This window comes from Zootoca vivipara, chromosome 15 (genome assembly GCF_963506605.1).
Source record: "Zootoca vivipara chromosome 15, rZooViv1.1, whole genome shotgun sequence".
NCBI classification, from domain to species: Eukaryota; Metazoa; Chordata; class Lepidosauria; order Squamata; family Lacertidae; genus Zootoca; species Zootoca vivipara.
In genome coordinates this window covers 24091377-24306033 of record NC_083290.1, presented here as the reverse complement: position 1 = coordinate 24306033, position 214657 = coordinate 24091377, and the positions used below count along the sequence as shown (strand labels likewise).

General features: G+C 46.3%; 4 protein-coding genes across 7 annotated transcripts; all 4 read left to right on the top strand.

Annotated features, from left to right (window-relative positions):
• The first annotated feature begins 32955 nt into the window (after positions 1–32955).
• Positions 32956–60432, top strand: OAF (out at first homolog). The gene is made up of 4 exons (XM_035140190.2): positions 32956–33906; positions 55538–55672; positions 57385–57565; positions 58399–60432. The coding sequence occupies exons 1-4, from the start codon at positions 33655–33657 to the stop codon at positions 58671–58673; spliced, it is 843 nt and encodes a 280-aa protein (XP_034996081.2). The 5' UTR covers positions 32956–33654; the 3' UTR covers positions 58674–60432.
• A 7017-nt stretch (positions 60433–67449) lies between these two features.
• Positions 67450–164376, top strand: POU2F3 (POU class 2 homeobox 3). Of its 2 annotated transcripts, XM_035140186.2 has the most exons (13): positions 67450–67631; positions 81767–81835; positions 108689–108723; positions 131732–131836; positions 132847–132949; positions 140431–140513; positions 144003–144185; positions 145220–145361; positions 149096–149232; positions 150543–150704; positions 155238–155304; positions 157402–157534; positions 159782–164376. In XM_035140186.2, the coding sequence occupies exons 1-13, from the start codon at positions 67604–67606 to the stop codon at positions 159819–159821; spliced, it is 1287 nt and encodes a 428-aa protein (XP_034996077.1). In that variant the 5' UTR covers positions 67450–67603; the 3' UTR covers positions 159822–164376. The 2 variants fall into 2 exon arrangements, with proteins under 2 accessions (XP_034996077.1, XP_034996078.1); XM_035140187.2 differs by lacking the exon at positions 81767–81835.
• Positions 164377–174701: 10325 nt separating this feature from the next.
• Positions 174702–185103, top strand: LOC118097404 (TLC domain-containing protein 5-like). The gene is made up of 3 exons (XM_035140224.2): positions 174702–174984; positions 178345–178543; positions 183547–185103. Exons 2-3 carry the CDS (start codon positions 178348–178350, stop codon positions 184083–184085), a joined length of 735 nt encoding a protein of 244 aa, XP_034996115.1. The 5' UTR covers positions 174702–174984; positions 178345–178347; the 3' UTR covers positions 184086–185103.
• Positions 185104–194236: 9133 nt separating this feature from the next.
• Positions 194237–204168, top strand: LOC118097341 (TLC domain-containing protein 5-like). Of its 3 annotated transcripts, none has more exons than XM_035140105.2 (3): positions 194237–194375; positions 196677–196876; positions 198426–204168. In XM_035140105.2, the coding sequence occupies exons 2-3, from the start codon at positions 196678–196680 to the stop codon at positions 198962–198964; spliced, it is 738 nt and encodes a 245-aa protein (XP_034995996.2). In that variant the 5' UTR covers positions 194237–194375; position 196677; the 3' UTR covers positions 198965–204168. The 3 variants fall into 3 exon arrangements, with proteins under 3 accessions (XP_034995996.2, XP_034995995.2, XP_034995998.2); XM_035140104.2 differs by lacking the exon at positions 194237–194375 and adding an exon at positions 194625–194743; XM_035140107.2 differs by lacking the exon at positions 194237–194375 and adding an exon at positions 194754–195187.
• Positions 204169–214657: the final 10489 nt, after the last annotated feature.

Genomic DNA, 214657 nt, shown 5'->3' with positions numbered 1-214657 from the left:
TGGGCTGGGAATCCACCTCCCCCCCCCCCCGCTCCTCCGCTCCTGTGCATTTAGCAGTAGCTTGACGTGCAGACATTGAGTTTTCTGCAGGCTTCAAGAAGCTTGCAAGAGCAAGGCAAAGAGAGAGAGTAAGGAAGTTGTCCCATTAGGGCAAAGGAGGCACTGCCCCACCACTCTGCCTTCAGCCAGCCCCCATCTGCCCGCCTTCTGACTTACAAGCAGTCTGGGATATGGAATTGGCTGCCTGCCTCCTCTTCCTCCGTTGCACTGTTGCCTTTGCAAAACTGAGCAGGGAGGAGGAAGGCGACAACACTAGATTTAGGCCACATTCACACCAGACACTCAAAGCAGTCTCCTGCCACTGTCAGCAACCATAGCCATAGTTTCCTCCAAAGAATTATGTGAGCTGTAGTTTGCTAAGAGTGCTGGGCATTGCTAGAAGGCCCCTGTTCCCCTCCCAGAGCTACAGCTCCCAGAGCTGTGTAACAATCAAGTCATTTCCCCAAGAAACTCTGGGAATTATAGCTCTGGAATGGGCGGCGGCGGTCTCCTAAAAACTCTCTGCAGCCTTAACATGCTACAGCTCCCAGGAATCAGTGGGGGAAGCATGGCTGCTTAAAGTGGTGTCATAGTGCTTTAAATGAAGGGTGTGAATGTGCCCTTAGTTGACTGTGGCTGTCATTGGCTCTGGCGCCACCTGCTGTTGGTCTCCCTGCCTTCCACCCTACCAGTCTCAAGGGGCACCAGCCACGCACTGCAAAAAGAAAAGATGGCAAGCTTGAGTGTGCGCTTGGCCCGGTCATGGATGCTCATTCACATAAGAAGAGCACTGCTGGATCCTGGCCAGCATTTTGGCCAGCATTTTGTTCTCGCAGTGGATGAACACATGCCTACTGAAAGCCCGCAAGCAGGGTGTGACGGATTAGGCTTAGTTTAAGGGCTTGGGAATATCTCCAGGGTGTTAAGAGTTAAATTGCACTCACTCCGTTAGAGTGACAGTTGGCTGCTGAAAGGTGGGACATTCCGCACTTTAAAAGGAGGGAGCAGCCATTGGTCAGGAGAAGAGGGCGGGAGAGAGTGGTGATTGGAAGTTAGAGGGTGTGGGGCCAGGATAGTGGTGACTAGGAGAGATGGAGTTGGAATTATTGTTATTCCTCTGAATGAAGACATGATATTGTAAACAAAGGAAATACTGAAACCGATGTGTTATATTAAAAATAAAGTATTGTTCTTGTTGCACAAAGAAATGCCGTCAACTGTTTGATCCAGGCAGGCTCAAAAGGTGGTGAACTTGAAGAAAGAGACACTAGGACAGGCATCCCCAAACTGCGGCCCTCCAGATGTTTTGGCCTACAACTCCCATGATTCCTAGCTAGCAGGACCAGTGGTCAGAGAAGATGGGAATTGTAGTCTAAAACATCTGGAGGGCCGAAGTTTGGGGGTGCCTGCACTAGGACTTACAGGTTGATAAGTCAGGTCCTCGAGTTACACGAAAGAGGGGTGAAGGGACGAGAAGCTCAGGAGTGCCACATAGTTGCCCTGTGTGCTGAGGTAACAGTAACAGGGAGGGACTCTAAGTGATGGAAGCCCTGGACTTGAGGTAAAAAGCATCTTTATTCCCAGTAACCCAGAGCCAAGCCTGTAACTGGCCACGGTAGCTGGATAGGGGTACCCTTGTTGTTAAGAGACCTTGAGTGGAAGGGAAGATTACTAGTTTAGGCGGACCTCGAAGTACTGGTGGGGCAGGAGTTTAAGAGAGCCCTGCTCTTCGACACAGAGAAATAAAAAGCAACAGGGGGAATCTGAGAGTCAGAGGAGGGGTCCGTCGCACAGGTCATGAGTGCATTGCCGCATAGGTCTTCAGCCAGTGGGTTGGGACACTCACAGGTGGGTCGAAGCACAGCTGTTGCCACCATGTTGCATTTCAGCTCAGGCTGCCAAGGCCAAAGGAGCACTACATGTGTGTCTGCACTGGGACGTGTTCTTCTGATGAGATGCTCATTTTATCCGTTTCCACGAGTGCTCCAATGTGGCAGAGGGAAGGCAAAAGCCCCCTTTAAAAATAATATACATCTCTCTGGCCAATTACATAACTCGTGTCTTCTGCCACATTGCAGGACGGCTTTTCATTTCGTAGTAGTGATGCTATGGCAACACTCTGCACATCCCTCTGCTAATTGCCCTTTTTAGGATTAATAGTGTGCACTATGAACTATAAATCAAAAGTGACAATGTGAAAGTGGGTCCCATGTTGTAGGTTGGGAGTCAGAGGTGGGTCTTGTGCCTGAACCAGGTGAAGGCCACTGTACCAGAACATCCCATAAAACTGTCTTGGTTTGCTTTTTTCAGAGCCTGCTCAGATATCTGGTGAAATCTGTGCAAGTTGAATTCCCACCCCTCATGGTACAAACCACAGGGATCTTTTCCCCACCCCCAGTCCACTTTATAAATGAGACATCTATATGTTTAAGCATGGGGTGGGGTGGGAGGGAATCAAAAGGAACTTTTTTATGCTTGTGCTCCTCTCATATGAAGGCGAGTGTGTTCTGCTCCACCCTTCAGGGTGGAGAATGAGATGTTTGCCAGCATATGTTTGCCAGATGTTGTCAAGCGTGCAGCACAAAGGGTCCCTCCTGGTTGTTCAGTTTGCCATATGTCGCCAGGGTAATGTTCTTCTTTTTTTATGATCGGGCCTGAAATATGCAAATATTTTCTTAGAAATTTGCAAATATGTAAATGCCATGAAACAAAGGCCAGGGAAAGGGAAACATCCCTGGCTCTCTTCTGTTACATGACTGCACTAGTCTCTGTGCCTCTATAAGGAAATCAGGAATGCAGAGAGAGAACAGCTCAAGAGAACATCCGCTAATTTGCTCAACCAGAATAGCCACCCTTGGATTTACAGCAGCGGTCAGGAACCTCTGGCCTGCAGGACAAATCCGGCCCTCCAGGCCTCTCAGTTTGACCCACAGGCCTCTTCTCAGGCCACACCCCTCAAGAGTGCTGCTCTGACTGCAACCCTCCTTGACTGTCTTTGCCTTGTTGAAACATGCCATTGAATAATGCTTCCATACCCTCCAACATTCCTCAAATGTAAATAGGGACGATTGCATCTGAGGAATGTTGGAGGATATGCAAGTTGTTTTTGGTTGGGGGGAAAGTGGGGATGTGGAAATACATGCACACACTCTATACATGCTCAGAGGCACTACTGCCACCTCTTCATTACTTCGCACATCATAGGGCAAGACCCCAGTGTTGGGCACCAGCCCTCCTCCCCTTCCCCCTCCCTCTCCATCATCCTGCCAGCCACTCAAGACTCACCCAGTGCTGTTGCCGACTTCAATCTGCACTGTGGCCCTTTCAAACCCAGACCCTCCAAGTGTCCCTATTTTCCAGGGGCAGTCCCGGATTTACCTGGTTTCTGATTTGATCCTGGAATGTCCCGCTTTCCCTTGGCATGTCCCTATTTTCATCAGAGAAATGTTGGAGGGTATAGAGTTATGTGACTTCCAAGCCAAGGAGATAAGAAACTATACAACCTCCAGAAGACATCTGAAGGCATAGGGCAGATTTTTAAATCCTTAATGTTTTATTATGTTTTTATATATGTCAGAAACCACCCAGAGTGGCTGGGGCAACCCGGTCAGATAGGTGGGGTATAAACATCATTATTAACAATAGTTTTATTGTGGAATAGGTATGCAAGCCCATCTCTCTCTCTCTCTCTCTCTCTCTCTCTCTCTCTCTCTCTCTCTCTCTCTCTCCCTCTCCCTCTCCCTCTCCCTCTCCCTCTCCCTCTCCCTCTCCCTCTCCCTCTCCCTCTCCCTCTCCCTCTCTCCCCCCTCCCAGTAGTGACCTGGTGAATGACATCATCAGGCTGCGCCACCAAGCTCAGAGCCAGCCACCATGTTGTGAGGGGCAGCGTGGCAAGATCTGTGCAGATCAGATCTGAAGCACCTACCTCAGAGAAGGCGGGGGGGGGGGGCAAACTTTCCTGTTTTACAAAAACATTTTTAATTGACCGAGGGCTTCTGATTTTATGTTTACATTGTCCCAAATCTGTATTTTGGTTCTGCTAGCTTCCCCCCTCGTAATTTGGTTTGTTCTTTGCACAATAAAGATTTAAAATCTTTATTGTGCATTATTTGTAAGCATACACAAGAGTCCCGTTGTGACCTAGGAAGTAAATAAATAAACTCCAGCTGGTGGGAACCCACTTGATGGGATGAATGTTCTATGGAACTTGGCTAGTCTGTTCTTCTTATACGCAAAAAAGGCACTGAATTAATAACAACTACTCAGCTGTTGTTGTTTTTCCTACCAGTCGGTCAGTATTTCTAGAAATATGCCCCAGCTTTTGATCTTTCATTTACACCCACTGAGGCCTGTCCCAGGCAGAGCTCAAAATCACTACACATCTAGTTATATGATGGATTCTGCAGACCATTCTTGATAGCTTTCTCAGATGTGTTTCCTATCTACACAGGAGCCCTTATTGCCAGGGCTGAGTCCACAGTGTTATGCAGTGGCAATCATCATCATCATCATCATCATCATCTAATGCTATTCTAGGCTGCATCAAGAGAAGTATAGTGTCCAGATCAAGGGAAGTAGGAGTACCACCACTGTTTAACAAGGATAGTAACAAGCTGGAAGGTGTGCAGAGGAAAGTGACCAAGATGATCCAGGGTCTAGAAACCAAGCCTTATGAGGAACTGTTGAGAGAGTTGAGCATGTTTGCCTAGGATAAGAGGAGACTGAGAGGAGATATGAAGGGTTGTCACATTGAAGATGGAACAAGCTTGTTTTCTCCTGCTCCGGAGCGTAGGACCCAATCCAATGGTTCCAAGTTACAAGAAAGGAGATTCCATCAGGAAGAACCTTCTGAAGATAACAGCTATTCAACAGTGGAGCAGAAGCCCGTGGAAGGTGGTGGACTCTCTCTTTGCCCCACACTTGCTTTGCCACAGCAAAGCCAAGCTCCCAACCTATGCTTTTCCAAGGTAATGTGCAGTTACACCTTGCGAGGGCTAGGGGACAGTGTGCCCTTCCAAATCTCTGCCCGGGGGAGGATCACCACCTTGGAACTTTCCAGATTGGTGCAAATCCTGAATTATCTCACTGTTTCATATCAGAAATCTCAGATCATCATAGTTGGGCAAGTTCTCAGGATCAGATGGATGTGATGTTTTTCAGTCTGCAGAACAAAGGGGCTTGTTGGTGAATGATTTGTTTCGGGGGGTATTATGAAGGGTAGATAGATATTTCCCTCTGAACCAAACATTTAGCTGTGGTTCCATTGCAGGTGGCATTTGCTTCTTGGAATCCCTGTATGAGAAATGACGAGATCCACTCTCAGGCTTACTGGATCAACGTGACCAAGCCGAGATGAAAGAGAGATGCCTTTTGACCTAAATCTGTTATTGCACACTCCGATGTCCTTGGCCAAGTCCCTTAATCCTTGCATCCCATGGGAACCTAACTCTCTCACACCTGACCTCTGCCACTTACTGTGCTTTTGTGAGCACACCCTCCCTTATCTTGGCACACACCCATGTGGGGAATGAAGTCTTGGTATGGCATGCAACTTTGCTGGGTTTTCTGCATGAGCACCAAAACATGGGTGGGACGAAGTAGGAAAGAGGGGGGGGGCATGCAAAGTGAATTGTCTTGACTGATGTTGCCAGAAGATTGAGGGCACTGAAGGTGGAATACTAGAGCTCTGGAGCCATGTGAGACTTTTGCACCAGGCAGAGCTTCCTGCTTCCTTTCACAACAACACACCTTTACCAGAGCAGCTACCTACTTAAAATACTTAATAGAGGAAAGGGAACCAGAGATTACCTGAAAAGTGGCTGCCATAAAATTAAGGAGACAAGCTTTGAATGAATCTAACAGCCAATGTCTTAATATGTTTTAAATTAGTGGTTAAGGTTTTAACTTATATATTTTAGCCGTTTTATATCTGAATTATTTATTGTGTATCAGCTCATAGGGAGTAATTTTTATCTATTTATATCTGTCTGCTCTCTGTTGTTGTATATGCTTGCACTCTGGTCAGTGCAAGCAGCTACTCAAAACACCATAGGGCAAAAGCTCAGTAGCAAAGCATCTGCTTTGTATGCAGAACGCCCCATGTTCATCTCCAGGTTGGGGCTGGTAGAGACCCCTGCTTGAAACCCGGGACAGTCTCTGCCTGTCAGTGTAGGCAAAAGTAAGGTAGATGAGCCAATGTTCTTCTGACTCAGCACAAGGCAGCTTCCTGTGGTTCTGTGTCTTAAGGGAAGGGGTGTAGCTCAGCAGTAGAGCCTTTGCTTCGTGTGCAGAAGGTCCTTGGTTCAATCCAGCAGCATCCCCATGTAGGGTTGGGAGGAGTGAAGGTCATGGCCAGGGATGCCAAGCTAGAGCAGAGGGATGATGTGCTGATTGTGCTCATTGCCTTGCATTTATGTGCGGTACAATCACATCTTGTGCAGGGGTTATATTCTGAGGTTGGTGCATATCTGCAAAAACATGCATACCTGAACCACTTTCTTGGAGCCACCCCGCATGACCTTTCTGGAGCCATGCACTCAGTGGGCTTTGCGTCCATCCAAGCAAGGCAAAGAGCTCTAGGATGCTCTTGCGTGGTCTTGCGGGGCCATCTGAGATCTTGCATGAACATCCAGAGCCCATGAAAAAGCATTCCAGAGCCCAATAAGCAAGATGGAGAACTTAAAAGTTCTTTCTGCACTGGGAAAATCCTGGACAAAAAGAGCTTTTAAACTCTCCACCTTCCATGCATTTAATTTATGTGATTTCAGCTGGCTGGTCTTCAACTGCATAAAATTGAAATTGCGCATGTTTCAGGGCTGCCAACTTGAATAAAATATTCTAATGGAAGGGAAATGTAAATCCCATCCTGATCACAAGATGTGACACATGTCCATCAACTTGGGGGCAGCCCCCTCAAATATTTTATTGGGGGTGAAAGGACCTCAGCCCCAAGGAGTGGCTCCTGACATGTACCATCATACTGTAGCACTTTTTCTGACAGGGCACCTGGTTGAGTGGGGTGGGGAGGCCATGGAAGGTTTTGAAGGAACAGGTTGGGTGGTGAGATGCCTCCCTGCAGCGCCTTGCTCTCTATACATGCTCTTGTGCCTTGGGAGCAAGTCTGGAAATGGGAGCGGAGTGGTTTTAAAACTGTTCAAGAATGCATCTCTTCAGATGTTCACATCAGAGAGCAGAGAGAGCGAACAGCACTCATCAAATGGATGACAGTCCTGCAGGGATTAAACAAACATGGTGTCTAAAATGCTGTGAAATAAGTGGGGGGGGGGGACGCGTGCTTGCGGAGAGCTACAGAAACTGTTGCCAGCTCTTTCCCCAGGAGTTCTTCATTAGCCTCTAGGCTTTGAAGCACTTTTGAGATTCCCTTTGATTCCTTATATGGGAGAAGATCTTTCCAAGCTTGGCTAGAGCCGCATTCCACCTGAAGCATTCTGGCTAGAGCAGAGGAGGAGAGCGGCTCAGCAGAACACCATTCCAGCTGCAACCAAACAAAAGATGGCCAAAGAAGACCCACCTATATTTTTCCCACCCCACCTCACCCTGATGCTAACGTGTGCTTCCTGTAAAGTCTACTAAAAGTATCGCAAAGTATTTATCCACAAATCTTTCTTAAGCAACTGGAAATTAAGGTGAGTTTTGCAAGAGCTCACCTGTTAGAGCAAGCTGCTTAAGAGCTCAGTTGCTATATTAACACTAGATGAGGAAAAGCAGATTCAGTTTGCCTTGCCCTATAGTGCAAGGCATTGCCCAATCTTTCCCCAGCCCAAGGAAAGGACATGTCTAGTTCCCAGATCTTGCTTCACCCAGCTTGAGCCCCCAGACGTGTAGGGATAACAATACTTTTCAGGGCTCTTGTAAGGATCACTGAGATAACACAGAGCAGAACTTTGGAACACTTATAAGGCAGTAGAAAGAGTTGCAACAGAGAGGAGGCAAGCACACTTTGTATTCTGGAGCGCCACCTGCTGGTGTGTGGTCTATTGCTTCTCAAAGAGTCTGGCATGATGAGTTTCTGCAGGATGCGAAATTCACCAAAATTCAGCAGGAGTTCTGTGCCTATTGGGACAGTCTCACTTCTCTGCAGCTGCCATAAAAAAGGAGATGCTGCTTCCCTTGGTGGGTGTCAGTTTTGAAAGCCTCTTTTCTGCCCCTGCAGGGCCAATCTAGCAGAGGGTTAGCATAGAAGACAGAAGCAAAGCAAGGTGCCTTTCCCTGAGTTAGACCAATGTCCCATCTGGCTCTGAATTGTCTACAATGACTGGCAATGGCTCTCTGTGGTTTCAGACTGGGGTCTCTCCCAGCCCTGCCTGGAGATGCTACTGGTGGCTGAACCTGGGAACTTCTCCTGCACTCATCCTAATGCCCTGATCCAGTCAGTCATCATTAGGAGTGGGGGAAAGGCAAACTGAGCTAAATCCCACCTTCCAAAAAATGTGTGAATCAAAAGACGTAGCCATCCTTTGAAAAACCATGGTTCTCTAAATTTTGCAGTGTGGTTCTCCAGCCAAGTAATGTGTACAAAAACGCATATACTGTATGTGCAGATATATTAGCGAAAACATACTAAATGCATTAGACATGGGGAAATTGCTTTGGGGAAAACATTAAAAATGTTTATGTGAGCCAAAATGGCATACAAAAATTGCGTACATTAGGAGAAAATTGCACAAAAATCCAGATGGATTTTTCTGAAGACTTTGCAAAATAATAACAATAATAGCAATAATAATCGTCAAACTGATGTGGAAATGTGGGAAGCAGTCGATTGAAAAAATGATAAACTGAGAGAAACCAAAATTGACAGGTTTACTCATTCCTAGCTGCCACCATCCCTGTACATCTCCATTTTCTTCTAGCACCTGAGCTTTGAATGTAGCAGTAGCCTGTTAGAATCTGCTCAATGGTAGACAAACTGGAGGTGCCAATTGGCTGGAGTTATTTGCTTTTCCAATCAAAAGGGGGCTCCCCCTCCCTATGCTGGAGAACTGGGGAGGTCAGGTTGTTTTGAACTCCTTGAGCTAGAATGTAGGCTCCCGCCACCCAAAAAAACACAAGTGCTTTCCTCTCTTCCCTTCTCCGCCTCCGTGCACAAAATGCTGGTCCCAATTTTTTCTCAAAACAGAGCTTTTTCCCCCTGCTAGGCCGGGCTCCAACTCTGGCTTGTTAGCTTTGATTGGAACAATTTCCTTTGAACCCGGCTTGAATTAATGTCACCATGGCAATGGGGGCAGGGGCTTTGTCTGTCCTGACCTGCCCTTCACCCCTCAGCAAGACATTTGGGGTGGGGGGGAGGAAAAGAAATGGGAGGGAGGGAGGGAGGGAGGGAGGGAGGAAAGGGCACCACTTTATCCAAGCTCACTACCCAGCAGAGGAAAGTTTGCCCTGCTTCTGATGTTCACCCAAAGTCCAACCCACAATGCAAGATAGCTCTTCCTTGGGTCTGCTGAATACTTGGCTTTCCTTGCACCCAGGATGCTTTAAGCTATCATGTGGCAAGTGCAGTGACTTAATGTGAGGACCATCCCTCTTCATAGGGGACTTTTAGAATTGCAGCTTTGGGAGAATAATAGGGGCCTTTTACCAACTCTCGGTGGACGCAGGTGGCGCTGTGGGTTAAACCACAGATCCTAGGGCTTGCCGATCAGAAGGTCGGCGGTTCTAATCCCCGTGACTGGGTGAGCTCCCGTTGTTTGATCCCAGCTCCTGCCCACCTAGCAGTTCAAAAGCACGTCAAAATGCAAGTAGATAAATAGGTACCGCTCCAGCAGGAAGGTAAACGGCGTTGCTGTGCGCTGCTCTCGTTTGCCAGAAGTGGCTTAGTCATGCTGGCCACATGACCCAGAAGCTGTACACCAGCTCCCTCGGCCAGTAAAGCAAGATGAGCACCACAACCCCAGAGTCATCCGCAACTGGACCTAACGGTCAGGGGTCCCTTTATCTTTACCAACTCTCAGTACCCTTCATAGACTACAAGGGACGTGGCTGGCTCTGTGGTTTAAGCCCCTGAGCCTCTTGGGCTTTCAGACCGGAAGGTCGACAGTTCAAATCCGCCAACCTAACAGATCGAAAGTATGCCAGTTTGAGTAGATAAATAGGTACGGCTGTGGTGGGAAAGTAAACGGCATCTCCATGCCCTCTGGTTTCCATCACAGTGTTTGGTTGAGCCAGAAGTAGTTTAGTCCTGCTGGCCACATGACCCGGAAAGCTATCTATGGACAAACGCCAGCTCCCTCGGCCTGAAAGTGAGATGAGCACTGCAACCCCATAGTCGCCTTTGACTGGACTTAACAGTCCAGAGGTCCTTTACGTATTTACCTAATAGACTACAGCTCCCTGAATTCCTTTGGGGGGGGGAACCAAAAGTTTAAAGTGGTATCAGAGCACTTTAACAGTTTGGTGTGAATGTGATCTAAAGTTCCCCACGTTTTTCCAGCCCCCAACATCTGAAAGTGTCCTGTGCACTTGAACAGCCCCACCAATTCTCCTCTGACTCCAATCACAGCTACAACCTTCTGCATCAGGCTTCCCTTACAAAGCTACAATTCCCAGAGCAGTTTAACAATCAATCTGTATTCATAGGGAACTCTGGGAATTCTCTCCTAACAACTCCTAGCACCTTTAACAAACTACAGTCCCCAGAATTCTTTAGGCGAAGTCATGACTCTTTAAAGTGGCCTCAGGGTGCTTTAGAATCTCATTTCCCCTCTTTCATACCTCATAGCAGGCTGTGGAACATTCACAAGGAGTTTACAAAGCTCCCTCCAACCAGAGCCAGCGCCTCCCATGCATTTGTGATTGCTGCAGCCTTCCCAAAAATGCCAGCCCTGCCCTCGCCTCCGGAGGAAGCAATCTTTGGATAAAGGGCTACTTCATTCCATCCCATCCATTGCTCCCACTCCCATCCCAGGCTTGCGTGACTTGATGGTCAGCCACAATACTCATTTATTTCCATGGCAGAGGAACCTCTTTGTAGCCAGACCTGAAGGTGGGTGGGGAGGCGGCCCTGTGGCTTTGCATGCTGGGAAATTTCTTGGCACACTCAGCTCCCCTTGTTATCTCCTTGGGAGAGATTATGAGCCTCCAGTTCTGGCAGACTTCCCCTTCCCCCATCTAAGGCATATTTCTCTTTGTGTCAAAAAGCTGGCCTCACTTGGGACTCAGCTATACAGCTGCAACTAAAAGGTTTTAAGTGTGTTTCAAGTGCAATATATAATGTGACACTAGATGGCGATGGTGAGCCTTATGGAAAATTCAATGTGTTTTTTTAAAACGCTTTCAGATTTTTTTTTGATTTTTTTAAAATGTGTGTGTAGATTCCACTTCGGTCATTCAGGGCATCCATTGCTTGGAAGGAAAGGGCTAGGTGCACAATTGCCACTGGCTCCGTGGGGGGATGGAGAATCTGGCTGGCTCACAGAGCTAGGGGAGAAGGCTTTTGAGGCCACAGGTGTGGGAAATCCAATGCTGGAACATCTGGAGCCCCTCCCTAATGCCCCCATTGAGGAAAAAGAGCCTATTGTTCCTGTAAATCAGGGGTTGGCAACCTAAGGCCCATGGGCCACAAGCAGCCCATGGGGGGTCATTTAACTGGCCCACAAGCCGCCCCCGAACCAAGCCGCCCGCTCGCCAAGTCCCTGCACACTGAGCTAAACCGGTGCAGTGCAGCACAAGGACTCACTTCTGCTGTCCCAGAAATTGTGTCTGCACATGCTCAGACGCCGGAAATCGCGGGCACATGCACGATCCGGCCCACGGATGGATCTCCGCTGGAGTGAACCGGCCCAGGCAAGGTAAACCTTGCCAACCCCTGCTATAAATAATGGGTTTCATTGTCAAACCATTCTTGCCAACAAAATATTTTTCCCTCAAAGCATTAGATCTCATGGAAATCCAGTTGTTGTTGTTGTTGTTGTTGTTGTTGTTGTCGTTCTTGTTGTTGTTCATATACCGCCCTATAACCAGAGGTCTCAGGGTGGTTCACAGAAAATATCAGCATAAAAAACACAATCTATAGTATATAATCAAAATAAAAACAATCCAATAACACACACACCCCCAAAAAAGAGCTACATTTTAAAAGGGCATAGGGTGTCAATCAGATCAATCAAAGGCCTGGTTAAAAAGGAACGTTTTTGCCTGGCGCCTAAAGGTGTGTGATGAAGGAGCCAGGCAAACGTCCCTGGGGAAAGCATTCCTCAGACGGGGAGCCACTGCAGAGAAGGCCCGTTCTTGTGTTGCCACCCTCCGCACCTCTTGAGGAGGCAGCACACATGAAGGAGGGCCTCAGAAGACAATCTCAGGGTCCAGGTAGGTTCATATGGAAAGAAGCAGGTATTGAGGTATTGTGGTCCTGAGCCTTTTAAGGGTTTATATTTCTCTTGGGAGAAAAGCAATGACAAACCTAGACAGCATCTTAAAAAGCAGAGATATCACCTTGCCGACAAAGGTCCGTATAGTTAAAGCTATGGTTTTCCCAGTAGTGATGTATGGAAGTGAGAGCTGGACCATAAAGAAGGCTGATCGCCGAAGAATTGATGCTTTTGAATTATGGTGCTGGAGGAGACTCTTGAGAGTCCCATGGACTGCAAGAAGATCAAGAAGATCAAACCTATCCATTCTGAAGGAAATCAGCCCTGAGTGCTCACTGGAAGGACAGATCATGAAGCTGAGGCTCCAATACTTTGGCCACCTCATGAGAAGAGAAGTCTCCCTGGAAAAGACCCTGATGTTGGGAAAGATTGAGAGCACAAGGAGAAGGGGACGACAGAGGATGAGATGGTTGGACAGTGTTCTCGAAGCTACGAACATGAGTTTGACCAAACTGCGGGAGGCAGTGGAAGACAGGAGTGCCTGGCATGCTATGGCCCATGGGGTCACGAAGAGTCGGACACGACTAAACAACAACAACAGGTCAAAACCAGCATTTTTAATTGGGCCCAGAATCTAATTGGTAGCCAGTGCAGTCGGATCAGGATTGGTGTAATATGCTCAAACCATCTTGCTCCGGTGAGCAACCTGGCCGCTGAATTCTGCCCTAGCTGAAGTTCCCGAACCATCTTCAGAGGTAGTCCTACGTATAACGTATTGCAGTAATCTAACCAATGAAGGTGAATGTTAGAAGATTCAGGACAGAGAAAAACATTTCCTTCTACATACAGTGCATAAGCCACTCCCACTCACTCCCACAGAAGGCAGTGGTGGCCACCAACTTGGATGGCTTTAGGAGAGGATCGGACAAATTCGTGGAGGAGAAGCCTTTGGCTACTAGCCGTGATGCCTGTGCTCTGCTTCCATGGTCAGAGGAGAGGGATCTTGGGCTCGGGTCCTACTTGACAGCTTCCCACAAGAGATCCTGGTAGCCCTTGTGAGAACAGATTGCTGGACTAGATAGGCCAATGGCCTGATCCAGCAGGCTCTTCTTATCTTCTTGTGTTTTCCTAAGGTTCAAATGTTCCCCATCCCCTGCTGTGAGGCACCAACTGCATTATATATTTCAAGCAGTATCAAACCATTTTAAACAGTCATAGCCTCCCCCCCCCCGATCCCAGATATCCTGGGGACAATATTTTGTTAAGGGAGCTGAGAGTTATGAGGAGACCCCTTCACAATTCCCAGCATTCTATAGGAGAAGAGATTTACTGTTCTGCCACTCTGGTAATTGTATTTCAGTTCCTATTTAAAGGCTAATTTACATAATTCCACTTTCTGAAACAATACTGAGAAGGAAAGGGCTGTCATGCTTCAAAATCTGCCCTTCTCCCGAGTCCAAAAATACTAGAGTGTGTATAAAACCACATTCCTTTATGAAAATAATGTGCACCGCAATGTAACATTGTATTATATTAGGGGAAACCTGCTCTGCAAAGATGCTTAGATGAGGCACAATTGTGTACAAAAGTGTGGATATTAAAACACACTAAACACACTAAATGTATGATGATGTATGGTGATGTATGGAAGTGAGAGCTGGACCATAAAGAAGGCTGATCGCCAAAGAATTGATGCTTTTGAATTATGGTGCTGGAGGAGACTCTTGAGAGTCCCATGGACTGCAAGAAGATCAAACCTATCTCTTCTGAAGGAAATCAGCCCTGAGTGCTCACTGGAAGGACAGATCCTGAAGCTGAAGCTGAGGCTCCAATACTTTGGCCACCTCATGAGAAGAGAAGACTCCCTGGAAAAGACCCTGATGTTGGGAAAGATGGAGGGCACAAGGAGAAGGGGACGACAGAGGATGAGATGGTTGGACAGTGTTCTCGAAGCTACGAACATGAGTTTGACCAAACTGCGGGAGGCAGTGGAAGACAGGAGTGCCTGGTGTGCTATGGTCCATGGGGTCACAAAGAGACTAAACAACTAAACAACAACAACAAACACACTAAAACACCCAGGAGGCCTTTTTTAAAAAAGCACAAACTGATGTGGAAATGTGGAGAACTGAACTTACGATTGGCAAAATGAGAAACAGAGAGAGTGAGGACATTGTTGGAGCCCATCCCTAGATAAAACACATAGATTGATACAAACTTTGCAAACCCCACCCCCCACCCCCAGCTCTGGGAATACAATCAAGGCCAATAGCTTCTCTTAGCAAAGCCCCCAAACTCAGAAATGAGCCAGGCTTTACCTACGAGGTGCCTCCCCAAACAGCTGCTTCGTACCGAATCAGCCTCTCTGCTCCAAACCCCCTTCCTGTTCGTTCTCTCGCTCCCCCCCGCCCCCGCCTCTGCAGCTGGATTAAGACAGCCTTCTCATTCCTGGTTAATGAGAAACTCCTGTACTTTGTCCAATGAGCTGGAGCGCCAGCCAGCATGCATGTGACTGTGTGGCAGGGCTGGGAGCTTCGAAAGGGAGAGACAGAGGAGGGAGGGTGAAGCAGGCCTGAATTCACAAGGGGCTCAATCCCAGAGGTTGATCTGAAAACCTGCCTTCTCTGCTGACATTTAGCCTCAAAGTATTACTATATACGCCACCCAGTTACAAAACTGCCTTACTCCGAGTCAGACCATTGGTCCATCTAGCCCAGTGTTGTCTACACTGACTGGGAGTGGCTCTCTGGGCTTTCAGACAGGGAGGAGTCCCAGCCCTCCCTGCAAATGCCGGGGACTGAACCTGGGACCTTCTGCAGGCAAAGGAGGTGCTCTGGCCTTTCCTTCTCTCCTGACTTTTCCCAGCACCTGTAACGCTGCCAGTTCTGCCAGCTGAGGTGGTGAAATATACTCGGAGTCGAGAGTGAATTTCATGCTCTTTATTCAGCTCGTAGTCATCAAGGAGAAGAAGAATGCCCTTTTCCCCAAAACCATCTGCTTATATACATTATTTACACAATGGCTTGTGTGATTGGCTACTTCAGGGCTACACCTGTGGGCCAATCAGTTTGTGGATTGACTTCTGCCAGCAGACTGATTGGCTGCTCCTGCAGACCAATCAGGTTGCGGATTCACTTCCACCTGGAGTTGGATTGGGTGGCTCCTCTGGACCAATCAGACTGCTGATTCTGGATCCTATTGTTCTATGATTCAGCTCAGTACATAACAGGTGGTCAAGAGGGCAAATGTGGAGTAAGCAAGGCAATCTGACAGGTAAAGTGGTCCCAAGTTGTCAAGGGCTTTGTATACTAATCGCAGCCCATTGAACTTGGCTCACCTGCAAATGGCCAACTAGTGCAGATCTCTGAGCGCAGGTGTTGCATGCTGACATGGCCTCGCTCCCATCATTCTGCACTAACTGCAGCTTCCGTGGAAGGGCCTTGCAGTGATCCAGTTTTGAAATAACCAATGCATGAACTACTGCAGCCAAGCTTTCCCAGCCAGCTCATCTGCAGCTGCAGCAAATTCTGCTACTACTAAATTTGGGTGCTCGTAAAGCAAAGCCAAAATGGGGGAATACCAAGGCAGTGAGGTGGTTGGGAGAAATTTGAGATTGTTTCAAAGCTGGGTACAGGGAGATGATTAGAGCAGACTCAGGACTCAGCTACATTAGTCAAAAAACAGTGTTTTGAATGTGTTATAAACATGCAACATCAGTTGTTTATAAAAAAGAAAATCAGATAGTAGGGAATTGGGGAAGCCAGAGGACAATGAATATTAAAATGGATTAGAGATGATATATATATATTTTTTTTGTTGTATTTTTGTATTTTTGTATTTCTGTATTTTGATGTTTACTTTTTGTATTTGTGTTCTGTATGTGTGTTGATAAAATGTTTAATAAAAAATATAATTAAAAAAAAAAAAAACATGCAACATCAGATGGTGCTGGAGAGCAAAAATAAAATAAAATTATTTGCAATTTTCCATAGTGAGATTTCTTTTCTTTTGTTATAACGATTTGATTTCTGGCTTATTTATAGCAGGGTTTTTTCCTGTGTGTAGATCCACCGTAAGTTACATCTACCTGAAAAGAAGTGGGATAGCTGTAAGTCATCTTGAAAAGCAGAAGAAGAACATCCCAGCCCACTTTGGGCACAGACATCAAAGCACCGCCATTATGAGCTGCTCCATGGGTACAGTTATCTAAATGCAATTGGCTCATTGGTTAAAACCCAGGAGGTGAATTCATTCAGCCATTTGTTGTTGTGTTTTTAAGACAGGGGGGGGGAATTGAGATTTAAAAAGTAAAAATATGAGTAAAAGGTGGCTGCAGCAGCAGTGCCCCCCTTAAAAAGGAAAATATTTAAAAAAGAAAAATGGGGGGAACGTGTTTTGTTTTGTTTTTTAAATTGGAAAAAATGAAAAATACTTGGGGGGGGGGGAGACCTAACAAATAAAAAGCGGGGTTTTTGGACGGTGTTAAGCTGCGTTCTCTTCTCTTGCGGGGAGTCCTCTGTCGCGCTGCTTCCCTCTGGGTCCCAGCCTGCTCTAGGCACGCTAGCCGCCGGGGAGGTAGGCTTGGCTCGGACCTGGGCTCGACTGTGTGGTTTTTTTTGCAACCTCCCTGGCCCTCCTGGTGCTTTCCTACCTCTGTTCTCCCTTTGTGTCAGCATCGGTGGCAGTGACAGTAAGCTGGGAAGGCCGGGGCTCCTTTTTCTTTCCTTTTCTCTCTCTTCTTTTCACCATGGCTCCCTAGGCCTCCAGGCCACGGAGCTCTGCTGGGCCGTGGGCAGGTGTTTTCAGCCCCAGCTCGATGAGGATCGCTTGGAGAGTGTTTGGCCTCCCCCAGTTGACTGGCTGGGTGCCCCCGGTTCAACCCTGGTAACAGCATTAGCAGCAGAGGCATCTTTACCATAGGGCCTAGTGGTGCGTTGCACCAGGGCGCCAGCCTCTCGAGGGCGCTGGTGGGGCGCAACCAGCCACTAATCCCTATGGCGCCTCCACCTCTCCCTTGGCTGTAGGAATCAGCGAGCTGTCGTCAGGCAGCGGAGGAGAAGGCGGCGCCCCAGAGCCTTGCAAGTGAGCACGGGGTTCTGGCTGTCTGGCCAGGACTCTGTACCTCCTTCTCCTTTCCCCCACACTGTGTGCGCACTGGTGGCGAAGCCTCTCCCTTTCCTGGCCCTGCGGCTCTCCGTGCAGCGATGGATCAGCTGAGGTGGAGGAGCGAGGCCTCCTGGCGAGGGGAGCAGCGAGCGCGACGGGCCTGTTGCCGGACAAAGCAGTGGAGGACGAGGCACCATGGTCGAGGCACCCCAGGAGGCTTCGGTGCTGCTCTTCCCCGGCCAAGGCAGCCAGGGGATGGGCCGCGGCCTCCTGCGCTACCCGAACGTGCACAGCTGAGGAAAGTGCAGGTGAGGCGGCAGGCGCATGTGTGGGAGGGTGGGGAGACCCCCGGGGGGGTGCCCTAAGGATCCCTGCACCAGGGTGCGAGATAAGCTTAAGATGATATTGGTTAGTGGCAGCAATCCTGGTGGCCCAGGAGCCTGCCAGGCAGCGCAGTTAATGCTGGCTGCCTTCAGGAGCTCCGCAGCACCGTGGTGCGCGCCATATTGCCTCGCTGGAAGTCCTTCATTCAGCCATTTGAAGAACGCCTCCTGACCTTTGCAGGCCCCCCATCTCCCCCATCCAGGCAAGATGTGGGGAGTGGGGGAGAGATGAAGCAAGAGGCACCAGAGCTCATTGTAAAACCTTTGTGGGAACTTGTGAAACTGACCCTAAAATGCACAGCTGCATCCCATAAAGGAGGCTGTTAAAAGGCCCGCTTGTCTTGCAAGGACCCGCCTGACTCACAATCTGGGGCTCAAACCATCAGGAAAAGTTGAATGGTTTAGGGTTTCAGTTGACAGCCAACTGATATAATAGTTTAGGGTTTTCCTTGACAGGGGAAAGTTTTTCTCCCCCTCTCAACACCAGAAGCTTGTGGACATCCCATGAAGCTGAATACTGGAAGTTTTGGGACAGTTGAAAGAAAGTGCTTCTTCATAGAATCATAGAGTTGGAAGCGACCACAAGGGCCATCCAGTCCAACCCCCTGCCAAGCAGGAAACACCATTAAAGCATTTCTGACAGATGGCTGTCAAGCCACCGCTTAAAGACCTCCAAAGAAGGAGACTCCACCACACTCCTTGGCAGAAATTCCACTGCTGAACAACTCTTACTGTCAGAAAGTTCTTCCTAATGTTTAGGTGGAATCTTCTTTCTTGTAGCTTGAATCCATTGCTCCGTGTCCGCTTCTCTGGAGCAACAGAAAATAACCTTTCAGCCTCTTCTATATGACATCCTTTTATATATTTGAACATGGCTATCACCCCTTAACCTTCTCTTCTCCAGGCTAAACATACCCAGCTCCCTAAGCCGTTCCTCATAAGGCATCGTTTCCAGGCCTTTGACCATTTTGGTTGCCCTCCTCTGGACACGTTCCAGCTTGTCAGTATCCTTCTTTAACTGTGGTGCCCAGAACTGGACACTATTCCAGGTGAGGTCTGATACAGTGGTACTATTACTTCCCTTGATCTAGATGCTATACTCCTATTGATGCAGCCCAGAATTGCATTGGCTTTTTTAGCTGCTGCATCACACTGTTGACTCATGTCAAGTTTGTGGTCTACCAAGACTCCTAGATCCTTTTCACAGGTACTGCTCTCAAGACAGGTGTCACCCATCCTGTATTTGTGCCTTTCATATTTTTTTTTGCCCAAGTGTAGTACTTTACATTTCTCCCTGTTAAAATTCATCTTGTTTGCTTTGGCCCAGTTGTCTAATCTGTTAAGGTCATTTTGAAGTGTGATCCTGTCCTCTGGGGTATTAGCCACCCCTCCCAATTTGGTGTCATCTGCAAACATGATCAGGATGCCCTCAAGCCCAGGGTCGTCTTAAGTGTATCTGGCGCCCTGGTGCCATGGTGCAAAGATCCCTCCGGCGCCCGCCCCCCCCGCCCTGTTTCTCAGTGTGGCTGTCTGGTGGGCGCAGCCTGTAGCGTGGCTGCCGCAGGCACAGCAGTGTGGTGCCCCCCCCTGGTGGCCTAGCGCATTGCGCCACCCAGCCTTGCCTTAGAGCTGGCCCTGCTGAAGCCCATCATTCAAGTCATTGATAAAGGTGTTGAATAAGACTGGGCCCAAGACAGAACCCTGTGGCACCCACTAGTCACTTCTCTCCAGGATGAAGAGGAGCCATTGATGAGCACCCTTTGGGTTTGGTCAGTCAGCCAAATCCACTGAATGGTAGCATTGTCTAGCCTGCATTTTACCAGCTTCTTTACAAGAATATCATGCAGCACATTGTTAAACTATGGAACTCTCTCCCACAGGAGGCAGTGGGGGGCCACCAACTTGGATGGCTTTAAAAGAGGATTAGACAAATTCATGGAGGAGAAGGCTATCAACTGCTGCTAGCTAAGATGGCTAGGCTCTGCCTCCACTGTCAGGGGCAGTAATGCTTCTGAATACCAGTTGCTGGAAACCACAGGGGATGGTGGGGAGAGTACTTGCTAGTTTCCCACAGGCAACTGGTTGGCCACTGTGAGGATGCTGGACTAGATGGGCCATTGGCCTGATCCAGCAGGCTCTCCTTATGTTCTTAGTCTAGGATGAAGATGAGAAGACTCTGGATGGGGCAGGTGGAAGGAAGGAAGAACAGGGGTAGCCTTCTCTTGGGAAACTGAGGCAGAGAACTGACAAAGCACACGGAGGGTTGAATATTCTTTTCTGTTCCATAAAGGACCTTGGAGGGGGGAAATGACTGAAAGAGGAAAATATTATTACTGCAAATCTTGCTGCTATTCCTGGCTGTTGGCCGAGGGGAGGATGGGGAGCGGAGGAGGTTAACCTGGCAGAAGCTGCTTTCCTGCCCTGGCCTTGTGTTTTATCAATCCCTCAACAGGAGCGTTGGCACCGAAGGCCGGCAGAACAGTGATGAAGAGCTTTTGCACTCCTCCGGGTCCAAAACGCCACATCAGCAGGAGCAGGAGGAGCAAGGGGGCCACGAGCCTCCAAGTCGCGTGGTGAATGTAATGAAGAACAGATTGTCTCCTGGCTGGATTCCAGAGCCCTCGCAGGCACAGTGAAGCAAAGTCCTTGGGATTGTGATAGAGATGGAGGGGTGGGGGGACTGGGTGTTATTTAGGGGATGAGTTGGGGAGGGGGAGGAGAGTCAGATATCAAGTTAGACTGGGCCTCAGGCAGAATTGGGGTTGGGAGGGGGCAGGAGCAGTGGAATATATCAGAAGAAGTCAGCGAGGATGAACGATTGCACAGAAACTTGCCTGCAGAGGGTTGCTGTTTCTTTATATAATCACTGGCCTGCTGGATTCTTGGCAGCCCTCAACACAACTTATAACAGAGATGTGGGGAGGGGAATATGGGAACTTAGATATGTGCTCAGTCAGTAAAGCAAACGCTCAGGCCCGGACCTGACTTAGGTGGGTCCCACCTCCTCACAGCGATGCAATGCAACAGCTAGACTAAGGGACTTTTGGCTGGGGACTCTGGCTGAGTACGCAGCATATATTTAGAACAACAAAGCACCCACAACACACAAAGAATCATGAGAACTGTAGGTCAGCGTTTCTCAACCGCTGTTCCGCGGCACACTAGTGTGCCACGAGACGCTGGCTGGTGTGCCGCGACGTGCGGCGACGAGAAGGGCGATTTGCATTGTCACGTGCCTGGCGGCCACCAATATCCAACACTGAACCCGCCGGAAAGGAAGCCGGCCGGGTCACGACGCGAGGTTAGACAAACTTAAAGAAGCTGGCTGGATGAGCTCAACCTGAAACTTGCTGAGCAAAGGATTGTACTGGCAGAGAAATCAGCGGCTTGTGAAGCCTTATTACAGGAGATTGCAACCAACACAGCAATTGGCAAGTGCTTCTTACAGTCATAATTATATAGTCAATATAGGGCGGCACAGAGTTAATTTTTTAAACTTTTTTAATGGTGGTGTGCCTCGTGATTTTTTTCATGGAACAAGTGTGCTTTGGCCCAAAAAAGGTTGAGAAACACTGCTGTAGGTTGTTGATTCACACTTCACCCCAGTAGATGCATTTTTGTACATGTTACTTGGCCTGAGAAGTGCATTGTGAAATGGCAAAAACACTCTAGGATATGACGGGGGGGGCTGGTGAGGCTTGTGGCCTGGGGAGAGGTGGAGATTTACTTGGGACAACACCATTATCCAAGAGGCTGGGTTCTACAACCTCTCTCTGTATAGACTGAAATAAAAAAGAACTGTAAGAAACTTGTCTTTATACTTTCCTGGGCAACCAACTGGGAGCCGCTGACAGCATCCTGACAATAGTGCCTCCTAGGAGGGCCAAACATGTGTGTTCACTATTATTGCTGAAGATCACACAAAAGCCAACTTCCTCCCCATCTATAAACATTTGGAAGTTGCTTTCAGTGGCAGATCGTACTCCTGTGTCCCAACTCCAAGGAGATTATAAGCAGCCTTTATCGACTCTGGGAGCCAGTGATTCCGTGGTAGAGTATCCGTTTTGCATGCAGGCAGTCCCAAGTTTGGTTCCCAGCATCTCCAGATAGGACCGGGAACATCTCCAGTCTGAAACCCTGCAGTGCCTCTGCCTGTCGGTATCAGCAATACTGAGCCAAATAGAGCAATGGTCTGATTTAGCATAAGCTAGAATCCTATGTTCCTATGAGTGGTCCTGCTCCACGATTCCCTTTTTCTCTTCCCTGGAAGAGACAAACGAGCTCTCTTCAGGCTCCTGAATGGTCAAAAGACCACCCAGAATTTTTCCAAAAGGAAACTATTTAGAAATATTTCAGTCGCTACATGCAGGCTTGATAAATGGGCATCTGTGAGTTGGCTGAATGGCCCCAAGAGTGTCACCACCACCAGGAATAACCACCAAAGAGCATCTGTAACCATCAAGGAGCTTGAGCAGGTAACAAGAACTGCAAGCAGATCCCATTGCTTGCCATCATTAAGAAGCTGCAATCCCCCTTTAGCCAGCTGAAAAGATTTTCTTGGAGTTATACAGTGTGTGCTAGTCTTGGCTGCCAAACTTCGGCTTGCTGATTATATCCTGATGGCTGTTTTGGCCATGGTGCCTAATAATCCACACCACATTTTATTTTGGGAGAACAAACGGCTCGCTCGTAAATCGGTGCTGCCCTCAGCAGGGAACCAGGCCCGAGCTCTGCACCCTCCTGAACTGAAAAGGGTATGACCACATTTATTTGCAGCCTAGCTGATTATTTAAAATAAAATAAAAGCAGTACTATTGTGGATGTCAAGAAGGGGCAAATCATCCCACAAACCCTTATCACGTGACCACCTTTCAGGGTCATTTATAATTAGATTTCACCTCCCTGGTTGAAATAGATGGTGTATATCTGTTGCAACCAATTAAACGAGCTTGTGTATGAAGAGGCAGGCCCAAAGCAGAAATAGCTTGAAAAATAAGGGATGTGATAGGAGGATATAGGATCAATCTGGTGACCAAGGAGGGGGTGCTTTGTATCCTTATATGGGTGCTCAGCTCCACCCATTCCACAGCTGTGTATACAGTGGTACCTCGGTTTACAAACATAATTGGTTCCGGAAGTCTGTACTTAACCTAAAGCATACTTAACCTGAAGCAAACTTTCCCATTGAAAGTAATGGAAAGTGGATTAACCTGTTCCAGACGGGTCCGCGGAGTACTCAACCTGAAGCATACTTAACCCGAGGTATGAATGTAATTGGTTCCGGAAGTCCGTACTTAACCTGAAGCGTACTTAATCTGAAGTGAACTTTCCCATTGAAACAAAATAAAAAAAATCCTTCAGTAGCACCTTAAAGACCAACTAAGTTTTTATTTTGGTATGAGCTTTCGTGTGCATGCACACTTCTTCAAGTGCTCATACCAAAATAAAAACTTAGATGGTCTTTAAGGTGCTACTGAAGGAATTTTTTTATTTTGCTTCGACTCAGACCAACACGGCTACCTACCTGTAACTTTCCCATTGAAAGTAATGGAAAGTGGATTAATCCTTTCCAGACAGGTCCGCGGAGTACTTAAACTGAAAATACTCAAACTGAGGCGTACTTAAACCGAGGTATGACTTTTACTTCAATCCTCCCACCTTTTGCAACAGCTATCAAAATTTATGGCTTAGGGGTGGAGGCAGAAATGTTGGCTTGGATCCCAAATCAGCCCCCCAGCCCAAATTGGGGGTTAGCCACATCATCTGTGTGCCTTCCACCCTTTAGAGTTGGAGGTGATTTATGGCCCATAAACCCATTGTGCCTTTGTATTCTCCTCCTTGGTATGCTCCCCCATGCTGCTTCCTTTTCAAAAAGTCCCATTTTATGAATCACTTTGATTCATTTTTATATTACCTTATTGTTCTATTTACATGGTTCATAATTGCTTCCATTTTGCCTCTCCATTCCTTAGATTACGACGACGGGGGTCTGTTTTGTATTTCCATTGCTTCCCCCTTAGCCTGGATGTCATTTTGGCTGGACGCACAGCATATTACTTTGCTTCGATTCTTATCTCTTTAATTAGATTCGTATTCCTATAGGCAACGAGGACTTTGCTAGGATTAGTAGGACCATTTTTGCAAGACTCATCTTGCATTGAAGACATCCATACCTACCCATTTTTGCTAAAGGTGTGTTGCCTAATATACCAGTTATTCAAATATAGGTAGCACTTGGCAACTCTAAATGTTATCTTTCCACCCAGCAGTTATGAAAAGCTTGGGTTCCGGTTTCCCATCATTTGATGTTTAATGTGCATTAAGTAATCGTGTTGATTTCAGCATTATTCCAAACTGATATCTGCGAGTAGAGAATAGAGGAATGGAAATACAATGTATATTTGGGTTTGAATTCATTTTAAAAGTAGTTTGAGTTAAGACCATATTGTACATGTTGTACAGCAATGTACAACACAGGCCAAATAAGTCAGATTTTTTAAGGGGGCACTGCAACTTTGACATGCACACTCCTATGCTCAGAAATATTTTTTCCTAAACTCAGTGGGACTTTCTCACAATTATAAGTGTGCTTTGGATTGCAGCCTCACAGTATATGAAAAGAGTTAATCACTTGAAATGCTGGTTACTTGCTGTACAGAACAAGCAAGATTTTTCATTTTGATAAATCATCTTCATTTTAACTAATGGAGAGATAAATTAATCTCTCCTTACAGTATTTGTTTCCACAGAACCTCAATGTTCTCTTACTCATCATTTATTCTGGATCAATTTGACTGCCTGTGAGCATCCCAAGGCAGCGTTCATGTGCTGCCAAGGAGTCTACGTATATCAGCCTATTAAATAAATATATTTCTAAAGCCTTCTTTGTTCCTTCCCAAGATGCTTCCTGCCCACCTTAAATGGAATAACCACTTCTCCACTAGGAAGCAATTCTCTGTGGCAGTTCCCTCTGCTGCACCAACTGTAATCACTCTGGCCTTGCTAAGAATTATGGGAAAGCAGTCAAGGAGAAATGCTTAATCCTTTGCCATTGCTAAATCGTCACTAAATTGGAACCTTTTCATGAGAGAGAAAAGGTGAGGTGTGCATACTTCGGTACATCAGAAGGTATCACCTCCAGTACAGTCACAACTTATTTTTACTCCAACTGAGTGAAGTGTCAAATGTTCTTGGCCTCTGTTCATGGAATTGCAACATTTAAAACTTCAAGATGCAGTTCTGAACAGGAAATGTTGTATCATTGAGTAATCCTGTAGCGTTTCCTTTTTTATCTAGATATAATCTTGCATCACAGCTTCAGAAAGTGTGTGTGTGCGTACACACACACAGAGAGAGTTTCTGTCAAGCTTTGAAAGGATATTTAATTGTTTATGTTATTTCAGCGCGCGCTTGACAGGTATGGCCTCTGTGTATGGATTCAGTCTCTGCAAAAGCAAAGACAAAAATCAGAAAGGGAAAACTGACTCACTTGGCTCTGTGAGCCCATATTTGGAAATCTCACATTGGGTGCAGCACCGTGATTGATACTTTTTCTGGAATCTAGGTTTTGCAAACAAAAGAGACTAGCTGCTTGTGACAACATCTGAACTGTCTTCCTGCATTGCAGGGGGTTGGACTAGATGACCCTCCAGATCCCTTCTATTATTCTACTGAGGTATACGAGTGGGTCTAGAATGATTCGCAAAAGTTTGCTCCTGAGGAGCGGTTATTCAGAGTGTAAACTGTAATAATCGTAGTCACAATACACTGTAGTAATAATAATGAAAATTGATTCTGCTAGATTTCCAGGAGTGACTTTTGCGTCATGTCAAAGTTCAATTATAATATGGAAGTTAACAGTCGCCGAAGCATTGGGGAAACAGAATAAATCACAGTGTGAACACAGCCTGTGAGTTGTAAGCCCATCCTACCCCTACTCAGAGTTGACCCATTGAAGTTAATGGGAATGACTAACTTAGAATAATTCATTTCAGTGGATCTACTTTGAGTTGAACTTAGTTGACTATAACCCCGTATTTGGATGACTTTGTATGATTTTACTTTTTAAACTTATGCCAATAAAGGGTAGTAGTAGTAATAAAAGTGATTACTTCTAATTTCTAGTGTCTATTGTCATAAAAAGGTAAAGGGGCCCCTGACCATCAGGTCTAGTCGTGTCCGACTCTGGGGTTGCGGCGCTCATCTCGCTCTATAGGCCGAGGGAGCCGGCGTTTGTCCGCAGACAGCTTCCGGGTCATGTGGCCAGCATGACAAAGCTGCTTCTGGCGAACCAGAGCAGCGCACGGGAACTCCGTTTACCTTCCCGCCGGAGCGGTCCCTATTTATCTACTTGCGCTTTGATGTGCTTTTGAACTGCTAGGTGGACAGGAGCTGGGATCGAACAACGGGAGCTCACCCCGTTGCAGGGATTCGAACCGCTGACCTTCTGATCAGCAAGCCCTAGACCAGGGGTTCCCAGACTACGGCCCCCGGGCCGGATGCGGCCCAATTGGCCTCCCAATCCGGCCCGCGACGACCCCCGCCGCCCGCTGCCGCCGCCCGCTCTTACAGCGCACAGCGCGGCGGCGATCTTCCAAATCGGAAAAAATCGCCGAAAATCCTTTGTGTGCATGCGTATGGGCCTCTCCCGACCCAGAAGAGGTCATTTCCGGTGCACTTCCGGGTCGGGGGAGGCCCATACGCGTGCGCACAAGCAATTTTCGACAATTTTTTCCAACCGGGAAGCGCGCCCTCCGGCCCGCTGCGTGCGCACTCCCCTGCCCTCCGGCCCAAAGCCCGGTAAGTCTGGGGACCCCTGCCCTAGACTCTGTGGTTTAACCCACAGCGCCACCTGGGTCTATTGTCATAGGCACTTCCATTTGAATTGAAAAAGGAGGGGTGCATCACTGTTTCAATGCACTCATTAAATTATAAAACAGAAAATCTGTTTAAAAGTTTCTATTTATCCCAGGTGCATTCAAAAGGACCACAGTGCAGTTTTAAAAAATGAAATAAACTGAAGGCAGTCATTTCCCAAAATGTAAGTGATATAGTTGCCAACTTACTTCTTCTTTCATGGCTCCTGTGTCTCCGGCACACGGGATTTCAACAGACAAAGCTTATCTTGGCATGGAGCTAAGGGACGGTGGAGAAATCCAATTCAGACTGCATTTAAAGGTGAGCCTACCTGAATTGGTGCTTTCCAAAACAATACAGAGAGCAAAATACAATCGTCAAAACTCACACTTCTTTGAATTTTGCAATGCAGTTCGCAGGCCAAGTAGTGTGTACAAAAATGCATATACTTGGGGTGAAGTATGCATAAAAATGCATGTGTTCATGAAAATAACATACAAAACAGCATAATACTGAAGGAAATTGCTTTGCAAAATCTGTATATTAGTTAAATTGCATTCACACACACATATATATCAGGGGACAGTTGGACTAAAATAAGGAGGTATTTTCTTGAGAACATTTTGTTGTTATTGTTAATTGCAAACTGATGTGGAAATGTGAAGAACTGACAACTGGGAAAATGCGAGAAACTGAAATAGGCCGATTCATCCACCCGTATCTGGAGTGACTAGCTTTCCTGGTATGTGTTTGCCAAACTGCAGTTTAAAGCCCAGGATCCAGGCTGATTCTAAAAATTGGCAGTCCTGGGGTAGAACTCTTTGCTCCTGGATCCTGTTCAGGAAGATTGGAAGGTGGGGGTCCACCACAGCTACCGGTACCTACAGATGTGTTGTAAATGTGCAAAGCTTTGCCTTCCCAGGATCTCAGGACAGTATTTGGAATTCGGCCACATCACACGCAAGATATTTTTTTAAGAAGCTATTTATATAACGTACACAATCTGTAGCATCAAAGGACTTTAGACTCTCTATATTCTTTTTTCCTTGAGGGTTAACTGCATGCTTTTTTGGAATGTGGGTAGTATGTGCCATCAAATAAGCGGGCACTGGCGTTGGTTATGGGGAGGAAAACAGGAAAGCGACTTTTACCTTAACTTGATACCGTTTCTTTGACCCACACAGCGCAGGAGGCGGGGGCAGAGAAGGGAAGAGAGAATCTGTTGCAATGCAACAGAAAGCCTGTTGTTTGGTAGTTAGATCCAGATGTAGAAATTGTTCCCAAATACAATACAGACTCGGGAGGAGCAAGGGAGGGACATGAAACACATTCTCTCTGCTGCAACAGCCCTTAGGTTTAGGAAAGTAGGAACACTGGAAACTGCCTTACACTAAGTTGGACCATTGGTCCAAGTAGAAGAGGAGGAGGAGGAGGAGGAGGAGGAGGAGGAGGAGGAGGAGGAGGAGGAGGAGGAGGAGGAGGAGGAGGAGGAGGAGGAGGAGGAGGAGGAGGAGTTTGGATTTGATATCCCACTTTATCCCTACCCACAGGAGTCTCAAAGCGGCTAACAATCTCCTTTCCCTTCCTCCCCCACAACAAACGCTCTGTGAGGTGAGTGAGGCTGAGAGACTTCAGAGAAGTGTGACTAGCCCAAGGTCATCCAGCAGCTGCATTTGGAGTAGCAGGGAATAAAACCCGGTTCACCAGATTACGAGTCCACTGCTCTTAACCACTACACAATGGTGGTGGTGGTGGTAGTAGTAGTAATATATTTTTACCCCACCCACCTGTCTGGGTTTCCCCAGCCACTCTGGACGGCTCCCAACAGAAGGCTAAAAACACTTCCCTAAACAGGGCTGCCTTCAGGTGTCTCCTAAAAGTCAGATAGTTGCTTATTTCCTTGACATCTGATGGGAGGATGTTCCACAGGGCGGGCAGCACTACTGAGAAGGCCCTCTGCCTGGTTCCCTGTAACTTCGCTTCCCGCAGTGAAGGAACCGCCAGGAGGCCCTCGGCACTGGACCTCAGTGTCCTGGCTGAACGATGGGGGTGGAGACACTCCTTCAGGTATACTGGGCTGAGGCTCAGTATTGCCCACAGTGGCAGTGTCTCTCTGAGGTTTCAAAAGCAGGACTCTTTCCAAGTCGTACCTGGAGATGCTGGGGATTGAACTAGGAGCCTCCTTCATACAAAACACTGAGCTGTGGCCCTTCAGGTTTCTGCAGGCTGACTTGTAATATGTGCAGATGGCTCAGCCCCTAGAAGAATTAAAGTGGACAAACTTATGGGGCCCTGCAAAAGATCCCACCCCAGTATTCATTTATTGGGATATGGGAATCTGTTGGGCGATTGGTACATCTAGCTCAGTATTGTCTACACAACTGGCAGGACCTCTCAGGGGCTTCCAGGCCTTACATGGGGATGCCTGAGATTCTCTGTTCACAGCGCCTCATTATATATCAGCTGGGTGTCTGGGGCTAATGGGGGCTGTAGCCCATAACATCTGGAGGGCAGAAGGTTGGCAAAGCCTGAATTTAAAAAATAAGAATGCTTGGCTTGATTTACGTTCTGCTTCCTTACTTTTACCGCATCATTTGTGGCCATACATGAGTTCCACAAGTCATGGAGCTGAAGACAATCTCTCTGGTGTGCTTGCTTCTTACGCATGTCTGAAACATCCCTGTGTGCCCAGGGTCTCATGCAGACTGGTCCCTCAGTATCTACTCAGAACAAGATCCCACTTATCTCTCTGGTGGCCAAATGCCAGGGATGGGCAGGGCTAGAGATAAAAGTGGGTAGAGCAATAGATGCCAATTTCGCATTTGTATGGTAGGCTATAGTTCCTGCACACCATCAAGCATCCCTCTCCATCCTCCAGCCAGACAAGCTAGAAGCTCTTTCTGAGTGCAAGGACAAAGTCCAGCCAGGCAAAAAAAAAAATTCAAGGAGTGTGTCAAGCATCACTGGCAAGGGTTGTACCCTGAGGAGAGGCTGCGTGGTTGAGGAGAGGGTGTAACCTGGGTAGAATCCCAAGGGCCAGATAGAAAGGTCCAGATTTGGCTCCCTAGTCCGGAGGTTCCCCACCTTGCCTTCACCTCAGTTGAATCTCAAATGTGCTGCGTACTAAGCATCTGTTTTGCCGTCACTGAGCTGTGGGCCCCTGCCGTTTTCCAGATGCAACTTCCTTCCTTTAATGAAAAATAAATTTGTAACAAAGGGTTCTTGCAGCTCTGATTGCTTCCCACTGTTTTAACTGTATGTTCCTATCTCTTAAAACGCTTACATGGAACATCCCCAAACAGGAAAAATAAAATAACTGGAGACTGTACGTCGCTCCTGCTTTGACTTTGTGTGGGAAAATTCGCCAAGAGGAACGAGATTGTTCCACGGCCAGTTAGCGATCAACGTGGCTTCATAGGAACACAGGAAGCTGCCTTAAACTGGACAAGGGCATCAGTCCGTCTAACTCAGTATTATCTACACTGACTGGAAGCAGCTTTCCAGGATTTTAGGCAAAAGTTTTTTCCCAGCCCTACCTGGAGATGCTGGGAAATGAACCTGGAACCTCCTTCATGAAGAGCAGATACAGACTTTCCCTAAATGTATACTTTGGCCTTCGTAAGACAGGAGCAAAAGAATTTGCAATCCTGTGAGCTAAAAACTGAACATTGCAAGATCCTTAAATAACTCAAATCATAGGTGCAGGGCACAAATTTGTATATACCAATTCATGTGCAAAGATGCAAATTTATGCCCTTTTGCAGAGAGAAAACTGCCCTGTGTGTTTTCAAAGAGAATAGAAATGAGACAGTAGATCTGGGAGCCCAATGCAAAAGGCTCGGTCCCCCCAGGACTAGAAAAGTTCTGAACTCAGTACTCCCTAGTCAGGTGGAGCTGTCCCTTGCCTGAAACCCTGGAGAAATGCTGCCAATCAGGAGGCGGTACTAAGGTAGATGGACCACTAGTTTGGTTTAACATGAGACAACCTCCTGTGTAGTATTGGACTCTAGGTGGGAAGCTGAGTGGCAACGTGGTGCATAGGAATGCCCTGGTTCTCACTGAACTCAGGAGGGGAAACAGTGAGGTAGATGGAGCACAACCTCTTGCAATTCCACTGCCTGAGGCAGGTGCTTCATCCTGCCTCATGTGCAGGCCAGATCTAGTGACCTTTCCAATGTGGTGGGACTCTGACTCCCATCAACCCCAGCTAGCACATCCAGAGGTCAGGGAGGATGAAAATTGTGGTCCAACATCTGGAGGGCATCCTGTTGGCTACCTCTGGCAGGGGTGGTGGTGTAAACGGACATAAGAAGAGCTTGCTGGATCAGGCCAATGGCCCATCTAGTCCTGTGTCCTGTTCTCACGGTGGAAAAACAGATGCCAGCAGGATACCTGCAAGCAGGACCCGAGCACAAGAGTGTTTTCCTATGCTCCTGGCAGTGACAAATGTATGGTACTTCCCTCCATGTTCACAGATGGTCTGCCACTGAATACCATTTGCTGGCGAACCACAGCAGGAGAGAATGCTCAAGAACTTAAGAAGAGCCTGAAGCATCAAATCCAGCCATTCTATTTCCGCAGTGGCCAAACAGCTGTCCCAATGAGAAACTTGCAAGCAAGGAGCCCAGCACAAGAGTGTTCTCCTCTCCTGTACTTTTCAGCAACTGGTATTCAGAAACATTATTGCCTCCAGCCATGGAGGTAGAGCTTAGCCATTGAGAGTCTTATCTCAATGAATTTGTCCAATCCTCTGTTTTGTTTTGAATATATATATATTATTAAAGATTTCTTGGTTTACAAAAGTATATGCAATGTCTCTTTTTACAAGTTACATTTTTCTACGGATCAGTTTCATTTGTTGAGACATTAGTGTTACATTGGGAAGAAAAGGGGGAAAGAGGTGGAGGGGGGCATGGTGAGTAGGACGGTGGGGTCGGGTGGCAATGCTTCTATTCTATTTAGTGTATGTGTGGGGTTTTGTGTCAGTGTCACTTGTGTGGGTTCTCTTTACTACCGTGTTTCCCCTTTTTTAATACGTAGTCAGAAAGTAAGCCATGGCAGGGTTTTTAACCATTTGAGAGCTATAAGACATACCCCGAAAATAAGCCATACTTCCGCACCAGCTAGCAGGACCCAGCATGCCGGCCGCGACAGGAGGAGGAAGCCTGCCGGGTCGGGTCAGTGCCCGGAAGCGGCGGTGGCTGCTTTAGTGCCAATAAAGCGTGCAGCAGTGCCGCACGGAGCACCAGCCAGCAGGACCCAGCTCCTGCAATGCCGTATTTGCTTGTTTAGGGAAGCTTTTAATGTTTAATAGATCATTGTATTTTAATGGCTTGTTGGAAGCCGCCCAGAGTGGCTGGGGAAACCCAGCCAGATAGGCGGGGTATAAATAATAATAATAATAATAATAATAATAATAATAATAATAATAATAATTCCTTTTGTGTGGAGAGATCTTGGGGTTGGCCTAAAATGTGGTTCATTGTCTTTGATTGGTTGTAGTGAAATTTGTTTTCATGTAAGTGGGGTGGGTGGGTGGGTGTTTTTGGATCAGGTTAGCCAAATTGATTCAAATGCTGTTGGCAGGTTCTTGTCGTCGTCTTGTTGAGCTGTATATGTGATAAAGGTAACCATCCGGGTGAAGGCATCTTCTTCTATTTGTCCCCATGTCAGTTTCAGTTTGTTGGTTGGTTTTTCTAAAAAGGATGTTTCTCATACCATTTGATACTATTGGTCTCTCCAGTTTCTGGCTATGATGCTTCTGGCTGCTGAGAGTAGGTGGCCATCCAAGTTTGTGGTGGTCACTGCCTCTTGTGGGAGTAAGTTCCGCAGTTTATGCATTGCATGAAGGAGACATTTATCTATGTCCCACATCTTCCAACATTCAGCCTCATCAAAGGCCCACAAGCTCTTACTATTCTCCATCCATTTTCTCCATGTCATGTGTAGTTTTATAGACTCCTATCATATCACCTGCTACTCACCTTATGAATGATGCTGTAAACTCAACATTGTAATTTTGTTTTGTAGCGGGGAAATCCCACAGTATCTTTTTCTAAAGGGGGGGGAATGAAGGGGAGGGGGGAAATGAAGGGGAGGCGGACTTTTGGCTGAAGTTTTGCATGGATGGTCTTGATTAAGGGAAAGATGATCACAGGAAGCCTGAAACCAACGGTGGCGGCATGTGCGTGCAAGTGCTAAAGTTCGTTCAACTTTTTCTTTCTTTCCACTCCAGTTTTATTGCTTTCGCATTCGCTCTCCTGCTGGGGTGGGGAGCTGCACAGGCGCTCCTGCCCTTTCCAAGGCGGGGGAGGCAGGCAGGGGGCGCATGTCTCTTTAAGGCAGGTCCCACGGCGGGTTGTTATGCTGGAGAGTGAAGGAAGTGACGGGGCGATTGAATGAAAAGGAGAAGAAAAAAAAGAGTAGAGAGAGAAAGAGAGAGCGAGAGAAGTAAGTAAGGGGGAGCTTGGAAGGGGAGAGAGAGGAAGGAGAGGCGAGGGCCGGCCGGCAGCAGGAACAACGGGAGCCGAGGCGAGGGCAGCAGCAGTCAGCATCCGAGCACCCCTGGCAGCCGGGCGGGGCGGAGCGCAGCCGCAAGAGGACTTTCCCAGGAGTAGACCTCCCTCGCCAGCAGCCCATGCGGTGTCCGGCGGAGGGCAGGCAGCACCGCGAGGGACATCCAGGGGCTCGAGGGGGCGCCAGTGCAGGGGAGATTTGCCCCCGACGAGGGGATAAGGAGACGGCAGGCAGTCAAGCCAGGAGCCTCCGCCAACTCCAGGAGGAAAGTTACAAACTTTGGGAAAGTTTCTCTCCTTCTTCCCGGACGGGGCGGGGGAGCTGCGGAGAGCGTGATCGGGACTCCGGCCGGGAGGGGGGTCTCTCTTAGAGGGTGTTTGGATCAGTCTCTCTTCCCTCGCCCTCAATACCCCCACTTTCTGCTGGAGATGCTCTGCCAGGGAGGAGGAGGAGGAGGAGGCTGGCTCCGTTTCTTCTTGACGGCGCTGCTCTGGCCCCAGCCTTTGCCCTGGGTGGCCGCGGCGTCGGGGGCCCCGTCGGAGCTGCGAGTCCGCGTCCGGCTTCCCGATGGGCAAGTGACGGAGGAGAGCCTGCAGGCGGACAGCGGGGCGGACTGCGTCACCCTGGAGCTCCGCAAGGGCGACGGCACCCTCATCACCCTCACGGCCGACTTCAAACAGGTGCGGGGGCGCACGCGGGGGTCGAGGGGGGCACAGGAATTGTGGCTTGGGGGGGGGGCTTTTTTCTCCCCGCCAGGAAAAGGTGAGGGTCTTTCCTCTAAGGTAAGAGGATGAACGGGGGGAACCAACTGAAAAAGGATGGGGTTAATAGATACACACCCACCCACCCACCCAATATTCTGATATATTTAGCGCATTGTTTAAATTTTTAATCTCCCCCTTCCTCCAATGAGCTGAGGGGAGCATCTATGGTGTGTGCCCCTCCCTCTGTTTTATCTTCACAGCAGCCCTTGGAGGTAGGTGCATAGCTGTCAAGTTCTCCCTTTCTTTAAGGGAAATTCCCTTATGCTGAATAGGCTTCCTTACAAGAAAAGGGAAAACTTGACAGCTATGGGTAGGTCAGACTGAAAGAGTACTAGATATCTGAAGGCCTGAGGGGGGGAAGGAACTAATTCTAGTCCTCCCGATTTTATCCTGGTGGCCTTCACATCTCTGAGTGCCTTGCCTATAGTGACTGTGGGAGATTCATAGGCTCTGCAAGGATTTGAAGTGGTGCCTCAGTGAACTCTAAGCCTCAGTTTCTACCCACTAGGCTGAGGTGGACTGAGAGCTTTCAGAGGTGGGTGGGAAGTTTTAACCTCCAGGGTAAAGTGCAAGACAAGGGAAAGGAGCCAATCCCTTTGGTCGGAAGGCAGTAGGATCGACTTTATATGTGTCTAGAGGAGTCTTTGGCCTCATCCAGGAGGGCTCTTCTTACTTTATGTCTTATTTCTGAGAAACAGTGTGTTTCAGCTTGGAGATTGCTTCAAAGACAGCATCTGCATCTTTGATTTCCCAACCAATGGCAGAGGTGCAACGATCACATCTGCTCATAGTGTTCTGGGTTGTTTTTTTTATGGAGTTGGCTCCCAGACATCAAAGGCTAGTTCATTCATTGCACATGCATGCAAAAGCCACACGCATCACCAAAGCCCCCTCTCACGCCCTACGCCCTGAGATAGCTCACTCTCTCTGAATAAAGGGGGGTGGGGACCAGGATTTGGCCTGAGTAGCTTGAGGATATATCTAACATTAAACGTAAGTGCCCAGCTGGATCAGGGAAGTGGCCCATCTAGTCCAACATCTGGTTCCCACAGTGACCAACCAGATGCCTCTTCTGGAAAACCACCATGCAGGACCCAAACACAAGAGAATTCTCCCCTTCTGTGGTTTCCAGCAACTGGTATTCAGAAGCATTACTGCCTGTGGAGTAGAGCAGAGCGATCACAGCTAGTAACCACTGAGAGCCGTACCTTCTATGAATCTGTCCAATCCTCTTTTAAAGCCATCTAAGTTGGTGGTTAAATCACAGAGCCTAGGGCTTGCCAATCAGAAGGTCGGCGGTTCAAATCTCCGTGACGGCATGAGCTCCCATTGTTCGGTCCCTGCTCCTGCCAACCTAGCAGTTTGAAAGTACATCAAAGTGGAAGTCGATAAATAGATGCGCTGCTCTGGTTCGCCAGAAGCGGCTTTGTCATGCTGGCCACATGACCCGGAAGCTGTACGCCGGCTCCCTCGGCCAGTAAAGCGAGATGAGCGCCGCAACCCCAGAGTCATCCGCAACTGGACCTAATGGCCAGGGGTCCCTTTACCTTTACCTAAGTTAGTGGCCATCACTGCCCACTGCAGAAGTGAGTTCCAAAGTTTAACTATGTGTGGCAAGGTCCTTTTCCCCCTCTGTCCTGAATCTTCCAACATTCAGCTTCACTGAATTTCAATGAGACAGAAATTAACAGCTAATATGACTTTTAGAAGACATCTGAGGGCAGCCCTGTACAGGAAAGTTTGATGTCTTATTGAGTTTTTACAATTTGTTGGAAGCCACTCAGAGTACAAATAAAATAATAATAATAATAATAATAATAATAATAATAATAATATAAAATAATAATAATAACAGTGTTAGGAGAAAGACAGAAAAAACGTTTCTCTTTCCCCATTCCCCATCTTATGCATAACTGTATACACTTGCACCCTGTCACCCTTACTAGCTGTTTCTCTAAACTAAAAAGTCCCAAGTGGTGCAAGCCTTTTTTTTTGCAGATTTCCTTGAGGCAGTTGGTTGGCTGTTAGAAACAGAACTTCAGACTGGAAAGACCTTTGGTCTGACCCAGCAAAGTTCTCCTTATGCTCACTGAACTGCAAGAGATAGCATGCACATGTTTGAACAGAGACTGCATCTTACGGCTTCCATGTGCAACAGGCGCTTTCCGACCCACATCAGCTACTTGAAAATGAAGATCAGTCCTGATTGAAAGGCTCCCGCAATGGAGTAATCGCTGTGCGGTCAGTGACACAGCCCCAAACAACTGGCTCGCTTGTGCTCTGGGTGTGGGAGGCGAGGAGCATCTCTCTGTGCCCCAGCCATTGTTCTTTCCTTATTAAGCAGAGGCGTCTGTAGAGCCCTGCCTCCCCCCCAACCCAGCCCTGAACGGTCCACTGTCTGGAATATGGTCCCTGGTGTATTTTGCAGTGGCCTACATTACGCAGTGGAATGGAGCAGATCAAAGAGACTCCAGCCTGGGAACTCTGGTCACTGATATCTTCTCATGGAGGGAGAAGCTTGCAGGATGGGTGGAAGGGTAGGAGTGTTTATAGAGGATCTTTAACTGTGATTTCTGGCATTAGGCTTGCAGAAAGAGAGGGGAGTGATCCCATGCAGGCCTCCACAAAGTGATGCACCATGCAAAAGCCTCTTTCCCCCCTTGTTTGTGGAGGGAGAAATCTCAGATGGATAGGGTACAAGAAATAAACTGTTGTTGTTGTTGTTGTTGTTGTTGTTGTTGTTGTTGTTGTTGTTGTTGTTGTTGTTGTTTTGTGCTTTGGAGCAGGCAGACTTTTGCTCCAAAGTCCAGTAGGCAATAGAGAACATTTCTCCCTTCAGCCTCCAAGTTTTCCTGGCAGGGGAGAGTTGCAGGGAACCCAAATTAGGACCAGCAAGTAAACCAAAGCAAGCTGTGGGGGCTCCCCTCTGCTCCACCACCACACTGTAATCCCAGGTCCAGGTCCTAACTAGATCTGTGTCAGCTTAACACAAGGGATGAGGAATTCACAGGCTGTTGTTCGACTCCAACTCACATCATCCCTGACCCATAGCTGTGCTGGCTGGGGCAGATGGCAGCTGGAGATGCAGAGAGTCACAGATTCCCCCATCCCTGCCTTAAACAAAGCAAGTTAGGAACCAGATATGGAATCTGGAGGTGGAGACGTAGCTGGGAAGGTGCAGTGAGGGAGTGAGACTCTGCCTGGGTGGAATATAGATTCAGGGACCTTGCCCCATGTTGTAAGGTGGGCATCCCCATCCAGGTGCCTTTTGGACTTCAGACCAATAGCTCAGTTGGCTAGAGCATGGTTCTGATAAAGCCAAGGTTGCAAGTTTGATCCCCGAATGGGACAGCTGCATATTCCTGCATTGCAGGGGCTTAGACTAGATGATCCTCAGGGTCCCTTACAACTCTATGATTTTCATGATCCCTGCCCATGGATCATGCAGACTGAGGCTGGTGGGAAATATAATTCAATATATGGAGGGTAACTGGGTGGCAAAGACTGTTTTAGACAGTCCTGCTCTACAGAGCAAGCCAGACCAGCTCTGACTAAGTTTTATTTTATTTTTTTGCAGCTTTCTAAGTTTCTATCTCTCACATTCAGCTTTTTTTACTGAGGAGAGATTCAGCTTCTTTAGCTAGAGATGCAGAGGACTGAACCTGTGAGCTTTCCCATGCACCATACGTGCTCTGCTGCTGAGCTGTGGCCCTTCTCTAATTGTGTTTAACCTCCTTTTAAAAGCATCCTGGGGCTATGGGTTCCACTGGTTAACAGTGCATTGTGTGAAAGCAATGTCTTTTCAACACCTTGAATCTCCTGCTGTAGCTCTCACCAAGATATGGTCCTTCATAAAATTAGCCTCTTTAGGTGCCATCGGTCCACTGAGCTTAGCACTGTCTAAACTGACTGAAAGTGGATCTTCAGGGTTTTCAGTCTGGAGATGCTGGGAGGTGAGCCTGTGACCTTCTCTGTGCAAACTATGTGCTCTGCTGCAAAAATAAAGCCCTTCTTTGCAAGAAGAAAGTCTGATAAACACAGGGGTGGTAGTGGGAAAGAATGGAAGAATGTGCCTGATTATCGTGTTCTGTTACTTTCTTGTCCTTCCCTGTTGAGGTTTAGTAGGTCCTGCCTTACTGGTTGCAGGATGTCAGCTGAAGTGGAATTGAATGCTGAATTTAACTTCCCCCAAATCTCAGTTTTCATTTTGTTGACAAAAAAGGAAGTTCCTAGCCCTTATAACTGTGAATATGCTAGAAAATGTGCTGGCAGTGCTTGGTGAATTCAGAAGCCAGAATTCACCAAGCACTGTTGGTTAATTCATCCCAGGAGATTTATTAATAACCTTTTGCACTGTCAAAAATTGCCTAGAATAATGCACATGTTGCTTCTCCTTGTTCTGTCACCACAAGAACCCTGCAAATTGTTTAAGCTGAGAGAGATTCACCAAAGGTTTCTTGGCCAGCTTAATGATTGAGTGAGGATTTGAACCTGGGTCTCACTGGGCAGCCTAGTCTGACACTGTTACTGCAGTACACTGGCTATCCTAGGTCAGGTCTTGCCCTTCCCTATGACTAGCAAAAGAAGAATTAGACAATGGGGTAAAGAAAAGTCTATTTATGGGAGGGCGAAGCCTCCTCTTTCTTTTGTATCTATAAGAATCTTATGTTTAATCCTTGGCCTCCCCCCCCCCCCCCCCGCGACAAATTTGGAAATATCCTTTTGCCATCTTTTGAGGCAATCATCCTTAACCACCCTCCTAGACCTTAAATTATATTACGAGGCTGCATGTTTGGTTTGGATCAGGGACTGGATAAAACTGGAAAAGGAAAAAGCATTAGATTTGGAAGGACATGACAATAGATAAAGATGACATGCATACTTATGGTATGGGAAAGGGAAAGTACAAAAGGATTCTACAATCATATAATTAGGAAATCATTAATGAGAGTGTGGAAAAGATACAAGGATTTATTAGAACAAAAAACACCTTGGTGGCTATCACCAAAAGAAGCTTCATTACTCAAACCGCTTGGCAAAAAGGGAAAGTGGCCTACATATAGAGATTTATTGAAAGACCAAGAAAGAAAATGGAAATTAAAAGACTATGAAGAAATTAAAGATCATTTTCAGAGTTTGTTGTGTTACAGACAATTAAATGAGATGTTTAAGGAGGATAAAAGAAAACGGGTTTACAGTAGTTATACAATTTCTAGGTTTCAAAATGAGGTTATAGAAGAAGACGTGAAACTACTGAAGAAAGCATACAGCATTCTGCTAGAATGGGAAACGAGACGAGGAGGTCAAATCGGTTGTGATTAAATGGGCGCAAGATATAGGATATAATATACAATTTGAGGACTGAGAAAAATTGTGGAAGGGAGATTTTAAATTTACAGATTGTTCTCTTTTGAAAGAGAGCTATATGAAAATGATGTGCAGATGGCATATTACACCAGTAAAAATGGCACAAATGTACAAAACCGGGACAAACATTTTTTGGAAATGTAAATAAAAAGAAGGTACTTTATATCATTTGCAGTGGGAATGTAGAGAAGTAAAAAAAAAGAAAAAGGGAGATGATATATAATGAATTGAAAAAGATGTTTAAAATGACATTTGTAAAAAAAAAACAGAAGCATTTTTGTTAGGGATTCTAGGACAAAACCTGCCAAGGAAAACAAAGAAGTTATTTATGTATGCTACAACAGCAGCAAGAGTCTTGTTAGCACAAAGATGGAAGAATGAGGAAATCCCAACGAAAGAACAATAGCAAGAAAAACTGATGAGCTATGCGGAGTTGCCAAAGTTGACATATAAACTACGTGAGAAGGACAACTGTGACCTCAAAGATGAATGGGAACTTTTTACAAATTATTTTAAAAGACAACAAAAGGGCTTGGACTCCTTGGCAGGTTTTGAATAAACATCCACAATTTATTAGTAGAACACGTGATAGATAAGGCAATGATATGTACAATTTTATAACATGCAGAAAATAATATGTACAAACAAACCAAAGAGGGGAGCTGAGGGAAGTCCTTAGAGCAGGGGTCAGCAACCTTTTTCAGCCATGGGCTGGTCCACCATCCCTCAGACCATGTGGTGGGCCGGACTATATTTGGGGGGAGGGAATGAATGAAGTCATATGCCCCACAAATAACCAGAGATGCATTTTAAATAAAAGCACACATTCTACTCATGTAAAAACACCAGGCAGGCCCCACAAATAACCCAGAGATGCATATTAATGTAAAAACACGCTGATTCCCGGACCGTCCGCAGACCAGATTGAGAAGGCGATTGGGTCGCATCCGGCCCATGAGCCTTAGGTTGCCTACCCCTGCCTTAGAGGGGGAGAGGGGGGGAGAGGGAGGGATGGGAAGGGAGGAAAGCAGGGGGGGTTGTAATTGGCTATGTATTGGAAATTTATATTGTTTAAAAAATCTTTTTTCTCTAATAAAAATATTTTTTAAAAAAAAGAAAGAAAGAAAAGTCTATGTATAGAAAAGTAGAGCAATCAGGCACATATTATTAATTTGCATAGAATGATACAGGCTGGAGAATTTAGCTTTTGGTGTCACAGAATTCAGATTACTAATGTGCAGTGCACATATGTCATGATGAAATATCTTTGAGTAACTTGTGGTCCCTTATATAGCTTGTCTGCAAGTCCCTCAAATTGTCTGCTACAAGATAAGTAATAATGGAAAGCCCCAAAGAACCCCCCCCGCCCCCCAGAGAGGGCTACCTGCTGTGTTTCTGCAGTAATTCTTTCTTATCTCTGCTATGACCAGGGTGTTCTGGCCCACTTCTGGTGGGACCTCCTCCCCCACCCCCATTCTTTGTTTGGATTCTTTCAAAGAATGCAGCACCAGGTAGGCATGGCTATTAACCAGCAAGGCCCTTCAGCTGCCCTTAAGCAAAGGATCATGCTGAGAATTAATCAACACAAGTCAATTACGCCTCGACCATTGCTCTATAACTTTGACATACATGGGTGGACCATGCAGATCTTATTAAAAACAAGTAAACGAATGAGAGACGTGGCTCCTCTGCTTCATTGTAACTCAATTGTTTGTATTGTATATGCAAGTGGTGGAGATATATACTGTATGGAAATTGTAACGCCCTTAGGTCTTAGACCTGGCCATTTATTCTTTCTAAAGCACTGTGCACATGAATAGTACACTGTTATTGGTGACACTGTTATTGGTGGCAGTGGTGGTTACAAATGAGGCTTACCACAAAAAGTTGCAGCGTCAAGTTCTGCTTTCCCCCCATCCAGTTCTCATTTCTCTCCCTAGTAGCACCACTTTTCAGCATTCAGCTAGCCATCGGTGGCCAATGAGCATGCTCAGCCCTCATTGGACAGCTCCTCCTTTTAAGATTTCGCTTGTAATTTTGCATACTTTGGGATTCCGGTTCCTTGGGATTCCAGTTTCTTGGCTATCTAAGGCTCAGCATTTGGAGAATGGGGTCACTATTGGAATATACGCAATGGGGACTTCACAGAGATAATTCAGTTGTTCTTGTAAGCCCTGCCAATGGATCCAAAAAGACTTGTCTTTTATCTTGGGAAAGCAGATCCTTTCCTTGCACCTTTTGAAGCTTCCTCTGGTTTCACAATTTGCTAGAAAAACTTGGCATCTTGCTGCTTACACCTCCAGCCTCACTGCGCATATGGAGCTCATTATATGGTTCTCTGGGCGCCCACATTTATCAAGGGTTACAATCTGTGAGCCATGGACCCCTGACCTTTATTCCTTTATCGCCCTGCATTCCCAGATGTGAATGAGATCCCAATACTCCAGCCAAAATAGATGTAATGCAGGAAACCCATGATGATGTTCCACAGGGGCCATTTTTGAAAATTAATAGAAGTCATAGGGACTGGGACTACAGCACAGAAGGAAGAGGGTGTTAAACTCTTTCTTCTCCTCCCATTCTAAGCTGCTCTTTGCCTGATGGGGAGATAACCTACAAGACACGTACAATAAGGAGTGCCAGCTTGGCCCTGTGACCGTGAGTGCCTGAGACTGTGGGTGCCATGCAGTGTGCATGGCCCTGGCATCAAAATTTGTGGCTGCCTGGCCCCTTCATGGGGAATTTTGTGAGTGCTCAGGCATGCAGGGCCCCAGAGAGCTGGCACCTATGCATACAGTAGAAAAATAGGAAGCTGCCTTATACTGAGTGAGACTCATGGTCCATTCAGCAGCAGTGCAGGGTTTCAGAGCAGGGTTCTCTCCCAGCCCTGCTTGGAGCTGCTGGGTATTGAACCTGGGACCTTCTGCAAGCAAACCGGATGCTCTAATTGCTGAGCGGCAGCCCTAGTATTTAAGATCAAAAGATATTGGCGTTTGACAATCCTAAGATACCTCTAAACTTTCCTCTCTGGGGAAATGACAAAAAAAAATTGGGAGGAAGGGGGTGAGTTTAATGAGGAAAACAAATTGCATGGGGAAAGCGTTAAATGGCTTTCACACCAGTTTGACCTAGTTCGTTCTTCCCTCCAGTTACTGCTATTCTTTTCTCTTTTTTTAATGTAAGCAGGGATTCTTATTGCAAATCTCCTGCACCACATCTCATTTGGCTCTCAGCTGGGCAGACCCCCTCCCCCAAGTGTCCCTATTCTTCAGGGACAGTCCCAGATTTACAGAAGCCACCATGGTTTCTGATTTGATCCTGGAATGTCCCGTTTTTCCTTAGGATGTCCCTATTTTCATCAGAGAATTGTTGGAGGCTATGCAGTGGCAAAGGACTCTACATGCTCCGGCGCACTGTTGCTGCTTTGTATACTGAGTGGCCTGTAGGGAGGACAGGATCTAGGTCTCCACCCTGTTGATGAGCCCTTTCCAGGGCAGTCTCGAGCAGGTCACGTGCCCTGGCGCTGAGGGGCGGAGATCGCTCAGGCGCCCCCGCCCTCGCAGGGTGCAGCATGGCTTCCGCACGGCTTTGCCGCGCAGCATCCGGCCTTCCGGCCCCACGCCACTGGGACTCTACCTAGAGCCAGCCCTGGCCCTTTCTTTTAGATGCTGGATTTAAGAGCAGTCCTACTGAATCAGACCAATGGCCAGGCTAGTCCAGCATCCTGTTCTCACAGCAGCCAACCAGAGGCTTGTAGAAAACTCTCAAGCAGCACACGAGGACAACAGCACTCTCCCCTCCTGTGGCTTACTGCCTCCAACCAAGGAGACAGAGCAAAGTTATCATGGCTAGTAGCCTTTTCTCCTCCATGAATTTGCCTGATCCAGGTTGAGGACCATCACTGCCTCCTGTGGGAGCAAGTGCTCTAGTTTAACTATGTGTTGCTTGAATAAGTTCTTTCCTTTATCTGCCCCGAATCTAGTCTTACGAGAGACGGAGAAAAACTTCTCTCTCTCTCTCTCTCTCTCTCTCTCTCTCTCTCTCTCTCTCTCTCTCTCTCTCTCTCTCTCTCTAATTTTTATTAAGTTTTCTGTTTTACAATTTAAAATACTCCTTTTACATCCTTAGATATCAATGAGTTCCCTCCTTCTCTTTCCATGGTTCATTTTACATATCATAAATTCCTGCATATTTTACAAAAACTATACCATTCAGTATTCCATTATTGCTTCCATCAAAACATGTTTACACTGTTAAATATATCTTAATGCTGCCAGTGTTCTCAGCTGTACGCAATTATTTCCCATATATTCAATAAACGTTTACCAGTCTTCTTTAAATGTATGTTCTTCTTGTTCTCTTGTTCTATATCAGGCATCCCCAAACTGCGGCCCTCCAGATGTTTTGGACTACAATTCCCATCATCCCTGACCACTGGTTCTCTTAGCTAGGGATCATGGGAGTTGTAGGCCAAAACATCTAGAGGGCTGCAGTTTGGGGATGCCTGTTCTATATGTTAAATCTGCGAGTTGTGCATATTCTGTCAACTTAAGTTGCCATTCTTCTTTAGTTGGGACCTCACTCGTTTTCCATTTTGGGGGCTCACAAAAAACATAGGCCGCAGTCGTAGCATGCATAGAAAAACGTTTCTCTATCCACTTCCTCCATGCCATGAATTGGGGGGGGGGTTGCACTTGGTCATGTCACCTCTTATTCACCTTTTAGCACTGACTCCCCTGGGGATTCTCCTATATTAGATCCAGCCCTTGCCTTTGTGTCTGCCCTACACAAAGATATGTTCTTAGGCAGAGACAAGGAAAGGGAGGGTCCTTCTGGAAGAAAACCATGTGAGCTCTAGCATTCCCAGATGTTCGTTCTTTCCATTATCCACCCTTCCACACACAAAGAAATGCCATTGAATTCCACAGCACTGGTCTGGTTGCTCCAGAATCCTCTTTGGATCTGCTTAGCTGAACATGAGCGCCATTGACAGAAAATGGGTGGAGGAAGCTGCTGAAGGATGTAGGATGTAGCTTCCACAAACTCCCACCCACTTCGACTAATTTATGGAGTAGAAGGCTATCTCTCTACCAGTCATGCTCTGCCTGCACGGTTGGAAGGCAGTGATGCTTCTGAATGCCAGTTCCTAGAAACCACAGGAGGGGGAGAGGTCTCTTGCGCTTGGGTCCTGCTTGCAGGTTTCCCATTGGGGCATCTCATTGTGCATAGGATGCTGGACTAGATGGGCCATTGTTCTGATCCATCAGGTTCTTCCCACGTTCTAGGAGAGGTTTTCTGCAAGGGTACCTGAGGGTGGGCATCTGCAGGAAGAAGTTCTACCTTTGGGGAATACTGATTCTGACTCGGGTGAAGAACCCCTTTGCCATCCCAAAGCCTTCATTCTCTTCTGGGCAACAGCCTGAGGGCCGCATGCCAGCAAAGCCAGAGGCAGAAGAAGTGTGCTGCCAATGTGAATTTCACCTTTGTACCATAAGCTAGTTTCTACACACCACCTCTCTGTGATCCATCCAGGGTGGCAGAAGATGTGATCGGAGTTCAAGGACATATGCCAGGCAGGCAGAAATACTCGGGGAGCAAAGCAGTACCAGCAAGGGGGTGTGACCTAGGGGAAGGGAAAGTTCTGAGGGCCAGATGGAGCGGCCTCAGGCCCCAGAGATCCCCCACCTCCTGGTGTATGCCACCTTAATGGTTGAGCTGCTTATTCTTCTAAAGTTCTACAGGTTGGCCGCTGAAGTCCCCTGAGCTGAATCCGGCCCATGGCAGGTTTCCAGTTAGCTTTGGGGTTGCTGCCTGCTGTTTTTTCTTGGGTGCAGCCTGGATAAAGCTTCCTGTGTATTCTAAAGGTGGTATCTCTGCTTTTTCCAGCTTTGCGTAGCAGCCTAGCCCAGTCAGCGTAAACCTCATGCCAATTTCAAAACTGTACTTTGCCCCTTTTATAGCAGCAGAGAAGAGCACTTTAGCCTGGCTGCGTCCTGTTTGAGGAATTGAAAGTGAAAGAATTTCTGCAATCTTTGTGGCCTCCCACTACTCTTGACCTCAACTTGCGTTATCTTGGCTTGAGACTCTTCATTCATCCCAGAGAGGAGGGAAAGAGATGCCATCTAAGTGCTGGGAAGTGGGGGAGGGTCTGCAGCTCAAGCAGTGTTTAAAATTCCTAGGTGCTGGGATAGACTCCAAGGCACCTTTGTGGTGTAAAATTGCTGCGCCCTGGCCTGAGATCAATTCTTGCCATTTGTATAGCAGTTCAGGATCTTCAGCATGTTTGTAATCCTTGCAACAGTCCTATAAAGTACAGGTGAATTGAATCCTTTTCGGCTTGAGGGCCACATAACCTTTTGGGTGACCTTCCAAATGCGCGCGCACACACACAACACACACACACTCCTCTTGATCCTCTATCCAGGCAAAAAAGAGGCATTATTGGAGTTCCAGTGCACATTCCAGGCTGACAGAACCACTCAAGGAGAATGTGAAGCAGGGCTGGTGAGGGTGTGTGGCCTGAGGAGGGAGAGGGTGTAGCCCAGGAGGGGGCACGGTCTAGGGACAGTCTCTGTATGTTGCAAGTGAGGGCCTCCACTCCAGCGGAAGAGCATCTTATCAGGAGGCCCCATTCTGCATAATTTAGGAACTGAATTCCCTCCCGTTATACCCTCCAACATTTCTCCGATGAGAATAGGGACATCCTATTCAATAATAATAATATAATTCTATTATTTCTATCCTGCCCAACTGACTGGGTTGCCCCAGCCACTCTGGGTGACTTCCAACATATATAAACACAAACTTAAACATTTAAAAAAACAAAACTTCCGTATACAGGGCTGCCTTCAGATGTCTTCTAAAAGTTGTATTGTTACTTATCTTCTTGACTCGGGGGGGGGGGTCGCATGACTCTATACCCTCCAACATTTCTCTGATGAGAATAGGGACATCCTAAGGAAAAGCAGGACATTCCATGATTGAATCAGAAACTGGGACAGCTTCTGTAAATCCAGGACTGTACCTGGAAAATAGGGACACTTGGAGGGGCTGTGTTAAGTGTTAGGCAGCCACTATCTCTCTTGCTTTTTTTTTTTTTGGTGCCTACTGGATATCATCCTCTTCCAAAATGCCTTTTAAGTAGAGATCTTTCCCAGTCTGCATCAGCATGGGGATTGTTTTAAAGGTATTTTATTGTTTTGTTGCTTGCTGATGACACACTGGGCTACTTAAGAAGGGTGGGTTATGAATCATAATAATAATCATAATAATGCCTGCATGGTAGTTTAAGGTAGCGATGGAAATCCTGTGGCCATTTAGTTGTTGATGGACTACCGTATAACTAACTCCCATAATCTCTGGGAGGTTATGTATTTATTATTTTTATTCCATTAAATGTATGCACTCTCCTTAGTGGTTAAAAAAACCCAAAACTCTCCTAGTGGTTTATCATGAAAAACACACCAATTAAATTATTGGTAAAAACACTTAAAAAAAAAAGACAACCCAACCATTTTAAAGCATTCAAAAAAATTAAAATTGGCATTAAAGTAAAAAACAAACAAACCACAGATTAAAACATACATAAACATTCTATGTATCTTTGTAAAGGTAAAGGGACCCCTGAACATTAGGTCCAGTCATGGACGACTGGGGTTGTGGCACTCATCTCGCTTTATTGGCTAAGGGAGCTGGCGTACAGCTTCCAGGCCATGTGGCCAGCATGACTAAGCCGCTTCTGGCGAACCAGAGCAGCACATGGAAACGCCGTTTACCTTCCCGCCGGAGCGGTACCTATTTATCTACTTGCACTTTGACGTGCTTTCGAACTGCTAGGTTGGCAGGAGCTGGGACCAAACAACGGGAGCTCACCCCGTCGCAGGGATTCAAACCGCCGACCTTCTGATCGGCAAGCCCTAGGCTCTGTGGTTTAACCCACAGTGCCACCCACGTCGGATGTATCTTTGTAGGCTTGCCTAAACAAAAATGTTTTAGCAGGTGCCAAAAAGTGTACAGTGAAGATTCCTGCGTGATGTCAATAGGCAGGGAGTTCCAAAGTTTCTTACAACTGTGGAATGGGCATTATGTGACTGAGGCAGATGGGAACCCAACAACATCTTGGACCACAGTTTCCCCATCTCTGCCTTAAAGCTTGCCTGCTTCTGTGTGAACCTGTTCATTTGCTGTGGTCCTCTTTGCACCATTGCTCTCTGAGAGGGAAAAGAGGCAATTTGGGATGCACAACGAGGCGGTCCGGAAGTTTCAAGGCAGGTTCTCAGCAGGAATAAACCTGGTGACGTTAAACATTAGCAAATTTATCACACGGTTATTAAGGTATATATTTCCTGCAGGCTGTGTTTGAGGGCAGGCAGGGGCACAGTTTGGCAGAATATTGCTTTTGTTATCCTGTGGAGCAACCGTGCAGATCGACACAGGGTTGCATTTTAATTAAGCACATCTTTTAAAGGGGGGGGCAGCTTTCCGTAGGGAACATTTTGAGTTCAAATAAACTTGAAACCTGAAAATGGTGTTGCTGCTTGGAAAAGTGGTCCCCCAAGGCAGGGGTCATATCCTGATCCTTCAATGGCAATGAATTTCTTGGTGTCCTTGTGTCTGAACCCTGTTATCTCCAGTTTGGGCGTGTGTGAGAGAGAAATTATATCAGATAGGACCTTGTTTACATCTAATGTTAAGCCCATGAATGAGCAAACATGCAAGACGTTGGAGATAGGACCTCAAGCCATCCCCCCCCCCTGGGTCATTTTTATGTTGTGCTAAGCCATGGTGTGGCTTGGGGTGTATTGTCCAAAACCTGTTCCATGGTTTAGCTCTCCCAAATCACAGTGTTCAAAGATCCTCCAAGGATCATTTAGTCCAACCTATGCAATTCAGGAACCACAGCTAAAAAAATCCCTGATAGATGGCCATCCAACCTCTGTTTAAAACTTCTCCACTGAGGTAATCTGCTCCACTGTTGAACAGCTCTTGACATCAGGAAGTTCCTCCTAATATTTAGTCAGAATCTGCTCTCTCATAATTTGAATCTGCTGATTTTGGACACCTGCTCCCTCTGGAGCAGGAGAAAACAAGCTTGCTCCATCTTCCACGTGAAAGGCTGTCACAAGGAACAGGCTAGGCATACCCAACTCCCTCAACTGTTCCTCATAAGGCTTGGTTTCCAGACAGTTGGATCATCTGGTCACCCACCTCTGCACACATTCCAACTTGTCAATGTCCTCCTTAAACTGTGGTGCCCAGAACTAGACACAGCAAGGTGTGGTCTGACCAAGGCAGAATAAAGTGGGGCTATTACTTCCATTGATTGGGCACTATGCTTCTTTTGATGCAGCCTAGAATAGCCTTAGCCTCCCCACCCCCACCCCACCCCCGGCTGTATCACACTGTTCACTCGTGTTAAGTTTGTGATCTACTAAAACCCTCTAGATCCCTTTTACGTGAACTGTTGTCAAGCCAGGTGATTCCCCCATCCTATATTTGTGCATCTGGTTCTTCCTGTCTATGTTTAGAATGTTACATTTGTCCTTACTGATATTCTTTTTGTTAGTTTTGGCCCAGTTCTCCCATCTATTAAATTCCATTTGAATCCTGATTCTAGCTTCTGAGGTGTTAAGTACTCCAAGTTTGGTGTCATCCACAAATTTGTTGAGCATCCTCTCTATTCCTTCATCCAAGTCATTTATAAAGACATTGAACAACACTAGGCCTAGGGCCAGAACCCTGCAGCGTTCCACTTGTCCCTTTTTTTTTTACAGGGTGAAGTTTTATTGGGTTAGGACAGTTAGGGTTGCCATATGCCCTCCTTTTCCAGGACATGTCCTCTTTTTCATGCGTAGTCATAACAACCCACGGTTAAAAGTAGTAGTCGGAAAATGTATTCTCTTCTGCTCTTCAAAACATGGCAACCCTAACAGTCACAAGTCCACCAAACAGTAACAAATGTATTTATTTTTATTTGTTGTTTCATAAAAAATTATACAATGCTTGGTTGTTAAAAACAAACAAACAAACCCTCAAAGCATTTTCCAAAAGATAAAACAGTAAAATTAAGAAAAATTTACAGCCATTCTTTAAAACATACTAAAACGGGTTAAAATTACCTCCACTTTCTAAGCATCTGAGTGGGCTCGTTATGTTTTTAGCACAGAAAAGAGTTCAGTGAAGTTGCCTGCTTGAGCTCAATAGGCAGGGAGTTCCAAAGTTTAGGCGCTGCCACAGTAAATGATCAGGTACTCATTTAGTAGGTTTGGCCATGGCTACATCTCGTGGCTTGTCTGGGAGAGCTAAACCATTAGCCTGCATTCACAGAACATGTAAATTATAGGCTTTTCATGCAGAAAGCTCCAGGTTCAATCCTGGGTGGAGTTGGAAGAGATCCCTGCCTGAAACCCTGGAGAGCTGCTGCCAGACAATGTTGACAGCATTGAGCCAGGTGAATCAACAATCTGCCTCGGTATATCACACCTTCCTGCATTCTGGCTGCTCTCCTCCATTTCACATTTTGCTCTTTTTTCACCTCAATTCTCTCCCCACCCCCACCACACCAAGCTTAACTTATACACTCCAAAGCAGGCATCCCCAAACTTCGGCCCTCCAGATGTTTTGGACTACAATTCCCATCTTCCCCGACCACTGGTCCTGTTAGCTAGGGATCGTGGGAGTTGTAGGCCAAAACATCTGGAGGGCCACAGTTTGGGGGTGCCTGTTCCAAAGCCTCCCTAGCCCGCCCCCCCAAAAAACTTTCTGCTAAGTTTTACAGCCCGAAAAAGAAGCAAGCGCATCCTAAATTGCATGCCGCCCTGATTAGCGTACATTCCTAATTTACACACACAGCTATGGGTAGCAGAAAGTGGAGTTCTAGGCTGCTGAACTGTGTGGGGTTTTTAAAGTGTTTGTGTTAATTAAATATTGGAACCGCAAATGCGTACATGGCTAGGTGCTCCTTTCGGATATAGAGCTATGGACCTGCCTTTGCTTTCGGTGCAACTAATTCTCCACGAAATCCGGAAACATTAGATGGTTAGCTTCTGAAGCCCACTCCCCGCTGCTTTTATCACTAGTGCCCCTGAATTACTTTCCAAAGAAGGATTTCCCAACAGCCTCCCTTTGGGAATCATACTGCGCAAAGAGTCCTTGAGTCCGGAACATCTGTGGGGGTGCTGATGTCATGCTGGAACTTGTTGTCTCTGCTGGGAAAGCTTCACGGAAATCCTTGGCCACAAACCCTGTCCTCCTTTTGCTTGGCCAAGAACTGACTCAGCGCTGAATCACCTGGTGTGTTTTTTTTTTCTGAAGGAAGGGAGTCAGGAAAGGGACCTCCCTCATTTTGAGGAGAAACTTTTTATTTTATTTTTAAGGAGCCTTCTCGCACTTTAGCAAATCTTTTGTGGACTGGAGTCAACTTCATTAGCTGCACGACTTTCATCCCAAATCGGCAGCCTTGCAGTGCATTCCTAACCAATTCTACTCGGAAGTAAGTCGGTGGTATTCAGTGGGGCTTACTCCCAGGAAAGTGGGGTTAGGATTGCAGCTGTATCACTTGCCTGGGGATGTCAACACATCATATATTTAAAGCACCCTCCCCTCTTAAAAAGAAATAAGAATCCTGGGAATTTTTATTATTATTATTATTATCGTGGACTTGTAGGCAGGAGTTGATTTGCACAATCTCCCATTTAAATGCAATCAAAATCTACCAGTAATTGGCTGCAGCAGAAGTTGGGGGAAGAAGTAGCCAGAAGAGAAGGGAAGAGAAGTCTCTGGCTGGAGCCCAGTGCTGCAAGGAGGAAGGAAGCCTCATACTAGTATGGGAATGTTTGGGCACAAACACCAGCCCTGTCCCCCCTGAGTCTGGGCCAACTGAGCCATCAGAGCATGGTTTGTTTAGATAAAGATCTGGCTTTGGGGTTTAACACGCCAGCTTGGAATAATAAAAAAGGAAGCTGTTCTGATTTAGCTGATGGGGCGTTTTGAGAGGGAGGCGAGAATAGGGGTGCCTGAGTTGCACAGAGGCCTCCTAGCCAGCGGAAGTGAGCACCCAGGGAGTCACGGGGAAGAGCATGCAGGAGATGGGGGCACTGGGTGAAAGCAGGAAGGGCAGAGGGTGCCAGTGCTTTTTTTTTTTTTTTTTTGCAACTGACACCCTGCAATCAGCTCATCTGGGAGTAGGGTGGTTTGTGTGCCCAAGTGCTTCTGTGCACCTGAAATCCCATCTCTTCCTGTTTGCCATGCAATTGCTTCTTCCATGGAAGAGTCGAATGACACTGGGGGGTTGGGGTGGAAAAAGCCTTCCACAAGTCAGGCATGGTGACAAATCTGACACAGGGCCAGTTTGTTTGTTTTTGGCTTTCCTGCCTAGACCTTCCGCCAAAGAGCTGCTGGCAGTCTGCATGTTCACCTTTATCCTCACAATAGCCCTGTGAGGTGGGCCATTTGCTCTCTTTCAGCCTCACCTGTGATTGAACAGGGTTCTGAACTCAAGCCCAGCTCTCCAACCAGAAGATAGGGAACCTGCAGCCCTTCAGAGGCTGCTGGGCTCACAACTCATGAGTCCCAGCCAGCAGAGCCAGTCATCAGGGGTGATGGGGAGGTGGAGTCCAATGATGCCAGGAGGGCCAAAGGTTTGCCATCACCAGCCCACAGAGGCTGTCAGAGGCTCTCCAGCATTTCCGGCAAAGAAAGGTCTTTTGCATTTGCGTTTATATTCCCCTTTTTCCCCTCCAAGGAGCTCAAAGTGGAGAACATGGTTCTCCCACTCCTTGTTTAATCCCCACAACAACCCTGTGAGGTAGGTCAGGCAGAGAGACAGTGCTTGGACCAAGGTCACCCAGTCAGCTTCATGGCTGAGTGGGGATTTGAACCCTGGCCTCGCAGATCCTAGTCCCGTCACTCTAACCACTATGCCACACTGGCTTTCCAGCCCTACCTGGAGATTCCAGGGACTCGGGAAGAATCATAGCACCATAGAGTTGGAAGAGACTTTGAGAATCATCTTGTCCAACCCCCTCCAATGCAGGAATATGTAACTGCTGCACACGGGGATCGAACCTGCAACCTTGGTGAGACTGGCTTCTGGATTAGGCCATAAACCCATCTAATCCCAGCATCCCACTCTAACAGTGGCTAGGCAAATACCTCTTCTGGAACAGAATTCATTAATGTGTTATGGGGAATGCATCAACATGCTACCCGATGTGGTAGAGAGGGGGTTAGCTTCTCCTCCTTCCCTTTGGGGGTATCTTTTCCCTGGTTCTCCCCTTTTAACCCTTGTTAACTGTCTCCTTTCTCCAAGCCCTCCTCTCCAGTTTAGTGAAGATGCCGTCTGTGACCCACTCTGAGGGGCCTCCCGACTGCCTTTCCTTTCTACACCAGGCACAGGGGAGAGAGAGAGAGCGCTCACAGCCTATAAATCACCCGGCACACAGAGAGAGTAGATAAATATTTAGACTGGCTCAGTGGCGCTGCTGGGTCACCCGCTCGCTGGCGCGACGGGAACAAGAGTTCGCAAGGGCTGGGGAATGATTGGGACTTGCGAGAGAGTGAAGTAGCCAGCCGACGTGGGGCCCGGAGGGAGAACCACAGCTGAAAGCAAATAGGTTTGGGAGCTAAAGAGCTGGAATGTTGTCTGAGTGACTCCTCTCTTTCTGTCACAAGGGGGGTTTCACATTAGGGAGTTTCAGAGGTCACCCCCTCCACCAGGGAAAGGCTCGTGGACAGTCAGCTGTGTGACCCTCTCCGGGTTACTCCATTTCATTCCCCCCCTTCTCCCCCCACTCCAAATATTCAGCCAGGATTATGTGGCCACTGGGGCTGTCTACTCCCATTTCTGCCCACCCCCCTCTGATATTTGTACTTCTGCAAAACTGTGGGCTTTTCATGTGGATGGTCCTATTTTTGCTGCACTAGGAATGGCGCTCATGCTTGGACATTGGAAATAAAGGGAATAAGTGGGTGTCTGTTGTTATTTGAAAAGTTGTCTCAAAAGGCAAGTGTGGGGAGGAGCCCCTGGGAGTAGAATTGGCAACCTTGCATGGAGGATTGCCACATCTATCAAACCAGCAGAGCTGCAGTTTGGAACAGCTTTCTGGGCAGTTTAATATTATTTGGACTGCTCCAGCCCACCCAGCTTGGACATTGCACCCTCCCAGAAAGGAAGGGGCCCCCTAAACAGTGAACATACGGAGCTACCTTACCTGTAGCTCAGCATTGCCTACACTGACTGGCAGCAGCTCTCTAGTGTTCCAAGCAGGAGCCTCTCCCAGTCCTACTAGGATTGGACCTGAGACTTTCTGCATGCAGATCCCATCCTCTGCCACTGGGCTGTGGCCCTTCTCTGCAGCTTGAGTGCAGCACACACTGCCCACACTTTTCTAGGCTTCGCCCTAGAATGCATGAGGACTAGAAACATGGAAAGGGCTAGCTGCACCCTTCCCCCAAGAGAGCAGGGAAGGAGCCCAAAGAGAAGTACAAGCTTGCGAGAGAAGCTCTGTGTGCGTGTGCTTGGCATCGTCTCCTCTTCCCCATTCATCTTCTTCTGTGTTTTAAATGCATCCAGCCAACACCCAGCTCAATCCTGGGTCCAGCGTGCAGCTGTGCTGTCAGCTGTCTGGTCGTTTCCTGCATTGTCTGGCCAGCCTGTCGTACTCCTGGGAGGGGAAGACGGTGAATCAGCCTTGGAATGTATGCAGACAGACCCAGAGGTCATCCCAGGGAGAGAGGCTTAGCCAGAGCGGAGCTCAGTTCCTGAGCTCTGGGTCTTATAAAGGCAGGTGCCTGGAATGCCACACAGATCCGGGGGGGGGGGGGAGAGGAGCTAGGAGAAGGAGGCATCACTGTGCTAATTTAGTCTTCCAGGATGAGACTTCTTGTAGATAAGGGACTTTCTCATCCCGAAGGCCACATTCCCTTCTGGGCAGCCTTCTGAGGGCCATATGTCAGTGGTGGGCAGGTCCAGAAGTAGAAGTGGGTGGAGCAGCAGATGTAAAGTTGACCTTCCTACAGCAGGCTGGTTTCTACACACACACACACAAAGACACAATGCAGCCAGGCGAAAACACTCAAAGGGACAAACAGATTTATTTTATTGGAAGCAAATAACATGGAAATAAGCACTGAACTTGCACTATATTCCACCATAGTTTCAGAAGCGCCCTACACCTCGTGTGAAATCTCAATGTGGGACTTAGCTATTAGGGGACAGTTGTGGAAATGGAATAAACTGTCGTGTGAAGTTCCTCTCTACTGCAGTTTTGATATAATGTGTGCCACCCTAGTACCACACATTTGATCGGAATTGCTGCCCCAGGTGGAAGGATTTGTCCTGCGATTTGTTGGGGATGGCATCAATGTCATTTCAATCACCTGGAGATTTTCTCCTCTCTGTTCTCTCCCTGCTCCCCATACCATCTTCCTGTGGTGTGTTTCTACTTTTGTGGTTCAACAGCTGAGTGGCAGGCAGAAATTCAATAGTGTTTCCTATCTTCAAGCTGGGAAAAGTCCAGGGATAGAAACTGGCACAGGAGAGACCAGCATTCCCAGAATCTGTAGGTAGGGCTAGGAGAGAATCCTGTCTGAAACCATGGAGAGCTGCTGCTAGTCTGTGTAGACAATATTGATCTAGATCAGGCATCCCCAAACTTTGGCCCTCCAGATGTTTTGGACTACAATTCCCACCATCCCTGACCACTGGTCCTGTTAGCTAGGGATCATGGGAGTTGTAGGCCAAAACATCTGGAGGGCCGCTGTTTGGGATGACTGATCTAGATAGACCAATGATCTGACACATTGTAAGTCTGCTTCCTGTGTTCTCCTCTTTCTGTTTGCAGATTTGTTGCAGCTCAGACACAGTAAATTCCCATAATGGCAACCCATATTCCCTCCCCCTTGTCTTCTCTTGACTGAGGTCCTAGGAGAAACCCTCCTGCAGGCCTATATTTGGAGCCCTCCCAGTGAACTGTATAGACCCAGTTAATGCCTTAAGCAATGCCTGTGTGGAGTCTGAATTCTGCAGGCAGAGTTCAACAGACAGCACACCCTGGGCTCTGTGTCCAGCAGCAATAAGGTATCTGCACCCTCAGTGAATAGAAGCTTAGACAGATGGTTTACACAACCATGTCAAACTGAAACCAGGAATGTCTTTTAACTCTCCCCCTTTTCTCTTTAGGAGGTGAAGATTTTCCGAGCCCTGATCCTTGGAGAACTGGAGCGGGGCCAGAGTCAATTCCAGGCACTTTGCTTTGTCACCAGGCTCCACCGCAATGAAATCATTCCCAGTGAGTCCATGGCCAAGCTAAGACAGGTGAGAAGATGGAGGGATGGTCATTGGTTCTTGCATTTAGGGTGACCCTGAGGCACATTATTAGTCTTGTTTAAATTTACTGGTCCCCTTTCAGTGGAGCAGGGATCAATGTCCTAGGTGACTTTCAGAAAATAATTATGACAAACTAACCAAGATTTTCAAATGTTTGCATATTTACAGACATTTGGAGAGTGAATTAACTATGCACAACCCATCCTCATATCTCTCCCCCCCCCCCATTGGATTAGAACAGGCACGTCCAACAGGTAGATCGTGATCTACCGGAAGATCACTGGACATCTCATCTGTGGTAGATCACTGGCTCCCCCCAAAGAAGCTCAACAACTTTTGCTCCCCTAGAAAAAGCTCAACATGTGTGCCCTGCACCCCCCAAAACAGGGCCTTCCTCCATTCTAAAAAAGCCCAAGAACTTTGACCAGGACCCCCAAAACCTTCTTTCCTTAAAAAAAAAAGCTCAACAACTTTGACCTGAACCCCCCAAAAGGGGTAGATCACTGCCAGTTTTTAACTCTGTGAGTAGATCACAGTGTCTTGGGAGTTGGCCACCCCTGGATTAGAACAAATTCTGCTGCAGGCCAGTATTAGAAGCCCTACCTGGGCACTGTGTATAGCCCTGCTGAATAAGCCAGTTAAGTCAGCGCCTAGATGGAACCTGCACACAGGTGTTCATGGTTCATCACAGCAGGGGGAAGGGGGAAGAGAGAGGATTTTCTTGGTGGATTTCTAGGCCATAAAGCCATAGCTGTCAAGTTCTCCCTTTATTTAAGGGAAATTCCCTTATGCTGAATAGGCTTCCTCACGAGAAAAGGGAAAACTTGACAGCTATGCAAAGCTGCTGTTTCCATAGAAAAAGGCTCTGCTGTGGATCCCCATTAATCGCACTTCAGAGCCTAACAAAAAAGTTGCATGCAATAGAAACCCAACCAGCTGCTTTTGTCAAGTGAAGGCAACTTTGCAAGGAATGGGATTAGGAGTGGAGAAGCAGCAGCACAGGAATGCTTAACCCTTTCCCCCACGTCTCCACTCCAGCTTTATCTCCCCAAGCAATTTTTCTCTTTACAACATCCAAACACGCAGTTGTCCCTCTTGAACACGTGCTTGGAGACCCACGGAGGGAAAACCAGCTTGGGGGGGGGCGGGATTTGGAGCAAAGAAATTGCAGGCAGAAAAGGGGAGTTTTACCCTTTCCCTCCCGCCACCTTTGCAAAGTTGTGTGGTCCCAGCAAAAAATAGTTTGGTTTATTGTGTGGCGTGAACCAAGGCAAGATGACATCCTTCCACTAATTCAGCTATATCATAACTGAATTTGAATTAAGGTTGCAAGTGTTTCTAGCAAACAGGAAAGCTTTTGAGTAATTTCCTTGATTTTAACACTTACTATTTTGGTCAATTTAGTATATTTGTGTTAATGAAGAGGCAGTTAGATTTTTATTTAATAATACGTCTTCCCCCCCCCCTTCCCAATTGTTGCCTCATATTTCAGTGCTGCTTTTTAAAATGGTAAACTGCTGTGAGTTTTAGGGGAGCAGACGATGAACTATTTATGCCTGTGTGCTTCTATTCATTTCTGGTAGTTAAATACGCAGACCGACCCCCAGCGAAAAACAGCTGTTGGGTTTTAAAATGACACCGGTGATAGGAAAGCTGATGAGACTCTTAAAAGCTCTCTCCGCTGCTTTCTCCCTGGCCAGAAAAATCCACGGACTGTGCGGCAAGCCGAAGAGGTGCGTGCCCTTGAGCATCTCAGCATGGACGTGACTGTCAACTTCAGCAAAGGGGCTCAGCTCAGCTCCCACATCCACAACGTCTGTGCAGAGGCTAAAGAGGCCATCTACACCCGGGAAGAGGATGTGAAGTTCTGGCTGGAGAAAGGTAGGTGGCGCCATTCCCATTTGACATCTTCCTTCTGCAGCAGTGATAGTGGAGAATGGCAAGAATAGCTAACGTGTGCCCCCCCCCCCAGATGTTGCTGGACTCCAACTCCCATCAGCCCCAGCCAGTGTGGCCCTCTGGTCATGGAAGAAGCATGGGGAACCTGGTTTGAGGAGTCTGATGCAGAAGGTAGCAAGCAAGAAAAGGCACCTGGGAAGCATGGGTGGATTTAGAGCAAGCATGGCCAAGCTTGGCCTTCCAGCTGTTTTGGGACTCAGACAGCTGCCCTGGACACAGAATTGACCTGCGCCTCCATGGACAGCTGTGAATCCAAAATGACTCCCAGGCTGCACAGGGGCACAGTTACCCCATTCAGGACCAGGGAGTCCTCCACACCTGCCCGCCTCCTGTCCCCCACAAACAGGCCTCCAACCGCCTCCAGGCACTCACAATAACTTCCCTTTTTCTCTTTCCATGGTTCATTTTACATATCATGAATCCTTGCATATTTTACAAAAACTGTACCATTCAGTATTCCATTATTGGATCCCTCAAAACTTGTTTACACCATTGAATTTGTCTTGATGCTGCCAGCGTTTTCAGCTGCACGCAATTACTTCCCATATATTCAAAAAACATTTGCCAATCTTCTTTAAACATATGTTGTTTTTCTTCTCTTCTTATTCTTATTAACAACTCTCAGCACCCTTAACAAGCTGCAGTTCCCGGGATTCTTTGGGGGAAGCCGTGACTGTTCAAAGAGCTATCGCAGTGCTTGGATGCGCAGTGCTTGGCACGGGAAGTGACTTTCTGTCTTTGTGGCTCTCTTTCAGGTGTGGACGGCTCCATGTTTGAGGTCCTGCCCCAGTCGGCTGACCTTCCCAACTTGCAGCGGTGCCGCCTGTGTGCAGATCGCTGGAGGCCCTGCATCTGCAGCTATGCGCTGAGCATCGAGTGGTACCCCTGCATGCTCAAGTACTGCAAGAGCCGCGATGCTGCTGGGAAGGTCTCCTCCTACAAGTGTGGCATCCGCAGCTGCCAGAAGGGCTACAGCTTCGACTACTACGTGCCGCAGAAGCAGCTGTGCCTTTGGGACGAGGAGACCTAGCAGGGCGCCCAGGCAGCCATTTTGTCCCATCAGTGCTTCCCTTCCACCTCCTTTCATGTGGCTCTGGGTCGCTCTGCCAAGATGGCTGCCTAGGAAAGGAGGGGAGGTGCAAGGCTTGGAGGGGAGGGGGGGCACCTGTTCAGGACTCCATTTTATGAAGCCTTTGTGTGGGTCTGCCCAACTCCTTTTCTACCCAACTGCGAACTCCCTCGGACTTGGGGATATAGGCCACATTTGACTATGACCTTGCCTAAGAAGATGGTGAGCTGTTGGCACAAGGACGTGCTCTAGGGCAGAGTTGGGGTTGTTGAAGCCTCAGGACCAGGCCCCTCATGCACCGTTTGACCATTGGCCCTCTTGAATTCTTAAGGACCTTGACAACCCAGACTGAAATGTGACCCACTACACTGTTTTTGTATCACCAAGAAAATTGGGGGGAAAGGACAGAGGCTCTTCCTTGACAATCTTCCAGAAGGAATATGAGGCCAGAGGAGTAAGGAGGCCCCTCCAAGCACCAGACTTTTATGGGTGTTTAATCTGCCCGGTGGTGGTCGTGTGGGGCTTGAACCTGTGGCCTCCATATCAAAGCTCTTGAACTTGAAGAGCGCCCTGAAACTTGCTACCTGGGTCAACCAGCAGAAGGAAACGAGCAGCCACAACAAGACGGCTGTTCTACGTTAAACACGCAACACTCATGTGATGAGGCATCAGAACTGGTGTCTAAGTGTGGTGTTTCTGCCCCCTGCTCCTTTCGCATAATGATGGCAGGAAGATCGCAGAATAACAGGATTGACACCAACCTCAGAAACAATTCATCACATCTCCTAAACAGCAGACCCCTGCAGCAACCAATGCTTGTTATTCGTTTCAGCAGCATGGCTGTACCAAGCTATACCAAGCCCCTTGATCAACTGACTGGCTGAGGTGGAAGAGCATCACTGAGACCTGCCTCTCGATCCCAATTGGCTGGTTCATTCAAGAGACCTGTCTCTCGTTCCCGGTTGTTCCTCCCAAGGAGGAGGGCACACCAACCAGGTTCCAGTTAGAGGTACTTACTCTCCAATCTTGCTAGCATCTGTCTCCCAGTGATTGAGGATCAATGGGCAACTAGGAACCAAAGCAGGAATGAGAAACCTATGGCCATCAAGCAGGGGCAGTAGTCAGCAATGGCCAACAAAATCTGCAGGACCGCAGGCTCCTCATCCTTGCAGTATAGGAAAGTAACCCTGAAGATGTCCCAGATGCCTGCAACTCAAGGGTAGCCAGCATGGTTTGGACTCTAACTCCCATCAACTCCTGCCAGCATCACCAATGGTCAGGGATCATAGGTGCTGTAGTGCAGCAGCAGTTGGACAACCATAGGTGTCATCCGCCTACATCCTGAGCTAACAGGTGCCAATGAGCATTTCACAGGCTTAAGCACTATGGTTCTGTTTTGAGATCAGAAAGCAATGTGCCTGTGCATTTCTACATGATGCAATATCCCCAAAATGTGTTGGGATGAATTGATGACATTCCCCAATTTTGAAAGAGACTCTATTGATCAAGCCAAGGGGAACAAAGTAATATGGGGTGACCCCTGTGCAGCATTGGTGTCAGAAGTGGCCCAAGCTACAGGAGTATGCGGGCATGCCCAGGCATGAAGGAGAGAGTCTGGTCTAGCTGTGGTTCCTGCATTGTAGGGGATTTGGACTACTAGCTGACCCTTGGGATCCCTTCCAATTCTATGATTAAGGCAGAGAAACAGTCCCTCTATGCTAATGCCTGTCTCTCCCGCTCCTATCTCAGTGGCAGAGCAATCTGAGCCTTAAAGTGCTAGTTACATGATAGAGGTGGTTCTGTCTATGTAGTAGGAAATGCACTTGAATGTAGACATTAGACTTGCGGTGAGCTTGACAAAAAGGCTGCTCGTGATGGGTGCAAGTTCCATCCCCATTACTTCTGGGGAAACTGTACCCTGCGACTCTGCCTCAGTTTCCCTTGTAAAATGTAGTGGGGAAGGGGGAATGGTGGGTTAGGTGATTTGTTGCCTAGGATTTTTACATCCCCCTTTCCCAGGAGATGGGTAACAGAAGAGCAGCTTACCAACTGGAATCTTACTGCGCAGGGCAGGGGGAGCCCACCAGTGTTCCAGCATTGGGGGGGGGGTTGGACTATATGACCCTTGGATCCCTTCTGACTCTATAGTCCTATGGACAAAATGCCCTTCATTAAGGCCATGCAGTTGGGGTTGATGGGAGCTGGAGTCCAACAGCATTGGTGAAGGACCACCTTGGCACACCTTGGCTTATGAGGTCTGGGTAGCCCCTTGGTGAACCATCCTATCAATCGGTTGAGGAAAATTTGTGCACATTCCATTGAGATTTGCAGTAAAATGGCTATTGGTGTATTAACCAACTATGGCAGGATGTAAAGAGGAGACCCGTTTGGTCAGGCCAGAGGCCCATCACACCAGCCTCCTTCATCCCATTAACAGCCCCATCCTCCATTACTTTGCCTTCTTCCCTTTTAAGCCATCGCTGGCACCTTGTAGTGGGGAATTCCACAAGTTTGTGATCTGTTGTGCGAGCAATGAAGGAGAAACCCCACTTAACCATTTGTGAGGACCCCATAATTTGATTTGCAATGTATTGCCCTGTTTTCTTTATGGCAGGGCTCACATGCCGAATTCAAGAGACCCTCTTTTCCCCCCACCGCAGAGATGCAGTGAGGGGCAGCTTTACCGGTTTGACTTCTGCCTGCCATGCAGCTGCTTGAAGGCACTGGGGTCCTATCCAGGCAGGGGAAAGAGGAAGGGAGGTCAACCACATTTTGCAACCCTCCCTCCCCTCTTTTTCAATGCCATCTTCTCCTGTGCCTCCTTCCATCGCAATGTGCCTTTTTCTCTTCTTAACTCTGGACATTTCAGTCCATGGAAGTTCAAACCTTCAGTGTTTCATTTCAAAGTAATTGTTCTGTGTGTTCTTGAGCCTTTCTCACAGAATTATTTTTGTATGCATCTCTCCCGAGGAGAAGGAGGGGGGATGATGGGGAGGGGGGGTCAGAGTTGCTTTTTAAAAAAAGCCACATGAAGCGAAACAAATGTAAAACTTGAATGGAAAGTATTTTAAAGCAAAGTATTTATCATATGTAAGGTGAATAAACTGATTTCTTTTGTTTGTTTAATGCACTTTCTCCAAGGAGTCTCGGTCTCTCTATTTGCCACTCACATACAGTAACAATTTGTGCTAGAAAGAAATCTAGCTGGTGCATTATTTTATTTTATTTTTGCATGGGAACAACTTAATTAGTCTGCAAAGGATGCCACAATTTTACATTTATGTCTGTACCGTATTTCAGACGTGATTTCGCCATATATATTTTTGCCAGCAAAAACATTTTTGTCCGTTTCTTCCCCCCACCCATCCCCACACTTTGTGGCTAACATCAGGTTTGTTCTGCAAAACTCAAAAGGTAGCTCCACTGCTTTGCGTGATTTTTAGTTGCCCCTAATAAATGTGTTATAATATATTATTGCCCCTACTTGGATTTTTGCTAATGGATTCAGCGCTGCTGGTTGCCTTCTGGGTGACATATTCAGTAACTCCACTAGGGGGCAATGCACAACCTTGGGATCTCATGCTGTACCAACTGAGCTATCCCAACTCCTGGGGTATGGTGGGACTGCAACTCCCATCAGCTCCAACCTGCAAGGCTAATGGTTAAAGGGCGAGGGGCATTGTAGTCCTGCTCTAGAGAGAAAGAGAATAAATTGTTAAAATGATTTTTTTTAATAAAGCAGATATCATGTTAGATGCCGATGCTGGCTCCTGTGTCTGGAGACTTTGGAAGAAAACAACACTGGAGAAACAGAAGTAAATGCCATGCATTGTTCCAAAATGGTCCACAAGGGAGCGCTGTGTCCCTGTCTTTCCTCATTCCAGCAAGCAGCGAAAGGGAAAGGGTACTAGACAGCTACAGCATTAGGAGAAAGCCGATAATAAGCCTTCATTAGACTGCTGACATTGCACAGTTCTTTCACTGCGTTTCAAACCGTGTTTGCACATTGTCGTACACAGCATGGTTTGATGAGTGTCTAAGATGCTTGCTGTACATCCACACCAGTGGGCAGAGTCGGGATGTCTTCACTCAAGCACTTCTCAATTCAAATTGAATCCGGTTTGGGGGAGAAAGGCAAACACAGTTTTTCACAAGAAACTACAGGATAGGCAAGGGTTGTGGCTAATGTCGTGTGTGCACAGCTCCCCAAACCAGTGGGTGGAGCATACTGGATGCAGAGTAAATGGGAATAGACTGTTAACACCAGGCATCCCCAAACTTCGGCCCTCCAGATTCCCATCTTCCCCAACCACTGGTCCTGTTAGCTAGGGATCATGGGAGTTGTAGGCCAAAACATCTGGAGGGCCGCAGTTTGGGGATGCCTGGTTAACACCCTCTCCCATTAAGGCTGTGCTAGGAACTGGTACTGCCCTGGAGAGCTGGGTAGTAGAAATTGGGCAGATTTAAAGCCCTAATCTCCTTGGGGAATGGAGGCACAAACTAGAGGAGAATAGGAGTTTTTGAAAGACATGGGTGCCACCTACAATCTTTAGCTGGTAGAGGTGGTTCACATGATAATTGCATGTTCTAAAGGGTTCACATACAATCATGCCATTTGTAGAGCTGGAAGGGGCCCCAAGGCTTATCTAGTCCAATCCCCTGTGATGCAGGAAGCACAGCTAAAGCATCCCCGACAGAAGGCAATCCAACCTCTGTTCATAAACCTCCAGTGAAAGAGAGTCCACCACCTTCCGAGGTGGTCCATTCTACTGCTGAACAGCCCTTACCAGCAGAAAATTCTTCCTAACGTTTAGTGGGGATCTCCTTTCTTGTCATTTGAATCCATTGGTTTGTATGAAACTGTTGACTATAGCCTTCTCCAGAAATTATGCTCAATCAGGGGTGTGGAGCAGTTGTCCAGTCTGAGGGCCACAGTCCCTTCTAGGCAACATGAGAGTGGCAGACAAAAGTGGCCAAAACAGCAGATAATACATTTTAACTTTGATTGGTAGGCTGGTTGCTACACACACAACCAGCCCTCTCTGGCCAGGAGAGAGGAGGTGTGGCTTGGGGAGACTCTTGAAGGCCAATATCTGGCCCTCGGCCCTGAATTCCCCCACCCCTGCTGATGAGCCTGCCCCCTGCTTCACATGCATGAAGAGTGAAGATCTGGAACAGGGAAGCGTCCACAAGTGATCTTGTACATGCGAACTCTTCCATGTGACTCGGAACACCAGAAGCGTGGAGCCTTTCCATGTAAGGCTCTGCATAAGAAAGCTCCCATGGTTGCAGATGTTTGCACAGAAGGTGCTGGTGCCAGACGCCGCTCCCTGATCTCTTGCTGATTGAACTCGTGGGTGTGATTTCTAAAGAGGGCTTATCACGTATTGGAATCAAGGGAAAAGAAATCAAATGCCAGGGCTTTCCATCGATGAGCCAGCTCTAATTTCCCCTGGATCAGGACCAAGGCTTCTCAGTGGACTCCCTTCCTCCTTTCAGATTCAAGCTGTCGGTGTCTCCATGCAGAAAACCATTCCAGAGTTGTGCACTTGGGGACCACAGCAGCTCAGTGGGGTGCCTTGTTCTCCCATGCAGACTGAACACCCAGAGTGGTCTCTGGTCTTATACCTGTCCTCTCTCTCCTCCCACCACCTTTACTGGCTTATGGTTCATTTCCAGGTCCAATGCAAAATGCAAAAATGACCTGCTTCCCTCCACATGAACGCTGCTAGCATCCTGCCCTCCTCTTCTGAGACATTGCTCCATCTGTCTCCGCATCATTGGGGTGTGTTTGGTTGGGATCTGGAGCAGGGCCTTTTTTGGTTGTGGCACCCCAATTATTAAACCCTCCCTAGTGAGTTTTGGTTGGCTCCTCCTCTTTGGAGTTTAAGGAGGGTGGCAAAGACTTTCAAAATCCCATTGCCTGTTTGATCTATCTCAAAATTGTAGGGGAGTGGTGTTGTCATCTTTTCACCTTCCAAAATGGCATTGTAGACTTTTTAAAGCGGCTCACTCTTGTTTTGCCTCCTGTACAGAGAAATGAAGGAGCCAGCTGCAATGTAGCTCTGGACACTAGATGCACATGTGAACAGTGCATGTATGAACCTCGTATACAGAGATATCAAGAAACCAGTGACAATGCACCTCTGGGAACCAGGTGCACATGTGAACCAACCCTGTGTATGATGTGTAGATATTACCCACTAGATTTCTGCTTTGCATATTAGGGCAGAAAAGGTGGGGAGGGAGGGGGTGAGAAGTCTGAGCTCTTGTTGCTTGCTTTGTTCTTTCGCAAAAAAAAAGCAGGGGTGGGGTGGGTGTACCTCTCCCTCTCCCTCTCCCTCTCCCTCTCCCTCTCCCTCTCCCTCTCCCTCTCCCTCTCCCTCTCCCTCTCCTGAATTTTCCACACTCCTATCTGTAAAGGACTTTTGGAAGCCATGTCATGGGGGGGGGGGGCAGCATTGTAGATTCCAGGCTGAGAGTTCTTCTCCCTTACCTAAATTCTAGAGCAGGGATGGGGGTAGTTGTCGCAGCTCAGATTTCAGAATGGAAGGTTCACTGTTGATTTGCATAAAGTTTATGCAGATTGAGAGCTTTGCATAATTTGCATAAAGCTTGCCTCACTCGTAATCAGGCTAGCCAGTTTCCCCACCCTGCCAGGTTCACCTGTCTCCCTTAATCCTCCCGGCTGCTGGTGGGAGTTGAACATCTGAGGTGGGATGCAGGTGGGGAAATTCAGTTCAGTTTGCATTTTACTGTGAAAATTCCCTAAAACAATAGGAGGACCAAAGCACAGCTCTCCTTCCAAATCTGCACTGCTTTGAAATTTGGACTGTCCTTCAGCAAATATGTGCTAGGGGAAAGCAAACATAAATATGCATTTATTGGTGAAAATAACACAAAAAATGAATGGCTGGGGCAACCCAGTTATATGGGTGGGGTACACATAATAAATTATTATTATTATCATTATTACTTGCAAGAATGTGCTTATCAGGAAAAATTGCATGCAGAAATTTGAGGATTAGGAGAGACGAATAGCTAAATGCTTCTGAATATTTTCAACGACCCTTTTAAAGAAGCAAAATGATGTGGAAATGTCAATTCCTAGCCACAGGTAAATGTACTCCTTGTTCGGATAGTTAAGTTTAACTGTCTTTTTGGTGTTGTGCTGGATCTGAGTCCACCTACAGCAGAGCCAATCCAAGGATCTCACTAGACCACCCAGATGGCTGCAATATGCATTGCCGGAAGAGGAAATCTATCACTGGTAAAAAGGGCAAAAGAAGGGATAGAGCTGCATAAAATTAGCATGTGCTAATAAAATTAGCTGGACCATAAAGAAGGCCAATCGCCGAAGAATTGATGCTTTTGAATTATGGTGCTGGAGGAGAAATCTTGGAGAGACACTGCCCATCAGTGTAGATAATACTGAGCTAGATGGACCAATCATTTGACTCAGTAGAAGGCATTTTCCTGTGTTCCCAACGGCAACAATTAGCCACAACAGCTAAATGGAACCTGCATATACAGAGGAAGAACACCTCTGAACCCCAGGCACTCTTTGGAACATAATGCCTTATAGGGTAGCTTTCAGAGCCATCCAGCTCCAGACTTGATGTTCTGATCTTGGGTGTGGCACCAGCATCCCCTTTGTATTGATTACATGCTCCTCCAGAATAAGGAAAGCCCCAAATAGCTTGCCCAACACCTAGTAGGGAAGTCCATTGCACAGTTGTGTCGGCAGCCCTACTAGATACGGATGCATTTTGTAAAGAGAGCCTGTGGAACTGAAGTGCTGTGTGGATGTGGCCTGGTTGGATGGGCACATGTGCTGGAGAGCGCAAAGAGTCTCTAATAATCCCAGATCCTTCTTCTGCCTCTCTGGCTCCTTGGGCAAGTCGTGCTACCTCCTCGCCTGCCCACCCCCCTCTGGGCCTGAGTTTCTCTGTGTGTGCACAGGTATCATGAGTGCTTATTCACACACACACACACACACACACACACACACACACACACACACACACCCTTCTTTCTCCCATCCCCACTCAGGTTGACATCCGCCTGCTCTCCCGGGACTGAAGTTCGGAGGATCATCCTGGTTCACTTGGGGGTCTTTGAAGAAGATCAAAAGCCTGCTTTGCGGGGCTGAGCAGTCAGTCAGGAGAAGCCTTCTTTTCCTTGCTTTCCAACGTGTCCAGGCATGAGCCAAGGCTCCCTTTTCCAAGAGGGAAGGAGGCCACCCCTATTTCCAAAAAGCAGGTGGGTGAGCTCCAGCACGCTTCTTCCCCCTCTCCAGATATTGCAATGAGAGATCCTTCTTTGCAGCGTATCCCAAACAGAGTTTGAGTGTGTGTGTGTGTGTGTGTGTGTGTGTGTGTGTGTGTGTGTGTGGTTGGAGGGGAAAGAGTTGCCTGCTTTTCCAACATGCACATAAACACACACACACACAATTCCATGCTCTCTCCTGCCACACCTCCCTTCTGCCAGTGCTGCAGGGACTCTGCCCAAGTGAGGTTACTAATATGCAAATTGCCTGCTTTGCATGGGCCTCCTGCCAGGTTCCTAGGATGTGTGTGTGTGTGTGTGTGTTTTAATAATAATAATATATTTTTTTAAAAACCATCATCCCTGTTGCCCAAGATGAGGAGTGCGAAGGGGGTGCGGTCCCAGCAGGGCAATGTGCTCACCTGCCTCAGTGTGGCAAGAAGCATTGCTGAGCCAGAGGTGCTACGAGCAGCAGCAGCAGCAGCTGGCAAGAGAGGAGGAGGAGGCAGTGGCAGCAAGGGGGGAATCTTGGTGGAGGGGGCAGAGGGAAGCTGGCAACCCCACGGGCCACCACTTTGGGCGGGGGCTGGCCAGGTTGCGGCAGGTACTTCTCAGCCGGCAGGATGGTGAATCTGGACCCGGGGCACGCAGGTAAGGGCCCTCCGGAGGCGAGGCGGAGAGGGAGCAGGATGGCTCGACTTGTTCTCTTGGAAAGGCTGGGGAAGGAGGCCGGCTTCCAAGTTCTACCCTTGAGAAAGCCCCCCGGGGCACCTGGATCCGTCAGTTCCACCCCAAACAAGCTCCTGTTTGCTCTGATCTCTCACTGTTTTGATCTGCACATGCCTGTTTGTGTGTGTGTGTGTGGGATGGGGGAATGAGAACAGCAACTGGATCGGGTGAGGCTGGTGGGTTGTGCTGTTAGGAATCAGCTCCGGTGGGTCAGGGAGGAGAGAGAGATCAGACTCAGAATGCTACTTTAGCATCAAAATTTGACAGACCCTGGAGCTGAGTGTGGCCATCATGCCCTTTGACCCGAAGGCTCTCTCTGCACCCTTTCTTCTCTGAGGAATGCAGGGGCCGCTGTGGGCGGCAGACTCTGCAAGTTGATGTCTGCACATGCCCAGGAATACTCTCTCCTTCCAAGACTGCTCGACTGGCACAGATAAAAAACAATAGTTCTGGAGGCAGCAGCATGGAGTGGCTAGGAAGGCAGACAGAGAAACTTGTAGATTTTAAACAGAGGCAGGGGCAGATTCCCTTGTGTCCACACACCCATCTAGGTTGTTGTTTTGGGCAACTTCTTGCTGTGTGTGGCTATAGATAAGGAAAGGAAGACTTGTCTTTTCTTTTCTTTTCTTTTGAGCTGATCCTTTTTAAGATGCAGTTTTTTTAAAGCTGATCCGAACCTCCCTGGCCTCCTGGGAAACACTTCATCTTAAATCCAGGAGAGCAGCTGCCATTCAGTGCAGACAGCACTGATCTAGATGGGCCAATGGTCTGGCATGTGTTATGTAGCTTCCCTGTGTACCTAGATAAATTCAAAGCTGGAGGAAGACCTAGTTGGGGACCAGGCAACTTTTTTTAGTCTAACCCAAGCTATGCTTTGACGCCTGTGTTTGACAACTGAGAGAATGCAAAGCATCAACAGAGCCCCTGAGCCTGTGCTGAGTGCTTTCCCCCTTGTGACAAAGCAATCCATACCGGCTCCCCATCCTCACAGAGGGAAACCCCACACAACTGGAGTCAGGGGGTGGAGATGTTGTCTTCTAGAAAGGATTTCTCACTTTTGAATGTAAGGATGGGGAACCAGCCTTCGCTGACCTTCTGCTCCCAGATGTTCCAGGCCACTCTGGGGAGTGCCATGTGATTATCCCAAATCCTCTTGACTGCACAGATCCGGGCATTTCCATATGGTTGCAGGCATGCCATAAATTTAATGTGCATTTGAAGCACATGGCTTTCCCCCAGAGGATCCTGGGAACTGTAGTTTCCCTCTCACAGAGGATTCTTTGCGGGGTGGGAACATCATGTGCTTTAAACATCTGGTGTGCGTGTCGCCTAAGAGATATCAGGCACCTGCAGTTGGCTTCATAGTGTGGCTGCTTGTGGGCAACCAGTTGTTTCTGTTTCTCTTTTATACTGAATCCAAAAATGGACATTCTCAACCTTGTTTGTCCATTCAGGACACTGACCTGTCCCAGACTGCTTTCTTGCTGGCAGCGCAAGGTCACAGACCTGAGCAGCAGCATCCTGGGCAAAATATTTGAGCGAAAGGCGAAAGGGTGAGCATGATGCAACATGCGAGTTGGCCACAATAACATCTTCACCAGATTTCTCAATGTACTTCGCACAAGTCTTCCCAGGCACTACAACCAGTTCAGAACACAGCTGTGAGGCTGTTAGGAACACATTTCAGCCCTGCCCCCAGGCTTTCTGTTTATTTCCATTCCCAATTTTAAAGGGCTGGTTTGGGCCTAGAAGCCCTAAACTGCAGCTGCATACCCTCCAACATTTCTCTGACGGAAATAGGGACATCCTAAAGAAAAGCGGGATATTCTGGATTCAAATCAGAAACCGGGACACCTTCTGTAAATCTGGGACTGTCCCTGGAAAATAGGGACACTTGGATGGTCTGCAGCTGGGCAACTTCTAGTCCTCTAGATCAGGGGTCAGCAAACTTTTTCAGCAGGGGGCCGGGTCCACTGTCCCTCAGATCTTGCGGGGGGCCGGACTATATTTTTTGGGGGGGGGGGAATGAACGAATTCCTATGCCTCACAAATAACCCAGAGATGCATTTTAAATAAAAGGACACATTCTACTCATGTAAAAATATGCTGATTCCCGGACTGTCCAAGGGCTGGATTTAGGAGGTGATTGGGCTGCATCCGGCCCCCAGGCCTTAGTTTGGGGACCCCTGCTCTAGATCGACTCCAGTTCCCATCATCCCTGACCATTAGCTATGGTGGCTGAAGCTACAGATGGGATTTGGAGGGGCAGAGGTTGTCCACTCCTCCTCTTACAGATCATGAGAGGGACTGCATGAACCTGCCCATTAAGCGAGGATTTTGTTATTGTTCATCTTCTGATTCCCCCACCTTCCCAAGAGATGTGGGACAGCTACCATTGACCGGGTCTTTTTTGTGGTGGCGTCCCATCTCTAGAGCTCCTTCCCCATGTCTGCCTGCTAAAGCTGTTTTGATTTAAAGCAGGGAAGGGGGAATTGCGGCCCTCTAGAGGTTGTTGGACTTCGGCTCATGTCTTCCCTTACCACTGGTCATGATGACTGGGAAAGACCGTAGCTCAGGGATCGAGCATCTGCTTTGCCTGCAGAAGGTCCCAGGTTTAATCCCCAGCATCTCCAGGTAGGGCTGGGAATATCCATGCCTGAAATCTTGGAGAGGCATTGGCAGTCAGTGCAGACAATACTGACCTAGATCAGGGGTAGGCAACCTAAGGCCCGTGGGCCGAATGCGGCCCAATCGCCTTCTCAATCCAGCCCGTGGACGGTCCAGGAATCAGCATGTTTTTACATGAGTAGAATGTGTGCTTTTATTTAAAATGCATCTCTGGGTTATTTGTGGGGCATAGGAATTCATTCATTTATTTTTTTTCAAAACATAGTCCGGCCCACCACATGGTCTGAGGCAGGCACCACCAAACTTCAGCCCTCCAGATGTTTTGGACTACAATTCCCATCTTCCCTGACCACTGGTCCTGTTAGCTAGGGATCATGGGAGTTGTAGGCAAAAACATCTGGAGGGCCGCAGTTTGGGGGTGCCTGGTCTGAGGGATGGTGGACCAGCCCACAGCTGAAAAACAGGTTCCCCATTCCTGACTTAATGTCACCATTGAATTTTTTCATGTTTGGCTTTGGTTTTTATTGCATAGTTATAAACGTTATAAACCGCCTACAGAGCTGCTGCTTTGCAATAATAAAAATAATATTGAATAGCCTTTGCTAAAGTTTGTTTAGGCTTTCTTTAAGATGAACCCATAGCAATGAGTTGGTTAGTAAAAAAGGAATTCTAGGACTATCTCCGAATCAGCTGAGCTGTCAACACATTAGCGGCTCATGAATATATATATGTGTGTTTGTGTAACTCAGCAAGTACAACCTATTTTCCTGCGCTCACGGGTAACTTTCTCTCGGTGGAGATTTCACTTGGCCATGGGCAGCACTCTGAGTTTTGCCTTGCCATTTTCAAAGGAAGGAAGGGCAACTCATTTAGAAACATGAGCTCAAGGATATGGCATGAAACTGGGAGCATGCCATCTGACTAGCATCTATAGAGTTTGGCAGGAAAGATATTTGCTATAAGAGCAGAAGAAGAGCTTGCTGGATCAGGCCAATGAGTACAGCATCCTGTTCTCACAGTGGCCAAATAGATGCCTGTGGGGAACCCTCAAGCAGGACATGAACACAACAGCACTCTCCCCCCCCCCCGCAGTTCCCAGCAACCAGAATTCAGAACTCTGACAGTGGAGGTAGAACATAGTCCCCAGGGTTAGTAGCCATTGATAGCTTTGTCCTCCATAAATTTGTCTCGTCCTCTTTGAAAGCCATGCAAGTTGGGGGCCATCACTTCTTCTTGGGGAGTGAATGCCCTATTTTAACCATGTGCCATGTGATGAACTGCTTTCTCTTTTGTGAATCTTCTAAGCCTTATCACAAACATGGCAGCCAGCCTTTGCGGTGGAGGTGGAGAAGAAGGAGATGTGATCTTTGATATGTGAACGTCAAAATCCTACCTGCTGGCAAACATTGCGGTTTTGTGTTTATAAAAGTCCTGCACAACTAAACTTCCCATGGCACTGTAAAATGCTTTCAGTGGCTTTTGTCTTCCAGGCGTTTGTTGTGAAATTATGAAATGGGGGGAGGGGAGCAGAAACTTGAATATTCGGCACTTGTTTATTTAGCCAAGCTACGTAATTTTCAAGATAGCAGTGAGCCCATTGACCACACAAGAGTATCACCGAGAAAGGGGTGATAGAAGGCTTTAGTTTCATAGCTTAGACATATCCGTAGAACAATCATTAGACAACTAGCATCATTTAGTGATTAAGTGGTTTAGTATCAATTAGCTGTGAAGTCCCGAGTTTATTCCTGCCACAAGCATCGCCATGTGCTCTTGAGGAAGCCCTCTCAAATTTCACCAAGGTTTTTGCAGCTCTCTGTTAACTTGGTCCAGTTTCTCAACTGGAGCCAGTGCCTTCGGAAACCTCCATTCATCTGGGGTTTTCTTTAAAAAGTACATGAATCCCAGTTAGGTACTGAATTCTGTGTGCCGGTTTAGTTTGCTACAGCTTTCCTTCCCCTTATTTAGTTATTTTATCTATCCCATGAGATTTATATACCACTTAATATTCCCCCCCCGGGGGGGGGGGGAGCCTGTGTGTAAGGAAAAGAAAAATGCTCATAAAATTCAAAACTGATAACTACCAGGCATGATTAAATACATCAAATTATGAGGAACGGTTGAGGGAGCTAAGTACTATATGTTTTGCTTGGAGAAGACAGAGAGGTGATATGATAGCCATCTTCAAATATCTGAAGGGTTGTCACATGGAAGATGGCACAAGCTTGTTTTCTGGTTCTCCAGAGGGGAGGACCCAGACCAATGGGTTCAAATTACAAGAAAGGAGATTCCATTTAAACATCAGGGAAAACTTTCTGGTGGTAAGAGCTGCCCGATAGTGGAATGTACTACCTGAGAAGGTGATGGCCTCTCCCTCACTCACTGAAAGTTTTTAAACAAAGCTTGGGTGCATTTGGCTGGGGGGTTGGACTAGGCAACACTTTAGGTGTCTTTCAACTCTACAGTTCTATGATTCCATGAATTGTTGATTAAAGTCAACTATTTACGTAACAAGCATACATAATAATAAAAACTGTATGCCTGGTTAGGCTGTTCTAAAGAAAAAAGGAAGTACCACAAAGGCACTTGGCTAATATCAATAGGCAAGGAGTTCCAGAGAATTGATTGCTGCCACACTAATGGGTCGATTCCTTTACTTAATTCTTTCAGTACTCAGGCAGTGTGCTTTGACAAAACACTGCAAGAAAGCTGGCTTTAATGCAATTGTGCACATAATTCCATAAATATCCATTTTTGTCAAGTGTCCCCTAATGTGCAGGAGCTCGTATGATAGTCAATGGAACGTCATACGAAAAGGTGCAACCACAATCACATCAAGGTAGCAGTCTCTCTCCCCCCCATGCAGTGTTAGATCAATACAGAGGGAGATGGGGACCTGGAAATAACTTTTTAAGAGGATTAGGCACATTTAGGGGGGATAAGGCTATGTTCTGCATGCTGTTGTGCTCAGGTTCCGCGTTTGGGCTTCCCATTAGGGCACCGGGTCAGTCACTGTGCAAATAGGATGCTGGACTAGATGGGCCTTTGGCCTGATGCTGCAGGGGTCTTACAAATATAAGTGGGTGGGGGGGGGGGTGCTGCCTTCATGCCCTGCCTGTGAGTTTTCTGGAGCCACCTGTTTGGCTTCTTTGGCAAACAGAGGATGGGCAGAGAGGTTCTTCTGGTGTTCTTCATTCAAGATCCTAAAGGAAGCCTGCTCAAATCCAGCATTTGATTTTATAAATTCTCTTAGATCATGAGGAAGCAGAGCACAGAGAGAGGCAAATCCCAAACAAATCCACTTATCTTGGGGGCTGCTTGTCAAGCCACTGTCTTCCATGGTGCAAAAATACAAAGGCACAGAGTGGCGAATGAGTGGGACCCGCAACAAAATTTTGCAGTGCAGCGTGCTAGTGTTTAGTGTGCCAGCCAGTCAGCCCTGCCCTCCTCCAGGTCATTCCATTCCATTTTCTCTCCCACTCAACATTTAGCCAGCATTCTGTGGCCGATGTGCATGCTTGGGATGTTGTGTTTTGGGGGGGGGGTCCTTCTCATCACACTGAAGGTTCCCCTCCCCTAAAAGATAGATTTCTGTACTACTGCAACCCAGTTCTATGTGGATGTTTCTATTTTAGTTATATTAGGATCGGCACTCACACCTGAACATCGGAAATAAAGGGAATGATGGGCTTTCTGTTGTTGCCTGAAAAGCTACATTAGAATGTTTTTAAAAAGAGTAAAAGAGATTGTTAGCAGAAAATTATCTGATTTTGAGGTTTTTGAGGAGCTTTCCAGCGGAAACCATACAAAGGTTTTGACCTCTCAGATATACAGTATGAGCTATTCTTATACAGTGGTACCTCGGGTTACAAACGCTTCAGGTTACAAACACTTCAGGATACAAACTCCACTAACCCAGAAATAGTACCTCAGGTTAAGAACTTTGCTTCAGGATGAGAACAGAAATCATGCTCCAGCGGCGCGGCAGCAGCAGGAGGCCCCATTGGCTAAAGTGGTGCTTCAGGTTAAGAACAGTTTCAAGTTAAGAACGGACCTCCAGAACAAATTAAGTTCTTAATTAATAGGTACCACTTTACAGGTACCACTGTATTCTGAAACATGCCTTATGGGTAATTTAAAACAATTGTAGGAAGATTACAGTAACTGGAATTGGAGATTGAGATTGCAGTGTGAGGCAAGCGACCATTTTGCTCTGCCTTGGCGAGAAACAAGGAACTCATGTTAAAGTGTTCCTGTGCCATGCTTTGGGGCTAATGACTAACAATGTGCAGTAGGTAGCCAGAGAAACCATCAACAGTGCACAGAAATGACAGGAGAAAGTCACCTGCTAATTGGCAACATGAATATCTCACCTTACAGAACTTCAATCCTTCAACTCTCTACTCATTTACCTGGGATTAACTCCCATTGAATTTAGTGGGAGTGAGTAGACATGCATGGGGTCAATTCCAGTTGAGCCAGATAAACAGTTGACAAAGTTGGTTGTGTTCTGGTTGTGTATTTAATCTGTTCTGGTTGTGTATTTAATGTGTTCTGTGTTCAGAAGTTCTGATACACTTTCAGATGGGCCCCAGGAGACTGTGATGGGAAGTGCGGGGGGGGGGGAGTGTTGAACCGCCAGAGGTATTTCCATTTGCTGAAGAGGCAAGTCACTTTTGAGAGATTTTTCTATAAAATTAAAACTGAAATCCTGCTTTGGTCCTCTTTGGTAGGACAGGAGGCAACAGCAAAAATGTCAAAACCAACCCCCTTCCCCACCTTCTGCTCTTTGGCTTGTAGCAAATCCCCTGGCTTGAAGGGGCCACTCACTTTCAAGTTTTTTTACATCAAACTGAAAGGTTGCTTGCCTCTTCTGCAGTGCAGGTAGCGGCAGGCTTTTTTTTTAAGGCCTATTCACTGCTCCTCTTTGGTTTTGCAGAATCACTTTGTCTTGCAGTCCAACTGAAGCAAGGTTGCTGTGTGGGAATGCTGATGGGCGAAACTTGCTCTGTGTGGTAATGAAACTGACTAGTCTGGCTTGGTTGTGCAAGACATTGAGGGCCAGCTCTTCCCTTTCGAAGGCACTGGAGTTGCCTTGGGAAGAACTTGCAGCTCACTTTCCGCTTGGGATTTCTCATGCAGTGATGGTGCCAGGAGGAATGGGCACACCAGACCCTCAGGCAAGCTGGGTCTGGTGTGCCAAGCCAACAAACTCCTCTTGGGCCAGACCCACTTCCTAGCCTACATTTCCAGCAGTTCAGTTGGCTTATAGCTTCAGGTCTGAAGGTGTTTACACAGTCAGAATTCCAGGGCGGTTGGCTAGTTTTGCTACACGTGACACCATCCTCCAGTTACCGTAACCAGGCTGTTTGATGTTAGATCCAATTTAATTACATTGGGCAGGTTGGCAAGAGCTCCAAGCATATACCGATCGGAGATCTGTTCTCTGTTCCTCTGTACCAGGGCCAGGCCAGGACTGGGAGCAGGTGTTCCTGGGCTGAATGTGCTCCAACTGGGGTTCCTGAAGTTGGCATCAGCTCTGATGCCTACAGAGGCACAAGACTCTGTAGCTCAGTTGGTTAGAGCAGGGGAGGAGGAAGGCGCTCAGGCGCCTGGGGTGGTGTGCCCAGGGGCAGGACGCATTGCGGGGCCTCCGGAGTCCGCCTGCCTCCTCCCACTCAGCCACCCTAGAGCTGGGAGGGGGGGAGGCAGTGGGCAGACCGTTTGGGCAGCATGGAGCCTTGGTGTGCCCAAACCACTGTGTCTCTCCCAGGAGAGATGTGTGGCTCAGGCCCGCTGCAGGCCCCGCTGTGAGTGCCGGCCAGCATTTTGTCACCCCCACACACAGTGGGGAGACCTGGCGCGGCCCGCACCCACCACACACCCCTTCCTCCACCCCTGGGTTTGAGCATGGTGCTGATAATGCCAAGGTCACAAGTTTGATCCCCATATGGGGCAGCTGCATATTCCTGCATTGCAGGGGATTAGTCTAGGAGCAAGAGGTAGCCTACATGATTCTCCCCTTCCCCGTTTTATCACCACAACAACCCTGTGAGGTAGGCTTAGGCTGAGAGGCGGTGAGTGGCTCAGGATCATGCAGTAAGCTTCATGGCTGAAACAAAGAACATGAGAAAAACAAATTAAAACATCAGAGGAACTCCTGTGATGGAAAGGCCTCCTGAAATAAGATGGATTCAACCAGGTGCCTGAAACTCAGCAGTGCCAGTGGCTGCCTCACTTCTAGTGGCAGGGAGTTCCACAGACATGGACCCACAACTGAAGGCACAACTTCTTGTTTCAGTGATTGGCTTGGGACATACTGGGCCTAAGTTATCTATGGCTTTTTACACCAGTATAAGAGTCTTGAACCAGACCCAGTACCCGATGGAAAACCAGTGCTTTCAACACTGGTGTCATGTTCTGGTGGTAAGATAGTTCCCATCACCAGTCTAGCTGCAGCATTCGGCACCAGCTGAAGCTTCCGGGCCAGACCCAAGGGCAGCCCCACGTAGAGTGCATTGCAGTAGTCCAGCCTTGAGGTTACGTTACAACCAGATGAGGCAGATTCATGGGGAAGGTTATGTCTGCCAACAACCATTCATGGATAAATGAAACCTTCATGTCCAGAGAAAGTATAGGAAAATAGAAAGCTCCCTTGTACTGAGTTGGACCGTCTGTCCATCTAGCTCAGTAGTGTCTACTGGCAGAAGCCAGTGTTTCAGGCAGCAGTCTCTCCCAGTTGTATCTGGAAATATGGGGATTGAACCTGGGACTTTCTGGATACAAGGCAGATATGCTACCTCTGAGCTATTGCCTTCTCCAGTGTTTCAGGCTCTTTTTGTGTTCTTATGTCCTCGATTAAATCATCCCCTGCCTCAGCAGGAGATTTCAAGAGTATATGAGTGTTCTCTGGATCTGGATCTGACTGCCACCATATTGGTGTTCCCGGTGAATGCTGATGAGCCAGATACCAAATTCAGGGTTTATTCAATGATATTCATGCTGTTGCCCCGGGAATCCATGAATTGGCACAGGAACTCCATGCAGTGAGCTAACTAGGACTGAGTGGGTATGGTGAGGCCCCTCAGCCTTAGAACAGGAATAGTTGTATCTCTCTGTGTGTGACATCAGCCCCTGTGATTGTCAGGCAATATGAAGCCTTCGGATTGGCCAGAACTAGGATAAATACCTCGGAGCTGGCCATTGTTTGTCCACAGTGCAAGACCTTCTACCTATGCGCTTCAAGACCCTAGGAGCCTGGTCTGGACAACCTACACTCCAGGGCCCAGATCTGATCCATCCCCTCCAACATTTCTCCAATGAAAATAGGGGTGTCCTGTGGTCTAAACCACAGAGCCTAGGGCTTGCTGATCGGAAGGTTGGCGGTTCGAATCCCCGTGATGGGGTAAGCTCCCATTCCTCGGTCCCAGCTCCTGACAACCTAGCAGTTTGAAAGCACGTCAAGTGCAAGTAGATAAATAGGTACTGCTACAGTGGGAATGTAAATAGCATTTCCGTGCGCTGCTCTGGTTCACCAGAAGTGGCTTAGTCATGCTGGCCACATGACCCGGAAGCTGTACGCTGGCTCCCTTGGCCAGTAAAGCGAGATGAGCGTCCCAACCCCAGAGTCGTTCGCAACTGGACCTAATGGTCATGGGTCTTTTTACCTTTATTATTATTATTATTTATTTATACCCCACCCATCTGGCTGGGTTTCCCCCACCACTCTGGGCAGCTTCCAACAAAGATTAAAATACATTAAAATATCACAGATTAAAAACTTCCCTAAACAGGGCTGCCTTTAGGTGTTTTCTAAATGTCAGGTAGTTGTTTATCTCCTTGACCTCTGATGGGAGGACGTTCCACAGAGCAGGCGCCACTACCGAAGAGGCCCTCTGCCTGGTCCCCTGTAGCTTTGCTTCTTGCAGTGAGGGAACCGCCAGAAAGCCCTCAGCGCTGGATCTCAGTGTCCGGGCTAAACGATGGGGGTGGAGACGCTCCTTCAGGTATACAGTGGAACCTCAGTTTACGAACACCTCGGTTTACGAATTTTCAGATTACGAACACTGCGGACCCATCTGGAACGGATTAATTCACTTTCCATTACTTTCAATGGGAAAGTTCACTTCAGTTTATGAACAGACTTCCAGAACCAATTACACCCATGCTTCGGGTTAAGTACGCTTCAGGTTGAGTACTCTGCAGACCCGTCTGGAACGGATTAATTCACTTTCCATTACTTTCAATGGGAAAGTTCGCTTCAGTTTATGAACGCTTCAGTTTATGAACAGACTTCCAGAACCAATTGTGTTCATAAACCGAGGTACCACTGTACAGGACCGAGGCCGTTTAGGCCTTTAAAGGTCAGCACCAACACTTTGAATTGTGCTCGGAAACATACTGGGAGTCAATGGAGGTCTCTTAGGACCGGTGTTATGTTGTCTTGGTGGCCACTCCCAGTCACCAGTCTAGCTGCCGCATTCTGGATTAATTGCAGTTTTCGGGTCACCTTCAAAGGTAGCCCCTTTACCTAGGGAAAAGTAGGACATTCCAGGATCAAATCAGAAACTTGAAATCCTCTTGGCCTGCCAAACTGTTCCATGTGAGAAGGCATGAAAAAAGCATTGTCTCACCCATCCCACAAGTATCAATTTTTAAAAGGGAGGAACTGTAGCTCAGGGATAGAGCATCTGCTTTGCATGCAGAAGGATTTGGATTCAATCCCTGGCATCTCTAATTAGGGTTGAGGAAAATGGTCCTGCCTGAAACCCTGGAGAGCTGCTGCCAGTCAGTGCAGACAATACTAGGCTAGATGGACCAATGACCAAGTCAGTAAATGGCAGCTTCCTATATTCATCATTTTAGCAAGATTTGAAGCTGCCACAAGTCATACTCTTCTGAGATGGAGCTTCGCTACTTCTTTCAAACTCCTTTGTCAACCTTTCTCATTTCCTAAACCTTCTGATTATCTTTTGTTATCCTTGGATTGGTTCTCTGCGGTCTTGTAACATGCAGGGAATATGAAAAAAGCTGTGTCAATTATCTCCTTCTTGGTATGTTTGATGAGAACAATTACATATCACGGAGTTTTGCCTGATTTCAAGTGATGTCTCTTTAATGGAGAGCTCACCTGGCAAAACCGCAGAGAACAGGCACAGAGCGGAGCGTTATAAATAGTGTTATTAACGGATGCAAATCACTCTCCTGTTCTTTTTTTTTATTTAAAAAAACCCTCCAGGGAATTGGCTAGTGGAAGCTTATGCAAATTGTTTCTTACAACAGAAAAAACAACCCAGCACTCTTCCAGTTAGGATGCAAAGAGTTAAAAGTGCCCTTGCAAAGCTACCCAGGTTTATTTAAATGTGGGCTTCTTCTCTTCTGCACCTTGTTCTATACCCAGTGAGAAGAAAATGTGGGACATGGGTAAGGTAAAGTTAAGTCCAGTCAAAGGCGACTATGGGGTTGCAGCGCTCATCTCGCTTTCAGGCCAAGGGAGCCGGCGTTTGTCCACAGACAGCTTTCTGGGTCATGTGGCCAGCATGACTAAAACGCTTCTGGCACAACGGAACACCATGATGGGAACCAGAGCGCACAGAAATGCTGTTTACCTTCCCATCACAGCGGTACCTATTTATCTACTTGCACTGGTCTTTCGAACTGCTAGGTTGGCAGGATCTGAGACAGAGCAACGGGAGCTCACTCTGTCACGGGGATTCGAACTGCTGACCTTCTGATCAGCAAGCCCAAGAGGCTCAGTGGTTTAGACCACAGCGCCACCTGCTCCCAATATGTGGGACATAGGCTGCATTCACACAGCAGTTCATTCCCTCTCCCTGAAGTTTCCCTAACCATTAATTTTTGTGTTATAGTTGAGCTTTCACGTCATACGAAAGCCACTTCCAGCAAGCTGATGAATATAGTGAATGTTCAGTACTCATTCCTGTGTTTTTAAATTCCATTTGCAGGCCCTTTAACCAGGGAAATTGAGGGAGTAAAGTGACAAAATCTGGGGTGAAATGCAGGCATGCAGCTCTTCCTTGATGTTTTCATGGGGGAATCATGGGGGAGCAGAAGCAGGCATGTGCAGAAAAGACAGGGGAGTAGTGACATTGTTCAGTGACTTCTGTTACTGTGCTACACCACACCCGCCAGTGTGAATGAAATTTAGTACAGTATATGAGTTGAAAAGCCACCATTCCACAATGCAACACGATTGCAGAGTGAAAGGAATGTTAGAAAATGGGATAGAAGCGCCGGCATTATAATCAGAAAAACTAATGCCACATTTCCCGCATCTGAATGCGCCCCATATTCTGTGATGGGTCACAAGCCTCCAAATTCATACATGGTGAACTCTGGTAAATGAAGACCTGGGATCCAGGACTCTGGCAGCAGGGACAGTAATTTCCAGTGTAAATTGCTTAAAATCATAGCCATGAAAGAAAGACCAGTGCCAAATCGAGTGGAGGCAAAATGGTCCATCTCTTGGTCCATCTCAGTATTGTCTACACTGACTGGTAGCAGCTCTCCAGAGTTTCAGACAAGTGTCTCCTCCAGCCTGTCCTGGAGATGCCAGCGATTGAAACGGAGGCCTTCTGCATTCAAAGCAGATGCTCTAATCACTGAGCTTTGGTCCGCTGAACGATTTGCAGTACCTTACAGGTGAAACTCGGAAAATCAGAATATCGTTGAAAAGTGCATTTATTTCAGTAATGCAACTTATTATTTTTTATTTTTATTTTATTTTTTACAAATGCTTTCTTTAGGAAATTCCACAGTAATAAAACAAATAGTTACAATAATACAAAAATAAACATCGCTATAACATTTCATTAATTACATTCCATTTATAATTGACCCGCCTAATGACAAATAATTACAATTACAACAAGTAAAGGCTTGACGTATCTTGCTTTGCATGTCATGCATCTATCTTATATATTGGTTTCACCTTTTAATTTGCTTTACTGAAATAAATGCACTTTTCGACGATATTCTAATTTTCCATGGTTCACCTGTAGATATCAGCCAAATGCTTACATTAGGGAGAATCATGCTTCCTGGCTCAAGGTGCCATCATGGAGCAGTTTCCCCCCCCCTGGGTTTCCCCGGTCTCAAGATGGAAAGCCCATCTGGAAAGGCCTGTTCCTCTTCTCCATCCTTTGCCATCCATCTTGCCTGACCTATGATCAGGAAAATGGATGAAGGAGAAGTCCCAAAAGATGAATGATAACACAGAAGATGAATGGAGTGGAGAGAGAGACAGAAGGGAGGAAGGCACAGCATTGCCCAAGCTTATGAATATTCCTGAGGCTGGATGGGGATTCAAAAGCTTGGAGGTATATTATTATAATGACACACTCATTGAAGAGGCACAGGTGGGGGGGGTCATGCTCAGCTATTAAAACCAGCTTGCTTCACATTTTTAGATATCAAGATGAGTGGCGATGTGGCAGATTCCACAGATTCGCAGCATGAAGGCAGTCACATAGAACCTGGTAAGACAGTTTCTCTTTCCCCAGTCCCCTGGGCTTTAGTTCCAGCTCAGGGCATTGGCAGGTGGAGTTCAAAAGGAGGGCTGAAACGTGGCAGCTGCCTTATAAACCTTCTCCCATAATATTTGGGGCCATTATCACTTTATTACACAGAAGCATGATGAAATGAGAGAGCAGGGCACATGTTTCTCAGTTCGTTAGAGGTGGTTTTGATCCCTGCAATGCCAGTTTAAAGATTCCCATTGGATATTTCAGTGATATATGGCCCCAACCAAACAGATGAACCACACAAACCTCTCCCGTTTCCCGCTAAACCTTCCAACTTGGGCCAAAGTCTCCATGTTGGCCCAGCTCAAAAGTCCAGGTGATTTTGCTGGTTGCAATATCACCATCTTAACCATCAGAAACCCAGGCAAGGTGAGGTCATCCTGCCATGCTAAAAGTGTGTTAATAAAGCCCAAACGAGAACAGGGAAAACCCTTTGTGGGTTATTAAGGTCAAAGCAGCTTTCGTAATGCAGGGCTGTTTCCTTCCGGATGAATAAGTGCTATTTTCAAAAGGCTTAGGGGGCCTCTGTCTTTTAACACTGAAAACCCACAAACAGTGTCAGCCCCCCAGCTGACTCACACAGAGTGTTTGGCAAAACAGGCTACCATCCATGAATTTCCCCTTCATCTCCAAGGAATTATTCTGCTCCTGTTGGCATTCAGTTTCTTGGGGACCTTGATTTGGAGAGCGTTTATACCTCTAAATACCACACCAGTCAAACGAAAAAACTTTCAAACTTGTGAAACATTTGCTTGCTCTTTGTTCAGAGGTACGCACTAGAATTCCTAAGCTTGCACTAAAAATGTCACATCGAATTTTGTGCTTTTTTTCCCCCAGTGCAGGGGCAAAACACAAAAGGTGTGTTTGTATTGCATACTAAGTTTCTGCCAAGTCTAAATCTTAGCACAGGGTGGGGAACCATCTACTCCTGGGCTAGTACGGCATATTGGCCCGCTGGACTTTTCTATGTCACTTGTGCCTTCCCTGCATTGGCACTTCCCATCCTACCTCTCTCTGTTTTTTCTTTCTTAGATATAGGTCCTACCTGCATTATACTTTTAAGGAAGTATCCTACCACCTTAAACAGCCATTAGCTTCCCCAAAGAATTCTGGGGGTTGCAGTTTGTAAAGGGTGTTGTTGAGAGTTATTAGGAGTCCCCTATTCACCTCACAGTACTACAATTCCCAGAGTTCCCTAGGAAAAGGGATTGATTGCTAGTCCACTTCGAGAAATGTAGCTCTGTGAAGGGAAGGGAAGTCTCTGTTTCACGTGATGATGTCAACTTGTCAGCAAGTCCTTACTCCCAGGTTAAGTGTGTACACAGTTGCCATTGTAATTGTCCAGGTGTTCATCAATGAATATTATTTATTACCTGCCTTGAGGGCTCTGTATGGAAAGGAAGGGCAGGGCAGGGAACAGAACTTTCTTTTTCCTGTCACTCACATTATACTGCATCAGAATTGGCTAGACTTAATGGTCGCATCATCATATTCAGTGCATGATCTCTAATTGGCATAGAGTGAGGGCATTCTGTGTGTGTGTGTGTGTGTGTGTGTGTGTGTGTGTGTGTGTGTGTGTGTGTTAAAAAAAACAACACCAGTTTTGGTTTGCACATATGAACAATTTCCACCTGCATGGCTGTAGTGTCCTGCTCATCCCAACCATGGGCTTCAGGGGATTCATCCGCCAAGGGCTGCATTGGTTGCCTGGGCTGCCCCCTGTGCAGGCAGGTAGTACAGTGCGGCCCCACTTCTCTCTCTCTCTCTCTCTCTCTCTCTCTCTCTCTCTCTCTGTGTGTGTGTCACTCTGGCAGTGTCAGTGGCTGGCACAGTGGGCTCTGTTCACCCTCTGCGTCCCACTCCTCCTGGCACATATTGTGTCCATGTGCCCCAAGCACCAGCAAACCACGCTATGTCACTGCTGGGTGCGGAGCCTCAGGAGTAACACAGGGGGCAGTGTAGCGATGATGTAGAATGGAAGGCAAGCAGTGGGGGCAAAGGATTTTGGCATCGCTGAAATTTGAGACATCAGGGTCTGCCACTGGGGCTATCGATTGCTACTAACCTTAATGGCTTGGCTCTGCCTCAATGGTTGGACACAGTAATGCAGGCATGGCCAAACCTGGACCTCCAGCTGTTTTGGGACTACAATTCCCATCATTTCTGACCACTGGTCCTGTTAGCTAGGGATGAGGTGAGCTGTAGTCCCAAAACAGCTGGAGGGCCAAGTTTGGCCATGCCTGCTGTAATGCTTCTGAATGCTTTTTGCTGGAAACCGCAGGAGGAGAGAGCTCTCGGGCTCAGGTCCTGCTTGTAGGTTTCCCACAGGCATCTAGTTGGCCACTGCGAGAACAGGGTGCTGGCTGAGATGGTAATGCAGCAGGCTCTTCTGATGTTCTTATCTGAAGCAGACCTGAGGTTTCAACTGGCCAAGATGAGTAGCAGAGAATAGCAGAGCTGTGCAGGAAAGGCAGGCTAGAGCTGAAATCTGACAATACACGGTTGTGTCCTGGCCTGAAGTGTGTGCCGCGAATCTATTCAAGGCACTGCAGGTTGGCCAATGGTGCGGCAGATGTTACTCCAAGCGCCCTGTTTATGCACACATCATCAAATGGGTTGAAAGCCCCAATTTAATTAAATTTCATGCCCCTGGACATACTTCTTGAGTCGTTGCCAAGCGTGTCTTTGAGCTAGCCACTTCCAGAGATATTTTAGCGGGAGGAAATAGAGCCAACAAGGTTTGTAAAAGGCCAATTTGACAGACTTTGTGCTCCAGGGCCTGGGAGGTGGAGGTGTTGCACCAACCTAATTGGCTGCTAAATTGGTAAAAATAATAATAATAATAAATCCCTGCTTAGATGAGCCTTAGCTAGTAGTTTGCTGGTACATAGCCAAAGTCACTTTGCTTTTTAGAGTCGCAGTGTGTGTCTTGATTTTTGGAGACACGCCATGAGTTGCTTTTCGGAGTTAGCTTCAATTAGGAGTAAACTGCTCCATCACACTTTATTTTTAAAATAGGAAGAACGGAGGAGGATGGAGATTGCAAATATGAAAAGGGGTTAAATTAAATGTCTTCCACTAAGGTAAAAAAAACTGGTTCTGCTGTAGCTGTTAAGCAGTATAAGCCATGCAGTCCTGATCCACTTTAACATCTTCTGTTCAAGGGCTGATACAGGAGGAATTCTGTCTTCAAGGGGGAGGCAATACGGGGGGGGGGGAGAGAGAGATGTATTGTATTTCAATTGAAATGAGAGTCATCTTTCTAAATTGGCATCTATATATCTAAATCAACACATGCAAATATTTTGCAAATCTTCATTGTTATTATTTTTTGATGTACGGATCACCTTGTCCATATGCCTCAAGGCTATCTGCAGGCAAAACAACTTGAGGATAGCTTTAAAAGCAATGCAAAATGATCGCCCAAGGCAGAGACCTTTTCATCCAGGTCTCTCTTCTCTTCTGTTTTGTGATACTTAAATTTTTGATGGGGTGTATGTGTCTGCAGGAGGGGAGCTGTGAGAAGATTATAGTAGTTCTTTCTAAATTTGCATCCATACAAAATTTATGCAACTTGGTGTTTTTTTCCTTGCCCCCTATTTTTGGGGTGATACATTTCCTCGGATTGCACTATGTGTAAAGAGGCACCGTGGGGTGGTGGGTGGGGGTAGCTGTGAAATCAATATAGTAATCATTCCTAAATTTGCACCTATGCCTATAAATTAGTCTGTGCAAATTTGTGCCCCCTCTCCTCCTCTTTGAGTGATACCTTTTCTTTTTCTTCACTAGAGGTATTTTTCAAAAATCCCAATTAATGGAAAGATCAGATGAATTCTGAAAAAAAGCAGAAAGATAAAAACGGCCCAATTTATTGGGTAGGGGAGGATGCCACACATTCCTGGTTTTAGTCCTTTGAAACAGACTCAGAAGCAGCTTCCATGAATCCCCATACTAAATGACAAAGCTAGGTGTAGGGTCTGTGGTGCATAGCTGCCAAGTTTTTCCTTTTCTCGCGAGGAAGCCTATTCAGCATAACGGAAAACCCCTTAAAAAAGGGGATAACTTGGCAGCTATGCTGTGGTGTGAAGATGGACAGGGCTCTGCAGGGCATGTGAAGAGTGCAGTTCCCTTGTGAAATAACCACACCTGCTGCCTCCACTCATGGAGCTAAACTTCAAGTTTGGTCGACTCAGACCAACACGGCTACCTACCTGTAACTAGAACTTCAAGTTTGAAGCTTAGCATTCCCGAGAAGCTTCCTCTGTTTCTCTTTCAACAAAATTAAGTTATCCAGAGGATCAAAGGGCTAAGTTGAGGACCCTCTCCAGGCATCCCCAAACTTCGGCCCTCCAGATGTTTTGGACTACAATTCCCATCATCCCTGACCACTGGTCCTGTTAGCTAGGGATCATGGGAATTGTAGGCCAAAACATCTGGAGGGCCGCAGTTTGGGGATGCCTGATCTAGTACATAGCTGTCAAGTTCTCCCTTTTTTAAAGGGAAATTCCCTTATGCTGAATAGGTTTCCTCGCGAGAAAAGGGGAAACTTGACAGCTATGCTCTAGACATCATTTTTATTGTGACTTGATGAATACTGGTATGCATGGTTCTACATGATCTTGCTTTCAAAACTGTTTGCAGCTGCAAGCATTTCAGGGCAGATATCCTCCTTTGTTTCCAATCAGTGCATGTCTCACAACTTCCAGTTGAAGTTTCGTAATTTTCCTGGAAACGTAAGAAGAGCCTGCTGGATCAGGCCATGGCCCACCTATAGTCCAGCATCAAAGTGGCCAAGCAGATGCCTATGGGACCTAAACACAACAGCACTCTGCACACCTGTGTTTCCGAACAACAGTTATTCAGCTGCTGACAGCAGAGGTGGATCATAGCCATCAGAGCTAGTAGCTCTTGATGGCATTCTCTTCCTTGAATTTGGCAGGCCAGGTGGCGCTGAGGGTTAAACCACTGAGCCTAGGGCTTGCTGATCAGAAGGTCGGCGGTTTGAATCCCTGTGGCGGGGTGAGCTCCCGTTGCTTGGTCCCAGCTCCTGCCAACCTAGCAGTTCGAAAGCACGTCAAAATGCAAGTAGATAAATAGGAACCGCTACTGGTTTGCCAGAAGCGGCTTTGTCATGCTTGCCACATGACCTGGAAGCTGTATGCCGGCTCCCTTGGCCAATAGTGCGAGATGAGCGCGCAACCCCAGAGTCGGTCACGACTGGACCTAATGGTCAGGGGTCCCTTTACCTTTACCTTTTAAAGCCATCCACGTTTATGGCCTCACTGCCTCCTGTAGGAGCGAGTTCCATGATTTAACTATGAGTGTGAAGAAGTTCAGTGGTATCTCGGTTTAAGAACAGTCTTGTTTACGAACGATTTGGTTTACGAACTCCGCAAAACTGGAAGTAGTGTCCCGGTATGCAACCTTTACCTCGGTCTAAGAACAGAATCCGAACAATAGAAGGGCACCGGCAGCGGGAGGCCTCATTAGGGAAAGCGCGCCTTGGTTTAAGAATGGTTTCAGTTTGAGAACGGACTTCCAGAATGGATTAAGTACCACTGTACTTTCTTTTCTGCAGTGGCTACCTGTTTGTGGAATGCTCTCCCCGGGGAAGTCATTATACATCTTGAGGTGCCAGGCAAAAAAACGTTCATCTTTAACCAGCCTTTGGCTGATCAATATTCTACAGCCTTTTAAATGTGTTTGGGGGTGCTGTTGTTTTGTTTTAGCTACTTATTTGTGGTTTTTATCTTGTGTTCTTATCTTCTGAACCGCCCTGAGATCTTTTGATGTAGGGAAATATATAAATCTAATAAATCTAATAAACCACACGCCGCCTCGTTGCATGTCCACGAGTTTTAGAGTTGTGAAAGAGGGAGGGAGGGAGGGAGGGAGGGAGGGGGAGAGAGGGGGGGAGGGAGAGGGAGAGGGAGAGGGAGAGGGAGAGGGAGAGGGAGAGAACCACTATCCACATTCATACCACAAATGTTCTGAGTAGTGATGTCGGCTGAAGTATTGCAGCTTTTGTTGCACTACCCCCCCTCAAAATGGCACTAATGCAGGAAGCATTGTAGAGCATCTAATAAAGCAGAATGATGTGTGGCTCTTGCATAAATTTGCCCCTAATGTACTAAAGCTGCATTCAAGGCATGCTGCAGAATACACCCACAATAAACCCCCGGCTATCTGGAGGGATCCTTCCTGTATGTAACTGAAATCCTGCTATTTCCAGCCCGATGAGAGCCCCCTTTTACCACCTGGCTACCTCTGAGCCCTTTGGACTACAACTCCCATCAGCCCCAGCTGCCTGGGAAGGCAGCAGGTTGGTGAAGACCACCTTAGATAATGAGAGAAGGTTGGGAAATGAGCCGGTCCCTTGAAGCTTGCATCCAAAGCCTCTGTTGCGTGGATCTCTGTGGTGGGATAGGGTGTATCATGCTGTTTCTTCCCCCACTCCCACCCTTCTCTGGAAGGCAACATCAGGGAGTGGAGCTCCTGAGGGTGTTGCTTGTCTTCAGCTGTGCCCTGTTTCCCTGTGAACCTTGTACAACTCAGCGATTTCACCCATTGCTTTTTATTGATACTGGAGAGGAAGATTGGAGGATTGCTATGCATTTTACTCCCTTTCCACTGAAAAGGGCTACCCTGTATCCTGACAACCTCTTCTCTCCCTCTCCCTCTCCCTCTCTCTCCCATCGACTGCCCCAGAAAAACTGGGACATCCTATTTCCCCCACAAGGGCATGACGGCCATTTTGGGCACCTTGCTCTTGCACAATTTCAGGCCACGATCTCACCCTGGGGAAAAATGTTTTTTCCAGATCTGAAATCTCACAAAGAGCCCCAAAACACACTTTTTCGGCACGGTGCCCCCAATAAGTGCTTTTTCAGGTCAACAATCTTATACGGCACATTTTGGGGGTGTCTTAGGGAGACCCTGATTGTCAAGCCCCTCCCTATCTGATATGCCAAAAACTAATAGGCTGAGGATTCTTCTCTGTTTGTGGCAACCTTTGGCTCTATCTGCCTCTGATCGATTGCAACAACACAGTTCCTCTCCAAGACTTCTCTTTGATATGGGACATGATGTGGGGAGGGGAAGAGAAAGCAAGGAGGGAGCATTTCAAACACACCTGCCACAATAACTGAATGACTGCAGGGCATTGGGAGCTTCTTCCCTCCCCACCACTGGGCAGGTGGGGAGCTGTTGCAATATCCCACAGAGCAGATTTGGGCAAATGTCAGTTGCTGGGCGTTTTCGGAAAAGTGCGCTTGTGTTTGTGCTGCAGCTGATGGTAGTGAAACTGACTGGGACTGCCCAGCTCTTGACAGGCTGTGGTCCATAGTACAGTGATACCTCACAAGACGAATGCCCTGCAAGACGAATTTTTTGCAAGACGTATGCGTCTTGCGATCCGATGGTGACTCGCAAGACGAATTTGTTTTGCGAAAAATTTGTCTTGCGAATCGCGGTTTCCCATAGGAATGCATTGAAATTTAATTAATGTATTCCTATGGGCAAAAAAAGAAATTTCAATGCATTCCTATGGGAAACCGCGATTCGCAAGATGAATTTTTCGCAAAATGAATTGACTCGCGGAATGAATTAAATTTGTCTTGCGAGGCACCACTGTATATTTTGCCTGGAAACAGAGGCCTAGTTCTCACTGATGTCAAGTAGTGCAGGTTGATCATTTTACACTCTCGGTGAATGGACCCCATTTTATAAAAATATATATATAATGGGTATTTTAACAGTGCGGATTTTGTGGCCCTCTGAGTCTTTCTGCCAGGCCCTCAGGACTCACCACAGGTCACACTGTATGTCAAATTCATGCCTCCTCTGTCCCTCTCTGGGCACATATGGGTGGGTGTTTGCTAGCAATGTTCAGATACAATACTGTCCCCCAACCAAGCAGGGTTTGTGGTAATGTATGTTATTTATTACCAGGTACTATCCCCGTATGTGATCCTGGAAAATCACTGTCCTGATTTATTCCTATTTTTGGGGGGGGGGTCTTTTAAAGCCAGTTGCTACAACTGTCATTACTCAGGGCTCAGCTCCCTCCTCAGTTTCTCTGGAAGATAAATGGGGAATAGACATCAGGAACAGCAAGAGTCCAGCTAAATCAGGCCAATGGCCCATCTAGTCCAGCAACCTATTCTCATGGTGGCTAATCAGATGCCCCCAATAGGAAACCCACAAGCAGAACATTCTCCTCCACTGTGGTTTCCAGCAAGTGATATTCAGAAGTATTACAGCCTCTGGTCAGGGCTTCTCCCTACTCTTTCCAGACAGTGGTCCGTGATTTAATGCTCCATATCTGAGTCTGTGTGTGTGTGGTTCCCCCCCCCCCAAAAAAAAACTTTCCCCACAAAATGCCTTTCTTTAAAGATGAATTTGTCTTATTTTAAAGGCATCCAAGTTGACTGCCATCACATCCTATGATTGTTGTGTCTTCTGTTGCCTTTTGTAAAAGTGCATATACATTTCTGTACATTAACCCCAAGTCAGAAGGTCAGTGGTTCGAATCCCTGCGACGGGGTGAGCTCCCGTTGCTTGATCCCAGCTCCTGCCAACCTAGCAGTTCAAAAGCACGTCAAAATGCAAGTAGATAAATAGGAACCGTTACAGCGGGAAGGTAAATGGCGTTTGTCATGCTGGCCACATGACCTGGAAGCTATACCTGGAATCTCAGCCTGGCAAAAACTTGTCTGTCTTTCATTGCCCTTTCAAACCCTGTAGCTGCTAGAGTCTCATTTGGACTGTTTGACAAGCCACCATTGGAACACCATCTTTGCTTGTTTTGTTGTATACGGTACCTAAAATGAAAAAAAAAAAGAACAGATATCCTCCCGGTTTTACAACTGGTGGAATGCAGGCATTTTTCAGCATCGCTGAATACAGCATCCAGAAAGCAAAAAGCACTGGATATGTTGATTCTAGCATTTCACAGGCAACACCAGGGAGATGCACTTGTAACATCTCATCCTAAGGATCACTACATAAATTCTTCCTGGCATCCACAGTCACGTCAAGGGTGCTTCGCAACCAAAGGAATGCACATGGCAGATAGTGAAAGGTTTATTGTCAAAGATAACACTCCATGGAGCAGTTGCAGCAACAGGGGACCACTCCCCCTCCACCAGTTTATGTACCTCCCCGCCGACAGGCTGAGCACAGAAAACTGGAGACTGTGCCTGCATGGAAACTTCCTCTGCTCATCCCTTTTCAGACCTCTCCAGGTTTGGGGAGACAGTGGTGCAGGAGAAGATGGGGAAGCACCTGGCCTCTTCCCCATCTTCTTCTGACCCATCCTGTGTCCCACCCTCCAACTCTAAAGCTTCCCCTGCCTCTGATTCTTGCCTCCTGGGTCCTGGCTGCTACAGGGACCCACAGACCACTGCCACACTCTCCCAAGTCAGACTCCAGCAGGCATTTTCTTGTATCTCTTTCTTCAGTGTTGCAGGGGAGTGTGGACTTTTCTTTTTTAATGTGATGATGGTCGATGATTCTAAAACACAACTGAAAAAATATATATTGATAAATGCCCAGTGCCCCTTTTTATACCACAGATGTGGTTTGGTTGCTTTTTGTCCGATATTTGCTGTGCTACAACTCCTCTGGACAGCAATAATGTGGGAGCATTGGGGAAGCACCGTGGAACAAACTAAAGCAGAAGAAATCCACCACTAATGCATGGTTATTGTGTAAAGAGCAGAATATGCCAGCAACAACACACCAGGCTGGAGGAAGTGCAACAGCAGGGAACGCACAGGGCTTATCCAAAGTGTCCCTTGTCCCACTGCTTTTCCGCAGGGAAAACTGTTCCTTAGTGCTTAATCAGAGAAAACGGCAATTTGGGTTTCCCTGGGAATACCATTTGTTCCGAGCTATCATTAAAGAGCAGGTTTTCCCAGGGCAAGACTGGGGGGGGGGCTTCCTTATTTTTGTCAGAGAAATGTTGGAAGGGACATTTCTATTTTCATCAGAGAAATGTTGGAGGGTATGCTTTCTAGGCACGGCAAAAGTGGAAGTGTGGACAAATCCACAGCCAGTAACTTAAGGTGTCCATTTTGTTACTGGTCTAGCTGACGGCCGACTCAGATTGGTGTGGAAGTTTTGGTCAGTTGGGACTTAGTTGCCATGAGGAAGATAGTTGGGATCTGACATTTGGAGGAGTTGCAGGGAAAAGTTGTTCTGGGTGAGATTTTTCCACTACGCAAGCAATACAAGAAATACAATCCCCTTCATTTTATTTCTTCTCAGTTTCTACCCTTTTATCCAGTAAAGTTTTATCAATTCTTTTTAACCCCCCCTCCCCTTACCCACCATAGCTACCAAGTTATCCCTTTTTTAAAGGGATTTTCCCTTATGCTGAATAGGCTTCCTCGTGAGAAAAGGGAAAACTTGGCAGCTATGTTACCCACACAAAATGATGAGGAATTTTAGCTTTTTCTCACACAAGCCTCCCCACCACCAAACCCACACACAACCTTAGGCTTTGAACAATAAGGAACCACCAGAACCCCCCCCCCAAACTATTTCAAGAAAACTTTCTGGGTGGGTTCCAAACTTCTGCATTTAAAACAAACAAGCAAAGCTTGGAGGAAGAAAGGGGGGGTGAAGAGAAGGCTTCCAGTGAACAAGTTTTGGAGTAGTCGGTTGCTATGGAGATGTGGGGCCAGCAGAAATTTGCATAAGGTTGCTGATTTCCATAATGGAGCTCTGGGTAAAGCAGGGGTGGAAATTTCCATATGCCCAGTGCCCCTTGAAGGCAGTTGGGATGCAGGATTGAAGAGAAGGAATATTTGAATTTCAAATGAGGGTGATTACACCACTACATCCTGGGATGGAAAAAGGACAAAGGTGGGGTGGGGTGGAGGGAGCAAGAGTAGAAAGCTAACAAATGCTTCCGAGAAAAGGGGGGGAAGCCTACACAGAATGCCCAGAATATACGTTAGGCCTTGGAGCATAGGAGGCAACTAAAATATTTGAGGGGGCTGCCCGCCCCCAAGTTGATGGGCATTGCCATTCAAAAGGTGTGTGTGTTCCAGCTCATCCCTAGGACATTCCAGGATCAATTCAGAAGCTTCTGTAATTCTGGGAACGTCCCGTTAAAATAGGGACGCTTGGAGGGTATGTGACAATCTTCACATCGAGCTTATCCATATAGATCCCCCCTCCCTAATTCATATCTCAGTCTTGATGAGAAGCGATTTTTTTACCCCAAGTTCCACCAAAAATATGAACAATTCTCTGATGTTATTTGCATTATTATACATGTAATATTATACGCATGCCATATGCATATACACTCCAAGTTTCTGAAAGTAACCAGAACATAAACAGATATATACAACAATGCATATCTATATATATAAAAAATGTAAACTGGGCATGTGGGTGTATTTCTACTTTTCACCAAAACCGCTTGACCGATTGAGGTGAAATTTTGACACAATATCGCATGCGAATGTCCGAAGGCTATAGGAAAGTTTGCGTAGACAGATGTCACACCTGCGCAATGTAAAACGCCAAAACCCCCGTGTTTCAGAACACACAACTCACCCAAAAGTGCATGCTGGGGGAAAAGATGCTAGAAGAGGTTGCAAAACAGCACCTTCTAGGGGCAGCTACAATGGTACTGCAGCTATAAAACTTTCGCCCTCTAGCGGTGTTTACACAGGTACTGCAGCTAGAAAACCTTCCCTCTCCACAGCAGCTCTGCTTGCCTTTACAGACTGGGCCAAATGGAGGTGGGCACTCGCCTAGGTGGGTGTTGGGGGGAGGAGGGGACGGAATAGGTCATGGTCGGGACAGGGTGGGGGGAATCACAGGGATGAGCCACAGCAACGCGTGGCCGGGCCAGCTAGTAACTGTATTAAAATGTAGATATTAGTAAGCTTATGCTGCAGGCTTGACTCTTTTAAATATATTGCACATATAACATATGTAAATTTTGCATATAATCATTTCATATTTTTTTAATTAAAGAAAAAAAGCAACAAGTGGCTTAGATGGGAGGAAACTTTGATTACATCACAACCAACAAATTCCATATATAAATTCCTTTGAAACGGGTTCCTCTTCCATCCCTAGTGTGTGTGTGTAAGACAGAGGGGGGACTTGGAAGGAGCTGTAGATTAGTCTCCTGATTTAACAGCAGATTTACAGGTTCACAGGTAGAATCTCTCTGTTTGCAACCTGACAACCCCAGTTAAGTTGGAAGCTGTGCACACAGGTAAACGATGGTGTGAGAGCTTTAGCGTGTGCCAAACTGCCCAATGGGGACACGTTTGCCTTTGCCAGCTAACCCTCATTATTTAGGGATCTCTGTGGCAGAGGCAGAAAGCCTGCAGCATGCCAAGATACCTGCAGAGCACTGATCCGGGTGCCTTTAACAATGAGCCAAGCCTCATGCCACAGGGTAAGGCTAATGGTGAGGCTTCCTTTGAGCCTGGAAGAGAAATCTTTATTGGCACCAAATACAGTGGTGGCTCAGGTCCTGAGAGTGAAGCCACAGGCACTCCTCACCAAGCTGGGCACTGCCAGCTGAAATATTGCAGAGCCGGTGTCCTCCCCACAACGTCTTTTGATTGGTGCTTTTATAGCGAGGAAAAGAACATTAAATTACTTTCATCTGCCGCTCTGCCTTCCCTCCCGATGCAATTAAGAGGCACTACTCATTTGTTGTGGCTTTGACTCTGGTGCACTTTTACAGCTGTTTAGTGGGCTTGTGCGAGCGCCGAGCATCAGGTGACATGCAGTAAGTACTCTTTGTTTTCGTGGGGCAATGCAAGTGAGAACAGGTGTGCAGCTGCAGGGCAAATTCGCCCTGCACCCTCCTGGAATGTAACCCGCAAACACTGTTTTCGACCGTGATGCTGCTAGTCCTCAACGGCCGCTAAGGTGGGTTAAGTGCCCTTCTCAGCCCGTAAAGCTGCAAATGCAATTACATTACAGTATTACAATTAGTGGGGGCAATACAATATGGCTTTATGTGTCCCTATGCATTTCCTTTGCTTCCATGTCGTGTCTATAGGCTTCCCTTAGAAAGAAGAGAGCAAACTAGGAAGCTGCTTTAGAGCAAGTCACACTATTGCTACCTCAGTATTGCCTACACGGACTGGCATCAGCTCTCTAGGATTTCAGGCAGAGGTCTCTCCCAGGGGTACCCGGAGATGCCACTGAGGATCAAACCTGCACTGAGCTGCAACCCTCCTCCACAGCGTTTAACTGGTCACTGTCATATGCAGCACGTGGGACTATATTTTTATTTATGAATGCATTTTTACCCTGCCCTTCAGAAAATTTCTTGAGGCAGCTACAAATGTTTTACTAGATGGACGTTTGGTTAACAAACACACCAGTTATCTAGTTTTGCTACTGAGAGGGCTTCAGTTTTTGCTGGGCTTTGTGCTGCTTTGATTTTAACCAGCTGCTTTTTAATGTATTCCCCGCCTGCCCCCCATCGGTTGTCCAACCCAGCCCTGCAGCAGCAGGCAGGCAGGCAGGTGTGGCTTCCCAGCTATCGGAGAGCGTGTATGGCATTTTGCTGGGGTCTGGGGGCCCATCCCTCAAGGAGTTCCATGGAACACCACTCCTAGTCCTCAACCTCCAGCGGTGCCATCCATATTCATTCCAATAATCATAATGTGTGCAAAACCAATTCTCTGAGCTCCACTTCTCCCATCCATATTTGAGATGGGCCCCCTGCTATGGATTTCCTCTTCTTTATGGCACTTCTATTGGCACAATGGTGCCATATTTTGACTCCAAGATAATTGGTGCCTTTAAAAAAGTCCCCCGTCAACATTATTCCTCTTTACTTCTTCAGCTGCATGGGATTTCATTGTTAAATGCTCCATACATCAGAATGAGTTTCCTGGGAGCATTTCTTGCTTCCCATTCACAAAGATTTAGCTTCACACTATTGACACATATTTTAAATTAGCAGTTAAGGTTTTAGCCCAGGCATCCCCAAACTGCGGCCCTCCAGATGGCCTACAACTCCCATGATCCCTAGCTAACAGGACCAGTGTTCAAGGATGATGGGAATTGTAGTCCAAAACATCTGGAGGGCCGAAGTTTGGGGGTGCCTGTTTTAGCCTATATATTTCAACTGTTTACACCTGTACTATTTATTGTGCTTTAGTTTATAGAGTTTAATTTTAATCTATTTATATTTGCATGGTCTCTGTTGCTGTATAGGTCTGTATTTCTGGTCTGTGACCGTAATAAATCAGTTCATTCATTCAGCTTCACACGAGAGATCTCTCTCCACCCCAGTCTTCTCCTCCTCAAGGTCCCTACAGTTCCGCAGAACAGCTCCCCAATGCCATATTCTTGCCATTTTTTGGTACCTCTCAGTCCTTCCAACTGCTTTGCTGGCTCCTTTGTGCTGCACATGCACAATTATCTGCACTTGGGAAATGCTTTAATCCAAGCTGTTGCGTTGTGAGATACTCTTGAAAATAGTTACAGGTAGGTAGCCGTGTTGGTCTGAGTCGAAGCAAAATAAAAAAATTCCTTCAGTAGCACCTTAAAGACCAACTAAGTTTATATTTTGGTATGAGCTTTCGTGTGCATGCACACTTCTTCAGATACACTAGAAACAGAAGTGTCAGACCCTATATATATATACAGAGGGTGGTGGGGGTGGGTGGGAATGGGTGATGGGCTGATGGGAGTGGTATGCACACGAAAGCTCATACCAAAATATAAACTTAGTTGGTCTTTAAGGTGCTACTGAAGGAATTTTTTTATTTTACTCTTGAAAATGATATTGTAGAGTTGGGAAAGGTGCAGAAAAGGACGACCAAAATGATATAGCAGATGGAGGGAAGGTTGTTGCAATCAGGACTCTTTCAGTTTAGAGAAAAGGCGAGTCCGTGGTCATAGAATCATAGAGTTGGAAGGTAACCTAAGGATCATCTAGTCCAACCCCCTGCAATGCAGGAATATTCAGCTTTCCCATACAGGGATTGAACCTGCAACCTTGGCATTACCAGCACCACACTTTAACCAACTGAACTAGAAGTTTATAAAATTACGCACAGCATGGTGAAAGTGGATAGAGAAAAACGTTTCTCCCTCATAACTCTGGAATTTGTGGGCATCCAATGTAGCTGAATATCGGAGAATTCAGGAGAGATGGAAGAAAGGACTTCTTTATGCAGTTAATAGTTAAACTGTGGAACTCACCACAGGAGACAACAATGGCCACCAACCTGGATGGTTTTAAAGGAAGATTGGTCAAATCTATGGAGAAGGCTAACAACAGCTACTAGTCATGATGTCTAGGCTCTGAATTCACACCGGAAGGAATAGTGCTTTCTGAAAACCTGTTGCTTGAAACCACAAGAAGGGAGAGGGCTCTTGTGCTTGGGCCCTGCTTGTGACTTTCCTACAGGCTTGTGGTTGACTCTTCTTATGTTCTGAGAGGGAGCTGTATTCCACTAACCCTGGTGCTGCAAATGGCTTAGAGAAGGGGATTTCACTTAGGTCAAGTGGGGAAGGATTGAGCAATATAAACACCTCTTTCCCCAGCACCATGGCTGTATCAAAGGATGGGGAACCTTTAGCGCTGTTGGACTCCCATCATTCCTGACTATTGGCCATGCTGGCTGGGACTGGGGTGGATGGGCCCATTAAAGTCCAATCCACACCATCTGTTCATAGGGTTGCCAGACTCAATAGAGGACAGGACTTCTGTGCCTTTAATTGCCCTGCTCTCTTTTGAGTCTGGAAACCTTAAAGAGAAACCAGCAGACCCTTTGCTTGAACAAAGGGTCTGCTGGTTTCTCTTTAAGGTTTCCAGACTCAAAAGAGAGCAGGGCAATTAAAGGCACAGAAGTCCTGTCCTCTATTGAGTCTGGCAACCCTATCTGTTCATAGGAAAAGAAACAAATCCTTCCTGTCCTGTTTCAGTGCAGATTTTATAGGGATAATTGGAATACAAATGTTCTGTTTGTGGGGCTACCCTTGGGGTAAGTCTGGAGGCTGGTGGGGGCAAACTGTTGCTTGTGGGATTTGCACTAGCTGCTAATCTGCTACCACGGCAAGTTCTAGATGTTGGTACCAACATATCAGATGGTTCAGGGCCAGGTTGCTTGAGAGACCACCATATTATACACCTTGTAGATTGGAGTACTGTAATCTATAGGAGAGGCTCTCCTACAAGTGCCAAAGATTGCAGAAGTCCTCTCTGCAGTAACTCAGAGCAGAGTTTTTAGTGGTTAGTGGGGGTTGCCCCTGTTCTGTGGAAAAAGATCTCTGCTGACACTTTATGGAAACGGTTGAAGACATTTTTGTTCCAACAGGCTTTCCCACCGGGATAAATGGGTCTCTCCCATGAGTGTCCCCTGATTAGGGTTTTGGTCTTGCTTTAAAGCCACCAGATCAAGGGAAAAGGAACTGGTGATTGTGGTCATGATATACACCCACCCACAATGCTGTTGGGCTAGTATGGATACAACCCACCCCCACGTTAGGACTGCCTGCATTTGCCACCACAGGTGCAAGATCTTCATAGCTGGTGTGGGGAGAAACCAAGGAAATGAACACAGGAGATTGGTATTGGGTTGAATTAGGCCACAGTTTTATTGATTACAAATGCAAATTGGCTTGGCTAAAGCACTGGGCATGTATCCAGCACCAAGCACCCCCACGTGATGCCTGATAGGAACTCTGTGGGGTCAACTCTGTGCCGCAGAGTCGCCCCCGACATGGATTTGAGTGCCACAACCTGGCACAAGCGGCCATTGGGAGAGGTGTTTTGACCTAGTGATCCTTCTGGACCCCTCCAATGGGGTGCCCACGGGACTAAGGATCCAGCCCAATGCCTTATCTTCCAAAGTTGTGACAGTTGCTATGAAGTAGGTGAAAACCTACAAGCCAGACAATTTGCCTGCAGGAGAAAATTCCTCCCTGGCCCTGAATATGACAGCCAAGTAAACCCTAACAAGATCCTTATGCCAACTTGCCTGCTCTCCCACTCAGCGGGCCCCTAGCAGGCTGGGAGGGTGGATAGAAAATCTCTTGACAGTCAGTAAAGAAGGCAGCTTGCACATGGTCACCCTCTTAAATATGGAAGGGGCAGCAGGGCCCTGCCCCCCTGCTCCCTGCCCTGATTGGCCTTGCAAGCAAGGCCTGCCCTAGATGTGGGCCCAGCATGGCTGAAGGAGGGTGGAGCCAAGTGATTATATCATCCCCTGGCCATGTGGAAGCTGGTGCCCCCTCCCCATTCCCCAGGTGAGTGGGCACTGCTTTCAAATGCAACACACTGTAAAGCAGAATCAATCAGCAATGAGCTTTTATTTTCAAAATGAAACTAGTTTGTGAAAAAGCACTTAGTTTGTGAAAAAGCACTTTATCAGGGATATAAAATGGGGACACTTCAGACTGTGTGTGGACTCAGTAGAAAGAGCAAGATCTCTGTGTGCATTGAACACAGAATATAAAGGTGTGTGTGTGCACTTTCTGAAACAACCCACAGACCCAAATGCAGCCATGCTTTGAAATTCACATTTCTGAATTTTGCATTGCCATTCTCCAGCCAGGTAACTTGTACAGAAATGCAGTGAAATGTGCAAATGGATGCATGCATTAGTGAACAGACAAAAATGCAATATGTTTTGCTGGAAATTGCTTTACAAATGAAATGTGTATGTTAGCCAAAAATGCATACAAAAAAAATGCACACAAAAATGCCCTTGAATTTTCATGAGGACTTCTTATAACTAACTAACTAACTAAATGTGGAAATGATAGTAACTGGAAAAATGAAACACTGAAATGGACAGATTCGCCCAGTCCTACCATTGGCCATGCTGACTGGGGCTGATGGGCGTCCAATGACAAAGTTTCCCCACCTTCTGGGTTGGAGTAACCAAAAACAAAATGCAAGAACTTGGGAGACAGGATCACAGATCTCCAACATCACAACTTTCTTTTTTCGCTGCGATGGCCCTTAGCTTTCTTCTGTGGAGATAAGCTCTAAGGACCGGTTCAGCTTGTCTTTCCTGCTTTTTTATCTCCCTCCTCTCACTCTTCTGCTTCAGCTTCTGCCACTGATTCTGGACTTCTCTCTGACACAGACCTTCCCAGCTCACTAAGCCCTGTTACCATTTCAGCTTCCGGCACCTCTTCTTCCCAGTCTGCTCCCTCTTCTCCCTCACCGTTGTCCCACCACCAATCCCCTCTGAGCCCTATTTCCTTGGGGGTTCCCCAGCTGCTTCCTCCCACCATTCCTCTGCGTCCAACCAGTCCATGATAGTAGACATGGTTAGGATTGTGCTATGAATCAACACTTTCCGGCACTTGTAGTCGGTTCATTTTATTCACTAGAGAGGGAAGGAAACAGAGATCACACTCAATAAGGCTTGGGGGGGGGGGACCTGTGAGTCTTCAGTTTTTGCTGGCCCACAATCCCAGGCTACTGACCACGCTGCCTGGAGCTGATGGGAGCTGTATTGTGAAACACCCAGAGGGTGTCAGGTTGGGGGAAGGCTGATCAAAAGTAGCCGCCCTCACCATCTTGTATGGCTCATCAATATCCCAGAGTTGGGATTGCGACATAAGGAGGAGGTGGCGTGTATGTTGTCTGTTTGAAAGAGAGTTGATTGATTTATCATCTGATTTGCTAGTGGTATTGAGTGATAAACACAGGCACAAAATCTCACCGTTTTAATAAAAAAGTCTAAAGTTCCACCGGGAACTGTTGAGCTTTGCTACTCTCTCTCTCTCTCTCCTTCCTCCTCTCCAGGGAAACCTCCCCAGGCAAAGTCGCAGAGCTGGTGCCAACGCTATGCAAAGCAGACTCATGCCTGGATGGTGCCAGGCTAGCAAGGGAGGGAAGCGAGCTCCTCTCCCAGCATATATTGCTGGGATCCAGCCATGCTCATTGCACACACCTCCCTTGGCATGTGCACACCAAGCTGGGGAGTGGGGTGGATCCAGTTAGGTAGGAAAACTGGGAGCGCCCCCTCCAAAAATCCTTAGCTGACCCCTCTTCCTGACAAAACTCCCTGGGCATAATCCAGTAGGAACGTCTCTTGCACAAACTCTGTTGAAATGGAACTGTTTAGATGGGACTTGCATTCAGGAAGTGTACAGAAGAAATATTGTCCCCATGGACTTCGCAAAATGCTAGGGTGCCTTTATTGCGGCAAGGTGAGGATTTCCAGACCTGTTAAAGGTGCAAAGCTAAGTGAGCTTACTTGTGAGTAAATCCCATTGAGGTCTGTGGGACTTGGTTATGAGGAAACATGGTTAGGATGGCAGAAAAATTTGTCCTGAGCCAAGGTGCAAAGGAGAAATTAAGAACTGCTTTGCATGCAGAAGGTCTTGGGTTTGATCCCTGGCTTCTCCAAGTAGGGTTGAGCAGGACTCTGAGGAGCTGCCTGCTACAAGTCAGTGCAGACATTACTGAACTAGATAGGCCATTGGCCTGACTCTGGAAAAAGGAAGCTTCATATTTTTCTAACTGCTCTGTTTGTTTGACTCAGTATTCAGTTTCCAAAAATAGCTTTTAGTTAGGTTATTTGAGACTGAAACTTATATTCCAGGCATGGAGGGAACAGCCTTTCACTGTATATTGATCCCACCTGGTATTCAAAGGCATAATGTCTCCTAACACATAAGATCCTTTTAGCTCCTTAGCATCTCAATGCACATTAGCACTCAAATGACCAATACACAGATTTATTTATGTCTTTAATTTTCTGCAAATTTAGACTTGAGTGTTGGCACTACTTTCCCCGCTGTCATGCTGGTTCAATTAATTTAGCAGGTTTTTTTAAATTAACTGCCAAATTAGGTCTCTCTCTCACACACACACAAACACACATCATGCAGCTGTTTAAGAGGATTAATCATTTCTGCATCTGGCATTTGGGTCCAGATTTGGCCTGGCTTTCTCGGAACCCCGGGGGGCATTGAGCTGAGCTAGAAATGATGAGAGATTCTCACCGAATGCAAATATTATCCTGGCGTTTATACCCATCTGGTAGCCTGGAGTCAGGCAAGACTGGACATTTCATGAAGCTTCATGCTTTTCACATCTCACAACAGAGGTTAGGAGATTGCCTCAGCTGTAGGTGCTGGTTCAAAAACGAATGCAGTGCTTAGAAGCATTTTAGCTACACATGTTCCCCTTGGGAAATCTTTGCTTTAGCTTAAAAGGAAAGCAGTGTTCTGCCCAAGACCCTAAAGAAACTCTGTGGTGGTCCAAAAATAACTTTGTGCAGGTGTCAGCAAATTGTAAGAGCCCAGATACCTCAACACATGGAGAAGAAAGGATAGAAATATAGACTAGAATTAGTCAGTTTCACCCCTTTCCCTTCTGCCCACTCCAGAAGAACATTGCCTGGCCCCTTATTTGCCAGCCCATGTCTTTCCATTTTGCCGTCGTTGTTGACACATGACAGGTGATCAAATAAGTTTTCTTGAAGGTGAAGGGAGTAAGCGATGGTGGGGGACATCATCTCAGGTCCTACAACTTCGAGTAGCTTCCCAGAAGGTTTTGTTGCTGCAGATTGTCGTCGGCCGCCCCCCCCCCCTGTTTTCTGCTGGGATTTAATCACGCCTGCAAATTCAGGTTGCACAGTTGTAGTTGTTTGGGAGGCCTTGCACAAGAAGTGCACCAGGTTGGACATTTTGTGACCAGGAAACGGATGGGGAAATGCCTTGGGAAGTATAGACAGTGTTTGATGCAACTTCATCTAACCTCTCCACAAACAAATCGGAAGGAATGCTCATTGAAATAGCCCCCCATCATCTAATCTCCCTGAAAACAAATCAAGGCGCAGGCTCAATAAACAGTTTACCTGGAAGCACCCTGGGCTGACAAATAGGGGGCCAGGCAATGTTTTTCTGGAGTGGGCAGGTTTGGTCAAGTTGTTTCTTGCACCGGCCATAAGATCTGGCAATGGCCACTAATTTAGAGGACTTTTCGAAAGGGGGTCAGACCAAAAATACATGGGAAATGGATCATTCAATGGCTACTAGTCATGATGGCATCACCCAGGTTCAGATAATAATAATAATAATTTATTGTTTGTACCCCACCCATCTGGCTGAGTCTCCCCAGCCGCTCTGGGCGGCTCCCAATCAAGTATTAAAACAATACAAAAGCTTCCCTAAACAGAGCTGCCTCCAGATGTCTTTTAAATAATAATATTTAAAGGCTATCGCCTTTGATTGCTGCTTCTGGGCTCCTCACAGGCATCCATTTGGTCACTGGAAGAAGCAGGATGCTGAGCTAAATGGACCTTTAGTCTAATCAGTCTTCTTGCGTTCTTAAGTTCTCCCACACAAGCTCAGCTGAAAAGAATAGAGGTGGTGGGGTTGCTTTTGGGTGTTTCAGTCGTTTCAACATTGTGTGTTTGTTGCCCTGGGCTCCTTTGGGAGAAAAGGCAGAATAAATTTAAATAATAATAACAGTAATAGTAACAGTATTAGTTGTAGTGATTGTTGTTGTTGTTTGTTGTTAAGCTACTCTTCTCCTTATGGTTCCAGAGCAGATTACAACATTACAACATAATATTGAAAAGCAACTCAAAATTACAGAAATGAGGTTATCAATAATAACAACAACAATTTTTCAATTTAATTTCTATAGCACCCTTCATTCGAGGATCGCAGGGCAGCTTACAATATAAAAACGCAAAAAAACACATAACGTACCAGTAGCAAACGAAAACAACAAACCCCCGCCACACAGAGACACATTATTTATGAAATTATAAGACAACCAAATGCAGGTTGTAACCAAACAGAAATACACGAGCAAAAAGAACTATGTATCACAATGAAAATTTGATCTACGCAATAAATAAAACAGAGCAACAAGCACAACTGCAGCGACAAGCTCCCCCCCCCCGACCCCATTTCAATGAATGCTGAGCTTTGTGCCCTCAAAGGTGCCTTTTGGGATTGCGATCTGAATGATCTGCATTACGGCAGGATCTAATCTGCTTCTTAAAGATGTTTGCCCTCTTCCAAAGCTCTCTCATTTCTGTCTGGGTGCTGCTCCCCGTCACCACCACTATTCCAACAGGTGCAGGAGTGATACACACTCATTTCCAGCAACACATCTGCGGGGAACCACAGTGACGGAAAAGCAACTTTTTGCCCCTTTTTGCTACGGGGCACATCACAATTCTTCTCAGTGCAGAACTATAAGTCTTCTCCCTTCGCTTCCACCACGGTCCATGATAGAGTTCATGGTATGTAGGTGTGCATGCATTTGTTCCCTATATTCGTACTCTGCCTTATCAGTTAAGATCCCGCTGAGGCAGCTCCAGGCACGGTACCAGTTTTCTTTGGCATTTCAAAACGCTAGCAGGTGTGCCATACCTCTTGGGGCATGCTGGGCCTCTGGGCGCAGCTCTGCGTGTGCAGCACTGGCCGCTGTTGGTTTGGGATCACCCATCCTCCCTGGAGACATTTGTGTACTTCCATGCATATGCAGCATATATGTAGCATATTCATAGGTCTATTGCTCCCGTAGTCAATGGCATGTTTCATTAACAGCTTGTTCACCTGGTTTTCTACCCATTGTTTTCTGCAAGGGCTCGTGCCCTGATAATCCAGCGATGTATTAATGGGAGTGCACCCTAGTCGGATCCCATTCATCTCAATACAGTACTTACCCAGAGGCACATTCCCAGTCAATTGTACTGATGCTTTTTGCAATCTGCGGTGTGTTTCTACCATAGTGGTAGAATGCACATTTCTGCATGCAGGAAGGTCTCAGGTTCTACCAATGGCACATTCAGAAGACAGAAAAGGTAGATCTCCTCTAGAGATTCTGTAAAGGTGTAACTACGGTAGTCACAGCAGACAAACGCTGCACTGCAATATGATTCTTCAACATCAACTTTGTTGGACTGGTCATGTTGTGCGGATGCCTGATGATTGTCTTCCAAAGCAACTACTCTATTCCAGACTTTAAAATGGAAAGCGTAATGCTGGTGGTCAACAAAAGAGGTTGAAAGACTGTCTCAAGGCAAATCTAAAAAAAAATGTAGTATAAACACTGAGAACTGGGAAACACTGGCCTGCGAGCGCTCCAGTTGGAGAACAGGCTTTACCAAAGGTGTCATGGGCTTTGAAGACACTTGAACTCAGGACGCAAGGGAGAAACGTGCTAAGAGGAAGGCATGTTTCACAAATCCACACCGTGATCAACTCCCGCCCGGAAACCAATGTCCCCACTGTGGAAGGACGTGTGGATCCAGAATTGGCCTCCACAGTCACTTACGGACCCATTGTTAAAACCGTGTTTATGGAAGACAATCTAACTCGGCCAAGAGTGATCGCCGAAGAGAAGAGAAGAGAAGAGAAGAGCTATAAGTAGTGTGAAGAGGTCTACAGCAGCCTCCCATTGGTGTTGTTTGTCGATGCAAAGTTTTATTTACATGGTTGTTGTTTTCAAAATGCTATCTGCTGGATTCAGTGAGTTGTGCAAAAGCCAGCTGTAAAAGCACCCTGATCGTAATCTTGCAGCCTCCCAACTTTTTTCACCCTCCTCTCCTTGTCTCCACTACCTTGCCCTGCTTGTTGGGTTTTTCTTGTTGAGTCTTGCCCTGGATCGATCTGATGGGGGCAGTGGCAGAGGTTTTTGGTATGCAGGTATTGGGGGAGGGCTGTTAAGTCACCCAGGGACTTAGAATATTCTGCAGACCAACAAAGGGACAACTTGGTTCATACCTTTGCCACCAACCAGCTCTTGAGTCCATTGACAGGTGCTTCTGCTCCTTTCCACTGAAGCAGCCTTTTTCCAAACCAGCACCCTTCAGATGTTTTGAACTCTATTTTGCATCAGCTCTGGCATATGGGAGATGTAGTCCCAAACATCCAGAGGGCAACATTTTGCAGAAGACTGTTCTGAAGGTTAGAGCCTGGAATTTGAGTTGGGTCACCAACAGCAAGGCACCAGAGCAAACTGCAACAAAGACCATCACACCTACCTAATACTGTGTACCTTTTTGTGGCTTTGAATCGATCGAGTTAAGTTAATCAATCTCCTTTATTGGCATAGAAAAAGTGCATCGTATATATGGATCAGAACACAGCACAGTGAATGAAACATAGTAGCAGATACTTTAGGATGAAACAGTTCAGACATCGTGACGTACGAAAATGGCTCATAGGACCTCTGGTGACATAGTTTCATAGCCAATGGCATCTCCAGGAAACTCTGGTTTCTCTTCAGATCGAATTGATCATATATTGGAAGCCAATCTTGGCTGAAAAGCAGGATATGAATAAATGAAAATACATTAATGAAAACATTGTGGTCTAGTACACATGATACTTGAAACTTTGTTCTGTATGGGACAGATGCAGCTCAGATTTTCACCTAATCTGCTTCCCTCTATCATGTTATTATTTTTATTTTTATTCTGGGGTTTCCAAAACATTGCTCATGTTGTGTAAGGCTGTTGGGAAGTAGAGCCCGACAACAACTGGACAGGACTGGGCTGCAAGGATGATGTGAACTAACATTTTATACTGCTCTGATGATGTGGGGGAGGTTTGCATATACTTCTGTCAGTGCGCTATTCAGATTTTTATCCATTTCTTAATTTTAATGTGGTTTGAGAGCATTGAATGGTTAATTGCCATAAGTGTCACTGAGTGTCATTTCTGGGATGCAAAAACATTCTATGAATATCAATAAATTAGATCATATTTTCCCACCGAGGCTGGAGCAGTGAGTAGGGTGTTGGGTTATGTCCTTTGGCGAGCCAGATTCACACCCCTCCTTCTCCTTAAAACCCATTTGGGCAATTCCTTCGACAGCCGCTATAACCTCAGTGGAACTTACATAGCAGGTTTGTTGCATCAGTCCTGAAGATAAGAGTCGTGGAGCATTTTGTTCCCCAGAGTGTTCTGCCAAAGGGATAAATAGTAATTAGTTTGGCATCTCCCAATTAGGATGACCCATTTCATGTGTGAGAATGAGATTTCTTCAAAGGTGATAAAAGGCAGAGGTGGATTTAGGGCAGTGCAAACTCTACAGGGGCATTGGACACACACCCAAGGTGGGCACCTTCTCAAAGCCCGATAAGTGCTTGCCCAGCTTCCGGAAGAGGGCATGAGGACTCATGTCTCTTCTCAGAGTTGGGCAAGTGCATACCAAGTTTTGGGAAGGAGAAGGGGGGGCTCTAGGAGCCTTGTGGCTCATTCCCAAAGCCTGGTGCCTCACACAGGTTGGCATATTAACAAGGTCCATCCTTGTTAAAGGACCTCTGAAGATCTTGCACTGGAGGCTGGTGCATTGGAGCAAATGGGGTGCTGTTCCCACCAACCTCAGCACCCCTTCTGTGGGAGATGTGCAGAAAACTGTAACAATGCATATTCTTGCTAGTTAGCATGTGAAGGGGTTAAAGCCATAGAGTTGTATTGCTGATAGACAGACTCAGACCATAGAAATGTAATTGGTAAAGGCTCTGTGTGATTTCATTTCCCCTCCTCTCCTGGGAAGAAGAAGCAAAGAAATATTTCCTTTTCCTTCTCTTTTCCTCTCTCTCTTCAGCCAACCAGGCCTCTGCTTACTCCCGCATCAGGCACATGCCTGAAGCTGTTTTTGCTGTAAACACAAGTATTTGACCTGCATTTACTCTTAATGCTGCTCCTGCTAAGGATGAATGTTTAACTGTGAGCAAAGTTTTAAACTTACTTTTCAGTATTCAGCCTGTTTGTTTAATAAACAGGGTAACAAAAGGGGGAGATCAGCCCAATGGCAAAGTCTTGTCTTGTGCTTTCATTTAAATTGCCTAAAATGGGACTTAAGCTCTGCTCAGCCTTGTGCTTTTAAGTGCAAGCGTTAAGTTAATCCTTTTTGTATGTTAACCCACACATGTGGGTCTGTAGAGGGATAAAATATAGTTAATATCGTCCCTCATCTACCTAATAAAACCCACCACCACCTGCCTGCCTTCTTACTTGCAACGAGCCTAAGGGGTGGCCCTGTCAGCTTCCTCTTCCTCAATCTCACTGTTGCCCTTTTACAAATCAGCAGGGAGGAAGATGAGGCTGAAATGAGAATTAGAGTTGTCTCTGTCTGGTATTAGCTCTGGCGCCACCTACTGTTGGCCTCCCTGCATTCCACCCTGCCAGTTCTGATGGGCACCAGACACTACCGCACCTCAATGACAGGAGGCAAAATGAGAAGGGTCGCCCTGCCACCAGCCACGCTGGATCTGCCAAGCTCTCACCAGAAATCTCTCTGACATCTCACTGGAAATGGGCGTCCATGTCAGTGCTGCTTCTTCAGTGGAGGTGAAGGGACCCCTGACCATTTGGTCCAGTCGTGACTGACTCTGGGGTTGCGGCGCTCACCTCGGCCGAGGGAGCCGGCGTACAGCTTCTAGGTCGTGTGGCCAGCATGACAAAGCCGCATCTGGCGAACCAGAGCAGCACACAGAAACACCATTTACCTTCCCACTTGGAGTGGTACCCATGTGGTTGTTGGCTTGGTGGCTTCTGCTGCCCAAAGTGGCTTCTTCACCCTGCCTCATGGGGGGGGGCAGGCAGCCCTGCGCAGCCCTAAAAGCTTTTTTCTGGAAGGGTTTTTTATTTTTAATAAAAGCAAGCAAACAAGCAAGCAAATAGATAAATAAATGAGGTGCTTTAGATATCCAGGTCCTGAGCTTTATTAGATAAATGCAGCCTTTAGCTGAGGACCTATGGACTTATTCTTTTGTTAAAATAACAGTCTTGACTAATCTTATGCTCTCTCTCAATCTCTCTCCCTCCCTCCCTCCCCTCTCTTCCTTTTCATTTCATTTATAGGAAATGAACGGAATGGACTGGATTTCAGCAGACAGGTAAATTTCCTTCATGCTGATGCATAGTGACACATACCATTGCTTTGCTGGTATTTTGTTTTTTCATGTGACCCAAATCTCAAAGGAGCATGGGAGAGAGGCGAGATGTTAATTGTGTGCTTTACATCTGATTAGTACCTGTTCTCTATGTTCACAATACCGGCTTAAAATGCATTGCAGGGGTTGGACTCGATGACCGTTGGGGGTCACTTCCAACTCTGTTATTCTGTGGATCAAAGTATAGTGTGGATGTGGCCTTAGGCTTGATAGCACCCAAAGACCCTTCCAGCTCTTCAATCCCACGATTCCAAGCTTTCCACCCACAGAGAGCGAATGCTGGCCAAGCTTCGCTTCGCCATGTCTGGAGGGTAAACTAAGTTGATCCCAATCTCGGATTTTTTCCACCTGAGCATCTTTCAAGACGTGAGCAAGTTCATCAGACAGGAGTCTGGCTGGGATTCATCATCAATGAAGCTTTTGTTAACTTTCCTTTGAGTTGCCATCTCGGCATGTATCAATGCGTTGACTCATGAACATCTCGGAGATAAGCGGCTGTTTATTAGGAAACACACCTGCAAATGGCCATGACGCGTTTGACAGATGTCGTTAACAGGAAAGCATCTGCAAGAGATATTCTTGATAAAGCCCAGGGCTAAAGTAAACCAGCAGAAGGCCCATATGATTTATCTGTTGATGGGATGTGCCATTTCAGACTGCACGTGGGGGTTGAATGTTTCAGTAGTTCCTCCCAATGTTCCTTATAGATACAAAACTAGTATGCCAGTGGGATATTTCTAGGAGAGTGCTCCAGTGTCAAGGGTTAAGTCAAAGCCCAGTTACTATTTCTGCACAGGGTCCCTCTTTGTAGCATCTTAGAGCTGTCCAATCAGCATGAAGGGGGAGCTTTTGGGCCACAGCAAAGATCTGTTTTCACTCTTTGGAGCCAATCAAGGTGAAAGGAGATGAGTCAGCCACCCAGAGGATCGACTCCTAGGGTCACTCTGGAGAAGGAGTTGAAGTTGTTCTGCGTGCTCCAAAGCGAAGTATTTAAGAACACTGAATAGACATCAGTTTCAAGAGAACGGTATGCAAGTTCTGTTACGTACAATGGCACTTCACAGAAAACGTAACTTAAGTCACTACCTGCTAAAGCTATCCCAGTGTGTTCAACTCGCTGCTGGTACTGGGAACACTTGCAAAATGTACGAAGGCATGAGGAAAGCCTTTGGACGAAGAGTCAGGAAAACTGCACTGCTAGAAACCTTGTCTGGAGAGATCAACACAGACAACAGCAAGCAGTTGAAGCAATGAATAGAGCACTATCAAGAACTGTACTAGCGGGAAAAGATGGTCACTGACACAGCAGCTAGCAACGTCCAGACTCTGCGTGTCTGGGAAAGCAGGATGTCCCTCCTTCCCTTGATGAGAACACCATCAACTCCTAGGCATGTGGTAAAGACCAATATGAAGGTCTACCAGGCTTGCGTGTTGAGAGGTGAACAACTTATACCTGCCAGAAGCAATGCCTCAATGCCTTCCATATGTGCTGTATCGGGAAGATTTGGGGCATCACATGGCAGGACAGACTCTCAAACAAAGATAAGCTCTCCCAAGCCCATATTCCCAGCATGCTCACACTTCTGTCTCAGCAACATCTATGCTGGCTTGGTCATGTCCACATGGCACACATGTCCAAGATGGCAGGATCTCCAAGGACATGCTCTACAGCAGGCATCCCCAAACTGTGGCCCTCCAGATGTTTTGACCTACAACTCCCATAATCCCTAGCTAACAGGACCAGGGGTCAGGGATGATGGGAATTGTAGTCCAAAACATCTGGCGGGCCGAAGTTTGGGGGTGCCTGCTCTACAGTGAGCTGGCTTCAGGCACCAGGCCCATTGGCAGACCAACTCTACATTGCGATGTCTGACATTAACCTCAATATGTGGGAAGCCCTTGCAGATGACTGTATTTCCTGGAGACAGGCAGTCAGGTCGTACATCCACAGCAGTGACTAAAGGAGGAATGATCACTGGGAAGAAACGCCATGGTGCATCTGCATCAGCACAACTGGCCGCCTTCATCTGCCCCAGCTGCAACCAAACATGTCTCTCCTGTATTGGTCTGTACAGCCACAGCAGGCACTGCAATTCTCCAATAGTTTAACTTTAGCCCTGAAGGCACACTCTTTCGTTGTTTGCCGAGACAGACAGATGCCAACCGCAATGTAGAAATTGGAAAAACCAGGACTGTGGATAATGTGAAACTGAAATGGACAGATTTAATAGAATCACAGAATTGTAGTGTTGAAAGGGACCACAAGGGTCATTTAGTTCATTCCTTCCTTACCTGAGTGATTCTACATCAGGGACATACCTGGAATACCGCTGTGGGAATCAGTGTCCAGGAGTAAATCAGCAAAATATCCAGGAAAATCCATCTGTATGGCAAGCCATGACGGCAATGTCGTTGTAGCCAATTTTCTTTAAAACTAGCTCAAAAGGTGTTCTCTCTCTCTCTCTCTCTCTCTCTCTCTCTCTCTCTCTTTGCATTTTCCCAAAAAAGCTCAACAACTTTCGACAAAACTTTTTGAAATATGACATTCTTAGAAATTTTAGAAATTCTAGCGTTGTTAGAAATTTTAAATGGCAGCTCATAACTACTTACTGCTGCTGCCAGCAGCCCCCTCAAATCTGGCAGGGGGTATCCTGCGGGGGGGGGGAGGCACTGAGATGCCTGATCCAGGAGGGTCATTGGGGGAGAAAGTGAAAGATTTGTTGTTGTTGTTCTTCCTCTCCCCCCACAATGCTATAACTAGGGATCATCCAATGAAGCAGATTGTCAGTGGATTCAGGACATACTGGGGGGGGGGGAACACTGGTTCATCCAAGATGTATTACAGTGGTACCTCTGCTTACGAATAACTCTACTTACGAACGGAGCTCCGTCCGCCATCTTGATGCGGTTTAGATAGGATTTTTTCTACTTACGAATTTTTTCTCCCAATGCATTCCTATGGGATTCGACTTACATTTTTTTTCGACTTACAAATGTGCATTCGGAATGCATTAAATTCGTAAGTAGAGGTACCACTGTATTTATTTGCAGGATCTGTCACAAAGTGTGGCTATTGCCATTGCCTTAGAGAACCTTTGAAGCAGATTAGAGAAATTAGCACACACACACAAAAGGTTTGGTCTGCCAATGGCTACTATTGGCAGTGATGGCTATATGGAGTCCTGGTGCTGAGAGGCAGCGTACCCAGGAATACCTCTTGTTTCCGGGAAACAACAGAGGACAGCCACTGCCTTTGTGTCTGGTTTCCTGGAGATCTTTGACTTATGCCATTTCCACCCCACCTTTTCCTCTGAGGAGCTCATGGTGGCATATACGGTTCTCCTCTTCCTGGTTGAATCCCTACAACAACCCTGTGAGGTAGGTTAGTCCGAGAGGTGTTGCAATGCCATTTGTGGGCCTGTTTTCCATCATGCCATGTTCTGGGAAGGAAGGGTGAAGGGTGGAGGAAGGGCTGAGATCACCCTCGTTCTGCAAGCAGAGAGGAGGAAATCTAGCAAGCGGTTGCCTGACGCCTCGCTCTTCCGCATTGTCAGTCCTGGGAGTGAGTTGCAGATAGAAAGAGAGGCAGATCTGTCATTTGTCACAAAGGTTGAAAGGATGCACCACTTTTCTGGGAGATTCTTCCCAGCAGTCCTAAACGGATGGTGAAGAATTTGCATGCTGTAGAACCAAAAGAAAGGTGTGTCCATGGGGGGAGGAGAGAGAGAGAGGCAGGCCACTGCAGGTATCTGCTGCAACAGATGTAAATAAGTAGCAGTGCATTCTGTCCGGATGAAGGTGGTATAGATGTAAATGGGGAGATGTGATTTTTGAGTGTGGGAGCAGCCCATCAGGGCAGGGAACCAGGTGCTCAGCAAACTCTGTGTGAATGCTTTGTTTTTGTTTTTATTATTTTAATATAGTCTGAAACTCCCTGAGGGTTTGCTCCATTTGCCATTTTCATTTTGTGGAGCTGGGGCTAAGAACCAGGCTGCTTATGCCAGAGAGTCATCCTGCATTGTGCCAAATACATTCTCTGATGCTGTTTGCCAGCTGGTTGCCTGCAATTCCAGGGTTTGGCGGGGGCCCTGGGTGGCCTCAGCTGGGACCAAATCGAGAGCAGGGCATCTCCGGGCATCCGGGCTGGACTGTGGGTTTGAGGTGAACCAAGAGCTAGCAGTCAGGGCAGAAGTGCGTGTCAGAGCTGAAACAAAAGGCAGGACTGAGCAGCAAGCCGGAAATCAGGACAGAGGGATACTAGAACATCCCAGAGCTCAGGAAACCTTCTTACTGTCTGCTAGAATCCAGTTGTCAGTCAGGTTATTACAAGCCCTGAAGGTACTACACTGTCTAGGCAGGTGCTGTTACCTGCAGTTTGGTGGCTCATCACACATAAAACAGTTACACACAGAACCAAAGTGTTTTGGTCCAAACTTGACACCAAGTCAAGAGTTCTCCCCTGTAGTCAGTTTCTGGCACAGCTGCAGTTCGAGATGGAGAGTAGAGTTTTTGTGGAGGAGAAACTAAACAAGAGACATTGCACATATTTCTGTAAACCAAGAAAATCTTTAATAAAACAAACAAACAATTGCATTTTTTTAAAAAAAAGATGGCTATGCTCTGCCTCCACAGTCGGAGGCAGTAATGCTTCTGAATAACTTCAAAAGGGGAGAGCACTCCTGTATTTGGGCCCTGCCTGCAGGTTTCCTAAGGCATCTCATTGGCCACTGTGAGAACAGTGATGTCTGCAGGGTTGGGAGAGCTTGCGCTGTCAACACTGGGTGATGTGAACAGAAAAAAATTGCAATGCAGTGCCTCCTTTGAGCAAGATGGTGTGCTTGCTGCAGTTCTGCAAAAGAAAATGTCCATGTTCGGTCATTGGCACTGAGTTACATTTCCTGGAAATCTCTGCTTCTTCCTCTCTCCTTTTTAAGACCAAGCCCTCAGGACAGAAAAATGTATGTGTGAAAGGGCAAGAGCAAAGAAAGCTCGGAAAACTAAGAGATGGATGGATAAGATTATAAGTGGCTGGAAGCTTCAGTGCCCCAGTAGCTCCTTCCCTAAGGCTAGCAAAACCAGCATATATTATGCAAAATAGATAAAAATGCAGAACAAATGCATGCAAATTTGTGTCCTTTAAAGGAGACAAATTATGGACATCTTTCAGCAGCTGTTAGTCATGATGAGGTCTGGATGGAACTGACATTATCAGAGGTACCGTAGTGTACTTGGGAATAATAACAACAGCTGCTTCTGTGCTTCCAAAGGCATCTGATGGGTCACCATGGAAAACAGGAAGCTGGACTAGACTGAGTTTCCTTTAGATCCAGCAGGGCTTTTATAAAGTTGTATTCTCAAATGATGCAAATCGGTTACACTTCCATTACTTACATTGGTTGCAGACTCCTCTCCTCCTCCCGTCCTGTCTCAATCCCTTGGCGCAGAATTTGAATAGATAGCAGGACACTTAGCATGGGCGTACCCAGCATGGGGCAGGGGGGCAGCTGCCCCCCTAGAAGCAGGGCAGCTGGAGAGGACAGGCAGGGACGCTGCCTGCTGTGCTCCGCCTTAGCCTGCTTGGCTGAAGCGAAACGGCAGCAGCGGCAGCAAAGCTGCCTCCGTTGAAAAAAACCTGGACCTGGACCTGGGCTAACTTCAGCCCACACTCCTTCAAGTCACAGCGAGCACAACACAGAAAGTGCTGCCCCACAATGCTCCGCTGCACCTCATTTGCATACAGTCACCGCTGCCATTAAAGGAGCGGGCGAGGCAGGAGTGCAAGCACGCGTGGCTTCGTGTGCTGCCTTGCAAACGGCCCCCTTTTCTCTGGGGGGCATGGACGTTGACCCTGCCTCCTGTGGGGATCCTGGCCATGTCATTGCCAGCTAGCCAATCGGGTGGCTGGGGGGCGTGGCTGGGGGCATGGCTGGTGTGCCCCCCCTAGCTTTGATCCTGGGTACGCCCATGGCACTTAGTTTGGTGATCAGGGTGGCCTGACTTCTTTCTCTGGCTGAGCCGAAAGTGGAGGCCCTCCAAACACAAAAAGGTTTTGTAAGGTAGAGCTGATACCATTCCTGTCTCCTGACATACATTTCCCAGCCTCCATTGCAAGGCCTCCTTTGAACCCCTTTGAAGGTGTTAAGTACTAAGCGTGTGTGCATTTAATTAATCTTCCCCAATACGAGCCAGCTGTGAGCCAACCGATTTTTAATTTGGTGAGCTCTGGGCTTGTTGCCCTCAGGGGCTTTTTGAGGCTTGTTTGCTTTTTGTCATCTCATCTTCTGTTGTGTTCCGTTGGCTGCTGCATCAGATCTCCCACTTCTTTCTTTCTTTCTTTCTGCCTGGTCCCAGTTTCACTCTGCCCTTCCAGGGCCTAGTCTCATAAGAACATCAGATGAGCCCTGATCCATCAGGCCATTGGCCTACCTATTCCAGAATCCTCTTTCCCACAGTAGCCAATCTGATCACTTCCAGAAGCTCAGAGAAAGGGTGGGAAGGCAACAGCCTTCCCTTACTGTTTGCTCATAAGAGCACAGCTGGAGCAGGCCAGAAGCCCATCTGCCCCAGTGTCCTGTTCTGCCAACTGGATGCTCCAATGGGAAGCCCTTGGGAAGGACATGCATCCCACCTGTATTACACAATAGGGTTGCCAGCTCGAGAACATCCAAGACCCTGACATTTCAAAGCCCACACCTGAGACCTGGTGATGGCCCCTGGTGATGGCACAGTGGCGTCCTTAAACATGACACATCCAGCATGTCAAAGAATCATAGAGTTGGAAGGTACCCCAAGGCTCATGCAATGCAAGAATCACAGCTAAGGAACCCCAGACAGGTGGCCATCCAAACTCTGCTTGAAAACCTCCAATGAAGGAAACTCCAGCACCTTCCAGGGTGGTCCATTCCACTGTCTGTCAGCTCATACTATCAGAAAGTACTTCCAGGTGTTTAGTTAGAATCTCCTTTCTTGTCATTTGAATCCATTGGTTCAGGTTCTATCCTCTGGAGCAATGGAAAGCAAACTTGCTCCACCTTCCATGTGACAGCCCTTGAGATATTTGAAGATGGCCATCGTATCACCTCTCGGTCTTCTCTTCTCCAGGGTAAACAGACCCAACTCCCCCAACAATTCCTCATAAGGCTTGATTTCTAGACCCTCAATGATCTTGGTTGCCCCCCTCTGCACACATTCTAGCTTGTCAATATCCTTCTTAAACTGTGGTGCCCAGTTTATTAAAAAAAAACACCTCAAAGTCTAAAAAATGAGCAAATGCATAATGGGTTGCAAATTAAGTTAGAAACCTTAGCTAAAGGGGATGTTTCCAGGTCCAAGGGAAGTGAGGGGATCATTCCTTCTCACCTGCTTAGGGAAGTTGGGTAGGGTAGATGCTCTTGCCCACCTGCATATTCAAGGAGAGAGGTATCAAAGGCCACTAGCCATGATGACTGTGCTTTCTTGGCAGGTGTCAGCTAAAAAAGAAAAGGGCCACAAAGTCCTGCTGGCTACAGTATCTAACTAGTCTAAATCCAGTTTGGATGGTGTCATTGTACTACATAGCCAGTTCATATTGGCTGTGTGACAACATCACAAAGCCAACTCAGAGTGAGGGCAGCATTCCATGGGTTTCTTCTGTGTAGAGCATCCGTTCCAGACTGCTTTGCAGGTCTCCTGAATTATCACCAAAACTGGGTGAGGCGAACTGTGTCATTCCACCTCAGCCTCAGTGTTTAACTATTGTTGGGCTATGGGAGTAACAAGTTGCTTTTCTCAGTAGTGTAGTTAAGGGGGGGGGGTCTGCACTGGATGGCAGCTTCCAGAGGGCAGTCCAACCACGACATGCAGGAGGTGTATGGCTTGCAGGGCGCCGCAGCCATCATCAGTGGGCCACCCTTAAGTGGGCCCAGCGCTGCCAGAAAAAGCAGGATGGGCACAGCGCTGGGAGGGCACCCAAGAGGGATGCCCCACCCCCATGGGGTGGCTCACCCCTGCCCCCATGGGCAACTTCACCCCACCCCCATGGGTGGCTCACCCTGCCCCCATGGGTGGCTACGCTGCTGGCCTTTTCTTACTCCTGATCTTTTGGGTTTTTATTTATGTTTTTATTTTACCGTCTGGTCGGTTGTGCATGTCAGTACATGCAGGGATGGTACTTGAAAAGCTATTATTATCCACGAGCAATGGTCATTGTATTACATCTCTACATAGGATGGCTTTTCCGGGGTTGGGGGGTGGACACACACACATAAGGTTATGTGTGCACATAAGAATTTGCACTCCCCACCTTGCCAGAGTTCCCCAGCGTAACTTTGATCAAGCGGCTTGGGCATTGCATCTCTTAAGCCACGCCAAATTGCCCTTCCGTTCTCTGAGCAGCTGCATAAGAACATATGATGAGCCTGCTGGATCAGGCCAGTGGCCCAGCTAGCCCAGTATTCCATTCTCACAGTGGCTGACCAGATAGATGCCTGGGGAAACCTGCAAGCTGGGCATGAGCCCAACAGCACTCTGCTCACCTGCCATTCCCGGTGACTGGCATTCAGAGGCAAGATGCAGGAGGCATCACAGTGGAGGCAGAAAGTAGACATCATGGCAAGGTAGAAATGATGTTTGCAGAAACCATGAATAACTGATGGGAGCAGGGTGGGTTCCATGTTTTCCCCCACCCCCCAGAAGAGCTGGATAAATTTTATCCCAAAGAGGCAGTGTTGTGTGCATGTTTGAATTGTGTCTTAGATTCCAATCTGTGCTGTGTCCATGAAGGATCTAGATTTATTGAGGCTGTTGCGCAGAGTGCAGGCTAGGGACAGAGGAGATGAATTAATTCAATTTTTTATTTTTATTTTTGAAATTTTATTTGCAATATTGATATTACATACATACAAAAAAAGAGAATAGAGTTATACAAATAATACAAATTACCTTAACTAACGTAGCAAAAAAATGAATAATAAAAAGAAAAATGCAAAAATATAAAAAGTAGGGAGGAGGGAAGAAAAAAGAGAAAAAATAAAAATATCAAAAGGAAAAGAAAAAAGAGAAGAAAAAATACTGATAATCTTATATCTTTGGTTGTCTGTAATCATTTTAAACTTTGTGGAGAGACAATTTGTTTACCTGTGGAGTTTTTAATCTCGACTAAGCCAATTGTAATTTGGGGAACCTACCTTCTTCATATAATTTATAAAGACAAAATTAACAGAAATAGTAAGAAGTCAATCAAGTGAAAAAATCAGGAGAGGTTTGGTTCAGATTTAAAGGGGAACTTCCCTCATCCGCACTTTGCAAAAGCAGTATGCAAAACGAAACACAGCCATCCTTCAAAACTTATACTTCTCTGAGTTTTGCGATGCTGTTCTCCAGCTAGAGATATGTACAAAAATGCATATAGCAAGGTAAAGTGTGCAGAAAAATCCATACAAGTCTTCAAAATTATATTAGGGGGGGGGGAAATACTGTACGGTACCAAAAAAAATGTGTCTATTAGGGAAAATTGCATAAAAGCATATGTATACTTGGAGCAATTTGCACTAAAACACTGATGGATTTTCAAGACAAACGGTTGTAGTTTTTTAAGAAATAAAATAAAATTGAGAACTGATGTAGAAATGTGGAGAACTGAACTTTAGACTGCTGTTGGTATTCGTCTGTTTTGGGAAACAGTGGAAGAGTGCGTCTTCAGGGATAAAGTCAAACTGTTGGAGAGTTACAGCACCTGCTATGGCTATAGTGACTGATACAGGAAGTACATGTTCTATATTACAGGTGGGTCAGATGAAGTCGTCTTGGTTTTGCTGCTACAGGTATACCATACGACAGTGAAAAATTCAGAGAAGCCGAAATTTACTGAGTCACACATCCTTAGCCCTGGGTAGGGATAGTTTGAGGGTCTAAAGCAGGCATCCCCAAACTTCGGCCCTCCAGATGTTTTGGACTACAATTCCCATCATCCCTGACCACTGGTCCTGTTAGCTAGGGATCATGGGAGTTGTAGGCCAAAACATCTGGAGGGCCGCAGTTTGGGGGTGCCTGGTCTAAAGGGACCCCTGACCATTAGGCCCAGTCTGGGTTTGCTGTGCTCATCTTGCGTTATTGGCCGAGGGAGCTGGCTTACAGCTTCCAGGTCATGTGGCCAGCATGACAAAGCTGCTTCTGGCGAACCAGAGCAGCGCACGGAAACGCCGTTTACCTTCCCGCACTTTGATGTGCTTTCGAACTGCTAGGTTGGCAGGAGCTGGGACCGAGCAACGGGAGCTCACCCTGTCACGGGGATTCGAACCGCCGACCTTCTGATCGGCAAGCCCTAGGCTTTGTGGTTTAACCCACAGCGCCACCCGCTGTCCCTAGTTTGAGGGCCTATCAGTTGCCAAATCATCCTTATCTAGTTCTTTGTTATTAATCTGCTGCTGAACCAGCATATCAGATATTTGCTGGATGCTAATAATCATGCTCACTTGCTCTGCCTGGTCAGTTCCCATATGTGGGCGTAAGACTGAATTTCCCATTGACCCAGAAGTGGGTTGTTTTTTTTAATGGCATGTGATTTCAGTGGCTAGCATGAGTCATCTCAAGATATTTTTCCCCCTCTGTCAACAAACCCCTTACCCCAAAAGTGTTTGCTTTCTGCTTGTGCATGAATTTCTGGAATGTGCAAGCTGATCAGAAGCGCAACTTCTCTGGTTTACCTCGGCATTTTGAATGAGAATTGGAAAAAGAAGCACCTGGCTGCTGGATCAGCCCTAGTAATGTGTACAAAAATGCATATACTAGGGTAAAATGTGCACAAAATTGCATATAAGTCATGAAAAGAACGTGCAAAACGAATTCTATTAAAGGGAAATTACCTGACCCAAAATGTGTACAGTATATTAGGGAAAATCTAGTCCAGCATCCTGCTCTCAAAGTGGCTAACAAGAGACCTCTCCTGGGAAGCCCACAAGCGAGAGGTGAGCCCAACAGCCCTCTCCCCACTTGTGATGCCCAGCAACCAACATTGAGAGGCATGCAGCCTCTGAAGTAGCAAGGAGGGAATGCTGAGTGTGCAGGAGAATGGGTGCCGCGTGGCCCAGATCCCACAAGTGGAGTGTGGGAGCTCTCCAGCAAACAGCCTAAGGGTGTGGGGTAGAGGGATGCCACAAAATAGCCGTTGCCATTTCCAAGAACTTTTTGGGAGAATTTCATCAGACCTCGAGACGTTAGGCAAGAGGAGCCGGCCTCCTGTTTATGAGAAGGACTTGTAAGTGAGACATTTGAGTTGGTTTGACAGGGCCAGAGGCATCTGAATATCTCCGCCCGCATCTCTGTCCCTCCCACCGGAGCCTTGCTGATGTGATGTTATTCATTCATCTCGTTCCTCTTGCGGCTCAGCCTCAGCACAGCTGCCTGTGTCTGCAGGATGTCTTCATGAAGCAGCTTTGTGCCAAAAGTTTATAGATCAGTTACAAAACAGAGGGTTGTTTTTTCTTCTTCTCGTGATCATTATTAGACGTAGTAGTCCTCCTAGTCTTTCCTTTGCCCTTATAGGTAAGGGAAAAGCTGGAGCGAGTAATTGCAGGCAGGTTGGGAGATGTTCCTTCTTCATCACTCTCCAGTCTTGTGAAATGTTTATGAAACACCTTCTCCAAACGGGTTATGCAAGTGAGCTTTGATCATTTTCCATCACCCACCATTTGTTGTTCAAGTTTTGTTTTGTTTTTGTTTTTGTTTAGTGGGGTGTTTTTTTCTCATTAGCCTTGAAACGAGATACCCACCGATTGTGTGCCAGGGTGACCTCGGAAACTGGATTAGGCTTCTGCAGAGCAACCAAACATGTGATCTGCTGTTGCCCATTCATTTCCCACAAAGACCATGTCACCTGTTGGGTTATAGATCCCAAAGTCAGATCTTTTAACAGGTGCTTTTGGGTCTGCGTACATGCAGGAGAATAATATTGGGGATGAAACTGACAAACTGGCGGCGCTGCTTTCAGATGCAGATGGTGGGTTCCAGATTTGAATCCACACAAAAAAGAGCTCCCTGCAAGCAGAAATCCAGCACAACAAAAAGAAAGGTTGTGATTAGCTGTGATCCTTGCATTGCAGTGGGGTCGAACGAGATTAGCCTTTGGGTCCCTTTTAACTGTACAGTTCTATGTTTCTATGATTCTAGGTTTTATCCCAGCAGCATACTGGGCATACTCATTGGGCTGATTTTCTACAGGCAATGAGTTTTTGGCATCCGAAAATATGCACTCTGAAGCATTACAAGCCCATTCTGCCAGTTTTCTGCATTAGTGACACACCCAGTTAGTTTCTCAGCTGCGGGGAGTGAATTTGAACCTGGTTCTTCCAAGTACTGGTCTAACTGCTGTACCATACTAGCTCTGTACTTAGAAACAGGATGAGGGGGCTAGAAAGGAGGAGCACATTTTTGGATGCGCCTTTATATAAAAATCTTCCTCCAAGTAAAAACAAAACAATGCATGTCTAAGACAATATTGTTATGAATTCGTGGGGTGCCTGGAATCCCCCTTCTAATTACTGGATGCCAGACACTATGGTACAATATAGGCCAAACCGGTATTTCCATGTCCAAGCCAGCATGAATGGCTGAGTTATTATTATTATTATTATTATTATTATTATTATTATTATTATTATTACCCCGCCCATCTGGCTGGGTTTCCCCAGCCACTCTGGGCAGCTTCCAACAAAATATTAAAATACAATAATATATTAAACATTAAAAGCTTCCCTAAACAGGGATGCCTTCAGATGTCTTCTAAAAGTCTGGTAGTTGTTTTTCTCTTTGACATCTAGTGGGGGGGGGCGTTCCACAGGGCGGGTGCCACTACCAAGAAGGCCCTCTGCCTGGTTCCCTGTAACTTAGCTTCTTGCAGCGAGGGAACCGCCAGAAGGCCCTCGGCACTGGACCTCAGTGTCCGGGCAGAAAGATGGAGGTGGAGACACTCCTTCAGATATACTGGACCGAGGCCGTTTAGGGCTTTAAAGGTCAGCACCAACACTTTGAATTGTGCTCAAAAACATACTGGGAGCCAATGTAGGTCTTTAAGCAAACGAAGACAGGATAGCAGGAGACAAAAGATAGAATTGCAGGAGGGAGGGGTAGGATTGGAGTAGGTGGTGATGCAAGTTGAAGGAGAGTTGGTTGCATTTGGCAAGTTGTTTGCAGGATGGAAAAAGGAGGGCCAGAGCATGAGCACCATGGGGGCTGGCAGTGTTGCGTCCAACATTGCAGCCACAAAAGAGACAGAACCTGCTTTGTGTACTACAATGCTCTGAACTCCTCCAGAGTTAAGGTTGTATTTCTGTGTATCATAAAGACACCACAGTCTCTGCTGTGCTTCATTTCCAAAGGAAAACATGAATCCTGTAACCCCTGGAATCTCTCACACGGCTGTACTCTGTGTTTCTGATCTGCCACTCCGTAAGACCAACTTGTTATAACCCATCTGGCTTTGGAAAATCTTTGCTTCCTGCACCTGCACATATTGCTTCCTTTTAAATGATTTATAGATCTGCATGTCTCCAGTTTGTCAGTGGGGGTGAATCTATTGACTACAAAGGCTGGGATATTCTTTTTACAAAGTTATCGTTTTAAAGTTGCTTTGCATATTGATTTGCAACCAAGGACTCCAGTCCTGACAATGTTCTCCAGTCTAAACGGAGGTGTCTAGTTAAAAAGGGGAAATGACAAAAAAAGGAATCACAGTAAAGGCCTACCATAAGGGTTTTTAACCAGTGTGCCATGGCACCCTGGGATGCCTTGAATGGTGGTGAGGGGTGTCGTGGGCAACACTGGCCTCTGTCCCTCTTTCCTTCCCTCCCTGCTTTGATGCCCTCTCGTGTCTCTGCCTCCCAGTGGCTTGCACAACTGTTTGTTGCAACAGCCCTGGCTACAAGCTCCCCGGGCGAATGGTACCTCTGGGGCTGGTTAGAGGGTGCTGGTTGGCAAGAGTTGAGGCAGGCTTGGAGTAAGCAAGCAAGCAAGCGGGCGAGGGAGCCCAGCCAGCCAGTCCACCAACCCTTCCTGTTGGGAATGGACAGGTAAGTAGGAGGCCAGGCAGGCAGGTGCTGCACTAGCTTTTCTTGTGCTTGTTGTGTGCAAAGCTTGCCTGGGAGCAGACTGCCCAGTGCTGAAGGGGAGCCTTTCCGCCAAGGCAAGGAGCTGGCCTCACGTTCACCTTTGGCCAGTCTCCGTTGGGCCACTAAGGCTGGGGGCATCCTCTTCCCAGGCCCCTGTGGAGCAATGGGAAGATGTACCTCTCTTTGGGGCAAGGGGACGGCAGCTCAGAGACTGGGGTGGCAGCAGCGGCTGCCTGGAGGACTCCCAAGGAGAGGAGGCTGAGGTGACTCTCCACAAGGGAGGGTGTTCAAAAAAGGGTGAGAGGCTGCCAGTTCTGCAGGCAAGGGGTGAAATCACTGGGCTCCTGAGCCACACAGGGGTGCCACGGAAAGAATGCAGTTGGTTAAGGAGCCAGGGACTCAAAAAGGTTGAAAACCTATGGCCTACCAGAATATACAGGCAGGAGGCAGCTTAGCAGATGAACAGAGGCAATCTTGAATGCACATCATTATATAGTAATGCCAGCCTTTGGCAAGATTGTAAGTGGGTGGGTGGGGGTGGATTCTGAAATTTGAAAATATCTTACTGCTTCGTCCTTTCTCATTTCTGAGAGCTTCTTTTTAGGAAACAGCTTAGCCCAAGGTAACCGGCAGATGACATCCTATCGGTTTACAGAATCTAAGATGAAGGGTTATCCAGTGTGCAATGAAACAAGAAAGGGGAAAAATTAACAACAATTAACACCCGAGTCAAAGATTCCCAAACAGATTAGCCGACATCAAGCAACTGTGAAAGTTTTTTATGGAAAGGGAAATGAAAAGAGAGGCAATTAGCTTAATAGCCACCCAAATTTTCATAATATTTTCTGTGGTTAATGAGCACAACTTGAGTGATGAGCTTGCAAAGTGCAAATTTTGCTTTCCTATGCGGGTAACAAACTCCGGTAGATGCTTCTGGCTTAGTTCACCTAAAACCAACCCCTCTGAGATGGGGAAACATGAGCCAAAGTTTTGCTACATGCCAAGCAGATATTCTTAAAACCACAACTCTGTAACTTGCACAATGGATCTTTCCTCCATACATGCACCTCACTGCCCCTTCCCAAATATTCCCATGAGTGTTGGGGGTGCAGAGTAGGAAGAGGTGATGGAGGGAGGGGTGTTCCCTTGTGTGTAAATTATTGCACTTAGCACTGCATTGAATACATTCGGATGTTAAAGGCAAAAGAGCCTTTTCCAGGACAGGAAGCAGTGGCCCTGTTAGCAACAGACTTATCCTCTTGCAGAAAATACTGCCGTGTGAGATTGGCACTGTAGAATCGTACCTTCTCCTGTTCCTGTTCACCTTGGTTTATTTGACTTTGGTGTTAAGTCAGACAAAGCCCCAGGAAGCTTAACAAGATCTGGAGCTTTGTTTCAGTAATCTGCATATGGATTTTCTTCTAGATCTGCATAGGCAATTTGAATATTGAGAAGGGGTGGGAAGATCAGCTCTGGATCCAGCCTTTTGTGGTTTGGTTGCATTTCTCATTGATAATAACTGGCAGCGATCAGCAAGACTTGGAAGGAAGACAGGAGAAAACCTCGAGAAACCAGCAGCAACTAGGAATGGGTGGTGGTGTTTTCCATGATGTTTGCATTTTAATTTTTTTTTAGCAAATTCTCAAATGTGTATGCAAACTGAAACACAGCTATCCTCTAAAATTCACACTTTTCCAAATTTTGCAGTGCAGTTCTCCAACCAATGGGTATGAAAAAAATCCACATTAAGGGAAAGGATGCATAAAAAGAGCATATGTTGGTGGAAATCGCATATGGAAAATGCATTCTAGTTGGAGAAATTATGACATTACTACATAACTGCATGTCGAAAGGTGTTTTTAGCACTAAAAAACAGAGAACTTTTCATGACAATAAAATGAAAAACTTCAGAATGCTGCAGGAATGCGGAGATCTGAAATCAATTGTTGGGAAAATAAGAAGCTGAAACTGGCAGGATCTGTCCATCCCTTAGTGCAGCTGAGGATCTCTTTCTCAGGTTGGTGGGCTCTGTTTTGCTATTTTAAGCCTGCCAGTTTATCATGAAAATTCTGAGAACAAGGGAGGGTGATGCTAAGCTGAAACGAAATGAAACAGCCCAAACTGGCAACCAGCTTGCAATACCAACCCTACCTCAAGTTCTCATGATGCTCATAGCTAGGTTGCAAGGGACACACCCCTTTTGGCTTGGACCGCTTCCAAACACTTCTGTTTTGGCAGCCGCTAAAAAATTGATCTCAGTTTGGAAATAACTTGCGTTTCTTCTGCACCCGGTGCCGACTGGGACCGTTCTGTTCATGGGCAACCGAGGGTATCATCCCAGTAGCCGACATTCTTCTCCCTACACCTGGTGACTGGTTTGGATTTGCCCTGGAGAGTTGGCTTTAGACAAGAAACACATGAAGCTTTGGGTGTTCTTTTGGATCTTCAGGAGCAGTGGCTACGAAGGAGGGCCTGCCACGCTTTTCTGAGTTTGGCTTTGAGCTCAGAAGGGACAAAGGGGTGAAAGGTATAACCTTTTTGCTTTTCCTTAGACTGCTGGGGGGTCCTAATTGCCATTTGAAACCCGGTCCAGATTGTTGGTGACTAGGGAAAGAGGGTGGTGGACAAAGGATCATGACTTATCCTTTGAAATGCACAACAACAAAGCACTCAGGAGAAGGGTTTGCAATGGCACCCTTGCTTTGACTGCAGAATAAGGGGGAAATATTCTCAGTCTTGTGGGTTGGTGTTGTAGTTCTCTCTGAAGACTCTCACATCCACTGCAAAAAGGAGAGGTGACTTGGTGCACTTTCCCTTTCTGTGTTTTATAATCTTTTACCCTTGGGCATTAAGATGCTTTTTAAATATAAATTTATGTATCTTCTTTTGCAAATAAAAATGTATTAATTAGGAGGAAATTGCACTAAAAAGCTGTTGAATTTCTCCCTTTTAAAAAAAAATATCACAAATTTCTGCAACATGCAGAGAACTAAATTGAAAATGAGAAAGTGGGAATCAGCAAAAACTAGGTGCCTAGAAGCCCGACATTTCCACCTGTTCCAAGGTGGCTATCAAAGATTTTAAAACAATACAAGATGGGAAAGCAAAGTTACATATGTATGTTTTTCAGGTAAAAGGTGATATTCAGAGACTCCTTCCAGGGTTTTCATCCTCAATGTTCCTTTGTGGCTCTGAACTAACTTTACAGAGAACAGTGCAATGTTGCTTCTTTTCTTTATGTGTCAATTAACTGAAGCCTATCCAATGTTTCAAGGACAGCATGTAACTGTCAATCATTATCTGTTCTCTCTTACACACATCCAATTTGTTAATTCCTACTTACTTTCTGCCTCTTTCATTCTTTCCCTTTTATTTGTTTTGGCCAAAAGTTTTTAACTTGACAAGAGCTTAAATTGAATATATTGCCTGACACCACAGGGAAAGTTTCCACAAACTATAATCTGCCTTTTCAGATGAAAACTAAAATACTTTGAAATTTGGCTCTAGATCAGAACATTGGTTTACCTGGAGAAATCGCGCATTAGAGGAGCCCAAAATATTCTCAAGAGGTGGAACGCATCTCGTTTTAATCCGATTGTAGCCAACAATGTTTGCAGTGTGCCTAATGTAAATATATTAACTCACCAAGCAATCCAAACCCTTCATGATTTATTTCATTAAGATTTGTCGGGAGTGTATGCAAACTAAAATAAAATCCTTTTACAACCTGGGTGGCTTTTTAAAAGGGCGTTAGACAACTTTCAGGAGCATAATTTTATTAATAGCTGACAGCTAAATGGAACCTCCATGTTCGTATGAAATCTACCTCCGAAGACCAGCTGCTGGGGGCAATAAGAGATAATAAGCATGCATTTTCCACTGGTGGCTGTAAAAATAAAAATGATGGATTAAATGATGGACCTTCAGTAAAACCCACCATTTCCTTTTCTTCGTTCTACTTACTAAAACCACCATGTTGCTAATTTCTTGGACATTTTACATTTCCCTTCTATAAAATGTCCAAGATACTAACAACATGGCTTGCATGAGACTGTGAAAATTCTGGAATTAGTAAGACAACAAATGTTTGCTTAGATGATGGACTTTTCGAGTTGATCCATTCGTTCTTCTTGTTGCCTTCCCATTGTTCAGTTCACTCAAAATATGCTATTCTTGCCTTAACTGTTCTATGGTGGGGGGGAAATCAAAGTTTTTTGAAAAACAAATGTGGTGAATGTGGGAAGGAATGATGGGCTCAGGGCACATTTTTAAAATCCCCCCCCCCCAAAAAAATGTAGCAATCACAAGTGGACAAAAGCAAACCGGGTTGGGGTGCTGATCTGCGGCTTGTGAAACTGTACTGTCGTGTTGTTGTTGTTTTAATTTTTATTTTTTTGCTTTGGGCAAACCGTTTGCGGTTCCAGTTTCACTCTGTTCTCTTGCCAGGTGAGTAAACGATGATTAGTCAGTATAATCATCAAAGACGGAGGGAAACCTGGTAGGATGCCTGGGCTCTGATGTTCGTTGTGCAAATCCTCTGAGAAATACCTTTTGGGGTGTTTCTTTTCTTTCCTCCTCTAAGCCTCCATCCAAACCCTGACAACTGCTCAAAATCTACTGGGAACTTTCCTGTTTATGTTTTTGCCTTTTCCCTTTTCTTCATCACCTTGATACCTTGATACTGCCTTGATACCAGTTTGTCTCGTTCAGTGTTGTCCACACTGGCAGGCAGCATTTCTCCAGGGTTTTAGGCAGGAGACCTTTCCAGACCTGCCTGGAGATGCTGGGTTTTGAACTCAGAACCTTCTGCATGCAAAGCAGATGCTTTGCCACTGAGCTATGGCCCTTCCAGGTACATGCCCCTGTGTCCTTTGTGTGGCACTGGTACACATTCCCTCCAACATTTCTCTGATGAAAATAGGGACATCTTATTCCATGATAATATTTTTTTTTATTAAAAAAAAATTATACCCCACCCATCTAACTGGGTTGCCCCAGCCACTCTGGGTGACTTCCAACATATAGAAAACCATAATAAAACATTAAATATTTAAAACTTCCCTATACAAGGCTGCGAGCCAGTGTGGTGCAGTGGTTAAGAGTGGTAGACTCGTAATCTGGTGAACCAGGTTCGCGTCTCTGCTCCTCCACATGCAGCTGCCTCACCTCACAGAGTGTTTGTTGTGGGGGAGGAAGGGAAAGGAGAATGTTAGCCGCTTTGAGACCCCTGCGGGTAGTCATAAAGCGGGATATCAAATCCAAACTACTCTTCTTCTTCTGCTGCTGCTGCTGCTGCTGCTGCTGCTGCCTTCAGATGCCTTCTTAAGGTTACCTATCTCCTTGGCTTGGGGGTTGATACCCTCCAAAATTTCTCCAATGTACAGGTGAAACTTGGAAAATTAGAATATTGTCAAAAAGTGCATTTATTTCAGTAATGCAACTTAAAAGGTGAAACCAATATATGAGATAGATGCATGACATGCAAAGCAAGATGTGTCAAGCCTTTATTTGTTGCAATTATAATTATTTGTCGTTAGGCGGGTCAATCATAAATGGAATGCAATTAATGAAATGTAATAGCGATGTTTATTTTTGTATTATTGTAACTATTTGTTTTATTACTGTGGAATTTCCAAAAGAAAGCATTCGTAAAAATTAGAAGAAAAATAAATAAGAATAAGTTGCATTACTGAAATAAATGCACTTTTCGACGATATTCTAAGTTTCCGAGTTTCACCTGCAAATAGGGACGTCCTAAGGGAAAGCGGGACATTCAGGATTAAATCAGAAACTGGGACAGCTTCTGTAAACCTGGAACTGTCCCTGGGAAATGGGGGCACTTGGAGGCATATGCTAGCTTGCAGCTGTAACTGGCTTGAACTAACTAAACTGGAGAAGAGGCAGGAAAAAAGTAAAGCCTGAGAGGAGGTGAAACGTTGTACCAACAAATACTTACTAAAGGAGAAAGATTCAGTGAGGGGTGATTAGGCTTCCTTTCTGCCAATCATGTCCCCCCCCCTCCCCCACGTTCAAGTAACTCATAGTAACTGTTGTTTTACTCCCAACACTGCCAACCAAGTTCAGTTTGACTCAGCTTTGGCAGCCAAACACTTGGGTGGTTTTTGGCGCATTTTCAAAAGGGCCAACTAAGTTGCCGATCCCTCCTCACCCAAAATGCACTTCTGGGAGCGGAGCTCTCTGTGTCAGCTATATTGATTGAAAAGATCGTCATGGTGTGTGCCAGCCCATTCACGTGCAGGGTCCCTCTGCCAGTTGGCACAGCAGGTCAGCCTTGAACCCTTGCCAGGCCGTTTCTGGTAAGGGAGCCCTAAGGCTAGAGCAGGTTGCAGGTGGGGGGAATCGACACAGAACAGCCCGGGTGGAAATAACTGCCGTAGACTGGTTACAGGCTTACAGATATTAAGGCTGCAATTTCATGCAACCTGACATGGGAGCGACGAAGAGTCTTGCACAGCACCTGAGAGATTAACAGATTTCTCACTGCATAAGGAATACTGTGCACAGATCTGGTTGCTTCCTCTGCTCAAAAAAAGAGGATCTTGTAGAGTTGGGAAAGGGTCAGAAAGGGGCGACTGAAATCATCGAGCAGATGGAACAATTTGAGGGAAAGTGTCAGCATTTGAGGTTTTTTAAATTAGAGAAAAGGCGACTAACATGTGACATGATAGAAGTTTATAAAATTATCTGTGGCATTGAGAAAGTGGGTAGAGAGGGTGGAATCTCCTGCCTCATAACACTTGAACTTGCTTACATCCAATGAAGCTGAATGTTGGGAAATTCAGGACAGATAAAATGATAGAATCATAGAGTTGGAAGGGGCCCCCAAGGTTCACCTGGTCCAACCCCCTGCAATGCAAGAATCTCAACTGAAGCATCCATGACAGACGGCCATCCAACCAAAAGAAGTACCATATTTTCCCGTGTATAAAACGAGGATTTTTTATTTTAAAAATACCCTGTTTCTCCAAAAATAAGACACCGTCTTATATTTATTGGCTTATTTTCAGGGGATGTCTTATTTTTTTTATTAAGTATGGTACAGTTAAACCTACAAGGTTAAACTGCCTATCACCATGGCTTATTTTCAGGGGTATGGCTTATTTTCAGAGAAACACGGTATGTTTAAAATTGGGGGTCGTCTTATACACGGGTAATGCAGTGTGGGGACGGGTCATTGGTTGCTGCCGCAAGCAGGAGATTGTCATTGGCAATCAGGTGGGTGATTGGTTGCTACAGCAAGGGCTGTTCTCGATTGGCTGTCGCTGCAGCGGACAATTGCGGAGCTTTCAACGTGGGGTTCCTCAGAGTTCAGTTTTAACCTCTGTGCTGTTTAGCATCTACATGAAACCATTGAGTAGGGTTATCTGGAGTTTTGGGGTGCATTGCCAGCAATATGCTGATGACACACGGCTCTACTTCTCCTTTACAAGTGTGGGGGTGGATGTGCTGGGCCATGGTCTTGTCTTAGTGATGGACTGGATAAGAGTCAACAAACTGAAGCTCAATCCAAATAAGGCTGAGGCACTGCTAGTGGGTGGTTCCCTGGACTGGATAGGTGAGTGGTTGCCTGTTCTTGATGGGGTTAGAATACCTCTGAAGGAGCGGGTACATAGCTTTGGGGTACTTCTGGATCCTTTGCTGTTGCTTGAGACTTAGGTGGCCCTGGTGGTATGGAATGTCTTCCATCAGCTTCGGCTGGTGGCCCAGCTGCCCCCTGTTTCAACAGGGATAGCCTAATTTCTGTCATCTGTGCTCTGGTAGCCTCTAGGTTAGATTGCTGCAACGTGCTATACATAGGGCTGCCTCTGTAGACTGTTCAGAAGCTTCAGCTGGTGCAGAATTCAACGACCAGGTTGCTCACCAAGGCATATTACACCATTCCTGCTCGACTGCACAGGCTGCTAATTAGTTTACAGGCCCAATTCAAAGTGCTGGTTTTGACCTATACAGCCTTAAATGACTCAGGACCTCCTATATGAACTGACCTAGACCCTGCGATCATCATCAGAGGCTCTTCTTCATGTGCCTCCTCCACCAGAGGTCAAGAGGGTAGCAAAACGAGAACAGGCCTTTTCTGTGGTGGCTCCCCGTTTGTGGAATGCTCTCCCCAGGGAGGCTCACCTGACACTTGCAGTACGTATCTTTAGGCACCAGGTTTTTTGCTTAACCAGGCCTTTGGCCCTGAGATCTATGGGTGCAGGGCAGTATACAAATTTAGATAATCTTCAAAACATTATCTCAATGACAGCGTGGTTGTTGGAGCAGGCAAATTCCTTCATTGGTCTCCCGGAAGTGTTTCCATCCTTTGCGTACAGAAGTTGGTGTTTGACGTTCCGGGGACCTCAAGCATGGTTACAATTGATGTGTTGGGGAGGCTCCTTTGACTACAAGAAACTGAGCCTTTCGTGTCATCAGCCTAGTCCTGTGGAATGCTCTGCCACTAGTGATTTGGCAGGTGGCTTCTGTGCCAAGTCTTAAACGCCTGCTGAAAACTTTTCTATTCCAATAGTCTTGTGCAGGCAGTTAAGGATGCATAACATTTCCATAATCCTTAGCTGATTTCTTATTTTAATGTGTTTATGCAGTTTTATTGTATAGTTGTATGTATGATTGTGGTGAACCATCCTGGTTTTTTGTTTTTTGTTTTTGGAAAAATATATATAGTGATATATAATTTTTAAAAAAATAATAAATAAATTCTACAGTGAGTCAACTGAAGCCACGAGGGGTAAGAACTCCCCTGAATTCTGCACCCGAAACCTGCCTCCCCAGCCTTCCCTCTTCCCCTGCCAGCTTCTTGATCTTGGCGAGGGTTTTGCAACAATGCTGTCTTTTACTCTCTCACACAGATTAAGACGGAAGACCTCGGGGACTCTTTGCAAACCGCCATTCCCTCCAGATCGAGCCACCTGGTACAAGGGCCCTCGATGATGCCTGGAGGGCAAATTGCTGGGGTAAGAGACTTTCGGTGATTCATACAGACAAGTGTTGATCAAAAGCATTTGTAGACCCAGCGAAGAATTCCCATATGGGGTGTGGCCTTAAGGCACTTGATGCACCACCAATGCTGAAGCTAAGCAGGTCGAGGTCTGGTCAGTGCTTGGATGGGTGACCATCTGTGACCTTGTGGAGCTGCAAGTTGTGAATAAATCAGCTATAAACAATACTGGCCACACGGTCCTATTAAGAAGAAAGGCCACAACATTTAGGGCTTTTAGTTTAGGAAAGGTAATTTGGGGGGGGCAGTCATGGTAGAGGCATGGCATAGAGAAAGTGGATGCAGAGAAGGTTCTCTGACTCCTGAACCCAAGGTCATCTGATAAAACGGAATGGCAAAGGGAAGTGCTGCGTGTGTAATCAATCTGAGGAACTCACTGCCACAAGATGCGGTGACAGCCACCAGCTCAGATGGCTTCAAAAGGGAATTAAGCAAAGTTGTAGAGGAGGGGAGGTCTGTCAGTGGCTGTTATCATGGTGCCTCGGTGGAACCTCCATGTTCAGGGGCAAGGTATCTCTAATAGCAGTTGTTGGAGAGAGCAGCAGCAGAAGAGAGCTATTGCTTTCAAGCCCTGTATGTGAACTTCCCAGAGGCAGAGCTCCTGTTTGGACCCTGTGTGAGAGTCTTTTAACATGCTGATGAGTCTACCCTTCTCCTGCTGATTTTAAATATCCAAGAGGTTGTCCTACATTTGTGGGAGGGGGAAGCATTCAAAACACCTGAAGTCTTTGGTTTCAGTCTAGCCACAGATTGTGGGCTTTGGCCCTCAAGTGCCGAGTCATCAACCCATGAGAAACCGGGATATATATTTGTGCATGCTTGGACAGTTGTATATTTTGGGGGAAAGCAAGGAAGGGAGAGCAATCATGGTAGCGATACGCAAGGATATGGGTGGGCAATGGAGCATATGCAGAACTGGGTGAAAAGGTCCCACTGACTGCGACTTTGGGTCTTCTTTTCCTCCAGGATATGAGTTCTCTTCACACGTTGCAACAGCTCGTGCAGGTTCCAGGCCACATGCAATCTGTCCCCCTTTTCCTGCTTTCTCAGGGCCCAGCAGGACAACAAGGTAAGGAGGACATTCATCTAAGTATAGATGTGGAAGCTGCAACAAAATGTTGCAGCGTGAAGTGCTTTTGTTCTGGATACTCCATTTTATTCTCCATTCTCTTCCGCCTCCCCCCTGTTCCCCCTTTCAGTCAGCATTCGCTAGCCACTGATCACGGCGACTCCTTTCCTTATATGAACTGTTTAACAGGATTTATAAACCGCTTAATCATCTGTAACCTCTAAGCGGTTTACTCGGACTAGAATATTCATTAAGGATTTGCTATTCATTAATCATAGTCATTAAGAAATGCCCATAACAAGCAAACGTTAAAAGCAAGTTAACCTAAGATTAATCAAAATACATGTAAAATCAACACTCGTTAGAAATTTACGAAATTAATAGAAGCTCATGTTATCATTACATGTTAAAATTGCAAGCCTGGGTAGGATTCTCTAAACAAACAAACGAAGTCATTAGCAAGTGTCAAAAGCAATGCCGTGCAGATGTTTCAATGATATTGATATGTTTGGGACAGGGTTGCCATACACCCAGAATTTCCTGGAACTTTCCTCAGAATACTGCAGTCAGAAGCAGTGTCTAGGAGGAAATTGGCACAAATATCCAGGGAAATCTGGACGTATGGCAACCCATGTGTCTGGATTTTCAATTTTTGAAATATGGCAGAATAGTTTGGGAGGCTTTTCACCCTCAATTTATATAACAGCATAGGAAGAGCCTGCTGGATCAGGCCAATGGCCCATCGAGTCCAGCATCCTGTTCTCACAGGGGCCAGCCAGAGTCCCCAATGGGAAACCCGCAAGCAGGAGCTGAGGGCAACAGCCCTCTCCTCTCCTGCAGTTTCCATCAACTGGTATTCAGAATCATTATTGCCTCCAGCTGCAGAGGCAGAGCGTAGCCATCGTGACTGGTAGCCATCAATAGCCCCCTCCCCCTTGAATTTGTCCCACCTCCTTTTAAAATCGCCCAAGTTGGTGGTCATCCCTGCCTCCTGTGGGAGTGAGTCCCATAGATTAACTAGACCAGGGGTGGCCAACTCTCAATCTGATCTACTCACCCCCTTTTGGGGGGTTCAGATCAATGTTGTTGAGCTTTTTTTTAGGAAGGAGGAAAACCCATTTGGGGAGGGGGGTCAAAGTTGTTGAGCTTTTTCAGGGAGGAGGTAAAATGTTGAGCTTTAGGGGAGCCACAGTTGTTCACCTTCTTTTGGGGGGGGGAGCCAGTGACTACCAGTGATCTACCGCAGACGTCCAGTGATCTACTGGTAGATCACGATCTACCTGTTGGACATGCCTGAACTAGACAAACTCCTTCTCTCCCTGCCCTCTTTCTCCTGCTGAGTAACTCTTAAATGTCCTATCCCTTCTGTGATCCCCTTGGTGATTGGCCCCATGGAGGGAGGGGAGGCGATTCAATCAGAATTGGGGGGGGGGAGGTATAAGATGGCCCTCTCCCTGCATTCCCTCTTGTGCTGCTCAGCTAACTGGGTAACACCTGAACATGGTTTAAAGTCCAGGCATCTCAAACTTCGGCCCTCCAGATGTTTGGGACTACAATTCCCATCTTCCACAACCACTGGTCCTGATAGCTAGGGATCATGGGAGTTGTAGGCCAAAGCATCTGGAGGGCCGCAGTTTGGGGATGCCTGGTTTAAATGGAGCTAGCCTGCAGAGGAAAGAGCTCCCTTGGAGGGAAGGGTGGGCTATAATTTTGATGGATAGATAGATAGATAGATAGATGATAGATAGATAGATAGATAGATAGATAGATAGATAGATGATAGATAGATAGATATTGTTTATTTAATAAAAAAATCTGCTTCTTGGCTGATCAGTGGAGGCATGTTGTGGGCCAGGCATGAGGAGCGAGCGAGCCAGAAGCAGCTCAAGGAGTGCAAACTGCACACTTCTGAACAAGAAATAGAAAGAAAAGGGGCTCGTGTTTCTGGGAGACTATGGACGCTGACCGAAAAATGTGCATACTGCCCAGAGAATGTACAAAATGCAGTTGAGATATGTACATTCCCCAAAGCCTGTTCGGAATTAGGCAAAATGGACGGAGGATGTACAAATTTCAGCCACTATATGTGCAGCATTCAGTATGAACCTGTCCTGCCCCACAACCAACAAATGCAGACAGAGACACTTGTTTAATTTTTGTCTTGGTTTTATGGTTTCAGTGGTTTCTTTAAACTGAAGTTTTGTTTTTGTTTTGTTTTTTTTACAATCAAGCAGCACATAAATTGTATGAAATGAGTAAATGAAAGTAAGTAAGAGATAGACATTTATTTGTACGCAAGCTCTCCCCGCCGCCACTGCTGTTGAATGAGCTGAGTTTCAGGAAGTTGCTCCCCATGCTTAGGCCTATGACCTGCCATCCCGCAGCTAGCAGGCAAAGCCATTTGACTAATTTTTGTCTGCCTCGCTTAGATCCTATCTCCCTGGATGTTGCAAAGGCATTAAAACGTCTCCGCCAGCGCCGTCTGGTAGGGTTCTGCAAGACCCACTTGCAGTGGCGTGCGTCTTTTAATTACATTTGCATGCGTGCCCCTAATTTGCAAGGTGCCTAGTCGCAGGAGAAACAATGGCCAACCCCTGCCCTGTGGGATCTGACAGGTCTTTGTTTTCCTTTCTGCTACTCCGGAGACACACGGGAGTAAAAGGGTGAAGCAATGATTCCGCTGAAGTAGTCAAACAGCTGCAAAGAGCTGGGATTACGCAGCCAGTGACTGGGAGCAGGAAATTAGGAGCGTTAAAGTGATGAACTCTTGCAGTGACTCAGTTCTCGGTAACATAAGTGGAGCACTCCCTCGCCTCAGTGGCTACTTTCAGCAATGGGTGAACTCAGCAACCTGCACCCAAAACCAACCTGGCTCCATTTCCTCATACCCCCCCCCCAAAAAAGATATGACTATCTCACACACCTCTGATTTAAAATAGAAAATAAAAAAATTCCTTCCAGTAGCACCTTTAGGAGACCAACTAAGTTTGTCATTGCTATGAGCTTTTGTGTGCATGCACACTTCTTCAGATACACTGAAGCAGAAGTCATTCAGAAGTGTATCTGAACACGAAAGCTCATACCAATGACGAACTTAGTTGGTCTCTGGACCATAAAGAAGGCTGATCGCCGAAGAATTGATGCTTTTGAATTATGGTGCTGGAGGAGACTCTTGAGAGTCCCATGGACTGCAAGAAGATCAAACCTATCCATTCTGAAGGAATTCAGCCCTGAGTGCTCACTGGAAGGACAGATCGTGAAGCTGAGGCTCCAATACTTTGGCCACCTCATGAGAAGAGAAGAATCCTTGGGAAAGACCCTGATGTTGGGAAAGATGGAGGGCACAAGGAGAAAGGGACGACAGAGGAAGAGATGGTTGGACAGTGTTCTCGAAGCTACGAACATGAGTTTGACCAAACTGCGGGAGGCAGTGCAAGACAGGAGTGCCTGGCGTGCTATGGTCCATGGGGTCACGAAGAGTCGGACACGACTAAACGACTAAACAACAACAAGGTGCTACTGGAAGGATTTTTTATTGTTATTATTTTGTTTCGACTACGTCAGACCAACACCTACCTGTAACTAGAACCTCTAATTTAGTTTCTCTGCTCTCCTCACAGTCACACTTCTTCCTAAAATCACAGAAGTGTAGAGTTGGAAGGGACACCAAAGGTCATCTAGCCCAAGCAACTGCAACTATTATTATTATTATTATTATTATTATTATTATTATTATTATTATTTCTACTACTACTACTACGCTGCCCATCTGACTGGGCTGCCCCAGCCACTCTGGGCAGCTCCCCACAAAATATTAAAAACACAATAAAACATCAACCATTAAAAACTTCCCTGAACAGGGGAGCCTTCAGATGCTTCCTAAAAGTCAAATAGTTGTTTATCTGTTTGATATCTGAAGGGAGGGCGTTCCACAGGACGGGCGCCACTACCGAAAAGGCCCTCTGCCTAGTTCTTTGTAGCTTCACGTCCCTCAGTGAGGGAACCACCAGAAGGCCCTCGGAGCTGGACGATGGAGGTTGAGACACTTCTTCAGATATACAAGGGCTGAGGCCGTTTAGGACTTTAAAGGTTAGCACCAACACTTTGAATTGCAGTGTAGGACTTGCTGCTAAAGAATCCCCGTCAGATGACCACCCAACCTCTGTTGAGAAACCTCCAATGAAGGAGAGTCCACTACCTTCCTCTCTGACGGCAGCTCACCCCCTCAGCTTTTGCTAAAGGCTGCCACCAGCCCATGTCCGCACCAAATATTGTCCACTGAGTGGAGACAAGCTTTCTTTCATCTGCCTTTCCATATGCACAGAGGAACCAAAAGAATTGCATCCAATATGATGTAAGGAGAATGGGTAAAAAAGAAACCACGGTTCTGGATATGGCCTCACAAGAACGTACCAATTTTGGTAGTGGTGAGAAAAAGACAATCTTCTGGGGAGGGAAAGAGAACCCCTCGCTTGTCATGAATATTTGGGTGGAGGGGGAGCCAATACCCTCCTTCAGCTATTCAGCGCAAGTTGTCTAAGGTGGGAGTCCTGTGAATGCGGGTAGTTATACCTCACAGAGTCAACTTGTGGACATTTCCCCCACCAGAGGCAACTGGATGGTTTTCGATGAGGATTAGACCAGGCATCCCCAAACTGCGGCCCTCCAGATGTTTTGGCCTACAACTCCCATGATCCCTAGCTAACAGGACCAGAGGTCAGGGGTGATGGGAATTGTAGTCCAAAAATCTGGAGGGCCGAAGTTTAGGGATGCTTGGATTAGACCAATTCACAGAAGAGAGGGCTATAAATGGCTACCAGCCATGACGGCTATGCAATTCCTCCACATATTGAGGCAGCAATTCTTCCAAAATACCAGTTCCAAAATACCACTGGGGGGGCGGCTCTTGTGCTCGAATCCCATTTGCGGGTTTCGCACAAACATCTGGCTGGCCACTGCAAGAACAGGATACTGATCTGGGAGGGCCACTGGCTCTTTTTATGTTCTGATGTGCACGCCTGCATGCAGCAGCTACCCTTGGGCGCAAAAATATTGACTACACCTGTTGTTCAAAGGGCAACAGCCTGGCTGAAATATTGGGGAGGAAGGGGAAGGACAAGTGATGGCTGAAGTAGTGGAGGCTGCTCCTTTAGGGGGAATGGGGCAGGGCCCCACTAACCTCAGCCCATCTCCAACCAGCCACCATTTGCTCTGCCTGCCAGCTTCCTCCCCTTCAACCTTAGTCTCTGTGTTGCCCATGTACAACTCTGCAAGGAGGAAACTGGAATTAGTCAATGGCTCTGGCTCCACCTACTGGTTGCCTCCCTGCCTTCTACCCTACCAGCTCCAATGGGCCCCAGCCACTACCGAAAGCAAGATTTCATTTCTTGGTGTGTATGTCTGTCATGCAAATTGCAACGTGGGGAGAAACCAGGCTCACACCGCAGTTGAAAATCTGCCACAACAGTCTTCCTCCCCCCCCCTCCAACACCCACAGCCTGTCTTCATCCTGGTGCTAAGATGTCATCCTGTCTAGTGGCGTTAAGTCCCCAGTTTGGAAATCCATGCTAAGAAAGAAGGGCAGCTGCCAATTTGTCTGTTGGAGGGCACGTCATTACTCTCATGCGCATCTCATTTCTGGTGACATTGCACCATATTCTGGAATACGCTCTCATTTTGGAAAGGTTATATTATCCCTAGGTGGCGTTAGGCAAGCTCCTATTTCACAGCCTCAGCCACGCGTCTGCAAAATGGGAATTATACTGCTGAGCTGGCTTGCCTTCCCGTGTTGATATAAGGATTACAACAGGTTGTCTGCGAGGTGCTCTGAGCACTCAAAGGCAAGGATAGACAAAGTGGAGCCCTCCTAGGTGTTGCTAGACTACAGCTCCCATCAGCCTTAGCCAGCAAGTTGTGGGAGTTATAGTTCAGCAACATCTGAAGGTATGGATGGAGGAGAAATTTGATTCCCTTTGCCTTTATAAGCAGACTGCACTAAACTGCACTTTCTGAAGCAATACACAAATGGAAACACAAGCATCCTTCGAAGTTTGCTGTCCTCCGGATTTTGCAGTACACTTCTCCAGCCCATAGCTGCTAAGTCTCCCGTTTTTTTGCAGGAAACCCCTGTATTTTAAACCGTTTCCCGCTGGCAGCCCGGATTGGGAAAAATCCCGTAAATCCCCCGGATTTCCTACCTGCCAGGGAGGCTCCATTTTGGGTCCTGGCGCCGCCCGATTTCCGGTGCCCAGACATGGGTAGCGCGGCACCGGAAGTCCCTTCTACACATGCATGCGTAGAAGCGACTTCCAGTGCCGCTCTGCCCATGCCTGGGCACCAAAAATCAGGCAGAGCGGCGCCGGAAGTTGCTTCCATGCATTTCCGGACATGCGTAGAAGCGACTTCTGGTGCCGCTCTGCCCATGCCTGGGCACCGGAAATCAGGCGACGGCACCAGAAGTTGCTTCTACACATGTCCAGACATGCATAGAAGCGACGTCCGGTGCCGCATTGCCGCTGATCCCGCCTTTTTCAGCAGGGGACTTGGCAGCTATGCTCCAGCCGCATAATATGAACAAAAATGCATATACTGCGGTAATGTATTCAGCCTTCGGAAATGCCTTGTATTGGGGAAAACTGCATACAAAAGTGGGTATATTAGGAGAAATCCACACTCAAATCCACGCTTCTTCCCAGGTTTCCATGCAGGGGACATTCCCAATCTAACCTGGAGATGGCAAGGATTGAACCTGCGTGCAAAGCAGATGCTGTAGCAGTGAGCCAAAGCTCTTCCCCATCCTTATTCTCAAGAGTGGCACACCCCATTTAACTCACCACTGGCACCATACCACTCTTACCTGCATTGCCCAATGGTGCCCACAGAGCACCAGCAGCTGCGGCCAACTTCCAGTGAGATCTTGCAAGATCTCACCGAAGTTTTGTGAGATCTCGTGCAACAGGGCCGGCAGTGGAGGCAAACGGTGGCGGTGAGGCAGGCACCGCTTCTAGGGTCAAGGCAGGCTCCTCCCCAGTGCTGGACTTACGTATAAGCTAAACAAGCTATAGCTTAGGGCCCCACTCTCTTGGGCTCCCCAAAAAATGAAAAAAAAAACTGGATGTACATTTCCAAAATATAAGATGAAAACCAAATAAAATAAAACCTACATACATACAACAGTGTTTTGTGTGGTGTAGGCTCCTATTTGTGATGTGCAAATGGCTTTAGATACCTATTAGGTCCATGAATTACTAGATAGCATATATTCAACACAAAAAACAGTGACAATTTGTTGTTGACAAAGGACAGCTGGACATATAAAGGGCCCCATTACCTTAAGTAGCTTAGGGCTTCATCAAACCTAAGTCCTGCCCTGCTCCTCACCCTTCTTCCTTAGTGGACCAGGCCTGCTTCTTCCTTCCATCCTGAAAATCATCAGGCAGAGACAAAGTTTCTCACACTTATTTTTTCCCTTTCTCTTCCAGCTCTGCAACCAAATCTCCTCTCCTTTCCTCAGCAGCAGAGTGGGATCCTCCTTCCCCAGCATGGGCACAGCTTGACGTCTCAGGTAACAGCCGCATGGCAGGGTGTTTAGCTCATAGAAATCATAGAGTTGTAGAGTTGGAAGTGACCCTGAAGGTCATCTAGTCCAACCCCCTGCAATGCAGGAATATCTTTTGATTGGATTAATTTGGTTCAGTTAACTCAGTTGAATTAAATTCACTGTTGAGCCGAAGCCAGTATTCTCAGATATTCAAAACATCCAACACAGAAACTGAAATTTGGAATGTGCCATTTGATCTTAAAATTCAGCTGCTTTGGGGGTTGGGGGTAACTTTGCCAGACATCAGCTGCTGGCTGTCAACATCATTAGCCACATTGCCAAATATGAAAACCATTGCACTACAGCTACACTTGTTGTCACATACTACGTCCCAGTGCGTATCAGTTTTTAAATTTCACTGCCTACTGTAAGATATGGTGAAATACTATATCCCATTGCATGTCAACTATCAGATCCTGACAAATCAAATTTCAAGAATTGAAAATCAAACATATGATATCAAATAACAGATTTGTATAGTATGTATTGTTCTATTGGTACTGTCGCTGTGGGGTTTGTAATGACCTTTGGCTAGAACAATAAACTTATATTGATTGATTAAATAACACATTTCAAGCATTCAGCAAATATTTGCGCATTTGGGAAATGTTTGAAGAACTTTCAGTGCCTAAAGATAAACTGATGTGCCATTTTGCAAATGAATTCATTTAAGCTCTAATTCAGTGTCTAGCCCAGGGGTCAGAAAACTTTTTCAGCAGGGGACCGGTCCCTCATACCTTGTGGGTGGCCGGACTATATTTTGAAGAAGAAAAATAAATGAATTCCCATGCCCCACAAATAACCCAGATATGCATTTAAAATAAAAGCACACATTCTACTCATGTAAAAATACCCTGATTCCTGGACCATCCGCTGGCTGGATTTAGAAGGCGAATGGGCCGGATCCGGCCCCCGGGCCTTAGTTTGCCTGCCCATGGTCTAGCCTACTAGGAACCCCAAAGCTTGGTGGGAGCACTCATTGAAATCTGGTGCAGAATTATCTCTGGACATTCCCAAAGTGCTCAAATAAATGGCTGTGTGTGTGTGTGTGTGTGTGTGTGTGTGTGTGTGAAGTCCCCCTTGTCTTGAATTTAGCACACGGCCACAATCTTAACACCAAACATCCTGGAGAACTGAATTTGGAACTAGATGGAAATATTCCATTGGGTAGGACCGTGGGAATTTGACTCCACAGTTGTGCTCACATTGAGCCAAGTCCAATACAAAGGAGGGGGAGGGGGAGGGTGGAAAGGACTCCTTCCTACCCGCAGTCAAATTTGGTTTAATCTGAGTAAGTTCTCTTTTCCACTATTCCTCGGGATGATGAGAGCTCCCTGTGGCTGTCCACTGAAATGATCAACAGAGCTTAGGGCTGTGGAACATAGTTTGGTCACCCTGGGTTACTCAGCCTAAAGGCAGCATGCATAGAATCCTAGAGCCATAAGAGGTGCATGGGCGTACCCAGCGATGGGCAGGGGGCAGCTGCCCCCCAGAAGCAAAAAAATACTGTACTTTACGGACCATAACCTGCACTTCAGTTTTCGGAGGGGAAAAGTCACTGCGGGTTATGGAAATCGGGCTGTTTCTGCGCCTTCCGCGGCTGCAGCCAGCGACAGGAACGTGGGGAGGGCACGAACGGGAGCTCCATCCTTCCTTCCATCCTTCCTTTCCCCCCCTCTTTCTTTCTTCCTTTTTCTCTCTCTCTCCCTCCCTCCCTTCTCTCTCTCTCACCCACCCCTTTCTTCCTTCCTTCCTTCCTTCCTTCCTTCCTTCCTTCCTTCCTTCCTTCCTTCTCTCTCTTCCCTCCCTCCCTCCTTCCTTCCCTCTCTCTTCCCCTCTCTTGCCCCCCCCCCAGTTTTGATCCTGCGTACACCCCTGAAGAGGCGTCTGAAGTAATCTCATCCAACCTCCTGGTCAAAGCAGGAAAGCCTCTATGATAGGATCCCTGATAGGTAGCCAACCAGCCTCTGCCTATGAGGAAAGGTTATGGTTTCCTCACAGGCATCCCTTTGAGAACAGGAATGCTGGACTAGATGAGCCACTGGCCCCATCCAGCAGACTCTTCTTAGGTTCTTATGCTTTAAAACTTCTAATGAAAAGAGGGAGAATCACAAGCAAAGTGCCTGAAAACTGAAGAGGAAGCGGGATTTGGAAAAGCCTATCAACCGCCAACACCACCGCCAACAGAAAGCATTCAGTCCCATAGTGTCTGATCCTGGGACACTCTCTCTACCACCAGGAGACACCTAGAATGATGGATGAGAGGAAACTGTCTCCATAACACCCAGGCCTCTTATGTCATCTTCAGATGTGTGGGTTTCTGCTCATCCTAAATTATTCGAGCAATCTTGCTGGATCAGCCTGATCATCCCTCTAGGCCACACCGAGTGTAATTAGGAATAAAAACAACTAAATTTGATTAGTCATTGTTGCAATGAATGTAGGATAAGAAAATCCCTGCTTACAGCCTGTTGGAGGATGATATATTTGAGTCTTCCCCCTTGTATAAGACTAGTATAGTCATAACAGGGAGGGTGATACCCTATGATTATTCTGGATGTGCCTTGATTGGCTCTCAGGTCACACCCATACTCTACATTCAAAGCACATTTGACATACATTTAAAGCACATGGCTTCACTCAAAGAATCCTGGGAACTGTAGTTTACAGAGCCACAAGTCCCAGCCTCTTTAACAAACTACATCCCCCAGAATTCTTTGGGAAAAGCCATGGCTGTTTAAAGGGGTAGGTTTCTACTTTAAATGTATAATAGTGTATAGTGAGGCCTTGGTTTCCAATGGGTATTTTATTGTTTTGATCAATCTGTTGTTCATATTGATGGTTTTCTATGGGGTTGTTTTGGCAAAGAATTTGTATAGTACCAGCCACTTTGGACACTTTAATTGAGAGGCAGGATGCAAATGTCTACAGCCCACAAAAAACACAGTTTGGTGAGAGTGGAAGTGGAGTCATAGAATTGTAGCGTTGGAAGGGAACCCGAGAGTCATCTAGTCCAACCCCCTGTAATGTGGGAATCTCAGGGTCAGCATTTGCCCTTAAGATCATCGGACAAATGTTTGGGCCATGACACCACTGCTACTACTATCTGCCCTGAGCCCCCATTGCATTCATTTTTTTCTGGCCCAGTGCTCTGAGGAGAGCAGCCATTTTAATTTCCCACAATACCCCTGGTGTAGCACCACTCTGGAACAATGCAGAGAATAAAAATGGTAGCCCCCACCCATCCAACGCTGCTTCTGGCCACTATCTCTGGCCGGTGAATTAGCCAGGGGGGTGCACTCAAACCTGCAGCACATCCCATGATGTTTTTGATGTTTTGTGAATATGTCATTTGACCGGTAGCTTATACCCTACTAAACACCTTTCCTGGGGAGTGCTTTCATTGGTTATTTTTCTCCCAGTAATGATGGCACAATGTGTCTGTTTTAACAGGCGGTGGGACGCCCTGGGCACCCCGGGTCGTCGTTGGAGCCCCACCTGGAAGTCCCTCAGCACTTACAAGTGAGCAAACACTTGCCATCCTCAGTGGCAACGGATGAAGCCAATGATCTAGAGGAGCTCGAAAAATTTGCCAAGACTTTCAAACAGAGGCGGATCAAACTTGGGTTCACTCAGGTGAGGACGGTCTCCTTCAAACTCTAAATGGTTGTCTTCCAGTGCCACCTTGCCTGTGCCTTGAGACCTTCAGCCGATGCTCTTCTCTGAGAACCTGCACTGGGGAAGGTATTTCATGCAGCAAAGAGAAGCAGGGCCTCCTCTGTGGTAGTGCCCCACTGTGGAATGCCCTCTTGGTATGGTTGGACCAAAGCGCTGATCATCCCTGACCATATCTGATGGAACTTAGAGTCCAACAACACGCATCCCTGCCATGGAGGAACAATGAGTGCTGATACTTTAATCCTTACTGTCTGGGTAAATCCTTTGTCAAGGCTTTTTGAACACTGGTTATGCTTGCTTGTTTTAACTCAGAAGTGGAGAATTTGTGGCCATCCAGATGTTTTGAGGCTGCGACTGAGGCCTCTAGCCATTGGGCATGCTGGCTGGGGCTGAAGGGAGCTGGAATCGAGAAACTTCTGGTTCTCTACCACTCCTCCAAAACCTGTTCTATGTTGGGGGGGGTTCCAATAAGAAGATCCTGTTTTTTTTCTTATCAATGTGTTATCAGTAATAGTATTCTTAAGTTGAGTATGCCGGCATCCCCAAACTTCGGCCCTCCAGATGTTTTGGATTACAATTCCCATCATCCCTGACCACTGGTCCTCTTAGCTAGGGATCATGGGAGTTGTAGGTCAAAACATCTGGAGGGCCACAGTTTAGGGATGCCTGGATTAGATGGTTGTAGTCATTCTGTTAAATGTATTACCTGCCCTTCGCCAGCAGGTCCCAGGGCAGCTTCAGAATTAATAACAGTTTACAATTGCAGGAATAGGGCCGGCCCTGAAAACACACATCTGAGTGTCAAAGAGGAACAACTTCAGCATTTGCGGAAAGCTGTTTAGCAAATATGCCAAACCCACCTCTGCGAGGAGGGAGCTCCCCAACTGCGGAACTGTCCCAGGGTTGGACTAGATGATGCTTTGGGTCCCTTGCAGCTGTATGATTCCTCTCTGCTGCCTTTTCCCTTTCCTCACCTCTTCTGCCTCCTGCAGGGCGATGTGGGGCTGGCCATGGGGAAGCTCTACGGGAATGACTTCAGCCAAACCACCATTTCCCGCTTTGAGGCCCTCAATCTGAGCTTCAAGAATATGTGCAAGCTGAAACCACTGCTGGAGAAGTGGCTGAGCGATGCAGGTAGGCTGGTGTTTCAGTTCATCTTCTGCAAGCTGGCATTTGAATGAGCTCCCATTTCTTGCAGGTTTGCTTAAAGAAAAAAAGAAAAAAGAAGATCTGTCCTGGTCTTGCTAGCTTTACTGTTTCAGCATGAGTTAAGGGGTGGAGAGCTATTCCTACTCCCCTCTCAGATTTTCGCGCTTTGGCAGGATTGTAGGGTATAAATTGAGGCTGTGCTTGTTTTCCTGAAGGAAACAGGATCCCTCATGAATCATACACCATTGTCCCACTAGGGGGCAAGAGGGTGCGATAGTCTCCCAAGACGGAGAGAGAATAAAGTGAGTGTAGGAGAAGGGGACGACAGAGGACGAGATGGTTGGACAGTGTTCTCGAAGCTACCAACATGAGTTTCAGCAAGCTGCGGGAAGCAGGGGAAGACAGAAGTGCCTGGCGTATTCTGATCCATGGGGTCACGAAGAGTCGGATATGACTAAACGACTAAACAAAACAAAAAAGGATCCAAACAGAACATTGCAAAGTAAGACGCCAGCTTTCAAGTTCAACAGAACTCTACTTCAGTTTGGATACAGGTAGGTAGCCGTGTTGGTCTGGATCGAAGTAAAATAAAAAAATTCCTTCAGTAGCACCTTAAAGACCAACTAAGTTTTTATTTTGGTATGAGCTTTCGTGTGCATGCACACTTCTTCAGATACAGTGAAATGGAAGTTTCCAGGCACTTATGTAGAGAAGGGGTGGGGAGGGGTGGGGATGGGGAGGGGGGATCACTCAGAAGGGTGGTGGAAATGGGTGATTGACTGACTGATAGCTGTTGATGACCGCAAACGACTGCAAATGGTTTTGCATGAAAAAGCAAGGGTTGAGATGGCTGAAGATCGCTTATCATGTATAATGAGATAAGAACCCGATATCTCTGTTCAAACCAGGTCCCTCCATGGTTTTGAGCTTGGTGATAAGTTGCAATTCAGCAACTTCTCTTTCCAGTCTATTTCTGAAATTCTTTTGTAGTAAGACAGCTACTTTGAGATCTTGTATAGAATGTCCTGGGAGATTGAAGTGTTCTCCTACTGGTTTTTCTGTCTTCTGGTTCCTGATGTCAGATTTATGTCCATTTATCCTTTGGCGTAGGGTTTGGCCTGTTTGTCCAATATAGAGAGCTGAAGGGCACTGTTGGCATTTGATGGCATACACAATGTTAGAGGATGAGCAATTAAATAGTCCTGAGATGGTATGTTGGATGTTGTTGGGGCCAGTAATGGTGTTGTCTGGGTGTATGTGGCAGCAAAGTTGGCATCTGGGTTTATTGCAGGCTCTGGTACCAGTGTCCATGTTAAGTCTGGTGGTTGTATTATTGTGGGTGAGGAGTTGTTTAAGATTGGGTGGCTGTCTGTAGGCAATGAAAGGTCTTCCTCCCAGAGCTTGAGAAAGGGAGCGGTCATTGTCCAGGAGAGGCTGTAGATCTCTGATGATGCGTTGTACTGTTTTAGCTTGGGAGCTGTATGTGATGACTAGTGGTGTTCTGTTATTTTCTTTTTTGGGTCTGTCTTGCAGCAGGTTCTCTCTAGGTATCTGCCTGGCTCTGTTGATCTGTTGTTTAACTTCATCAGGTGGATATTTTAGTTTAGGTTTACAAGCCATAAGGAACACCATTTCAGATAAAACCACAGCGGACTTTGCTACCAAACTCTGCCACTTTGTCCTTACCCACAACCACTTCAAATTTGGTGATGACCTGTTCCTCCAGATCAGCGGCACAGCCATGGGCACCCGCATGGCCCCTCAGTATGCCAACATCTTCATGGCAGATTTAGAACAACGTTTCCTTAACTCCTACCCACTCAAACCTCTCCTGTACCTGCGATACATTGACGATATTTTTATTATCTGGACACATGGACAACAGACCCTGGAAACCTTCCACCAGACATTCAATGACTTTCACCCCACCATCAACCTAACAATGAACCAATCTATGCAAGAAATACATTTTTTGGACACTACTATAAAAATACAGGATGGACGTATAGACACCACCTTATACAGAAAACCAACTGACCGACAAACATATCTACATGCTTCTAGCTACCATCCCAAACATACCAAACAATCCATCGTATACAGCCAGGCCTTACGTTACAACCGCATCTGTTCCAACTCTACAGACAGAGAATCTCACCTAAGAGATCTACAGCAAACCTTTTTAGAACTAAAATATCCACCTGATGAAGTTAAACAACAGATCAACAGAGCCAGGCAGATACCTAGAGAGAACCTGCTGCAAGACAGACCCAAAAAAGAAAATAACAGAACACCACTAGTCATCACATACAGCTCCCAAGCTAAAACAGTACAACGCATCATCAGAGATCTACAGCCTCTCCTGGACAATGACCGCTCCCTTTCTCAAGCTCTGGGAGGAAGACCTTTCATTGCCTACAGACAGCCACCCAATCTTAAACAACTCCTCACCCACAATAATACAACCACCAGACTTAACATGGACACTGGTACCAGAGCCTGCAATAAACCCAGATGCCAACTTTGCTGCCACATACACCCAGACAACACCATTACTGGCCCCAACAACATCCAACATACCATCTCAGGACTATTTAATTGCTCATCCTCTAACATTGTGTATGCCATCAAATGCCAACAGTGCCCTTCAGCTCTCTATATTGGACAAACAGGCCAAACCCTACGCCAAAGGATAAATGGACATAAATCTGACATCAGGAACCAGAAGACAGAAAAACCAGTAGGAGAACACTTCAATCTCCCAGGACATTCTATACAAGATCTCAAAGTAGCTGTCTTACTACAAAAGAATTTCAGAAATAGACTGGAAAGAGAAGTTGCTGAATTGCAACTTATCACCAAGCTCAAAACCATGGAGGGACCTGGTTTGAACAGAGATATCGGGTTCTTATCTCATTATACATGATAAGCGATCTTCAGCCATCTCAACCCTTGCTTTTTCATGCAAAACCATTTGCAGTCGTTTGCGGTCATCAACAGCTATCAGTCAGTCAATCACCCATTTCCACCACCCTTCTGAGTGATCCCCCCTCCCCATCCCCACCCCTCCCCACCCCTTCTCTACATAAGTGCCTGGAAACTTCCATTTCACTGTATCTGAAGAAGTGTGCATGCACACGAAAGCTCATACCAAAATAAAAACTTAGTTGGTCTTTAAGGTGCTACTGAAGGAATTCAGTTTGGATGTTAAGCAGAACAAAGGCAAAAAGAGGGGTGTCTGAAAATATTTTTTATATAGCTCACCTTTTCTGCAAAGAGCACAAGGTGGCGTATATACTTCTCCCCCTCTCTATTGTATTCTCACAACAGCCCTGTGAGGTAGGCTAGGCTGAGAGGCAGTGACTGGTGCAAGATCACCCACTGAGCTTCCTGGCTGAGTGGAGATTTGAACCCGGGTCTCCTGGGTCCTAGTCCAACACGCTAACCACTATACCACACTCATGTCTCTGTGGGGCGTGGTGGGAACCTCATCCCAACCTTTGGTAACAGTCTTGTGGCTGGTGCTTATGTGAGTTGCAGTCCAAGATGGGGGAGTAGACCTGAGGTCAGAGCTGGGGAACCTGTGACTAGATGTTTTAGACTCCAGTCCCTAGCAGCATCAGCCAGTAAAGCAAATTGTCAGTTTTCTGCCATAATCCTTGCACACATCAATGTATCGGTTTTGATTTAAATGGTTTGCCTATCTCCCTGCTCCATAGAAGCTTCCCCGTTGGATTCTTCCGTGAGCACACCCAGTTCCTACCCATCTGTGAGCGAGATGTTTGGTCGCAAGAGAAAGAAACGCACCAGCATCGAGACCAACATTCGCTCCACGCTGGAGAAACGTTTCCAAGACGTAAGAGAAACAATCCACTTGCTGCTTTCAACCGTCAAGCATAATATGGGGAGGTATATAAGGCTGAAGGTTTGACAGGGCAAGTGGTGAGAAGCAAGAAGGGATGCCTTCCATCACTTCATCCCACTGGTCCTTCTAGGTTTTCCTCCATCCTAAAATAGTGTTATAGGATTGGGGGGTCAGTCTAGATGACATCCAGGAACATAGCTCCCAAGTACTCCGTTTTCCCCAGGAAACCCCGTTTTCTCGTACCATTTCCCGGCGGTCCCCCGTATCAGTTTGTCTCCCATTGTTTTCCCTTATTCCGCTCCTGCTGGCGGCCATTTTTTTCCTGCTTTACCCATCTATGGGCACCGAAAATGGCTGGCGCTGGCACCGGAAGTCGCGTCTACGCATGTCCGGAAGTGCGTAGACGTGACTTCCGTTGCTGGCGCCGGCCATTTTTGGTGCCCATAGATGGGCAAAGTGACACCGGAAGTTGCTTCTACGCAACATCCGGTGTCACGCGGCTGCCGGTCCCGGATTCTGCAGTCCAGGACTTGGCAGGTATGTCCAGGAATGTGATCCTGTACACAGTGAGGTTAAGAATCTAGCAGGGGAGTCTGCTGAACCAACCAAACCAGTTCCTTTGTTAAGGTCTTGGCTAGCCAGTTAAGTACTTCCATCTGCATGTCCAAAGAGGTTGCTGTTGCCATAGAGACAAATAAGTGGGCATTTTCCCACCTCACCTTGCTGGATGCCATGTCAGCCTAGGAGGGAGAACAAAGGGACAAGGGGTGCTGTGTGAGTGACAGTTTTTTGCTGCTGCTGATGATGATGGAAGCTGGAGATCCAGAGGCTGGACCCAAAGATGTGGCATTCGGCTTCCCTAGAAACCTAAAAGGAAGACAAGTTCTGATGGAGGGTAAATGCTATGAGCCCCTTCATCCTATGTTCAAGTCATCAACATGTGTAAATAAATCCATATGCTCTAAAGATATGGAGACTGCTCCATAGACCTTCATTCCCAGGAAACAGAACCCTGGGTAAGTGCAGGAGCCCCCAGAGTCTCTCACCACACAGAGGTTAGGTGCTTGCAACACTATATGATTCGACCGGTCCAAGTCCTGAACTAAATTGAGCCGATTTAGGGGAGTGGAGGATTGAGACAGCCCCTGATCACTGCAGGTCGAGCCACCCAGTGATCTGCTGCTGTCAGGCAGCCCTGTGAGCTGCAACATGACAACAGCCTTGCCTTTCTATGTATATAGTAAGAAAGTGTCCCTTACTGCTGTGGATGGTGTTGCTTATCTCAGCCTTTTTCTCTTCAGAACCCCAAGCCCAGCTCAGAGGAGATCTCCATGATTGCAGAACAGTTGTCCATGGAGAAGGAAGTGGTCCGGGTTTGGTTCTGCAACCGGCGCCAGAAAGAGAAGCGCATCAGCTGCCCGATGCCCTCCCCTATCAAATCACCCCTCTACAACTCCAGACTGGTAAGAGCTCCTTCACCAAAGGGGACTGATCACCAGTGGGCATTGCTAGATAGTTGAAGGACTCGAGGCAGAAGCCCATAACGCACATTTCTTACATATTGGCATGTGCTAATTTATGGCGCTGTGGGTTAAACCACAGAGCCTAGGGCTTGCCGATCAGAAGGTCAGAGGTTCGGATCCCCGCGATGGGGTGAGCTCCCGTTGCTCGGTCCCAGCTCCTGCCAACCTAGCACTTCGAAAGCACGTCAAAGTGCAAGTAGATAAATAGCTACCGCTCCAAGCAGGAAGGTAAACGGCATTTCGTGTGCTGCTCTGGTTCGCCAGAAGCGGCTTAGTCATGCTGGCCACATGACCTGGAAGCTGTACGCCGGCTCCCTCGGCCAATAACACGAGATGAGCGCCGCAACCCCAGAGTCAGTCACGACTTGACCTAATAGTCAGGGGTCCCTTTACCTTTACCCCTGGGCAAATTTAGGTGGTAGAGCTCTCACTTTGTGCCCAGGAATTGTTGTTGTGCCCAGTGCTAGTCCTACTGGCAGTGGCCCACTGAAGTTAATGGACATGACTAACTTAGGTTCATTACATATGCTCCAACAATTTCTGCCCCAAATCCAGGACACACACCCCCATCATGCTGCCCCTGCCTCCACCCCTCACCCACCCACTCCGCCTTGACCCACCAGCACCACCCACAAGGATGCCCAGGCTCACTCAACTCACCACTGCCACCCACCACTCACTGCTGCCACCACTGCAAGGACAAGGCTGCCTTCTCCCCCTCTACAAGACCCACCAAGGCACTTTGGTGCATCCCTTTGAGACAGCCAGCACAGCTTCCCAGAAGGGTGCATCCCTGGGCAATGTCAAAGTGATCTCAGAAGGTGCTCTGTTGCTCGTCATTCCAGGATCCAAATCTCAGCTTCTGTGGTCTGGGATGGCCCAGTTAAAACGGGACAGTTGGGGGGTATGTCATTAATTAACTTGGGTCTAGTCTGAGGGGAAGATAGTTGGCTCCGACTCAAAGCTTGCTGTTTCTTATTTGGAGCTGTGCTCCAAAACACTGGATTGAGGAAAGCTGCTATAAACCAAGCTGACCTATCCCTTCTCTCACAGAAGCTGGACTGTCAGCATCCCGTTGTCCCTGGCATGCCCTGTTACAAAGACCTCAGGCAGCAAATGTCAGATTGCAGAGCCTGCAAGAACAGGCGGTGCTAAGCTGGATAGATTCGAGGTCTGATTGGTGAAGAGCCACTTGTTTATACATAACTAGTGTCATTCAGCCCGTTCAGGAAACGGGCGCTAGCCGGGCGGAAACGGAGGGGAAGCCCTGGGACCGCGCAGGCGTCGCCTCTGTCGAGCGCCTGAGGCCCACCGGCCCCTCCTCCGCCTCCTCCTGCTGTCCCGAGTGACGACGGCCTCCTCCACCTCCCTGCTGCGGCTGAGTGACGAGGGGCGGCGTGCTTACCTGAGGCGCGCTGCGGGAGGCGGGGGCAGAGGCCTCTTCCTTCTCCTCAGGAGAAGGGAGGTGGAGGAGGCCATCGCCACTCGGGACAGCGGGAGGAGGCGGAGAAGGGGCCGGTCTCTGCGCTCCAAGTCTCTGCGTCCAATCCCTGTGTCCTTGGGGCACATGTGCAGTAGCGCGGACACAGGGACACAGGGACTGGACGCAGAGACACAGGGACTTTATTATATAGGATAGTCAGGAGTATCACACAAATACTGTGCTTTGAACATCATGTTCCATGTTGCCAACAGTGTGCTCCTGGTGTATCAGAGCCAACAGAGCACCTCTCCCTGTTGAAAACCGCTTTGCAGGTGTCTGAATAGCTCCACGCAGCTGCTGTCTGCCTCTCTTTCTTTCTTACAACGCAATTTGAATTGCACATGCACCTACATGAAGAAACGAGTGGAAGTGGGTTGTGTGAATGGCCAAAGAGTTGTTGCTGTTGGCATGAGCTGGATTCTGTGTGGTCCTCACCTTACGCTGGGCGAAGCATTAGTGTATAAACACACTTTGAAGTGGAATGCAGCTGTTGCTGGGGGTAGAGCATGCCAGCTCCTTCTAAAGGAATGGCTTGCCGTAGGGGATCAACACAGGAGAGCCAGGACAATATTATGGCTCATGATGAGTTGTCAGCCACAAGGGCCTTGCTTCAGAAGTTTCTTGGCAGCCCTCAGTAAACTGCCATCTCCACACACACACACACACACACACACACACACACACACACACACGGCAGTATGGGAATAACAGCCATGGCCTACCTTGCAAGATTGCAAGTGAGATGGGGTACAGGTATCATCGTAAAAGCTCTGTAGAAATGCTGCGAGGAGAAAGGCTGGGATCCAACTGAAACTGTGACGGAGAGTCTCAGTCGCCGGAATGTCAGCCAGCTTCCTGAGATGCTATCGCTCCAAATTAACAAGGCCCCCAGCAAATGGAAAGAGCACCTTTTCCCTGATTCACCAGGACTGATTCACAGAGGAGAGCACCCTCTGAGGATGACTCATTCACACAGCTTCCTGTAAGGCAGCTGCTTCTAGCTTAGCACAGGGTGCTCTCCATTTTCGGGTGGGATCCTCTCCTGTGTCAGCCAATCCAGGTTGTGCAATCGTTGTCGGCAGGAAGCTATTGCGCAACAAATACACCTCTCCCCACCCCCCTCAAAATAGACTTTTTGCTTTGAGATATATTAAAAAAATAATTAAAACAATTGTCCAGTAGCACCTTAGAGACCAACTAAGTTTTTTCTTGGTATAAGCTTTTGTGTGCATGCACACTTCTTCAGATACACTATGTCAGACCAACATGGCTACCTACCTGAATCTTTTTGCTTTGAGGAAAGGGATGGGGAAAATCACTAGACAATGTGGGACAGAATGCTTGCCTGGACACAACATCCTCTAACCTCCCCTACATCAAATCAGAAGGCTCCTGAAATAGGCAGTGTCATCTTATCTGCCTACAAACCAATCAGAATTAATGCTTTTTTATTTAAAAAATTTTTAAAAGGTCATCTGGAAGCAACTATCATCTCTGGCTGTTGAACTATCTGAGCAAACTGTCTTCTAAGTCCAGCAGCAAATGTAGAGTTGGAAGTGACCTTTGCCAAAATTTTATTAGGCATTACAAGTATTGGCCATCATAAAACATCCATATATAAAATTTTAAAATATGTACAAATAAGCAGCCATGTAAAATATGCAATAATGAGGATTTTCATCGGAGTTTCTTCCTGCTAAATAGTGCCATTCACCACACTAAGAGATACTATTGATTTAAAACTCGGCCACCCTTGCAGTTACTTCTGGGTTGATGTCAGACAGATAGAATCTGATATTTTCATTGTGCCATGATGTTAGACTATGCAAAAAAGGGGGGGGATAGAACACTTTTGCGTAGCTGGACCCTGAGGTTCATCTAGTCCAACCCCCTGCAATGTAGGAATCACAGCAAGAATGAAGTCAAGAGAGAAGGCAGATTGAGTGAAGTGGAACCAGTTCAGAGGAGGGCAACTAAGGTGGTCATGGGTAAAGAAAAGAAGTCCTAAGATGAAAGATTGGGATAAATGGGCATGTTTAGGCTGGGGTATGGAAGAATGAGAGTGGGGGGACACATAGAAGATGACACTTAGAAGAGGGCACTTTCTACCTGTTTGGGGGGGAGGGGGGAGAGAAGATTTGCTATCTGGTTAACTGGGAACGGACCCCACTATACATTTAAAGCACATCTAACCACATTTAAATCTCATGGCTTCCCCCTAAACAATGCAAAATCCTCATAGAGCTACAATTCCCAGGATCCTTCTCTGGGGAAAGTTGTGTATTTTGTACGTATGCCGTGAATCTGCCTTGCGGCACATTTTAACCCATCCAAAACATTTTTAATTGGGACACCCATTTAATCCACTAATTTATTTTAATTAGGATGTATGTTTAATCCAAAAATAACCTTGAGTAACTGAACGATCAATTAAATATTGTAGCTGCATTTGCAAGTCACAATAAGTCTATGGCTTAGTGCAATAGAGAAAAAGGAGGGATGGCTAAGTACCACCTGCATTATCACATTTAAAGCAGCATCACATTTCTATCACAGACGTACATCTCCCAGAGTTCCCTGTGAAGAGGGATTGCTTGTTAAACCACTCTGGGAATTGCAACTCTTTGAGGGGAACAGGGGTCTCCAGATGACTCTTACCCTTAAGAAACTACACTTCCAAGGATTCTTTGGTGCCGGGTGCCACAGTCTATATTTTGACGTATTTCCTTTAAAATAGATCAAAATTTATTTTTTTAAGATTTTGTGTCTGGATTTCCAACCCTGTTTAAATGTACAGTGCAGATGATGCAAAAAAAATTAGCTTCCCATTGAACGAATTGAGTCTCCTTTAGCACAGCAGTTAAGTACTGCTTATTTGTTTTTGTTTTTCTAAGCACCAGCCATACGACTTGCAGTGGACAAACCAACCTAGGCCCATCTTTCCACCTGTCACCCCCAATGATCCTCTTTGGTTTGCTTTTTTCTTCCAGGTTTCTACCTCAGGATCCTTGGGTCCCCTCTCTGTCACTCCTGTTCACAGCACCATGCATGGAGCAGGTATGTGGGGGTTTTCCCCTCCAGGAGAACATTCCTCTGTTTCTGTTTTTCCCTTCCATGATTCAGCCACTCTGATCTGCTTCTCTAGGTGAGATGGGATTGTGGAGGGAACATGGAACCAGCCGGTCTTTTTGCCTCAGGCCTTTGGCGCCCCAGGCCCTGCACGGATATTCCTCTGCACAGCTCAGACCTTGCCTAGGGGCACAGGCTGAGGAACACATATATATCGGCTTGAAGCAACCCTGCCAAATCTTTGGCCGTAGGCTTTCCATTGATACTGTGATGGGCAGTTGGGCTATGAAAGCCCAACAGGGTAAAATGGGTATGGTGACAGACAGGCCAGAGGGCAGGTTCTCGATCAGACAGACATGAGATGAGGAAATCTGCATCATTACTCCACTGGACAAGCTACTCAGACTGAGGGGCTGGGAATCACAGAATCATGGAGTTACCTACTCCAGCTCCCTGCAATGCAGGAATCTCAACTAAAGCATCCATGACAGGTGGCCATCCAACCTCTACTTAAAAAGTCTCCAATGAAGGAGAACCGACAACCTGCGGAGGGAGTCTGTTCCACTGTCAAACAACTCTTACTGTCAAGGAGAGGACCGTAACTCAGTGCCAGGCCATCTGCTTTGCATGCAGAAGGTCCCAGGTTCAATCCTTATCATCTCCAGGTTGGAAAGGGGAAACCCTGGAGAGAGACTGCCAGTCAGTGTAGACTCCCGATGTTGCTGAACTACAATTCCCATCAGCCCCAGCAAGCACGGCCAATGGCGATGGGAGTTGCAGTTCCACAACATCTGGCAGGCCAAAGATTCGTCATGCTGGTGCAGACAGCACTGAACTTCAGGGACCAATGGTCTGGCTTGGTCAAAGCCAGCTTCCTACGCTCCTATGGCATGGCTTAGGCTGAGCAACTGTTATATAGAGCCAGCCTATTGGATCTACAAGTCAGCTGATCTGGCTGGTCCAAAAAACAGCAGTACCATCTCTGGCCATTGTAGAGGTGGCGCCACAGTACAGCAGAGGCAGGACTGAGAATTCCTTCCTTTGCCCGGTTGCATAAAGAGTAAGACGCCCAAGTCCCTGTTTCAATGCAGCCGCCAACCACCAGCACCATATCTGTTTGACTTCTTGCTTACATCCAAACCAGGGTGGGGTTGCCACAGTGGAACTTGGCTGAGAGGAAGATAGGAGCAGGGGGGGGGGGGACAAAGTTAGAATTTGTTGAATCCGCCTGTCCTTGGCTCTGCTCCCACCTACCATTGGCCGCTCTGGATTCCGCCTTGCCAGGACCTTTTCGGTGATGGCTCCTTGGTTGTGGAAATGCCCTCCCTAGTGAGGTGTGCCTGTCCCCATCATCATTCATTTCTTGGAGGAATTAGAAAACATTCCTGTTTACCCAGGCAACTGGTGGCTGAACGATACTGTCCCCTGGCAACCCTGAGGTCATTTTGGGAAGGATGTTTTTAACTGTAGCTGCATTTAGATGTCTTTAATTGTCATTGTTTTCAGAATGCTTTTAGAATGTTTGTTGTTGTTGTTTTTAGTTTTGTATCTATGTGCCACCTGGGCTCCAGGGGGAGCAAAGGCAGGATATAAATTCTATTATTATTAAAATAACAATTATAATAAATATTATTATTATTATTATTATCATTAATAATAATAATATCCTGCCCATCTGGCTGGGTTTCCCCAGCCACTCTGGACAACTCTCAACAGAATTAATGATGATGATGATGATGATGATAATAATAATAATAATGAAGCAATAAAACATCAGACATTAAAAACTTCCCTAAATAGGGCTGCCTTCAGATGTCTTCTAAAAGTCAGATAGTTGTTTATTTCATTGACATCTAATGGGAGGGCATTCCACAGAGTGGGTGCCACTACTGAGAATTTTATATATAATTAGTCCCAACACTGAATGGAGGGCCTAGGAAAGAAGGGTCAGAAGAGTGAATAAGTGAAATGGGGAGAGGAACCAGGAACAAATCACTGTTAAGATGCAAAAGAAACCAGAACTATTTGCATGCACCGGAAGGCCTGAAGAATTTTTCTTTAAGGATAGTTTTCTCTCTTGCACAGTGACATCATCATGCTCTCCGGGAAACTCCAGCCGGCCCTCGTCTCCTGGCACAGGACTCCACTCCAGCAGCCCCGGCATGTCCCAGAGCAACTCCAAAGCCGCCATCAACTCCTCCAGCTTCAACTCTTCTGGGTAATGCTATGTCAGGGGGAGCGGGGTGCAGTTAAAAGAATAATTGAATTGTAGAGTCAGAAGGGATCAGCACGGTCATCTAGTCCAACCCCCTGCAATGCAGGAATCTCAGATAAATTTTCCCCTGGGATCATGTGAATAAAAGGACGGTGAAAAAAGCCAGGAAGCAGGAGACAGCAGGATAGGATGCAGAGTCACCTGAGCATTCTGAAAGTCCCAATCTGGCCAGGTGTGACTGTGAGTTTTCCCCGGGTACTGAATTTCCACTCCTTGGAAACGGTTGTCTTCTGTTTTGAGGCTTGCAGGAAAATGAGCAGCTGCACAGAAAAGTTCACAGTTGCAGAACTGCACCTGAAGTCAGACAAGGATGCCCACTGGAGACGTAATAGGTTGCTTTCATACTAGCCCCTGCACTCTGGAATTGCTATGCTTTGCATAACCACTTTTTACAGAGAATTTGGAAAGTGTCCTTGTCAGCTCACTGCAGTCTGTTGTTTTCTGTGTTAACCTCCTGTAACTTTTCAGACGTGATTAGGGATTTTAAAAAATACGAAAGCAGCAAAAACCTGATAAGTGCAGACTTGGGGGGGGGGGGCACTGTGTCCTTAATTGAAAACTTCCTGTGTGCTAGTTCAACCTGTTTTATTGCTTTGGGGGGACAGTAATTAATTACCCCTAAATTTCTTATTAGGTAGTCAGCTGCTGATTCCTGGTGGAAGAAGTTAAATAGTACCAAAAAATTCATAATATCTTGCCTTGAGGGCAAATTTAGAATTGGAAAAATGGCACATAGTGAAACAGTTAGTACAGATCCACACCCGTATGTTTAAAGCACATATAACACACATTTAAAGCAAATAGCTACCCTAAAGAATCCTGGGAATTAGTGCTTGAGTTTGCCTTTTCTTCTCTCTTTTCCCTCCCCCCTCCCCTTTCCTTTTCTGTCATGTCTTTATATTTAGGGTTGCCATATGGCCTCTTTTTCCAGGACATGTCCTCTTTTTCATGGGCAGAGTCGTCACAGGGATCCATAGTTAAAAGTAGAAGTCGGCACAAATGTGTCCTCTTTTTTGCTCTTCAAGATATGGCCAAATATGTAATACATAACCCACCCCTCCAAAGAATCCTGGGAACTTGGAATTGTAGCTCTGTGAGCAGTTAAGCAACACTTCTCAGGTTTCTCTGGGGGAGGGTGTGCTTTAAAATGTTCTTTATAAGAACAGTGTGGTTGTTACCTTAGTTCAGAGCTTTCCAAATTGTGCATCACGACACATTAGTGTGTTGGCTGCAGTGTGTACGTGTGTCTCGCGAATGCTCCCTGTAGCTCCTCCCGGGGCTTGAAAGGGGTTCGTTTAACCTCTGGCTTGCTAGTAAAACTGAATAACTGTGTCGCAAAATGATACATGTGTAAAAAGTGTGTTAACAACATGAAAAGTTTGGAAAGCTCTGCCTTAGTTCCTTGCCAACACCATTGCTTGCCCCTGTCTGAATTCTCACCATAGGAACAGACAAGAGATCTGATCATGCATGCCTTGACAGTTTGGCCCTTTGTTATACATTTAGGTTTTTTATAGTCTTTTTTTGCTCTCTTTTTTTATTAAATTAACAATGAATCGTACATAGATAAGCATAAAAATGTGCACCTCACCACCAAGACCATTCCATTATAACTCTCCAACCTCCCAGAATTTTGACACCTCTTGCGACGGTTTGACCCCTTTCTGTTTTAACAATACAAATTCTATGAACACCCTCCATATCTCTTCAAAATCATTTCTCCTACATATTCCCCATCTTTCCTTCATGGCACATGTTAATTTACCATTAATAGCTGTATCCCAAACGTCTTTGTACCATTCTTCCGTTTTATATTCTGTTTGCCCCTTCCACTTCCTAGCTATAATAATTCATGCAGCTGTCAATAAATTTGTGAGCAAGTCCTTCATAGCCTGTGAACCTTCCACCCCATCATAAATTGATAATAATGCTACCTCTGGACTTTTGGTCAGCTTTAACCCCGTGATTTCTGTTATCTCCTTAAACACCCTTCACCAAAAACAGTTGTACATATTTGTACAACACGTGTGAACATAATTCCCTGTTTCCTGGCATCCCCTCCAACAAAATATGCATCTAGTTTTTATAGACATGCATTCTCTCTCTCCCTCTCTCTCTCTCTCTGCAGAGAAAACAATTTCTAAAGTCTTGCCTTTGTGTCTTTTTTGTTCTGTTTATCCTTGCGAGCAGATCCTGGTACCGATGGAACCAGCCCACCTACCTCCACTGAAGCCCCATTCCCAAAGAGCAGCCAACTCCACCTTCTTCTTCTCTGCAGAAAAAAAAAGAAATGGAGCCTGAACTTTTGTGCTATGGACCCACTTCTTAGGGAACAGTGGCTCAGTCAAACGCACGGCCCACATGCCACAACAGGTCTCCCTTCAACCTCACTTGATGGCAGCAACTTTGCAAGCAGAACTGTCATAGAGACTAAATCGGTGTCACGTGCCAATAGTGCGTGTGCATGGCATAAGCCCTTCACATCATGTCGTCCTCAGGCGCTTCTGCATCCGGTTGCCTGAACCTTTTGCTCTGTAGCTGATGCCTGGCGATCTTCGACGGGGAAGTGGTTCTGTCTTCTCTCTCTAGTTTGTAAATGCTTTTTGTCGGGAGGCAACTGTGAAGACATATCCATTCTCCCATCCAAACCTAAAGATGCATCCGCGGAGGTTCCCCCTAAGCTAAGCCAAGGCTGCCAAATTAGATTTCCTGAAGGTTTCAATCAGGATTGGCATTTTCAATGTCCTGCAGGTGGTGCTCTGGAGCAAGGTAGCTGTGCTTGGATTGCCTGTGAGCGATGCATTCGAGGGCAACTACTCAAAATTGTGGGAACATTTAGGTGATCTGGGTGCATGCAGGTTTTGATCCCCAGACTCTTTGTGTTGGGGACCTGGGGACCCCATAGCTTCTGGGGAGCAAGATAGACATGGAATTGACATGCATCTAATTGTTCAAGAATGAGGCTGCCTGGGCCGACCCTATCGTTGGGCATAGTGAGGTTGTACACATTGTACCCCCTAAGCCAGGCATCCCCAAATTTCGGCCCTCCAGATGTTTTGGACTACAATTCCCATCATCCCTTACCACTGGTCCTGTTAGCTAGTTATCATGGGAGTTGTAAGCCAAAACATCTGGAGAGCCGCAGTTTGGGGATGCCTGCCCTAAGCTAACCACCTACCCTCAGCTGCAATGGAGGGTGATTGCTCCTTCATTGACATTGAAGCAAAACACAGCTACCAATCTGGTTGGCTTCTGTGAATGACATGGGGAGGGTACCACCCGGGCCTGCATCTCAGGTAGCAAAATATCTTGGGCCAACCTTGGATGGTATATTCACCAAATGGGCACTTTGTCACCCAACTTGCCTATCTATAGACACTGGCTTCTCCAATATTTGGGAGGTTGTGCTTTAGAATTGTCAATGCCTGTGATAGATGTGTTATTTTTTTTAAAAAAAAATATTTTTAAATAGTCTCTCATGAGGATCTCTGATTAAACAAGTCAGGCATTTTTTTTCCACACATGGTGGTTCAAGCTATACCAGATTGGCCTAGGTGTCTACTGGACAAATGCCTTGATGAGTTAATACATTTCATCTTCACAAACTTAAAAATCTCAAGCAGTTTTGAAACCATTTTACAAGTTCTTTTTAAAAATAAAATAAGCACACATATCTAGTCATGTAGACACCTCCCTTTTTTGCCATTCAGGTGAAACATTTTGGTGGGGAGGATTGACTGGACAAAACCGCTTGGGAGCCAGTCTTAAGTCAATTCTACCACTCCCTTGATCTGAATGTGACTAGGAGGGGCAGCAGTAACTAGAAAACACGGAAATAGGTTGAATAGCCTCTAACCCCTGGAGTCTGGCTACACACACTCACATGCTAATTTGTTGGGATGGGGAAGAAATTTGATTCAGTTTGCATCCAAAGGCAAACCTACCTAACTGAACTTTCCAAAATGATGCACAAACTGAAGAACAGCCATCCTTCGAAATTCTCAGTTTCCAAATTTTCCAGTGCAGTTCTCCAGCCAAGCAATGTGTAGAGACTAGGGCAAAGCGTGCATAAAAATGCATATAGTCATGAAGATAACCTACAAAAATGCATTTTATTAGGAGAGATTCCTTTGCCAAAATGTGCCGATTAGGAGAATTTTGCAGTAAAAAAGCTGGTGAATTTTCACAATGACTTTTTAAAAGGGGGGGAAAGGGGGGGAACCACAAACCAATGTCAACATGGGGAGAACTTAACCTTGGGTTGGAAAAACAAGAAACTGACAGAACGTGAAACTGACAGACCTGCTCATTCTTCACTAGCCATGCAAATCGGATCTCCATTCCCCTGTTTTGTTCAGTTTGTACAATTCCCAAGCTACCAGGACTGGGCGAGAGCTGCCGCTGGTAGCAATGAAAAGGATGAGTCGTTTCTTTTACCCGCCCCTGCCCCCGATAAATAATTGTGTGGCAGATGGGAGGGAGGAGGTCAGCAAAAGTCTGTTCCTGGGAAAAGAGACTGCCTAGGGTCCCATACTCAGAGCCTGATGGCTGGAAAAGCAGCTGGGTGGAGGCACCTCCCCCAGCTGCTTTCCATTAAATGTGCACACAGAAACTGTGATGCACATCTGCTATGTAATGACCAGCTTGGAAAAAGCCTCTGAAACCAGTTGACCTCTTGATCTGGAAGATTCCTCTTCTAGAGCAAGTTCTGTTTATTCACAACATATTTGCTGCTTAGACCAGCGGCCGGGAACCTCGGGGCTGGGGGGGGGAGGAGGGGGTTATCCAGGCCTATCTGGCGCTCAGGATTCTCTCCCCCTACCACCCCCCCCCCAGGTCACGTGCCTTCCCACCCCTCGCCAAGCCTGCTTTGCACACTCCTTAAATGTTTTCACCTGACCGGAATGTGTCCTTGGAGTCTCCCAATGCCTTTTGCTTTCCTGGAGAGGCAGGGGAGTGTGTGATCGTGTGCAGAAACCAGCCTGCTTGTAAAAAGGTAAAAACTGTGTTTGTTTCTCCAACTCACTTTTGCCTCTTGCCCCGCCCACTTCTGGCAAGTGGTCCCCGCCCAGCGGGAAATGTGGCCCTCAGGCTGAATAAGCTGCCCAACCCCTGCCTTGCACCGTAGATCTTTTTTTGCTATCACATTGATGGCAAGGAATGAATATAAAACTATTACCACTTTGATGGCTCCAAGCACATTAGAACTGTACTTCTCTGTTCTTTTATGTTTTGGGTTTAGTTTGTTTTTTAATTATTGTTATTAATAGTCTGTCCATTGGGTTTTTATATTAGCTCCCAGGCAAAAGAAACTTTGTCTATCACCGTGATTGCAATCGTGATGTTTGTTTAAGGGGGGGGGAGATATTTTCTGTACTGTAAATAGTTTCTTTTCCTCCACCCTACATCTTCTGTGTCTTCCACTTTTCTCTCTTTGGGAGAACAGTTTGTATAACTCAGGTGTGAATTTTGAAGATTTTGTGTCTCTTTTTATGTGTGTGTGTTTGTGCATTGTTTTGATTTCATTAAAATTCCTTTTAAATGCTGGGAACCTCCTTATCAGATCAATGCAGAAAGTTGCATTTCTTTGTAGAACGAGGCTGTTTATATGTTATCTAGTTAAAGCCCATGACTTCCCCCAAAGAATCCTGGGAGCTGTAGTGCCCAGAATGGTAGCCCTGTGAGGAATAAACTTCAGTTCCCAAGATTCTTTGCGGGAAGCCATGATTGCTAAAGTGATATAAATAGGCTTTACAGGCAACCTTGTTTCAATGTCACCTCAATGACTTTTATTTAGGGAAGAAGGTGGCTTCCAAACTGGTCCTCGGTAGGTGGGCGGGCAAGACTGAATAAATCAGTGGTCTTATTACAGGCTGACCATTTCTCCCTCCAACCCGTACGTCAAGCGAACAGAGAACATGTGTCGGCATAACTTGCCCAGACTCTCTCGCTCTTCTTGGAGGACTACAGTGGAACCTCGGTTTATGAACACCTCGGTTTACGAATTTTCGGTTTACGAACACCGCAGACCCATCTGGAACGGATTAATTCACTTTCCATTACTTTCAATGGGAAAGTTTGCTTCAGTTTATGAACGCTTCAGTTTATGAACAGATTTCCGGAACCAATTACACCCATGCTTCGGGTTAAGTACGCTTCAGGTTGAGTACTCCGCGGTTACTTTCAATGGGAAAGTTCGCTTCAGTTTATGAACGTTTCAGTTTATGAACAGACTTCTGGAACCAATTGTGTTCATAAACCGAGGTACCACTGTAGCTGTTGCAGATCAAGATTCTGCAGCTGTCTTCCAGCACAGTTCCTGGAATTGGCATTTGCCAACCAGAGGCGAAAGATTACACTGAAGGAAATGCTTCCCATAGGCTGAAAAAGTATCGCCACCCCTGCTCTGGAAGGCAACCAGTACTTTAAACTCCACTACCCAGTCTTGGGTGATGACATGCAATGTAACCATCAATCTTGTGACAAAGAGTGTCCTGGCTGGTGATCGTCATGCAACCTGCTGCTTTCCTAGAAATATGCCGAATGGTTTTGCTACGCTGTCATTCTCATATGTAGGTTTCACGGAGGCGAAAAGTGATCCCTTCTCAGGTGATTGCATCTGGCTGTACGCATTCCAGGGAGAATTAATCCCACGTCAATCCATAATTATGGGACATACATGAACAGTTAAACACATGTTGATTTCCATTGGGATTTGCAGTTGCCTAAATGTGTCAAATGTGAATAACCTGAACTGTGTATCAATACAAGAATATTGAGCGCAACATTCATCATCTCAAGAAACTCAGCTTTCATTTGATGTTTTCAAAGTGTCTCGTCCTTAAGGCTATTGGGGGTGTGAGCATATGTCCAATGCCTGGTGAGCTATCAGGCAAAAAGCGGGGCAGAAACGGCTTTTTGGAACCTCTGTGCACCTCTGCCCTAGGAGGCAAAGTCTTTTCTTAAGCAAAGGACGCCCTATAAGATGTGGAGACTAGGCTTGAAAGATGAAAGTCACCACTGGTTTATATGGCTTTAGTTAGGTTAATTTGTGGTCTGTCAATCCCTGTTAGTCATGGTAGCTCAGCGAAACCTCCATGTCCAAAGGCAGTCTACCTTGGGATACCAGCTACAGGGGAACTAATGGTGTAGGGTAGATATTGTCTTCACCCCCAAACTTCTGTGAGCTTCTCAGGAGCATCATCTAGCTGGCTGCTTCTGAGCTGAATGCTTGGCTAGATGGGCCTTTGGTATGGTCTTACATTTATTTGGTGACAGTGGCGATATCAGGGCAGAGGCTCTTCTTATTCCAGCAAAGGACTGCAGCACTAGGATGCCAGGCAGGTGAAGGGAGCTCTAGTCTAAAACAACTGGAGGGCAACAGGTTCAGGAAGGTGGCACAGGATGCTTTCCATAGCCGTCAGGACCTTACATAATGGCTTGAGATGCTGTCAGCCTATCAAGTCACTATGACAGGCATCCCTTCTATGTGGTTTGCTCATCTGCTGCTCCTCTCACAAGGGAGATGACACTCGGTTGTTGTTGTTCTCCTCCCTTATTTTGGATCCTGTTACACTGCAACCCCACCTTAATTTCCTGCCAGCAGTTGGTGCTTAATGATACAGACAGTGTCAGAACGTGGGCAATGACCTCTTCATCTACTGAGAAGTCCTAGTTATTTGGGGCACGTAGCATGTTGGGTTTAGGCAACAGGTTTCACGGGATGCTATAGACTGCTTTCTCCCCATCCAATAGTAAATTAAACAAAATGAAAACCTCCGAAGCAGCCGTCACTTCATATTTAGTAGGTAGAATGCATAATCATAAAGAGATGATTTGGGGGTGGGGGATGAGCTTGACAGCTACTTTTTCCTCTGGCAAGTATCTGTTACTCTTCTGGACAGGAATAAAGTTAGTTTGTATTTCAGCACCCAAGACGGGATGACCTAACTTCTGCTGTCTATGCTTGGGGGTGGCCTCCGAAGATGGTTTGGAAACTTCAGCTGGTGCAGAATTCAGCAGCCAGGTTTCTCACCCGGGCAACATAATACTACTACTACTTATTATTATTATTATTATTACTAGCTGACCCGGCCATGCGTTGCTGTGGTTCTTTCCTGTGACCCCCCGCTGTCACGATCCATGACGTATCCTGCCCCTCCTCCCTCCACCCCAGCTCATCCCTGTGTTTCCGTAGGATACCCTTCCCTCTGTTGTCCCTGGGGAGTGTTGGTCCCTCCCCCCTGTATCTCCATACCTTGGCCCCCACCCTCGAAAAGGAACTGTTAGGTTCTGGGTTCTATTTCCCAGCATGCACTTTTTTCTGAACCCTCTCTTGTTCCTGGGGAGTGTTGGCCCCTACCCCTGGTATCTTCGTACATTGGGCCCCATCCTTGGAGAAGGAGATGTCAGTTTCTGGGTTCCATTTCCCAGTATTTACTTTTGTCTGAGCCCTCTGTTGTCCCCTCCCCCCTGTATCTCCATACATTGGCCCTTGCGCATGCATCGTGAATATTTCTATATGTTTAGATTAAGGATCGGGGGTGATGATGTGCCCTGGGACCCAGAGAACTACTTAAAGAATCCCAACCCGGGGAGGGGGGGGTCAAATAGCGAAGCCGCATAGCCCCGTAGCAACAGACAGGCCCAGACAGAAGGAAGAGGGTCATATGGGGCACTTGGCGCGGGCCTCCGAATCTAAAGGGGGCCTTGGTCAGCATATTCACAATCAGTAAAATGAAAAAGGTAACTAAGGGGTTAAAAACAGGGACACATTATCTTATCTACCTGGGCCGGGCCTCTGTCTGGCCCTGCAAGGGCCTGGCAACAGAAGGCGCGTTCAGAAGTAACCGAGTTGTTCAGTTCCATAAAAAAATCCCAGGAAGTGGCAAGGGGAAGGTAGGGAATTGTAAATGGGGTGGGGGTGTGCACTGCAAATATCTGAGGACTTAAACTGGGGAGAGAAAGTGAATGGTTATTGTTTTTTTATAATAATAAAAAAGACACAGAGGCTTACAATCCGTTGTTTCTCCTAAAATAAGACATAACCATAAAATAAGTCATATTTATTTTTGTCTTGTGGATTTTTGGGGGGTAGTGGTGCCAAATTGTAAAGTAAAAACCCCTTGCAGTGTAGGGGCCTACATAAATCAAAGCCCATGCTGCGACCTGTGGCAAACCCCTCCTCCGGCAGGCCCCGACCTCCACTTGGCAATGTTGGTTCTTTGGTGGGGTTTTTTTGGGTGGGGGTAGTGTTGCTAAATGGTAAAGTAAAACCCCTTGCCGTGCTGGGGCCTACATAAATCAAAGGCCGTGCTGCGGTATGTGGCAACCCCCCCCCCAGGCAGGCCCCGACCTCCACTTGGCAATGTTGGTTCTTTGGTGGGTTTTTTGGGGGGTAGTGGTGCTAAATGGTAAAGTAAAACCCCTTGCCGTGTCCCCAAGTGTGTTGCTGTGGGTTATCCGCCTCCCCGGGCCTAGTGGAGGCCTGGCAGCCTGTCAGGGGCCTAAAACAAAGTCCTAGATAAAATGGCTGGCTTGGTGTGTTTCAGTTGCTTGGTTGATGATGATGTCATTCGGTTTGTGGGTGTGGCTTAGATTTCTCAGGAAGGGAGGGGGTGGAGGAGGGTACTACGCCACTTGAGGGCGCTGTTTGAGTTGGTGGAAAAGCAGGTCTGCACCTGGGCAGGTGTGCGATTTGAGGGATTTTTGCCCCCAACAACGCTCTAGGAGTGGCCTGGATCGTTGTGTCAAAATTTTAGGACGATCGGTCAAGCGGTTACGGAGAAAAGTGTCGAACGGAATTTCACGATTTTTACATATATATATATATATATATATATATATATATATATATATATATTATTTATACATACATACATACATACCGTACAGTACATGTGGGACACGGGTGGCGCTGTGGGTTAAACCATAGAGCCTAGGGCTTGCCGATCAGAAGGTCGGCTGTTTGAATCCCCGCGATGGGGTGAGCTCCTGTTGCTCGGTCCCTGCTGCTGCCAACCTAGCAGTTCGAAAGCACGTCAAAGTGCAAGTAGATAAATAGGTACCACTCCGGTGGGAAGGTAAACGGCATTTCCGTGTGCTGCTTTGGTTCGCCAGAAGCGGCTTAGTCATGCTGGCCACATGACCTGGAAGCTGTACACCGGCTCCCTCGGCCAGTAAAGCGAGAAGAGCACTGCAACCCCAGAGTTGTCCGCGACTGGACCTAATGGTCAGGCGTCCCTTTATCTTTACTTTTTTACATACCGTATTTTTCGCTCCATAGGACGCACCTGACCATGGGACGCACCTAGTTTTTAGAGGAGGAAAACAATATATCCCGCCGATATATTATAAGAAGCTAGAGGAAGTACTTTCTTAACCCCTGAGGAAAATCATGAATAAAGCACAGTTAGATGGAGTAATGCCAGATTTATGGAGAGACAGTTACATTACAGTAATACCGAAACAAGGCAAAGATCAACAAGAAATAAGTAACTATCGACCCATAGCCCTCTTAAATAATGACTATAAATTATATGCATATATATTGGCAGAAAGAACAAAAAAAAAATTTTGAAAGAAATTATTCCTCCCCGGCAGACATATACAGAATAATACAAGGATAATCATTAATCTCTTTGAATATCTAGATTTAAGAATTGACAAACCGGCCACCTTAATGGCAGTAGATGCAGAAAAAGCCTTTGATAGGGTTTTGTGGAAATTTATGAAAGGCATATTAAACCAAATGGAGTTCGGGGAGCAGTATAACAATAGTATTCAAGCAATATACACCAAGCAAAATGCAAAAATCTTAATAAATGGAGCAATAACTCAAGAGTGTGAAATCAGAAAAGGAGTAAGACAAGGATGCCCCCTTTCACCGTTGATTTTTATATTGGTACTGGAAATCCTATGCAAAAAGATCAGAGGTGAAGAAAATATCAAAGGCATACAATTGGGAAATAACACATATAAAATGAGGTCATTCGCAGATGACCTCATTATAACAACGGAGCAACCGAAGGAGAGCCTAATTAAAGTAATAGAGATCATGCAGGACTACGGAAAGTTTCGGGATTTAAGTTAAATATAAATAAAACAAAATCATTGGTGAAAAATTTAACAACGACAGAGCAAGAAGAATTAGAGAAAGTAACAAACTTTAAAATATATTCAAAAATAAAGTATTTAGGAATCTGCCTTACACCAAAAAATATAAATTTGTATGAGGATAACTATATGAAAGTCTGGGGAGAAATAAAACGGGATATGGAAATGTGGAACAGGATGCATCTATCTTTTTTAGGTAGAATATCAACAGTAAAACTAAACATCCTACCCAAACTCCTCTTTTTGTTTCAAACCATACCAATTATAAGAAAAATGGACTCGACAGATAACTGGCAAAAGGAAATCTCAAAATTTATATGGTCAGGGAAACGACCTCGAATAAAACATAAAGTGCTGATCGATACCAAAGAAAAAGGAGGGTTCGGACTTCTGGACCTAAAGACATATTACGAAGCTGCATGCTTGTCCTGGTTAAAGGAATAGTTTCTCCTAAATAACACAGAACTATTGGATTTAGAAGGGCATGACACTCAATTTGGGTGGCATGCGTATTTAAATTATGGGAAGACTAAGGCCCAGAAAGGTTTTACCAACCATATAGTATTCAAGGGAAATGGTTTTTAGAACCCAAGGCGCCAAGATGGTTATCCCCTTTAGAAGCAATCACGGTTAAAAAAAAGAATATGAAAAGGAGTTGGACAACTTACAATAACTTATTAATGGAAGTTGACGGCCAAATAAGAATTAAGAAATATGAAGAGGTGAAAAATTATTTTTCAACCTGGTCGGAATACTATCAAATTCATGACATGTTCAAAGAAGATAAAAAAATAGGATTCGAAAAACAACCATCAAAATTGGAAACGGAATTAATAAATAATAAAACAAAAATAATATCGAAAATGTACAGGCTCCTCCTAGAATTTGAGGTGATGGAGGAAACGGTTAAAGTAAATATGATAAGATGGGCACAAGATATCAGACGCCCCATAATGATGGCCGATTGGGAACACCTGTGGAAAATAAGTATGAACTTCACCGTGAGCTACCGTATAACATTAGAGAGAATATGCTAAAAATACAACATCGATGATACCTAACCCCCTCCAGACTCGCAAAGATATACAAAAAAATAGCAAATACATGCTGGAGGTGCGGAGGGAATAATGGTGATTTATACCACATGTGGTGGACTTGTGGGAAGATCAAAATATTTTGGGGTCTAATCTATGACGGGGGAAAAAATTAGGAATAACATTCCCCCCAAAACCAGAGGCGTTCTTATTAAGTATCGTTGGAAAAGAAGTACCTAATTCAAAAAAAGAAATATTTCTATACGCAACAGCTGCGGCAAGGTTATTGATTGCTAAAGGATGGAAAGAAACAGCGGCCCCTACAGTAACGGAGTGGCAAGGTAAATTGCAAGAATTGGCAGAAATGGCTTATCTAACAAATAATTCTAAACAAATCTAAACAAAAAGTTGCAGAAAATTGGGAAAGGTATAAAATATATGTTCAAAAGTATAGCAAAGGTGCACTGCCTATGTTCGTTTTCAATTGAATTTGAATAATATTGGAAAAAGATAAGATTTAGATTCGAAGTTTGGTACATTAGGAGGCAAGAATGTATTAGAAAATTGCTACAGAGATTTATCCTGTGTTATGTACTTTCATCTTTAAAACAAAAATATACATCAGGAATTGACAGGAAGTCTGTTAGGTGAATTAAAAATAAGTTTAGAGGACATTGAATAGACTCTCCTTATCCTCCTATTCTCACTGTAGATGAAAAAGTAAAAGAAAAAAAGACATTTAGATACAGTAAAAATATATTGTTTATTGCATTCAAATTATTGTTTAGTACATTTGTTATTATTGTTTTAAAGCATTTGGTTTAAATAGTATCAAAGGTGGAAAAAGTGAGAAAGGAAGAGAAGGGGGTTGGGGGGTTTAGGGGAGGGGAGGGAGGGGGACATAGGGTAGTTATAAGTTATAAGTTTGATGTAATTTATAAGTTGACTTTGTATCTCGGCTGGAAAGTTTTTGTATTTATATGTGTTGGAAAAAGGAAAAAGAAAAAAGAGAAAAAATCAATCAATCAATATACTTTATTCGACCGATAGTCAGAAACAAAAAACATTTCTCAATACAAAGATAAACATAAAACTGAAGGCATCAGAGGGATACATAAAAATATAAAAATATAAAACTGAAGGCATCAGAGGGATACATAAATGGGGAACGCAAATTTGTGAAGCGTTCCATATTTTTGACGAGAAAAAAATCACTTTCTTGAATTGTCCTAGGCATAGCAGCCAACTCCTAGAGGCCTTGGTGCCTTTGCCTCCCCCCATTAAATATTTGAGGAAGCTTCTTTTGCAAAGGGGGAAAGCTCCATTTTTGAGGATCAGCTCAAAGTTGTTGAGCTTACCTTGCAAAGGGAAAAAATCCTGTTTTTATGGGGTTCAACTCACAGTTCTGCAGCTTCTCTAGGAAAGAAAAGGGTCCCATTTCTACAGTTTCCAGACAGATAATCTAATCAGCCAGTCACATGTCGCTGGAGAAACAAACAGCCTCCCTCTGCAGACAACAATTGAGACCTAGGCAAGCTAGCTCCCTTATCTCCCTCCCTGATCTCTTGCAATCAGCTGCTGAGTGGGTTCCTTTCAACACTCTCTTTACCTCTTGTTAGCCTTTAGCTCTTTCTTAAAAAAAAAAGCATGGTCTGCCTTTCGCCTCCGAGCAATTCGGCTCCAGGGACCACGCATTCGCTCCATAAGATGCACAGACATTTCCTCTTAGTTTTTAGGAGGAAAAAAGTGTGTCTTATGGAGCAAAAAATACGGTACATACATACATACCGCACCCATCTGGCTGGGTTTCCCCAGCCACTCTGGGTGGCTCCCAACAGAATAATAATAATAATAATAATAATAATAATAATAATATCAAACTTTAAAAACTTCCCTAAACAGGGCTGCCTTCAGATGTCTTCTAAAAGTCAGGTAGTTGTTCATTTCCTTGACATCTGAAGGGAGGGTGTTCCACAGGGCAGGAGCCACAACCGAGAAGGCCCTCTGCCTGGTTCCCTGTAACCTCACTTCTCGCAGGGAGGGGACCACCAGAAAGGCTCTGTCAGCTGGATTCCATGTGCGGGCTGAACAATGAGGGTGGAGACGCTCCTTCAGGTATACTGGGCTGAGGTCGTTTAGGGTTTTAAAGGTCAGCACCAACACTTTGAATTGTGCTGGGAAATGAAATGGGAGCCCATGTAGACCTTTCAGGATGGTTTGGGCAAAAGCATTCCTCTTTTCCCAGTGTTTTTGTTTGTTGCTATGTTGTGTATTTCCATGGAGGGCTATGGAAATTTGAAGAACAAAGACAACTTAGCACAGATGAATGGAGGAAGCTTGTCCTTCCCTCCATAAAGGCATGTTTGGACTTGAAATCTGAAATGTGCTGTTGCACTCAGGTCTTGCTTGTGGGCTTCCCACTTGGGCACCCGGTCAACCCCTGTGAGAACAAGATACTGGTCTGTTACAGCAACTAGGCTCTTCCTATGTAGGACTCCTGACAACTCTAGAGGCAGGTGGTGTGGCTTGTGATTCTTTCTTTTTGGGGGGGAGAGAGTTCAGAGCAGGGGGTGGCTCTGAGGGGCAGCAAGAGGTCCCCCCCCAAAAAAAACCCAAGGCCCCCATTTGCTCCCCTCTCTCATAACACTAGAATGTATTCACATCCAACGAAGCTAAATGTTGGCAGATTTGGGATAGGTAAAAGAAAGTACTTCTTCGCACGGCACAGAGTTAACTTATGGAACTCACTCCCGCAGGAGGCACTATTAGTCACCAAATTGGCTGGCTTTAAAAGAGGATTAGACACATTCATGGAGGCTATCAATGGTTACTAGCTATGATGGCTATGCTCTGCTTCCGCCTTCAGAGACTGTTCTGAAAACCAGTTGTTCAAAACCACAAGAGGGGAGAGTGTTCTTGTGCTCAGGTCCAGGGGCAGATCTGATATGAAACTAACTAGCTGGCCCGGCCACGCGTTGCTGTGGCTCATCCCTGTGTTTCCCCCCACCCTGTCCCGATCCATGACGTATCCCGTCTCCTCCCCCACTGGCTCATCCCTGTGATTTCCCCTACCCTATCCCGACCCATGACCTATTCCGTCCCCTCCTCCCCCCATCACCCACCCAGGCGAATCCCCACCTCCATTCAGCCTAGTCTGTAAAGGCAAGCCGAGGTGCTGTAGAGAGGGACGATTTTCTAGCTGCTGTACCAGTGTAGCCACTGATAGAGGGCGAAGGTTTTCTAGCTGCAGTACCAGTGTAGCCGCTGATAGAGGGTGCTGTTTTGCAACCTTTTCTGGCTTTTTTTTCCCAGCATGCACTTTTGGGTGAGTTGTGTGTTCTGAAACACGGGGTTTTAGGGGTTTTACCTTGTGCAGGTGTGACATCTGTCTACGCAAACGGTATATGCTTCCTCTCACAGTAGCATGGGACGTTGTGTGCAAATTTGAACGCAATCGGCCAAGCAGTTTCGGTGGAAAGTGGAAACACACTCACATGCCCTTTTTACATTTTTATATATATAGATGAAGTTTAAGCTTCAGGGACCCTAATCCCAGAGTGGCCCCAGAAGTGACTTTAATCCACATGGCTTTTAAAAAAGGGGCGGGGGGGGGGGGGTCTAGTGCTGCAGAAGCAATCTAGGTCACACAACTCAAATCGATTAACTTTTTGTCAAAAGTCTGACACTCAGCAGTACAAAATGTTATAACATAAACAACCTCCTTGAAGAAGATAACAGTGGTTACCCAGACCTCATTGCTGAATAATAATAATAATAATAATAATAATAATAATAATAATAATAATAAATTATTTATATGCCACCCATCCTACTGGGTTGTCCCAGCCACTCTGGGCAGCTTCAAACAAATTAAAACTTCAAACACAGTAAATCATGAAACATTAAAAACTTCCCTATACAGTTGTGCCTTGGTTGACGAACGCCTTAGCAGTCGAATGTTTTAGCTCCCAAATGCCGCAAACCCGGAAATGAGTGTTCTGGTTTGCGAACATTCTTTCGGAAATCAAACATCCAGCAGGGCTTCTGTGGCTTCCGATTGGCTGCAGGAAGCTCCTGCATCCAATTGGAAGCTGTGCCTTGGAAGTCAAATGTTTTGGAAGTTGAACAGACTTCTGGAATGAATTTCATTTGGCTTCCAAGGTACAGTACAACTGTACAGGGGAGCCTGCCCCCTAACAATTGTGAAGGGGTTCTAATAACTGTTCAAGCTTCATGGCCCCAAAAATGTAGGTTCACCACTGCTCATGTCCAAGGGGTTTTCCCCAAGCATCTGGACACTCACTGTGAGAACAGTCAAAGGTGACTATGGGGTTGTGGTGCTCATTTCACTTTCAGGCTGAGGGAGCTGGCATTTGTCCACAGACAAACTGGGTCATGTGGCCAGCAGGACTAAGCCGCTTCTGGTGCAACGGAACACCGTGACAGAAGCCGGAGGGCACAGAAACGCCATTTACCTTCCTGGCACAGTGATGCCTATTTATCTACTTACACTGGCATGCTTTCGAACTGCTAGGCTGGCATGCGCTTGGAGAGAGCAACAGGAGCTCAATCTGTCCCAGGGATTTGAACCGCTGACCTTCCACCCATTCTGGCACTGGATATATAGCCATTGTGACTAGTAGCCGCTGACACCCACCTTCCCATTGGGACAGCATCTGATCTGGGGCCACACCTGCAAAGCACACACAAAGCCATTTGGTAAGTGTAATGACCCTAATCTCATTCCAGATAGTCCAGAGAGGAGGAGGAGGAGGAGGAGGAGGAGGAGGAGGAGGAGGAGGAGGAGGAGGAGGACTCTTCCTGACAGCCAATTGTCCTCACCAACCTGTACATTTTCACTCAGGTCCTTCTGAAGTATAATCACAAAAGAATCTGGTTTTACTTGCCCGGCAACAGACGTAGTAACCCTGTCATAAAAATGAAATGTGAAGGACCAGCAGTCATAATAAGCCAACCTGCCCTCAACTGGAAGGTTATAAGAGATTGGGGAGCCCAGTGACCCATAATGCACATGGGGGAATTTGCCTCCATGCTACTGGGACCGGAAAGTTAAAACTGATGCCTGAGTTTCTGTGTAAGAAAAAAGAGGGAAGATTCACTGCTCAGCGAGCCCTTTGAGACAAATACAGTCCTTTGTTCAGCAAGAAATTACAGAGGAGGCCACTGGCTGATTGCTGGACTGCTGGTGGAGTCACAGCCATTCCTGTTTCACGGAACTTGTTTGTGAGTACCTAGTGGGAATCGTGCCCCTGTAACTTTCATTTTGCTTGTAGGGGTGGTTAAATCACTAGGGGCTAAGTAGCAGAAGGAGGTGAGGAAAATAGTAGGGGGGAAATATCTGGAAAACACACAGATTATACGGAGCTGTCTGCTAGCTCATTGATCTTCATGTCCTGCCAGAGCTTGGTCTTATTTATGTGTAAAAGTTTTTACGGTATATACCACCTTCTCACAAAGCACAGCAAAATTACTGGGTTCTTCTTCTTTTTGTTTTTATTATGTATTTTGTGTTTTTATCGTGTGTTTTTATCTTGTGTTTTAACTGCCCTGAGACCTACGGGTATAGGCCAGTATACAAATTTTAGTGAGGATGACAATGATGATAAGCTTTTAAGAGCAATACAGAACCATCATTAAAACGACTGTCTACTCAAGAACATTTTAAACAAGTGCGTAGGCCTGTTGGCATTAAACAGGCTTCAAGAGAGACCTGGAAGTCAAAAGTGAGGGTGCCTGTCAAATCTCTGCTGCTAGAAACGTAGGGGACCAGAACCATTAAGTTTGTGTACACATTACTGGCTTAAAACCACTCAGGTGAGCGCCATTGCCATTCTAAGAGAACAAGGGAGAAGTTCATGGTGAGCTCTGGCACCTCTTTCTCTAGGAAACTAGCACTGCATACAGGGTAGATATGGATTGTGCCTAATGTCATGTTGACACACTGCATCCCAAACCAGCACTGAGAGTGCACTGGCGTGTGTACTCAGACGTCGTTCATAGAAACCCCTTTCCCAGCCCAAATTTGACAACTGTGATTACGAGGGTGAGCCACTAGATGGTGTCTGTTGCAGCTCCATCTACTGTATTTTGAAATTGTCAATGAGCAGAAGGCTCACTTGATCCCCTGGTTGGGGTCTTGCTTCCTTTGCTTATTCAGTTTTGCTCCAAGGTTGCAGTCCTCCCCACGCTCCGCCCACCTGGACGGTTAAGTCCAGTCACATTAGACTATGGGGTGTGGCACTCATCTCTGCTTTCAGACAACAAGGGAGCCAGCATTTGTCCACAGACAGCTTTTTCCAAGTCATGTGGCCAGCATGACTAAATCACTTCTGGCACACAGGACCCCATTATGAGTGCCAGAGAACATGGAAATGACATTTATCTTCCCACCACAGCAGTACCTATTTATCTACTTGCACTGGTATGCTTTTGAACTGCTAGGTTGGCAAGAGCTGGGACGGGGAGCTCACCCCGCTGAGCGGATTCGAACTGCTAACCTTACAATTGGCAAGCCCAAGAAACTCAGTGGTTTACACCACGGTGCCTCCCACGTCCCATATAAAAGAGTAATGAATGGGGCTGATCGCCTTGATAATGTTCACAGTGTAGGCTCTGAGTTTGCGCTTGTGTAACCCTGGTTAAAGGTGATGAGTGATGACACCAAGCAGCTGTTGGGGAGGGGAAGCAAAAGCTGGATTTAGTTTGCCCAGTCTCTCCTTCTTTCTCCAAACAGCTCCAGGAAACTTTTGCTCATATTCTAACAAGGATCGTGCACAGGAAACCAAGTCCTGGCAAAAATATGCAAGGAGTCCATCCTCTTGTCATTCTTCAGCTGACTAAAAAAACATTAAGGGATGTTTTTAAGTGGTGACCTAATTAAGTAACCACTTGAATGGCCGTCCCTGTACATATTGAAACAGGCCTTTGTTTTGTGGAACCTGTATAGCAAGTTTCCCTTGAGCAAGAGAGCAGTTGGGATTTCTTAAAGCACAGCAGATGCCCCCTGCCCCATACCTTACTTAAAGAGAAGAAGCCCACCTTTAAAATTTCCACCACATTTTTGAAGCAAATAATGTGGAAGGCAGGGGGATGTAGAAAAAGGGTCGGCCAGCCCAAGAGACAGACTGAAGCAGCTGCCTCGAGCGGCAGAATCCCACGAGGCAGTGCCCCCATGGACACCCCACCTCTCCTGCCGCAGGGGATCTCACGGGAAGCCACTGCCACTGCACAACCCTGGTAAGCTGAGCTTCCACTGAGAAGGGGCAGCACCTTCTCATTTTGTCTCAGGCAGCGAAGCAGCAGGACAGGCTGCCCCTGTTTGTGTGTCTCCAGAAAAAGGCAGCATTTGGTCCTGGAGGCAGTAATCAACACCTTGAGAATCCCAGCTTTAAAAAATCAGGGCAAGTTTCTAGCCCTTATGGCTGAGACAGAATGTGTCAAAATGCATGGTCAACTTTGGCTGAAATCTGGACATGGCAAGGTTTCCAGCAATCAGGGGACAGGTATCAGTGTCCTGAGTAACTACCACCCCCCTAACAAAATCAGAGTTGTGCAAAATAATATGAATCACATGATAACATGAAATGGAAGCATATTTGCATAACTTCTGTTAACTTGCATAATTCCTACAGCTCTCAGAATTCAGGTTACCGGCATTTGGTGCAGAATTTTCTGGGCAATGTGGGCCATCTGCTCACACAAGGCACTGATATTACTGGGATGAACACTGTGTTTTTCCTGCCTGAGCTCTACATTCTTTTGCTTGCGCAAATGACCAGGGTTTGTTTCCCAGGGCCAGTGACTTTCCAGATTTTAAAGCTAGGCTTTAAAAATAAAATAAAGGCAGAATAAAGTTTAACCAAGTCAAAGCCTGCAGCTAGGGATGCCACAAATATATGTGATTTTCCACGCCCACCATCATAGCTGCTTATTTGCTATTGCAAATAAGTGTCCTGAACAGGCAACAGCAGGTTTCAGCATTCAGAATATTATTGTTGCAATCATAGGAACGTTTGAAACTACTGTGTACCAAATCAATCCATCTAGCTCAATATTATCTACACTGACTGGCAGTGGCTTGCCTGGGTTTCCCCCCAGGCAGGGGTCTCTCCCAGCCCGCCAGGGATTGAACCTGAGACCTTCTGCAGGCAAAGCAGATGCTCTACCACTGAGCTACAGCCCTTCCCTTAAGACATAGGAACATAGGAAACTGCCTTATATACTGAGTCAAACTATTGGTCAATCCCAAAATTTGCAGGTTCGTCCAAGGTCACAATCAGAAATCATGCAAGCCAATATGCTTGGTATTCACTGTAATTGTTCTTTGTCTCTGAACTCTAATTATTTTCTGCACTGGTTCTGACATTTCCCCCATCAATTGAAATTAATCTTGAAATTAATTACATAAATTTCAACAATGGCAGATAGTGAGATGCATAATGTTGATTTTAGCAGAAGCCGAACTGTAGCAGAGTGGAAACAGCACTGATTGCAATGAAACTGCAACAGGACAGAAGTCGTCAGCTCCTTACGTCCCCAGTTGTAACTGACTTAATCCACACCTTTCTTTCCCCGCTCTTTTAGATTATGATCGTCATCATTCTGCAAGTGATCTGCAGCCTTGTGGTCTGGCTGTCACTCTATGGTGGCTTCTTGTACCGGAACAAGCATCGTAGCCCTGAATGGAGCTGTCGGCTGGTCACCCTTTTGCACGGGCTAATTGTCACCTTCTTCTCTGGCTACATCGCTCTAATTGACGGGCCCTGGCCTTTGACTCATGCAGGTATGCAGAGATGATTCACTCTCAAGGGGGTTGTCAGAGGTAACAGGGAGTCAAATGTGGGTGCAGTTGCTCCGCTCGCCCACCACTGCTAAACCTCTGCCTGCTGTGCCATCCCCATCCCAAAAGCACAGCTCTGCTGTGACATTATTCATCCACCCATCCATTCATTCCATTTACATCTCATCTTTCCTCCAAGGACCTCAAAGTGGCATACAGAGTTCTCCACCTCCTCATTTTATCCTCACAACAACCCTTTGAGAGGTAAGGTAGGCTGGGAGACTGTGACTGGCCCAAGGATGCCCTGATGAGCTTCATGAATGAGTGGGAATGAATGAATGAGTGAGTGAGTGATCTCCTAGGTCCTAGTCCAACCCTCTAACCACTACACCATTGGTTGAGAGTGTGATTTGCAGCCCTGATTGCTCCTAGAGATCTGAAGGCCCAGGAAAAATAGGGTGGATAATTCCATTTCCCTACCATTTTTCCAGTTTCTTCCCCAACTTCTTTTATTATGAACTTAGAGAAAATTGGGATATGGGACATTTTTTGATTTGGTTTTCTGCGGGGGGTGGGGGTGGGAGTGGGAGGTGGGTTCCGGGCATTCACATCTCTATTGTTCACCGAGTACAAATAATGCCATGTAGCACTTAAATAAAGCACTTTGGGATGTTCAAAGAGCTTCACTTGTAACTTGTACAATGACCCCGAAAGGTAGGTCTGTATCATCATCCTCATTTTATATCCGGGAGAAGCTGAGCTGCAGTTCAATGCTAGAGCATCTGCTTTGCACAGAGAAGGCCCCAGATTTAATCCCCAGTGGCATCACTGGGTAGGGCTGGGAATGTGCCCCTACCCAGGACCCTGGAGAGCTGTTGCTAGTCAGTGTAGACAATACTGAGCCACATGGACTAACAGTCTGACTCGGAATAAGTCATTTTCTGCGTTGACGGCAGTGGCTTGGCTAAGACATTCCAACTAGCATCTTCTTCATTTGTAGCTCAGACTCTTGATTCCCATTTATCCTTGCTTCCCCTAACCCAGGTTCCCACCATTCTGATCTCCACCTGATGTCTTACTCCTGCACTTTATCGTCTGCTCCCGGCTCCATCCACTTCGCCGCTTCCATTCCTGCCTCGTCTTCCAATCCAGCTCACTTGAGTCTTCTTGCCTTGCTCCTCTACGCTGCCATAATTGTTCTTTCCTCTGGTACACATAAACTTCCCAGTTTCGCTCCTCTGTCCCAGATCAGCTGATTGAAGGAGAACAGGAGACCATATTCCTAGGCTTTCTGCAACCTGGTGCCCTCCTCCAGCTCTTTTGGACTATACTGTAACTCCCATCAGCACCAGCCAGCGTGACTGTGCCAACATGGACTGGTGAGAGTTGTAGTCCAAAACATCTGGAAGGCACCTGGTCGTGGAAGGCTGATGGCCTGGGAGGAAACTTCATTGAACTTGTTGGGCCTTACTTCTGAGTAGACATGCCAAAGACTGGCCTGTAAATTCTGCAAAATGAACAAATGCATTGCCCCATTTATACCGTAGTTGCAGATTGCAGCATCCCCACCCCCACCCCCACCCCGCAGAATTTCTGCTTCCTACAACTCTCAGCTTTTGTTGCTGGGTTTTAATCTACCTCTTCTTCTTTTTAACAGCCAGATTCTAGTCCTTTTGAAATGATGTTTGAAATTATATAAATAACGTCTCCATAGAATGTGGGTTTGATCAATGCAGATGTTTTCCCCTTATTTGTTTCAAGCAGATAGTCCATGTTGCTGGATAGGGTCCATTATTTCATCCTCCGTGCCCACAATGATTCTCTACACTCCCTTACACAGCTAAACATGTACACTGGATTTATTTTGAACTATGACTTGCTAGTGCTCATCTTCAGAACTTGTCACAAGTTCGAGAATATGGAAGCGAATGAAAAAAAGAAAGTACCTCTGGTCATGTGCAGAGGGTCCCATCTCAGCACTGAGCCTCTCCACTTCTCTGGGAACAAACAGGGGATCAGAGTTTCTAAGTTGGAACGTTCTAACATCTTCCTTTAAAAACAAAACATTATTATGCCCCTACTTATATTTTTTCAGTCATTTGTTGCACTTTATACATTAATTACATGTCATTCCCATTCTCTCTGTTTCCCCCCTCACAACAATCCTGTGAGGTAGGTCAGACTGAGTGATAATGACTGACCCAAGATTGAGCTAACCAAGGATCTGAATGTGGGTCTCTGCCAAAATCCAGCAAACTGCTTGCTACCCTGCATGGCCACTGGTTACGCGGATTACCATAATGTCTGCATGGTCTGGGAACAAATCAGACTTGCCCTGTAATGACATCACAATCTTTGCAATTTCCGAAGCGTGGGTCCTTGATGGCAGTTCCTAAGATGCTTCAGGAAAGGTCAACTGTTATCCGAGACCTCCAGTTTATTTTTACTGGAGGTTCAGTGGCAAAAAAGGGGGGGTGAATTGCTAGCCTCAGAAATTATTGTTATTATTAAGACAGACAGACAGACAGACAGACAGACAAACAGATAATAAGCAAGGACAACAATGCCCAAGAACCTTATGCAGTATTATACCTGAAGGAGTGTCTCCACCCCCCATCATTCAGCCCAGACACTGAGGTCCAGCCCCAAGGGCCTTCTGGCGGTTCCCTCACTACGAGAAGTGAGGTTACAGGGAACCAGGCAGAGGGCCTTCTTGGTAATGGCGCCTGCCCTATGGAACGCCCTCCCATCAGTTGTCAACTATCTGATTTTTAGAAGACACCTGAAGGCAACCCTGTTTAGGGAAGTTTATAATGTCTGATGTTTTATCATGTTTTTAATGTTCTGTTGGGAATCGCCCAGAGTGGCTGGGGAAACCCAGCCAGACAGGCGGGGTATAAATATTTTATTATTATTATTATTATTTATTATTTATTATTATTATTATTATTATTATTATTATTATTATTATTATTATTAAGATATAATATCCTTGGTGGTGGTTGCAATTGCTTACTAGTCTTTAGCATATTAGTGCACACTCCCAACATGATTTGAAGCTTTCACCCAAAACAATGAGGACTAGAACATTAACAGTGACCCCCAAATGGTAGTGCTTCCACTACCCTGCTGTCAGATGACCCACAATCTTTTGCCGCTTTCCTTCTTTGCCCTTGCCTTTTGCTCCTCTGTTTCACTTGGAACGGATCCACGCCTGCCGCTCTGAACATCCTCTCCCCTTGCTGTGTCCTTGCAAGCCCTTGCTTGCATTTAGTTCAGCTCCTGATCGCCAGGATTAGGTCTTTATAACTGTTTCACGAGGCACCTGTCATCCTTGTGTGAGTGTCTAAAAATTCTACAGAGCAGGCTCTTACTCTAAGCCATTTGGCCGAGTGACATCTGAGCTACTGACACCAGCTGCAAATCCCCTTTTCTCCACTTGTATAATTACTGCTGGGGTGATCAGGGGGCCCAGGGCACCATCTGGGCAAAGGCACAAAATGGGCATCAAATATACTGCAGTGGAATCTGTTCCAGAAGTCCGTTCAACTTCCAAAACGTTCGGAAACCAGGGTGCGGCTTCCAATTGGCTGCAGGAAGCTCCTGCAGCCAATCAGAAGCTGCAGAAGCCCCATCAGATGTTCAGGTTCCAAAGAACGTTCGCAAACCGGAACACTCACTTCTGGGTTTGCGGCGTTTGGGAGCCAAAACGTTTGACTCTCAAGGCGTTTGGGAATGCAAGGTATGACTGCATTGTATAATAATGTTAACTGTGTTGATTTTTCAGTGTAGCGTAACCCGGCATGCTTTTGTACCTAATGAAAAGCCAGACACCAGCTTATTCCAAGGCTTAGTATGAACAGCAGGCCAAGTCAGAAGGGTAATGATGCAGCTTCTTATTAGTTCCCTGCCTATGGTGCAATGCTGAAAGAATTAAATGGAAAGAATTAAGTGAAGAATTAAATGAAGGGCGGGCAGCATCAGAGGCTGCACCAGTAGCAGACTTCCTGCAGAAGAGCTTCCAGGCAGGAGCAGTCTATCTGAGTAATGAGAATTCTCAGTTTCAGTGGCCTTGAAAACCCACAGCCATTTTTTATTTGCCCCAATGCCACTTCACAGGAACTTAGGAAACTGCCTCCCACAGATCTTTTGGTCCATCCTGTATTGTCTATTCTGATTGACAGCAGCTCTTCAAGAATTGAGACTCAGGGGTCTCTCTCAGCCCGGCCTGGAGATGCCACTGAATTATGACATTTCCCCCAGAGCATGTGGTAGAGAAGCAATTAAAAACTGGGAAGTTGTTCTGGGAATAGTTATGGAGCATCTCCCAGAACCAAGGCTTGAATTTTGCATGCATGCATGCAAAACACACACACACTTCAAAACCAGATTTCCTGTTTTAGAATCTGACCTTTGGATGCATAAACATGATATTTGATATCATTCCCAAATACTCTTTTCAGGGTAAGTTTCTCATTCGAGAGCTTGCGCAAATTTTGGTGATGGAGAGGATTGAGTTCAAAAAAAAAGCAGGGGAATAGGTCTGGGACATCAAATGGAAAAAGCATTGGATTTTCAGTGTGTAAAATGTGTTTTTTGTTACAGTCGTACCTCAGAAGTCGAACGGAGTCCGTTCCAGAAGTCTGTTCGACTTCCAAAACGTCCAGAAACCAAAGCTTGGCTTCTGATTGGCTGCAGGAAGCTCCTGCAGCCAATCAGAAGACACAGAAGCCCTGTCGGCCATTCGGCTTCCAAAGAACGTTCGCAAACCGGAACACTCACTTCTGGGTTTGCGGCGTTTGGGAGCCAAAACGTCTGAGTTTTAGGGTGTTCAACAACCAAGGTACAACTGTATTTTAAAGAGCAGTTTAGAAACCTATAAAGTGCAATGGTCATCATTTCAAGCAACATTAGATTTCCACCTAAATGCCCCCCCTGTGGTCCCATCCAACTCTGCAATTCTAGGATGCCAAACTCAGCCGACCCTTTTTTCCTTGTCTTTCCAGGCTACCCCAACACGGCTCTCCAGGTGTGCCTGATGTGCTTGTCGCTGGGATACTTCCTCTTCGACTTGAGCTGGTGCATTTATTTCAAGAGCGAGGGCCACCTGATGCTCTCCCACCACATGCTCAGTGTCAGCGGCCTGGCTTTCGTGCTGATGATTGGCAAGTCTGCCACCGAGATCAACGCCATCGTCTTTGTGAGCGAGATCACCAACCCTCTCCTGCAGCTACGCTGGTTCCTACGGGAGATGGGACGCTATCACAACCTCCTCGGGGATGTGGTGGATTACCTTTTCGTATCTCTCTTCCTGGGGCTGCGCATCGCCGGGGGAGCATGGATTGTACAGTCGGTGGTGACTTCGCTCAACACCATCTGGATGCTAAAGGGTGGCGTCCTGGCAATGTATATGGTGTCCTGGGCATTTATGCTGGATATCATCAGTTTTGCCAGGAGGAAAGCAACGAAGAAATATTTTGCTTGGAAGAATGAAAAAATGAAAGGAAAGCATCCCAAGGAAAACGGACACCTGCCAAAATGCTGACTTTGACTTCCCAGTGGGCTGTTGCTCACTGATGGTTGCTGTTGTGCCTAATCGAGCAATAAGAAAACGGAACCTGGATAGCTCAGTTGGTTAGAGTGCGGTGCCAATGACGCCAAGGTTGCAGGTTCAATCCTCATATGGGACAGCTGCATATTCCTGCCTTGCAGGGGGTTGGACTAGATGACCCTCGGGGTCTCACCCAATTCTATGCTCTTATGAAGTAGGAAGCATCTTTTATGGACAGGGAATTGTCCAGGTGCTTCACATAACAAAAACTGGATTGGGAGGAACCAAGGAACCGCTGACCTCCAGAGCTCGTTCCAAAGATGAGGGATCTTTGGGGCCAGACATGAATCATGGTTTGAAAGATGGGTGGATATTCTCCTCGAAGGAAACTTGGCAGAAAATGACAGTGCTGGGGGAAGGACTAAACCACAAAGCCTGCAGGCCAGTGGAGGCTGGCTTGTAGGGGAAACGGGGCATTGCTCAACCAACCTCAATCTGACCTCAGCCGGCCCCCACTTGTCCTGCCTTTTTTCTTACAACCAATGCAGGAGCTGGCACTGGCTGTGGGTTCTTCATCCCTAGTCTCATTGGTGCCTTTGCAGAACTTATCAGAGAAGAGGATGGAGACAAAACCTGAATTACCTCTGCCTCTTACTAGCTTCAACTCTGCCCATCACTGACCTCCACGCCAAGGATGGTTGCAGCTTCTCTGAAGCAAGGATCTGGCTTCTTCCAGCTGCTCCACACTGCCAAAGCCCATCCAGCTGGATTTCACAGTCTACAACTTCCTTTCACAAAAGCCGGAGAGATTGAGATACTGGAGGCTTCTCCCTGGCTCCACCAACAAGATCTCCATACATGCTCCAAGCCTGTGGATCCTGACTGCCATGCAGGCCACTGACAGTCTCTGGGCTCGGCTGCCTAGGATATCTCAAGAGGAAATGGCGGACATCAAATCTGGTATCATCATGCAGTGGCGTAACATGGGTTGCCAGCACCCGGGGCCGTGCCCATGCGGAAGGGTGGGAGGGAGGGAGGGAAACGGATGGAGTACATATGTGCATTCAACTACTTAACAGTGTCCACATCACCTGAGAGATTGCAGCCATAGACTTAAGAAAAGAAGAGTTGTTCCATTGTCTGGAGAAGTCGCTTCCAGGTTCAACAGAGCCCAGCGATGGGAGTATGCAGCTTTAACACTGGGTGTTAAAATTTTGCACTCCTAACAATTTTGCACTCGGGGCAACTGCCCCGTGGCCCTCCCATGCTATGCTGCTGCCATTGTGCTTGCTGTGTACCCACACTCTTGGGAATAACTAGCACCAGACTGGATTTTTAAAAGCCTGCCAGCTTGATTACCAGAGATTTACCAGGAATATTTAGCTGTGATCTATGCTAGTATTGGCGAGGCCAGCATTGAAGCAGGAATAATTTGAAATTTGCCTGCATCTGAAAAAATGCCCATTTGCAGCTGAACTTATTTCCCAACCCAGAAGCAGCCCTTCCCTTCCCCTTGAAGCAGATATTCCCTTGTTGTAGTGCACTCAAAGTGGCCGTGGCAGATGTTTTATCTTGGCAATGCAAACCCAAGAGCTGCGACACTTGTGCAGACTCCTAAACGGGCATCAGCATGGGGTTGGAAGACTGCTCCAGCTGTCACAAGTGTTATTTTTTGCATCGCAGTTAAAAGCTGCTGCTTCCTCCCTGCGATGTCAAGGCAAACGCTGGTGCTTCTCATCACGGAAGTCGCTTGGGAATCTCCAAGCAACGATTTTCAGAAAGAACAGATAAAGAGGTTACAGGTTGCCCTGTCAGTTTCCACATGGTGCTTTTCACAGGAAGGGTTTTTATACCTTGCTGTGTCCTGAATCTGCCATCCAGAACTATCTCCGGTGCTCGGGGGGATAATTTGTGCTAATCTTCCTGAGCTCCAGAAAGCTGCCCTTGATCTCCCAGGGGCGGCGTCTCTCTGGCTACACAGGAGACTTGCCTGCAGCTCAGACTTCGGTGTGGCTGTGAAGCCTACTCACTTTTCAAGAAGTTGCTGAATGCCTGCTTTGGGTTTGTGAAATGGAGACACACACACACACACACACACACACACACACACACACACACACGTACCGTATGGACACATATGCATTCGTGTGTATAGAGAGAAGGCGAAAGTTGCAGTCTTGGGACGACTTAGCTGTAAGTGGAGATGAGGGATTAATCCAATTCTGTTTGCAACAATATGTCAAGCAAATCGCAGCCATCCTTCGAATTTTGGACTTCTCTGAATTTTGCAATGTAGCCTAGCTAAGTAAACTATATCCCCCCCCCCAAATGCATATACCAGGATAAAGTGTGCATCAAAGCGCATCTATTGGTGAAAATAGCATACAGCATTGAACTATGTCAGGGGAAATGGTATTGCAAAAATGTGTAGGCAAAATTGCAAACAAAAATTTGGATATTCGGAGAAATCTGCACTAAAATGCTGCTGAATTTTCATGATTACTTTTTTTTAAAAAAATGTAAGCTGATATGGAAATGTGGAGGACAGAACTTAGGAATGGAAAAATGAGAAACTGAAACTGAAATACATTTGCCCATCCCTACTAATAAGTAAGCTCCACTGAACTGAATATGGGACTCCCTTCTGTATAGACATTATAGAATTGTATCGTAAGGAAATATCTACCTTGCCCTACAGGAGATTTACAGCACAAGGCTATGCACAAAGTAAACACCACCTAGTTTAATGGGACTTACTCCTTAGTGAGCAGGAACAGGATTGCAGCCATAAACTGATTTAATCATCATATTTATATGCTTATTTGATTAGCTTCTAATTCCCTCCCCCTCCCCCATTTGACACCTCTGGAGTGACACCACCACCAATAAACCATTTGGGTACAGTGATGAGATCTCATATACTGAAAAGTCTTCAAATTGTTGATTCAGACGGGCCATAAGGTTGAATCAACACTTGAATTCTTCACACACACACAAAATCAAGAGAAACTATACCACTAGTCAAACCCAACAAACACATGATATACCACTACCAAATCATCCCAAAGGAAATACTTATATGTAATGCTGAAAGCTGCTGAACTCCCTCGTATCAAACCTAAAAAATAAATGGTGGCTTATATAAAGGTAAAGGGTAAAGGGACCCCTGACAGTTAGGTCCAGTTGCGGACGACTCTGGGGTTACAGTGCTCATCTCGCTTTACTGGCCGAGGGAGCTGGCGTACAGCTTCCAGGTCATGTGGCCAGCATGAACAAGCCGCTTCTGGCAAACCAGAGCAGCACACAGAAACACTGTTTACCTTCCCGCTGGAGGAGTACCTATTTATCTACTTGCACTTTGACGTGCTTTCGAACTGCTAGGTTCGCAGGAGCAGGGACTGAGCAAAGGGAGCTCACCCCATCACGGGGATTCGAACCGCCGACCTTCTGATCGGCAAGCCCTAGGCTCTGTGGTTTAACCCACAGCGCCACCTGCATCCCATAGAATGCCACAACTCCCAGCCATGAGATCAGAGGACAATCTCAGCTTTCTTGAGTCCTGTCTTCCACCTCTAAGCTCCATTGGGGCTGGATCTGCTTCCTGGCTGGTGTGTCATTTACAAGCAACTATATATATGAAAACATTCCCCAGCCTGGGGGGCTCTAGGTGTTCTGGACTACAATTCCCATCAGCCCCAGGATTATCATACAGCCATGTTGGCCGATAGGAATTGTAGTCTTAAAATCTGGACAGCACCAAGTTGGAGAAAGCTGATACAGTATCTCCATTTTTATCCAACAATCAAATTTTTCATCTTGTCCCAAATATCCCCTTGAGTCTTCAGCTCAGTTTCACCACGTGTATAGCAGTAGTACTGGCTGACAATAGAAAACAGTTTAGGGAAAAAATCAGAACACTTCATATACAGTGGTACCTCAGTTTATGAACACAATTGGTTCCGGAAGTCTGTTCATAAACAGAAGCGTTCATAAACTGAAGCGACCTTTCCCATTGAAAGTAATGGAAAGTGAATTAATCCGTTCCAGATGGGTCCGCAGCGTTCGTAAACCGAAAATTCGTAAATCGAGGTGTTCATAAACCGAGGTTCCACTGTACTTTGTCTTGGACAATCCTGTAAAGTAGGCCAGTATTATATTCGCAAATTGCAGGTGGAGACTGAGAGGGCAATGGCTTTCCTTAAAGCCACCCAAAAATGTCCATGGGGAATCTGGGGTGGGGGTGGGGCTTTCCTAGTTTATAGCTCTCGGGCCGTGATTCTGAGCACACTTCCATGGGATAAAACAAGCCAAGGAGCTGACCGAAATGTAGCCTTCCTCATGGAGAGCAGTGCCTCTCTCGCGATGTAAAAATTAACGTTCTTTTTATGTATTTATTTATTTATTTTCGGAAAAAAATAAATTTTGTTGGATTTTTACATGTAATAATAAATGAGCAGCGTAACGCCAGCCCTAAAACAGGGATCAAGTTGTACATTAACATGAGCAATTGTTATCAATCCATGTCAATTATTCAAATGGTCGGTATTGTAATGTCTCAGGGACAGCACAAACATTGTTTTATCTGTTACAGGCAGTTGTTCCCCAGGAAAAATACTGCTTTGGAGAGTGCATCTTTAAAACTTAGTTTCATTTGTGTATTGAATAAATGGCCACGCTACTGCATAAAATTTGTCCGGTATTTATTATCGGGAGCATGGCGATATTATTATTATTATTATTATTATTATTATTATTATTATTTAGCTGGGTTTCCCCCACCACTCTGGGCGGCTTCCAACAAACACCAAAATACATTAAAATATCACAGATTAAAAACTTCCCTAAACAGGGCTGCCTTTAGGTGTTTTCTAAATGTCAGGTAGTTGTTCATCTCCCTGACCTCCGATGGGAGGGTGTACCACAGGGCGGGTGCCACTACCAAAAAGGCCCTCTGCCTGGTTGCAGTGAGGGAACCGCCAGAAGGCCCTCAGCGCTGGACCTCAGCTGAACGATGGGGGTGGAGACGCTCCTTCAGGTATACAGGACCGAGGCCGTTTAGGGCTTTAAAGGTCAGCACCAGCACTTTGAATTGTACTCGGAAACATACTGGGATAGAACTCCCTCCTAGCTGCAATTAGAGACACCTACTCTCTCTCGAGCTTCAGATCTTTCCTTTTCAGCAGACATTTTAAGGGTTTGTTTCCCTCATTTTTATGATTAATTCTAACTGATTTTAATCTTTCTACGCTTTTCGTCATTTTTGTGTACTCCGCTGATAGAGATGTCAGCAATTAAGCGGTATGCAACGACCTTCAATCAATGAATCAATCCCTTTTGACTTATCAGTTATTTTCTCAAAGGTGCTTCATAGAATTGTAGAGTTGGAAGGGATCACGAAGGTCATCTAGTCCAACCCCCTGTGATGCAGGGATCTTTTGCCGAACATGGGGCTTGAACCCACAACCCTGAGATTAAGAGTCTCTGGGCTCTACCAACAGAACCTCACCAAACATTTTAAAAACATGTCTAGGGATAGTCCTTATAAGGCCTTCCAGGTTTGAGCTATAGTTAGCCGAGCAGTTACTAAAAGAATAGTCAATAAATCCTTAGTCCTCGTATCAACACTTAGGCCTTTAAAGAGGGACAGTGAAAACAACTGGGGTGAGATATCTATGGTCCTTTGAATTGTTTTGGATACTTTGGGGGGCACCAGTCCCCCAAATACCTTTAATAATACTAATAAATGCATTTATTGATCTTTTCTGCTTAAAGCCATTTTGCAAATGATGGCTGCTCTCTTGAAGCAGTCTCCTCCTATACATGCCTACTCACACAGAATTCCGTGGGACTTGCTCCCAGTTAACATTTTATTTTTCTCTTTCATTTGAGAGCATTTAATAAGCATTGCACAATGTAAAAACCAAAACAATATCATTAGAATACCAGCAAAACTGTAGTATAAAAGCAGATGGAAACAAGTAAAATAGGATTTCGGGGGGTTCTAAAACATAAAACAGGGTCCTTAATCTCCCCACCCCCAATTATTCTCTACTGAAACTTTCCCATCATACAATAAAACACAAACTAATCTAAATAAAAGGGACGCAGGTGGCACTGTGGGTTAAACCACAGAGCCCAGGGCTTGCTGATCAGAAGGTCGGCGGTTCGAATCCCTGCGACGGGGTGAGCTCCCATTGCTTGATCTCAGCTCCTGCCAACCTAGCAGTTCGAAAGCACGTCAAAGTGCAAGTAGATGAATAGGAACCGCTACAGCGGGAAGGTAAACGGTGTTTCCATGTGCTGCTCTGGTTAGCCAGAAGGGGCTTTGTCATGCTGGCCACATGACCTGGAAGCTGTACGCCGGCTCCCTCGGCCAATAATGCGAGATGAGCATGCAACCCCAGAGTCGGTCACGACTCGACCTAATGGTCAGGGGTCCCTTTACCTTTACCTAATCTAAATAAAAACAAAAAAGAGTGAAGTAAATGCAAAGCCCTCTCTCAAAGGTATATCATAATCCTTGTCTCACCCAGAAGGGGGTGGGCCCTCCCAGTTTTCACTTGGGAGCTTCCCTTCCTTCTCTCAACCTCCCACCCTGGGAGATCTTCTCTTCCCAGCCTCTCATACAGGGTCCCTGATCTTATGGGTCAAGGAAAGCCTAGGCAAAAATAGAAGTCTTTGCAAGACCAGTTGCTGGAGACCACATGAGGGAAGTGCTCTTGTGTTCGAATCCTACCTGTGGGTTTTCTATAGGTATCTGGTTGGCCACTGTGAGAACACGATGCCAGACCAGGTGGACTAGGTCCAGCAGGGCTCTTCTTAAGACATCTGAAACCACTGATGGTTGCAGCCTCACCTGTACAGCCTCACAGTACAGGGGCAAGTGCAGAAAATGCACATTTTCAGGTCACACTGCTATTAGATTTGACAGTGTGTGGTGTCGTGAGCAGGATCCAGTTGATCCTTCATGTCTATACTGACAGGCAGTGAATGTGCTTAGATGTGCAGCCTCGAGAGGTGCTTTACTCTTTTTAAGAATATTCCTTGCTGCTTCTGGGAAACACCTTTACCTGCTTACTTTCCTTGCGCTGAGTTCCACATGGAGCTCTGTTGCTCACCAGAAGCCTGCAGAAAACAGGACTGAATTCCTTGCTGATACTTTCAGAAATCGTGCGCTGGCCTCTTGCCCCGGTGGGCTGGCTTTGACAGGTGGATGAGCTGCCCAGCTGTCAATCACCTGACATTATTATTGTATTGTGTCAGATGATTGGCATGCAGTGTTCAAAACTCCCATTGTTCTAGGCGCATTTTGAGACAGGGAATTTCATTAGCGCGAGCAGTTTCTGAGCTCTGGGTGCAGTACTGCACCTATGATTTTCGATTAAAACTGCAGAGTGGAAGGAAAGGACGACTTTTTTCTGCCTCCTCACTTCCAGCTACTCTCTGAATATTGGAGAGGAGGCCCTCTTAAGAATATTAGGGGGCTGGGCAGGGGAAGGACTAGACCATGTGAAAAAGGAACATTATATTTTAGCTGCAGTTCATTTATTTTTGGCTTTGTATTTTTGTTATAAAAAAAGAGCGCCTAGACATTATGTTGTTGCGCCCATAACCTAGGGTTAAGGTTCCATTTAGCTCCTAACTTTCATATCTCATTTTCTAATACTGGCGGGTGGTCCTACCCACTTGTCAAGTAGGCATGCGGGGTGGGGAGGAGATAAATATTTTGTGGGGAAATGCCATATCTGGAAATTAGTGAGGAAGAGGGAGAAAGGCCCAAATCACTCCCCTGCTCCACATGGCAAAGAGTGATATTTCTTGCAGCAAGCAATTAGCCATCCACTAAGTATGCAAATCTGCGAATACAGAGGCAGATCAAATTTAAGTGATTTGTCATGATTCATGGGTGGCTTAAACAACAGGAAGTCCTGGATGATATGCCTTAAGGACATTAATTGACAGTGAAGTAAATAATAGAGGAACTCTCAAAATCGAAGGCAATTAGGGATTCACAAAACTGGAATGACAAAGCTAGCAACAACAACCCAAGGTTACCACTGTTGCAAAAGCGGTGAGTAATAGCAGTGTTTATCACTAGTTAAGCTACATGTGGGGAGTTCACTTTTGTTGTAGGATATAATATGCATCTCCTTAGAGGAGTGCTGCTATTCAGGATTTCAGACACACACACATCACTTTCCCTGCAATCAACCAATATTTTCAGGAAAGGCTCAAGTGGACGAAAGCGTTGCTTATTTGCTTTGTTGGGTGTACAAAACAATCATGCACAAAAAAAGACTTAATTTATTTGTCTTCAGAAGGGCAATTGGTCATGTCAAAGATATGCACGACTGGGCCGTCAGGACTGGAGAGATCATCATCCGACCTGACTCACAGTGTGACAATTACTAGCCTAGGCAGAGCCATAAGCAAACATATAATCAACACATAATGAAAGCATAGGATTCAGAGGTCCATGGAACCAAAATGTTGTGTTTGATCGAAGAGCCTTCTGGGGCCATCAGCCCAGAAAAGACCTCCCCACCTCAATTACACTGTACCTTTGTTCCTAAATGACTTGCTGTGGGCTGGATGGAAACAAAGCTGCTTCATACAGTCAGTGTCAGAAGATTTTTTTCTACCTACCTACCCACTTTTCTACCAGTATTTTCTACTCTGCAGGTGGAAAATGTGGCATGGCGGTGTGGGAGAGAGACACTTGTAGGCTGCATACACACTATAACTTTAAATTTATTTACTTATTTATTTGCTTTATATTCCACCTTCCCCCCAGAAAGCATACATGGCTTTTCCTGTCTCCCCACTCTATCCTCACAACAACCCTGTGAGGTAGTTTAGGTGAAGAGACAGTGAAAGGCCCCAGGTCACCTAGTGAGCTTCACAGCTGAGTGGGGATTTGAACCCTGGTCTCCCAGATCCTAGTCTGGCACTCTAACCACTATGGCACACTGACGTATCTGTTGGTCCACCCCTTGTGGCTGGTGCTGATCGGAGTTGTAGTCCAAGAGTTCTGGGTGACACCAGATTAGGGAAGGGTGCCTGAGGTCAGAGCTGGGGAACTTGTGACCCTCCTGATGTTTTGGACTCCAGTTCCCATCAGCCTCAGCCAAAAAGGCAAATTGTCAGGGATGGTGGGAGCTGTAATCCAGCAACATCAGAAAGTCCAGAGATTCCCCGCTACTGTTCCCTGGTTCTATCTAGGTCAGGCGGCCCCAAACTGCGGCCCTCCAGATGTTTTGGCCTACAACTCCCATGATCTCTAGCTAACAGGACCAGTGGTCGGGGAAGATGGGAATTGTAGTTCAAAACATCTGGAGGGCCGAAGTTTGGGGATGCCTGATCTAGGCCAAGCATAGGCAAACTCTGGCCCGCCAGATATTTGGGACTACAATTACCATCATTCCTTGCTAACAGGTCCAGTGGTCAGGGATGATGGGAATTGTAGTCCCAAACATCTGGAGGGCTGGAGTTTGCCTATGCCTGATCTGGGCCAATACTCCAACCATGAAACCACTTTAAGCACCTTCCACACACTCTCCCTCAAAGGATTCTGGACACTGTGTATGCAAAGCGTTCCTGGGAACTCAAACTCTGTAAGCGGAAAAGTACAGTGCTCAGAATTCTTTGAGGGGAAGAATGTGCTTTAAAGGTGTGGTACTTTTATGTAGTCTGTACCTAGCCGTAGTCACTGATGCCTTCTCCTCCAAAAATTTCTCAGTGAGCCTGAGACAACCCGCTGTCAAAATGACGTTTTCAGCACGAGACGAAGGCGCACCTGCTGGAAACCTTCCTTGACGTGTGTACAAAGTCCCTCCTTGCTTAGGGAGGATTGGATAAGTCCAATCGAAGGGGTCGCGTCCAGCTCATCTGAGTGATCTCCTGCAACAGATTTTACTTGTTCCTCGCCGGGGCTCTCCGTTCCTGGAAGACCTGGCAAGAGGAACGGAAGCGTCTATCTACACACACCCCCACACCCGAAATTATTGATAATCAGACACCCGCTCAGTTCCCTTCTTAAAACGCGCGCACCGACCAATTCCGATTGCGCCAGGAAACGGGTGGGTGTGTTCCCAGTTAAGATCTGCTAAGAGTAAACCGCTTGAAATGAATCTAAGTGGCTCGTGTCCATTAACTTCAAGGGCCTACTCTGAGCAGGACTGACATTGGTTGACTGATAACTGACAACCCTGGGACTGACAACCGTGAGTTGGGCGCACTTGTGGGGTTGACCCTCAGCTCGTCTAGAAGCGACCTTCGGAGAGGGTTTGTCGCTCGCCACCTTCCATCCTTTTTTCTTCCGCCGGACTTTCCCTTTCTCTCTCCTCCTTCCCCCGAATACGCCGAGGCGGTGGGCTGCTTCAGGCTCTCCCTTCCTTCCCGGCCCGGCCCTTTGTCCCCACCCCGTCCTCGGCGCTGCGATCTCTCCTCCCCACCAGCAGGTGACCCTAAGCCGGCTCCTCTCCGCCTCCCTCCCTCCCTCCCGCCCTCCCTCCCTGCCTGCCTGCCTGCCGCCGCCGTTGCCGCCTCCGGCTCGGCGATCTTCGTAAAGCGGAGACGCCTCGCCTGCCCGGGGGGCGGAGGAGCCGCGGGAGGGGGAGCTGCGCGGTGGCCCGGTCGGCGCTCCGGACCAGGTAACCTCTCCAAGGAGCGCGCAGGGGCTCCCCAAAGCGGGCAGGGCAGGAGAAGGTCTTTGGGGCCGGAGGGAAGAGACGGGGGCCGGATTCCCAGGCTGGGGACCTCCTGTTGCGCTCCATCTAGGCGGCGGAAGCCTCTTTAAGGGAGGGCGCGGAGAGAGAGCGCTTCCCGGGCATTTAGACGGGATTCCCAACGGGGTTTTAGCCCCGGATCTTCTTTCCAACGCCAGGGATGCCTCGGCCCTGAAGACGGACGAGGCATCCAATAAGAGAAGCTCGAAGCACGTGCAAAGGGTCTCGCGCCTCCTCCCCACAGATCTGGAGGAAAAGGGGAAAGGAAGGGACTTAAGAGCCCAGGTGCAAGGAGCTCGGTTTTCCTTTAAGAAATTGATGAAATGAAAAGCCCCTCCCACCTGTTGCACCTCCACTGAAATGGCTCAGGTAGGAGGGGGGGGCGAATCTCAGTGCTTGAGTACTGTGCTTCACCTTTCCCATTTTAAGGCAGCATTTGCTGATCCCGAGGCTGTAAGTGGGGAAAGGCTTTTTCTATAGTTTTCCTTCCATAACAGTCTCCCCTTCTTCCTCTCCATCTTTCTATTTTGAATTTATCTGTTGTCATTCTAATAATAATAATAATAATACAGTGGTACCTCGGTTTAAGAACAGCCCTGTTTACGAGCTATTCGGTATAAGAACTCTGCAAAACCGGAAGTAGTGTTCCAGTTAGCGAACTTTACCTTGGTCTACGAATGGAAGCCGAAAGGTGGAAGGGCACCGGTGGCAGGAAACCTCATTAGGGAAAGGACTTCCGGAACGGATTAAGTTCGTAAACCGAGGTACCACTGCACATATATTTAAAAATACTAACCTTTGATCTCACTTTGTAATTTCCTTCTACACTTATTCTGGCCCTGCAGAGGAGAGAGAGCTTTATTCTTTTCTCCCTTCTGAATTTCTCTGTCTCCCGGCCACCTTTATTCACCATGCAACAACTTAGTCCATTGTAAGAGGCTATGGTGAGGCTAGGGGTTGGAGCAGGCAAGTGAGGAGGTACTGGGCAAGCTGTGGCATGTGAAAGTGGCCCCCAAAGCTCACTGGTAGGTCTGAGTCCACTATCTAAGAAACACTGCTAGTGGAAACAGATGCAACTGGTTAACCCTCCTTTTAAAAACCTAGTAAGTTTCCAGGCCTCACATAAGCTGCACAGCGTACAATTCGAATAGACGACACCTTGCCTTACACAGGCATGGAGAGGGTTTTTTTAAAAAAATTTTTTTTAAAAAAGATAGAGTACTGCTTAACACTTAGTGAAAAGTTATTGGAAATAAATAATTTGTGGAAATAAATTTCAGGCTCTTTGTGCTGTGCTAACCTTGGGGTTTTCCCAGAGAATGCCTCCCGTTTCTCAAAAGCTTCCGTCGCCTCTTTTTGACAACACCCACCATCCAAGATTGCTATTGAAAGCAGTGTTACAGAAACTAAGATATGGCCCCCTCAAAGCTAGGTTCAAATGGCACCTTGAACCTGGGATATGGTCGCCACAACGGAATGTCTATTCACCAGGTGGTTGGACTGGATGAGCATCAGGGTCCCTTCCAATGCTACAATTCTATGATCTTAACTACATTGCTTGACTCTTACAATAATTCACTTGCCCCAGTATGCAAGATGGAGAAACATACACAGTGGAAATGGAAATGGAATTAACTATGGACTGAGATTTTTAAACCATGGTTGTCAACCTGGCGCCCAGAAATCTCCACGTGGTCCCAGTTGGACCCACATCAGTAGCAAAATGAACCTGGCGCCTGGCTAATTTCTAATTGGCAGGAGTGATTGGTGGCTGTGTATTGTGGGGGGCTCCTGGTTGGTTGCAAGAATTGAGGGATTTAACTTCATCCCCTTCTTTCTGCCCTCTATCCCACCACAGGATGGTGGCTACCCTGGTCCTCCAGGTGACCTTCAGCCTGATTGGCTGGTTCTCCCTCTACACATGGTCTTGCCGTTGGTTCAAAGGTCGCACCTACGAGTGGAACTGCAGGCTGGTCGCTCTGACTCACGGGGTCCTGGCAACAGGCCTCTCCGGCTACATCAGCTTCATCCATGGCCCGTGGCCTATGTCTTACCCAGGTACGCTGCAACCGCCTCACCTTAGATCGGAAGTTGGCTCTACACTAGCTGAAAAACGACGTGGGGACAGCGGCAGAAGAAAAGTAGACATAAGGGGCTATTGGAAAGGGAATTGAAAATAGCTCAGGTGGTTCAGCGTGATGGGCACATGTCTAAAATGGTCACTGCCTGAACAGGTATCCTCCCCTGCTTAATGTGCAATCAACTTGTATGCAGCTACCAGTATGTACACATGCAGCACAGGGAAATAAATACATGGTTGAATTCCTACTGAGTTGGCGAGTCCTCGTGGCTCGTGAGGAGACCCTCCCTGGAGCCCAAAGAGGATGTCACTGAGGGCGGAGGAAGCCCTGCAGAGACTGGAGGAGATGAAGCGGGGCTTTGTTTAGGCTGCTCAGCCTCCCTGCCTAACAGCTGATATGCGGGGTAGCGCAGCAGCAGCCAGTTTCCCACACATCCTCCAGGCTTCTGCGGGCCCCAGAGCTTCAGTTCTAGTTGTGGATTTTTGGGGGATACAGCTTTTTTTTTTTTTGCAAGGGTTGAAGAGAGAGCGGCAGAGAGGGTGTTTAAAGGATGCTCCCCACATTACATGATTCCACTTATGTGCATGGCGGGCCAGAACATAACCCCAGCATAAGTGGGGGGCGGCACCTGTGTTGTATAATCTTAGAAAGCTGTATAATCTTAGAAGGCTGTGAGTATCATGAAGACTTCTGAATTCGTCACTACACTACACTACACTACTGGCTAGATGGACTGGCTTGATATAAAACAGCTTCTTACAGGCTACATGCAGTCTGACCTAGAGCTGGGTGATAAGTTGTTTTCAACATTGTGATATACCAATACAGAACTACCTTGGTTCCCGAACTCAATCCGTTCTGGAAGTCTGTTCGACTTCAAAACGTTCGCAAAGCAAGGCATAGCTTCTGATTGGCTGATTGGCCCCAGAAACAATGCTGACAGCCGAAACAGATGTTCGGCTTCCAAAAAACATTAGCAAACTGGAACACTTCCGGGTTTGTGGCATTCAGGAACCGATTTTTTCGTCAACTAAGCCATTCGGGAACCAAGGTACCACCGTATATCACAAATGTCTAAAATAAGGATGGCGCTATGTACTGTAGAGGCATTGGCTGGCTTCACAGTTTTCCCCACATTGTGATTTTTGCACAGCACACATACACACATACATCATAAAAAAATTCCTTCAGTAGCACCTTAAAGACCAACTAAGTTTTTATTTTGGTATGAGCTTTCGTGTGCATGCACACTTCTTCATCTGAAGAAGTGTGCATGCACACGAAAGCTCATACCAAAATAAAAACTTAGTTGGTCTTTAAGGTGCTACTGAAGGAATTTTTTTATTTTACTTCGATCCAGACCAACACGGCTACCTACCTGTAACCACATACATCATAATTTGCAATACATTGCCAGGTCAAAAATTATGAAACTGATATAAGGATGTGGACTTCAAACCGGTTTTGGATGATATATTGATATATCGCCCAGCCTTAATCTGACCTTTTTTTGCCTTTCTTTTCAGGGTCACCTAACACCACTCTGCAGGTCCATGCGCTATGCATGAGCTTGGGTTATTTCCTCTTTGACCTTGGTTGGTGTGTCTACTTCCAGGCAGAAGGGGCTCTGGTGCTGGCCCATCACACCGTCTGCATCCTAGGCATCACCATCTCCCTCGCCCTGGGCGAGTCAGCCACAGAGGTCATCGGGGTCATCTTTGGCAGCGAGATCACCAACCCGCTGCTGCAGGCCCGTTGGTTCCTCCGGGAGAAGGGGCTCTACCACACACTTACAGGGGATGTGGTGGACTTCTTCTTTGTGGTGCTCTTCACAGGGGTGAGGATCGGGGTCGGGGCGTGGGTGATGTACTGCGTGTTGATGTCACCCAAGCCCAAGTGGTTCATCAAGGTCAGCGGGGTGATCATGTACACCATGTCTTGGGTCTTCATGGTAGGCATCTGCCGGTTCGCCCAGAGGAAGAGCATGAAGAAGTACCATGCCTGGAGGAGCCGGTGGAGCAAAGAGATGAACTTGAACACCAACGGGCACCTGAAGGACCATTGACACCCAATCTGGGTGTCAATGTTCATGATCTGGTTAGCATGGGGCGGGGCAAGTTTCCAAAGGTCTGGTTCGCAGGGCCATGTGTGCAAGACAGGTCACATTGGAATGAATACCCCGGGCTGTCTAGTAGATACGTAGAGTGCTGGATTAAGACTGGGGAGACCCTTGTTCCAAGACCTCCTTAGCCACGAAGCTCACTGGGTGACCTTTGCCAGCCACTTTCCTCTAAGCCCAACATACCTCACAGGGATTTTATGAGGAAAATAGGACAACTCCTGCCCTGGGTGTTTTGGAGGAAGGGCAGGATACAATCATGATCAGTTGATAGACCCACATCATGCTGGAGTAGGCTGGAATAGGTGTCAACTCCCGGGAAATTTGCACTATGGAAACATTGGCATATTGTGCTGCAGACGAGGTGTATTCAATGAGACGAAAACACTTGTGCACAACACGAAACCTGTTTGCACTCCCAAGGCTGTGACCACTAGGAATGCAATTAACCACAACCACCTCCAGCAATGTCACTACTGTACATGAGAACAGAGGATGCTCCTTTATCTTGAGTGGGATCATTGGCCCATGTCTACACTGTGCACTAACCGGCAGCTGATCCCTAGTTTTTTCAGGCAAGCCATGTTCCAGTCCCAACCCTATCTACAGATGTCTCGGGTTGAACCTCGAGAGGACTTGCTAAGAAGCACCAGTTCATTTTTATGAGACATTTCCCCAACATGCAATTCAGGGATCAGGATAGCTTGTCATTTGTAGCATCCAAAGACTCTGAAAAGTGGCACAGGAAGAGAAAGATTCCTATTGTTGCCACTTTTTGAATGTGTAATATGATGCTGAATTGGAACAAAGATTCACCCAGCCGGTATTTGTTTCTGGCAGGAAAGCCAGATGTCAAGCCTGAAGCTGGCAGCAGCCCTTCCATTCTGCCACCACTGCTGCCAATATTCGGGGGTATTCCACCTCTAAGTGTGGCAGTTTCACTTAGCAATCATACTTAAGGGAATGCTTCCAATTTCTCTGAAGACCAGGCTTGAAAATGGGAGAAGGTTGGGATACATCAACCCATCTTGTGGTGGAACCCAGGTAGACAAAACCATCTACCGCCTCCTGCCCCGGCTGCAACAAATCATGTCTCTCTGGCTTGACTTCACCCTCAAAGGCGCACCCCTCCATGGATGACAACCATCAACCCATCTTCTTAAACCACACACAAACGTATCTTTCAGGAATCGTTGCTCCAGTACGCCTGGGACTTCCCTGAACAGTAAATCGACGTTACTTTGCCCAGTGTTAATGAAATAATTGATTATTGTTGGTTTGAAGATAATGCCTGAAAGCAAATTTTAGAATTGGGGTGGGGGAGGGGGCCAATCCTTAAAGTGGTTCTTGTTTCCTGATAGCTTGCTGTTTTCTCTTAGGCACACTCTTCTGTATTTTGAGTGATAATAAGCGGAAGAACTAAAATCAGTGTTATGGCGCTGTTAGGGTGAGAGATGTTTGGGTTTGTCTCCCCTGTGGGCAATGCTGAGATCCTCTTATTCAGCCAGACCAGAGCTGCAACAAAAGTCCTATTGGTAGATTTGGGACGATCTGAACAGTGTCATGCTCACGGGACTGGACTGAAAGTTTGTAGGTATAGTTTCTAGCTGTTTCCTGGGCTGTGTGGTCTGGATGTTGGTAGAGTGAGTTAAAAGTCCCAGGTAGGCATTATATGCCAGGGTTGAAGTATCGAGGCACCTGACAGCTTCCATAGTATGAGCTGCAATGTGGCTGGGATTTATTTTGATTCGTACCTGGGATACTGGTTAAGCCGGCCCTAGGAGTTTGAACGAACTGATTCCCTCCCTACCCCTCAGGGTTGTGGAGGAAGAAGATGCCATCTCTTGCTCTTAAACCTCAGGAACGTAGGAAACTGCCTTGTACTGGGTCAGAACTTAGGTTCCTGTAACTCAATACTGTCTACACTGATTGGCAGTGGCTCTCCAGTGTTCAGGCATGGGCCACTCCCAGACCTGCAGAAGCCGGAGATTGAACCTGGGACCTTCTGCATGCAAGGCTAATGTACTACTGAGCAATGGTCCTCTCCATTGTGTGTGTGTTTTATATAAAAAACACACCACTGTTCATAAAATCAGAGTGGTTTACAGGCGGCCATTTTGCATGGGGTTTTTTTTCCGTTCCCAGCCCCCGTATGCATTGGCTGAGTGTGCACAAGTATGCCCCACCCCCATTCTGCCCTCTTCTGGGTCCAAAAGGACCTGTGTGTCGGCAATCGCACATCAATTAGACACACCTAAAATGATTGCTGCCTGTACAACAATCAATACAATAAAAACCATACAGAAAATTTTGAACTCAGAAATCAGCTTACTGTTATGGAAAAGTGGGTTCCTAATTTCCTGCATAAGTCTTGCATAATAGTTCTCACCAGGTGTTTAGAAGATGACAGATGACAGTAGGTGATTGCTGAATCTCCATCGACAAGAGTATTCCACAAGACTGAACTGACGGCACTAAAAGCTAGGTTCCTTGTTGCTGTCAAAGGAGCCCCACCAACTAGAGGAACAACTAGTGGTGCTCCTGCAGAAAATCCCAGTGATCAGTCTGGGGTATAAGGATTCAGGGCGTCTCTAAGGTCCCTCGGACCTAAGTCGCTCAAGGCCTTGTAAATTAAAAAAAGGGCCTTGAACCTGGCTTGGTACTAGATGGGCAGCCAGTGCAGGTGTTTTAACAATACTACCTCCATCAGCAGTCTGGCTGCCCTATTCTGCACCAGCTGGAGCTTCTGAACCAAGGGCAGCCCCACAAAAAGCACATTGCAGTAATCCAGCCTTGATGTTGTGCATGGGCAGCATGCCTGCCATTCATCACTGGATCTTGGAATCGATATGGCTTTGATAATACAATAGAGCAAATATATATATCCTCTGAGGATAAATCTGGTAGCTTCTGCTTCCTAAAAAATAATAGTGAAAGGAACAAGTTCCTTAGCCTGGGTTGTTGTGGATTTGTCCATTCACTAGTTTATCATTGTGGGGAGCTGGGGACAAGGGGCTACTTAGCATCTCAGCTTCAATCCTCGGCATCTCTAGGTAGGGCTGGGAGAGTCATTACTAGCCTGGGTGGACCAAGGAAGTTTCCTTTGTTCCTAGGCTTGGGAGCCCTGGACTACCCATTAATAATGTCCCTGCAGGGATCTCTATAATGGCACTGATGCTGCTGGGCCTCATTATATATATATACACATGAAACTCTCCCCTTTTGCCTGGTCAGTGGGATCTCTGTGCATTAGAGGCGTGCAGGATGGAGACAGACCTGTGCAAGAAAGAAAGCTGAGCCGAGTGCTTAACTTGGCATAATCGCCTTATCCGCTGGATAAGGAAGGTCACTCAAGCCACCCTGATGCTTTGGAGTGGCATCTGTGACGTACGGGAGCAACCGCTTCCTTGATAAGGTAGTCCAAGTATGGGCAGGTGCAAGAAACCGATCTTGCAAAAATCAAGGAAGCTGCGTTCGCTGCCATTGTTCTCTGAAGGGCAAACAGGCTCCAAATACAACACAAGAGTGTAGCCACGTGTCACAATAACCAAACCTCAAGATTAATGGGAGCTGAAACGTATGCAATCAGCAGGTTCATATCATAAAAAAGGGACTCAGCAATTCCACCAGTAACCAGGGCTCTGGACCCTAGAAGGATATGATCAAACACTAAATGATTATATATGCAAATAAATGAATGGCCAGATACAGACCTAGCACTGTTTAATTAAACATTTCTGCTTCTTCCTTCCTCAATAGCAGTTCTTGAGGCTTCAAATGAATGCTGGGAACCAAGGCAACAGTGTTAAGAGCACTCAAGATTGAAGGAGTTTGGCGTATGAAAGATAGTTTTGTTTTGTTTTTAAAGGAAACTTAAGCACCACATAGAAATGAAGAGTTCCAAGTGGGATCAGCAACAAAATGTTACAGTGCAGAATGTTCCTGTTCAGGTTGCCAGCCATGCCCTTTTTTTTTATTATATTTCATTCCATACTCGCCCTTGCAGTTTTCTGTCCCTCCCCGTCACATTAGGTAACCAGCATTCTGTGGTTACCTATCCATCTTCATTGGGCTGTTCTTGTGTTTCACCCCACATTTCCTCCCTAAGCACTTTTTGTACTTCTCCCAGGTCTTCAGATAGCTCTAACTTGTCTGTGGGTGGTGCTGTTTTGGCTACATAGGGACCTACACTCAGAAAAATGAGTTTTCCGTTACTATATAAGAAGAATATAGGATCATCCAGATAAGAGTTGGATCAGGTGGGTGTTAGATATAGCAGTTCCCCTTTAATGTTTCTGGATTTGATTATTGCTCTGTGTTGGGGACCACAGCTTCCATCATCCCTGACCATTGGTCATGGTGGCTGGGGCTGATGCAGTCCAACAGCATCTTGGGGTGGGGGGACAGGTTCCCCATTCCTGCCCTGTAAGTAACATTTCCAAGTCAGAGTGGCCATCAGAATTAAAATGTTTCGAAGGAGGTCGATTGAGCTTCTTTGCCAAGATTGCTGATGTGTGATTCCTCCAAAACCCATTTACAAAAGTCTGTTCTTGTGCTTGCATTCAGTTACGTAGATTACATTGTTAGACATGCAGGTGACATTCTATTTAACAAATAGGTCTTATCGCTTGTTCTGCTTTTTAAATATGAGTGTTTTTGCAAGGTAAGTGCAGGTGACTGGGTTCACCTGTCTGTGACTAGCATTTCAGGGAGAAGGCTGGATTCAAACATTACCTTGACATGCTAGATTTCCACAGGCAAAGACTTTTCCTTTGATATGGAAGAGTGTTCAAATATTTGATCTCCCACTGTTACCAGCCCCTGCATTCTGAAGTGGTACAGCTCAACACCAGGTGTGTCATGCCTTGATATTGTACCTCGGTTCCTACTGACTCATGAAAGGCTCTAGAATCGAGGATGGGTCTCCTTTTAAAGGGATGGGCAATGCTTAAAATAATTCGTGATTTCACTATTCAGAAGGGTTAGCCCAAGGTGTCCTGGCCCCAAGTGCGTACAAAGGACAGCATAAAAATACTAGCATAAAAGCACCATGTTTTGAATTTCTGTGTAATAATTATTTAATGTTCCACCAGTGATGGGTGTAGCAACTTTGTATTATATTTTATAAAAATAAAAGATTTTATGTGCGCAAGGCTTGACATAAAATGTGCATTCCTCTCCTTTTTCCTCAGGGACACAGATGAAATGGAAACTCAGTCAAGTTACTCTGTTCAAACTCCCTGGGGAGGCTATTCCGTAGATGAAGTGCTACTACCACAAAGGCTCTGTCCTTGGAAGGCACCTATCTAATTTCAGTTAGCATGGGTGGCTGGAGGACCTTAAGGGTCAGTTAAACATATGCAGGAGGGAGCATTCCTTCAGGAAACATGGTCCCCAGTTGGGTACTGGTCCCAGTTTGGCAAGAGGAATCAGGGGTAGGGTGGGGCTCCCTCTGGATCAGTCTCCCCATGTGCAAACTGAGTGTTGATGACTGAACACACACAGATCCCCCAGTCTTGCTCCCATAACCAGCACCCTGTGTTGTATAATTGGTAGGATGCAGTAGATGGTTATATATACTTTTAAAAACTCACATTTCGCCACAAATTAACTTCCACCAATCTTCCTTTTTGCCCCTCTCCTTTTGACAGGGTCCTTTGTATAGCTGTAATTTGTTACTTTATATACGTCCACGCTGTAAAGTTCAGAGCTTTCTTCTGAGCGGTTAAGAAACAGAGCTTCAGATCTGGGCCGTCTCGAGGAAAGCCAGCACCGTAAGCAAATCTGTTCCTTGGATCCAGAGATGAGAGGAGAACGTTTAAAAGTCTCATGAAAGCTCCAAACATGCTTAGACAGCTCCTAGGTAGCTTCTGTATTGCTTGGTTTGGGGTTGGGGTGAATTGCTGAAGATAGCTTCCATTTCCAAAGAACTCCTCCTTCAAACGCCCAAACAGTTTTCAGCAGACGTTTTTCATTTCTTTAAACCATGCCACTTTGATCTTTTCCGCCCAGACTGAAACGGATGTTTTGTCTCTCTCCGTGTGCATGGGGGTGCAAGAGATTGAGAGAGACTGCTCATTGGAATAAATCTGCAGGATAATGATCATTTGTGGGGACCCATGGCGCCATCCGGGTAGGACTTTGGGGCAAATATCTAGGGACCCACTCAGTAGAATTAGCAGGGAGGCCCCCAAATGCAACAAGGGTTGCTTGACACATTTTAAAGCAAAGTTGTACAAATTTCTATCTAAAGGAGGAGGCAGCCAGATGCACCATTAATTCCAGAGTCAAAAAAACTGATGGGTACAGGAATAATGTGGCTTGTGGGTCTTCCCCTATTTTGGTGGGTGGGGAGGGACTGTCAAGATTTTGCACTCTTAAGCTTGATGCCATTACCAGATATTGTGATGTTGTGAACTGCTTTGAGATCCATGGATCTAATAATAATAATAATAATAATAATAATAATAATAATAATAATAATAATAGATTGATCCACAGGTTAATTATGTGAAACAAGAAGAAGTACTTCTTTTGTCTGTCCAGAATCTACTGCCCAGTGGGTGACTCCAAGGTCTACTTTCCTCAGCATTTAGGATATTTGTGAATATTCCATGGTATCACAGCAGTTTGGCAAATTTGGGTGGAAGGCTAGGAGAGCCTCTGTGTGTTTATACGTTATGTAGGTTGCTAGCTCAGCCAAGTGCTGTGAATTAAGGAGCACTCCAATTTTTGGCAGCCATTGCTTAACCATGATAGATTTCCTGCATTACAGAATGAAAAAAAGGAGGCTGCCAATGGATTTTCTGGCAAGCTGAAATAAATGGAGCAGCCTCCCTTCCCAAACAGTTCCTGCTTCAGCCTATCAAGATGCTTTTCCCTGGAGGTGCTAGATTCAGAGAGATGCTGAAAAACTCAATAAAAAGAACTTTTGTATTCCTTTAATCCTAAGTAGGTTCCAATCCATTTATCAGGCTGTGTGTGTTGAATACGGCATTGTGTAGTTCATCTATTCTTCTCTCCTATGTCAATAAATTGAGTCCCACCCCCACCCCCCACATTTTGTTAGACATACAAGGATTAGTTCCACCACACCCACACCCCCAATCATGCACTCTCTTTGTGTCTAAAACTACTAAAGTCCAAACTGTTTCCAAGAGTTGATTGTTTCATTTTAAAATGCATCTCCCGTTGATCCACTGCCCTCTCTCCAGATAATCATCTATATATATAAAAATGTAAAAATCTTGAAATTGACGGCCGCTATGTTCTCCGTAACCGCTTGACCGATCGTCCTGAAATTTTGACACAGCGATCCAGGCCACTCCCCGAGGGTTGTAGGGGACATGAAAAACCTCAAATCACACACCTTGGCAGGATTTGACCCGCTTTTCCACCAAGTCAAACAGCGCCCTCAAGTGGAATTCCTCCCACAGTACACCCCCTCCCTTCCTGTGAAATCTAAGCCACACCCACAAATCAAATGACATCATCAACCAAGCAACTGAAAGTCGGCCATTATCAAACCCCTAGGCCCTGCCAGGCTGCTAGGCCTCCACTAGCCCCGGGGGGGGGGGTAAGATAACCCACAAACCCCGCCTCCGCCACGAGATCCTGTAAAACAGGAGGCCTTGGCTCCATTTTACAGGCTAGGCCTCAGCTCTACAGCCCTTTAAATACTATCCCGAATGGAGCCCTGGGTGGGAGGTGGGGGGGAGGAGAAGCCCAAACAGGACATGGGCTGACGTAGGGTAGGGGGAGCAACTGTCCAACAACCACCGAAACAGCCATTCCACCCAAAGCCTCTCCCGGCGGCTGCATTAATAAACGCCTGGCAGCATTAGGCAGCCGTTCATCATTTCTCCTAACACACACTTGGGGGGCACAGCGAGGGGTTTTCGCTTTATAATTTAGTGGGCGTTGTGTAATGCTTAGAAATCCTGCTATGGCTTATTTTATGGGTATGTCTTATTTTAGGAGAAACAACTGATTGTAAGCCTCTGTGTCTTTTTTTATTATTAAAAAAACAACAACCATGTACTTTCTCTCCTCAGTTTAAGTCCTCAGATATTTGCAGTGGCTACCCCCCACCCCATTTACAATATCTCCCCTCGGCTTTGCAGACTAGGCCGCTTTCCAGACTAGGCCAAGTGGAGGTGGGGGGGGAGCAATAGAGGGCAGGGATACGTAATGGGTCAGAAGGGGGGGGGGAGAGACACAGGAATGAAACCTGCCCTCTCCACAGTGTCTCGCCTCGACTCAGGGGGACTCTGAGGCTCAGGGGGATCTGAAGGGGGACTATTACCCTCCATTTCATAGACTAACGCACAGCAACGCGTGCAGGGCCAGCTAGTAATAATATAATTTATTGGTTTGCTCATCTATCTATCTTTACAAGGCAGCAATGGGGGATTTCCTCCCAATGCAAACAGCACACCCGGAGGAGAGATTTTCCTCCAACCACAGCAGGGAACAAAATTGGGGGTGGATTTTCCACTCCACACCTGCTCGGATCTTGGTAATAATCACCCTTGTGACCCAGTTGCAGGAGTGGGCAACCTTTGGGGGAGCACATGTCAGTGGTGGATGGAACCAAATACAAAAGTGAGTAGAGTTGCCATACCCTCCCCCCCCAAAAAAGTTATGGGACTTTTTGGATTTTTCATTTATGTATTTATTTTTAAATATCTCCCTTGCCATAGGCCTGGGTTTTCCCAGACATTTTGCTGATTTTGCAAAAATCCACCCAGACGTCATTAGTCATTATGCTGCCTGATTCCAGGAAAATCTGGACATAATGGCAGCCCTAAAATTGGGTAGAGCAATGCTTGTGATCCTTATCTTTGCAGAGCACTTGAGCTATATTGTACTGCTGTGCAGAGGTTTTTGAGGGGCACAAGGATTTATCTATTTTATTTATATTTTATTTATTGAATTTATATACCGCCCTCTACCTGCAGGTCTCAGGGCAGTTCACGGGATAAAATCAGAAAATAAAAGCACAAAGTACATAATCAAAATAAAAACAACAACCCAATTCTTCTTATTTTTTGGTGATCACTTGTAGTTAAGTAGAACTGTCCTCCATGAACAGGGTCTTAACAGTGACTGTGAAGGCCAGTTCTGGATCCATACGTCCTTCCACAGTGGGGACATAGGTTTCCCGGCGGGAGTTGATCATGGTGAGGGTTTGCCAAATGTGCCTTCCTCTTAGCTAGTTTCTCCCTTTCGTCCTGAATTTGAGTGTCTTCAAAGTCCACAACACCTTTGGTAAAGGCTGTTCTCTAATTGGAGCGCTCGCAAGCCAGTGTTTCCCAATTGTTAGTGTTTATACTATGGTGTTTTTTTTAATTGCCTTGAGAGTCTTTAAACTTCTTTTGTTGACCACCAGCATTATGCTTTCCATTTTAAAGTTTGGAATAGAGTAGTTGCTTTGAAAGGCAATAATCATAGCTGTCAAGTTTTCCCTTTTCTCATGAGGAAGCTTATTCAGCATAAGGGAATTTCCCTTAAAATAAAGGGAGAACTTGACAGCTATGGTGATAATCAGGCATCCAAACAATATGAGCAGTCCAACGAAGCTGATGTTGAAGAATCATTGCTTCTTCCAGTACACTGGCATTAGTTCGCCAGTCTTCCCAAGTGATATGTAAAAAAAAATTCAGAGAAGCCATTGTTGGAATCTTTAGAGCAGTTGGAGATGATGTTTATACGGTAAGTGGTCCATGTTTCACAAGCATACGGTAAGGTTGGTAGTACAATAGCCGCCCAGAGTGGATGGGGAGACTCAGCCAGATGGGCGGGGTACAAATAATAATAATAATAATAATAATAATAATAATAATAATAGCTTTGTAAACAAGCATGTTGGTTTTCCTGCAAATGTCCCGGTCCTCAAACACTCTGCACTTCAATCAGGAGAAAGCTGCACTCACCGAGCTCAAGCAATGCTGGATTTTGGCATCAGTGTTAGCCCTTGTGGAAAGGTAACTGCCAGTGGCGTAGCAAGGCGCTGCGACACCTGGGGGCGTGGCATAGGATGTCAATCAAATCAACCAAAGGCCTGGTTAAAGAGGAATGTTTTTGCCTGGCACCGAAAGGTGTACAGTCATACCTCAGGTTACATTTGCTTCGCATTACGTATTTTCGGGTTGCGTACCCCGCAAACCCAGAAGTATTTTTTGCCACGCGTGCGGTCTGCGCATGCGCAGAAGCGACGTGCACGGTCAACGCATGCACAGAAGCATTCTGTGCAGTTCGCGCATGCGCACAAGTGCACTTTCGTGCTTGTTCGGGTTATGAACAGCACCCCGGAACGAATCGGGTATGTAACCCGAGGTACCACTGTATAATCAAGACAGATTAATTGGTTACTTCACAGAAAAATTGATGGCAGTGGAAAGTCTCCACTACTGAAGTTTTGAATGATACTTAGACCAGTTGCAGGGAACCAGGCAGAGGGCCTTCTCGGTGGTGGTGCCCACCCTGTGGAACATCCTCCCATCAGATGTCAAAGAGAAAAACAGCTACCAGATTTTTAGAAGACATCTGAAGGCAGCCCTGTTTAGGGAGGCTTTTAATGTTTAATAGATTATTTTATTTCATTTTTCTGTTGGAAGCCGCCCAGAGTGGCTGGGGAAACCCAGCCAGATGGATGGGGTATGTATAAATAAATAAATAAATAAATAAATAAATAAATAAATAAATAAATAACAACCACCTCCCTGGGGAAAGCTGGTATGGCCTGGGAAGGGGGTTGGGAAGAGTGCTGAGGGTGAGATACAGAGGCCCCAAGTGCCCCATTTGCCCCTGGGCCTGAAGCTTCTCACTCTTGCTCTACAGAAGGGGTCAGCAAACCTTTTCAGCAGGGGGCCAGTCCACTGTCCCTCAGACCTTGTGTGGGGCCGGACTATATTTTGAAAAAAACTATGACCGAATTCCTATGCCCCACAAATAACTCAGAGATGCATTTTTAAGAAAAGGACACATTCTACTCATGTAAAAACATGCTGATTCCTGGACCGTCTGTGGGCCAGATTGAGAAGGTGATTGGGCCGCATCCGGCCCCCGGGCCTTAGTTTTGGTACCCCTGCTCTACAGTCTACTCTGTGCTATTCAAAGTAGAGGCAAACAGGGTTTCTTTAGGAGGACTGGCCTCTGTCTTTCGTCTGCTATGCAGATACCGTAGTGATAATGGAAATTTGCAGTACTAAAATATTCCAGTAGATGGCAACATGTTGTAGAATGCACTCAGTCACTTCTGGCTCTCTTCAGAGGTGGGCAAATCTCACCCAACCAAAACTCTATTTTTAGGCTTCCTGGCGGTTCAGTATGCAAAACTGCTTGCTGTGTGCACTATTAAACGGGATTTCTTTATTTCTAATTTTACCTTTAGCTTTGCAGTTATGGTTTCCACCATTTAACTCCAAGGGAACAAAGGTAGACGAGCCAAAACGGTGCTCAAAGATGGCCATCTGCCCAGATCGTTCACCTGGGCTACCACCTGGTACACTACCCCAGGCATAGCAACATCATTGATTTTTTAAAAGGGTAACTTTCAGAACTCTCTGCCTATCAGGATTTCCTACTTGAATCATTAACATTTCCTCTTTTGGGTGAACTGGAGGGCTGTACTTCAGGGTGGCACACTCATGAGGCAAGACTGCCTTAGGTGGCAGGATCCACAGGGGCAGCAGACCCAACCTCCAAGGAATGCATCATGTGCACTAGAGTATCTGCACAGGGTTGGATTAAGACATGCAGAGGCCCCAAACCATGACAGCGTTTGCACTATACCTTTAAGGCACATTCGAGGCACAGTGGTGCCTCGCTTAACGAATGCCCTGCTTAACGGAATTTCCGCTTAAAGAAAGGATTTTTCAAACGGAGCTTGCCTCGCTAGACGAATGCGTTTTACGAAAAATTCATCTAGCGAATCGCGGTTTCCCATAGGAATGCATTGAAATTCAATTAATGCGTTCCTATGGGCAAAAAAAAAAAGCCGAAAAAAATTCAGTGCATTCCTATGGGATTCGCTAGACGAATTTTTCGCTGTAAGAAAAGACCCGTGGAACGAATTAATTTCGTCTAGCGAGGCACCACTTTCAATCTTTTCCTCAAAGAACTCTGGGCACTGTCGTTGGTTAGGTTGTTGGGAACTGTGCCTCTTTGAATTCTTTGGGGGAAAGAACGGGCTTGGAATGTGCTTTTCAGGCAGGGTGGATTTGATTTAAATCAAACTGATTTAAATCACGATTTAAATCACGATTTAAATCACTAGTCAGTAAGGCTTGATTTAAATCATAGTTGATTTAAATCATAAAGACTAATTCTTGCTGGTATAACTTTAATATGCAAGTAGATGAAGATTTTTAGAATAACAACTTTTCATATTAGTTTTTTTTATCCCCAGTTTAATAGGTTAATCATTCATATTTGGACAACTTTACTGTTGTACTTAGGAAGGAGAAAAATAATCATTACCTTAATAATAACAATTTAAATAGATTTATTCAACTGAAACAATAACATTTCAGCAAATGTTATTTGCTTAAACAAACATCCATGTTTGTTAACTAATTTGGCTAAACAAAAACAAAATATATATATTTTAAGAAACTTAGACTGTCAGCCCAGCCTACACATGAAAAACTTAAATACTGTCCACTCCAAACAATCAGAAAAATATTGTTTCTATTCTATTCACTGAACTTCTTGAAACTTAGCACTGAAGGGGTTGCTTCTGTATTCATAGGTTTGTAGAACAATAGGATTAAGGTCTTTTTCTCAACTCTGTTCATGTTATAACATTTTTGCTGTGAAGAAGAGGCATGTGATCTCTGTTGAGTCAAATTCAGTTTTGAGAACTGCAAAAGTAAACCAAGCACCTGTGATAATATCTTGTAGGCAGAGAAACTGCCCAATAATCTTACAAAAACCTCTGGAAGAGCATGACATTGTGAATGGATTAATGGAATTTATTTACCCCCAAAATTAAACATATACAACCTTATACTACAAAATTAAAAAACTAATCTTTATTTCATGATGGAATAACCTTTGGATGGTAATATGTTTTCCTCAAAAAGCATTTTATTAAAAAAAATCCAATTTAAATCAAAAAAAATCGATTTAAATCAAAAAAATCTGATTTAAATCAAAAAAATCCGATTTTTTTGATTTTTTTTAAAAAAATCATTGATTTTTATCCACTCTGTTTTCAGGTATAGGGTGTACACAGCCTGTCAGGTTTAAGAAGCTCCACAGCAGGGGTCAGCAAACCTTTTCAGCAGGGGGCCGGTCCACTGTCCCTCAGACCTTGTGTGGGGCCGGACTATATTTTGAAAAAAATAATAATGAACAAATTCCTATGCCCCACAAATAACCCAGAGATGCATTTTAAATAAAAAGCACACATTCTACTCATATAAAAACACGCTGATTCCTGGACTGTCCGTGGGCCGGATTGAGAAGGTGATTGGGCCACATCCAGCCCCCGGGCCTTAGTTTGGGAACCCCTGCTCCACAGCATTATGGGGAGGGGAAACGCTATAAACCCAGTATGCAGGGCCGGATTTAGGTTTGATGAGGCCCTAAGCTACTGAAGGTAATGGGGCTCTTTACATGTCCAGCTGTCCTTTGTCAACAACAAATTGTCACTGTTTCTTGTGTTGAAGATATGCTATATAGTTATTTATGGACCTAATAGGTATCTAAAGCCATTTGCCACTGTTGCTGTATTTTTTATGTTATTTGTTTTCTATCTTATATTTTGGAAATGTATGTTTTTTCCTTTAAAAATTTTTTGGGGGCCCCCAAGAGAGTGGGGCCCTATGCGACAGCTTGTTTAGCTTATACATGAATCTGGCGCTGACAGTATGACAAATAATTGCCCAGACATTTAGTATCTTTTCATCACATCAAACAATAATGTCTGTTTTAGAGTCTGTTTTCCCTGTTTCCTTTATTATGTAAAACACAAAATTAAGTGGGTTTTTGTTTTTTTTAGTATTTAGGAACACTTCATAATCAAAGGCCCTAAGCTGTAGCCTACTTAGTTTGTGTGTTAATCTGCCACTGAATCTGCACCCAACAGAGGTTTAACTGTGAGGGAAATGAAACAGTACACAGGGCTGAACCCTGGCGAAGGAAAACTTGAGCAACTTACCTTAACAGCATTTTAATATGGCAAAACCTGGGACAAAATGGGGACAGAGATTGAACAAAGCTGGGTACCAGAAAGTGCAGAGTGTTTGAGGACCGGGACATTTGCAGGGAAACCAAAATGCTTGTTTACAAAGCTATTGTACTACCAACCTTACTATATGCTTAGTTACAGGTAGGTAGCCGTGTTGGTCTGAGTCGAAGCAAAAAAAAAAAAAAAATCCTTCAGTAGCACCTTAAAGACCAACTAAGTTTTTATTTTGGTATGAGATTTCGTGTGCATGCACACTTCTTCAGATTCGTATCTGAAGAAGTGTGCATGCACACCAAAGCTCATAACAAAATAAAAACTTAGTTGGTCTTTAACGTGCTACTGAAGGAATTTTACTATATGCTTGTGAAACATGGACCACTTATAAACGCCATCTCCAACTCCTCAAAAGATTCCATTAGCGGTGTCTCCGAAATTTTTTACACATCACTTGGGAAGACAGGCAAACTAATATCAGTGTACTGGAAGAAGCAAAGATCACCAGTGTCGAAGCAATGATTATTCAACATCAAATTCATTGGACTGGTTATGTTGTGCGGATGCCTGATGATCATCTTCCAAAGCAACTACTCTATTCCAAACTTAAAAATGGAAAGTGTAATGCTGGTGGTCAACAAAAGAGGTTTAAAGACTGTCTCAAGGCAAATCTTTAAAAATGTAGTATAAACACTGACAACTGGGAAACCATGGCCTGCGAGCGCTCCAGTTGGAGAACAGGCTTTACCAAAGGTGTCATGGGCTTTGAAGAAACTCGATCTCAGGACGCAATGGAGAAACATGGAGAAGCGTGCTAAGAGGAAGGTACGCTTGGCAAATCCAATGTCCCCACTGTGGAAGGACGTGTGGATCCAGAATTGGCCTCCACAGTCATTTACAGACCCATTGTTAAAACCGTGTTTATGGAAGACAATCTTACTCAGCTACGAGTGATCGCCAAAGAAGAAGACGACACTTGTATACTATGATACCAATAATAAATGCAAAATAATTAGTATAGATCCCACAAGTCTGAAGACTGCCCACTCCTGCACAGGTAGCAGGCAGGTTTCTGCTAGATTGAGGCCACATTCACACCATACATTCAAAGCAGTATCGTACTGCTTTCAATCGTTATGGCTTCCCTCAAAGGATTCTGGGAACTGCCGTTTGTTAAGTGTGCTGAGAGTTGCAAGGAGACCCCCCTATTGCCTTCCCAGAGCGGTTTAACAATCTCCCTTCCCGAGGCGTGGCAAGCCCAGGTGGTACCCAGTGTGGAATTTTTTTTTGTCACCCCCCGCCACGCCACTTTGCGGGCAAAGCTGTGCCCTCTTGGGAGCCACGGCTCCTGTCCGTTCCCCTCCCTCCCTCCCCAGCTCGCTGTAAAGCGGCAAAGTGGGAGCCGCTTACAGCGAGCGAGCGAGGGTGGGAGGGAGGCTGGGAGGATC

Coding starts and splice junctions, on each gene's coding strand:
- LOC118097341 (XM_035140105.2), top strand. CDS start 196,678: ATGGTGGCTACCCTGGTCCTCCAGGTGACCTTCAGCCTGATTGGCTGG. Junction 196,877..198,425: donor GTGGCCTATGTCTTACCCAG/GTACGCTGCAAC, acceptor CTTTCTTTTCAG/GGTCACCTAACACCACTCTG.
- POU2F3 (XM_035140186.2), top strand. CDS start 67,604: ATGGTGAATCTGGACCCGGGGCACGCAG. Junction 132,950..140,430: donor GGGCCCAGCAGGACAACAAG/GTAAGGAGGACA, acceptor TTTCTCTTCCAG/CTCTGCAACCAAATCTCCTC. Junction 140,514..144,002: donor GGCACAGCTTGACGTCTCAG/GTAACAGCCGCA, acceptor CTGTTTTAACAG/GCGGTGGGACGCCCTGGGCA.
- OAF (XM_035140190.2), top strand. CDS start 33,655: ATGCTCTGCCAGGGAGGAGGAGGAGGAGGAGGCTGGCTCCGTTTCTTC. Junction 55,673..57,384: donor CCATGGCCAAGCTAAGACAG/GTGAGAAGATGG, acceptor CTCCCTGGCCAG/AAAAATCCACGGACTGTGCG. Junction 57,566..58,398: donor GAAGTTCTGGCTGGAGAAAG/GTAGGTGGCGCC, acceptor GCTCTCTTTCAG/GTGTGGACGGCTCCATGTTT.
- LOC118097404 (XM_035140224.2), top strand. CDS start 178,348: ATGATCGTCATCATTCTGCAAGTGATCTGCAGCCTTGTGGTCTGGCTG. Junction 178,544..183,546: donor CTGGCCTTTGACTCATGCAG/GTATGCAGAGAT, acceptor TTGTCTTTCCAG/GCTACCCCAACACGGCTCTC.